Consider the following 288,358-nt stretch of genomic DNA (forward strand, 5'->3'; position numbering starts at 1 on the left):
CCTCAATACAGTGCAGTCGTCCTGTCCCCTTTGCAGAAAAACATCCCAATAGAATGATGTTTCCATCTCAATGCTTCATGGTTGGGATGGTGTTCTTGGGGTTGTACTCATCCTTCTTCTTCCTCCAAACACAGCGAGTGGAGTTTAGACCAAAAAGCTCTATTTTTGTCTCATCAGACCACATGACCTTCTCCCATTACTCCTCTGGATCATCCAGATGGTCATTGGCAAACTTCAGACGGGCCTGGACATGCGCTGGCTTGAGCAGGGGGACCTTGCGTGCGCTGCAGGATTTTAATCCATGACTAATGGTTTTCTTTGAGACTGTGGTCCCAGCTCTCTTCAGGTCATTGACCAGGTTCTATTTCGCAAAAAAGCATCCTTCACTCATGCTGCCAAACATACCCTCGTAAAACTGACCATCCTACCGATCCTCGACTTCGGCGATGTCATTGACAAAATAGCCTCCAATACCCTACTCAATAAATTGGATGCAGTCGATCACAGTGCCATCCGTTTTGTCACCAAAGCCCCATATACTACCCACCACCTCGACCTGTACACTCTCGTTGGCTGGCCCTTGCTTCATACTCGTCGCCAAACCCACTGGCTCCAGGTCATCTACAAAACCCCGCTAGGTAAAGTCCCCCTTATCTTAGCTCGCTGGTCACCATAGCAGCACCCACCTGTAGCACGCGCTCCAGCAGGTAGATCTCTCTTGTCAACCCCAAAACCAATTCCTCCTTTGGCCGCCTCTCCTTCCAGTTCTCTGCTGCCAATGACTGGAACGAACTACAAAAATCTCTGAAACTGGAAACTCTTATCTCCCTCACTAGCTTTAAGCACCAGCTGTCAGAGCAGCTCACAGATTACTGCACCTTTACATAGCCCATCTATAATTTAGCCCAAACAACTACCTCTTTCCCTACTGTATTTATTTATTTTGCTCCTTTGCACCCCATTATTTCTATTTCTACTTTGCACATTCTTCGACTGCAAATCTACCATTCCAGTGTTTTACTTGCTATATTGTATATACTTCGCCACCATGGACTTTTTTTGCCTTTTCCTCCCTTATCTCACCTCATTTGCTCACATTGTATATATACTTTTTTTTCTATTGTATTATTGACTGTATGTTTGTTTTACTCCATGTGTAACTCTGTGTTGTTGTACGTGTCGAACTGCTTTGCTTTATCTTGACCAGTTCGCAATTGTAAATGAGAACTTGTTCTCAACTTGCCTACCTGGTTAAATAAAGGTGAAATAAATAAATAAAAAATCACAAAAAAGTAAATAATAATCTTTAAAAATGTCTTTGTCAAAGGAGGAACATAACTAGGGCTGGTGAAAACTTAGATAAATAATGGGGTTAAGTGGGTTGAAATCTTCCTAGAAGTCTGAAAAACATGATGAGGGAGAATGTCAAAATGCAAATCTTGAGCAAGTCTTTATTCATATTAAAAATCTGATTTATTGAATTTCCCATGTGGTCTATATTAAAGGGGACTTCATTTATTATAACAGGCTTTTAAATTGCAATATCGATGCACAATTTCAACTTAAAATATCAAAAGGGACACAAAATGTATTCTATTCGTCGAACGACCCAGTTACATTTCTGAGCCTCTGCTGAGACTGGCTTCAAAGAGTAATGAACTCTGCCCTCTCTATCCATCTTATCTGCCAGGTATCAGGGATGAGGGCCTCATGCTGCTACAATATGTGGTGCTGAATCTCATCACAGGATGTGTCCTCTCTCAGACAGGCCAAAGTAAGGGTCAAGATATTATTTAGTCACCTCCAAAATGTTGCCAGGTTCCAACGGTACACTGTCCCTCTCCTGACTCAGTGTGCTTGGCTTTAGGACAAGGTCTAATTTAGGCTCTCTTGAGGTCGTCTGCTGCCTTATCAGCGCAATAGAACACCGGTGGAGTATGGGTTGCCCTGCCATGCTCAGTTCAGCACAGCTCAGCAGGGCTCACCTTAGCACACCTCTACAGTAGGCGACTGTGTTTCCCCCCCTGCAGCATCCTTTCACTCTGCTGGCAGGCCTTTCACTCTGACCTTGTAACTTGATCCCCCTGATGAGGACTACCTTTCACTTCCTTAAAAGACATGGGCAAGGACTTTGTGATTATGCTGATAACTGGTGTTGATATGCCAATACCATTTGAGTGGACTATGTCAGATATGAGCGTAAATTGCTATTAGTGTAGGAGTACTTCAGTACAGTGAGGACTGTTAATGTAAAACATTAGCTAGGTTTGCATCTAATGGTGACAGACATTCATGCAAATATTGGAAAATCCAAAATATGCAACTTTTTCCAACAGTAGTGTGCTTCCACCAAACTGACATACTTTTTTTTTTACTATTTTTTTCTCTCCCCAATTTCATGATATCCAATTAAGATTTGTCTCATCGCTTCAACTCCCCAACGTGTTTGGGAGAGTCGAATTTCGAGTCATGCGTCCTCAGAAAACCTACCTCACGCTCTTCTTAACACCCGCCAGTTTAACCCGGAAGCCAGCCGCACCAATGTGTTAGCGGAAACACCTTTCCAAATTATCTTTTTGTGCATAAAACAATCAGTAATAGAATTACATGTTTTGCTTTAGTGTTCATGTACCGGGTGGGAATGTCAACGTCATTTCCTGCATTTTTACACACGCCAATATGCCATCTCTATTTAGAACAAAAAGTAAGCAAAAATGGCCACAGTCATCAAGCTTGGTAAGAGATCATTATTAAATATGTTTAATAGTCGCTCGGCGGTCTAAGGCTGCGCCACTAGAGGCGTCACAACATGCCCAGGTTAGATCCCGTGGTGTATCACAACCGGCAGTGATCGGGCGTCCCATAGGGCGGCGCACAATTGGCCCAGCGTCGTCCGGGTTAGGGGAGGGTTTGGTGGGTCGCGACGTGTCTGAGTACATTTATAATTATTTATTTTATTACTGGAATTGATTTGGACATGTGCATATGTGCTCTCTGCTTAGCAGCAGTCTCTGCTCAGTTTGGCAGCTGCGCGAGCGGGAGATGCCCGTGTGCTTCGTGGTTCACCGGATCTTTTTTTCTACCGTTTTCTTGAAGACCACTCCGCGACACGCTGCAGCGCTGCTGTTCAGCAGCAGATGATGCCCTGTCAGCCACTGACTTGTCATTCCCACTCGCCATCATCAAATGGACTCATGCTTAGCCACAAGTTCTGACTGAGCTCAATTGTCATGAAAACGCAAAACAGGGATGAGTGTCTCTCTTTTTTATACACACTTTGAGAAATAACGAGGAGCGCCCACAATGTGTTTTGTGCGGGGAAGTGCTTAACGTTAGTAAGCAATGAGTCTCTCAAAACGAACACATTAATACAACGACACGTCCTGACCAAACATACAGCATGATGGTAAACCCAGGGAGCTATTTCAGAACAGGGCATAATGCTTCAGGAAACAGTGCTTCGACAGTGGAAAAGTAAGTCAACTAGCAAGGCGTTGTAATTTTATAACATAGTTATGAATAAAAAATTCTGTATTCTTTTTTAAACAGCAACAGTTCCAAACTAGATTTTCTTTTAACAATAATTTGTACAGTAAGATGTACAGTAGGCCTGATAATTTTTCATCTGTACTGTTACTTAGGGTTGCACTATCAAAAAGCCTGTGTGTGTGTTCTGTTACTCATCTGTGTGATGTGATCCATCAATTTATTCCTAGACAGATATGTAAGAGTGTTTTTAATGGGGGAAAATAAACCTGGATATATATTTATATTAATATTTCATTTCATTGTTATTTGTTATTGTCTATATTACATTTGTTTTAGGCATAAGGGCAATGAAATGTACCGATATTTACATATAGTTGCATATTTTACTAAGCTTGGGTCCCAGAAAAACACATTTCTAATTTGGGTTCCAGGCTGAAAAATAACCCCTGCTATAGGCCAAACATAGCAAGTGTCGCTGTAATCATTCTTGCAATCATTCTTCTTCAGGTGCGCCTGTGGTCTCCATTAAATACAGTAGGCTATAGTCTATGCATGGCCGGAGATGCATGGGTCAGTTATCTTTCCAAGGAAATCTACTTCCTAAATAGTTTACTACATTGTCTAGAAATAGGCCTAGATATTGATCACCCATATTTCTCTGTCTGAAAATCTTCCCACTCCTAAAAGGTAGGCTATAAAAATAGCTCAAGAGAAAGTGCAAGTCTCTCCTACTCTGCTCTCTTCAAACTACATCTAGCATATTGGCTGATACAGCCCAGTAATACAACATATGGGCCATGGGAGAATATTTGGTAATTGTAAATATTTCTTAAGTCATTTTTGCACATTTGATATTGCCTATAGGGCACAAACTTGCTGGGACCATGGCTGGCAAGTAAGCTGCATTTCATACGCCTAAAATAACATTGCCGGACTGCGGTTGAGTTTGGGACCAGTTCTTGCAGAGACGTAATGAAAAGCTGCTGGTGCGGGTGGGAGTGGGATTAAGAAATCGATCCTGTGCACCATGACAGTGAAGCCTGTATTTTTAGAGCTGTTTATTACTGTGTCAGTGTGAAAAGTAGGGAATTAGCTAGGGAAATTGACAGATCAATAACGTTACATTGTCATACTGACCAATAAAAACTCACATTGCACTGAGAAAAAAAAAGTCAGAATATCAACCTTCAATCATTTGGCTGATGGTTTCATAATTTGATTTAGGACTGTGACTGTGGCAAAATATTTGGCCAGCTCTCTCTCTCTAATGGTACATCAACTGGTGAAAGCTAGCCAACTTAATTTACTCTGTTGAAACTGGACAAATTAAAGGCTTACAAAACATTTCCATACAAACGACTTCTGTTAGATAGCGATATGAGGTGGCTTATTACTATCTGACAGATAGCTAGAGGCTCGTGCTGACTTGGCTGTGTTAGCTACTAGCCAGTGTAGCTAATTCATTCACCTCAGTAAGAGGGGATGAAATATTAGCTAATGTTACATGTCAGTTACAATACTAGCTTGGCACTGCAAATAAACAATAGTTTTGTTTTTTTCTGTCAAGTTAAACAGCAGTTACCTTGCCAGCTACATCAGTCAACTAAAGAGTAGATAGTTTTTTGCTATGCTTGCTTTTACAACTCTGTGATAGTGTGCAACACATACACACTGAACTATGCTCAATTCTCCCATGCTGGTCCAGCCAGCCTTCTCACAGCCTCAGCCAGCTCTGGGGTTTCCATGTGTCCAGCCAGCTGAACACTCCAACAAGCCTATGGTCTGCATTGTCCTGAAGCACATGATTGCGTTTTTTTGTATCACATTGCAATGATAAAACTGGGGGGCACAAAAAGGCAATTTCAGAATGTGTGTGTGTGTGTGTGGGGGGGGGGGCATAACACCTCTGTCTCCCAGTGACAGTTGCGCCCCTGGCCTCACAAAAGCTGTTGTATTAATAAATAGCAAATGTCCCTACTCTGGTCTTGGCACCTGTGTTCTCCTTAACAGCTTGCAGACACAGTTAAATTATTATGGATGAGAGCAAAAATATTGTTATTTGTCAAACGGCAGTCAAGCATCGATCGTCATGTCACCAGAGTAAGACCCTCGATATTTATTGGAAAGCAGCATGAAGCTCATCACCGGACACTTCACCACCTGGTGAAGTATATCATAATTGATTTGTAGCATAATAAACTGCATGGTTTCCCAAGTCATAGTGGGAGGACCACATGACTCCAAGTTTACTTCGATATTATGGTGATTATCAATATTTGCGCATAAAAGCGGTTCATTTCTTGCATAAATAGTTTTACAGACACAAAAAGATCCCACCATGTCGAACGAGCAAATTATCTGCCAGCGTTTATCAGATTTTACCGAAACATCATATTTCCAGCTGTTATTGATTCTTTTTTATACCGCAGGACTGCATAAAAACTCTAGATGGAAACGTGGTTGTTGTATTGATTAGTGTTTTCTTTTTAAAGCACATACTCAACTTGAAGTGCGCACCCATGATCGAATCTTATGATGGTGTTTTTTCTGAAGTCTGTTTGAATGTAGCTTATTGAATGACTCACTAAGAGAGTATTTGCTGGAGATGTTGAAAGCTGCTCTCACTAAGGAGATGTCCCCTGTGCTGAACAGATGATTATTTTTGTCTCCTGATGCTCAAACATTTAAACTCTCAGCAGGGAGCTGCGGAGCAGCATAGAAAGCACAAAAATAAAGTTCCTCTGTTACTGCCTTCCCACTGGGCACACCATGTCATTTCAACGTGGATAATTGGGTAATATTTGATTGAGACGTTGATCAATGAGATTCCAACCTATAGTTATCCACTCAAAAAAGACATCCAAAAGTTAGTTACATTTCTAATGTGTTATCAGTTATTACTATGCTTTCAACCACCTAAAAGCACAACCAAATTCCAATGCAAAAACTATTTTCTATCAAATTTCTATCAGTGGGCTTTCAATAATTTAAAGCACAATACATTGACAAATTACGTTGAAACAACATTGATACATCGAGTTGTGTTGAAGCATAATAACACTAACTTTTACTTAGAATGATGTTAGGGTGAATTATTCTCCACTAGTCAGCTTTATTGCCTCCTGTCCTCTATGTAAATGAGGAAGAAGGATCTGACATCCTACAGGAAAGAGAAGACACCATTCCGACTGTTTAATGTGTCACTGGAACTGTGTCTCAGATGTAATAAGGCATACTGTACAGTACATCAACTCAAGGCCTAGTCCCTGAGGCAGCAGTGTCACGACCCGAGCGGATATGAGGATTTACTCAGTCGCGCAGAGCACTTACATAATTACTTCAATTTCTAAGACAATGCTGGGATCGAACCCACCATGAGCCCGCAATCCTGTTAAATCACGTCTTAGAACGCACTGACCATATGAGAATTCACAGCAAATATGCACTCTGAAAGAAAGAAGAGATCAGAGAAGGTACATTTGGATTTAAAACAGTGTAATCCTGGGATCTCTTCGATCACCTTTCTGTCTTGCTCCTAACACACACTGCAGCATCAACTCTCTGTCTGTGTCTCTATTCTACTGTAGCTCTTTATTTACGAATGGACAGAGGGGACTCCGTCGTCTCAGAGGGTGCCCAGTGCCACACACAAACACACACCATGCACGTACGCACACTAACCAGCATCCGGACACAAAAATACTGAAAACTAGGGATCATCAACTAGAATCATCCACGGGCTGATATTTTCGTGAGCGGATGGTCGGGGGGCAGGAACATAATTACAAATCATTTGTGGACTGCATATTGACTGCAAGAAGCCCAAACAGATATAGGACTAAAATATAATTATTTGAAACCTTGCTTACATTTGTATACAATCACATACAGTTGAAGTCGGAAGTTTACATACACTTAGGTTGGAGTCATTAAAACTCGTTTTTCAACCACTTCATACATTTATTGTTAACAAACTATAGTTTTGGCAAGTCGGAAAATTCCAGAAAATGATGTCATGGCTTTAGAAGCCTCTGATAGGCTAATTGTCATCATTTGAGCCAATTGGAGGTATACCTGTGGATGTGTTTCAAGGCCTACCTTCAAGATCAGTGTCTCTTTACTTGACATCATGGGAAAATCAAAAGAAATCAGCCAAGACCTCGCCTGAACACTTGAAGGTACCACGTTCATCTGTACAAACAATATTACGCAAGTATAAAGACCATGGGACCACGCAGCTGTCATGCTGCTCAGGAAGGAGACGCGTTCTGTCTCCTAGAGTTGAACATACTTTGGTGCAAAATCAATCTCAGAACAACAGCAAAGGACCATGTGAAGATGCTGGAGGAAACGGGTACAAAAGTATCTATATCCACAGTAAAACGAGTCCTATATTGACATAACCTAAAAGGCCACTCAGCAAGGAAGAAGCCACTGCTCCAAAACCGCCATAAAAAATCGAGGCTACGGTTTGCAAATGCACATGGGCACAAAGATCGTACTCTTTGGAGAAATGTCCTCTGGTCTGATGAAACAAAAATAGAACTGTTTGGCCATAATGGCTATCGTTATGTTTGGAGGAAAAAGGGAGAGGCTTGCAAGCCAAAGAACAACATCCCAACCGTGAAGCACGGGGGTTGCAGCATCATGTTGTGGGGGTGCTTTGCTGCACGAGGGACTGGTACACTTCACAAAATAGATGGCATCATGACGAGGAAAATTATGTGGATATATTGAAGCAACATCTCAAGACATCAGTCAGGAAGTTAATGCTTGGTCGCAAATGGGTCTTCCAAATGGACAATGACCCCAAGCATACTTCCAAAATTGTGAGAAAATGGCTTAAGAACAACAAAGTCAAGGTATTGGAGTGGCAATCACAAAGCCCTGACCTCAGTCCCATAGAGAATTTGTGTCCAGAACAGAAAAAGCATGTGCGAGCAATGAGGCCTTTACAGTCCTGACTCAGTGACACCAGCTCTGTCAGGAGGAAAATGCCTAAATTCACCCAACTTATTGTGGGGATCTTGTGGAAGGATACTCAAAACGTTTGACCCAAGTTAAACAATTTAATGGCAATGCTACCAAATACTAATTGAGTGTATGTAAACTTCTGACCCACTGGGAATGTGATGAAAGAAATAAAAGCTTGAATAATTAATTCTCTCTACTATTATTCTGACATTTCACATTCTTAAAATAAAGTGGTGATCCTAACTGACCTAAAACAGGGAATTTTTACTTGGATTAAATGTCAGGAATTGTGAAAAACTGAGTTTAAATGTATTTGGCTAAGGTGTATGTAAACTTCCGACTTCAACTGTATCTTTATAAATTCAGCAAAAAAATAAATGTCCCCTTTTCAGGACCTTGTCTTTCGAAGATAATTAGTAAAAATCCAAATAATTTAACATATCTTCATTCATTTCCCATGCAAGAACTGTTTCTCACAGCAAGAACTGGCAAATCTGGTATAGTCCATGAGGAGGAGATGCACTGCAGTACTTAATGCAGCTGGTGGCCACACCAGATACTGACTCTTACTTTTGATTTTTTGCTGAGTTTATTATGCATGGGAATACTTTAAAACAGATTTCCTAAATTAGAAACACTTAGAGCTGATTTGCTGTTGTTTTTACTGTCTTTCATGTCCCCAAAAAATGACCCATGGGTTCAAGTTGATGAACAATTGATGTGCTTAATCTCTTATTACAATGTCCGTGCAGTGCCAATCTGCAAATAGAACACACTCTCCATATTAAGCCCCTGTGTTTCAGGTCATTCACCTTCACAAGGGTAAACCATGTAGATTATATCTCCTATCCTTACTACCATTTTAATAATCTCTGTTCACAAAACATTCCTTCTTCATTCGTTCATTCCTCCATGTGATTTGAGCTGTAATTAAGACATTAAATTAAGCTCATCTTTACCAATTTTTATTTTTTTGTGCATTTTAACCTCCATTTAACTACCAATTAGCCGTCCATTTTAGCAAAAGTTAACATAATCGCAAATCTGGAAATTCCCACACAAATAGCAGGTTGACAAAATACATTTCTTGATGTCAATAAAGCCAGAGGAAGAGACACATCGTACCACCAAGGAGTGAGATAAATTCAGTCTTCTTTGTGCCAGTAATGATGGCTTAATAGGTCACCATCGCTATTAAAGATTGGGCTCTTAGTTTGTGGTGTGTGAAAGTGGATTTCATTCATTGAACTAATTGTGCTATTGTGTGTGTTTTTTTCAATTTTTTTGTAACTTATTTTGTATATAATGTTTCTGCCACCGTCTCTTATGACCGAAAAGAGCTTCTAGATACCAGGACAGAGATTAATGTCCTATTACTGTCCTCATTTATTTTTCTTTAACGATTCGGACGCAAAGGATTAACTTCAGACAACTGCAATGGCCCAAATCCCTGTGATTCGCATGAGAAAGAGTTGGAGATATCAGGGGCGTAGGTCTGGGTGCCTTGTAAGGATCCGACGACTAATGGGTAATCTGCCTCTACCATCAGTACTATTAGCCAACGTACAATCATTGGATAATAAAATAGACAAACTACGATCACGAATGTCCTACCAACGGGACATTAAAAACTGTAATATCTTATGTTTCACAGAGTCGTGGCTGAACGACGACATTAATAACATACGGCTGGCGGGTTTTACGCTGCATCGGTAAGATAGAACAGCCGTCTCCGGTTAGACAAGGGGTGGGGGTATGTGTATATTTGTAAACAACAGCTGGTTCATGACATCTAATAGTAAGGAAGTCTCAAGGTTTTTCTCGCCTGAGATAGAGTATCTCAATGATAAGTTGTAGACCACACTATCTACCAAGACAGTTTTCATCTATATTATTCGTAGCTGTCTATTTATCACCACAAACCGATGCTGGCACTAAGACCGCACTCAATGAGCCATAAGCAAACAGGAAAATGCTTATCCAGAGGCCGCACTCCTAGTGGCCGGGGACTTTAATGCAGGGAAACTTAAATCTGTTTTACCTCATTTCTACCAGCATGTTAAATGTGCAACCAGAGTGAAAAAAACTCCAGACCACCTATACTCCACGCACAGAGACATGTATAAAGCTCTCCCTCGCCATCCATTTGGCAAATCTGATCGTAATTATATCCTCCTGATTCCTGCTTACAAGTGAAAACTAAAGCTGAAATCACCAGTGACTCTGTCAGATGACGCAGATGCTAAGCTACAGGACTGTTTTGCTAGCCCAGACTGGAATATGTTCCGGGATTCTACAGACAGCATTGAGGAGTACACCACATCAGTCACTGGCTTTATCAATAAGTGCATCGAGGACGTCGTCCCCACAGTGACTGTACGTACATACCGCAACCAGAATCCTTGGATTAAGGCAACATCCGCACTGAGCTAAAGGGTAGAACTGCTGCTTTCAAGGAGCGGGACTCTAATCCCGCTATGCCCTCCAACAATCCATCAAACAGGCAAAGTGTCAATACAGGACTAAGATTGAATCGTACTACACCAACTCCGAAGCTCGTTGCATGTAGCAGGGCTTGCAAACTATTACAGAATACAAAGGGAAGCACAGCCATGAGCTAGACAGGCTAAATGACTGCTATGCTCTTTTCGAGGCAAGCAACAATGAAGCATCAGCTGTTCCGGATGACTGTGTGATCACGCTCTCCGTAGTCGATGTGAGTAAGACCTTTAAACAGGTCAATATTCACAAGGTCTCAGTGCCAGACGGAATACTAGGATGTGTACTCTGAGCATGCACTGACCAACTGGAAAGTGTCTTCACTGACATTTTCAACCTGTCCCTTACTGAGTCTGTAATGCCAACATGTTTCAAGCAGACCACCATAGTCCCTGTGCCCAAGAACGCTGTCACATCCTGATCTGTTTCACATGTCTTTGTGCTTGTCTACACCCCTATTCCAGGTGTCGTCCATCTTCCCATTATCCCCTGTGTATTTATACCTGTGTTCTCTGTTTGTCTGTTGCCAGTTCGTCTTGTCTTGTCAGGTCTTACCACCATTCTTTCACGCCTTCCTGTTTCTCTCGTTGTGTTTCCCCGTTTTTCCAGTTTCTGACCCTTCTGCCTGCTCTGACACCGAGCCTGCCTGCCGTCCTTTACCTGCCTGACCCTGACCTGATTACAAACCTCTGCCTGCCCTGACCCCAAGCTTGCCTGCCATCCTGTACCTGCTTGTACCTGCTTGACTCCTGTTCACAAACCCCTGCCTGCCCTCAACCTACCCTTTACCTGCCCCATGTTTCTAATAAATCTGTAAACTGTGCTATCCGCCTCCCATGTCTGCATCTGGGTCGTACCCTTAGTCGGGATAACACTAAGGTAACCTACCTAAATGACTACCGACCCGTAGTACTCACGTCTGTAGCCATGGAGTGCTTTGAAAGGCTGGTCATGGCTCACATAACACCATCATCCAGGAAACCCAAGACCCACTCCAATTTGCATACCGCCCCAACAGATCCGCAGATGATGCAATCTCTATTGCACTCCACACTGCCTTTTCCCACCTGGACTAAAGGAACACCTATGTGAGAATGCTATTCATTGACTACAGCTCATCGTTCAACACCATAGTGCCCTCAAAGCTCATCACTAAGCTAAGGATCCTGGGACTAAACACCTCCCTCTGCAACTGGATCCTGGACTTCCTGACGGGCCGCCCCCAGGTGGTAAGGGTAGGTAACAACACATCCGCCACGCTGATCCTCAACCCATGTGCCCCTCAGGGGTGCGTGCTCAGTCCCCTCCTGTACTCCCTGTTCACTCATGACTGCACGGCCAGGCATGACTCCAACACCTTCATCACCAACAAACTAACATGATCCAAGCACACCAAGGCAGTTGTGAAGAGGGCACTACAAAACCTATTCCCCCTCAGGAGACTGAAAAGATTTGGCATGGGTCCTCAGATCCTTATAAGGTTCTACAGCTGCACCATCGAGAGCATCCTGACTGGTTGCATCACTGCCTGGTATGGTAACTACTCGGCCTCCGGCCACACGGCACAACAGAGGGTTGTGCGTACGACCCAGTACATCGTTGGGGCCAAGCTTTCTGCCAACCAGGACCTCTATACCAGGCGGTGCCAGAGGAAGGCCCTAAAAATAGTCAAAGACTCCAGACATCGTCATCAAAGACTGTTCTCTCTGCTGCTGCACGGCAAGCGGTACCGGAGCGCCAAGTCTAGGTCCAAAAGGCTTCATAACAGCTTCTACCCCCCAGCCATAAGACTCCTGAATGGCTAATCAGACTAACCTGTGCCCCTGCACATTGACTCTGCACCTGTACCCCCTGTATATAGCCTCGCTACTGTTATTATTATTATTATTATTTTTTGCTTATCTATTTTTTACTTTACAGTTATTTTTCTGAAAACTGCATTGTTGGTTAAGGGCTTGTAAGTAAGTATTTCACTGTAAGGTCTACACCTGTATTCGGAGCATGTGACAAATACGATTTGATTTGATTAATTACACAAAATGCTCTGCTTCCACTTTTCCACTGCTGCTACAGTACAACCTGATTGAAGCTGAACTAATAGTGTTTATCTGGCGGATGATACTGTAGGTTGAGAACCCTGAGAGACTCAGCAGGATGTAGTGGGGGACAGTACTCAGCGGCGCTAGGCTGGGCGAGGTTGCTCTGCAGGTACCAAACCGCTGCAGGTGACAGAGCAGGGTGTGTCTCATTCTTCTGCTCTCCTCTGTCTGTGTCTCTGTCTCGGCACAGCAGAGACCACCAGAAGGAGAACTGGATGACAGGCCAGATACTAGTTGGAACAGCATGCAGCAGCTTTACACACATGACAATTGGCTATTTGTGGGGATCCTTGTAGGAAGACAAATAGCTGTCAAAATGTGGTTATTAGTTGTGTGCTGCCCAGCTTTTTCTGTTTTCGACTGAATCTACATCTAAAGACAACATTTAAAAAAGGTAACATTGTCACCACTGAAGGCATACTGTATCTATTTCTTCTTTAGGAAAAATAAACAACATTCAGGTATTGCGATTTTTATACATTTCTGTAGTTCTCTTTCGGCTCCTTAAAACTATTCAGTTATCACTTTGACAATAATACTCCTAAAGTGACTTGGAAATATTTGAGTGGAGTGGTTCCAGGTCTTGAATAGGAGTACAGTTTAATGAAGTGGAACATGTCCCCTGAGCATGGTCATCTGGCTTCCGGCCGTGTGTCTTGCTGAATGACCAGACGGAGCAGAAGGTCAGACCCTGAGTGCTCTGAGATGTGACTAGAAACATTAGAATGGCCTTGTTAATATCCCAGCTCCTCACCAGCCAGTCACCCTCCGCTCTCTGTTCCCATAATCAGGGAGATTACGGCATGGTCATTTCTTGCTGGTCAAGGGTGCGTGAGGTCACAGAGAATGGGGTAAAAAAGTTGTGGGCTCAGCTCCTGTGGGTTGTGTTCTGCTGCTGGCTCATTGATCAGGCCATCAACGAGGTTACGGAGTGCTGCAGGATCGATTCCCAGCCATGACGGCCGTAGCATCCATAGGCTATTCTTAGTTGCAAGTGGAGGTACTCTGAAATGGGCCGTGTAGCAGGTGCTTTTAATCTTCATGTTCTCGGTGTCATGTCGTGGTGGTGAAGGTGGGCGTGCGCTATCTGGGAAACAGCCCATGTTTCATGCGAGAGAAGGTTTTTATGAGGACAACGGTCTGTTATACACAATACATCCATTCTGCTGTGGACAGCATAGCCATAGCCAGCCATACTGTATGTCTCCAAGGTCTCCACATTCGATCAGTTAAGTAAATGGCTCTCTAAGGTTGACTCAGTTTAATTGAGTTTTCAGATTAATAGCAGTGTGTAATTACAGAACTAATGCTTCCACCACAGAGAGGGAGATGAGCCCCACTACCACAGCCCTGTTTTCACAACTGTCACTTCACATACACACAACATCAACCACTGTTGGGACGTCAGACTGAGACAATTAAACACAAAAGGAGAGAAATGGAAAATTAACATTTAATGGGTATAATTTGTCTCCAGTACTTTAATAGCTTCAACATTATTTTACATTAGCCAGAGTGGGTTCCTGCTGCTCTCATTATGTCTAATTATTGAAGATTGTTATAATTTCAGGGATTTTGAAATGGTAATTCGCTCTTTAGTAAGCTTCAGTCCATTCACCTAAAATGACTTAAAAACATGATCAGACATCAACATGTCAGAGGTGGTAAGGCTGGTTAGGGATGGCTGTGTGAGGTTAGAGGGATGCCAGGCTGCAGCCCAGTATGGTACTGAGGTGGGAGGGACATAATACGAACTGACAGGTGGCAACGTGGGTAATATAGATAAAACTCCCATCGGCCAAGGCAGGGAGCCAGCCTGCTTATGTCCTGCATGCCACCTGCACCCTGCTACGACTGGACAGGTACTGACCAACACTACTCTGTAGCTACTAGCTAAAACCTAAAGCTAGGACTGATTATACTATCTTACTAATAACAAAGCTTAAAATACCTAATGTGGAGACTGAATGTGGTAAACCTTCAAGGCCACCCTAGCTAACACCTAACAGTCAGATCTAAGCTGTAACAGTCAGGTCTAAACTGTAGGCCATGTTGATGGGTAAAGGAGAGCCAGAGGCTCAGCTTCACATGTAGATTCTTTTTTGGGAGGAAATGATGCAATGCTTTAAAAAACTCTAAATCCCCTGATATGAACTCAGAGTGACGTTGGGACATGATGTAGGGGTCAGTAGAGGACCAACTGGACAGTGAGATATTGTCACGCCCTGGTCGAAATATATTATGTTTATTCTTCATTTATTCGGTCAGGCCAGGGTGTGACATGGGTTATTGTGGTGTGTTTTTGTCTTGGGGTTTTGTGGGATGTCTAGCGTTAGTCTATGGCTGCCTGAGGCGGTTCTTAATCAGAGTCAGGTGATTATCGTTGTCTCTGATTGGGAACCATATTTAGGCAGCCATATTCTTTGTGTGTTTTGTGGGTGATTATCCTTAGTGTCCTTGTTCTTGACTCTATGTTAGTTTACACTAGCATAGGCTGTTTCGGTTTTCGTTACGTTCTTTTTGTTTTGTAGTATTTGTATTTAGATTCGTGTTACGTTTTTTTCATTAAACATGGATCGCAATCTACACGCTGCATTTTGGTCCGACTCTCCTTCACCGCATGAAAACCGTTACAGATATGACACACAAGCTTGCTGTACACTCATAGAAAAAAGGTTCCAAAGGGATTCTTCAGATGTCCCCATAGGAGAACCCTTTTTGGATCCAGGTAGAGCCCTTTTTGGAAATGGTTCTACATGGAACCCAAAAGGTTTCTACTTGGAACCAAAATAGTTCTACATGGAACCAAAAAAGGTTCTTCAAATGGTTCCCTAATGGGGACAGCCAAAGAACCCTTTTATGTTCTAGATAGCACTTTTTTTTCTAAGAGTGTAGTTTGTACTGTAGGCTACATATTTTGTCCTTAACAATAGCAAAAAAAGTTTAATAAAATCCTTAAAGAAACACTGTGTAGAGACTTAATTTATTGCATTCATTTCTTTATTTTCCCTTCAGAAAAAATGCACGGTTCAGCAAAGTTACTACATACAAATGGCCATACAATAGCAATTTATTTTGTTGTTGTTTTTGTTTCAAGGTGTTTAATAAATTCTGACGTGATATACTTCGACGTGTGTCATTTATAGTCTTTGTACCATGTACGTTTGCAGTTAGGACGCTGCAGTTGGCAAACAACTCAATACTGTTCATACTTTTTCAAATGAAAAACATAAGCCACAAACAAATGACTCTGAACAGCTATCCAGGAAAACTACTGCACTTCCATCTCAGAAAGAAAAACACAATGGTTTTGCATAGCTGTGTCGTAATGTAGATAAGGCACTTCATCAGTACTTGATTTAGGCATTTCATCATATAATAAACCGTTCACCGTGTCAAGTCCTCTATATTCAATACTTCATCTCTGCAAGCACGAGACTGTAACAACATCTTAAAAACGTTCTTATATCACATTGGCTCTCTGTATAAATCTGTTCCCCCTATCTTTTGGCATAAGTGTCATTTTCATCATTCTTGAAATATTGAAGTAGTCTTCTTGTGCATATTCGTACGGGCCCAGACTCACACGTTATCCCATAACCCCACACAACCCAGTGTTTCTCAAAAAGACAAACATTTGTGCAATGGTTTGGGGTTATGTGGAGGAAAAGGCAACACCTTGTCAAAAAACAATGAAAAAATAGTACCAAACTGAAATCAAATGTCTGGGCAGGTTGTGGTAAAATCACTCTCTGTACCAAAGTTAACATGTAGAAGTACATTTGATGTTGATGTGAAAATGGTTATTCCGTCATATGAAAGATAGCATCTCCCCTCTCCTCTAGTCAGTCTCACACATTTCAAGGAGGCAATAGGCGGTGAATGGTTATCAACCGTCCTCAGCTGTTAAGAGGAAGTGGAAGTGGATCTGGAACAGCTCTCTGTAGGACTGCAATCCTGTCTGTCAGCACTATCCAAGCTGATCCTCATACTGCTTTCTGAAACAGTCTCCAGCGGGGAAAAAGTCCCATTGCCTCTCCTGGTACATCTTCCACACGTATGACTCCTAGAGGAAGCAGACAGACAAACAGATGGGTCAATATATAGTAGCCTTTGGTTCCTGAAATGACAAGCAACATTTTCTCAGGACTAAGGGGACAAAAGGGTGACAAGCTCCATACCTGGCCAGTGTGTTCTGTCTCATCTTTGTTGATGAGGTACATCAGGAAAAACCTGTCAAGCAAAATGGCGAGACATGAAAATGACCACTTATCCACGGTCATGGTTCACTAGTATCATTCAACATTCAAAGAGCAACTGACCTTTTCAGAACTACAAATAGATATAGCAGGAGGGAATAAAAGATTCATTCAAGCATAATGTTAGAGTTCTTGATGATCTTATCAATCATCCACGTGTCCTATCCTCAAGCATAGAGCAGCAATCAGATTACTTAGTCTGTCCACGACTGTTAACCAACCAATCAAAATGTGCGATGCATAAGAGAATATCACACAACTATTTTCCAACCAACTTAAACAGCATGAGCTAATGAGGATAGCGTCACAGCATCCTCCAGCTGACTGAGCGGGCAGATTAAGGCCATATGGCTTCCTATTGTCCAGCTAACTCACACAGATGAACAATAGATGAGCATTGAGCTCCTAGAGGGGGAAAGGGTGCTGGCATTATGAGTCACTGCAGGTATTTTTAACTTTGGCACAGATACCAGATATCATCTACTGTTGTGTAAAAGCCATCAATCAGGTGACTTACTAGTAAACAAGTATAAAGATGAAGGAAGACAAAAGACATGTGGGCTAATTGATACTTTAGATGAAAAAGTCTAGCTTTAAAGTGCTGGGTTACATCCAGTCTAGATACAGAGGGATACTCACAGGTAGTTGGCCAAGTTGTGCTCTTGTAAGGTGTGTGTTTCAAAGCCGTGAGGCGTCGTGTCAAAGTAGTCATTGCCAATGCCACAGATGAAACATTTGGTCTGAGGAGAAAAAAGATAATATATTCCAAAATTGTCCTCTGCTGACCTGTACTACAGATGCAAATCAGTCTCTCACCTCCATATCCTCTTTCACTTGCTCCTGTTGGTCTCTCAGCTCTCCAAAAGCATCAATGATCAGACCTGCAGCCACAACAACCATCAGTGAACATGTTTCTTCATGAACATGGCAATTTAATACAATTCTCCTTCCCCCGGCTTTTGCATTGCAGTGTAAAATACTTAATGGTTGAACAGCTTCTGACAACAGGAAGCAGCATTACTCTATATTAAGGTACCGGCTACATCTGTATCTGTCTGTGTGTTCTGGTGAATGACTGTGAGGCGAGTTGACAGTTTCAGTGTGTCTGTGGGAGAGGCATGAGGCTGACTGATTGCCTCGGTCTGAGGTGGAAGAACCATTGGACAGTTTGATACTGTCTGACTGTGAGAGAAACCCTCAGCCCCTTTCTGCCCACAGGGACCAGGGTGACTTTGACACCAGGGAGCCAGAGTGACTTTGACCCTGCTTGGTCTCACCCTGGTCCCCGCGTTGTCTCCGAAACTGCTCTCTGTGAGCCAGACCAGTACAGTATGTACCCTGGATGATAGCCAGCAGGATGACAATGACGAAGAAGAAGAAGGTGATGTCAAAGAGGATGCGGTAGAGCTCGTAGGGGTCGCCCGCAGGGTCTTCTATCTCGTCTCCGATGCCACCCCCTGCCCTCACACCAACATACATGTGGAACAGGTAGCACTGATGGAGGGGAGAGAGACAGAAAGAACAGATAGAAGGTAAGAGAGAGAGAGAGAGAGAGAGAGAGAGAGAGAGGGGGGAGAGGGAGCGAGAGCGAGAGAAAGAGAGGCAGAGAGAGAGGTTTCAGCCACAGGATAGTTGGAAATGGAATAGGGTTGGAAATAGAATAGGACCACTCAAAAGGCCCCAAACAGGATGGTTAGGCCTTAGTTAAAATATTGTTGAGAACTGTGCTGATGTTTTATAAATTATTTTATTTGTTTTTTTATAGTGTGGCCTCTACATTATGATTTTAGTCAAAAAAAATCCAGGAACTCACAGTCATCATGTCGTCACACTTCATATCCGGCTGGTTCTCATCCTCACTCTTGTTGTAAAACTTGCGGAAGAAGTTGAAGGCCACCACAGTGTACAGATACACCACCACCGCCAGTAGACCTACAGTCAGAACCAGCTGACACAGAGAATACTTCAGGTTATTACCACGATGATATACTTTAGCTCTATGGTTAATACCAGAGTAGAACTAGAGCTCTAACTCAACACTGACCCCTGCTGCCTGGTGGTCAAACGGCATCACCCACCTGTTTGCCATTGTGGGTGACTGAGGACAGGATGGTCCGGAGGGTCTTGAATCCCATGGCGATGTCCAGCAGATGGGCAGCGAAGAAGAAGTTGTTGTAGTGACCCAGGATGGACATGGTGGTGTACCACACCAGGTACAGGAACGACTGTAGGGACACACAACATAGAAACAGATCAGTCAGATCAAGTCAATAATGTGTTGTTATCATATAACAAATGATGTTAATTGTAAATGTAGGACACTCACATTGTCTGTAAACACCACACCCATTTTCCAGCATTGATACTTGGTGTCGACAGAGCTCAACCTGTCAAAAGAGGTGGAATGATGTGAATGGTATTGTTTTTGCCTTCACTATGCTAACCCGATAACTCTATTATAGGTCACTCTCCCAGGGTCTCACCAGGACACCAGCGATGCCTCCTTTACCACCGTCTCCTCTGTGGGGTTGAAGTCCAGAGCACTCTTATCCAGCCCCAGCAGCTCTGCTATCCTCTCTGCTCCATACAGATCTCCATACTTATTGATCACCTAACAGCAGCAGGCCAGGATAACAAGGAGAAACTGAGAGTAAATAGTAGTAATAGTATGTGCATTATCAAGTGGTATTGATCTGGTGAATATACATTACAAGCCCAACAAGAATGAATTAAATACTGTCTACTTACCTTGCGTTTCACAAACTTGTCCCAGTAGTTATTAGGGAAGGAACTATACAACAGAGGATAGAACATAGAATTATCACATGAAGGATTTACATGAGAGGAAGTTAGAAACAAAATCCCTGTTGTAGACAATCAGTCCACAATCTGAATACTACAATCAAATACCAAAGTGATGATTCTAGTTTGTTTTGTTTGACTCACGGGGTGTTGATGACAAGGCGGTCCCACTGTCCTTTGATGTCATCGTCTGACGGCTGCTCTGTGATGTAGAGGCCGTCAAACTCCAGCTTCCTGGCGATCTCCTTCTCTCTCTTGAACACCGTCAGAGGCACCTTGGGGACACAGACAGAGAGATGGAACATTAGATCACAGCTCCACAGGGCACTGTCTGGATATAATACCATTACACTCTGATGATTACTTCACCAAATACACCTTCAGAAAAAGGGGGGATATGTATTGGTGGTAAATTAGTTCCCATATCACAATATAAAGGATTTTGACCACTTCGAAAAGTGTGATATCTAAGTTTGAATTACTATTCCATTATAATGATTTTTAATACATCCTCTAGGGATACTATAAAGATGTCGGTGTCGATGAGTTAGTTATCTGTATGTGTGTGTGTTCACAAAATGTACCTTCAGGTAGTAGTATCCCACCACACACAGGAAAGAGATGACTGTGTGTAGTATGGCCAGGAAGCGCAGTGTAGGTGCCATGTAGCCGGTGCTCTCCTGCAGGACAAAATACTCCATCCCACCTTCATCCTCCTCTTCATCAGTACCTCCACCACCGTTCCAGGGGTCTGGATCATCGTCATCCCCATCATCGCCAGTCACCTGACACAACAAACACCCAGTTTATATCCATGGCAGTTCAACAGCAACACTGTGCTCTATTTGATTAGATAGGGTTTGACTTACTTTGTAGAAGAGCAGAATAAAGTTGATGGCGAAAGCAACGAACAATGCTAAGAAACGCAGGTTGTAGAAGTTTCTGGCCAGATAGTTCTGCAAAACACACATGTATACACTGAGTTGCCCTCAGAAAAGCCTCAATTTGTTGGGAATGAACTCTACAAGGTGTCGAAAGCGTTGCACAGGGATGCTGGCCCATGTTAACTCCAATGCTTCCCACAGTTGTGTCAAGTTGGCTGGATGTCCTTTGGGTGGTGGACCATCCTTGAAACACACAGGAAACTGTTGAGTGTGAAAAACCAAGCAGCGTTGCAGTTCTTGACTCAAACTGGTGCGTCTGGCATCTACTACCATATCCTGTTCAAAGGCACTTATACATCTATTGTCTCGCGCATTCACCCTCCGAATGGCACAAATACATTATCCATGTCTCAATTGTATTAAGGCTTACAAATAATGATTTAACCTGTCTCCTACCCTTCATCTACACTGATTGAAGTGGATTTAACAGATTCAATTATTAAGGGATTATATCTTTCAGCAGGATTCACCTGGTCAGTCTATGTCATGGAAAGAGTCCCTAATGTTTTGTACACTCAGTGTATAATACTCATACATTTGTGTCATATCCCTGGACAAACATGAATGTACTGTTGTGATTTACAGGGCTCAACAAAATGGGTGAGTGTGCTCACCAACATCTTGGTCTGGTAGATCTCCAGGCCAGAGAAGAATCTGGCCATGAAGGCCTCTGGGGGCTCTTTCTTCAGTCCCGGTCTCTTCTTGGGGGCCTTCTTCTCCTCTTCTGGTGGGGACTCAGGTGGAGTCTCCTCTTTGGCTTCGTCCTTGTCTTTCTTCTCCTCGTCTTCTGGGCTGCAGTTACAAACACACACCCCGTGGGTTTACACAGACAGACAGACAGACAGACAAGCACCCTCAACAAATCAGTTCAGTTTCCACCAGGAGCAAAACAAATGATGATAGGGCTGAGCCCGGTAGGGAATATTGTGTCCACACTGGGAATCAAATCAGTTGCAATCACATCACATCAAGGACTTTATGAGGTCACTTACTCTGCCTTCTCTGGCTTGGCTTTGTGATCTCCATTGGCAGGCTCCATAGTAGAAGCCTCCTTCAAGAAACACATGGAATGTGGTTAAACTACATTCTTACAAAAAAGGGTTCCAAAAACATTATTATGCTGTCCCCATAGGAAAACCCTTTTTGGTTCCAGGTAGAACCCTTTTGGGTTCCATGTAGAAAAGGTTATATATGGAACCTAAAAAGGTTCTACCTGCAACCAAACCTGCAACCAAAAAGGGTTATTCAAAAGGTTATCCTATGGGGACAGCCCAAAGAACCCTTTAAGGTTCTTTTTTCGAAGAGGGTACAGCTAATTTTTGCACCTAATCATTATGTGACATATACATTACAGAGGCCTGACCTTACGCAGATAACCATTACATGTGTGATTTCTGAGGAGATCCAGGTACAGACCTTGGCCTTCTTCTGTTTGACGGCAGTGGCTAAAGAGGGGGCGTCGACCCCCACCACTTCCCCCATGTCCCCCAGACCTGGCTCGGCTGTGTGCTTGCCCCCCTGGCTCTTGGTTTGAATGTTGAGCAGCTCAGCCATCAGGTCGGCCTCTGCCTTGTCCACTTGGGCCATCTGGACCATCTCTGCAACCGACGATGCCTCGCTCGCCTCCATCTTCTCTGCCTCCAGCACGTCGCCATGGATACCAAACTGTGTGGGGTCAGGCATGTTCCCCAGGATGTCTGTAACCTTCATGTTCTTTGCCCCTTCCACCAGGCCCCCACCAAACATGGAGGACCACAGGATGTGGAAGAAGCCCCACACCAGGTTGTAGAGGAAGCGGAAGAGGCCTGTGATTATCTTCCAGAAGAAGGAGAATAACCCTCGAACCATCTCCCTCACACTCATCTTCCTGAAATTCCTGTACTGCCGCCGCATGCTCTTGAAGGTGAGCAGCTGGCGGAAGCTGGACAGGGTCTTCCTCATGGAGACACAGGAGTTTGTGAAGGCTGAGTGAGACTCCATCATGCTCTCCTCCTCTTCCTCATCCTCTTCCTCCTCCACACTCTGGCTGTCCTCCTCATCCTCCTCGAGACGCTCCACTGAGTCAGGCTCAGAGATCTGGGAGGCCAGTTGCATCTCAAAGATGGTGTCCTCACAGAAGTTGACAAACAGCTCCATCTTCTCGCTCTCCCCGCCCTCGTTGACCACGTCAAATATGAACTGTCTCTTGGACTCTTTGACCTGGGGTTTCTCCCACTGCGTACGACTGGACTCACTGATCTCAAAGTAGACCCTCTCGATGCGCTTGGCCCCGCCCATGATCTCGATGCGGCCCAGGTAGGGCTCGAAGTAGTTGATTACGCTCTCAGCCAGGTCCAGGAAGGTGGCTAGACGGGCGTCGTGAGGCATGTGTTCTGATAGGTTGGTGAGCAGGACCGCCACGTTAAAACCAATGTCCTTGGCCGGTTCATGAAAACGTTCAACAAACTCCTCGTAGTTGAACATGTCGTTTTCGTCTGCTTCGACGCAGGAGAGCAGGAACTCAATCTCTGACTGGGAGTACTGCTTCTGGTTCTCCATGGACTTCTGGAACTCCTTCTTGGAGATCACTCCCTTGCTGTCCGGGTCGTACTCCTTGAAGTTGTCCGAGGAGGTCAGGTCTTTGAGTTTGAGGAACATGTCGAAGAACTTGAGGATCATCTCTACATTGCTGGAGGACTCCACCAGGGTGTCCACCATCTGTTTGCCAATGGTTCCGTTGACAACATTACCTATAGGAGGGTAGCAAGGGTTACTAAAGTTTAGGACATACAATACAAAGTACACAGTAACCATAACACAATCTGCTTATTTTATTGTCAAGGTAGATTGTCTAGATGTTTGAAACCATGCAAAATCAGTTCAAGCAAATAAATGTGTTTACAATTTTAGGGATAAAGGATCAAATGGTTGGTAGCTAACTCTGTTCTATCAGTGTCATCTGATAGCCACATTGTGTTCCATGATGAGTCACGACTGAGATAAAAATGTGTAATAGAACCTTCCAGAAGGGAGAGCATCATCACAATCATGTCCTTCTGCAGGTCCAGCAGCTCCTTCAATAAGTCAATCTGACTTGAGTCCTGGGGGGACAGGAAACAAAAGCAACTTTGAGACACATTCTCCACCCAATCAAGGTTAGTGCTGCTCTGTCAGGGGCCAGTCCATTGCTAATATCCCAGAGCGCCATTTGGATAGATCAAGGCCCTCTAGGAGCACTGGGACCCGCTACTGTAGGATTCACTAGGCCCCAACCATCCATCAGCACATGGCCTAATGTCATTCTGCTGGGCCAGAGCAGATGGCTGGGAGGGGATGACTCGTTTTGGGCCTCCCCAGCATGCAATAAATCTGAGGAGGGACTTTGATTAGCTTAATCAAAACGCACCCGGCAGCCCTGTCAATCTGGTCACTTGCAAACAGCCCTGCCCCTCCGGATAACCCTGAGATAAGCCGAGGCGGTCTAACGGTCCGAGAGGTTTCATTCTGATCCCACCTGGGTTATTGGCTACAAAGCACATCCAAGGTGTCTTGCTGTGGGAGTGATGGATCACATAGCCTTCATAACATTTCAAATTAAGGCAGGGAGAAAAGCCTGTCACCAAGGCATGCTGCAGAGAACATCCCTAAACTAAGAGGGACCTCTTGTGGCAACAGCTGATTGGTAAGAAAGTCAGGATGTGAACTCTCCATCCACATACAGTTTGATGTTGTATCACACTAACCAGATGCTATTCAGTTTCATATCTGAATTGATAGATCTAATATTGAGCCACTGGTTCACAAGGAGTGAGCTGATTAGAAAACGGTCCTTAGTTGTATTACCTGTGAGAGCTTCATCTGCATATTGGCAAACACATGCAAGAAGCCCACCACTGCATCCCATAGCCTGCTGTGGGCCAGACTCTGCTGGTTCCCAATACACGGGCCCTGGGGACACACAGAGAAGATATCACTATAGTCAGGACGATAACCATGATTAACCATACAATGCATTCCTGTCCGTGAAGGTTAGTTTCTTCCAACCCAAGAGGCTTGTGTTACCTGTATGTACTCAGTGAGAGAGTTGAAGATCTGCTTGGCCACAGCCAGGGCTTTGGAGAAGTTCCGCTGGCCAGCCTCATCCATGATGTCTTTCCCAGAGTAGTACCAGTAGAAATCACTGATGGATTCCTAATATTGGATAAATCAACATGTAACACAGGACAATATAAACAGACGCTACACATAAAGCATATAGGGAATGAGGGCGGGGATAGTATTTTACCTGCAGACGGAGCAGGTAGTCCACAGTGCTGATGATGATATTTACTGTGGTTGTGTTCCCTGTCTGAGTCCGCAGGAAGTTTTGGAAGTCTGAAGAAAGGGAAAGGGGGTCAAATGGAAGAAAGAGGCTCCCTTTCAGCAGAGCTCGGTAATGATACATATTGAACATGGTCACCAGTAGGCTACAGTAGGTCAACTAAGGCGTATTATTGACGTACGGTGTTCTGTGTAACGTGTTGGACATACCGTAGTTGTGTCCCTCGCAGAGCAATTGCAGAAACCTAAACAGATCCTTAGTGAACTCATCGTTCTGCAGTACCTTGGAACCTGGAAACAGGAGATGAGATTGACGACTGTCCCCTTTGGTTAGGAGGGGGCTAGAAATCAGATGACCCCCCAGCTTGATCTAACACAAGCTTACACCATGGCCAGCATAACTTTCACTTCCCTACAAAGCTGCTGTATAGTCCTCTAGCTCCTAGACTAGGATACTTTGTCATGAAAGTCTTATGTTCTCTATGAGACATTCATATCACTTTGACTTGATATACATACTGGACAGAGGGAGGAATAATAGGAATAAAACTGAGCTTTGTTGCTCGGTCCTTCAGATACAAGCAAAGCTTTGGACATTTTATTCTTATTACTAATTTACTTTATCAATTAATATTGGTTAGTAATATCAATATAAAAAATAAATAAAAGTTTCCACACACAACAAGCAGACAAGCAGTAACTTTGTATAGGAGAGAGAGGTAAGAGTCAGTCTAAAGCTATGGCTTGAACAATCAGACCAACATCTTATTGAGCATGCATGTGTTCCTTCAGATCAGAGCAGTAGGTTATTATCACATTCCAGACTGAGGGGAGGGGGAAGAGGTGGGAACTGGACGAAGAGCAATCAGGATGGCGAAATGAGTAGAATCTAAACCGTGTATTTACCCCGCTCACTCACGTTGACTGCGACCGATGAGTTAAAAAATGATAAGAAGAAACAAACAAACAAAAAAAGCAGACATAAGCAAAGTAGAAGACATTGAGTTTCAATAAGAAGTAAGGAAGAAGAAGAGAGATATATCTACATTATTTTAGGCGTTGGACATACAGTAGACATGCGGTTAAGAGTCTCAGGTAGGTAGGTCTACAGGTTCTGCTGCACAGTTTGCCAGGACCGGTGTTAGATGGGGAGTGAGAATCACTACAGGACTGTAGTCACCATCACTTATGCCTGGTTACATGAGATGAGAATGAGCTGGAGTATGTATGAGAACATAGCCATTTACTGTATGCGCTCCATTAGATGCAACAGCTTCTATGGTGGGTGATTTACATTGTGTATAGATCTGTTGTTTTGGAGTTTTTTATCTTGTTGACAGACAGTATTCGGACATCACGTGACTGAGGAACATACAGTAGCACAGGTTTACCTGCCCAATGAACACAGACACAATGGGCCAGTTCATTTTGCATGGCCCGGTGCCCCGGGTGGTGAAGATTTCACTTAAGGACCAATGGAATGGTGTAAAATGTGCAATCTCTGCCTACCCGGGGAACCGGGCCATGCAAAACGAACTCGTCCAGTGACATATGTGACATGGAGATGAGCTTTTCCATCACAAACAAAAGAGCGAATGTGGCACGCTAATTCTGTATCATGTGGCTGTAATAGCCCTATCACAGGCCTTCAAACACAACAAAAAGACATGGGCCAATCATTAGCTGGTGAGTTGGACATTGGCGGACTAATCATAATGGCAAGGGGTCTATCCTTAGGGATTACTGTTATTGCTTGTGAATAAGGTTGTAGGAATTACTAGCCTCCACATGCAGTTCTGACATAACATTACCTTAGTCACTATGGAGTAGGGTACAGTAAATCTTTAATGAATTACGTTTCTCTACGGGCAGATTCAGAATGGACAACAAGGTGTTAATAGAAACACATTGACCACTGGCTGTAGCACAAGCAGTAAGAGCAAACCACAAATAATCACATTAGTGGAATAAAGTCATTTTAGACTGGTTTCGTCTGTGAGCATTGATTGGTTGGAGATCAGAAGACAGGTGACTTGTGACCCTGTGGCTGGTTGGGAGGAAGGGGGCGGGGTCAGATGAAATCAACATGGAAATCAACATTACCTACTTAACATTTATATGTTATACTTGTGTAGGGTTTTAGACACTTAAGAAATGTGTATGGAGCATCATGGGTCAGCATTTGGCAAGAGCACCAAGTGGACTTGACTCTCAAAAGTAAGAAAATAAAAAAATATCTTTTAATCAAACAAATCTACAATTACTTTCCTATAACACTAAACATTTCTAAGATATGCATGTCTTTCTGTGTGTTGACAGGAGAGAGAGAGAGAGTTTACAGTGCATATGTCTGTCTGAGGTAGTGTTGACAGGAGAGAGAGAGGTTACAGTGCATATGGCTGTCTGAGGTAGTGTTGACAGGAGAGAGAGGTTACAGTGCATATGTCTGTCTGAGTTAGTGTTGACAGGAGAGAGAGAGGTTACAGTGCATATGTCTGTCTGAGGTAGTGTTGACAGGAGAGAGAGGTTACAGTGCATATGTCTGTCTGAGGTAGTGTTGACAGGAGAGAGAGAGGTTACAGTGCATATGTCTGTCTGAGGTAGTGTTGACAGGAGAGAGAGAGGTTACAGTGCATATGTCTGTCTGAGGTAGTGTTGACATGAGAGAGAGGTTACAGTGCATATGTCTGTCTGAGGTAGTGTTGACAGGAGAGAGAGGTTACAGTGCATATGGCTGTCTGAGGTAGTGTTGACAGGAGAGAGAGGTTACAGTGCATATGGCTGTCTGAGGTAGTGTTGACAGGAGAGAGAGGTTACAGTGCATATGGCTGTCTGAGGTAGTGTTGACAGGAGAGAGAGCTTACAGTGCATATGTCTGTCTGAGGTAGTGTTGACAGGAGAGAGGTTACAGTGCATATGTCTGTCTGAGGTAGTGTTGACATGAGAGAGAGGTTACAGTGCATATGTCTGTCTGAGGTAGTGTTGACAGGAGAGGTTACAGTGCATATGTCTGTCTGAGGTAGTGTTGACAGGAGAGAGAGCTTACAGTGCATATGTCTGTCTGAGGTAGTGTTGACATGAGAGAGAGGTTACAGTGCATATGTCTGTCTGAGGTAGTGTTTACATGAGAGAGAGAGGTTATAGTGCATATGTCTGTCTGAGGTAGTGTTGACAGGAGCGAGAGAGGTTACAGTGCATATGTCTGTCTGAGGTAGTGTTGACAGGAAAGAGAGAGGTTACAGTGCATATGTCTGTCTGAGGTAGTGTTGACAGGAGAGAGAGGTTACAGTGCATATGTCTGTCTGAGGTAGTGTTGACATGAGAGAGAGGTTATAGTGCATATGTCTGTCTGAGGTAGTGTTTACAGGAGAGAGAGGTTACAGTGCATATGTCTGTCTGAGGTAGTGTTGACAGGAGAGAGAGGTTACAGTGCATATGTCTGTCTGAGGTAGTGTTGACAGGAGAGAGAGGTTACAGTGCATATGTCTGTCTGAGGTAGTGTTGACAGGAGAGAGAGGGTTACAGTGCATATGGCTGTCTGAGGTAGTGTTGACAGGAGAGAGAGGTTACAGTGCATATGTCTGTCTGAGGTAGTGTTGACAGGAGAGAGAGAGGTTACAGTGCATATGTCTGTCTGAGGTAGTGTTGACAGGAGAGAGAGAGGTTACAGTGCATATGTCTGTCTGAGGTAGTGTTGACAGGAGAGAGAGGTTACAGTGCATATGTCTGTCTGAGGTAGTGTTGACAGGAGAGAGAGGTTACAGTGCATATGTCTGTCTGAGGTAGTGTTGACAGGAGAGAGAGTTACAGTGCATATGTCTGTCTGAGGTAGTGTTGACAGGAGAGAGAGGTTACAGTGCATATGTCTGTCTGAGGTAGTGTTGACAGGAAAGAGAGAGGTTACAGTGCATATGTCTGTCTGAGGTAGTGTTTACATGAGAGAGAGAGGTTATAGTGCATATGTCTGTCTGAGGTAGTGTTGACAGGAGAGAGAGGTTACAGTGCATATGTCTGTCTGAGGTAGTGTTGACAGGAGAGAGAGGTTACAGTGCATATGTCTGTCTGAGGTAGTGTTGACAGGAGAGAGAGGTTACAGTGCATATGTCTGTCTGAGGTAGTGTTGACAGGAGAGAGAGAGGTTACAGTGCATATGGCTGTCTGAGGTAGTGTTGACAGGAGAGAGAGGTTACAGTGCATATGTCTGTCTGAGGTAGTGTTGACAGGAGAGAGAGGTTACAGTGCATATGTCTGTCTGAGGTAGTGTTGACAGGAGAGAGAGGTTACAGTGCATATGTCTGTCTGAGGTAGTGTTGACAGGAGAGAGAGGTTACAGTGCATATGTCTGTCTGAGGTAGTGTTGACAGGAGAGAGAGGTTACAGTGCATATGTCTGTCTGAGGTAGTGTTGACAGGAGAGAGAGAGGTTACAGTGCATATGTCTGTCTGAGGTAGTGTTGACAGGAGAGAGAGGTTACAGTGCATATGGCTGTCTGAGGTAGTGTTGACAGGAGAGAGAGCTTACAGTGCATATGGCTGTCTGAGGTAGTGTTGACAGGAGAGAGAGCTTACAGTGCATATGTCTGTCTGAGGTAGTGTTGACATGAGAGAGAGGTTACAGTGCATATGTCTGTCTGAGGTAGTGTTTACATGAGAGAGAGAGGTTATAGTGCATATGTCTGTCTGAGGTAGTGTTGACAGGAGCGAGAGAGGTTACAGTGCATATGTCTGTCTGAGGTAGTGTTGACACGAAAGAGAGAGGTTACAGTGCATATGTCTGTCTGAGGTAGTGTTGACATGAGAGAGAGGTTATAGTGCATATGGCTGTCTGAGGTAGTGTTTACAGGAGAGAGAGGTTACAGTGCATATGTCTGTCTGAGGTAGTGTTGACAGGAGAGAGAGGTTACAGTGCATATGTCTGTCTGAGGTAGTGTTTACAGGAGAGAGAGGTTACAGTGCATATGGCTGTCTGAGGTAGTGTTTACAGGAGAGAGAGGTTACAGTGCATATGTCTGTCTGAGGTAGTGTTGACATGAGAGAGAGGTTATAGTGCATATGGCTGTCTGAGGTAGTGTTGACATGAGAGATAGGTTACAGTGCATATGTCTGTCTGAGGTAGTGTTGACATGAGAGAGAGGTTACAGTGCATATGGCTGTCTGAGGTAGTGTTGACAGGAGAGAGGTTACAGTGCATATGTCTGTCTGAGGTAGTGTTTACAGGAGAGAGAGGTTACAGTGCATATGTCTGTCTGAGGTAGTGTTGACAGGAGAGAGAGGTTACAGTGCATATGTCTGTCTGAGGTAGTGTTGACAGGAGAGAGAGGTTACAGTGCATATGTCTGTCTGAGGTAGTGTTGACATGTCTGTCTGAGAGAGAGGTTACATAGTGCATATGTCTGTCTGTCTGTCTGGTAGTGTTGACAGGAGAGAGAGAGGTTATAGTGCATATGTCTGTCTGAGGTAGTGTTGACAGGAGAGAGAGGTTATAGTGCATATGTCTGTCTGAGGTAGTGTTGACAGAGAGAGAGGTTACAGTGCATATGTCTGTCTGAGGTAGTGTTGACAGGAGAGAGAGGTTACAGTGCATATGTCTGTCTGAGGTAGTGTTGACATGTGAGAGAGAGGTTACAGTGCATATGTCTGTCTGAGGTAGTGTTGACATATGTCTGTCTGAGGTAGTGTTGACAGAGAGTTACAGTGCATATGTCTGTCTGAGGTAGTGTTGACAGGAGAGAGAGGTTACAGTGCATATGTCTGTCTGAGGTAGTGTTGACAGGAGAGAGAGAGTTTACAGTGCATATGGCTGTCTGAGGTAGTGTTGACATGAGAGAGAGAGTTTACAGTGCATATGTCTGTCTGAGGTAGTGTTGACAGGAGAGAGAGAGGTTACAGTGCATATGTCTGTCTGAGGTAGTGTTGACAGGAGAGAGAGTGTTATGTCTGTCTGAGTGCATATGTCTGTCTGAGGTAGTGTTGACAGGAGAGAGAGCGTTTACAGTGCATATGTCTGTCTGAGGTAGTGTTTACAGGAGAGAGAGGTTACAGTGCATATGTCTGTCTGAGGTAGTGTTGACATGAGAGAGAGGTTACAGTGCATATGGCTGTCTGAGGTAGTGTTGACAGGAGAGAGAGGTTACAGTGCATATGTCTGTCTGAGGTAGTGTTGACACGAGAGAGAGGTTATAGTGCATATGTCTGTCTGAGGTAGTGTTGACAGGAGAGAGAGGTTGTAGTGCATATGTCTGTCTGAGGTAGTGTTGACAGGAGAGAGAGGTTACAGTGCATATGTCTGTCTGAGGTAGTGTTGACAGGAGAGAGAGGTTACAGTGCATATGTCTGTCTGAGGTAGTGTTGACATGAGAGAGAGGTTACAGTGCATATGTCTGTCTGAGGTAGTGTTGACAGGAGAGAGAGGTTATAGTGCATATGTCTGTCTGAGGTAGTGTTGACAGGAGAGAGAGAGGTTACAGTGCATATGTCTGTCTGAGGTAGTGTTGACAGGAGAGAGAGGTTACAGTGCATATGTCTGTCTGAGGTAGTGTTGACAGGAGAGAGAGGTTACAGTGCATATGTCTGTCTGAGGTAGTGTTGACAGGAGAGAGAGGTTACAGTGCATATGTCTGTCTGAGGTAGTGTTGACAGGAGAGAGAGGTTACAGTGCATATGTCTGTCTGAGGTAGTGTTGACAGGAGAGAGAGGTTATAGTGCATATGTCTGTCTGAGGTAGTGTTGACAGGAGAGAGAGGTTACAGTGCATATGTCTGTCTGAGGTAGTGTTGACAGGAGAGAGCGAGGTTATAGTGCATATGGCTGTCTGAGGTAGTGTTGACAGGAGAGAGAGAGGTTACAGTGCATATGTCTATCTGAGGTAGTGTTGACAGGAGAGAGAGAGGTTACAGTGCATATGTCTGTCTGAGGTAGTGTTGACAGGAGAGAGAGAGGTTACAGTGCATATGTCTGTCTGAGGTAGTGTTGACAGGAGAGAGAGAGGTTACAGTGCATATGTCTGTCTGAGGTAGTGTTGACAGGAGAGAGAGAGGTTACAGTGCATATGTCTGTCTGAGGTAGTATACTGTTTCCCCTCATTTATCTCTCCTCACTTACTTGATCCTTCCTCAGTCACCATCCCAAGACCTTCTGCTTTGTTTTGCCTTTCGAATGCATTCAAATCCAGGACACTAATGAAGTTGAAAGAAAGAGACCCAACATCGTTTTCAACACGTACGGTTTTGCTTTGTTTGAATATCAAACCGTCAAAGATTTGTTTGTGTATTGTGAGATCATTTTACCTGCAAGACTGCATGAGTCCTGATAAACTCTTGAAAAAGCCAGCATCTCTTTTTTCCTTCAGATAGTCAAGCATTTTCTACAAAAAGGAAATACACAATAAAATTCGAGCTGCACTGTACATACTGAAAAAATGTATATGGATTCCATAAATATTCTAATATACCTGCTGAACCAGTATGTTGCCCCCGTTGAGTATAGAGATGCCCAGCTTCAAGGTAAAGGTCACCATGGGCCCAAGTGAACCTGAAGAGGACAATCAGTAATCACATTATGTGTGTGTGTGTGTGTGTGTGTTTGTCTTTGTAAGAGTGTTCCCCTGTACTTTATTTATATTTATATATATATATATATATATATATATATATATACATACATATGTATATGTATATATATATATATATATATATATATATACATATGTATATATATATATATATATACATATGTATATATTTACTTTAGGTGGTAGATCAGCTTTAATATTGCAGATAGATTGTACCTTCCATCAATGTAAGTGTCTGCATCAATTCCAGTCCCCCATATATTTATTTGTAATGATTATTTATTATTTTCACCCTAACCCTACCATCCCTCCCCTAATTGGAGTAAACTAATGGAAAACAACACTTAGGCTTCTACTTCCAGCATATACAGTGCCTTGCGAAAGTATTCGGCCCCCTTGAACTTTGTGACCTTTTGCCACATTTCAGGCTTCAAACATAAAGATATAAAACTGTATTTTTTTGTGAAGAATCAGCAACAAGTGAGACACAATCATGAAGTGGAACGACATTTATTGGATATTTCAAACTTTTTTAACAAAAAAATTGGGCGTGCAAAATTATTCAGCCCCCTTAAGTTAATACTTTGTAGCGCCACCTTTTGCTGCGATTACAGCTGTAAGTTGCTTGGGGTATGTCTCTATAAGTTTTGCACATCGAGAGACTGACATTTTTTCCCATTCCTCCTTGCAAAACAGCTCGAACTCAGTGAGGTTGGATGGAGAGCATTTGTGAACAGCAGTTTTCAGTTCCTTCCACAGATTCTCGATTGGATTCAGGTCTGGACTTTGACTTGGCCATTCTAACACCTGGATATGTTTATTTTTGAACCATTCCATTATAGATTTTGCTTTATGTTTTGGATCATTGTCTTGTTGGAAGACAAATCTCCGTCCCAGTCTCAGGTCTTTTGCAGACTCCATCAGGTTTTCTTCCAGAATGGTCCTGTATTTGGCTCCATCCATCTTCCCATAAATTTTAACCATCTTCCCTGTCCCTGCTGAAGAAAAGCAGACCCAAACCATGATGCTGCCACCACCATGTTTGACAGTGGGGATGGTGTGTACAGGGTGATGAGCTGTGTTGCTTTTACGCAAAACATAACGTTTTGCATTGTTGCCAAAAAGTTCAATTTTGGTTTCATCTGACCAGAGCACCTTCTTCCACATGTTTGGTGTGTCTCCCAGGTGGCTTGTGGCAAACTTTAAACAACACTTTTTATGGATATCTTTAAGAAATGGCTTTCTTCTTGCCTCTCTTCCATAAAGGCCAGATTTGTGCAATATACGACTGATTGTTGTCCTATGGACAGAGTCTCCCACCTCAGCTGTAGATCTCTGCAGTTCATCCAGAGTGATCATGGGCCTCTTGGCTGCATCTCTGATCAGTCTTCTCTTTGTATGAGCTGAAAGTTTAGAGGGACGGCCAGGTCTTGGTAGATTTGCAGTGGTCTGATACTCCTTCAATTTCAATATTATCGCTTGCACAGTGCTCCTTGGGATGTTTAAAGCTTGGGAAATCTTTTTGTATCCAAATCCGGCTTTAAACTTCTTCACAACAGTATCTCGGACCTGTCTGGTGTGTTCCTTGTTCTTCATGATGCTCTCTGCGCTTTTAACGGACCTCTGAGACTATCACAGTGCAGGTGCATTTATATGGAGACTTGATTACACACAGGTGGATTGTATTTATCATCATTAGTCATTTAGGTTAACATTGGATCATTCAGAGATCCTCACTGAACTTCTGGAGAGAGTTTGCTGCACTGAAAGTAAAGGGGCTGAATAATTTTGCACGCCCAATTTTTCAGTTTTTGATTTGTTAAGAAAGTTTGAAATATCCAATAAATGTCGTTCCACTTCATGATTGTGTCCCACTTGTTGTTGATTCTTCACAAAAAAATACAGTTTTATATCTTTATGTTTGAAGCCTGAAATGTGGCAAAAGGTCGCAAAGTTCAAGGGGGCCGAATACTTTCGCAAGGCACTGTACATACTGTCACACCCTGACCTTAATATTCTTTGTTTTCTTTATTATTTTGGTTAGTGTGTGACGGGTGTGACGAGGGTGATATGTGTTTTTTCCTGTCTAGGGTTTTTGTATGTTTATGGGGTTATTTCTAGGTGTTTTTACGTCTAATTCTATTTTTTTTATGTCTATGGTTGCCTAGATTGGTTCTCAATCAGAGGCAGCTGTTTATCGTTGTCTCTGATTGGGGACCATATTTAGGTAGCCATATTCCTTGGGTATTTCGTGGGTTATTGTCTATGTGTAGTTGCATGTCAGCACTAGTTGATTATAGCTTCACGTTCGTTTGTTGTTTTTGGTTAGTTTGTTGAAGTGTTCTTCGTGTTTTTCGTTAATAAAAGAAGAATGTATTCTAATCACGCTGCACCTTGGTCTCATCGTTACAACGAACGTGACACATACGACATACATTTTTACAAACACAGTATATTTTACAATAGTTATCTTTGTATGTTTTTAGTCCCATCCTTCAGCTACCCTCAACCATTCCCATCTATCTCTGAACACCCTTTACCTTTGCTGGCACTGATCATCTGTAACACCATCTCAGCAGCTCCTCTGTCATGCAGTCTGGCCTGCTGGTACAGAGTCTTCTGTTTCTCCATCTCTTTTTCCTATCAGGTAAACAAACAAACCCCATGTAAAACAAACAGCTCCTTACAAAACCATTTGAGACTAGTCAAATCTAAAACCCTGATGGGAGATCCAAAACACCTCAAACGTTTTCTCTTTTCCTTCATCTTCCTCTTCTTCATCTTCTGCACAACTCTAAAGAAAACAAGCGAGAGCTTTGTTAGCCAGGTCTCTGTTGACCTCTACATGACACTAAAGATATGAACCCAATAACAAATCAGCAAACAATCCTTATAGGCTTTGTACCTTTGCCATCATGTCTGCATATGCAATATACAAAGGATCCTCTTCCAAATAACTGAATGAAAAAGCAGGATAAACGCATGTGAATAAACCTTGCATAACTCCATAATAAACAAGTATCTCAGGTGCATGACTAAGAACAAATTTGACACAATTACTTGTGCCCGAGTGCTTCTCCTTGCGTGGGGAGAAATCCTGCAGTGATTTAGTTTAATGTTCCAGTTTATTAGCCAATGGATACACCAGCAATATTACACAGCACAGATGGAGCTAGCAGCATGATGCCAGGTGCACAGGTGTGTGTGTGTGTGTGTTTACCCCCGCTCAGTGAGCGCATTGTGACTGAAATGCAGGATGAGCTGATGAAGAGGGTCTGGCTGCATCTCTGCCTCCTCTTCTTCCTCCTCCTCCACCTTCAGTTGGGTCTTCTGCACAAACACCCAGTCACACAGAGTACATCAGAGTACATCCTGACACCCAATCACCTGTCATATATACAGTAGCAGTGCCCTTGACCCTCTGAGAGTGACTAAATGTGCCTGCTGTACACTGAGCTGATACAAATCTTATAGATTGAACTTCTAAATCAGTGTGCTCTATTTTGAATTAGTGATATTTTAATAATGGAAGTTAAAGTTGTTCAAATTACACTGCAACACACTTTAAAAATAACAATTGCTCGAAGGCCAAGATATCTAAACAAAAATATGGATGCTTATTGTCCATATGCAGTAACCACTGCCATGTCATAAGTCGTCTTATCTTACTGCGCATCACTTACCTCAGAGACAACAGGGTGTACTTGATCAACAGAAACACATTGAAATGAAAGATGCATAATGTGCAGTCAAACCCTGTCTCACTGAAGCATGGCCCATGGAAAAACACAGACTGAGTGTATCTCAACAGGATAGCATTACGGGTACGGCACGCCACTCCAACATCAGCAGACCATGCAGGCACACACACAGGGACATACGCACAGCACATTTAGATGGTACAGCAGTGTCAAGGTTAGCGGTGTCAAGGTCAGCGGTGTCAAGGTGTGTGCTCAGTAGAGATAAAGAGAGGAAGATGGAGGTTAAGCATGACTCTCCATGAGCCTGACCCATACTCTATAATACTCTATACTAGTCTACCACTGTATCGCTATGACCGTCACAGACAGAGAAGAAGAGAGACCAACAGGAAAGGATGGTGCAAAAAGAAGTGTTCGATGGGATACTATTCCACATGGTCATCTCTTTTAAGATTTAACCACTTTCCCTGCATTTGAAGTCCACAATATCTTATAAAGTGTTATAGAGTGTTTATAACCATTGTATTAATTGCTGTTTTGATAAATGTAGCCAATTCTAATACTTACACATGACAGAATGGTGTTTTTGAAGAATTTCTGAGAAATCTAGAATCAAAGTTGTAAAGAAAGCAACCCTTGCAGGGACAGTTTTCCTTAATTATTTTATTACAACAAATTCCTCAAACGACATGAATATGGCACGATAATATGTCCATGCTGCGACAGAAAATGTACAAAAGACGCCACCACTTCCATAAATTTCACCAGTAAGCCGTAGCATCGTGGTTGGATGCTCTCTTACCCCTGTGGGATGGGGGACAGCTCTAGAACCGGATAACAGTACAGTACAGTTGGCAGCATGGCACTGACATCCAGACCGATGTCATGCGTGCCTGGGAAGGCATTTCGTTAGCAAGGAACAGATCAATATGGAGCCAGGGGCAAAACATGGATGACTGGCAGAACACCCAAAGTGCTTGGCAGGCATTGTGCTGGCGAGCTTGGGTTGTGGCACGGCCAGGTGAGGATGGACAATACAGGCTAGTACCACAAATAACACAGAGAAGGCTGGGTACTGTGAGGACAGGTACAGTACTTACTGCCAGGTCCTGCACTAGCTTCTCTTCAAAAGAGTACGTCTCTGTCTCTATCCATATTCTCTGATAGCCCAGGAGGAAGAGGTTAATAGAGCGATGCCTGGGGGTGCAGAGGGAGATGAGGAGGGTTAGCAGGGTGGGCCAAGGGGGAGAGGAAAGGAGCGGGGTATTACTTTAAGAATGGTTCATACTTTTTAGTATGGCACTGGAACATCCAACTGGTCACTGTGGGGAAACACAGACTGAACTGTACCCCCCAAATTCATAACCCTGTCATGTATACACCAGTAAACAATTATCACGGAACATATGTCTTTTTTAGAAACATCTATAGTGTACTATGATGATTAAAGCTAAATCAAATATGGTATAAATTACAGAGACATCTGTACAGAAACCTAGAATTTAGGAGAAAAATACTTTTGGGTCAGAGTGAATGAGTGAATATTTTTGTGATGAGTGTAGCTCCCAGGCCGACCAGTCAGAATGCCAGTTGGATCACTGTATGAGACTTACAGGAGGAAGGAAGTGGAGGTCACAAACGTTGTCTGAACATTACATTACCGTTAGCATGGAGAGCAGACTGTCATAGTCTGTGTTCTCATGCATTTTTTCAAGCCAATAGAGTCAGTAGGCATTCAGGAAGTAATTATTAATTTTGTGCCTGAGGGGAAGTACAGTATAGTAATGTCATTCAGGAAAGAACAGAGAGAAGGTGACGTACAGTATAGTAATGTCATTCAGGAGAGAACAGAGAGAAGGTGAAGTACAGCATAGTAATGTCATTCAGGAGAGAACAGAGAGAAGGTGAAGTACAGTATAGTAATGTCATTCAGGAAAGAACAGAGAGAAGGTGAAGTACAGTATAGTAATGTCATTCAGGAGAGAACAGAGAGAAGGTGACGTACAGTATAGTAATGTCATTCAGGAGAGAACAGAGAGAAGGTGAAGTACAGCATAGTAATGTCATTCAGGAGAGAACAGAGAGAAGGTGAAGTACAGTATAGTAATGTCATTCAGGAAAGAACAGAGAGAAGGTGAAGTACAGCATAGTAATGTCATTCAGGAGAGAACAGAGAGAAGGTGAAGTACAGCATAGTAATGTCATTCAGGAGAGAACAGAGAGAAGGTGAAGTACAGCATAGTAATGTCATTCAGGAGAGAACAGAGAGAAGGTGAAGTACAGCATAGTAATGTCATTCAGGAGAGAACAGAGAGAAGGTGAAGTACAGCATAGTAATGTCATTCAGGAGAGAACAGAGAGAAGGTGAAGTACAGCATAGTAATGTCATTCAGGAGAGAACAGGGAGAAGGGGAAGTACAGTATAGTAATGTCATTCAGGAGAGAACAGAGAGAAGGGGAAGTACAGTATAGTAATGTCATTCAGGAGAGAACAGGGAGAAGGGGAAGTACAGCATAGTAATGTCATTCAGGAGAGAACAGAGAGAAGGGGAAGTACAGTATAGTAATGTCATTCAGGAGAGAACAGAGAGAAGGTGAAGTACAGTATAGTAATGTCATTCAGGAGAGAACAGGGAGAAGGGGAAGTACAGCATAGTAATGTCATTCAGGAGAGAACAGAGAGAAGGGGAAGTACAGTATAGTAATGTCATTCAGGAGAGAACAGAGAGAAGGTGAAGTACAGCATAGTAATGTCATTCAGGAGAGAACAGAGAGAAGGGGAAGTACAGTATAGTAATGTCATTCAGGAGAGAACAGAGAGAAGGTGAAGTACAGCATAGTAATGTCATTCAGGAGAGAACAGAGAGAAGGTGAAGTACAGTATAGTAATGTCATTCAGGAGAGAACAGAGAGAAGGTGAAGTACAGCATAGTAATGTCATTCAGGAGAGAACAGAGAGAAGGTGAAGTACAGCATAGTAATGTCATTCAGAAGAGAACAGAGAGAAGGTGAAGTACAGTATTGTAACGTCATTCAGGAGAGAACAGAGAGAAGGTGAAGTACAGCATAGTAATGTCATTCAGGAGAGAACAGAGAGAAGGTGAAGTACAGCATAGTAATGTAATTCAGGAGAGAACAGAGAGAAGGTGAAGTACAGTATTGTAACGTCATTCAGGAGAGAACAGAGAGAAGGTGAAGTACAGTATAGTAATGTCATTCAGGAGAGAGAACAGATATAATCTGAAGTACATATTGTAACGTCATTCAGGAGAGAACAGAGAGAAGGTGAAGTACAGTATAGTAATGTCATTCAGGAGAGAATGTGAAGTACAGATATACTATCTTCATTTAACCAGTTTCTCACAGCAGGAAAATAATCCTGCAGCAACAGGAAATGTACATTATTATGTGGATCATAATGGACATTCTTGTAGGATTTGATACATTTTTCATTAGGGCTAATCAAGTCTGACATTTTAAAGTGGAAATTACAAACTTCAGAAGCCTTTTTAAACCTTGAATACAATACAAGTTTGCATTTGATGCTGCGCAGGAACAGAGAATGTTCTCTGTGACAACAGAGTTATAACATTAAGAAAGTACGCCTGTAGTAGAGACAGAGTAGTGGAGACACAGTAAGAAGCGTGGTAAGTCACTGAAACAAGGGTATGTCATAGTTTTTGAGGTGGTGGAAATGTAAGCTAACAGGTGGAGGAGAAAAGTACACAGACATTTAATCAAATGTCCTCAACATAGAATGTCATTCTTTCAAAAACATTACTCTGACTGAAAAGGCTAATGCTTATTCATTACTCAACTATGTGAGGCAATGTCATATTCCTAAAAGAACACCAATAACTAGGTGAAATGAGTCATCTGGTGTCGAGGAGCGGCATCAAAGCACACATTAAAGATGGCCGACCCCAGGTTGGGCTCCTAATTGTTTTTCTCCCTGCTGTCTCTCCTCCTGGGTCTCTGTGATTGGGTCTCTGTGAGTTACAGTGCAGCAGGGCATGAAATTGCTCGTGTCCTTTTCTATTCCTTGATAACTGGCCGAGGCGAGTCATTTGTCGTACAGGTTGGGGGAGGGGAGCTTCACATTAAATACAGTGTCTGGAGCTTAGGAAAGAGGGGTGAGACTCGTAAGGCAGAGAGAAAGAGAGAGTGTAGGGTTAGCTTGGAAATAAGAGACAATGCTAAACTGTACACAGCTTGCTGCCTGCCAGTACCGACATCAGCAGCTGGGGTATTTGGTTCTAATATTTGACTTGGAGTCCCCAAATCAAATCCAATTGTATTTGTCACATTCGTCAAATACAACAGGTGTAGACATTACTGTGATATGCTTAGTTATAAGCCCTTAACCAACAATGCATTTCAAGAAAAAAAGTTAAGAAAATATTACAAAATAAACTAAAGCAAAAAAATAAAATAAAATAAAGAATTAACAATAAAATAACAATATCGAGGCTATATACAGGGGGTACCAGTATAGTAGAGGAAATGTGTACATGTAGGTGGGGGATGGGGCATTGTAAGAAGTCCAGGTGGCTATTTGATTAATTGTTTGGCAGGCTTATGGCTGGGGGTAGAAGCTGTTAAGGAGCCGTTTTGGTCAGAGACTTGGCGCTCCGGTACCACTTGCCGTGCAGTAGCAGAGGAAACAGTCTATGACTAGGGTGGCTGGAGTCTTTGACAATTCTTTGGGCTTTCCTCTGACACCGTCTAGTACATAGGTCCTGGATGGCAGGAAGCTTGACCCCAATGATGTACTCGGGCGTACGCACAACCCTCTGTACTGCCTTACGGTCAGATGCCGAGCAGTTGCCATACCAGGCGGTGATGCAATCGGTCAGGATGCTCTCGATGGTGCAGCTGTAGAACCTTTTGAGGATCTGAGGAACCATGCCAAATATTTTCAGTCTCCTTCGGGGGAAAAGGTATTGTCGTGCCCTCTCCATGACTGTCTTGGTGTGTTTGGAACCATGATAGTTTGTTGGTGATGTGGACACCAAGGAACTCGAAACTCTCAACCCACTCCACTACAGCTCCCCTTCGATGTTAATGGGGGCCTGGTTGGCCCACCTTTTCCTGTAGTCCACGATCAGCTCCTTTGTCTTGCTCACATTGAGGGAGAGGTTGTTGTTCTGGCACCACACTGCCAGATCTCTGACCTTCTCCCTATAGGCTGCCTCGTCGTTGTTGGTGATCAGGCCTACCACTGTTGTGTCGTCAGCAAACTTAATGATGGTGTTGGAGTCGTGTTTGGCCACGCAGTAGTGAGCGAACAGGGAGTACAGCAAGCAGAGACTAAGCACGCACCCCTGAGGGGCCCCAGTGTTGAGGATCAGCGTGGCACATGTGTTGTTGCCTACCCTTACCACCTGGGGGTGGCCTGTCAGGAAGTCCAGGATCCAGTTGCAGAGGGAGGTGTTTAGTCCCAGGGTCCTTAGCTTAGTGATGAGGTTTGTGGGCACTATTGTGTTGAACATTGAGCTGTCGTCAATGAACAGCATTCTCACATAGGTGTTCCTTTTGTCCAGGTGGGAAAGGGCAGTGTGGAGTGCGATCGAGATTGCGTCATCTGTGAATCTGTTGGGGCGGTATGCAAATTGAAGGGGGTCTAGGGTTTCCGGGATGATGGTGATGATGTGAGCCAAAACCAGCCTTTCAAAGTCCTTCATGGCTACAGACTTGAGTGCTACGGGGCGGCAATCATTTCGGCAGGTTACCTTCACTTTCCTGGGCACGGGGACTATGGTGGTCTGCTTGAAAAAACTCACGCAGGGGTGACGGTTAGAGATATTTGGAACTCACATGTGATTAGGTTAATTGTAGATTGTCCAGTTTATTTTCCAATGATTGCAGGTTGGCCAATAGTACAGAATACGCCTCTGAATTCTCACAAGGCATCCTGACCTCCAGTCTCAACAAAGCAGTATATCCTTCGCGTCGGACTTGTTAATGAAAAAGTAAGTCTTTGTCCAGTTCGAAGTGAGTAATCTCTGTTCTAATGTCCAGAATCTCTTTTCGGTCATAAGAGACGGTAGCAGCAACATTATGTACAAAATAAGTTACAAACAATAGGAAAAAATAAATGAATAGCACAGTTGGTTAGGAGCCCGTAAAACGGCAGCCATCCCCTCTGGTGCCATTACACTACATTCAGTCAGCTAATGAATTTGTTTGTAAAGGAATGTGACTATAGAACATGGAGACGGGTGTGTGGTACCTGGGCAGGTTGTAGAGAGGGGCCATGCGGAAGCAGGCCACCACCGCACGCTTTCTCTGCTTGGACAGCAGCTTCTGCCACACACACTTCTTAGACCTCAACGGCTGCTCAACCTACATTGAATAAATGAAGACAAAATATGTACTGTGTTATATATAGATATCAAATGATATAAGGAGTATGGTTTGGAGCAGAAGTATGAGTATATCCTGCTGAGTATAGATCTATGATCAGAGAATCCAGCACAGCCAGTATTTGGAGATATGGGGCATATATGGAGATATGGGGCACAGGTATATGGAGATATGACAGCAGGAGATATGGGGCCAGTATATGGAGATATGGGGCACAGCCAGTATATGGATGGAGATATATGGGATATGGGGCACAGCCAGTATATGGAGATATGGGGCACAGCCAGTATATGGAGATATGGGGCACAGCCAGTATATGGAGATATGGGGCACAGCCAGTATATGGAGATATGGGGCACAGCCAATATATGGAGATATGGGGCACAGCCAGTATATGGAAATATGCGGCACAGCCAGTATATGGAGATATGGGGCACAGCCAGTATATGGAGATATGGGGCACAGCCAGTATATGGAGATATGATATGGATATGACAGCCAGTATATGGAGATATGGGGCACAGCCAGGAGATATACAGCCAGTATATGGAGATATGGGGCACAGCCAGTATATGGAGATATGGACAGCCAGTATGTGGAGATATGGGGCACAGCCAGTATATGGAGATATGGGGCACAGCCAGTATATGGAGATATGGGGGCACATATATGGAGATATGGGGCACAGCCAATATGGAGATATGGGGCACAGCCAGTATATGGAGATATGGGGCACAGCCAGTATATGGAGATATGGGGCACAGCCAGTATATGGAGATATGGGGCACAGCCAGTATATGGAGATATGGGGCACAGCCAATATATGGAGATATGGGGCACAGCCAGTATATATGGAGATATGGGGCACAGCCAGTATATGGAGATATGGGGCACAGCCAGTATATATGGGGCACAGATATATGGGATATGCACAGCCAGTATATGGAGATATGGGGCACAGCCAGGAGATATATGGAGATATGGGGCACAGCCAGTATATGGAGATATGGAGGCATGGAGATATGCAGCCAGTATATGGAGATATGGAGATATGGGGCACAGCCAGTATATGGAGATATGGAGGCACAGCCAATATATGGAGATATGGGGCACAGATATGGGGCACAGCCAGTATATGGAGATATGGGGCACAGCCAGTATATGGACAGCCAATATATGGAGATATGCACAGCCAGTATATGGAGATATGGGGCACAGCCAGCCAGTATATGGAGATATGGAGATATGGGGCACAGCCAGTATATGGAGATATGGGGCACAGCCAGTATATGGAGATATGGAGATATGGGGCACACGGGAGATATGCGGCACAGCCAGTATATGGAGATATGGGGCACAGCCAATATATGGAGATATGGGGCACAGCCAGTATATGGAAATATGCGGCACAGCCAGTATATGGAGATATGGGGCACAGATATAAGACAGAGATATAAGACGTAGAAAACTGGGTGTACTGTAGGCAGTAAGGATGCAGCCAGCCACTGACCTGCTCCAGATGAAAGACTGCAGCTGAGATGCTCTGGACCCGGAACACTGTTCTCTCAGGGTCTGGAGGCCCCTCGTTCTTCACCATCACATCCTTATACAGGTTCAGCTGCCACCGCACTGCAGGGTCCTCTGACTGGGGGTGGGTTAGCGCAGTGTAGGGCTTAGAAAACACCACTGCTGTTTGATACAGAGGTGCTGTTCTAGTTTAATGAATGACAGTAATTCATCATTTTCTCAAGCTCACCTTCTCTTGAAGGTGCAGATTCTGCCGCAAATGTTCCTTCACTTCATCATCTGTGTCTTTCTGTTGTAATATGAGGAAACAATTAGATATACCGTTCATTAATCGTACCCAGTTGTTGACCACCTTTGATGACCGAAGAAAAATGGAATACTGGTTTCTGCTGAGTATTGTGTAGTCGGTAACACCTGACCCCAGACCAGTGTGGGCTAGGAAGGCCGTCTCACCAGGATATAGCGTGTCTTTGCCAGGGAGATGAGCTCCTGGTCCCCGGGGGTGCACATGTTGAGTCCAATGGGCAGCATCTTCTTCAAGGCAGCCACGATCAGGGAGGTCTGGATGGAGTAGAACTCTCCTCGTTTCCTCTTATGCTTCCTCTCCTGGTCCTGACCCCCTGACTGATACCAGGACGGAATGAAATGTTAATAACTTCACATGGCACTCACTGAAAAAAGACACCACCCTATGTATAGTAGTGCACTAAAGGGAATAGGCAGTCATTTGGGACAGAGTCTAGTCTTTTCTCTATGTCTACCTTTACTTTCAAATTGCTACCTTGACCTGACTGTGCTGTATTTCACTGGAGCTTATTTAACAGTGGGAGAGCACACAGCACACCACACGCTGAATTAAGCCTGTGGGTAACAGAGAGAACCAAGGCATTTTTTAATCACCAGCAAAATCTGCAGAGGCTGTGCCAATGAAGCATTTCAAATTGAGCTATAGCCTGAAAGCAGCATTAGCCCACAGTTTGCCTCTACCCATACAGTGAGGTATTATTCAAGAACGACTGCACTGAAAAAGGCTAATGGAAGAAGCTGGCACAAAGGAGACACTCATATTCAACTGAGCAAGAGAGACAGAAACACAATTAACTGTATGTTTGGGTGCGCACACACACACACACACACACACACACACACACACACACACACACACACACACACACACACACACACACACACACACACACACACACACACACACCAGTGCAGGAGCTGAGTGACTAATAGAGGCAGCCAGTAGAAGGCAGGAGCCGCCACACACACCAGGGTACCCATAACCCACAAACACCATTGACATGTGATCATGTTATTTGTCATGGGCGTGTTGACTTTCAATAACAGAGATGGGACGTGGTCGGCCCATAAGGGAATGAGAAACACTAGTTATGATGTTAGGCGGGTCTGATGATGGAGGGCCGATAGGTGTTAATGATTGGCTGATGTAATGTGTTTACAGCGAGGCAGGGCACGCCAATGGCTGCTGCCTATGCCAGTGAATGGAGTGTAAACGCAAACAGGATAAAAAAAATAAAAAAAATAAACAATCAACAAAGCTACTCCCTGTCCCTGAGGTGGTGACATGGCCGCTGGTTGGCCACGGGGGATATGAGTGTTAGGGTTGCTGCAGTACTGGAGCAGTGAGAGAGAAAGGGCTGCCTCTGCAGAATGAAGCCCAGTAACAAGGCTCAGCTGGAGAGCGTGCTGACAGAGAGCAGTGGGAGGTTGAACTGAGGTTAGCAGGGTTAGGATGTGAACATACATGACCACACGGTCTGCAGACTGCTTCGAGAATGTAGAGTAGAGCTCTCCACCACTGAAAATAAGGGGAAGATGCAGAACTGTTTTGACTGTCTCAGTAAGCAGGCACATAATAATAAATGCTACCTTTGACATCTTGATCTTGCTATCACCAGTCAGGAATGACAGGTTGTTGATTTCATTCTGAACCACAAAGTTCTGCTCTTCCCTTTTGAAGTTCTGAGGAAAGAGTAATAACAATGTATGAAGAAGACATTTCTGCTTTGTTTACTTCTCATTCTGAGCGTCCTCTCCATTGTAACTGTTAGTTTGTCCATTGTTTTCAAGGAGAAATCGTACATGTGATTTGCACCAGAGGATGAAGATCTCAGCCACCATTCTGAAGAGTTCATTGGAGTCAGCGTCTGGTTCTTTCAGCCACCTCGACCTGCAGGACAAAGAGGAGAGGAGAGATGAACCCAAAGACTATATCAATATAATATCCTCTGCTCCAAAGCCTTGCTACCAAACTAGTACATTCCTTCATTAGGAGGAATAGGTCCTATGGTAAAAGTAAAACACACCCACATCATGGCACTGTAAACTACTCCATTACCCAGGGTTCAGCGGGCTCACCTGTTGTTGTCTACATAGCGGATGAGCATTGGGTAGAAAGCGTAGAGGTCTCTGCAGAGCACAGCGAACTCATCCAGGATGAGGAGCTCAGCCTCCTGGGTATCTCCCTTACTGTCAGCCTTCAGTAGCTCCTCCTCCGACACCACCTTCACTGTCTTCTTCTTCAGCTTCTCCAGTGTAGGCAGGAAGTGACTCTTCAACAGAACAGCCCTGGCCTTAGTGATGATGGGCTGGGCGTACACTGCACACACAGCAGTCGTAGTGACAGACACATAATTAGTTGTTTTATTATAAATTCAAAACAAAACAATAGAAAAGCTGTCTTGCAAGGAATGCAAAAGACAATCCCTTTTCAGTCTGGTTCATCTGATCAGTACTGTATACAAATTCGAAGACAGTTTTGCCCTCAAAACCAGTTTGTTTCCTAAAGCTCCCATCCACTGTGACCGACTGCTGTACACTCCCACACAGTAATGCAACCCAGCTAACCTGCGATCCTCTTCATCCAGGAGGCCTCGTCGATGCCCAGGTTGCTGTTGAGGATCTTCAGGATGTTTCCCAGGATGAGGCTGAGGTGTTCTGAGGTGACGGTGGTGGAAAACACACTGTGTGGAGACGCCTGGTTCTCTGGGCCCTTCTCCCACCAGTAGGACAGGTAGTTACACAGCATGGGCAGCACCACCTCGATGACGTGGGGCATCTCTGTGTAGCGCGCCCCAGACTCAGACATGTCGTTGATGTCCTTCATCAGGACGTCTAGACGAGGCATCTCCGGACACATCTCCTCCACCGCGTCTGGGAAGCCCAGGACTACACAGAATAAGATGAGCACTATTTTACATGCACAGGTAAAGAACCATTAAATAGTGTATCATGGTGTAACATGTACAACACTATCACGTATAAGTGTGTGTAACTCACTGGCGCGTTCTCTGGCGGTCTTGGTGTTGAACACAGAGCAGGGGTTGTGTTTGTTGAGCAGGGGCTCCAGGAAGGCCACAGGCATGGCCCCTGCCAGGGTGGCCAGACACTCCCCCAGGGCCGGCAGCTGCCTGGAGTGGACAGGGAGAGGGGAGAGACAGACACACAGATCTCAGACATATAGTATCTGTGATATCAGTCTCCTTGCAAGATCTAAATAATACTACCTTTCCACATAGATGTTTTTCCCAGTCCCGAGCGCATAGAGGCTGGTCAGGATACGATAGCAGGACACTTGGACATCATCCACTGAAAAACAGCAGAAAAGGTATGTTGGTTACATTCATATGCACAGCATCAGTGATTTGACATATAAAGCATACTCGCGCCACTCCTCATATCTCCTAGATGTGTAGGTCTTGCTGTGGTCACTCACAGAGCAGGTCCACTCCAAAGTGGTGCTGGGTGATGTGTTCAAACAGGGCAGTGAGGATGGGCAGTAGTGCCACCGTGGTGTAGTTGATGTTCTGGGACACGCCCTTCATCTGTGAGCGGGAGTGGGTGAACTTCCCCAACTTCAGGTTCTCAAGTGTCTTCTCCAAGTCCTCCGCTGCGTTCTCGAAGAACGTCCTTAACCCCGCCTTCACCAGCTCTGAGCCAGACTTCATTACCGTCCTGTCGGAGGAGAGGGAGGAAGGGGTTAAATGGTGGAGTATGTAGTCTGTCATTGCTGCCGTTTGTGCACACAATAACCAAACAATGTCCCCATGTGGGATAATAAAATGATCGTATTTGATTAGAATAATAATTGCCATATGATAGAAGAGTTCCCAAAGGACAGCATCATTTCCATAGAGGAGAGCCAGCTATACTACAGAGAGCTCCCAAGGGACTCTGGTCATGTCATGTGACTGAGATAAAAACTTCTCTCTGACCTTGAATATTTACAGTGTATGATTTATACAGTAAATTATGTAAATATTTAGATTCAAGGTGAGACTGTCAGTGTAAGGATGTGCAGAAATATTACACCCCAAAAAACTATTTGATACATTAAGCAGATTAGATTAGTCCATTTTTAGTAATGCATTTTGTGACTCTTAAAGCTTTTTGAAGCTGTGATGAATCTCCCAAAGGGAGGGAGTTGAAAGACATGGCCTATGGGCAAGTACAGTACAGTACAGTGGCTATCATGTTTAATGCAATGCTATTTTAACCTCATTTGTGAGAACTGCTGCCTCAAACAACACATCGTTTCTAAAGAACACTAGGAGCCCGAAGCTAGCTACAGTACCTGCTGTGTATGCATGATGAGTGTACTTATCTAAATACCGGCGGGAGTTGTTTCTCTTAATGTCAATGATTCCAAAATGACACGAATAACAACAACTGGTGATTATGAACATGGTGGAGAACAACATATGTGTGGGCCTAAGTAATGCAACGTTATATAGGCTAGACATTAGGTTAGCCCTCTTTTCCAATGACATGTACTGTAAAATTGCTACGTGACGGGCCGCTTTCAAACCTTTGATTTCATTTCAAACTCTAGGGTTATATTGTGGCATAGGACTGCAGGACTGAGCTCCACCCACCTGGTGTCCAGTGTGTGGGCCAGGATGTGGAGGACGCTCACCATGGTGGTGGAGTCACTCCCTACAGGAGAACACAGTACAGTCATTAGCATATCACACACTAATCCTCATCCTAATATTCACAGCAACAAAGAGCGATGAGAATCAGCTTCTTACCAAATAGGGAAATCCTGTGTCTTACAAGAGCTGCCAGTTTACAGAACAGGCTGGACAAGTGAAGGAGAGATAAAGAAGGAAAGAAAGAAGGAAATCAGGGAGGTCAAAGGCTAAGAGTAGGAAAAGATGAAAAGATGAAAGGAGTTTACAGAGAAGAGTTGGTAAGTAGCATTCACAGGGAGTGAGGAAGTGGAACTGCAGAGTCGTGAGATGTTATTGTACCGACCTGGTGACCATCTCCTTCTCCTTATTAGAGGCGTAGCCGCTGCTGCTCAGGTTCTTACTGGGAGAAGACAGGAAGTAGAGACAGTGGTTCTTGAAGTACTGGTCTATCAGAGGGAGGAGGACCTAAAGAATAAATACCATTTAGGAGATGTGTGACAATCTTTGTGTAATCTCATGTACTGTACTTAAAATGTTCATTTGTTTCACACAGATTTACAATATTCTCACTTTGGCAAAAAACTTGATTTCTTGCTCATGAGGCGACTTGTCTGTCTTCCCACTGGTAGCCATGGCCTCTGAAACGACAAGGTCAAAGTTTAATAAAGAGCAGGGCAATAAGGCAGCATTGTCCATAACAGAGAAAAGGTAGAGGAGCATTCAAAGATCAACGATATGAATGTCACCAGGCTCTTACCAAGGTGGGCAATGAACTCCTGGGCTGAGTTCACATACTTCAGCAGCTTCTTGAGGAACTTGTAGGCAAACCTCTTCTCCATGGAGGAAGAGTCCTGCTCCATGTCCTTCAGACCTCTACAACACAGGGTGAAGGGACAGACGAATTGTCATTCTGTCACAACAATACAAATCAATGTTTTTACAAAGACTGAAGTTCACACACTGACCTGGTGATGGCGTAGCCGTTGATCTGCAGGAAGCGGAACAGGTCCTGGGCCTTCTCTTTGTCCCGGGCCTTCTCTTTGGCGGTCAGGGTGTCATAGGGCACCAGCAGAGGGTGAGTTGCCCCACCTGCAACCACAAACAACAACACTGTAACAATCAGAACCAATAAATCTCACATTTACTCTGACTACATTAATCTGGCTCCTCCATCTCACAGGGAGGGTGGATAATTATAGAATCACCTCTAATTCCAAGGTCATTCTTTTTCTTCTTAGCCCAGATGTTGTGATAATTCTCAGCCACAACCTCCCCCATGCCCTTGATCCAAAGAGCAAAGAGAACCTCTGTTAATTAAATAACATTAACAGCCTAGTCAAAAAAAAACAGTTATTTACAGTTACAAAATAACAGCTGTGTGGTTCACTCACCTGTAACTCTCTAGACAGAACCACATTGATGGTGTCTATTGGGGTCGGGTTGAAACCGTTAGCCTGCCAAATGCCAACATGAAAACATTCAGTAATAAAAACAAACACTGAACAGATAACTCAGCAGTCCTGGTATAAACTCTCAGGAAAAAGGGCTCCAAAAGGGTTCTTTGGATGTACCCCATAGGATAACTATTTTTAGGTCCTGTTAGAACCGTTTTTTGTTCCTGGTAAAACCCTTTTGGTTTCCATGTAGAACCATCTGTGGAAAGGAACCCAAAAGGGTTCTTCAAAGGCATCTCCTATGGGGACCTCCGAAGAACCCTTTTAGGTTCTAGATGGCACCTTTTTTCTTAGAGTGTAAAGTAGTAGGAGGAGGAGGACGTTATTAAACTGAGTACATGAGAGGAGGACTGGGAGATCTTGCGCATCTTCTCACTCTCCCGTAGGGACATGGTCTCTCCGTCCTTGGTCCTGTCGATGTTCCAGCCCATAGCCAGCATGCTCTTCAGAGTCTCCCTCACCAGCCACCTGTAGATATCCTTCTCCTGAGGACCACACAGACACAGATACACACCAAGAGTTAGCAAGATATACAATCAGTTCAAAACTAATCATCACATCACGAGGTCTACCTATTGAGCTCGTACTTTAGTGTACCAATTCCATATTGTGTAATGTTGTACTACACTCTACCTTCTCTGTCAGACCTTTGTAGGTCCTGAGTAGAGGGTGAGTCTTGGCCTTCTCATCTATACAGTCCCCATACCTCCATCCCAACATCACCTGGAGAGAACAGACAAGTATGACCCTACTACAGATCTGATACATTACCAGCTAGTTTTTCAACCCAAATAAAAAACAAACAGGATCGAGAGAGCAACCCTGAAACCAGCCTCCTATTGTTTCATCCAAGAGGGTCGTGGTAAGGCTTTATAAAATACAGTGCAAAAGCAGTAGATTCTTAATCTTCATGGCCTGTTATAATGAATTGGTTCCAGGTGTAATTTTGCAGCATCTAATACACATTTCCTTGGCAGAGGAGCTCATTGTTGGCCTACCTTCTCTGCTGACCATTTGTCATGGGAATGCTCAGCATATTTGTTGGCAACGTGTTCCAGTTTCTCTGGAAGAGATATGCTGTCAAGAGAGAGTAATCATTACTCACTGCAGGTATGATGCATGCTGGGATAAAGCATATGTAAACGCAGTCATAAAATATATAAAAGCACTGCACATTACATCAAATCAATTACGTGCATAACTTCTACATGGCACCTATAACAAGTTGTTACATATAATGTCAGAGTGGGATCACTTCATTTAAAATGCCTTTAATTTGAGCAGACAGTCACGCCTTATATGCCATAATCTCCGATGGCCACTCACTTGGCTGTGCTTATGGGTTTGGGGTCGAAGTTGCCCTGAGCGTCCACAGACACAGGCTTCTCAAGGGTGGTGCTGATGGTGGCGTCTATGTAGTCAGGGGGTAAGGCCCCAGATATGGCACTCAGACAGGGCATGGCCATCTTAAAGAGATCTGCGTCGTACTTCTGCAATGTGAAACACACTCTGATTGGTGGACTATCAGAGGTACCTCCACTGAGGTCTGAGTAAGGCTAAACTATCGACAAGAGACTGCAGGGATGGCGAGAGGTTAAGAGACATGCTTAATGCAGAGTCGTCCCAGTTACAGAGAGCAGAGGCTGAGATCGATGATGACTGTTCAAATATTGATGTTCTCAGTCTGGTCTTTCTGTCACCATCTTCACTTTCATGTGCTGGGTCCAGACATTTACCATACTTCAAAAAGAGCATACAAGGTGAGCCATAAAATCAATAGCCATATTCAACAGCACAGAAAGGCAACGAGGCATTTGTAGAGAGATAATTCAATAGGATACTTAAAGAGGAGTGTCTAGTACCAGATTACTAAAGGTTATGACATTTTGGCCTGAACATGTATCCACATGGTCAGCACTTCCTGATCAAAGCTCAGTGCAGCTTTGGTTTTATCGGCTCATTATCAGACTCAACTAGGATCCTGTTGGAGCCCTGCCATTCTCCTGGGTCTAAGTGCTGTGTTAAAGGAGACCTCATCGTACCCTCTGTGAGAGCGAATCCAAGACGCCCCAGAAGATCTTCTTTGTGAGGAGCAGCTCCTCATCTGAGGCCATGCCGTAGCTGCCCCAGCCTGATGGCAGACAGTAGTACTTCCAGCTCTGCTCGTAGTGATTGGTCAGGAGCTGTGGAGGGCACAAAGGGTCAAAGGACAGTCCATCAGACTGAGAGAGAGGATGTATGTACAGTCTGCTGTGGGCTACACTGTAGGAATAGAAAACAGACACGTAGGTAACCACTTTACTGGTGTACTGAAAGACAACTACACACTGGCACCAAGCCAAATATCTCCGATAGGATCTACAGCTGATGATAGTGAGAATGAATATCCCATGACCTATCTCAGTTTAAGTGGAGGCAGAATCAACTGTGTTCCGTCTTCCACAGGCAATCAAATTCCTCCAGGCTGCTCTCTGCTCCCTGGTGCTCGGGTGTTGTTATAAAAACCAAACAACTGCCAACATCTGCTTAATGCTGAGAACGTCATCATTAATAGCAGTGAGAGTCAGAGAGAGGCAGAGAAAGAAACAGAGGCGGTATGTTTGATAAACAGTGTGTTTAATGCCCAACAGGATAGAGAGCTAATATCTTCAAGCAGGCTGCAGAGCACACCCCTGACACCACAGCCTGCTGTGAGAGGGCAGCAAAAGGGCAGAGAAAGACAGAAAGAGAGAGAGAGAGAGAGAGAGAGAGAGAGAGAGAGAGAGAGAGAGAGAGAGAGAGAGAGAGAGAGAAGGAGAGAGCAGAAGGGCAGAAGAACAGAAAGAGAGAGGGAGAGGGAAGGAAAGGAGACATACCCTGAGAGGCATCTTGCAGTACTCCGTCAGCAAGGGCACGTCAAAGACGAGGCGTCGCAGGAGATGCTGCAGCATGGAGGGACGGAGGTACCTGCAGACAGAGGACCAGACCAGGGAGGGAACAGGAAATCAGAGAGAGACTACATCATGACCCAGGATAATACTGTATCTGTTTGGCTTAAGTGTTTCAATGGCCACAGTGAGCTTATCGCTTCCTTAAGGGGTGCTAATGTACATAGTGGAACTCCTTACTTGCAGACGGCCAGCAGACACTCCTCGATAGCGTCTCTCTGGGCCTTGGTGAGCGAGCGGCCCTTGGACAGCCTGTAGATGGTGTGCAGCGTGGAGTCGATGAGCACGGCATAGTGCTCTGTGCCAGCGAAGTGGGGGGCACAGCGGGTGAGCAGGGGCAGCATGGCAGAGCCGATGTACCTGTTCATGGCCAGAGCTGTCTCTGTGGTGCTGAGTACCTCCTATAGGGGAGGGGTCAAAGGGGAGAGGTCAACACAACACAGTGTCACACAGCAGTTCTCACAACCCAGGCACAACTTCAACTGTTCCACAATCACTATCAATAGGTGTGTCAAAGATAGACATTCAACTACTCTAAATAGAATCCTAGTGAGGAGCTGAATCTGCACATTTATCCTTAGGAAATAGCTGATGAAGAACTAAAACAGGGAGACAACGCACTAGGTCATCCCAGGCCAGGGCTAATCGTATCTACAGAGTAATACTCTCTAATGAAAGGCCTGGAACGGTGAGCCGAGCATCGTGTTACATCGGAATCAACCAGACTTTAATTTAATAGCTGCTGGATTACGTGGGCGCGTGATCCTTATCGCTTTCCAGTGTGGATCAAAGATCTGTGTGTCTGTACAGGAGCAGGGCAACTGGTGGCCCAGAGGCTAGACGACTACCGCCCCATAGCACTCACTTCCGTCATCATGAAGTGCTTTGAGAGACTAGTCAAGGACCATATCACCTCCACCCTACCTGACACCCTAGAACCACTCCAATTTGCTTACCGCCCAAATAGGTCCACAGACGATGCAATCTCAACCACACTGCACACTGCCCTAACCCATCTGGACAAGAGGAATACCTATGTGAGAATGATGTTCATCGACTACAGCTCAGCATTTAATACCATAGTACCCTCCAAACTCGTCATCAAGCTCGAGACCCTGGGTCTCGACCCCGCCCTGTGCAACTGGGTACTGGACTTCCTGTTCAGTACCTCCTGTACTCCCTGTTCACCCACGACTGCGTGGCCACGCACGCCTCCAACTCAATCATCAAGTTTGCGGATGACACTACAGTGGTAGGCTTGATTACCAACAACGACGAGACGGCCTACAGAGAGGAGGTGAGGACCCTCGGAGTGTGGTGTCAGGAAAATAACCTCACACTCAACGTCAACAAAACTAAGGAGATGATTGTGGACTTCAGGAAACAGCAGAGGGAGCATCCCCTATCCACATCGATTTATTTTTATTTATTTATTTTATTAACACCATAGTACCCTCCAAACTCGTCATCAAGCTCGAGCCCAAATAAATTCATTAAAAATCCTACAATGTGATTTTCTGGTCTGTCATAGTTGAAGTGTACCTATGATGAATATTACAGGCCTCTCTCATCTTTTTAAGTGGGAGAACTTGCACAATTTGTGGCTGATTAAATACTTTCTTGCCCCACTGGAAGTGTTTCCAGTTTCAGAGATTTTTGTAGTTCGTTCCAGTCATTGGCAGCAGAGAACTGGAAGGAGAGGCGGCCAAAGAAAGAATTGGTTTAGGGGGTGATCAGAGAGATATACCTGATGGAACGTGTGCTACAAGTGGGAGATGCTATGGTGACCAGCGAGCTGAGATAAGGGGGGACTTTACCTAGCAGGGTCTTGTAGATGACATGGAGCCAGTGGGTTTGGCGACGAGTATGAAGCGAGGGCCAGCCAACGAGAGCGTACAGGTCGCAATGGTGGGTAGTATATGGGGCTTTGGTGACAAAATGGATTGCACTGTGATAGACTGCATCCAATGCAAACTACCTGCCCTCCAGGACACCTACACCACCCAATGTCACAGGAAGGCCATAAAGATCATCAAGTACAACAAGCACCCGAGCCACTGCCTGTTCACCCCGCTATCATCCAGAAGGCGAGGTCAGTACAGGTGCATCAAAGCTGGGACCGAGAGACTGAAAAACAGCTTCTATCTCAAGGCCATCAGACTGTTAAACAGCCACCACTAACATTGAGTGGCTGCTGCCAACACACTGACACAACTCCAGCCACTTTAATAATGGGAATTGATGGAAATTGATGTAAAATATATCACTAGCCACTTTAACCAATACTACTTAATATAATGTTTACATACCCTACATTATTCATCTCATATGTATATGTATATACTGTACTCTATCATCTACTGCATCTTTATGTAATACATGTATCACTTGCCACTTTAAACTATGCCACTTTGTTTACATACCCTACATTATTCATCTCATATGTATATACTGTACTCGATACCATCTACTGCATCTTGCCTATGCCGTTCTGTACCATCACTCATTTATATATCTTTATGTACATATTCTTTATCCCTTTACACTTGTGTGTATAAGGTAGTAGTTTTGGAATTGTTAGGTTGGATTACTTGTTGGTTATTACTGCATTGTCGGAACTAGAAGCACAAGCATTTCGCTACACTCACATTAACATCTGCTAACCATGTGTATGTGACAAATAAATTTGATTTGATTTGATTTTTGAAATATTCTTTGCCGACTCCACTTAGACACTCAGCTTTAAATACACGTTTTAAACAGCCTCCACTCCACTCATCTCCCACATCTTTGAATACCTCAACCCACTTGTCTGGTAAACAATGAACTAGATGGCAAAACAAACAACTTGATGCCTTAGCCTAATTTGTGGTCTTCCACATCTCCCACCTCTCAGCTGAGGGTCACCACTCACCGTGTCCAGAGAAGCAGAGGCTTGCAGGTCGGGCAGGAAGCCCACGTCCAGCAGCTGAAGTAGGAAGCCTTGGTCCTCAATACCATAGACCCGGTCCAGGAACAGCACCATGGGGGCCTTGTGGTCTGGGCAGAAACTGGCTGCCATATCAGGCTCTGTCACAGTGCCATCTAAGAGAGAGAGAGAGAGCGAGAGAGAGAGAGAGAGAGCGAGAGAGAGAGAGAGAGAGAGAGAGAGAGAGAGATATATATAGATAGATAGATAGATAGATAGATAGATAGATAGATAGATAGATAGATAGATAGATAGATAGATAGATAGATAGATAGATAGATAGATAGATAGATAGATAGATAGATAGATAGAGAGAGAGAGAGAGAGATAGAGGGAGATAGAGAGAGAGATAGATAGAGATAATAATAGAGAGAGGTAGAGAGAGAGAGAGATAGAGAGAGAGATAGATAGAGAGATAGAGATAATGATAGAGAGAGAGAGAGAGAGAGAGAGAGAGAGAAAGAGAGAGAGAGAGACCCAAAATTAAGGAAAGCTTTGACTATGTACAGACTCAGCGAGCATAGCCTTGCTATTGAGAAAGGCCGCCGTAGGCAGACATGGCTCTCAAGAGAAGACAGGCTATGTGCTCACTGCCCACAAAATGAGGTGGAAACTGAGCTGCACTTCCTAACCTCCTGCCCAATGTAGGACCATATTAGAGAGACATATTTCCCTCAGATTACACAGATCCACAAAGAATTCGAAAACAAATCCAATTTTGAAAAACTCCCATATCTACTGGGTGAAATTCCACAGTGTGCCATCAGAGCAGCAAGATTTGTGACCTGTTGCCACGAGAAAAGGGCAACCAGTGAAGAACACGCACTAATTGTAAATACAACCCATATCTATGCTTATTTATTTTATCTTGTGTCCTTTACCATTTGCACATTGTAAAAACACTGTATATATATATATAATACGACATTTGTAATGTCTTTATTGTTTTGAAACTTCTGTATGTGTGATGTCTACTGTTAATTGTTATTGTTTATTTCACTTTATATATTATATACCTTACTTGCTTTGGCAATGTTAACACATGTTTCCCATGCCAATAAAGCCCCTTGAATTGAATTGAGAGAGAGAGAGATAGAGGGAGATAGAGAGAGAGATAGATAGAGATAATAATAGAGAGAGGTAGAGAGAGAGAGATAGAGAGAGAGATAGATAGAGAGATAGAGATAATGATAGAGAGAGAGAGAGAGAGAGAAAATAACATAAAAGGGAAAGACAGACAAAGAAAGAGGATATAAAAAATAATGAGATACACAGAGGAAAACGAAATAAGAGGAGGTGGGTCTCTGTATAAATAGGACTTGTGTAAATATGTTTTTCTTGCAGTATTTAAACAGGGAGACCTACCCATACATTATAGCAAGCCTCGTCTGAAAGGCATGCGAGTCCAGATAACTCATGTGTATTCATTAGCAGCAGTGCAGCTTGTGAGAGGGTTTCTGGGGAGCGAGGCATGGCTGAGTTATTCAGTCGTTGGCCTGCCGACAGTGCTCGTTGTGTGGCATCACAAGCTAGCAGCGTTTTAAGATCCGAGTAATGCCAAGCTTGTGCAGAGCAATCAATAGAGAAAAACACCCGGCAACAGAAATGAGAGGGAGACGAGGAGAGCCGTGGGAGGTAGAAAGCCTTGGTTGATTAAAAACACATGAATTGTGAGCTGGGATCAAAAGCACGGCACCACCATTTAAACAATTAAGTTTCATACTTCATAATTTCTACCTCAACCAATTCATTATTTAGATCAGTTTTTGTTGTTTCTAGACTTCAGAGAGTAAAGTGTGCATGCCATTAGATCACCACGACGGCTGAGTGATTTGGGATTTTATTGTGTGTTGTTATTGTGTGCTGTTGTGTGTGCTGTTGTGCGTTATACGAGCTGAAGTGGGAACTGGGCAGTCCTCTACCTTTGTGGACAACAGGCATTTTGAGAGGTATGCTGATGATGCCCACCAGGTCTTCAGTGGGCACAAGGGAGCGCAGGATGGCACGGATTCGCAGGGCCTCCCCTTTACCCTTGTTGATCAACTGAAGGAGGAGGAGGAAGGAGAGAAGGTCATGAGTCCTATTGAAATCTCACTGGTGGAAAACAGACATTCATTCAATCTTTACTTATCCAGATGAGTCAGAGAGAACAGATGCTGAGATGTCTCGTATGCAAATGAACCTCTCAGAGTAGGTTAGAGTACAGGTGATCGGTGATAGGAGTGGGACCATCAGCTAAACTCACGTGCATCTCTGGGGCACAGCGTCCAAGTAGGTCGATGAGGGCAGAGTAGAAGGACATGATGGCATTGCCCATATGCACCACCTCTTCCTCCTCATCGTCCTCAGCAGACCTGCCCATAACAAAACCAATGAGAAGGTCTTCTGGGCCTTACCTTGCCATCTCAACTAACTCATGATGATCTTACAGCGTTTACCTTGCTATGTACTATGCCGTTAGCTCTTGCTTTATAGCTATGGCAGGTACAGTATGTAGCTTACGCGTCAGAGCTGACCCCCTGGGCGGAGGAGGGCAAGTCCACAGCAGGGTTATCTGAGATTTTGATGGCCTCCTTCATGGCTGCCAGCAGCCCGTTACCCCCCTCTCCTCTCAGAGCCGGGCCAAAACACTCTGGACGCCTGATCAGTAGCTTCACCACCACACTGGAGTTCTCCTCCACACTCTCACCTGGAACACACACATGCATTTGTTACACACACACACACACACACACACACACACACACACACACACACACACACACACACACACACACACACACACACACACACACACACACACACACACACACCACCAGGTTAACAAAACATATATTTCAGTAATACACAGCATTAGCACATTGACATCAACACAGATACCGACACAAGATGCACACAAAATGCATTGGCAGTGGAAAAACACACACAAATATAGCACACAGTACACACACACACACACCAACAACTGATATGAACAAAATACTCCTTTGGGCTCCCAAACACCTCGGAGGTGAACAGCACCAGACATAAAGCTCATCTAGTGAGTGCTTGACAATGTATCGCCACTGTTTTTGGTCCATCACTGTCAGGAAGCAAATTAATGGCTGCCCTGCTCTTTCATCCAGGAGTAGTTTCCAATATTCACTCTCTTTAGTGAGATCCTGTTCCTCCACTGAGCTCTACTGACCTTGAGGCTGTGGCTCCTATCAGCTAACCCCCTCAGGCAGCCTAGCCTGCCCAGCAGGATCCACACAGACAGGCCATCCCTAAAACTGCTGTCATGACGTTGCCCTCTTTGGGTACAGCGAGCCCATCCCCCTCTCCCTGCCTCCTTCAACTAGGCTGCTGTGGTCAGAGAGAGGTGGTAAATTCCTGAGAAGACCCTGCCTCATGGCCACACATTATAAGAGAGCGAGTGAATTTTCATAGAGAACAAAGGAATTTCTTCCACCTCACAGAACTTGAGGTCCGAACAAATGTCATGTTCCGGGCAAGGTATAAAATGTCAGTGAAGAATCCAGTTACGAACCGGTCCGTTTGTTACATTTTGGTGAGGCTCATGGGAGACGGTGTGACCACATTGCCATAACGCTGTTTATATAATAGCCTCAGATATGAGGTTTACATCTAATTGTTGTATAAGATGAATAAGTGAGTATGATACTGTTTGTAAAATTGTGTGATGTGATTTTGGACTGTTTAATGAAGGAAAGTCCAATTCCCTTTTGAGTTTAACTAAATCAGAGGACTGCCCATGAGCCCAGTTAGGGTCAGGCATCCTGGGACAGCCCTTTTCTGCAATTCCGAATAAAACCCAACTTTGAGAAATTATCACCAGACCATGTTTCTCTCAATCACAGGAGTACAAAGGTTGTAGACCATTGATGAATCTTTTAACCATACCACGTGGTTAAACTCTTAGACTATCGATACCAACAGAATAAGAAGTCTTTGATATTAATTACTAGTCTGCAGCTAGGAATTCGGGATCATTGAACGTGAAGAACGACAACTGCCAAAACCATTCTATGACAAAACGAATGAATGTCACTCTGAACAATCCACTCTAACCAAGACAGAAAGAGAGAGAGAGAGAGGACAAACTCTCCAACAGAAATTAACTTTTCAACAGCGATCAAGACGACACACTGAGCGTAAATATATATATTGATTGCAATTGTTCCCGAATTAGTAAGCGTTCGTGTGCAAAGGATTAGCATTTCAATTGTTAGAATTATCACTCTGTGGTGACTTCTCAGACTCCCCCCTTTGTCCACCAAGCCGCGATGCCGGTTTAGCCCACTAGGGCACATTCCCCTATCATTTCTTGTAAACATATTTACCTTGTTTGTCCCTGAATTACTTAGTTAGTAATAAATAAATGATTTAAGACAATTGATGTATGGATGACTCATAGTGAAGACTGGGTTCGTGCAGATAACCAACAATTTACGACATTTGGAATGAGACTAACGTGAGGTAAAATAAATAATTCATTAATTCGAAGACTAATTGATCAGATATAAAATATCTGAAAAGTTATTTTAGGAAATGATAACTTTGTTATCTGAATATTTTCCTTGGTGCCCCGACTTCCTAGTTAATTACAGTTACATGATTAATCAGTTTAAATCACGTAATACTAATTACAGAGAATCTTTGGTAAAAACTAAAAGTCTTCATTTAATGGTTGTAAAGACACGACACTGCCCACCCCTGGTATGGAAGGCACAGTACAGTACATTACCAAGCAGCATCCTCCACTTTACCCTACAGAGACCAAGGTTCAGTACAGGAGCTGCTGACAGTCATTACAGTACAGTGCCCCACCTACCATTGACAAATACAGCGAAGCGCAGGAAGGAGAGGTAGCGTTCACCCTCAATGGGGTTCCAGCCGATGTCAGGGTAACCTTTGTCCAGCAGCATGGGACAGCTCTGGAGCCCACAGCCTGCTAGGTACGTCACCACCTGCGACACACAACCAGGACAAAACAAAGACAAGGTTAGCAACAGCCACATGGACTGAGAATACTCTGAAACACATAGACACAAAACCCCAATTCTAATGCACACACACCAACACACACACACACATCCAATAGAGACAGTATCCCCTACCTTGTCCAGGTCGGGCTCTTCCAGGGCCAAGGCCAGGCCGTTGTTGTCCATCACAGAGGAGGCAGCCACGTCTAGAGGAGTGGAGCCTCTCATGGCTGGGGATGCTACGGGGAGAAAACATACATAGGATCCAATTTAAGTTATTCATATCTCACAGGTATTTACAACAATTCTGGTGTTCAGAGAATGATTCTCCAGTCCGCTAAGTCAGAGGTTCTTCTCATTGAGATGGGAAGTTGTGGGAGTAACCTAAAGCCAACAGCAGGTGGCAGCATTACACTCTCATGATGAACCAGGACCAGACTCTGATTGGACTGTCAGACTGTTCATCTGTCAACAGCTGAGTGATACTGAGCTAAACCAAAATGTCCAGCTCATATTGGCAGTAATGACTCATACCTTCTATTGTTTATTTAAGCTCATTAAAGCAACAGTATATTTCACTATCTTTGTTTTCATAAACAGAAACATTCAAAGATGTGCAAATGATTGGTTCAGGCTAAAATCACACTCAAATACTTTGTCCAATATACTGTAAGTGACTACATTGTCCCTCGCCTTTGGACAATTCTGTGTGTGAGAAAGAGAGAGAGAGAGAGAGAGAGAGAGAGAAAGAGAGAGAGAGAGAGAGAAAGAGAGAGAGAGTTAGCCCAGGAGAGAACCACTCTCTCTTTCTCCCTGCCACAGCACGGTGTTCAAAGAGTGACTGTGGCACAACCTCTCCTGACAGAATGTATGATGACTCACCCTCTCCCCTGATGAATTCACAACCAACTGACCAACCAACCAACCAACCAAACACACACACACACACACACACACACACACACACACACACACACACACACACACACACACACACACACACACACACACACACACACACACACACACACACACACACACACACACACACACACACACCTAATCTCAGGTGTGTGTCTAATGTATGCAGACTCACAGCTCAAGGACCTAACGTGAGGCCCCAATGAGATTATTGTCCATAACAATGAGAACAGCGTCAGAGATGCCGCCACACCCAGTGTAACTACAGTATAAGCCTGTTGTTCCAATAGGAAGTAAGAGATGCTGGATATAGCATGTGATTTTCCTATGTCAGAGACTCTCCATCAACTCAGGGGTGTAGGGTACTGAGAATGTGATTTCCATCAACCTCCAGCAAGTGTATCCCCCAGCCCCAGCTCTACCAGGAGCAGTGTACCCCAACCCCAGCTCTACCTGGGGCAGTGTACCCCAGCCCCAGCTCTACCAGGAGCAGTGTACCCCAACCCCAGCTCTACCTGGGGCAGTGTACCCCAGCCCCAGCTCTACCAGGAGCAGTGTACCCCAACCCCAGCTCTACCTGGGGCAGTGTACCCCAGCCCCAGCTCTACCAGGAGCAGTGTACCCCAACCCCAGCTCTACCTGGGGCAGTGTACCCCAGCCCCAGCTCTACCAGGAGCAGTGTACCCCAACCCCAGCTCTACCTGGGGCAGTGTACCCCAGCCCCAGCTCTACCAGGAGCAGTGTACCCCAACCCCAGCTCTACCTGGGGCAGTGTACCCCAGCCCCAGCTCTACCAGGAGCAGTGTACCCCAACCCCAGCTCTACCTGGGGCAGTGTACCCCAGCCCCAGCTCTACCAGGAGCAGTGTACCCCAACCCCAGCTCTACCTGGGGCAGTGTACCCCAGCCCCAGCTCTACCAGGAGCAGTGTACCCCAACCCCAGCTCTACCTGCGGCAGTGTACCCCAGCCCCAGCTCTACCAGGAGCAGTGTACCCCAACCCCAGCTCTACCTGGGGCAGTGTACCCCAGCCCCAGCTCTACCAGGAGCAGTGTACCCCAACCCCAGCTCTACCTGGGGCAGTGTACCCCAGCCCCAGCTCTACCAGGAGCAGTGTACCCCAACCCCAGCTCTACCTGGGGCAGTGTACCCCAGCCCCAGCTCTACCAGGAGCAGTGTACCCCAACCCCAGCTCTACCTGGGGCAGTGTATCCCAGCCCCAGCTCTACCAGGAGCAGTGTACCCCAACCCCAGCTCTACCTGGGGCAGTGTACCCCAGCCCCAGCTCTACCAGGAGCAGTGTACCCCAACCCCAGCTCTACCTGGGGCAGTGTACCCCAGCCCCAGCTCTACCAGGAGCAGTGTACCCCAACCCCAGCTCTACCTGGGGCAGTGTACCCCAACCCCAGCTCTACCTGGGGCAGTGTACCCCAACCCCAGCTCTACCTGGGGCAGTGTACCCCAACCCCAGCTCTACCTGGGGCAGTGTACCCCAACCCCAGGCCCAACTCTACCAGGAGCAGTGTTTTTATTTTATTTTATTTCACCTTTATTTAACCAGGTAGGCTAGTTGAGAACAAGTTCTCATTTGCAACTGCGACCTGGCCAAGATAAAGCATAGCAGTGTGAACAGACAACACAGAGTTACACATGGAGTAAACAATTAACAAGTCAATAACACAGTAGAAAAAAAGGGGAGTCTATATACATTGTGTGCAAAAGGCATGAGGAGGTATAATTACAATTTTGCAGATTAACACTGGAGTGATAAATGATCAGATGGTCATGTACAGGTAGAGATATTGGTGTGCAAAAGAGCAGAAAAGTAAATAAATAAAAACAGTATGGGGATGAGGTAGGTGAAAATGGGTGGGCTATTTACCAATAGACTATGTACAGCTGCAGCGATCGGTTAGCTGCTCAGATAGCAGATGTTTGAAGTTGGTGAGGGAGATAAAAGTCTCCAACTTCAGGGATTTTTGCAATTCGTTCCAGTCACAGGCAGCAGTGTACCCCAGCCCCAGCTCTACCAGGATCAGTGTACCGCAGACCCCAGGCCCAGCTCTACCAGGAGCAGTGTACCCCAGCCCCAGCTCTACAGGAGCAGTGTACCCCAGCCCCAGCTCTACCAGGAGCAGTGTACCCCAGCCCCAGCTCTACCAGGAGCAGTGTACCCCAGCCCCAGCTCTACCAGGAGCAGTGTACCCCAGGCCCAGCTCTACCAGGAGCAGTGTACCCCAGCCCCAGCTCTACCAGGAGCAGTGTACCCCAGCCCCAGCTCTACAGGAGCAGTGTACCCCAGGCCCAGCTCTACCAGGAGCAGTGTACCCCAACCCCAGCTCTACCAGGAGCAGTGTACCCCAACCCCAGCTCTACGGGAGCAGTGTACCCCAGCCCCAGCTCTACAGGAGCAGTGTACCCCAGGCCCAGCTCTACCAGGAGCAGTGTACCCCAAGCCCAGCTCTACGGGAGCAGTGTACCCCAGCCCCAGCTCTACAGGAGCAGTGTACCCCAGGCCCAGCTCTACCAGGAGCAGTGTACCCCAGCCCCAGCTCTACAGGAGCAGTGTACCCCAGCCCCAGCTCTACCAGGAGCAGTGTACCCCAGCCCCAGCTCTACCAGGAGCAGTGTACCCCAGCCCCAGCTCTACCAGGAGCAGTGTACCCCAGGCCCAGCTCTACCAGGAGCAGTGTACCCCAGCCCCAGCTCTACCAGGAGCAGTGTACCCCAGCCCCAGCTCTACAGGAGCAGTGTACCCCAGGCCCAGCTCTACCAGGAGCAGTGTACCCCAACCCCAGCTCTACCAGGAGCAGTGTACCCCAACCCCAGCTCTACGGGAGCAGTGTACCCCAGCCCCAGCTCTACAGGAGCAGTGTACCCCAGGCCCAGCTCTACCAGGAGCAGTGTACCCCAAGCCCAGCTCTACCAGGAGCAGTGTACCCCAAGCCCAGCTCTACCAGTAGCAGTGTACCCCAGCCCCAGCTCTACCAGGAGCAGTGTACCCCAAGCCCAGCTCTACCAGGAGCAGTGTACCCCAAGCCCAGCTCTACCAGGAGCAGTGTACCCCAGCCCTACCAGGAGCAGTGTACCCCAGCCCCAGTTCTACCAGGAGCAGTGTACCCCAGGCCCAGCTCTACAAGGAGCAGTATAGCCTAGCCCCAGTTCTACCAGGAGCAGTGTACCCCAGGCCCAGCTCTACAAGGAGCAGTATAGCCCCAGCCCCAGTTCTACCAGGAGCAGTGCACCCCCAGGCCCAGCTCTACCAGGAGCAGTGTACCTACCAAGGCCTACGCTGCTGTTCTCCAGAAGGTAGCTGAGGTGGTCAAACATGGCCTTTTGGTTCTGACGACTGATCCTGCAGAAGTAACACAGGAAGCGACAGCAGCTGGCCACCATCTTGGGGAACGCTATCTCCTGAGAGGAAAACACAGAGACTAGGGTTGATGCTATGCATATTATTTATTAGTAGATAAAACTTGAAACTACTAGTAGTTAAACTGTTGAAACTAGAAGACCTAAAAGATAAATACAAGCTTAACTCATGTGATCATCAAAAAGAGACAAACAGGCAGGCAGACAGACAGACGAGAGGGTACAGTTACAGTATCACTTTATTCTGGGCTTGTGTTGGGTCTACTGACTATTTGGCTTCCTCAAGGCGTGTTGCTATAAATCCCCTTCACTAACGAATGTCTAAAAAGGCCTGCCATGCCATTCCATGTCGACCCCCCTCTGTCCTTCCTCCATCCCCAGGCCGGGCTCTATACCCCAGTGTCATGGTAGAGAGCCGTCAGCCTGGGAGAATAACCACCTGCTGTGGTGCATTTATTACTGCCCTCCCCTCCTTTCCCAAACACACACTCAGCCTCCCTTCCACATGCAGTACAGCCTCCCTTGCCTTGGTTTGGAGCACATACTGTACACATTGGAGCTCTGGAAAACCAGTTTTTCAAATACTGTATACAACCAATATTTATTCTCAAGTGTGTTTGTTAAAGTCATTCCCCGTAATTGGCCATTGTGTTGTGTTATGCTGCATCTGACGCCTACCCAGTAGCCACACAGTGCTAGTTGAATCTCTCATCAACAACTGTCATGGATGCTGTGATACATCATAGTCTCCTCTATCATCCGTAGCAGTACTGAACTGTACCTGGGACTTGCCTCCTCCCAGCACGTTGACCATCACCTCCATCACCGTCTCATGCATGCCTAGAACACGCATCAGGTTGGGGTGCTGGTAGAATATCTTGTTGTTCATGATGTCACTGGATGGAAATACAAAACACTGAATACTCAGAACAGGTCAAATAATACTTGGAACAGTGATTGAGATCATTATTGTATCTTAAATTAAGCATTGGTACTTTAAAGCTCCCTGGTTATCAGACTATATATGTTAGTGCAGTAGACTGTGTCACTGACATGTAACCTACCCCAGACCGTCGATCATGAGTTTCTCCTCCTCCTTGCCCATGCGTACGGATAGCAGTGATCTGATCTGACCCAGAGAGGCCAGCAGGTTGATGGTGTCCTGTATAGAGGCAGCACTGATAGTGTAGCTCTTCCTCATGGCCCGGAGCAGCTCTCCAATGCTGTCGTACTGTCTCCTCAGCAGGCTGAACATCACTCTGACCAGCTCGGGGTCCTGGACATGGCACTCCTGAGCCCAGCTCACCATGGTCTGGGAGATCAACTCCTTCAGGTTGGCTAGAGAACAGACAGCAGACCCTTGTTATCTCCTTTACATGTTTAGGATATGTGCTGTACCGCCACATTTTTTGTAACCTTTGTCATATAGTGGTATTGTAAGAAGTCCTAACATTATAGTGGTAAAAACAAGAGCAGTTTACGGAAGTACAGTAGATGGAACTAGTGTGTGGGAAGTGAGCCTTTTCAAAGAGGTTTGTAGGCAATGCTTCCTCTAAGTGCAGTAGCCCCGAGACTGCCTCCCCGAGACTGCCTCCCAGAAACTGCCTCCCCGAAACTGCCTCCCCGAGACTGCCTCCCCGATACTGCCTCCCCGAAACTGCCTCCCCGAAACGGCCTCCCCGAAACTGCCTCCCCGAAACTGCCTCCCCGAAACTGCCTCCCTGAAACTGCCTCCCAGAAACTGCCTCCCTGAGACTGCCTCCCCGAAACTGCCTCCCCGAAACGGCCTCCCCGAAACGGCCTCCCCGAAACGGCCTCCCAGAAACTGCCTCCCAGAAACTGCCTCCCAGAAACTGCCTCCCAGAAACTGCCTCCCCGAGACCGCCTCCCCGGGACTGCCACGCAGAAATATCATCCCACAGAGCACGAGATTGAACCTCACTCAACTTTTTAGAACAGTGGTCACCAAGATGTCCATGGCGATCGCCTGGTTGATCTACAATGGATTCCTAGTCGATCGCCAAACATTTCTGTAAAAACCCAATGATAAAGCCTTGTGTTCCTATTCTTTTTATTTGTCTCAAGCTGTCGGTGCACCTGATTCAGCTGCCCTGTGTGCCGGGTAGGCCAACTGTTGCCATTGCCAACCATTTCATGAAGATACACTGAAGACATTCCAGAGAGCCAATGAAGTGCACTAGAGGCCAACCGCTGGCCAATCGGATGGCTCAGGTGGCTGTGTCTGCAGTAACGTAGCAGGTACAAAAGTTCAGTACAGCAAAGTTGATACTGTGAGATTTCAAAACTTTTAAAACCATGACTAGAGAGAGACCGTCAACGAATACATTAAAGAGCTGCTGTTTATATGAGTGAGTTCATGTTTAAGTTCTTACTCGGCACTGCCAACACTTTTTACTCAACACGTTTATAAGTGCTCTCTGGAATGTCTTCATTGTGCCTTCTTCCTATTTCTACTCAGTGCTACAACAAGCGCTGCAGTAGTAATGAATGAGTCAGAAATTGTATCTACAGGCTTGTGTTGTTGTTATTATTAGCGGCTTGGGTCTTTTTTTAAATCGAGGAACATTTCACTTTCTCTGTTCGTAGGAGTAACAACATGAATTTGTGCATAAGGCAGAATTAATGCGGTGCGACTTGAGTTTTGCCGTCATCTGGAAGACAGTGTCCCTTTTTGGTCAGTGTCAGTGGAGGAAACGGAGAGCGTAGGGATGTTGAGAGGCGGACCATCAGTCTGCTGCTCTCTCCCTCCGCTGAGACAGACCATCAGATACAGGCACCATCAACCCAGAAAAATACAGATAAAAAGCAAATGATTTAAATGTATGCTCACTCAGCTGTGCTTCACAAGTAATACAACAATGGATCTATTACCGGCGTGATCATATAGCCTACCTCAAACTTTGAAATATAATATTTAAAAAATGGCCCAAACAACAATGCATTGGCATGGCAATTCAAGCAAAGCCAATATGCAGTGATAATGTATTAGCCTACAAGGACACTGTTAAAACTGTAACTTAAAGCGGGTACAGCCTCAGAGTTCACAGTAAACGTGCGCTGGAAGTTGCACAGAAGATCTGACAATTCCTCAGTGCTGAATTAATTTTTAGGGAACATTGCTTGTAGGTATACATATTGATGGCAAAGTGCCTGGGTGTCATTATGTACACAGAACAGAACAGAGAATGACCCTCTCTAGACGTCTTTGAAAAGTGAGTGAGAGACAGAGCAGGGTTCTTCAGTAGCAGCCCTGGTCACAAAGCCCCATCACTGCTGTTAAAGACACTTGACTAGCTGATCATACTTGTCACCATGCAAGAGTGATGAAAGTGAAGTCATTGAACGACTCAATTCAGAACATGATAAGACCTGGATTTAGAAGCAGCTGTCTCTCTCACTTTCTTCTTGCCTTCACAAGGCTCCAGTCTGCTGAAAGCAGAACTCTGTCTGTGTATCACACATAGCAACAGGTCTCTTCTCAAAAGAAGAGGTAATAAATTATATGAGCAATGTTAATGTCATTGTTTTCCGTGATTTGTCAAGAAAACCCTTTTGCTAGTTCATTCATGAAAAGGCAATAGTACATTCACGGCGGAGCGGAATCGAAGCTCTATTATGTAAACAAGTGACTCGCTGGGAGAGTAAGAGGTATTAATAGTACTGTACCATATCCTGCTGCCTCTCCCGGTCAACTGAGTCATTGTTTAGACAGATCATATGAAGGGAACCCTTAAGGCTTCATTAAAATCAGATCAATAGGCCTGTGGCGGTGGATGGCAGTTTGTAGCGGTGGTGTGTGATTTGTGTGTGTGTGTGTGTGTGTGTCTTCCAAGCTTAGGTAGCCTCGCCAAAGGGAGAACAGTAACCAATTCAGAGCAGTGGGGAAGGGACAATTTGCATGCAATCAATAATAGTTGTTTTAAAGCAGAGCAATCAGGAGGCTGTGTTTTTAGGTCTCTGTTTCTGCTGGTTGGTTGATTGGCTTGGCTTGTACTGCACAGAGTAAACCTCTCAACACTGGGCTGTCAATCATCACTACAGCTCACACCACAGCTCACACCACAGCTCTCACCACAGCTCACACCACAGCTCTCACCACAGCCCTCACCACAGCTTTATGTGCCCCCATTGACCGGGAGCACACCAATTAGAGGGGCTTGCATTGCTGAGGTGCTACAGTACCTGAGGGAGAGAAACAGGTGTAGGGACAGGGGCTGCAGAGGGACCATAAAACGCCTGGCTAAATGTAATTGAACCCCTCAGCAATGAGGACAGGGGGGCTGCACAGGAGAGCTTTGGTCACTGCTGAATTAGGTGGGTAAGGGGAGGGGGGGGGGTAGAGTATCTGGTAGGAGATGATTAGTGGGACTTCTCCAAAACAACACCTCTGGGCATTCTGGAAGTTATATCAGGATGAAGAGAGAGTGTGGTCACTGAAGTGGCATCCAATCACTGCAGTGCACCCGTTCCTTTATTCACTCTTCAGCATCTTGTCCTCCACACTCCTATTCAGAGGTCATAGAAGTACGAACCCTGAACCCAGTCTGAACCCAGTAGGAACCCTGAACCCAGTCTGAACCCAGTAGGAACCCTGAACCCAGTCTGAACCCAGTAGGAACCCTGAACCCAGTCTGAACCCAGTAGGAACCCTGAACCCAGTCTGAACCCAGTAGGAACCCTGAACCCAGTCTGAACCCAGTAGGAACCCTGAACCCAGTCTGAACCCAGTAGGAACCCTGAACCCAGTCTGAACCCAGTAGGAACCCTGAACCCAGTCTGAACCCAGTAGGAACCCTGAACCCAGTCTGAACCCAGTAGGAACCCTGAACCCAGTCTGAACCCAGTAGGAACCCTGAACCCAGTCTGAACCCAGTAGGAACCCTGAACCCAGTCTGAACCCAGTAGGAACCCTGAACCCAGTCTGAACCCAGTAGGAACCCTGAACCCAGTCTGAACCCAGTAGGAACCCTGAACCCAGTCTGAACCCAGTAGGAACCCTGAACCCAGTCTGAACCCAATAGGAACCCTGAACCCAGTCTGAACCCAGTAGGAACCCTGAACCCAGTCTGAACCCAATAGGAACCCTGAACCCAGTAGGAACCCTGAACCCAGTCTGAACCCAGTAGGAACCCTGAACCCAGTCTGAACCCAGTAGGAACCCTGAACCCAGTCTGAACCCAGTAGGAACCCTGAACCCAGTCTGAACCCAATAGGAACCCTGAACCCAGTCTGAACCCAGTAGGAACCCTGAACCCAGTCTGAACCCAGTAGGAACCCTGAACCCAGTCTGAACCCAGTAGGAACCCTGAACCCAGTCTGAACCCAGTAGGAACCCTGAACCCAGTCTGAACCCAGTAGGAACCCTGAACCCAGTCTGAACCCAGTAGGAACCCTGAACCCAGTCTGAACCCAGTAGGAACCCTGAACCCAGTCTGAACCCAGTAGGAACCCTGAACCCAGTCTGAACCCAATAGGAACCCTGAACCCAGTCTGAACCCAGTAGGAACCCTGAACCCAGTCTGAACCCAGTAGGAACCCTGAACCCAGTCTGAACCCAGTAGGAACCCTGAACCCAGTCTGAACCCAGTAGGAACCCTGAACCCAGTCTGAACCCAGTAGGAACCCTGAACCCAGTCTGAACCCAGTAGGAACCCTGAACCCAGTCTGAACCCAGTAGGAACCCTGAACCCAGTCTGAACCCAGTAGGAACCCTGAACCCAGCACAGTTAGAATAAATCATGTCTGAAAAATAAACAGAGAACACGGGCAAAAAATTATCCAAACAAGTGTTTAAGTGGAAACACACAACCTCTATATTCATGTCCTCTCTCTTGTGAGATCAATAGTAGAGAGTCTCATATGGTCCACATCAGGGCCAGTCTAACGGTCTGGGGACAGATTGCCTTTCACTGTCTGCATTCACTGTTGCATATTCCAGACCAAATTTACCTGCCACAAATTGGGCACTTGTCCTTGCCAGCAGCACTATTATTATAGGCAGTGAGGTGTACCCATATTGGTTTGGGGTCAGGAAAAGTGCAAACATGTTTTCCTTTGAATGAAATGTACTGATCTCAACTACAAGTGTAGCCCATCCTGGATACATACCACAGGAGAACGGAGCGAATGGAATGGTATCAACCACATGTTTGATGTATTTGATACCATTCCACTTATTCCATTCCAGCCATTACCATGAGCCCATCCTCCCTAATTAACGTGCCACCAACCTCCTGTGCTGGATACAGAGAGGCTTCTAAACTCAAGATAGGGTTTTCATTTTATTGATTGCTTTATTGTCTTACAGGGGAGTAAAATGATAATTAAACGCCATAAAATGTTTCAATAGAACTGTCCCGATAATATGAAGGATTCTGCTATGGTGAAACAGTGTTGTGACAGTGGTCTGTCCTGAAGGACAGGGAGGGAAGGATTCTGCTATGGTGAAACAGTGTTGTGACAGTGGTCTGTCCTGAAGGACAGGGAGGGAAGGATTCTGCTATGGTGAAACAGTGTTGTGACAGTGGTCTGTCCTGAAGGACAGGGAGGGAAGGATTCTGCTATGGTGAAACAGTGTTGTGACAGTGGTCTGTCCTGAAGGACAGGGAGGGAAGGATTCTGCTATGGTGAAACAGTGTTGTGACAGTGGTCTGTCCTGAAGGACAGGGAGGGAAGGATTCTGCTATGGTGAAACAGTGTTGTGACAGTGGTCTGTCCTGAAGGACAGGGAGGGAAGGATTCTGCTATGGTGAAACAGTGTTGTGACAGTGGTCTGTCCTGAAGGACAGGGAGGGAAGGATTCTGCTATGGTGAAACAGTGTTGTGACAGTGGTCTGTCCTGAAGGACAGGGAGGGAAGGATTCTGCTATGGTGAAACAGTGTTGTGACAGTGGTCTGTCCTGAAGGACAGGGAGGGAAGGATTCTGCTATGGTGAAACAGTGTTGTGACAGTGGTCTGTCCTGAAGGACAGGGAGGGAAGGATTCTGCTATGGTGAAACAGTGTTGTGACAGTGGTCTGTCCTGAAGGACAGGGAGGGAAGGATTCTGCTATGGTGAAACAGTGTTGTGACAGTGGTCTGTCCTGAAGGACAGGAAGGGAGGGAAGTGATTAATGGCAATCAGTGAATTAATTAGTAGCCTCTGATATTGCATTGAACTTGAAGAATGTCAGACAATTTCCATACTGGTACAGAGCTCTGCATTTGTGCATATTTGTGTGTGCCTGTGTGTGTGCGTGTATGTGTGTAAGATCAGGATGAAGAAGCATGAGTTATCTCAGTGCAGTGTTTCTCTCCTCTCTCTCTGCAGAAGAGAAGGAGGACTGAGTGAAGATGCCCCTCACTGCCAGGCAGAGCAGCCAATCCTCTACCGGCTCCAAATTACCATAATAACATTGAAAAAGACATTGAAATGGAAATGGCTGCAACTGGGTGTCTGTGTTACATGCCAGACAAATGGAACAGAGCTTGTATGCTAGCATCACTATTCAGCTGCTACACGGCTCCTTTCAATTTCCCCATCCACCTATGTTAGCTAGAGAGAGTAAACAGTGGCTTGTTCAGGAGAAAAATAGGATAACCTCCAACAAAGAGTCTATTAGGAAACGTGTGTTATTACAGAGAGACGGTATTATCTTCAGGGACTACGGGAATGAGGTGGATTCCACAGTCACCAGGTCATGTTATTGCTGGCTCTGACATAGTTGTAGAAGTAATAGTCTTACAGGGGGCTTGTTGTTCCTGCTCTGTGGGCTCCTCTTCAGTCTTCAGAGGTTGACCTTTGACCTTGTAGACCAGGGCCAGCAGACGACCTTTAATAGACGTGTCCTGGTCATCTTCCTCTTCCTCCATAGGGATTCCTACACAAGCACACGGCACAGAGATGAAACCAATATCCCACTCCTGGACAATGTTGCTTCCTAGCGGTCAATCTAGCGCCATATTTCAGGTTTTCTTTTGCTAGCGTTATTTTTTCCCTCTGTGTCTTTCCTTTTTATTTCCCTGCAGTCTCCATTCTACTGTGCTGCATTATGTCAGAGTAGTGCAGTGTGACTGTAGAAGACATTACATTGGTAGAGTACCCCCCCCAGGACCAAGCCTTTAATTATTTAGCAAAACATTCAGACGTCAGAGCAATCTGGAGAGGCAGTGAACTATAAGATATCTGCAGAGATAGAGAAGCCTTCCATTCTGCCGAGAAACACACCGGAAGCTCTTATACAATATCCCCTGTAATTCAAACCAACCTGGGGAGCTCAGACAATACACGGATATTTACAAGGATACAGGATGAGAGCAAGCTATATTACACCGTTTGTCAAGTAAAAATGCTATTATGTTGACTCTTGTTGTGTGTGTTTTATCCAGTCCTATTTGGACAAGCATTGTGTCCCCTTTGCTGTAAGTAAAGTACATCTCCAATGCCGGCATTTTTGTTTTCGATGAATTCCACAGCTCATCTCTACGTTATCATTTTCCGCCACAGACCATTTGATGCTGACATTCATTTTTAATCCTAGTCAGACGGCAGGTCATAATCTCCATCTCCAGACGGGTCATATAAAACCTGATGGTGTTCTTTACCACAGTGCAGCCGCAGCTCGTTGTGGAAGGCATAGAGCTCCTCCTGAATGTCCTCTGGACACGGGCAGTCCTCCCCCATACTGAAGTTCAACAGCATGTTAATCTGAAACACACACAAACTGTCATTTAGACCACATGACTGTACTACACAATGGCTCTACACACTTTATACATAAATAGTTCAGAGAAAATAGCAAAGCTTGTGTGCATTAGGAGAAGTTGAAGGAGCCAGGTAAAAAGTCATTATAGTTTGTGAAAAGTGCTGAAGTGAGCAGGGAGCTGTGACCCTGACATACTGTGGATGAGATGAGGGTGTTCTTCCCTCCTGTCTGGCAGGGCCGGGGGAGCGGGTCGTAAAGAGCCCTGGTAAACCTGAAGTGACAATGACACAGCAGACAGGGATGGATTCCCACAGCCTTGAGGCTGGGCAGCGAAGGGACATGCACAAATTAAAGATCTTTGGGGAGCTGTTAGACTGTTATAGAGCCGGTCACTAAGCCTCACTCAGTCACTCCGGGTCAGCTGTGCTCTCCACAAATGAAAGAACCCAATGACACAAAACCAAAGGGAATTTAAGGAAGAGGAAGAAATCAATTACCCATGAATGTGGAAAAATGACTGAACACTCCCACAACTCCCCCCAAATACTCTCTTTTTAGTTTAGAGTGGAGAGGCGGCCAGAGGATCACTTTGAGGTTTATGAGAACAATGTGCCCTTGTTGCAGTGTGCGCACACTCGCTTAGGAGCAGCAGCCGGTCCTGTGTTAATGTGCAAACCCTTCTATCTAATACTCGTGTAACAAGGTTAACACACACAGATGTCTGCAGTCATCCCAGTCCTCATGAAGTGGGCAGCATTTCAAAAAGCCTAACTCAATTACAGAGTTACGGCCACGTCCGAAAGTCTGTGAATAAATCTGCTTGCCTGTGACTTTCTCATACTATGACTCTACAGGAGAGAGATGATAAACTCACCATTACCTACATCTTTAACTAGGAGGCCCTCCTAGGTTATTTCTATTTCAGTGTGTACCTGTTCTTGGGGAGGGGAGCGGAACTCCTTGGTCTTCTTGGCGGTGATGGCAGCAGACATGTTGAGGGCCAGCATCAGCTCGTTGTACCTGAACTTCTGGTTGTACTGCAGCTTGGAGACAAAGCTGTCTGAGAAGGACACGATGGCCTCGATGCGATGCTTCAGCTCACAGTCACAGAAGTAGTGAAGCAGCTCACACATCTACGAGAGAGAAAAACACATAGAGACAATCTGTCAGCCTCCACATTTAATAGCAGCTGGGATTCGGACACAGAAATTCATTTTTATTTTTTATTTAACCTTTATTTACCTAGGCAAGTCAGTTAAGAACAAATTCTCATTTACATAGACAGCCTACCCTGGCCAAACCCTAACAGGGACGACGCTGGGCCAATTGTGCGCCGCCCTATGTTGTGATACAGCCTGAAATCGAACCAGGGTCTGTATTGACGCCTCTAGCACTGAGATGCAGTGCCTTAGACCGCTGCATCTAATGACACATACTGTATCTGAGTGGACTCATGAGAAGAGAAATCACTGTATAGAGACATTACATGGTTAAGTGACTTTGGAACGGACTAAAAATGTCAGTGCATTTTGCAGAGCATGTGATTGAAAGACGAGCTGAAGCAGGGACTCTGTCTCAGTGACCATGTTACCTGTCGTTTGACTGGCTCAGGCAGTCTCTTCTCCAGCAGACCTTTGATTGGCTGCTTGGCCTCTTTGGCAGCCTCCTCCTCCCCGGCCTCCACCGCCTTCTCCTCGGCACCTGTCAGTCCCTCCTTCTCTGCGGCCTCCGTCACCGCGGTGGCCGCCTCCTCGTGATGCTCCGCGAACACGTTGGGGTCGATAAGCAGCAGGATCTTATGAACGTCCTGACTGCCCAGCACGCCCATGGTGAGCAGCGTGCCAATCAGCCTTAGGATGGGCACAAACTGGTACTCCACGCTGCCCCCTACAGGGTCTCTGATGTGATGCCCACCACCCTGTACGGCCTCGGTCAGCATGGTGATGGCCTTCTCCTTCAGGGCATCGAGGGGGATTTGGGGGCTGTACAGCTGCTGCTCCCTCTTGGTGCTGATGAAACAGGGAGGGTAGAAGTTGAGCCGGGGCTTCAGGGAGGTGCTGAGGCCCACGCCGGGAGGAGAGTGGTGCTTGGTGGCATCGGAGAACAGGCGGATGCTGCGAGTCTCGGCAGTGACAGGGATGATGAACTCATTGTTCATCATGAGGCGGGCCTCCTTGGCCGTCTCCAGATGAACACTGATCAGGACGTTGTAGAAGCCCTCACGCAGCATGCCCGACAGGTACTGGTTGTCGATGGTGTAGAGCAGCTGGGATTGGTCTAGGTGGCTGCAGAGGGCGTGTGCTACACGGGTATTACCCAGTGCACACAGGGCACAGTAGAGCTTCAGGGTGTGGTAGTGGAACGTCCTCAGGTCCTCCTGCTCAGACAGCTCCATGATGTCAACACACCTGGGGGAGGTCAAACATGTTGTGTTCAAACAGAGAATGGCAGTATACAGGAGCGCTTATGTCCTCAAGCAGGATGTGTGTGCTGCCTCTGTGTATGTGTGTACAGTATGTATAAGCACATGTAAATGTCTACCTGTTCTCCTCAGGTATGTGCACAGCCAGCATCTGGAGGGGCTCCAGACACTGCACCACCCAGCCGTGTCTCTCACTGACCCTGGCTGTCTCCACCTTTAGGAAGGTGTTGGGCATGCGGCTCCACAGCACTGAGTTGATGGTCTGGACGTCCAGCCTCGGAGGGCACTGAGGCACTGGGTTCTTATGCTCACTCTTAAAGATGGCCGCCGACAAAGGCATTGTGTTCTGTAGAGGTCAGAGGTCACACAGAGCGACGTTGTGGTCCGCACAGTCGATTGTATACCAGTAGAACCGGGGAAAAATTGAACACACTTTAGGTCAGGAAAGTAGCGATTGGAATCGAGTTACTCTACCTTTATTTTGGCCAGCTCAAACTGGAAGAGATTGGGGCTGGTCGGTCGCACAAACACAGCAGGAAACAGCTTTGTGTTGGGTTCCACCTGGAGAAGAAACAGCACAGCATTAATGTAAGACGTTTGCAGACAGAAAAGGCACAGTAATAGAGGGTGACTTAGAGAGCAGCTTGGAAGTGAAAGTGCATGATGTTCTGTAGCTATCTGACTTGGTGTGTGTGTGTATGTGTGAATATGTGTGTGTGTGATACAGAGACAGCCAGACGCTGGGTTAAGAGCTGGCAGGCAGGACAGACAGCCCTACCCTACTTCTGAGCCCGAGGCAGGAGGACTGAGTGACTATTACAATGAGTAATGAAGAGACCAGGACAGAATGATATGTTTCTAGAGATGATGCAGATCTGATAAGATGCAGACTGCATGATGGGACAGATAGTGTTGGGTTGATAGCAGCAGAAAGGAGCCTGAAGCGATAAAGTGTGATAGGAAAGAGACTGTACAGAGACTCTGTGTAGTTGGCAATGCAGTACCTGGTAGGAGGTGGCCAGCTCCTTGCCGTTGACAGTGAAAGTCACCAGGCCAGTGGCCAGGTCAATGAGGCAGCCTATCTCCAGGTCCACATTACTGCGACTGGACGAGTGGCCTGAGCTGGTGGCATCCCCTCCCCACACCATGTAGCAGTTACTCCTCCTCACACTGGGGAATGGTGAGGGAGGAAGAGGGGAAGAAAAGAAGAGAGATGGGTATTTGGTCTGTGTGGCTCAGTCGGTAGAGCATGGCGCTTGCAACGCCAAGCGTCGTGGGTTCGATTCCCGCTGGGACCACCCATATGTAAAAGTAGTGGCCCCAGCTGACTTGTAAGTCGCTTTGGACAAAAGCGTCTGCTAAATGGGATATATATTTGATTCGCACTGATCATTACTGTTGATACCGACATGAGGATGAGGGTTTCCTTAACAACATGCTTACCTCTCGTGGACCCGCCCACGCTCGTCTCCAAGGGTAACTGTCACCGTCCGGTTCTTACTGAGGTTGAAGTGGTTGCTATAGTAATGGTAGTCTGGGGTGACCCAGCCCACCCACACGCAGGATGGATCCTGACCAGCAAATACCCTGACAGAGTAGTAGTACTGCAAGACAACATGGTGGCAGGTTAGCTTGATCTACAACACCTGAAGTCTATAATGGTGACATTATACCAAGCACCATCAGTAGCTGTTTATTATCCACTTCATACCGTGGTGATGTTGCTGTAATCTGTTCCTCTTATTCCGTCATGACTGTGTCTCATGGACTTCAGTGGATGTCTACGAGGAAAACATGAGCGTTGAAGAAACATTTCAAATGTGAGAAGATAACGTGCTTTTAGAGGTTGTGTTTGTGTTGTACAACAGTGAATGTGTTCAGAGGTCTGACCTGTGTTTGAGTTTGAGGGACTCGTGCTCTTCGTGCACTCCGTTCATGTCCATGACAGGGCTGGTCTTGAAGAAAGTGTGGAACTCCACGGGCATGCTCAGACGACAGTACACCATGTCACCATTATTGTTCTGGGTCCCAAACGTCCTGTGACTCACCTTCAGACAGGGAGGGCTGTCGATGGTGCCATCTATTCTGGTCACCTGGCATAGATACATTTTTTTTGCCAGTTAATTTACTCATTCTAAACAATATAGTGAAATAGCCTATTATCTTCACCTTCTGTGGACCTCTACATATATGTACAGTTGAAGTCAGAAGTTTACATACACTTAGGTTGGAGTCAATAAAACTCGTTTTTCAACCACTCCACAGATTTCTTGTTAACAAACTACAGTTTTGGCAAGTCGGTTAGGATATCCACTTTGTGCATGACAGTCATTTTTTCAACAACTGTTAACTGACAGATTATTTAACTTATAATTCACAGTATCACAATTCCAGGGGGTCAGAAGTTTCCATACACTAAGATGACTGTGCCTTTAAACAACTTGGAAAATTCCAGAAAATTATGTCATGGCTTTAGAAGCTTCTGATAAGCTAATTGACATCATTGGAGAGTCAATTGGAGGTGTGGATATATTTCAAGGCCTACCTTCAAACTCAGTGCCTCTTTGCTTGACATCATGGGAAAATCAAAAGAAATCAGCGAAGACCTCAGAAAAACAATTGTAGACTTCCACACGTCTGGTTCATCCTTGGGAGCAATTTCCAAACACCTGAAGGTACCACATTCGTCTGTACAAACAATAGTACGCAAGTATAAACACCATGGGACCACGCAGCCGTCATACCACTCAGGAAGGAGACGCGTTCTGTCTCCTAGAGATGAACGGACTTTGGTGCGAAAAGTGCAAATCAGTCCCAGAACAACAGCAAAGGACCTTGTGAAGATGCTGGAGGAAACAGATGCAAAAGCATCTATATCCAAGTAAAACGAGTGCTATATCAACATAACCTGAAAGGCCGCTCAGCAAGGAAGAAGCCATTGTCGTGTCTTTGGCTATGCCGGATTAAGTGATATGACATGCTATTCTATAAAATAATTTCTCCGTAATTAATATTACCTGATTGAGCTAATCATATAAATATAATTAACTAGAGAGTCGGAGCACCACTAAATAATATTTATAGAGCTGTTATCTTCCGAATAAACTCTTAAAGACCTAGTAATATTTTACATCAATAGTAGTCAATATTAATTGTCACCTTAATTCAGTCTCATCTGAAAGTTGTAAATTCTTGGTTATCTTCACGAACCCTGGCTAACAAGTTGAATCAGCAATGCAAAATTGGGTTTAATTATTTATTTACTAAATACCTAACGAATCACACAGAATTACATATACAAGGAATGAATTAGACCTTGATTACAAATGACCTCATAAAGGAAAACATCCCTAGCGGGCGGAACAGATTTGACGGCTGGTTACACAAAAGAAAAGGGCTGGGTTTGAGTGAAAGAGCGGGAAGACTGAGGACCAAAGGAAGAAAGTGTGCTATTATAAATACAGTATTTTATGCATTATAAATTACCGCCCATTTGAAAAAAGGAAAATGCAATAAATATTTACTCTGAGCTGCGCGTTGGTAGGTTGGTGGTAGATGGAAGGCCGTGTTGCCAAACCGAGTCCTTTGAAGAATGTCTCTGGTGGTCAATTGGATACGTTGTAGTAACGTTGTTGTGTAATAGACGGGATATTCTCTGTGTTCCTTCATAACCCTCGTTTGCAGCTGCTGTTGCTAACTCAACGGCTAGGAGGTATCATTTCTGTAGTGAATAAGAGTTCAAAGTTCATACCATTCGCAACCAAAGCTCACGCTGATGTTGGCTTTGTTCTGTAGTTATTATCTGAACCATTCTGACATTGGACCGTCGTCCCCACATCCTCGGAACGAGAAGGGTGTGTCTGAAAAGTTTTATAACCCATGTCTCTTCACAGGGGGGGGGGCACTGATTGAGCAGAGCCCTAACCTTATGAAAACCCAATTCTCACATTTTAGAAGCTAAAATCACATTTCATCCCATCACGATTAATTTCATATTCAAACATTTAAATTGAACAACAATTCCATGTGAATCCGATAACTCTGATATGTAGACTTTCCACTGTAGAGTTTATGCCATCTTATCATTGATGAAAATGTCTCAGATGACAACCGAACTGACATCATATTCATTAAGTATCACCGCATATGTTCAATTGGTCGGATTACCAGAATATAGTTAATCCCCCCCCCCCCCACCTTCTGATGTTCCCAGAATCTCTTTGTTAAGCAAAGGGATTTTCAAATGTAACATCAGTAGGGTAGAGAGAGGAAAAAAGGGGGAAAGGGTATTTATGACTGTCATAAACCTACCCCCAGGCCAACGTCATGACACCACTGCTTCAAAACCGCCATAAAAAAGCCAGACTACGGTTTGCAACTACACATGGGGACAAAGATCATACTTTTTGGAGACACAAAAATAGAACTGTTTGGCCATAATGACCATCGTTATGTTTGGAGGAAAAAGGGGAAGGCTTGCAAGCCAAAGAATACCATCCCAACTGTGAAGCACGGGGGTGGCTGCATCATGTTGTGAGGGTGCTTTCCTGCAGGAGGGACTGGTGCACTTCACAAAATAGATGGCATCACGTGGAAGGAAAATTATGTGGATATATTGAAGCAACATCTCAGACATCAGTCAGGAACTTAACCTCTTTCAGCTAGGGGGCACTATTTTTATGTTTGGAAAAACAACGTTCCCAATGTAAACGGCCTATTTCTCAGGCCCATATGCTAGAGTATGCATATAATTAACAGATTAGGATAGAAAACACTCTAAAGTTTCTAGAACTGTCAAAATATTGTCTGTGAGTACAACAGAACTGATATTGCAGGCGAAACCTGAGGAAAATCAAACCAGGAAGTGGCTTCTATTTTGAAAGCTCCATGATCCATAGCCTGCCTTCGCTCCATTTAAAGGGATTTCAGCCAGATTCCTTTTCCTATCGCTTCCTCAAGGTGTCAACAGTCTTTAGACATAGTTTTAGGCTTTTATTTTGAAAAATGAGCGAAAAAGATAACATCGCGTCAGGTGTTCGCATGAATTTTGCTTGCGCAACAGAGCTTGGGCAGCCATTGTCTCTCCCTCTGCTACTGAAAAAGACAGTGCCGGTTGATATATTATCGATTAAGCTACTTTGATGCTAGGTGTTCATAATGTTTTGTCTAGTGATCGATAAACTTACACAATGGTTGGATAGCTTTCGCTATCAAAATCTGATACGACAGGTGGATTAACAAAATGCTAAGTTGTGTTTTGCTATATTGCACTAGTGATTTCATGAATTTAAATATTTTTTGTAATATTATTTGAATGTGGCACTCTGCAATTCAGCGGTTGTTGATGACAATTATCCCGCTAACGGGATAGGTAGCACAAGTTTCTGACTGATGTCTTGAGATGTTGCTTCAATATAGCCACATAATTTTCCTTACACATGATGCCATCTATTTTGTGAAGTGCACCAGTCCCTCCTGCAGCAAAGCACCCCCACATCATGATGCTGCCACCCCCATGCTTCACGGTTGGGATGGTGTTCTTTGGCTTGCAAGCCTCTCCTTTTCCTCCAAATGGGTCTTCCAAATGGACAATGACCCCAAGCATACTTCCAAAGTTGTGGCAAAATAGCTGAAGGACAACAACGTCAAGGTACTGGAGTGGCCATCACAAAGCCCTGTCCTCAATCCTATAGAACATTTGTGGGCAGAACTGAAAAAATGTGTGAGAGCAATGAGGCCTACATACCTGACTCAGTTACACCAGCTCTGTCAGGACGATTGGGCCCAAATTCACACAACTTATTGTGGGAAGCTTGTGAAAGGCTACCCAACACGTTTGACCCAAGTTAAACAATTTAAAGGCAATACTACCAAATACTAATTGAGTGTATGTAAACTTCTGACCCACTGGGAATGTGATGAAATAAATAAAAGCTGAAATAAATCATTCTCTCTACTATTATTCTGACATTTCATATTCTTAAAATAAAGTGGGGATCCTAACTGGCCTAAGACAGGGAATTTTTACTCTGAATAAATGTCAGGATTTGTGAAACAATCTATTTGGCTAAGGTGTATGTAAACTTCCGACTTCAACTGTATATTACAATATTGATTTTGTGATTGATTTTGATTTTCTAAAAGATATTATCGTCTGTCTTACCATTATGTGGTTGTTGTTCTTTGGCACATTGAAAAAGGTGGGGAGGCGTTTGCTGAACCACATGGTGACCTCACGGTTCATGTTGACGGCGAAGGGTTCAAAGCCCTCCTGGAGACCACACATGGTGTAGTACTTAAAGGTACTGGCATCCTTCCCCAGGTTCATACGACCCACCTGGGACAGGCCCAGACTACATACTGGGATAAAACCTGGGAGACAGAGACAGAGAGAGAGGAGGGAGAGAAAGAGAGAGAGAAGGGGTGCGAGGGAGAGAGAGAGCGAGAAGGGGGAGAGGGTAGAGAGAGAGAGGGTAGAGGGGGGAAAGAGAGGGGAGAGAAAGAGAGAGCACCTGTCACACACACAGCTGGGGGAGGGTCAAATCTATCCAAGTCAATTGTCACCTTATATAAAGGTCATTTCATAATGGGGAGGGACTGATTTTGCACTCATTTTCTCAGCATGGTGGTTTTAGGTTAACTTGTCAGCATGTCTGTCAGTGATCCGGCGGCACAGAGACATAAGAGAGGGAGCAGAGCTTAGAGAGGTCCGTGACACACACTCTTCATCCTCTGTCTCACACACACACTGCTGGCTGTTTTACATACTCACCATCTTCAGTCTCACACACTGCTAGCTGTTTTACATACTCACCATCTTCAGTCTCACACACTGCTGGCTGTTTTACATACAGTACTCACCATCTTCAGTCTCACACACTGCTGGCTGTTTTACATACAGTACTCACCATCTTCAGTCTCACACACTGCTGGCTGTTTTACATACAGTACTCACCATCTTCAGTCTCACACACTGCTGGCTGTTTTACATGCCCACCATCTTCAGTCTCACACACTTACCGTCCTCCGTCTCGAAGTCGGCGAAGCAGAGCTCGGAGCCCTTGTTGGTGATGAGGATCTCTCCATTGAGGGTGAAAATCATAGACTTGTCCTCCATGTTAATCATGCAGCCCACCACATCCCCCGCCTGCCAACAACGCCCAAAGAAACGGCTGCCCATGTTCAGACGGTGACCCTGACGATAAAAAAACACACACACACACACACACACACACACACACACACACACACACACACACACACACACACACACACACACACACACACACACACACACACACACACTCAGGCTAACCTTTGCAATTTTACTCAATCTTAAATTATAGGACCAACAAAAAATCTATTCTACAGTGTATCCTATCATCAGCTAGCATTAACACAAAGTTAAACGTTCACTCTATGAGTACATGATGTTCAATGATGTAGGAAGAAGAAGGGAGGGTTCACCTTGTATCCATCAAAGACGAAAGCCAGCTCATCAGTACCCAGCTCTACATCCGGCTTACATCCAGGTCTGGCCCAACCCACACGCATGTCACCTCCCGTCACCGCCTCAAACTCAAAGTACCACTTCCCTGTCAGCACCGCATACGTTCTTTCCACACGGAAGAAGCGTATTTTGTCAATGCTCAGTCTCTCCACCACGTGGCCTGCTGGGTGGGAGGACAGCCACAGTATCAACACAGGGAAGTCTTCTACTGTTCTATACATCTTAACCATGGATGTCAGCATGGGTTTGTGTGGTAATGATAACTTACCGCCATCCTGGTCAGGAGGTTCGATGTTGTACCCGTATCCAATCAGAGTGCGGATGGCCTCACGGAGGCTGTCCCTGTTGGACTTCTTAGTGCGCTCGTCTAATAAAGAATATGGCACCAGGCGAGGGTTCCTCTTACTCTTCACATCCTGCATTGAGAAAAGACAGGCACAGTTAGATTCACACACACACACACACTCACACACACACACCACACCAGGGACCCGCTCTAGGCCAATGCTTGTTACGACTGCACTGCCAATCCCTAAGGGTCATTGAGTGTTTGATGTCATTACTATGACTCTATACTCTGTGAATCCTTTCAGCATCATTCCTCACTCTGCAGGAGGTGGTGGAGGTTGTGTCCCATTTCCCATTTGTTGTGGCTTGCATAGAGAGAGGGTCATTGTTTTGTCAGTTGTTATAAAAACTTTGCGTGGTACTGTATGAGCTGGGATAGTATGAACCTGCAGTCCTTTCACAAAGACTTAACACAGATGACTGTGTGCTTTACCTGCTGAATGCCGTAGGTCCAACCCTGTTTGATCCTGTCCTTGGCCCACACGTTGTGGGCGTTCTCCGCCAGTTTCTCCACCAGGAGCTCCTGACCTGGGGTCACTTTCACGTCAGACAGCTCCAGCGGTGTGGGCTTGTAACCATTCGACATCATGTAGCTTCAATCAAAACAGGACATTATCAAGATTAACCTCTGGACAAAACACACCTATGTCTAGATGTTTCATATTTCTACTATCCTATACAAAACACGTCTACATATCTAGAATTTGGTATATAATGTATTGGGTTATTGATGTTGACCATTCTCTGTCCATTCCATCCTCTGTTACTCTACAGTACACTTACTTTTTTGGGAGTTTGATCTTCTTCAGGTCCTCTTCAGCGTTGGCGTTGACCTGGACAACATGGCAGCCTAATGCCAGCAGGGTCCTGTGAAGAGACACACATATTAACAATCCCCAACCTGGGGATTAGATCTGTCTACACAGGATCAGCTTTCTTAGTAAGTGACAGTTTAAGACACTCACATTGCCTTCACACTCTACTAAATACTATAATCAGCAGGCTTAATGTTATGATACTAGGTCTGGTGGGTTTCTGCCCTATTTCCAAATCACACAGACTGGCAATAGAACCAACGTGAAGAGAGTAATGATTTGTTCAATCATGCATGTCCTTGTCCATTATGCAACCATAGATATCCCCTTAAAGACGTATTAGGGAAGAGTTATTCACTAGGTACAACTATCAGCAGGATCTCATTGCTTTGTCATAGTAAGAGGACAAAGGAGAGATGTAGTGTGATTGCAGAAGGGCGGGGCTGCTCTTTCGGGGCCCACGCTGTCTGTCTCTGTTGTGTCAATGTCACTGTAGATGAACGTTAATCAAAGCAGTCTTTGCCGCCCTCTCTAATCACACACAAACGCATCACTCACACACACTTCTCTGTCTCGTGAAACTTTCATTTCTCAGCGTCAGTGTGGGCTGTCAGTGGATCAATAGCAGATGTCCTATGGTGATAGGTGGGTGATGTCAGGAACTCTGGGGTGTTTCAGGTGCTGAGAGCCCAGCAGGAGAGTGTCACGTCCTGACCGTAGTTTCTTTTTTATGTCTCTATTTTGGTTTGGTCAGGGCGTGAGTTGGGGTGGGCATTCTATGTTTTGTTCTAGGTTTTGTACTTCTATGTGTTTGTCCTGGTATGGTTCCCAATCAGAGGCAGCTGTCAATCGTTGTCTCTGATTGAGAACCATACTTAGGTAGACTGTTCCCACCTGTGTTTGTGGGGAGTTGCTTTCTATTTTTGTGTCTCTACCAGACAGAACTGTTTTGGTTGTTCTCTTTGTTGTTTTTTGTTCATCAGTGTTCAGTTCCATTAATAAAAGGATGAACACGAACCACGCTGCATCTTGGTCCTCACCTTCTTCCACCAACAGCCATTACAGAACTACCCACCACCAAAGGACCAGGCAGCGAGGTAAGGAGGAGCAGCGCTATAAGGAGGAATGGACATGGGAGGACATTCTGGACGGCAAGGGATCCTACACATGGGAGGAGACCCTGGCTGGAAGGGATCACCTCCCATGGGAACATGTGGAGGCAGCCAGGAGAGTGGAGGCAGCAGGAAAAAGGAGCCAGCGATTTGAGGGAACATGTCTGACAAGGAAGCCTGAGAGGCAGCCTCAGAAATTTCTTGGGGGTGTGCACACGGGGAGATTGGCGAAGTCAGGTAGGAGACCTGAGCCAACTACCCGTGCTTACCGTGGCGAGAGAGTGACCGGGCAGGCACCGTGTTATGCAGGGTTCCCAGTGCGCACGCATAGCCCGGTGCGCTACATTGCAACTCCTCGAATCGGCCGGGCTAGAGTGGGCATCGACACAGGAGGGATGAAGCCGGCTCAGCGCATCTGGTCTCCAGTGCGTCTCCTCGGCCCGGGTTATATGGCACCAGCCCTACGCACGGTGTCCCCGGTTCGCCAGCACAGCCCAGTGTGGACTGTTCCTACTCTCCGCACTTGCCGGGCTACGGGGGGTAGCCAGACAGGACGGGTTGTGCAGGCTCGTTGCTCGAGACCTCCAGTGCGCCTCCACAGGCCAGTGCATCCGGTGCCTCGGCCAAGGAAGAGGCCGCCTGTATGTCTCCCCAGCCTGGTGAGTCCTGTGCCTGCTCCTAGAACCATGTCGCCCTCCTGTCCGGAGCTACCAGAGCTGCCCTCCTGTCCGGAGCTGCCAGTCTGTCCGGAGCTGCCAGAGCCGCCAGTCTGTCCGGAGCTGCCAGAGCCGCCCGTCTGTCCGGAGCTGCCAGAGCCGCCCGTCTGTCCGGACGTGCCAGAGCTGCCCGTTAGTCCAGAGCTGCCAGAGCTGCCCGTTAGTCCAGAGCTGCCAGAGCCGCCTGTCAGTCCGGAGCTGCCAGAGCCGCCCGTCAGTCCGGAGGTGCCAGAGCCGCCCGTCAGTCCGGAGCTGCCAGTCAGTCCGGAGGCGCCAGAGTAGAGTGGGGTCTACGTCTCACACCAGAGCCGACACCGCGGTGAAATGCACACCCAGACCCTCCCCTATAGGTTCACCTTTGGGGGTTGGGGGGGGGGTACTGTCATGTCCTGACCTCTTTTTATGTCTCTATTTTGGTTTGGTCAGGGCGTGAGTTGGGGTGGGCATTCTATGTTTTGTTCTAGGTTTTGTACTTCTATGTGTTTGGCCTGGTATGGTTCCCAATCAGAGGCAGCTGTCAATCGTTGTCTCTGATTGAGAACCATACTTAGGTAGCCTGTTCCCACCTGTGTTTGGGGGTAGTTGCTTCCTGTTTTTGTGTCTGCACCAGACAGAACTGTTTATGTTGTTCTCTTTGTTGTTTTTGTTCATCAGTGTTCAGTTCCATTAATAAAAGGATGAACACGAACCACCTCCACATTGGTCCTCACCTTCTTCCACCAACAGCCGTTACAGAGAGAGCCTTTAGTCTACTTCCTGACTGAGCCCCTGGTTCACCCACACCTTCTGTCATATCTCTCTCCTTGTCTTCCTCCTTTTCTCAGTGGGTCTAATATAGTGTTACTTATAATGCAGGACATACTTCAAGGTTTCAGTTGACATCTGCAGGTTGTAATTCTTTTCTGTTTCAGGCAGTTTGGAAAAATCCACAAGGCAGGGGTGATGCCGCTTATTATCGTCCCTTATCTGAGAAACACATAGAAATAACTGTTGACGTATGAATATTTCAGTTACTGTACATGTATTGAAGAAGAGGGGCAGAAATGCTCCAAAAGAAAAAAACATATTAAAAAACACAACAGACAACTATAAGTATAATTTGAATCACAATGAAGGTAATTGTGAATCAACAGAGGAGTAGGTATGTTGTCTCCTTAATTACAGAGAGCTACTGGTGTACTGGAGTGACAACATGATCTAGTCTAGTGGACATGTTATGAATGTAGTTGGAGGAGCATGTTTTCTTGGAAGATAGAGAAGTGTGAGTCTGCATTACCAAGTCAGTAATTATATTCTTGACTGCTGTGTTTTACGCCAACTAATCCCTTTGACTGCTCTCTGCAGCCCAAGCAGTACTACATCCATGTTGACCAAGAAAACATGTACACATACATGGCTATTTGTGCGCTAAATGAACACCAGCCAGCTCTTTTGTGAATAGTACAAGAACTCTCCTGCATGAATGCTTTTATCGAACAGAGTATCCTGCAGCCTATTACAGTCCATTCAAAGAGGGCTGTGCTAGAGGACAACGAAGTACATGCCATTCTTAATAGCCTCCATATGAGTCACACGTCTTGTTTGAGACCCTTTTTATACTTGCAATGGCCCATGCTGATACAACTATTATAACTATGCTATGCCAAATACTGGACTCAGATTAGGAAGTGTGTCAGGTAGCTCTACCCCATAGCAACCCCAGCAACTACAACGCTCACCTCTTTATTAAGCACTGGAGCTGTGCTCTATGGAGAGTGGAATACAATACCAGTGCTGTCCAGGTACTGTATGAGTTCGGTTCAGCCTGGCTTCAGCACACTGATGCCTCCCTGGTGAAGCTAGCTCTATAGCCGGCCAGGACAATGTCACCTGGCCTGAGCTAACAAGGTCTCGTTAAAATCACATATAAAAGCCGACCTGGTATCTCTGGGGTGCAGAATTCTGTTATAATGAATGAGAGAGAACTTGACCCCGGCGTAATAGATGTCCTCACCCCAAATAAAAGGCTTTATTAAGATGTTGTAACTGAAGGAATGGCTGGCTGTCACAGTGGAGTTTACAAATGGGGAAAGGGTGGATGAAGGGACTGGAGGACTGAGAGAATCATTCAGTAAGACTGAGAGAACAAGGGGGTCTACTCTATACAACTCCATCACATTTGTAATATGGACATAAGAGCTGTGTTGCATATTGTTTCTGATATTGATTGTCTGCACCTTTAAGGGTAGTAGGGCACAACAGGGCTGTGTTCAGAATGTTTTTACATCTGGGACGTTCAGAACGTTTTTATGATCAGGGACGGACGTTCAGAACGTTTTTACGTTCTGGGACGTTCAAAACGTTTTTACGTTCTGGGACATTCAGAACGTTCTTACGTTCTGGGACATTCAATTAAGGGGAAACGGTGCTGTTCTGAACGACCAGTTGAAAAACATGGAGGGGTTGGATTGTGGGTTGGGGAAAGCTGTCAACATTGCGACTGCCCTTTAAATACGTCACTCACTGTAACAAGTCACACCTCTCCACTCCCACCAAACGTACCTCAAAGTCTGCTCAAGAATGTACAAGAACGTTTTGGAAGAACGTGTCGCTCAGTACAAACCGTCCCACAACATAGCAAACGTTCAAGTGAACTGTACGCACCTCAGGTCACTTTGGCAATCATCTACTCACATGAAACCAAGAAACAGGACTTGATGAATCAAGAGAGAAATAAAAAGACCCCTACAAACAAACTATAATGAAGTCTCTAGAATGAATGGTATGAGGAGCACAATGGGAGAAAGACAGGAGTATTCTTCACTTACCCTCTGTTTGGTTTGTACCGCAAATTATAAAAGAGAAAGCAAAATGGTGTACAGGCTTGTTTTGTTGCTTTAATGATGGTAGAACTTGTACGTTTAGTTTAGGGTTAATGCATTTCACAGATCAATTACAGTATATTAATAATTGTTTAACACAAACAAAAATGTGCAAGCTGATGTGTACTGTATTTCATAACACAATTGTATTCATGTTTATATTGGCTGAAATGATCAGCTGAGTGATAACCCATCATAGTGTATCATGTCTTTCCTATGTAAGCCAATGACACGACCTGTCCAAAAGGGTTAGCCAGTGCTCTGTGACTATATTCTCTCCATCAGTGTTAAAGAGGTCTCCTACCTTCCCATATGACCAGCCCAGTTCTATCTTGTTCATGGCCCACAGCTCGTGGATATTCTCAGCCAGTCTGTCCCGGACCTTCTCCAGGTATGGCAGCATGACAATCTGAGAGATGGAGAGCACAAAGAATCTGTGTCGTTGATAAACAGCATCTGTTTGTAGACAGTACAGCAGGCTTATGTCATCAATCATACATTTGTGGATATTTGGAAACCCTTCCTCTGTAGGTATGATTGTACAACATCCTTACAAACATGCAGTATAATCACTGTAACTGTGTTTCAGATGAGCCATGTTGCAGTTAATATGACGCATTCTGAGCTGAATGCCATACCACTGTTACCTGGCTAGTCTCCACAGGGGTGGGTATGAAGGAGGCCTGGGACATGAACTGTGTGGTCCCCAGCAGGTCTCGGACCCCCTCCATGTCCCTCTTGTACTCCTTCACTGGCTCCACTTTCACTTTCTCCTTAGGGAGCAGGGCCTCGTAACACGGAGCGTAGCCTGATGGAGGCAGGAACTTGAAGTCGCCATGACGACCGCCCAACAGGAAACGCACCCTAGAGGGAGAGGGGGACTTAGTCAATTAGTGTGTTCAGTATGTGCATGAGCTTGAAAGTGATGAAGAGGGTTGATGGGTTGATTTAGGTGGAGGGGTTAGAGTAGAGGATTAGAGCAGAGCATAGAGTCACTGAGGCCCAGCTCAGCCCAGCTCCAACTGAGCCCAAGCCTAGCTCCAACCGAGCCCCAGCCTAGCTCCCACCGATCCCAAGCCCAGCTCCAACCGAGCCCCAGCCCAGCTCCCATCGAGCCCCAGGCCAGCACCAACCGAGCCCCAGCCGAGCTGTAACCAAGCCCCAGCTTCAGCCCAGCTCTAGCCAAGCCCCAGGCCCAGCTCATCTCTAACTGAGCCCCAGCCCATCTCTAACCGAGCCCCAGCTCATCTCTAACCGAGCCCCAGCCCATCTCTAACCGCGCCCCAGCTGAGCCCAGTAGAACAGAGTGACTATGACTTACCCCACACTGAGAATGATGCAGCATTTCAGCCCACTACTCAGCAGCCCTCCTGGGCTCTGTCTGAAATAGCAGTTGAAGTAGTAGTGATGATGACGCATTCACTCCAAGTCCATTCTGAGTGCAGTGCACCAATCAATTATTAACAAGTGTTGCTGCACAGTGACTGGCTGTGCCATGGCATAGCATGGCCAGCAGTTCAGAGCACAGGAAATGTTCAAGCCCCTCAGGGTTCCTTATTTACATGATCTGATGTGGCCTGCATCTCGTGACACACACAGACAAATGCAGAATAATGCTGACAGAATTTCTATAAATATGAGGTTATGTTAATTTTGTTTAACGCTTCCGCAAATTTGATTGTGGTTATTGATATACAGTGTAGCTTGCAGCCCTGGGTGGAATTTGATGTGAATGGAAATGTCTGGAACTGTCAAGCGTCACATCTCGGCACAGAGTGAAGTTCAGAATAGTAAAATGCCATTTTGCTGCAAAAACGGAGTCGATCATGAAATCCTGTGAAGCTTGCTGGGGCCTGAAATTTCATTTAGCAGACATCATTCATATCATCTGAAGTTGCCATGGCAACACAAGTGGGTAAGTTGGCCTCTACCTGCATCTGAGCCCTTAAGGTTTAATACAGTATATAGAGGAAATGATGTAAGGAGGGATTAGATAGATTTTCATGCAGACTAGAGGGAGGAGAGGAAGATATTTGAAGAGAGTGCTCTGTATGTGTGTATACGTGTTCATTCATGTTAATGACATAGGTGTGTGTCTAAGACAAACACATACTTGACGCCTGCAGAGAAGCTGACAACAGGGAAGAAGAGTCCATCGATGTTGAAGTTCTCGAACATGCCCTGTACGGGCTGTCCATTGATCCTGAAGGAGATGCTGGGAGCTCCCAGGTCCAGACAACAGCTCACCACATCCTCAGAGGTCAGGATGTGTTGGTTAATAGAAGCCACCGCCCGGGAGATACGACCTGCAATAAACCACAGTGTCAGCACTTAAATATGACCTACAAGACACACACACATGAACAAACACTCTTTGGGCAGAGCAGACCGATTTACCCTGTAGGACACACACACTGTCTAGACACAATCTGGTCTTAGCCCTGGGTTACTTCTCATAATTTATGAATCAGGTGACTTAATGTGGAGCAGCTAGGTTAAGATGAAAGCAAACACCTACTGCAAATACCCACCTGACCAGAGATGAAGGCCGTCAAAGCCGTAAGAGTAGAGGTCGTCCCCCACCCCGTTGCCCCCCCAGCCCTCCCCTCCACCAGGGTAAGGGCGTAACCCTTGTTGGTGGCCCAGCCCACACGCAGGTGAGAGGGGTCGCTGGTCAAGAAGTGGTCCACCTGGTCAATCGTCAGCTCGTAGTACCACTTCTTATACTGGGCCGAGCCCTCACTCACTCCCAGGAAGATGTTGGGCCTCATGCTGCCAAGTATCAGAGACTCGGATTAGGGTTTAATCATATAATTGTGATTGATGTTTCTTTAGGCACTATGCACAATCCCATCAAACAAACACAGCAAAGAGAAGAATAACCAACACTATCTGTCACTCTTATATTACAACCAGTAGCACATTAATCTTATTATACCGGGCTGGGATTGGATGGCTTGTTACCTTTGGACGTCATTGACCAATCGGGTCTGGAGAAGCAGATCTCTTTTAGGGAGCAGGTGATCGCAGATAAGATTCTGATTGGCTCTTACAGCCACCCCGTTACACACACAGAGGGAGCAGAGCACATCCAGAATCTGCAGGTTGAAGAGAGAGAGGGGGTGAATACAGCAGCTCCCTAATCACGGAGTACAGAATACAGCTCATCTAACCCATTCAAACCCTGAGTGGGAGAGACAGGGGGAGAGAGAGCACTAAGGACTACCAACTCATCCATAGTCCTTTTTCATGTTGCTATTAGAGGGAGAACCTTTTTATGCAGCTATTAATGCAGCCAGCCATAATTACTGAGAGATGCTAATCAGGGTGAAACCATATCCAGTAATATCATTTTGATGCATGGGGACCCAACCTGGCTTTACAAAGCAGAGGAATTAAATGGGCAAGGAACGGCAGCCAAGGGCGGCAGGCCAAGACCTGTGCTTTATTATCCGCCGCTTCATAAGGGGCCACAGCCAAATGATACATCAACTGTGATTTATGACAAAGGAGATGACAGCCCACTGGAGAGCAGGTTGACGTTTATTGTCATGAATCTTGCCTTGGAGGCAGAACTTACTGATTTTCACTAGATAGGCCAGCTGCAAAGTCAAAATTGGCTATATTGTAAACATTTATGAAAACAAAAATTTGCTTAATTTAATGGTGGACTATGCAGAAATCACTCTGCCATTTTCTGTTGCTAAAATTCTAATAGTTTTTCCTAATTTCAGTTTATGTGACAAAACAAGCAAGTATAGTGTAGAGAATCATTATACCATCTAAACTGCTGTGAAACATATTTCCATAACCAAAAATATTATATTTTCAGCTGTTTGAAGCTGGAGTACAAAACTGAAAGTAAAACACGCAAAAACTAAACTTTATTACAGGAAGCATAGAAATAGAAAATAACAGATCAATCTACCACTTCTTAGACTTGCTTTCAATGAGAATGACAGATCTATAATGCAAATTTCTATGTGAATTTGGTTGGGTCGCCAAAACAGTTTGCAGATTTCAAATCAAATCAAACTTTATTTGTCACATGCATGTGTAGACCTTACCGTGAAATGCTTACTTACAAGCCCTTAACCAACAGTGCAGTTCAAAAAAGAGTTAAGAAAATATTTACCAAATAAACTAAAGTAAAAAATAAGAAAAAGTAACACAATAAAATAACAATAACGAGGCTATATACAGGGGGTACCGGTACCGAGGCAATGTGCAGGGGTACAGGTTAGATTTAAGGTTAGGGTTAGCCATTAGGTTTAACAGCATGGTTAAGGTTAGGGTTAGGTTTAAAATCAGATTTTATTACTTTGTGGCTGTGCCAGTTAGTGACCACTCTGCAAAGCTGCCTCCAGGGCAAGATTCATGACAATAAATGGCAACCTGCCGCTGGAGATCTAATTTCAATGCAAATATATTGATCTCTATACACATAACAACCAAATGCCCAGGCCCAACAAGAACTCATCAACTCTCTGCAGCCCTGTCAGCACTGGGTGTACTAATAAAACGCAGGCTCATGAGTGAATTACTGTGCTTTATAACTGTTGTGCTGGACAAATGTTATCAAAATAACAAACAATGTCGCTACATCCACTTGATCATGGTGATATTTGATACAGCTCCTCCTCCGGTTTCAGCTCACCTTGTGGTTGCGTCCATGTTTGTAGAGCAGGGAGATGATGGACTTGATGTGTCCTCTCTGGATGATATTTAGAGCCTCCGGGCTCTCAGTCAGAATGCAGTGGAGAACCTCCAGTATGCCTGCCGTGGCCACAGAGAACAAGGGAACAAGACACGAAAGGACGTTCCTTAAACGCATGCTTCTGGGTATGACGATACATAGTAAAGCATAACTAAACCCATTCAGGATTCTAAACACCAGGTCTGGGGTTTACAGCAGTGTAATCCAGCTATCACCTTTTCAACCCTGTCCAGTCAGCATGCAGCCGAAGGAACGGTAGGTCAAGGACAAACAGAGCTTTAAACATGTCATCATCATGGTACCTGAGGAGGACTCGAGTCTCTCCAGCTTGCTGACCAGCCAGTCAAGGTTGTTGGAGAACTGGGTGCAGTTGTTCCTGTTGCCTCGGATCAGCGCCGCTACAGGACACATGGACAAGAAGGTCACTGGTCAAGGGGAGGAGATACATTCATACACAGTTGGCTAGTTTGAAGAGGATAATGCAAATTGCTGATCTTTGACCTACATTACAGAAAACCTAGCAACTATAGAAAAACACTACCGAACATTACTGTACATTTCACAACATATTAAACCCAAGGAGACATGTTACATAGTTATGAAGATGTCTTTGACCTACAGCCAACAACACTGCCAAAACTTACATCTTACACAACAACCACGTCACCCAAAACGCACACCTTAAACCACACTCCATGCCAAGGAAAGAGTAGTGTCCTTTTCCTAATCCTCATCCATATTAATTAAGCAGCAGAGTGTAGAGGGAGGGCGTGACATCGGGGGCACAGGAGAGTCGTCCAAGCCAAAAATGACAGGGTCACCCAGCGCAGACAAACAGAGGAGAGGAAGCCTAGCTCCAAAAATCCATTTAGCTGGAGCAGGTGCATGAAGGAAGGAATGTGAGATGGGGGACGTGGTCTGCACACTAATGCTCCCCATGAGGAGAAAGCACCATGTAAACATGCTGTGAAGGACACACTCAGAGGGGAACAGAAGGGCTTAGACAGTGACACAGGAACTAGAGCTGGGAAGCTTCTGAGACAAAGAAACGCTTCTGCCACTGTGAGGGAATGGCTGTAATGTCCAACTACCATGAACGGTTGGACTGGTCTGTGATTCTGGCAATTTTAGGTCTTAAGTAAGGACATGGATAACAGAGTGACCAAACAACAACCAAATACAATGGTGAGAAGGGATGGTGTGGTTCCTTATGGGTTAGAAAGCCAACTGGTGAGCATGGCACAGTCCAGGCTGGCTAGGAGTGTGTGTTGGACATTCTGTGTGCTGTGGGAGATGTACAGTCAGGAAGAAGCCCTGGAAGCACTTCTCACAGACCTGAAATCTGCATGCTATCCTTATCCACTCCCAGCACCCAACTTCAGCCCCTGTGTACTCATAGAGTGAACGTGTAACTTTGTGTTAATGCTAGCTGATGATAGGATACACTGTAGAATAGATTTTTTGTTGGTCCTATAATTTAAGATTGAACAAGATCGCAAAGGTCAGGCTGTCACGTTCTGACCTTAGTTCCTTTGTTTTTGTCTTTGTTTTAGTATAGTCAGGGCGTGAGTTGGGGTGGGCAGTCTATGTTTGTTTTTCTATGTTGGTTTTTGTGTTCGACCTAGTATGATTCTCAATCAGAGGCAGGTGTCGTTAGTTGTCTCTGATTGAGAATCATACTTCGGTAGCCTGGGTTTCACTTTTGGTTAGTGGGTGTTTGTTTCCGTGTGAGTGTTTGGGCCACACGGTACTGTTTCTGTTTTGGTAAATTCACGTTGTCATTTATTGTTTAGTGTTCTGAGTTTTAATTAAACATCATCATGAACATTTACCCCGCTGCGCTTTGGTCCGATCTTTACTCCTCCTCAGACGAAGAGGAGGAAATCCGTTACACAGGCTGACTGTGTGTGTGTGTGTGTGTGTGTGTGTGTGTGTGTGTGTGTGTGTGTGTGTGTGTGTGTGTGTGTGTGTGTGTGTGTGTGTGTGCTAGAGTGCATGTGTACTGAGGCATCCTTACAGACAGCAAACAGCAGTGTAAGTTAGGGAAACACCACCCCAGGGTGCCTAGAGGACCAGAAACAGCTCTGTAAATACCGGCTCAGGTATCCCAAATAATCCCAGCGCAGCAGTGAGACGCAGGCCTGTGGTTGGTAAGAGCAACGCTGGGATGGCCGGGGCTTTAGTGGCAGGCTACAATGCCTCTGGTACCTGTGACTGAATACTGTGTGTGTGTGTGTGTGTGTGTGTGTGTGTGTGTGTGTGTGTGTGTGTGTGTGTGTGTGTGTGTTTGCGTGCATGTGTGTTGTTTTCACCATTGTAATCTCTCCCTAAACAGTAGTGAAAGGTGAGACTGAGTCTCAATCACCTGTGTATGTAGATCATAGAGTTGTAATCAACATTGTGTGTGTGTGTGTGTGTGTTTGTTTGTCTTGGCCTACTGTGACTCTTTATGTCACTGTTACAGTATTGGCGTGATGACTTGTGTATAAGACTTTGTCCTCATTGGAGGACAATGAACTCTTCTATTGTCTCTCACCCAGCAGCTCATAGAGCAGGTTGAGGATTTCCTTCCAGGAAGCCCCAGCCTCTGCCCCAGCACACTCCCCAAAGTGGGCTGCACTGTTGTACACGTTGAGACGGTCGATGCAGCAGGACACCAGAGTCAGCATGCCCTGAAACACAGTCGCACCCATCATCACATGTCAGCTCCTAGGGTGCTTCCAAAATGGTGCCTTTTTCCCTATATTGTGCACTACTCCCACTGCATGCCTTGGTGATTCATCTAGAATGGTAATAATACTGATCCGCAGAGGTGTTAAAGTCAAAGTCGAGTTGCAAGTCATCATATTTGTGACTCGAGTCTCACTGGAGCCCAAGTCATGTGACTCGAGTCACAAATTTGATGACTTGCAACTCGACTTTGACTTTAACACCAATGACTCGTGACTTAACTTGGACTTTTTGACTCGACCTGACTTGATACCCTCCCCAAGCCCAAATATTAAAAATTATGCTATTAAAAAAAGTGTGCAGCGCATCAACTCTTCATTTAACAGATTACAGTTTGAATCGGACAGCAGCCAATCAAATTGTGCCCACTGAGAAAAAGCTGTGCGTGGCAGTGCAGAGGAACGTTGGCGGTTGAATTCAGATGGAGCCCTTGGAAAGATGATACCCAAAATTATTATTTTTGGATATAACGACGACGCTGTATCAACAAAAACGCAAACATGTGGGAACAAAATTACAGACGGAGGCGCAACAATTTCCAACTTTGTTCGACATTTGAAGCTGCACAAAGAACGGTAAGTCGTGGCTCATATAGCCCACAGCTATATAATTTATGACTTTGCTAGTGTAGCATGTAGGCTAACATAACGTTAAATCAATGAACCTCCACACAGTCAGTCATTGTATAAACGTGATCATTGCACCCAAGATTGAGCTGCAACTGGCTCGGCATTTGGTAGCCTAAATCCCACTGTAACCACACAGAGAGTGTGTTTGCGTGTGTGTGTGTGTGTGTGTTAAGGTTGGGCGATTGTGTACAAGCCTACATCGCCCGATTGCGTCCCATAGCAATCCTTGATTGTCGATCACTATGGGGGTGCGTCTTTCTCATGGCTACCCATGAGAAAGACCCCCCCATGTATTTACATGGAAATATAACATTTATTTGGAAATAAATAAATAAATAAATAAATATTTTTAAATGCATTCATGATTTGCATGAATGTAATATACTCACTATTACTCTTGTTAAACATATGAAATGGTATTACATTTGGTGAAGAGCACATTATGACTTGTTTAGGACTCGAAACTCAAAGTTTAGGACTTGAGACTTGACTTGACTTGATACTTGTCGGTCTTAACTTGAGACTTGACTCGGACTTGCCTATCTTGACTTGGGACTTGAGTGCCTAGACTTGAGACTTACTTGTGACTTGTAAAACAATGACTTGGTCCCACCTCAGACATGCTAAGAGGTATGGAAGCTCAGTGAGAAAGGACATTGCAAGTTATTTATGTCAGCTGTCAATACTGAAACATTTACCTTATAACCAGGATGTATGGGAGAGTGGGATGGAAAAGGGCAGTTTGGGGATGCTAATAAAATGATTGAAAGGTGTGTAGGCTAGGATATAGATGAGTTATAGCAGCATTCCAAGGGCAGGATCCATGGTAATACTAGTTATGTAAACATAACATAAACACAGCATACAGCTATTTTACATGAATTCAACTTATCAACTTATTGCTTGAGGACATAGTGAACCACTGAGGGAAAATAAAATCCATAGCAGCGGCTTTTGTTTGAGTTAGGGAGAGTAGTTGACGTTGAGTATTTGACATTACAGGCACAAGGGAAGGAAGCTGACATTTTATAATTGATAAGAGAAATGTTGGGCCGAGAGGCTTATCAAAAGGCATTGTTGTCACCACAGAAAAACTCAGAGCAAAACTGCTGACAGTTAAAAAGCAATGCTCTGAAATACAATGCGCCATTGAAATACTATAGAACCTATTGATTTAGCCTTTAAAAACAGTGTGTATTGCGAACATTGTGTCAACGCCCGGTCCCTGCAAAAACCTGACTTTTGACTTTTATTGTCCTCTGCTGCCAACCAACCGCCATGCAGGATTGCGATGCAACACTTCCTGCGTGGATGAACTCACTTCCTGTTTGAAGAGGTTCTGTCGGTTCTTGAGAGAGCGCAGCATGATCTGTTTCTCCTCGTGCTCCAGCTCAGCATCAGGCAGCTGGAAGTAGGTGATGAGGTCGTAGAGAGTCTGGTGGACCTCCTCGATGGGCAGGGCTACTGATGCACGGTTCTTACCCCCCAGACAGTCCAGGTCTCTGGAACAGGAGAAGAGATTATCTTCATCAGATGACTATTAGAAAGTACTCCATTTTTCAGCATCAAAACAACATAATATTATGAGAGCAGCTCATTTATATCACTATATCATTATATAATCAGAAGGTTCCATAATGATGCCATTAGATTTCATAACAACACCAAACTCCAGTATTAGAATATGACTCAAGGAGTGACTGCCATAGTGAACATAATTTGTGCCTTGAGGTTCATCCATGCTGAAATGTTATTTCTGTGCGAGCTAAAAATAGTGCCTACTCTGTCACACAGAGTGGGAGGGGTGTGTGGAAAGGTACAGCTCACAAGAGGCGGTCTGGGTCTGGACAGTGGTGAAAGCCAGTCAGCCATGTGTGAACGACTGACGGCACCGAGGGGGTTTGGGTTTGAGTCACAGTCACAGGCCAGTTTAATACTTGTTCTATCCATTGCTCTCTCTTACATTCCATTGCGTGGCCTCATGGCATGAGATGTTTATTGTCCTGTTTGGCTAAGGACTGGGTCATTGAGCAAGGCAGGCAGCATGCTGTCTGGGGGCCGTGCTATCCATAGAGGACCCTTCTCACAGGCCATAAGCTCAACTGCTGCTGCACATTCAAATCTACAGGGCTTTACGCAGACAGCATGAATATTACACTACAGTCAATGATTAGTTACTGTATATTTTGGTTGTGTGGTTTAGTAGTGGTGTAGCGGTGACAATTATTTAGCGGTGTAGTGGTGATAGTGGTGTAGCGGTGTAGTGGTGATAGTGGTGTAGTGGTGATAGTGGTGTAGCGACGATAGTGGTGTAGCGGTGATAGAGGTGTAGCGTGATAATGGTGCAGTGGTGATAGTGGTGTAGCGGTGATTGTGGTGTATCGGTGATAATGGTGTAGTGGTGTAGCATGACAGTGGAGTAGCGGTGATAGTGGTGTAGCGGTGATAGTGGTGTAGCGGTGATAATGGTGTAGCGGTGATAGTGGTGTAGTGGTGATAGTTGTGTAGCGGTGATAATGGTGTAGCGGTGATAGTGGTGTAGTGTGATAGTGGTGTAGTGGTGATAATGGTGTAGCGGTGATAGTGGTGTAGCGTGATAGTGGTGTAGCGGTGATAATGGTGTAGCGGTGATAGTGGTGTAGCGGTGATAATGGTGTAGCGGTGATAGTGGTGTAGTGGTGTAGCGTGATAGTGGTGTAGCGGTGATAATGGTGTAGCGGTGATAGTGGTGTAGCGGTGATAGTGGTGTAGCGGTGATAATGGTATAGCAGTGATAGTGGTGTAGCGGTGTATCGTGATAGTGGTGTAGCGGTGATAGAGGTGTAGCGGTGTATCGTGATAGTGGTGTAGCGGTGATAGAGGTGTAGCGTGAGAGTGGTGTAGCGGGGATAGTGGTGTAGCGGTGAAAGTGGTATAGTGGTAATATTAGGTTTAGAGGTTATATTAGGTGTTGTGGGGCTATTAGGTATAGCGGTGATATTAGGTGTAGCGGTGATAGTGGTTTAGCGGTGATATTAGGTTTAGAGGTTATATTAGGTGGGGTGGGGCTATTAGGTATAGTGGTGATATTAGGTGTAGCGGTGATAGTGGTTTAGCGGTTATATTAGGTGTAGCGGTTATATTAGGTGTAGCGGTGATATTAGGTGTAGAGGTGATAGTGGTGTAGCGGTGATATTAGGTGTAGCGGTGATATTAGGTGTAGCGGTGAAATTAGGTGTAGCGGTGATATTAGGTTCAGAGATTATATTAGGTGTAGTGGGGATATTAGGTGTAGCGGTGATATTAGTTGTAGCGGTGAAATTAGGTGTAGCGGTGATATTAGGTTCAGAGATTATATTAGGTGTAGTGGGGATATTAGGTGTAGCGGTGATATTAGGTGTATCGGTGATAGTGGTGTCGCGGTGATAGTGGTTTAGCGGTTATATTAGGTGTAGGGTGATAGTGGTGTAGTGGTTATATAAGGTGAGGTGGGGATATTAGGTGTAGGGTGATAGTGGTGTAGTGGTTATATTAGGTGTACGGTGATAGTGGTGTAGTGGTGATATTAGGTGTAGCAGTTAAATAAGGTGTAGTGGTAATATTAGGTGTAGTAGTAATATTAGGTGTAGTGGTAATATTAGGTGTAGTGGTAATATTAGGTGTAGCGGTGATATTTATTTATCCGTTATTTTACCAGGTAAGTTGACTGAGAACACGTCATTTGCAAATACGACCTGGGGAATAGTTACAGGGGAGAGGAGGGGGGTGAATGAGCCAATTGTAAACTGGGGATTATTAGGTGACCGTGATGATTTGAGGGCCAGATTGGGAATTTAGCCAGGACACCGGGGTTAACACCCCTACTCTTACGATAAGTGCCATGGGATCATTAATGACCTCAGAGAGTCAGGACACCCGTTTAACGTCCCATCCAAATGACGGCACCCTACACAGGGTAGTGTCCCCACTCACTGCCCTGGGGCATTGGGATATTTTTTTAGACCAGAGGAAAGAGTGCCTCCAACACCACTTCCAGCAGCATCTGGTCTCCCATCCAGGAACTGACCAGGACCAACCCTGCTTACTTCAGAAGCAAGCCAGCAGTGGTATGCAGGGTGGTATGCTGCTGATATTAGGTGTAGCGGTGATATTAGGTGTACCGGTGATAGTGGTGCTACCTGATGAAGTGACTGAAGAGGCGGGTGGTGTTACGGATGATGCGAGCAGCACGGGACTCTTCGTGCTGACACCGCTGCAAGGTCAGCCCATCATCCATATGACCCTCAGAGTGGAGGAAGGCCTGGAAGAGAGAGAGAGAGAGAGAGAGAGAGAGAGAGAGAGAGAGAGAGAGAGAGAGAGAGAGAGAGAGAGAGAGAGAGAGAGAGAGAGAGAGAGAGAGAGAGAGAGAGAGAGAGAGAGAGAGAGAAAAGGAGGGGTTAGGTGAGGGAGAGACAGAGAAAGAGAGAGAACAGGGGGTAGGTATGGGAGGGAGAGAGGGGGGGATAGAGTGTGATAGAGAGAGATAGATAGAAAGATAGATAGGGATAGAGAGAGTCATAGAGAAAGAGAAAGAAAAAAAGAGAGCGAAAGGGAGGGAGGGAGGGAGGGAGGGAGGGAGGGAGGGAGGGAGGGAGGGAGGGAGGGAGGGAGGGAGGGAGGGAGCAATTTCCAGACATTAGCAGAGATGAGCATGGCTTGGCTGTAACGCAGGTGCTGCTGACACTACAGGCTATTAGGCTCTGTATCTGTGGAGTCCAGGGACTGTCAGATACACTCCTCTCACATCTCATTCATTACAGCCACAGGGTTTGATTTAGTCACAGGAAAAGCACTATCAGTGTAATACACTTATCTCAAACCTATCAACTAGAAAATCAGCAAGAGAATTCTCCTCTGCACTAGGAATTTTCTAATGATGTTTATTGCATGTGCTACTTACTGGTCAATTGTTTTTTCAATGGAATAATTTTTTATCACTGTTAGTGGAATAGTCACACCATAACAGTTCTCACTTGAAAGTCAGTTAATTCATCCAACCTGGGATTTTAAAAAGTCCTGGCTGTATCATAAACAGCTGACAAATAAAGCAGTGTATTGGTGTCTCACCCGTCTCTTGAGAGGGCCCAGGCGAGATGATTTTACATCAGGCGCCTGGTAGGACAGCCAGAGTCCTGTAGCCACATGCATGACGAAGCAGATTGAGTCCCCATACTTAATCTCTGCCATCCCCATGCCCTCGATGTCCCGCTTTGGACTTGACTCCAGCTTTTCCTAGAGGGAAGGAAGAATCCAAAACAAGATCAAGCGGTCACACAAAGTCTCCAAGCCAGGCTTCAAAACGTTATACAGTTTTATTCAAATCACATGTTATTATGCTAAGCAGCAGGTGTTGAGGAACCTTGATCTAAGAAAAGCCATTTAAAGATGTTGACAGATCTGGATCAGGCTGGTCAAGGACTGAAGGAGCACTGCCAGCTTTCCATGATACAACTTCTAATTACACACGGATTGACAGCTAGCCTAATAGAGAGAGACAAAGGGAGGAAGAGATAGGAAGAGGGCATACAATGTGTATAGCCTATATCACTGAGCAACAAAGGATGGCCGCAGGCAAGCCCTCATGCATCACTATGCATTTGTTTCCCCATTAAGAACAGACACAATGGATAATGTATAGTGTATTAAACCTATGATAAACTGCCTCTGTGAAATGGTGGATTACACCATGCTATTGATCCATAGTGAAGAGGTCACTAATTGTGAAAGGGTCACTAATAGCTTCCAATCACTAGCTACGTCTGAAAGCACCATAACCAAGAATAGACTTAAATACCCTAGTACAGAATGGTATGGTTCCGCAGGTCCATACATTTATAGAGAGCAACTTCAGCTAAATGAACTTTATGGCATGGCTTTAATGTGCTTAATAACTCAAAGAGAAGAGGTGCAATTCATTTGATAGTCTTTAGAATTGTTCCTAGGACTGTAATATCATTTCAGTAGCTCTCTGTAAGTGAGTGTGCGGCTAAGTCCTTGACTGTGATGGAAAGGCAAAGTTTGAGAAGTGTGTGTGTGTGTGTGTGTGTGTGTGTGTGTGTGTGTGTGTGTGTGTGTGTGTGTGTGTGTGTGTGTTGGTCCTGCACTCTAACCTTGGAGGCTCTAAAGCAGAAGGCAGTGGAGGATGTGTCAGACTTCTCCCGGTCCTGCAGCACCACCCCCCTCTCCTCCGTCAGGGACAGGTAGTGCCCCGTGGTGAGGTGGCGGAGACGGAAGGGCTGGCCCCAGGGAATGTGACTCCCGCTCCAGCTGTCCAGGGGCACACAAGCACATACACACACAGAGTTATATCAACAACAAAAACTACTAATTAGGCACTTACAGTATTATTCCTATGACTAGACATTAACCAGTTTCTCAGATCAAAACAAAATAGCAGATGACACATGTATGACACATTCCAGATCTGAAAGTGCAGGAAAGGAAAGGAATCTTTGAAAGACTACAAATAGTTGGGGTCAAAAAGTCGAAATGACTCAAAGCATCTTGAAATATCAAGGTGAATCCGAGCAGAGGGAGGGAGGAAGAGAGAGAGTGAGGGAGGGAGGAAGAGAGGGAGGGAGAAAGAGAGAGAAGGAAAGAGATAGACAGATCAGAGGGACAGAGGGAGGGAGAGAGAGAACACATATAGACAGAAGACGGAGAGGATAAAAAGAGCTGAACTCACCTGATTCTCAGAGGCTCCAGCCTCCACAGAGACCTGGCCTTCGCTCCTGCATTCCCCGTCTCATAGTTCACTATCCTGGGGACACGAGAGGAGCATGAGGTTTACATGTCTGGATCTCTGCAATGTTTTATTAAAACTGCCACAGGCTCATAATGGTCCTAAAGTCAAGTTTTATGACTTTAGCAGGATACCATCTCTGACTGCTTTATTCCCTACAGTCATAGTGATATCAGCTCACAGGAGGTAATACTCAGACTGGGACCTCAGATGAACCATACTATTTACCCTCCCGGCAACACAGCACATCTGTCATTGAGGCCACCCACTTAACCAACGGAGACTGAGAGCAACACTGTACATCACTGATATAGGTGACTGGCTCCAAAGATAAAAGGAATCTTTCATCGCCCTTGGTGACAGTTTTGACTAGGTTTGATGGACCTCCTGAAATTTTGCATCTTTAAAAAAATGCTTCCTCTATTCAATTTCAAGGACATGACTGAAGGCAAAGCCAAAACTGACAACCAATATATAATCCTCAGCGAATTATTGCCCCACACACACCGTCCTAAAAATAGACTGTTTGACTGAGAGGAAGACGAAGGGTCATCTCACACGTCTTCGGTGACTGGCTATGTTAACGTTGCTGTGGGCTTCTGCTACTGTTGTCTCGACCCACTTCAGGCCTTGTGTGCCATATCCCTCTGCTACCTTGCTGTCTGTCAGCGCTAGCGCTGTGCGACTATAGATAGTAGGGCGGTCTTTTTTCCTGCTCCTGAGACCCAGTGTCAGACTGAGTAGTGACACCAACCTGTTGGACCCACAGGGAATTCAAAACAAACAGTCAGCCAGCTCCACCAAGTTCGATTTTAGGCCCCTTTCACAAAAGACTAAGGAAAAAACAAATTCCTTAAAGAGTCACTTAACAAAACAATTGGCACATGTGTTTTTCTGTTGCTCATTAGAAAAAGTTGATCTCAGTCTTGGAGGTGTGTTTCCTGACGGATTCCACGTTTGGTTAATGGTGTTTATTTCCCATGAGACACAGTAGACACGGACACATATTTATTTCACTTCCTCATAATCCCCAGATAGAATCTAAGATCATTTTGACGTTTTTCCAAGGATGTTTAAGTTGGGCAATTTTACATCAAACTAAGGTGTTTAGTGGGGTATTTCTCAAGTTTAAAAAAACGCGACGTGTCTTATGTAAACAGTCGGAGTTGCTTGAGCAGGTCTGTCGCACTGTCAATGCTATTGGATAGAGAGCAATCACCACAGCTTGTCACCCCATGTTTTGGGAGATAGACATATATGGAGGAGCATAAATATAGTAACACAAGAAAGAGATACACTTATAGAGTGCATTTGCCATTCTGGTAAAATACATTGTCCATTGTATAGGAGAGGTGACCAGAGGAGGCCATAGATGTATAGAATAGTTGAACACTAAACAGACCACATGAAGAGAAGGAGACATGTAGGCGCCAAGACGGCTGGACACACCAAAAACTAGAGGAAACACACAGTCTGCTGATCCGAGATAAAGACACACATACAAAAGAACACATGGAGCTAATTACAGGGTCAAAGCATAGGTCATAGGTTAGAGGGACGTATATTAGTGTTAGGAACAGCAAGGGTCTTGTAATCTGCCGAAAGCAGATGTGGGCGTTACTGGTCTGAACAAACAAGACGCACGGATTGGATGTAACTGTATTTGCATTGGGGGATGAACTAAAGATGTATGCATGGAGATAAAAGGGAGAGGGAGAGCTCTGGAGGTTGTGGGTCCCGTGGGTCCCGCGGGGCTCTCCGACTTATGATACGGGTGTATTAAAAGTCTATCATTGAATTCAAAGTTCTTGGTCGTGTCATGTTTGAATCGATTGGCCACTACATATTGGCGAGCATGCCAGGAGTTTCAGGGACTGAAGACGTTCTTCGCTGGCCGTGGGATCTTTGGGGCAATCTGGCAAGACAAGGGTGGCCACCCAGCTTTAAACAAGGTAAGCTGAAATGTCTGCGTAGATTGCCACAAAAGATCCTGTAGCAGCAAGGGGAGCGTCAAGTAGGTCTCTCTCTCAAATTTCCTAAAAACCATAGAAACGAAAGAACTTTTGAATTCAATGAATTGCATGCATGTATATAAGCTTGGGAATTGTATAAATACGAATGTGTGTGCATGTTTAGTTAGTAAGTAAGCGGGGGCTGTGAACTTCGCTGGTGTCGGGTGCTCTGACGGTGCGAGTGTGTTGCGCTCTCTGGCTGAGTGGTTGGAATCAGGCACAGGGCTACAGCTGTCTGCTTATATGTTTAGAAAATAAATAAGTAGTGAGATATAGATAAAATATTCATGGCTACCGCTTCAAGGAAAAGGTCTGTACGGATGAGTATTTAGAAAATAAATACACATGGCTACCGCTTTGAAATGAAGGCCTGTACGGGTGAATATTTAGAACATGGGGAAAACGCTCGCCTGATTGTGCGACGTTCAACTGAAAAAGGAAATCCTGCGATACCGCTTCAAAATATATATCAGAAGGTCTGTATGGGTAGGCTACTTTATTGATAAAGAAATATTCGTGGCTACCGCTCTATGAAAGAGGTCTGAAACGGACGGATATTTAGAACAGGGGGAAAACGCTGGCCTGATTGTGCGACGTTCAACTGAAAAAGGAAATCCTACGAATATAAAACGCTCTGCCTAGCTAAACGGGGGTTTATAAATCAGTAGGTCGCGCCACGATATTGCTCTAACGTAGAATAAAGGTCAATACGGGGGGAATGAATAGGATATGAAGACAAGCTGATCCGATTAGACAGTAGTCTCGTCATGTCGTAAAAATCCTATAGGATAATACCAGCTTATGTAGAGGAAGTGTATTAAGCTAGGGGATAAACTATAGGTCGTTTTTAGGTCAAAACGAAGGGTATGAGTGAAAAATCCTATAGGATAATACCAACTTATGTAGAGGAAGTGAATTAAGTTAGGTAATTAAGTTAGGTAAAAACTGTTTTGTTTTTAGGTAAAAACAAAGGGATTGAATGAATGCGGTAATATAATTCTTTGTGATGAATGAGCAGATTAGAAAGAAGAGGAAGAACAGGCTGTGTGTCTGTGACCAACTGGGAATGCGCAGGCCTCTCTGACAGTAAACTAAGTGTAATTTGAGAAAGAGAGCGCATTTAACTCTCAATGCGAAGTAGGAAGAAATAACTTAAAAATATGCAGATTAAAATATACTGGTTAAAATAAATCTAGGCGGTCAAGAATAAAGTGAGAAAAGTGCATGAAAATAGAAGTCTAGAACACATATTAAAAAAGTATCACGAGCCCTGTAAACGAAATAGGAAGCTGCAATTTAAAAACAGTCTCAGGAATTAAATAGTAAAATAGGCTAAAAGAGAAAATAGCAAGCAGATAAATAAAGAGATAAGAAAGTGCATTATATTATAAATAAGAAATGGGATTTAATACACTGAATAAAGTTAAAGTAATTGTCAGGATTTGGCCAGGGTTGTTCCGGGTTTTGGTCACTAGATGCCCCCAATGTGCTTTTTGACCTTATGTTTTTTCCCTTGTTCCCCATTATTATTTGCACCTGTGCCTCTTTTTTCCCCTGATTGTATTTAAACCCTTAGTTTCCCTCAGTTCTGTGCTCTGTGTTTGTATGTTAGCACCCAGCCCTAGTGTTCTGTGTATTCTTGTCGATTCCGGTGGATGCTCTTGTGGAATTCTGTTTTTGTTTTTGAGTATCTCTTGAGGCTTTTTTGTGCTATTCCTACCACCTTTTGGATTTGCCATTTTTGTATTGAAGGACTTCTCCTTTTTTACTTTATTAAATACACCGTCTTAAGTACTGCTGTGTCTGCCTCATCTTCTGGGTTCTGCTGACTATTCGTGGCTCAGTTGGTTAAGTGACTGTTTCTCACTCCGGAGACCCAGGTTCGTAACCGGGTCCTGACAGAAACACAGAGCCAAAAATGAACCCAGAGGCAGCCAGTTCCCAGGACCGTTTTGCCATGCTGTCCCACCACCAGGAGACTGTCCAACGCCACGAAGCCGCCCTGGTTCAGCAAGAGGCCTTAATGGCTAGACATTCTCATCTTCTGTCGGAGATGCTGACTTCCATTAAGCAAATATCTGATCGTCTTACCCCGGCAACAGTTCCCGTCCCAGTACCTCAGATTCACGTACCCATGGCAGTTAACCCCCTGGCTGAACCTCGTCTTCCACCTCCCCAACGGTTCTCAGGTGATCCAAGTGCTTGTAAAGGGTTTCTCACCCAATGTTCTCTCTCCTTTGAGCTACAACCCTCGTCATTTCCCACCGACCGGTCTAAGATCGCTTATATCATCACCCTGCTGTCGGAAAAAGCCCTGGCCTGGGCTACTGCTGTGTGGGATGCCCATAGTTCCTGCTGTGCCAGCTACTCTGCCTTTGCTGAGGAATTCAAACGAGTGTTTCAAGGCCCAAGCAGTGGTTCTGACTCAGCCAAACAGCTCCTGACTCTCCACCAAGGTTGGCGCAGCGTGACGGACTATGCCATCCAGTTCCGCACGGTGGCAGCAGCAAGTGGCTGGAACAACGAGGCGCTCACGGTGTGCTTTCTGAAAGGCCTTTCCGACACTATCCAAGATGAACTGGCCACTCGGGAACCACCGGACAATCTCGAGTCCCTGATCAAGTTGGCCTCACGCATTGACCAGCGTCTGAGAGAGAGAACTCAACCGTAGACCTCTAGCTACTATCAGTCCCAGCTCCGAGTCCCCACCTTTATCCTCGCTGGCTCCATCGGAACCCATGCAGATTGGACGCATCTCCCAGGCTGAGAGAGACTGCCGGATGAGGGAGCGACGCTGTCTATATTGCGGCAAACCGGGCCATTTCCGTTCCACGTGTCCCGGGCTCCAGGGAAACGCTCTGTCCTGTACAGACCGGGGGGAACTGTAACGGGAAACACAACCTCCTCCCATCCGTCCAACTCCCGTCTGCTCATTCCAGTCACCCTCTCCTGGGACAACCACAAGCTTCACCTTCAAGCCTTGGTAGACTCTGGAGCCGCAGGTAACTTCATGGATGGTGTCTGGGCGAAGGAGAATGGCGTTCCCTCTGAACCTCTAAGTGAACCCATGAGGGTCACTACATTGGATGGAAGCCCTTTGGGATCTGGACTTGTCACTCATGTCACTACCTCCTTGCGACTTTCAGTTTCACAACACCAGGAATTGATGAACTTTCATTTGATCTCCTGTTCCGAGTTCCCTCTCGTCCTTGGATACCCCTGGCTTCACAGCCATAACCCTCACATCGACTGGTCTGTGGGCACTATCAAGCAGTGGGGTCCTACGTGCCAAGCTACTTGTATTTTCCAGAATTCCCGAGTTCTACTCCCGAGTCTTTAGAATCCATCGACCTGACCCGAGTTCCCGAGTGTTACCATGACCTCAAACTGGTGTTTAGCAAACAGAGGGCCACCATGCTACCACCCCATAGACCTTACGATTGCCCCATCGACCTGTTTCCGGGCACTTGCCCCCCAGGGGTCGGATCTTTTCCCTATCTCCACCCGAACGAGCTGCTATGGATACCTACATCAAGGACGCTCTGGAAGCAGGCCTCATGCGTCCATCCACCTCCCCGGCGGGAGCAGGGTTTTTCTTTGTGGCCAAGAAAGACGGTGGATTACGTCCTTGCATCGACTACCGGGGACTCAATGCCATAACCGTCCGTAACCGTTACCCGCTACCCCTTATGGCCACAGCCTTCGAGCTGCTCCAGGAAGCAGTTGTTTTCACTAAGCTTGACCTGCGGAACGCATACCATCTTGTGCGGATCAGACCTGGTGACGAGTGGAAGACCGCTTTCAACACGCCTACTGGTCACTATGAATACTTGTTGATGCCCTTCGGCCTGACCAACGCCCCAGCGGTGTTCCAAGCGCTCATAAACGATGTGCTTAGGGATATGCTTAACATATTTGTGTTCGTTTACTTGGATGACATCCTCATCTTTTCGAGCTCCCTTCAAGAACACACTAAGCATGTCAGACAAGTACTCAAACGCCTCCTGGACAGCCATCTGTACGTTAAGCCGGAAAAATGTGAATTCCATTCATCCCGAGTACAATTCCTGGGATTTGTAGTGGAACCCGGTCGAGTCCAAATGGACACCAGGAAGGTAGGGGCGGTAGCGGATTGTCCCACCCCCAAATCCGTTAAGGAAGTTCAGCGTTTCCTGGGCTTCACAAACTTTTACCGGAAGTTCATCAAGAACTTCAGCTTGGTGGCAGCCCCTCTCTCAGCTTTAACCAAGGGTGGCAATGCAAGGTTTTTGTGGGGAAGAGAAGCTGAGACGGCCTTCCAAGGACTCAAGCAGCGCGTTCTCTCTGCTCCCATCCTGATACTACCGACTACGGATGAACCATTTGTGGTGGAGGTAGACGCATCAGAGGTTGGTGTTGGAGCTGTCCTGTCTCAGAGGGTGAAGACAAGAAGCTTCATCCGTGCGCTTTCTTCTCACACCGGCTTACCCCGACTGAGAGGAACTACGATGTGGGGGATCGTGAACTCCTAGCGGTTAAGATGGCATTGAAGGAATGGAGACACTGGCTCGAGGGGGCTTCTCACCCGTTTCAAGTGCTTACGGACCACAAAAATCTGGAGTATATCCAGCAGGCGAAGCGGTTGAACTCTAGACAAGCTAGATGGTCTCTTTTCTTCAATCGATTCCAGTTTATCCTCACCTATCGGCCCGGGTCGAAGAATCTCAAACCGGATGCCCTGTCCCGAGTCTACGCTCCTGCCATTCGAGATGACACGGACATGCCTGTCCTTCCTGCTGCTAAGATTGTGGCTCCGATCTCGTGGCAAGTTGAGGATACCGTGAGACGTGCTCAAGCTAGCGAACCGGACCCGAAAGGAGGTCCTGCCAATCGGTTGTTTGTCCCCAAGGCAGTGAGGACTCAGGTCCTTCTGTGGGGGCACTCCTCTCGCCTCACCTGTCATCCGGGCGTAGGTCGCACCTTGGAGTTCATCCAGCGTAAGTTCTGGTGGCCTACCATAAGAGAAGACGTTGCCACTTTCGTCAATGCCTGTCCCGTGTGCTGCCAGGGCAAATCTTCTCACCTCCACCCTCAAGGACTCCTTCAACCTTTACCTGTTCCCCACAGACCCTGGTCCCATATCTCATTGGACTTTATTACTGGACTTCCTCCATCCCATGGCAATACTACTATCCTAGTCATAATCGACAGGTTTTCAAAGGCGGCCAGGTTCGTCCCTCTGACTAAGTTACCTTCTGCCAAGGAAACGGCTGAGTTGGTAATTAATCATGTGTTCCGAGTCTTCGGCATTCCTCAAGATGTGGTTTCTGACAGAGGTCCCCAGTTCGCCTCAAGGTTTTGGAAGGCCTTCTGCCAACTCATGGGGGCTTCTGCCAGTCTATCTTCAGGGTACCATCCGGAGTCCAACGGCCAAACAGAGAGGATGAATCAAGAGCTGGAAACCACCCTCCGATGTATGACTCGTGACAACCCGTCCACATGGTCATCCTTTATTGTTTGGGCCGAATACGCGCACAACACCTTGCGCTCCTCCTCCACTGGTATGTCCCCGCACGAGTGTCAGTTTGGCTATGCTCCTCCATTGTTCCCGGACCAGGAGGCAGAAGTCAGAGTGCCTTCAGCCTTGAAGTTCATCAGACGCTGTCGGCTTATGTGGAGGAAGAACCGTCTTAATCTTATGCGTTCCTCACAGAGGTACCAACAACAAGCCAACAGACGTCGCCGTCCCGGGCCTACCCTGTGCCCCGGCCAGAGAGTCTGGCTCTCCACAAGAGACTTACCTCTACGGGTGGAGTCTCGTAAGCTGTCCCAAAAATACATCGGTCCCTTCAAGGTTGCCAGGAGAGTTAACCCAGTTTCTTATCGCCTACACTTACCCAGATCCCATAAGATTAATCCCACATTTCACATTTCATTGTTAAAACCTGTTTTTTTTTCTCCCCTTGTCCCGGCAGACAGACCTCCCCCTCCGCCTCGTGTCATTGGAGGCCAGCCGGCTTATACCGTCCATCAGATACTGGATTCCCGCCGGGTGCAGCGGTCCTGGCAGTATCTGGTGGACTGGGAAGGCTACGGTCCCGAGGAGTGCTCCTGGGTTCCTGCCAAAGACATCCTGGACCCTGACCTCATTCGTCAGTTCAGGGCCCTCCACCCTGAGAGAGCTGGTAGGAACGTCAGGAGCCGTTCCTAGGGGGATACTGTCAGGATTTGGCCAGGGTTGTTCCGGGTTTTGGTCACTAGATGCCCCCATTGTGCTTTTTGACCTTGTGTTTTTTCCCTTGTTCCCCATTATTATTTGCACCTGTGCCTCGTTTTCCCTGATTGTATTTAAACCCTTAGTTTCCCTCAGTTCTGTGCTCTGTGTTTGTATGTTAGCACCCAGCCCTAGTGTTCTGTGTATTCTTGTCGATTCCGGTGGATGCTCTTGTGGAATTCTGTTTTTGTTTTTGAGTATCTCTTGAGGGTTTTTTGTGCTATTCCTACCACCTTTTGGATTTGCCATTTTTGTATTGAAGGACTTCTCCTTTTTTACTTTATTAAATACACCGTCTTAAGTACTGCTGTGTCTGCCTCATCTTCTGGGTTCTGCTGACTATTCGTGGCTCAGTTGGTTAAGTGACTGTTTCTCACTCCGGAGACCCAGGTTCGTAACCGGGTCCTGACAGTAATAGTATAAGCAAAGATAAAAACACAGTGATATTTGAGGTGCTGTACTAGAATAAGACATTAAGGCTTCTGTAATATTCAGTAATACAGTTGTAGACATTATAGAGTAGGTTTTACTAGGGTTTTAATGGTAATTGAATGCGTGGAGAAGTTGTTATTGGCGTCAAAATACGGAAAATAAACGTATATGAGAAATCACAAACGTGGTAGAATTAGTTAAGAAGAAGAGCAAATTGTAGTGTATGGGTGTTTTCAATTTCTAAGGGTAGGATACAGATGGCTGAGCAGGGAGGAATTGTGCGTTCTGTGCATGGCTGGATGTCGCATGCTCGGGAAAAGTGAGGGGATTTTAGTATGTGTGTTACTGTTGGCTTGCTGATTTAGAGGGTGGCATGGTGAATGTTAACGAAATGTACATTTCTTTTCCAGAAAAAAGGGGTTACATTTTCAATGGGTTTTCAGTTCGGTTTCAAATTGGGTATGCAGAAGGATGGAAATGTTTTTGAAAATATATTTAAGTTGTTTCTAAAGAAAGGAGAGTGGAAACATTTTAATGGTGTCAAATGCCCTGGATCCTAAGAATTTCCCGTGAAGACTGATCAACTTCACTAGAAATTGTTGGAACAGGTGGGAGTTAATTATAAAATGATTGAGAAACACCAGTCTCTATTCAAAGTGTACCATCACTTTGAAATTCTATTATTTTTTTTGAATTGACTAGTTATTCAAATTGGTTTATTTTAATTTTAACATGGGTTCATAGGAGAAATTATCAGTTCCCTGGGGTTATGGTCTTTGGGTAAATCCTAACTGAGGGAAAAGGTTGAGCGCTTGTTGATGACATCACTCGCGAGGCACTGTTGTCGCCACGGACTGGGGGTACCGGAGAAAATTGTTTGTGTCTTTTAGAAGGAAAATGCGTGCATTATTGTTTTGAGTCACTTTTCAGAAGTCCATATACCTACTTGTTTGATTCCTATGAGACTGGTTATTCTAGGAGTTGATTCAACTTAATTAAGCATTAGTTCTGGTGTGTTTAAGTAGGATTCTTCATACCAGGACGGATGGAAGTTATCTAAAATTTGTGAGTTGAAGGAGCCAAGGAAAAACGCGTTTATATTTTTATTAAATATCTGGGATTAGGATTTCTTACACTGAGAAATGTACGACATTTGCAGCAGAGGGGAAGTAGTAATACAATAACGTTATCGGGTTAATTGTATCTAAGGATAGCATGTTCATTTAAGTAATCATATACATTGACGTTGTTTAAAACTTATGATTAATGATTTGAGTTAAAGGGGAATCATCTTTAGGTTTAGTTTATAGTTCACTTTTGAGTTTCTGAATCGGAATTAGCATAGTGAATGCTAGTTAGGAGTGTTGTGTTTGATGTTTTAGGTGTCTCAATTTTGGATGTTTTCTGGAATTATAATCTTGGGGAGAATGAGGCCATAAACGACCAAATTAAAACAGGTCTGCAAGTATATACACCTAAAACCATTGTTAGGACTATTTGTTTGGTGCAAAGGTATTTTAAAGAGGCACACTCAAATATGGAATTTTATGAGTTTTTATTTTATGAGTTTTAAATTACACAAGTGAATTTTGATTTTAAGGATAAGGGGTTCTTTAATGTGTCTAATGTAGCATTGAACTTGACTATTAAAGGGAGAATTGGACATGTGGAAAATTAAAAGGGGCTCCTACATGATGATGTCAGATATAAGGATAATTTACTAATCTTACCTAAGTCATTGTTTAAGAGTAGGCAAGGTTGTTGCCTGGATAGAGCCAGGTAACAAAGGGGGGATGGGTAAATGGTGTTCTAGGATAGGATGTGACCTACGGGATAATTAACAGATAAGGAAGGACAGTTGGTCTTGTAGGGACAATTAAAATATAGGGACAATTCTAAAAGTAAATAGAACATTACACACACCTAGATTATGGTAAAAATAATAAGTAGTGGCATTTTGAACACTAGAGCAAAAGTTTGAGAAGCTTAGGACTTAGTTTTGTTAGGATTGGATGTTCTTTCAACTGGAAGACACTTGACTGATTATTCTTACAGCTGGTGTTGTAGGGACCATAATTTGGCTATCATTATGAATATTTTTGTGGCAAGAGGCCAGGTATTTGAGACAGAATGTTTACATAACAGAATGTTTACATAGGGCTGTTATTTAAAAAATTAAGATTTAGTGATCCTGCTATAAGAAGAAAGTCTGTTGTCAGGAAATAACCCATGTGTTAGTGTGTATGCCCCCAGGAAAAGACAGCACATAAAATGTCAGATGGAAGGGCATGGGCTGAATTCTGGAGACTGAGTATACATCAACATACACCAGGCTGGGGATATACCTCTCACAGCACCTGCAGTGGTAAAGAACGTCATGTCTCTCTTTGATGGGTGCATAAGTTTCACAAGAAGTAAGGTCCAGCTGAATAATGGGTGAGCTTGAAAACACCATGACAGAGGACATGAAACAAAACAAAAGAGAGAGAGAGAGAGAGAAACTAGATTCCACTGTAGACATACTGGGTTGAGTTTGGGGGTTATTTGTTTTATTTGATAATGTATCATGTGAATAAGGATAGATATTAGGGTAATTGTACTCTAAACCACATGTTGAAGACTCGATGTGGAAGCCCATTCAGTGTTGAATTACTTCAAGAACAAATAATGTTGATTAAGGTTATGCACATGCTTATCAGTTGAAATAGAGCAGACGGGGAACTAAGTAAAAAATGACATGATTTGGGAACACCACTCAGAACCTGTGGCTGAAAGGGGAAGACTGGATAAAAGCATGAGGAAGCTAATTAGGGCCTCCATTTTTGTAGAGTCCAGCAGAAACATATCCTGGAAGCATAGAGTCAGGTGAAGAGAGAGTGGGAATTGTCATGGTCTTAGATTTCAGTATTTATGAATACAGTCATGCATAACACATAACATTGTCAATACTGTTATGTTGTGTTTTTTGTTTTCTAAGTCTTTTGTTTAGGAAACCAGATGGAGAAGGGTTCTCCAGCTTCAGCTGGAATGTCAGTTTGTGTGATGAGTGATGGAAGTAAGAGAATGTATGGTGTAATCATAGAACAGAGGCCATAAGTCTTTAAGTATGAATGCCCCACAGAAAGAAGGCAGAAACCTGAACCAGGACGAGAGGTTCCACATCTGATGATCCAAGGGGACCAGAAGGACCTCTCCCAGTGATACCAGGAGATCCAGTCTACGTTCTAGAGTATTCCGAAGGAAGTGGGATCAGCCGAGGAGGGAAGGACCCTACGAGGTGGCAGCAGCCACAAACACGGCCGTCCAAGTGAAAAGAAGCAAGACGTGGTATCATCTAAACCACTGTACCCGAGTCCCGACGGAGAGAAGGACACAACCATACAGAGATGGGGACACAGAGTATGCTGATTCACCAGAGGGGACCCCGGAGGGAGCAGGAGCAGCGGAGACGATCAAAACGCCAGAGAGGAATCAAGAAAATGGCAGACCAGCTACAAGCCAAGATACGATGAGTGAGCCAACTAACGCACCCAGAAGAAGCACCAGGGGAAAAGAGCCTGAAAAGAAAAGAGACAAACAACCAAAGCCTCCTCCAGGATGGCCAGAAAGCCCAGAAGTGGGGGAGGTAACATGTCTGCTACTTCTGATGATATACTTGTTGGGCAGACACTGTTGACGGAAGCCCTCTACAGTGGGACCCCGAGGTATCGCCTAAAGAATGGGAACATCTCTTCCCGGAAATGGAAGCCTTCCCAGATGGAGGCTCAGTTCGGCCTGAGGGAGGAACAACAGGCGAAGAAAGTGGAGGAGGAGCACCAACCAAGAGCAGAGGGAGAAATCGTGCAAGGAAGAACAGAAATCCTGCAAGATGAAAGAAATTGAGATTTCCCCACAATTGACTTTTCAGCTCTTACCTGATCTCCATAATGAACCATTGGAATTAGGACCACGAAAGAACAGTGACAATGACAGAGTAAGAGCAACTGAGGACAATAGGAAGATAATGCACGCACTCACAATCAAGATAAATGATAAAAGCAGGAAGAGAAAAGAGGAACCTGTCGAACGAGGTAAAAAGACAGGACCTGTTGATAGGTTTAAGTTTCATGTTCCGCCACAACTTCTAACAGAACTAGGGGAACAGAGGACAGTTCCTGTATGGGAGAAGAAACCTGTACCGGAGGAGCCACTCTGTGGATGGACGCGTCATATAACAAAGGGAGAAGCTGTTTGGGACCTCAAAGGATGTGACCTGACACTAACCAAACGCGTGGAAGGCTGGGAGTTTATCATGAACAAGATAACACCAGCAGAAGGTGAAGAATTTGTAGTTGAAATTACAAGAACAGGACTGTGTTGAACAACATTGGTTTGGGTGACAAGGATTGTGCTGTCTATAACATTTGAACTGAATTAAATGGACCTTTGTTAGATGGAAAGACTGTGATTAAAGGAATATATTAATGTTTTTACAGCCATGACACCGAAGGTATTGATGTAGGTAACACCACTGTAGAATGTGATACTATTTGGGTACTAGAGACTGCAGGGGTTCGTAGAAATAAAGATAAAGGGTTGGTGAGGAATAAAAGAGGGTTGTGTGGTAAAATAACTCAGGTTGCGCCATCTCTTATTATGCTAAATTATCAAGACAGAGGTATTGTGGATAGTTTCTGGATGTTTGGTAATCCAAACTGCCTGTATGGAGTGGTCTCTGGAGGTGGTTACACTTGCCAGGGTTTTCATAAGGATGGTTTACATGTATATGCTGACATTCCAAGTTCATAGGACAGTCAACTGATACGTATCCACGAAAAGGGTCACTTCCGTAGTAAGTACGACAGGTGTTATGTAAGGTCTACTTTTGCTCACGGCCTTGTGTTGTAGTATGTTTTGTTGAATGTTTTTATAGGTATATCGATGAATATATCTGGTTTCTTTTAATTAAAAGTTAGTTTTGCCTTCTGAATAGGTTAAATTTAAAAACATGTAGGTAACAGTGGGATGTCCCGGTTACAAGTGTCTACGGACCATGTCCTTAATCTTTTAACAGAGGTTGGTATCATGTTTGTCTGAGAGGGAGGATCATGTTGATAGCTTAAATGTAGAATGATGTTGTGTCAATTTTATTTTGTACCTACATGCTCATGCTTCAACAAAATGTTATGTATTTCTTTTATTGTTTCTAACTAGATCTTTTATTCTTATGTAATACTAGAGATGTTTGGTCTAAGTTAATTAGGAAGCTTTATTTTTGTTAATCAACTGTTGGAATTATGCTCCATATATGTTTTTGGTGCTTATTAAGCACCAGAGGAGGGTTATTTGGGAGATAGACATATATGGAGGAGCATAAATATTGTAACACAAGAAAGAGATACACTTATAGAGTGCATTTGCCATTCTGGTAAAATACATTGTCCATTGTATAGGAGAGGTGACATTTACATTACATTTAAGTCATTTAGCAGACGCTCTTATCCAGAGCGACTTACAAATTGGTGAATTCACCTTCTGACATCAGTGGAACAGCCACTTTACAATAGTGCATCTAAATCATTTAAGGGGGGGTGAGAAGGATTGCTTTATCCTATCCTAGGTATTCCTTGAAGAGGTGGGGTTTCAGGTGTCTCCGGAAGTTGGTGATTGACTCCGCTGTCCTGGCGTCGTGAGGGAGTTTGTTCCACCATTGGGGGCCAGAGCAGCGAACAGTTTTGACTGGGCTGAGCGGGAACTGTACTTCCTCAGTGGTAGGGAGGCGAGCAGGCCAGAGGTGGATGAACGCAGTGCCCTTGTTTGGGTGTAGGGCCTGATCAGAGCCTGGAGGTACTGCGGTGCCGTTCCCCTCACAGCTCCGTAGGCAAGCACCATGGTCTTGTAGCGGATGCGAGCTTCAACTGGAAGCCAGTGGAAAGAGCGGAGGAGCGGGGTGACGTGAGAGAACTTGGGAAGGTTGAACACCAGACGGGCTGCGGCGTTCTGGATGAGTTGTAGGGGTTTAATGGCACAGGCAGGGAGCCCAGCCAACAGCGAGTTGCAGTAATCCAGACGGGAGATGACAAGTGCCTGGATTAGGACCTGCGCCGCTTCCTGTGTGAGGCAGGGTCGTACTCTGCAGATGTTGTAGAGCATGAACCTACAGGAACGGGCCACCGCCTTGATGTTAGTTGAGAACGACAGGGTGTTGTCCAGGATCACGCCAAGGTTCTTAGCGCTCTGGGAGGAGGACACAATGGAGTTGTATTTGCATTGGGGGATGAACTAAAGATGTATGCATGGAGATAAAAGGGAGAGGGAGAGCTCTGGAGGTTGTGGGTCGCGTGGGTCCCGCGGGGCTCTCCGACTTATGATATGGGTGTATTAAAAGTCTATCATTGAATTCAAAGTTCTTGGTCGTGTCATGTTTGAATCGATTGGCCACTACAATGTTAGTGGACAAACGGACATTGTCTCATCACCCAACCATCATTTACCCGTTGTGATGCAAGGATGTGCCAAACTCCATTTTAAACGAGACTGACTTTACGACCAAAATTATCCTATTTAGACTTTGTAGTACATTTTGACACCAGAATAACTGTTTGACTCATATCGATGCCGCTGTTTTTCAAAGGGATTAGCTGCTTTTTAAAGGCAGCCGCTCTTTAACTCCTGAAGACTCATTGCGTTTAGTCTTACAGCTGTTTCCCAGTTGTGTGACTTACCTCTGTTGCTCATCACTCTGGTCGGAACCTGGGATGGTCAGAACTTCATCATGACCGTGGAACAGGCGCAACACATGGCCACCCAGCAGATAACCTATTGGAGAGTGGATTAACAGCACCTTTCATTGATACCCATACATTTCAAACAACATTATAAGCCAGTTTAGCAGTGAAACTAAACTAACAGTTGGACATACCCTCCTCCACGTTGCTGCCGGAGCAGGTGGGGTGGACGTTCCACAGAGTCTGCATGAAGGACGCGTCCACCTGGATGTTGCCATTGGAGATGGACAGGTGCTGGTGGGGACAGAGAAACATTATGTTACACACACCATCAATAACTACATTATGGGACATAAACTACCGTTGGCCTATACTGCAGGAGCCATGTCAAATACACAGTTTGATTCAAGGCATTGAGCCAGGCTACAACTCAGAGGTTTGTCCATGCATGCAAGCTATTGCTGCAGTAGATTTAGAGTCATTCATCAACCTGGAGAGAAGCTGGCACTGGAGAGACAACAGTACTGTGAACTAGTTTCTAGTGGGCTGTGTGTGTGTCTGTATGTGTGTGTGCGTGTATGTTTATGTGTGTGTGGGTTCAGGTGTGTATGTTGGCATGGGACATTTCTGCAGCAGTGCCGCAGGGGAACTCTCCAGCTCTGGTCCTGAAGGTGCTGTAGGCCTGGTTAGAGTCTCGCTGGTGACAGCAGCACAGCACAGAGAGGAGCTGTGGCAGTAACAGTCACATGAAAGTGGGCCTCTAGCCCAGTGAAAGCTGCCGTATCCCTGCTTAATTCCCATAAACATGGGCTTGGCTGGGCTGGCTGTTGTTACACTCTCCCTGAATCATGCTGGAGATGTTTTCCAGGAACAGCATGCCACAAGGCCCTGAGGCCCACACAGTAGAATAACAGAGGGGTCTGGGAGATGGTCATAGATGGGCCTGATGAGGAACAGGGGAGCAGGGTTTGCCAGGCCACACAGTGTAGGAAAGGTGGGATAGGGGACAGAGTAAGATAGGGTATTCCGTTTGACAGTGTTGCTCTCTCCCTCCCAGCTCTCCGTATGTAGCCTTCTCCTGCTCTTTCTTAGCTTCATGTCCCCAATATATAGTCTTCTTTACTGGACAGAGGGAGCTGAGTGGGAGGGAGACACCTTAGGGTCCGAGATCTACAATTCATGGCTCATCCTACTGGATTGAATGGCATAATGGTTCTGTGTAATGGGGCTGTAAACATTTAATAGCCTATCATATAAACGATTCTTAATAAGATGTTTATAGACTGAGGGAGTACTCACAAGGTATCGTTCTGATGACACGCTGACGAGGATGAGGTCATCACCGATGCGCACTTTCTCGCCCTCTGATCTCTGTTTGGAGGCAGGATGGATGGTCCACCAACAGGCTTCACCTGCAGGAACACAGAGACACTGGTGGGGACACATGTCTGCACAATGGTGATTACAACTCCTTGATCTACATACACAGGTGATTGAAACTCAGATGACAATTTTTATTTTATTTTTTATTTTATTGAACCAGGCAAGTCAGTTAAGAACAAATTCTTATTTTCAATGACGGCCTAGGAACAGTGGGTTAACTGCCTGTTCAGGGGCAGAACGACAGATTTGTTCCTTGTCAGCTCGGGGGTTTGAACTTGCAACCTTCCGGTTACTAGTACAACGCTCTAACCACTAGGCTACCCTGCCGCACCAATGGTGAAAGCAATACGCACGCATGCGCACACACACACACAAACACACACACACACACACGCGCGCCCGAGCACAGCAAAGACACAACTTAGATTTGACACACAAATGTATTCACACAAGCACTAATATATGCCCACTCACACTCATCAACATGCAAGCACCATAGCAACCAGCTTTCCAATACCTGGACAGCCAAACCATCTTTTACATCTCTATGAGACAAATTAGCTGAGCCTCGACATTGTGACAAAGAGCACATCTAAGACATTTATTTCAGTCTGCTTGGAATGTTTTCAGATACATCCTATGGAATAAATGACTTGACACAAAATCTCTGCAAAGGTGGTACATTTTTTACAGTATCCGAACCGAAAGTCCCTCTTTTCGTGCAGTGCTTAGGAGCTCTGAAATGAACACTGGGGCAGGTGAAATCCCATGAGTCAGTCCCAATCAGAATCCCAGCTAAGAGAGTGACTGTGTGATAATGAGAGTAGAGACAGATAGAGTGGAAGGTTTTACCTGTTGAGTCCTCCTGCAGCCCCACATCAAAGGACAGCTTATCTGTCTGTGACCTTGATGTCTTTAAACAGGTCAGATACTGGAGCGGATAGATAGACATCAAAACAACATAAAAGAGCTGATCAAAAGAGGCACACAACTCTGGTGTCACATTCAGAACTGGAACAAATGTCACTAGGACACGTGCAACACATTTTCAGGTAAACTGTAACTATGAAACAGTAACACATGGAGTAATGAGAAAACAATACATTTTCCTTGGGTAATGGATGAGTGAGTGCGTGTGGTGTACTCTCACCATAGCGCTGAAGGAGTGCCTCAGGAGGATAGCGTGTCCATACAGAAGTGTCCTGTGTCCGCCCCCCTGGGCCGCCTGCGGAGACAGCACAATACCCATCACACACAAGACACACTGTCAGTCAGAATGTCCCCTTCTCTCTCTCTCTCTCTCTCACAATACCCATCACACACAGTCAGTCAGAATGTCCCTGTGGGACCTCTCTCTCTCTCTCTCTCTCTCTCTCTCTCTCTCTCTCTCTCTCTCTCTCTCTCTCTCTCTCTCTCTCTCTCTCTCATAGCGGGAGAACCAAGACTCTGGCTCATGATGATGACCTCACACAAGGCAGGGGTGACCTCACACAAGGCAGGGGCCACAGACTGACTCAGCCTGCCTGTCAGCCTGTCCACCCCTCTTGGACGACTGTCCTACTGTCCACAACACAATACTGACGGCATGCAGTCAGACATGTCACTCAGGAGAGACGACTGCTTCCTGTATTCATGGAGCAGAATACAGATCATCATCATCACATGACTACAGGTGAAGGCAATGGGAGGTGAGAGAGAGCGAGCGAGAGCTCTCTGCCTCTAATGAGTCAGTAACAGAGACTTTTTGTTATAGTAAGAAGTCTCTGGTTTGTGATATTAGAGAGATCTAGGAAGGAAAGGCACAAGTGGGTTCCACTCTGGTTCCACAGTGGTTTGAGGAGATGCATAGGGGTAAGAGTGATGTGACGGCACGGACTTGGGCTCTGCTTGCAAACCTGTCCCTACTTTTTTCAGGCAACATTGTGTTACTCACCTTTCTCACGAGCCTCTATGGAGCAGTAAGATAAGAGAGAGTTACATTACTGAGAATGTGCTGTAAGTTGTTTTTTAAATGTCTCTGTCTGTCCTATCCACAGTAAACTGTGTATAGTCCTTGTCGGTCATTCACAGATGGTGACGTGCTGTGTAAGATCTTATTTGTAACGTACTTGATCTTGCATGCCAGTGTCTCTTAGTCCAAAGAAACCGTGCAACATCTATCTACGCTGCTATTTGCTAAGACAATAGTCTCCAGTTCAATGCAGTTGCCATTGGTTATATAGACTGCAGCAGTACCAGCACCATGCCAGGCTGTTCTACTTCCTGTGGGAGAGTCTAATAGGCATCAGACATATCCAGCTGCATTCTCCCCAACACAACCTGAGAAAACTACACCAGCTCTTAACATTTCTTATCCTAACCTCACACCATCCAAAGCTCTGGCAGGTTCAGATTCCCCTGTCCCTAGTGTCCCTAGTGTTCCTAGTGTCCCTGGTGTCCATAGTGTCCCCACTGTCGTGTCCCCGGCCATCTGGCCCAGAAGGGGAAAAGGCTGATCAAATATGGGGGGGGGGGATTTCACCCCCACAGCTGTTGCAGGGATATGACATGCTGACATCAATTGAAGAAGTGTGACATTTAGCAGCACGTCACCCCACTGCGTTTACCCAGCAGCCACCAGTGGGACAGAGGCAGATGGACACAAAGAGGTGGCACTGAAATACCGCTGCGCACATCGCCCTGCCAGAGGGTATAAGCCTCACCCTGCTTTACCCTGGGCACTTCAGTCACTGACTCTGATTGTTTGAACTTTGATCCAATACCCTGTCAACAAAGTGATGAAATCACAAGTGTGTTCAGCACTCTATTTGGATGAGTTAGAACAGCTTCACTCCAAACTCAACTTGGGGTCACTAGCTGAAATGGTGATAAATGAATGTTTGATAGCTGACTCAATGGTTTTCTGAGCATTGTGTTTTCACCGTTTACAAGATCTATGAGACTGCTAACCCTCAAACAAACACAATCCAAAATACCATTAATAAGACCGTATTCCACTTTGAGGAACCCCTGTATATAAGTTAAGACCAGCTGAATAACTTAATAAGTTCTTCCTTCTGTGAGTCGATACCCTGATTGTAGCTCATCAGCTCCACGACAGACTATTGAGTCCTGAAACATGACATACAGCATTCAACTACCATCAGTGTTTCCTCCGTTGACATTTCAGAGCAGGAATAGAGGAATGGAGAGCTAAGGGTTAAGGGTTATTGAAAAAAGATACATGTGAGGAGAGAGAATTTGCAGAGACGTAACATACTGTAGTGTTAAAACGTTTTATCCAGACCAGATCTGAATCATTCTCCACATCATTCCTTAGAGAGTGGATAGTCCGTCGAGGAGAAACAGTGATTAGAGTACACTGTATGAGTACAATCGGCCATCAATACTGGTTAACCCATGGCCTTCCCTTAGGTTATGTTGAACTAGTCTAGCAAGTCATGTTAAGTTAATACACAAGTGTAAATGCAAGAGGGGTGAGAGTGGCACCTAGAAAGCAGCTTAGCTAGCGCAAACCAGCAGTTTCACTTGAAAATGTCTCACTAAGCTTTAAAGGGACAGTAAGCTCTCATGAAGGTCCAGTCTGCCTGTGCTTTGCATGATCTCTTGCCAAAGAGCTTTTCCAGTTCACACAGCTGTGGCAGAACCAATGGGGCTTGATTAGTTCATTCCCCTACATTGGGAGTCCAGTGTGGTCACTAGGCTGCAGCTTTGACAAAGTCCATTTATCTTTGAACACGACTCAATTAGTATGAAGCTCCACCTATCAAATTATGGAAATTCTTAATAAATGATTATAAGTTTGGCAAGGCAACAACGAGTTAGCTAAAGCAGAAACAGACTGGCAGCCTGTCTGTCTGCTTCACTTCACAAATATAATAATCTTATTTTTATCCTTCTAAATGTCAGTGCACTGACTTCTGGATTTATAATACATGTAATATAGGGCTCTATAGTATGTCTTAAGTTGGTTGGTGCAGATAGAGAAGGCAGCTTCGTATCTAGTCCTTAGAAAACTGTGCAGTATATATATTGTTTTTACATTGTTAGCCCAGAAAACCTTAAGTGTTATTACATACAGCCGGGAATAACTATTGGATATCAGAGAGACGTTAACTTACCAGCATAACCAGCACTACTACCAGGAAAACGACTTTCCCAAAGCGGATCCTTTGTCTGCACCTCCCAGGGCACTTGAACTGATACCAGAGTCCGACCCAAAACAACGCCGCCGGTGGAGAGGGTGTCGGAGCGGTCTTCTAGTGAGGCTTCGGACCATCCACCGCTTCTGAGTATATTACTCACTAATGTCCAGTCCCTAGTTAACAAAGTCGATGAAATCAGGGCAGGAGTTGCTTTCCAAAGAGATATCCGGGATTGTAACATACTCTGTTTCATGGAAACATGGCTAGCTGGAGACATGCTGTCGGAGTCCATACAGCCAAAGGGATTTTCAGTGCATCGCGCCAACAGGAATAAACATCTCTCCGGCAAGAAGGGCGGGGTGTATGTTTCATGATTAACGACTCATGGTGTAATTGTAACAACATACAGGAATTCAAGTCCTTTTGTTCACCTGACCTAGAATTCCTCACAATCAATTGCCAACCTTATTATCTCCGGAGAACTCTCCTTAGTTATCGTCACAGCTGTGTATATCCCCCTGCAAGCAGATACTAAGATGGCCATAAAGGAACTTCGCTGGACTTTATGCAAAGTGGAAACCATATATCATGAGGCCGCATGTATTGTTGCTGGGGATTTCAACAAAGCTAATTTGAGAACAAGGCTATCTAAATTCTATTAGCATATCAATTGCAGTACTCTAGCAAGTAACACGCTCGACCATTGCTACTCTAACTTCCACAATGCATACAAGGCCCTCCCCTACCTTCTTTTGGCAAATCTCCATTTTGTTCCTCCCCTCCTATTGGCAGAAACTAAAACAGGAAGCACCCGTGCTTAGGTCTACCCAACACTGGTCTGACCAATCAGATTCCACACTTCAAGATTGCTTCGATCACATGGACTGGGATATGTTCCGGGTAGCCTCAGACAATAACATTGATGTATACGCTGACTTGGTGAGCAAGTTTATAAGGAAGTGTATAGGAGTACCCACTGTGACCATTAAAATCTTTCCCTACCAGAAACCGTGGATTGATGGCAGCATTCGCATAAAACTGAAAGCACGAACCACCGCATTTAATCATGGCAAGGCAACTGGAAACATGGTCGAATACAAATTGTGTAGTTATTCCCTCCATAAGGCAATCAAACAGGCAGAACGTCAGTATAGAGACAAAGTGGAGTCGCAATTCAACGGCTCAAACACAAGATGTATGGGGCAGGGTCTACAGGCAAACACTGATTATAAAAAAAAACAGCCCCTTCACGGACATCGAAGTCGTGCTTCCAGACAAATTAAACAACTTCTTTGCATACTTTGAGAACAATACAGTGCCACCGACGCGGCCCGCTACCAAAGACTGTGGGCTCTCCAGGGATGCCGACGTGAGTAAAATATTTAACCGTGTTAACCCTCGCAAGGCTGCCGGCCCAGACGGCATTCCTAGCCGCGTCCTCAGAGCATGAGCAGACCAGCTGGCCGGTGTGTTTATGGACATATTCAGTCAATCCCTATCCCAGTCTGCTGTCCCCACATGCTTCAAGATGGCCACCATTGTTCCTGTTCCCAAGAAAGCTAAGGTAAATTAACTAAATGACTATCACCCGTAGCACTCACTTCTGTCATCATGAAGTACTTTGAGAGACTAGTCAAGGATCATATCACCTCCACCTTACCTGTCACCCTAGACCCACTCCAATTTGCTTACCGCCCAAATAGGTCCACAGACCATACAATCGCAATCACACTCCACACTGCCCTATCCTATCTGGGCATGAGGAATACCTAAGTAAGAATGCTGTTCATTGACCACTGCTCAGCATTCAACACCATAGTACACTCAAAACTCATTAAGCTTGAGACCCTGGGTCTCGACCCCACCCTGTGCAACTAGGTCCTGGATTTCCTGATGGACCGCCCCCAAGTGGTGAAGGCAGGAAACAACATCTCCACTCCTCTGATCCTCAACACTGGGGACCCACAAAGGTGTGTTCTCATTCCCCTCCTGTACTCCCTGTTCACCCATGACTGCGTGGCCATGCACACCTCCAATTCAATCAAGTTTGCAGACGACACCAAAGTGGTAGGCTTGATTAACAACAATGACGAGACAGCATACGGGGAGGAGGTGAGGGCCCTCGGAGTGTGGTGTCAGGAAAATAATCTCTCACTCAATGTCAGCAAAACAAAAGAGATGGTTGTGGACTTCAGGAAACAGCAAAGGGAGCACCCCATATCCACATCGACGGAACAGCAGTAGAGAAGGTGAAAAGTTCCTCGGTGTACACATCACTGAAATGGTCCATGCACACAGACAGTGTGGTGAAGAAGGCGCAACGACGCCTCTTCAACCTCAGGATGCTGAAAAAAATGGGGCTTGTCAACGAAAACCCTCACTAACTGTTACAGGTACACAATTGAGAGCATCCTGTCGGGCTGTATCACCGCCTGGTACAGCAACTGATCCGCCCTCAACCGCAGGGCTCTCCAGAGGGTGGTGCGGTCTGCACAACGCATCACCCTCCAGGACACCTACAACACCTGATGTCACAGGAAGGCAAAAAAGATAATCAGGGACAATAACCACCCGAGCCACTACCTGTTCACCCTGCTTCCATCCAGAAGGCGAGGTCAGTACAGGTGCATCAAAGCCGGGAGAGATTGAAAAACAGCTTCTATCTCAAGGCCATCAGATTGTTAAACAGCCACCACTAGCACAGAGAGGCGGCCGCCTACCTATAGACTTTATTAAAGTAGCATTGGCCACTTCAATAAATGGAACACTTGTCACTTTAATACTGCCACTGTATCCGTCACTATCTATTCTTTACTATTTATTGCATCTTAGCTGCTCTGTCACTGCTCATCCATATTTTATACTTATATATTCTCATCCCATTCCTTTACTAGATTGTGTGTATTAGGTTTTGTTGCAGAATTGTTAGATATGACCTGTTAGATACTGCTGCACTGTCGGATCTTGAAGCATAAGCATTTCCCTACACTCTCAATAACACCTGCTAACCATGTGTATGTGAGCAATAAAATTTGATTTGAGGTGTAGAATGTCTGAACAGGTAATCATTTGTTGGTAAAATTCAATGATTCTGGACTTTAAAACATTAAAACATAACTCTAAATCCCCTGAGGAATGAATGAAGACTGACATTAATCTGATGTTAATTCTGATGTTAATTCAGGATAGATGTAGAATGTTCACTTTGGCCAGGAGAAATGTGAGCAGTAACAATTGAATGAAGTCTATACTCAGATCTATTTGTCTTTGTCATGTTGCTAAGTGCCTTACAAAATTGATTCACTTGTTTAACCAAATAAATCCATAATGGCAGCCATTTCAGCAGCATACGCATTCATGTTTTCATATAAAAAACACTAGCATTCTGTGGGGAACCTATTTGCTTCACTGAAGGGACTATCGTATCCCTAGGAGACATATGAAATTGGGAGAGCAAGCTGCTAGCATGACTAAACAGCAATGCAGAGAGGTGAGAGGAGAGGAGAATGGGATGAATGGTGAACATAGCCATCGGTCCTTGCCTAGAGGCTAACAGGTAGAGAGATTAACAGAACACAATGGATGAACATAGCAATGCAAACAGTACAGATCTTTCACAGCTGATCAATGAAAGCAAAAGACAATGTTTGCAACGTTACTTTTAACAAGGAAGATTGCATCGAATAAGATCATTATCAGTATCAGAAATGCATTATCTGTCTATTAGAATACATTAGAGAACGACTGACAACAGAAGAATAAGATGATAAATGATCTAGTAATTACACTTCCTTGCTCTCTCTACACTTACAATATACTCTTATCTATTGGATTAATAATGTACTAAAATACAACATGCTGCATCTGGTAATGAACTACAACAATCTCACATGTTAATTTCAGGAAAGTGCATAAATGAGATCAGTAAACCACTGCAACCTGGAAAAAGTGCAATGTCATACTACAGTACAATGGATGAGAAATGTTCATATCTTTCCCCCTCCTTCCTCTGAAACATGAAACATTACATTTTAGGACAGGCACTGTTTAGGATGTTCCCTGTAAGAGGAGCATAGAGAGAGCAACTTGGTCGAGCTGTGTTTCAACTCAAATCAAATCGTATTTGTCACATGCGCCGAATACAACAGCTGTAGACCTTACCGTAAAATGCTTACTTACAAGCCCTTAACCAACAATGCAGTTCAAGAAATAGAGTGAACAAATGATTTACCAAATAAACTCCCTGTTCATTCATGACTGCGTGGCCACGTATGCCTCCAAATCAATCATCAAGTTTGCAGACTACACCAAAGTGGTAGGCCTGATTACCAACAATGACGAGACAGCCTACAGGGAGGAGGTGAGGTCCCTCGGAGTGTGGTGCCAGGAAAATAACCTCTCACCCAACGTCAACAAAAAAAGGAGCTGATAGTGGACTTCAGGAAACAGCAGAGGGAGCACCCCCCCTATCCACATCGACAGGACCGCAGTGGAGAAGGTGGAAGGCTTCAAGTTCCTTGTTGTACACATCACTGACAAACTGAACTGGTCCCCCCACACAGACAGTGTGGTGAAGAAGGCGCAACAGCGCCTCTTCAACCTCAGAAGGCTGAATAAATTTGGCTTGGCACCTAAAACCCTCACAAACTTTTACAGATGCACAATTGAGAGCATCTTGTCAGGATGTATCACTGCCTGGTATGGCAACTGCACCGCCCGCAACGGCAGGGCTCTCCAGAGGGTGGTACAGTCTGCCCAATGTATCATCAGGGGCAAACTACCTGCTCTCCAAGACACCTTCAGCACCCGTTGTCACAGGAAAGCCAAAAAGATCATCAAGGACAACAGCCACCCGAGCCACTGCCTGTTCACCCCGCTATCATTCAGAAGGTGAGGTCAGTACAGGTGCATCAAAGTTGGGACTGAGAGACTGAAAAACAGCTTCTAACTCAAGTCCATCAGACTGTTAAATAGCTATCACTAGCACATTAGAGGCTGCTGCCCTATATACATAGACTTGAAACCACTGGCCACTTTAATAATTACATTTACATTTACATTTAAGTCATTTGGCAGACGCTCTTATCCAGAGCGACTTACAAATTGGTGAATTCACCTTATGACATCCATAATTTAAACACTAGTCCATTTAATAATTTTTTACATCTTTTGCATTACTCATTTCATATGTATATAGTGATATAGTGTATTCTGTCATATTCTACTGTATCTTAGTCTATGCCGCTCTGACATTGCTCGTCCAAATATTTATATATTCCTAAATCCATTCCTTTACTTTAGATTGTGTGTATTGTTAGATATTACTTGTTAGATATTACTGCACCGTCGGAGCTAGAAACACAAGCATTTCGCTACACCTGCAGTAACGTCTACTAAACATGTGTATGTGACAAATAACATTTGATTTGATTTTGATTTGCATTCAGGATGCATGTTTTGGAACATTTTAATTCTCTATATTTGTGTTCTTCCTTTCACTCTGTCATTTAGGTTACTATTGATCCATCCTCAGTTTTCTCCCATCACAGCCATCGAACTCTGTAGCTGTTTTAAAATAACCATTGTCTTTATGGTGACATCTCTGAGCAGTTTCCTTCCTGTTCTGCAGCTCAGTTCAGAAGGACCACTTTTGATGTATCTGGATGGTTTAATACATCATCCACAGCATGATTATTAACTTGACCATGCTTAAAGAGATTCAATGTCTGATTTGTTATTGTCACCCATCTACCAATTACTGCCCTTCTTTGAGGCTTTCTGAAAGCTCCCTGGTCTTTGTAGTTTAATCTTGCCATAGATCACAGGCACATTTGGAAAAGAGACCTAGGTCTCAATATGTCTTCTTTGTCAAAATAAAGGTTAAATAAAATATCTGTGCTTGAAATTCAGTACTCCATAGATGTTGTATGTATGGGAGACAGAGGAATGGGGTAGTCATTCAAAAATCATGTCAATCCATATTATTTCACACAGTGAGTCCATGTAAATTATTATCTGATTTGTTAAGCAATATTTTATTCCTGAACTAATTTAGGGTTGCCTAAACAAAGGGGGTGAATACTTATGCAACAACTACATTTCATTTGTATTCATTTGTAAAAATGTGTACAACCATGTTGTGTGGATCAATGACAATTAAATCTATTTCAATCCCAGTTTGTAAAGCAACAAAATGTGGGAAAATCCAGGGGGGTGTATACTTATGATACCCAGTGTAACTGGCTGTTCAGAGGAGATAGGGAGGTGGTGTCGAGACCTGCTTTGACTACCAATAGACCAGCTATACACACAGATTAAACTGCTATGCAAAAGCCATATGAAGGTCCATTCAATGAGATTGCCTCCATTGCCTCGGCTGTGTGTATGTAACGTGTGTGCTGTATATTCTACACCGTGGCTCTGTCATTTGAACTTGTTTGGTTCTCTGTGTGTGTTTTACAGTACAACAAAAGTAGTTACAGTGCAATTCTGCTCTATAGTGAAAATTATAGCATTGAGAATTTCTCCTTTCAGCCTCATTGTTAATCAAATGGACAACCGAGCAGCAGAGGGCAGAACCACTTCAGTAAAGCTGCAATAAGAGGGCAGCGCTCTCCTTCTGATGACTTTCATTCACATTACTATTCATGGAGGGCTCAACCTCCCAGCACCCAGGTCCCCAGGCCACTGTAATAGGCCAATTCCTCTCATTAATCCCATTAATGAACATAAACAGGTGGTGCTTGCATCATTATAAGAAACAATTTCACAACATTTTAGTCTTCTCCGACCCTGAAATCCTGTAATGAATTAAATGGAATATGTGAAACGGGGATGTTCAGTAGATTCCCAGAGGGCTCTCTGTGATGTGATGATACCTTCTCTCTGCCGTCTGTCCTGGGGTGGGAGTGTGTATGGACGTGTGGAGTGTGTGTATGGATGCTGCGGTAGAAGGACAGTACTCACCCCCTCACTGTTCTGGCCCGTCTTAGCCAGCATCTCCTGCAGGGCTCGCACAGAGAGAGAATGCTCCAGCACAAAGTTACAGATGCACAGGTCTGGAGGGACATACTGGAAGAGACAGAGGACGGGAGATTGGGTTTAGGGTTGTATGCAGCAGACAATTGCCAGTTACAAGTGAGGATTTCAAACCATGTTAAAAAGGCTCAATATAAAATGTAGATTAAATGGAAACCCAGAAAAGGCTTTTGATTGGTCACTACAGATGCCTGGTCCTCAGATTGGTTAGTCACAGATTGTGACTGAGTGTGTTGTTCTTTACTAAGCATGTTTTGTCCATTACACCCATGACTAATAATCATAACAACCATCAATTACAAACGCCAGAGATTGATTACACTTGAAAACCATTTCAGATGCCTGTTCCACATTCCCTCAGCACTGCAGAGTGAGAGAAACACAATAACACAGATGTCTTTGAAAATATTCAATCAATCTTATTTGATAAGGAAAAGCCTAGAGTCATTTATCTATATTGTGTCTCCCAAAATAGTTCTGAATGCCTGCGTAAGTCAGTCCACCTGCTCTACAAGATGCAACTTTGAAAGCATATCAACTGACTGGAGGGCCAAATTCAGAATTCTATATCATTACAGCAAGTGCCTATAGTATCGGTGTATGTGGATCTTGGCCAATCTAGGGCATGGAAAGAGAGCATGAAGAGACCACAGGAGAGAGAGAGAGAGACAGACCGAGAGACACAGACCGAGAGAGACAGACCGAGAGAGACAGACCGAGAGAGACAGACCGAGAGAGCCTGACCGAGACAGACAGACCGAGACAGATAGACTGAGAGAGACAGACCGAGAGAGACAGACTGAGAGAGACAGACCGAGAGAGACAGACCGAGAGACAAAGTAACAGAGAGAGACAGACCGAGACAGACAGACCAAGAGAGACAGACCGAGAGAGACAGACCGAGAGAGACAGACTGAGAGAGACAGACCGAGAGACAAAGTAAAAGAGAGAGAGAGACCGAGAGAGAGAGAGACCGAGAGAGACAGACCGAGAGACAAAGTAACGGAGAGAGACAGACCGAGAGAGACAGACCGAGAGAGACAGACAGACCGAGAGAGACAGACAGACCGAGAGAGACAGACTGAGAGAGACAGACCGAGAGAGACAGACTGAGAGAGACAGACCGAGAGACAGACAGACCGAGAGAGACAGACAGACCGAGAGAGACAGACTGAGAGAGACAGACTGAGAGAGACAGCCCGAGAGAGACAGACCGAGAGAGACAGGCCGAGAGACAAAGTAACAGAGAGAGTGGAGCACTCATCCCTTCTTCATACAGGACAGGGCAGCAGTCTGACAGAATTAGGCAGAGAGGGAGATACTTAGGGACCTGCAACACTACAAGATAAATGATGCACAGCAAACACACACACTATCCTCCTTTAAGTAGCAACATGTAAAACTTGGCTAAACTGGTTCACCTTGTTACAGGTAAATCTAACTTTAAATTGGAACTTCAGCCGACCTAGTTCTACTCTGCTGTGAGCCTACCTGCTTTCTACACTCAGGTAAAACTAAGTTAATATGTGAAATAATCTAAAGCAGTATCGACGCAGCTATCCATTCTCGAGACATTTTAAATATGCACATTTAAATCATGGTGGAGTATAGATCCAGAGAGCTGGACCAACGGTGGCAGGACAGTGGAGTTACACCAGTAAAACAGACATGATGTGATTTGTAGTGACACATGCCAACATCGGAAGCCCAGTGTCTCTCTTAGGACAGCCTCAAGCATCAGCTTCGGAGATGTCAAAATGATGTCAAAGTGGCTTAAAGTAACGTACTCAGACATAATGACCTTAATGACCTGCCATTACTAAGGGCATTTTGAGAATTGTCATCACTGTTTTTAGTCAAAACACACACATACGCTATGCTCACACATGCACCCATCGACACAACCAGGGGTTACAGACGCAGCAGCACAGACACTGTAAAAGCCCGAAGTCCATTTGATCCGCACCCTATGAGAGGACTCTGTGCCAGTTCTATTCTTTGACTAGATTTGATTTTCTCCCCCGTTCCACTCTTTCCTGGCCTGCTGTTGGGGAAACACAATAGAGGGTGGCACGGAGGAATCTGTGTTGGGGCGCTGGGGGCGTAGGTCTGTGTGTCCTCAATCTGAGAGGGCATATCATGAAGATATATTTAGGGCTGCTTGCCTACACACTGCTCTTTGGTTTATGGCTCATGCTGTGGGAGGGGAGCAGCTAGACCAATGGATGACATATCCCATCTTCTCTGCGGACGAGATCCAAAAGGTTACATAGCACTTTCTCTTTGATTACCCCAAGAGATGACCTCTCAATTTAGCTCCTTCATGTTCACCCTAATGACAGAGTACATACTGTGCATTAGTTCAGAAACCTAGAAGTAGTTGGCTATATCATCATCTTCATCTTATTTAACAGTTAATTGGCCATTTCATTAGTTAAACATTAACTTTACAATAGCTGTACATGGTTTATTCTATGATGGGGGCTTCAGCTCTCTGGTGATCCTACCACGAGAGAGCTGATGGAGGAGCAGCTAACCATGAATAAACATCAACTGCTAATTCATTGGCTGATTGATGTCACATTTAAACATGCACCATTTAAATCAACATCCTTGTTGCCTTGTGTATGTCTCCATGCACTGTAAAAAAAAAAAAAAAATATGTTGATTCAACGTACAATTGTAAGGCAACCAGCCTTTTGGGGTATTTGATGAGGGGAATAAACAGTTTGATCAATTTTAGAATAAGGCTGTAACGTAACAAAATATGGAAAAAGTTAAGCGGTCTGAACACTTTCCGAATGCACTGTATATATTTTGTATACTGTGTCCCTACACTGTCTCTACGCTCCACATGTCGATCTGACTGATCATAAGTGAGGAAACATCAAAACCAACCCTCTCATTCTGCTTAGATTGTGATTGTACACACGTAGAAAAAAAGGTGCTAAGTAGAACCATACAGGATTCTTGGGTTTGTCCCCATAGGGGAACCCTTTTTGGTGCTGGGTAGAACCCTTTGCAGAGGGTCCTTCAAAGAACCCCCTCTGTATGATTTTACATACAGTAGAACCCTCTATGAAGGGTTCTGCCTAAAAACCCTCTATGAACGGTTCTACCAACCTTATTAGCCTTTAACATTTGATTATTTATGATAATACATTACGTATATCATAAGGCCTTTCTTCGAGGGCCTAGTTACAGTGCATTCGGAAAGTATTCAGACCCCTTGACATTTCCCACATTTTGTTACGCTACAGCCTTATTCTAAAGTGGATTAAATAGTTTATTTCGTGGTGGTTCCAAACTTCTTCCATTTAAGAATGATGGAGGCCACTGGGTTCTTGGGGACCTTCAATGCTGCAGAAATGTTTTGGCCATTATGGGGTATTGTGTGTAGATTGATGAGAAGGAAAAAAATATTTTATCCATTTTAGAATAAGGCTGTAATGTAACAAAATGTGTAAAAAGTCAACGGGTATGAATACTTTCCGAATGCGCTGTATATCCTAACACTGTGGTGTTATGAATCTCCTGGTTTACAGGCCACATCAGGCCTGCAAGTCACATTATGCAGGCTTGCAAAGTCCCGTGTAATTCCTAGTGGAACCCAGCCAGAGTTAGGATATCCAACAAGTGGAATTGTTAATCACCCACAACCTGAATTCAGAATGACTGCCAGGGTAGGGAAGATTGAATAGTGAGAGCACCTCAATCATCTAAATTGGAACAACTATCTCAGTAAAGGGTGCAATAAAAGCAATTACTAACAGATTGGATTAGTAAAACCCATTGTTCCTAGGCCGTCATTGTAAATAAGGATTTGTTCTTAACTGACTTGCCTAGTTAAATAAAGGTTCAATAAATACAAAATAAAGAAATGGCATGTTATTTATCTTTGTGTAGATTAAAAAGAATCAACCGATCAATGTACATGCAAAAACACAGATATTACAGTAAAACAAACAATTTCTCCAAATTCTCCCTGCAGTAGAGCATTCTGGAAAATAGTATATGGTTCTATGTAGAACCCTTCTTGCCTTCCAAAGAATCATCAAACAACCGTTCCATCTACAAAATAGTTCTTAGGATGTTAAAGGTTCAACGTAGAACCCTTTGCCTTACAAAGAACCCATGTCTTCGAAACGGTTCTTGGTAAAAACACTATCCCTCCGCAAGTAACCCTTTTGGAACCCTTTTCTTAAAGAGTAGTGGTACTGTAGTGAGTTGAGTCTTTTTTTCCCCTTCCCGGTCTCTGGTCCTGTCCCTGGGGGATGACGGCATTTCATACAAACACCAAGCAACAGAGAAAAAGTGTCAGACAGGAAGAGCATCCATTACACCTGTCTAGTGTAATTACCATCCCATCTGGGATGAAAGCATCCAGACCCTCCCATTGCCTCTCCTTCCATCCCTTGGTGAGTGCTGTGGGGTGGGGGTGAAGAAAGGGGAAAACTGTAGCTAAGCAGTGCATACATAAATCACTATCACTCCACACTCTCTCACTCTCTTATGTTCTCTGTATCTGTGTCTTTATCTCAGCGTCTATGTAACTAGCTTCCCGGCCACGTTGAAATTAATCGGAGACAATGTTAAAGGTAGACAGTGATATGACATAGAGGCAGAAAATAAACAGCATAGTAGATCAATTTCCGCAACAACTAAGAGCGTTGAAGCGCAAGGCCCAACTTCTCCACTGTTTTGGTCCCATGGCTACCACGCTGTACATAGAGTGAAGTGAACCCGAGCTAAAAGTGTACATGCGCAGATACCGTGTGTGATTGTGTGAGAGTGAAGTGTTGCATCTCGCTTGTCTCAATATCTCCGGTGCTGCATGTGGCAACGTCATTTAGCTAAGTTTACCTTAAATGGATTATGATTAAAAGAACAATCAATGCTGAATAATCTAATCATGCCAGGTTACAGTGACAGAGGGAATGGAATTCGGAAGCGCTGATGAGGGCGACTGGCTTTACTGTGTAATATTGTCACTTGGACAGCTGCAATGTTTTAAAGTGCAATATTGCTATGCTTTCATAGAACTAGTTCTATAGAACAGAAATGGTGCTTCTTCCCCAAGTATATTCCAAAACTACAAGCAGGCAAAACGTGACAAATGAAACTAATCGGCTTTGAAATAGTAAGAATTGTCACGTTGTAAGTAATTCAGGAGAGAACTACATCCTTTGATGTGACAAATGCTGATTTGGTTTTTAAAACAATTAAGCCTTGCTCAATCCATCCTTATAAAACGTGCAGTGATTTTGCACGTAGTTGCACAAACCACAAATGCATTAGCACTGACAAAGCACCAGGCTGTATTACAACATTGAGCAATTATAGCAAACAACCACAGTTTGTTTATGAACTAATCAAGAAAAACCGCATGGTCTAATTTTTCCAAATTGAACATTATCATAAAACTGGAGGCCTGCTGAGACGTACAATCACGAAAGAAAATACATAATAATTGTTGCATCATGTATAATCAGGTGACTGTGATTGGTTCGTGTTTCTGATAATGTGGTATAGTAAGCTGCCTCTGTGCTGCTCTCAGCGTGTCCCTGGTTTATTTTAGGGCCAAATGCTGAGTCATTTTTGGGGTCCAGGATGGCCAATATTCAATATTATTAAATTTGAACATTTTGATGACAACATTTCTCAGAGACAGACATGTATGCATTAATTAATCAATTATAAAATCATACAATTCATTTGACTTTGTTTTACCAATTTAACTACATAACAACATATTGGTAATAATCTTTAATTTGAATGGTAAATCTCTTGATAAACTGAGTAAATCAAGATATCATAGGCAGGTGAATGCATATCCAATAGGAGTGTGTGAATGCATGTTAGTTGCCTTGTTTTGGCTGCTTTCAGTGGAGTATAAGGGGGTACAGTAAATAATCTGTTTCTGTTCCATTTATGACTAATCTCTTCTTTTATAAAAGTGTACTGAATAAACTCCATGCAATCACTCACTCGTGAGTGTCTCTCTCACAGTACATGCAAGCAGTGGGCAAGGGAGAGACACGTCATTTAACCCAGTGAATTTATAACGATTTTGGAGACATTCAGCATCGTGTAGACCCTGGTTATTTGAAGACCCTGGTTACGTGTGTAGACCTTGATTACATGTGTAGGCCCTGATTACGCGTGTAGACCCTGATTAAGTGTGCATTCAGGGCCTCCCAGGTGGCACAGTGCCTCCAGAGACTCTGGGTTCGCGCCCAGGCTCTGTCGTAACCGGCCGCGACCGGGAGGTCCGTGGGGCGACGCACAATTGGCCCAGCGTCATCCGGGTTAGGGAGGGTTTGGCCGGTAGGGATATCCTTGTCTCATCGCGCACCAGCGACACCGTGTTTCCTCCGACACATTGGTGCGGCTGGCTTCCGGGTTGGATGCGCGCTGTGTTAAGAAGCAGTGCGGCTGGTTGGGTTGTGTACCGGAGGACACATGACTTTCGACCTTCGTCTCTCCCGAGCCCGTACGGGAGTTGTAGCGATGAGACAAGATAGTAGCTACTAACAATTGGATACCACGAAATTGGGGAGAAAAAGGGGTTAAAAAAATAAAATAAAAAGTGTACATTCAGGTTATTTAAAGACCCTGGTTATGTAAAGACCCTGGTTATGTAAAGACCCTGGTTATGTAAAGACCCTGGTTATGTAAAGACCATGGTTATGTAAAGACCCTGTTTATGTAAAGACCCTGGTTATGTAAAGACCCTGGTTATGTAAAGACCCTGGTTATTTAAAGACCCTGGTTATGTAAAGACCCTGGTTACGTAAAGACCCTGGTTATGTAAAGACCCTGGTTATTTAAAGACCCTGGTTATGTAAAGACCCTGGTTATTTAAAGACCCTGGTTATGTTAAAGACCCTGGTTATGTAAAGACCCTGGTTATGTAAAGACCCTGGTTATGTAAAGACCCTGGTTATGTAAAGACCCTGGTTATGTAAATACCCTGGTTATGTAAAGACCCTGGTTATGTAAAGACCCTGGTTATGTAAAGACCCTGGTTATGTAAATACCCTGGTTATTTAAAGACCCTGGTTATGTAAAGACCCTGGTTATGTAAATACCCTGGTTATTTAAAGACCCTGGTTATGTAAAGACCCTGGTTATGTAAATACCCTGGTTATGTAAATACCCTGGTTATGTAAATACCCTGGTTATGTAAAGACCCTGGTTATGTAAAGACCCTGGTTACATGTATATGGACTTCTGAACTCAGTGAACATGTGGTTAACATGTCCTGGCATTCTCTCATCTCACTCACTGGGCTCTATGGAGAACACCTTGGAAGACCTTATCTCTGACTCAAATACACCCTTTCTCACAACATTATAATCTACACTGAACGGTAGGAGAATCAGGCACTGAAAAGATAAGGGTGATAATTCTACATTCAAGATGTTAGTTCCAGTAGGAAATACTTTATTATATCTTAGCGTTAGAGCCACGCTGAAATTCTGTCTCGTGTTTTCTTGCATAAGATTTTAGTTTGAGACAAACAAACAACGAATAACGTGACAACCCTACTCCTCTCCACAGTAAGTCATTTCTATGTGCCTACCTTTGCCTCTGATGTGGGTTCCAGGTAGCACAGTCGATTGCCGAGCCCCTCTGCAGTCAGGCAGAACTTGCGATTCTCCTTGTGGATGCAGGCGACACACTGGAGCACCACTTCATCATCCTGTCAAGACAAAATGGAGGTTTTCAGAGTGAGAGGAGGTAGACAAAAAAAAACTACGCTCAGGAGCAGGAGCCCATCAACCACCTTTTAACAGGGGGAGATTATTCACTGTGACTCCACACTATTAGAAAAAAATCTAGAACCTAAAAGGCTTCTTCGGAAGTCCCCATAGGAGAACCCTTTGAAGAACCCCTTTTGGTTCCAGGTAGAACCCTTTCCACAGATGGTTCTACGTAGAACCTAAAATAGTTATTCTATATGGAACCAAAAACGGTTCCACCAGGAACCAAACATGGATCTTCTATAGGGACAGATACAGAACACTTTTGGAACCCTTTTTTCTAAGAGTGTGTTCTGGAAACAGGGGATTCATCTACCCAGACACTGGATGGCTAGAAAAAAGTCAGCATTTACATCATTGCAGAATAATGTGACATAATTGCGGAGCATTACATTGAATGGGCTGCTGGTTTAAGATTCAGGCTTCACAATCTTTTCTCAAGGACCATATTTTCCAGCAGCAAAATAGGTACCTTAAAAATAAAGGAAAAATGGTGGGGTGAGATTTCTAGTATTTTACGTCTTAATGAAGCCTTGACGCACCACGCAGAACCAGAGAATAGGTTGACACAAATGCTAAAGAAAAAGACAATGCAATATTAATTCCTGCTTTGAGGAGTTAATATTGATGACTAATACATTTCTCTATTTGGGCTCACTGTTTCGGGCTGTTGATTGGGCAGTCTCCTGCTAAGGTAATGAACAAACACAAATGATCCACTGAGGATCCCTTTAAGTCTGCCAAACATCCTTTAGGCTATTCACGCTATTTACAATACTTTCAGAAACCATTCACACCTCTTGACTTTTTCCATATTTTGTTGTTACAGCCTGAATTTAAAATTGATTGAATTTAGATTTTTGGTCAGTGGCCTACACACAATAACCCATAATGTCAAAGTGGAATTAAGTTCTTTAATTTTTATTTAGGAGTAGAATGAGTCTTCACAAGTCACATAATAAGTTGCATGGACTCAATCTGTGTGCAATAATAGTGTTATACAATTATAATTATCTGTAAGTTCTGTCAGTCGAGAAGTGAATTTCAAACACAGATTCAACCACAATGAACCGAGAGGCTTACCAATGCCTCAGAAAGAAGGGCACCTATTGGTAGATGGGTAAAAAAAACAGACATGGAATATTCCCTTGAGCATGGTGAAGTTATTCATTACACTTTGGATGGTATGTCAAGAACCGCAGTCACTACAAAGATACAGGCGTCCTTCCTAATTCAGTTTCCGGACAGGAAAGAAACTGCTCAAGGATTTCACCATGAGCCAATGGTGACTTTAAAACAGTTACAGAGTTGAATGGCTGTGATAGGAGAATACTGAGGATGGATCAACAACATTGTAGTTACTCCACAATACTAACCTAAATGACAGAGTGAAAAGAAGGAAGCCTGTACAGAATACAAATATTCCAAAACATGCACGAAAGTAATACTGCTAAAAATGTGGCAAAGCAATATACAATTTGTCCTGAATAGAAAGTGTTAAGTTTGGGGCAAATCCAATACAACACACTACTGAGTACCACTCTGCATGTTATCCTGGCATGAAGTTGTGTCACATATCAGTTTGCAACCAATGTAAATAAATACATAATCATTGAGTTAATAAAGTCGCATACAAACATGGATTTTTTATTGAGTAAAGCAGCTCCAAAATAGAGGTGTTTTAGCCTATGTAGCTTAGTGCTTTCCCTGGTGGAGGGGAAGCCAGCGAACAAACAGAGCATAGGCATTGGGAATCTTCTTTGTGCCGTGATTGACTAAGTGTTCGGTTTCTCATGTAGACACTACGTCACCGCAGAATCTACAGGGAGAACTAGGCAGTTCAAGCCCCCTTGCTGCCATAGATTTACATTAGAAGTGCCCATTCAAGAAGGCTCAAGGTCATTGGCTAAAAAATGACATCAAATCACGTTATACACTGCTCAAAAAAATAAAGGGAACATTAAAATAACACATCCTAGATCTGAATGAATGAAATATTCTTATTAAATACTTTTTTCTTTACTAGTTGAATGTGCTGACAACAAAATCACACAAAAATTATCAATGGAAATCAAATTTATCAACCCATGGAGGTCTGGATTTGGAGTCACACTCAAAATTAAAGTGGAAAACCACACTACAGGCTGATCCAACTTTGATGTAATGTCCTTAAAACAAGTCAAAATGAGGCTCAGTAGTGTGTGTGGCCTCCACGTGCCTGTATGACCTCCCTACAACGCCTGGGCATGCTCCTGATGAGGTGGCGGATAGTCTCCTGAGGGATCTCCTCCCAGACCTGGACTAAAGCATGCGCCAACTCCTGGACAGTCTGTGGTGCAACGTGGCGTTGGTGGATGGAGCGAGACATGTCCCAGATGTGCTCAATTGGATTCAGGTCTGGGGAACGGGCGGGCCAGTCCATAGCATCAATGCCTTCCTCTTGCAGGAACTGCTGACACACTCCAGCCACATGAGGTCTAGCATTGTCTTTCATTAGAAGGAACCCAGGGCCAACCGCACCAGCATATGGTCTCACAAGGGGTCTGAGGATCTCATCTCGGTACCTAATGGCATTCAGGCTACCTCTGGCGAGCACATGGAGGGCTGTGCGGCCCACAAAGAAATGCCACCCCACACCATGACTGACCCACCGCCAAACCGGTCATGCTGGAGGATGTTGCAGGCAGCAGAACGTTCTCCACGGCGTCTCCAGACTGTCACGTCTGTCACATGTGCTCAGTGTGAACCTGCTTTCATCTGTGAAGAGCACAGGGCGCCAGTGGCGAATTTGCCAATCTTGGTGTTCTCTGGCAAATGCCAAACATCCTGCACGGTGTTGGGCTGTAAGCCCAACCCCCATCTGTGGACGTCGGGCCCTCATACCACCCTCATAGAGTCTGTTTCTGACTGTTTGAGCAGACACATGCACATTTGTGGCCTGCTGGAGGTAATTTTGCAGGGCGCTGGGAGTGCTCCTCCTGCTCCTCCTTGCACAAAGGAGGAGGTAGCGGTCCTGCTGCTGGGTTGTTGCCCTCCTACGGTCTCCTCCACGTCTCCTGATGTACTGGCCTGTCTCCTGGTAGCGCCTCCATGCTCAGGACACTACGCTGACAGACACAGCAAACCTTCTTGCCACAGCTCACATTGATGTGCCATCCTGGATGAGCTGCACTACCTGAGCCACTGTGTGGGTTGTAGACTCCGTCTCATGCTACCACTAGAGTGAAAGCACCGCCAACGTTCAAAAGTGACCAAAACATCAGCCAGGAAGCATAGGAACTGAGAAGTGGTCTGTGGTCACCACCTGCAGAACCACTCCTTTATTGGGGGTGTTTTGCTAATTGCCTATAATTTCCACCTGTTGTCTATTCCATTTGCACAACAGCATGTTAAATGTATTGTCAATCAGTGTTGCTTCCTAAGTGGACAGTTTGATTTCACAGAAGTGTGATTGACTTGGAGTTACATTGTGTAACTTTTTTGAGCAGTGTATCTACCGTAGCTTTGATTGGACTGATCAACATCATACTGTACTTACAAAATCAGTATCTTCATGAATCAAGTCGACAATCTACAGGCAAATCCTCTCCAATCCTTGTCATATGAAGAGAAATTATACATAAAATGTATCGGTGCTCATTGGCCATTTGACATAAACATTATACAGAATGTCGGAAATCGCTAATTCAACAATGAGTGGTTTGGAAGGAATCAGTGCATTGTCTGGCTAACTGCAAGCATTGCAAAGTAATCACAGTTTTGCTTCCTTTGCCTGCTATCCGGGTTTGGGTGTAAGGATTTAAAACATCTGTCAGAAAGAGTCTCTTTTCCTAGCTTAAAAGGATAAACATTCACACGCAACACCATGGGCCAGAAAAAGTTGAATACATTGGCCATGCAGTCATTCCAGCATGACTTTATCCAGAGAATGCCTGACTTTAATGAAAAAGTTTGAATACAAAGTTTGCCCACAAGAAGACCCACAAGAGTCCAAAAATATGTATTGTATGCTGCTGCATAACTTATGTAATATGCCAGGATATGCATACTATAGCTAAGAAAGTAATACTAAGTGTATGTTGTGTAGTAAGCTGTTAGTAGCCCATGTGTCTCGCTCTAAGAATTTGGTCCTTCTCCCCCTCGGAACTTAACCAACTGTTCTGACTTGGTGGTACACATGTAGCCTATAGCCTGTTTTAGAGAAATGCCATAGTTGAATATTGTAAGAGTTTTCATTGTCTGCTTATATGCTCCCATTATTTATCCTACGGTTCTGATTTGGTGTAATGGGAGAATACTGTAAGAACAGCCCATGTTCTGAATTATGTTGCTGTCCATTTCAAAAGTGAACAAAAAGGCATATCGACTAGGTCCGTCTTAGCTTGCTCAATGTCTACATGGAAATTACGGCTTGCCACTTATCCACTCATCGTTCCCTTATGCAATAGTTTCTACATCTGAATTGTTATATTGCTTATATATACTACCGTTAAAAAGTTTGGGGTCACTTAGAAATGTCCTTGTTATTGAAAGAAAAGCACATTTTTTTGTCCATTAACATAACATCAAATTGATCGGAAATACAGTGTAGACATTGTTAATATTGTAAATGACTATTGTAGCTGGTGGTGTACAGAGGCCCATTATCAGCAACCATCACTCCTGTGTTCCAATGGCATGTTGTGTTAGCTAATCCAAATGTATACTTTTAATTGATCATCATCATAACTGCTCATTAGAAAACCCTTTTGCAATTATGTTAGCACAGCTGAAGCAATACAACTGACCTTCTTTAGACTAGTTGAGTATCTGGAGCATCAGCTTTTGTGGGTTCGATTACAGGCTCAAAATGGCCAGAAACAAAGACCTTTCTTCTGAAAATCGTCAGTCAGAAATGAAGGCTATTCCATGTGAGAAATTGCCAAGAAACTGAAGATCTTGTACAGTGCTGTGTCCCATCCCTTCACATAACAGCGCAAACTGTCTCTAACCAGAATAGAAAGAGGAGTGGGAGGCCCCGGTGCACAACTGAGCAAGAGGACAAGTACATTAGAGTGTCTGGTTTGAGAAACATACGCCTCACAAGTCCTCAAATGGCAGCTTCATTAAATAGTACCCGCAAAACACCAGTCTCAACATCAACAGTGAAGAGGCGACTCCAGGATGCTGGCCTTCTAGGCAGAGTTGCAAAGAAAAAGCCATATCTCAGACTGGCCAATAAAAAGAAAAGATTAAGATGGGCAAAAGAACACACACTGGATAGAGGAACTCTGCCTACAAGGCCAGCATCCCGGAGTCACCTCTTCACTGTTGACGTTGAGAATGGTGTTTTGCGGTCTGTAACCATGTTTGCCAGTTACAATCTCTTCCAATTAAAATAAAACATTTCAAAAAATGTTTATTAGGCTAATAGACCCATGTAATTCCAGTTGATATTGCGAGGGTTGTTTTGTTTGCACAATGTGCTGTCTGCTTCGGTACATTGTCTATAAAAGTGGATCCTCGTGATTGTATTTTCCTTCCTTTTAAGACCACATAGGCCTAATAAAATACAAATGGTAGGCTAACCACATCTCTCTCTCTCTTTCTCTCTCCCTCTCTCTCTCTCTGTGTACGTTGACTTAAAGAAAAGTAAAGTTAAGAATTTATCTGAACTAACATCTATCTGAATTTCTGTCTGTGTTTATTTTGAAAGTGCTGAACAAATAGGCCTACCTTATTGCAGCTCGTTTGCGTGCACTTGCTTATACTTAGAGCTAAGTGTTAATAATATAAGAAAAAACATTGTGAATTTACTGAACATAAATGTAATAATGTTTGTGTACGGTTCAAAAGTAAAACTCATGTCGATATTCATTATCATTGAAGAAGAATGTGGATCTTATCAAGTTACACAAATCTACAAAGACTCAGTAGAAACCATCATTTTTTACGGAAGTCAGCCATATCAGTTATGGTTTTTAAAAAGGCAGTAAATGAGACTGAATGAACTGTTTTGCTGCCAGATGAGGCTCCGCCAGGTGTATTAGTGGTGCTGAGAGGAAAGTGCCGCTGTCGGGAGAGCTTTATGTTGGCCCTAACATTTTTTCGGCACCGTTTGTCATCGTTATGGTGCAATTCATGTATTGTTTAGTGTTGTGTCGTGTAGTGGCTTTGCTGGCATGCATCTAAAAAAAAATGTTGAGTTTGCCTCACCAAGTTTTACATACTACAATCGCCACTGGCTGCATCATGTTATAGGTATGCTTGTAATCGTTAAGAGCTGGGGAGTTTTTCAGGATAAAAAAAAATAAACAGAATGGAGCTAAGCACAGGAAAAATCCTGGTTTAAACTTTCAACCCTTTCACTAGACACCGGGAGATGAATTGGACTATCAATAGGACAATAACCTAAAACACAAGACCACATCGACACTGAAGTTGCTTGAGAGACAAACAGAAAGACTCACAGCGGTTAATGCTGCCAAAGGTGCTTCTACAAAGTATTGACAGGGGTGTGAATGAGATATTTCTATTTTTTTTATTTTCAATATATTTGCAAACATTTCTAAAAACATCTATTCACTTTGTCATTATGGAGTATTGTGTGTAGATTGATGAGGAACATGTTTTATTTGATCCATTTAACAATAAGGCTGTAACGTAACAAAATGTGGAAAAAGGAAAGGGTTCTACTTTCAAGTCACCAGTATAAATGTGGCTGGAGTAATTGATTGGAGAGTTCATAGTGATCTAGCTGAATGTATGCTGAGGAGCATCATGAAAGAGAACAGCAGCTGTTCATTGCTTTGGGTTAGATTAGGCCTACCTCATGAGACAAGAGGCACTTGGCATGCACTTTGCTGAAGATATCATCTGATGATGCCTCCCTTATGGAAAAAATGAATTCATTTCACATTTAATCACATGTGAAGTGTTCCAAAATCACATGCTGTCATGTGATCTTATGTGATAACATGTGAAGCAACATGAAACAACATGAAACTACACGTGAAAACATGTTCCGAAAACATGTATTCATGTGAAATTTCAGGTGAAATCATGATTTTCCACAGGTGAAATCATGTGGCTTTTCTGTAAGGGCTTATTAGATATGGAGGATTTGGTTTAAGTCATAGAACATGTAAGAGACAGTGTAAATACTGATAACAGTTCATTGTCTTTTCACCACATTCTGGTCATCAATATACAGTAGTTATTACAGCTATACACTGGAAACTGCCATTATATAGTATATTTGGTATATCTGTATATCAATATCTTTTTATTCACTTTCTGGTTGTTTCTGACTAATGTTTCTAACCAGAATTTTCATTGTATGAATGTTATACAATATAATTAACATTAGTGTAAGAGCATATAAACACCCTTCAGCATGTGGTTAATGAATGTCTCTGTTAGAGAATCACTAAGCAGTTAATGAATAATTAACAGGACGATTATTCACGCCTGTTTTACACTATGTTCTAGTTCCATACACATTAATAAATGGGAATCCCGCAAGAAATAAATAACATCAATGTTTAATGGATGTGATTTATTAAAGCTGTAAGCATTTACATGTTTTACTACAGTAATATTGCAGCAGCCGTAACCATATCACTGATCAGTTTTCACAGACTGTACAGTGTTATTTACCTACAGTATACTGCTTACTGAGGGAGCCCACTCTCTGAAAATAAATATTATAAAATGCGCTCGTTCTGAAAACCTTGTGATTGCATTTACTGCACTCACTGGCAGCGTAAATACTGACATTTCTAATGTTCTTTTCCCAATGTAGCAGACAGGCCGAATGTGCTGATGTTGCTGCTAACTGAGAGATTGTGCTTCTACAATATTTCATCTGAAGGAAGGGATTCTGCAAAGAGAGGAGAGGAGAAAGCAGCAGCTGTAGCACTCCAGAGCAGAGTGGTGTAGTAGCAGCATTCAGCCCTGTGTCGCTGTGTGTCTGAAGTCCGATGTGAAAGGCCCTGAGCTCTTAAAAAACACACTACTTCAGACATTATTTCAAGTCCTCTATGGACACGTGTGCTTCAGATGTTGCCCGTGAGGAAATTCTCCATCCATGCCCGTTGTAGCACTACTACTACTAAGGCATTATTATTTTTATTTGAAAGTTCATGACATATTCCAGCCTTGAGGACATTAACTGTCTATTAGTTTTGGAAATGTATGACGGCAATTCAACTACAGCATACAAAGTAGAACACATCTGATAGAATAGTGAATGCTGAGGTAGATGCTGCTGCAACTTACAATACCACTTTACTATGGTGGAAACCACTGCACTATGGTGGAAATCCCTGCACTATGGTGGAAACCACTGCACTATGGTGTATGCACTGCACTATGGTGGAAATCCCTGCACTATGGTGGAAACCACTGCACTATGGTGTATGCACTGCAATATGGTCTAAACCACTGCACTATGGTGTATGCACTGCACTATGGTGGAAACCACTGCACTATGGTGTATGCACTGCACTATGGTGGAAACCACTGTACTACACTGTAAACCACTGCACTATGGTGGAAACCACTACCAGAAATCAGAATCATATCATATAAACATGCATGCCAGGACCAATTTAAAACATTGTTTTCCCCTTTTATGAATTTAATCGACATGAATAACCTGCATGGCATATCAACACAGTGGACAGACACCACTGCACAAGCAATCACTCTCTCTGAGGAGGGGGTGTTGTGATTTGGGCCATACGAGGCCACTATTGATTTGTCTCTCATATTGTGCCGTCAGGTCTGTCTGAGTGCCAGCAGCACGGCAAGAGGCCCTCGTTAATCAGATTGGTTCACTCTCCTCTCCTCTCACAGCCCAGGCTGGCCCGGGCTCTGTCTGGCCCCCACGTCTGGGCACACACTCCTCCCATCTCTCCTCTCCGTCTACCTCATCTCTCACTCCTGTCTCAGGGCAGAATTATGTATGATACACACGCTAGGCAAGGCCCACACACTCACCTCCCGTCTCACCTGGCCAATACAGAGGAGGTAAGGGAGGGGAGGGAGGGGAGGGAGGGAGCAGGTAGGGCAGCCCGCTGCTAGCCTAACCACCATCCATCATTCATGAATGGATCTCAATTGATGTGAGCCTGGCTGTGAGATAGGTGCCTCTACTCTACAGCTGGGAGGCTGAGAGTCAGCTTAGGATGAGTAAATTTACACTGGCTGATTTAACTTGCAGATGTACAGTATAAGGTCCTCCTTAATTACAGCACTCTACTTGACAAGTCATGAATCATCACTATCTACCAGTACCATCATGACTGTTATCACTTTCTATGAATAGCACAGCTTTAGAGGACGCATTGTCCTTGACATAATTGGCTTTGACCTGACAGTGCACCTCTCTGAATCAGACCTTTTGGATGGAACATCTCCCCTGGGAGATCCTAGGGGGAATAGAGTGCATCTTGACACGTTAAATAATGTCAAATCCCTGGATAAGCAGTTTGACATTGAGCAGAGCTAAAAACCCAACTATTACTACTACTGTACATGAATGATAGCTCAGCTCATTTTGGATGTGCTATAATCACTTTAGCCCCACGCACTGTAACAATGTGAGATTTCTGCACAGTAACAGTGAGGCACATCACAAATCTCCCTGAATGTGCTGCAGACTAAATCACTTTCTCCCTGTTCTGTGAACACTGACACTGCACAGTCTGAGGTGACAGACTGAGGCTTAATATGATAAACTGGTGACACCTTTCCAAATCACCTTCTCCAAGCTCAGATCACAGGTACTCTCACATTGCCAGATAATCTCACATTTGCATTGTACCAAGAAGCCTGACACGCAAGGCTATATTTGAGGACTGAGATGTTAATCCTCAGGTAATATTTTCCACACTGGATTGGATTGGTTAATGGGAATGGCTGTCATTTTACGGGCTCCTAACCAATTTGTTCGCATTGCTTGTAACTTATTTTGTATATAATGTTGATGCTTCCGTCTCTTATGACCGAAAAGAGCTTCTGGACATTAGAAAAGTGATTACTCACCTCAAACTGTAAAAAGATTTTTCTTTAATGAGTCAGACGCAAATGATATAATGTTGCTCCCAGACAAGGCCCAAATCCCCGTCATTCGCATGAAGAACAGAAGGAAATACAGGGGGCAGAGATCAGGGTGCCTTGTGAGAATTTGTCGGCGAGTGGGTTACCAGCCTCTACCATCCGTTCTATTAGTCAACGAGCAATCACTGGAAAATAAACTGGATAAGCTCCGATCGAGACTATCCAACCAACTGGACATTAAAAACTGTAATATTGTATGTTTCACCAAGTTGTGGCTGAACTACGACACAGATAATATACAGTTAGCTGGGTTTTCCGTGCATCGGCAGGACAGAACAGCTACGTCTGGTAAGACGAGGGGTGGGGAGTGTGTCTATTTGGCAATAACAGCTGGTGCTCAATGTCTAATGTCTAATATTAAGGTAATCTCGAGGTACCTCATGATAAGTTGTAGACCACACTATCAACCAAGAGAGTTTTCATCTATATTTTTCGTAGCTATCTATTTACCACCACAAACCGACGCTGGCACTAAGACCTCACTCATCAAGCTGTATAAGGCCATAAGCAAACAAGAAAATGTTAATCCAGAAGTGGAGCTTCTAGTGGCCAGGGACTTTAATGCAGGCTAACTTTAATCTGTTTTACCTCATTTCTACCAGCATGTCACGTGCAACCAGAGGAGAAAAAAAACTCCAGACCACCTTTACTCCACACACAGAGACACTTACAAAGCTTTCTCTCACCCTCCATTTCTGGCCATAATTATATCCTCATGATTCCTGTTTACAAGCAAAAACTAAAGCAGGAAGTACCAGTGACTCACTCAATACGGATGTGGTCAGATGACGCAAATGCTATGCTACCGGACTGTTTTGCTAGCACAGATTGGAAAATGTTCCAGGATTCATCCAATGGTATTGAGGAGTATTCCATCTCAGTCCATGGCTTCATCAATAAGTGGACCGACAACATCTTCCCCACAGTGACCGTACGTACATATTCCAACCAGAAGCCATTGATTACAGGCAACATCTAAAGCTAAAGGCTAGAGCTGCCGCTTCAAGGAGCAGGACACTAATCATTAAACAGACAAGGCATCAAAACAGGATTAAGATTGAATCCTACTACACCAACTCTGAAGCTCGTTGGATGTGGCAGGCCTTGCAAACTATTACGGACTGCCCAGCCGTGAGCTGCCCAGTGACGCGAGCCTACCAGACGGGCTAAATTCATTTTATGCTCACTTCAAGGCAAGTAACACTGAAGCATGCATGAGAGCACCAGCTGTTGAAGACAACTGTGTGATCTTGCTCTCCATAGTCAATGTTAGCAAGACCTTTAAACAGGTCAACATTCACAAGGCCAAACAGATTACCAGGACAATTTTTTATTTTATTTAACTAGGCAAGTCAGTTAAGAACAAATTCATATTTTCAATGACGGCCTAGGAACAGTGGGTTAACTGCCTTGTTCAGGGGCAGAAAGACAGATTTGTTTACCTGGTCAGCTTGGGGATTTGAACTTGCAACCTTTCAGTTACTAGTCCAACACTCTAATCACTTGGCTACCTGCCTCCGACATGTACTCAGAGCAACACTGCACCAACTGTTCCGGACGACTGTGTGATCACGCTCTCCATAGCCAATGTGAGCAAGACCTTTAAACAGGTCAACAACATTCACAAGGTCGCAAGGCTAAACAGATTACCAGGATATGTACTCAGAGCATGCGCGGACCAACTGGCAAGTGTCTTCAGTGACATTTTCAACCTCTCCTTGACCGAGTCTGTAATACCTACATGTTTCAAGCAGACCGCCATAGTCCCTGTGCCCGAGAAAGCGAAGGTAACCTGCCTAAATGACTACTGCCCTGTAGCACTCAAGTCGGTAGCCATGAAGTGCTTTGAAAGGCTGGCCATGGCAACACCATTATCCCGGAAACCCTAGACACACTTCAATTCGCATACCGCCCCAACAGATCAACAGTTGACGGAATTTCAATCGCACTCCACTCTGACCTTTCCCACCTGGACAAAAGGAACACCTATGTGAAAATGCTTTTTATTGACTACAGCTCAATGTTCAACACCATAGTGCCCACAAGGAAGGGCTGGGCGAAATAAATTATCACAATATCTATATATATTTTTATTTGATAACGATAATTATCACCATATTAATCAAATAATGTTTAAAACCTGTTGATGCTCTGGGGGCGCTATTTCATTTTTGGATGAAAAACGTTCCCGTTTTAAACAAGATATTTTGTCACAAAAAGATGCTCGACTATGCATATAATTGATAGCTTTCGAAAGAAAACACTCTGACGTGTCCAGAACTACCAAGATATTTTCTGTGCGTGCCCTAGAACGTGAGCTTCAGGCAAAACCAAGATGAGACGGCATCCAGGAAAAGAGCAGGATTTTTGAAGCTCTGTTTTCCATTGTCTCCTTATATGGCTGTGAACGCGAGAGGAGTGAGTCAACCCTTTCTGTCATTTCCCCAAGGTGTCTGCAGCATTGTGACGTATTTGTAGGCAGATCATTGGAAGATTGACTATAAGAGACCACATTTACCAGGTGTCCGCCCGGTGTCCTGCGCCGAAATTGGTGCGCAAAAGTCAGCTGCCAGTATTTTTCCATGGGATTCAGAGAGGAAAGCAAGCTTCCACGAACGATATATCAATGAAGAGATATGTGAAAAAACACCATGAGGATTGATTCCAAACAACGTTTGCCATGTTTCGGTCGATATTATGTAGTTAATTCGGAAAAAGTTTTACGTTGTAGGTGACTGAATTTTCGGTTCGTTTCGGTAGCCAGACGCAATGTAGAAAACGGAACGATTTCTCCTACACACAGATGCTTTCAGGAAAAACTGCGCATTTGGTATGTAACTGAGAGTCTCCTCATTGAAAACATCAGAAGCTCTTCAAAGGTAAATGATTTTATTTATTTGGTTATCTGGTTTTTGTGAAAATGTTGCGTGCTAAATGCTACTCAAAATGCTATGCTAGCTTTGCATACTCTTACACAAATTAGTCAATTTCTATGGTTCAAAAGCATATTTTGAAAATCTGAGATGACAGTGTTTATAAGAAAAGGCTAAGCTTGAGAGCAGACGCATTATTTTCATTTTATTTGCGATTTTCAGAAATCGTTAACGTTGCGTTATGCTAATGAGCCTGAGGCTTTAGTCACGATCCCGGATCCGGGATGGGGAGTTTCAAGAAGTTAAAAGGTGCATATCTGCTTCAAACTCAAGAATGCCTGAACAAACAGTGATTAGAGCTTGGGCCAATAACCGAAAGGTTGCTAGATTGAATCCCCGAGCTGACAAGGTAAGAATCTGTCGTTCTACCCCTGAACAAGGCAGTTAACCCACTGTTCCCTGATAGGTTGTCATTGTAAATAAGAAGTTGTTCTTAACTGACTTGCCTAGTTAAATAAAGGTAAAAAAAACTGTAAAGTATGTGAGCTACGCCAAATTATACTTGAAGGAACATTGTTCCATGTTTGCGGCCAGGGAGCAGATACCTGGGGTCAATTAAATTGATAAGCCTCTTGAAACCTTCCATTTCAACAGTGCTAATTGGTAGCATGTCCTTAGCAATGCAATGCATAATAGCGTCTGTGATGTCTTTGTCTTTTCGATGTTTGCTTGTATGGCATAAACGCTGTCAGTGTTGACTGCTTCGAGCCAACACCCCTAGATTGGCTGGTGCTTGACAGGCGTTTATCAATACCGTTTGGCAAACTCAAACTTCCTGCATGTTCCAAAGAGTGATTTTGCTTCAGATGTTGAAAAAGGTTTGTTGTATTAGCAGACTTCGTAGTCACCTGTCTACAGCACAATTTCCACCGAACATTGCTCTGTTCTTTGTCGGACTTCAGAAAGCCAAACCACTTCCAAATTACTGAAACAATTTAACCCTTTTTATCAAAAATGTCTTCGTTGGAAGCTTATCCTTCTCCATGGCTATCACTGCCAATGTTTTTGCCTACATCACTCATTTTTCGTGGTTAATAGTGGTTACTCCATCACTCGAGGTGCTAAGTGGCTTTTAGTGGGCATATACCTCTCCACGTGCATATTGTCATTTTTCCACACGTTCCTGCTGCGTCACAGAGGTGAAATGGACTGCTGTACCTAATTATTCTATGTAAACATTATCGAAAATTAATCTAAACATTTTTATATCGTTATTGAGGGAAGTAATTACCTCAATAATTATTGATATTGATTTATCGCCCAGCCCTACTAAACACCTCCCTCTGCAACTGGATCCTGGACTTCCTGATGGGACGCCCCCAGGTGGTAAGTGTAGGCGACAACACATCTGCCACGCTGATCCTCAACACGGGGGCCCCTCAGGGGTGGGTGCTTGTTCCCCTCCTGTACTCCCTGTTCACCCATGACTGCGTGGCCAAGCACGTCTCCAACACCATCATAAAGTTTGCTGACGACACAAAGTTGGTAGGCCTGATCACCAACAATGATGAGACAGTCTATAGGGAGGAGGTCAGAGACCTGGCAGTGTGGTGCCAGGACAACAACCTCTCCCTCAACGTGAGCAAGACAAAGGAGATGATCGTAGACTACAGGAAAAGGAGGGCCAAACACGCCCCCATTCACATTGACGGGGCTGTAGTGGAGCGCGTTGAGATATTCAAGATCTTTGGTGTCCACATCACCAACAATCTATCATGGTCAAACACCAAGAAAGTTGTGAAGAGGGCAATACCTTTTCGACAATCCCTTTTCCCCCTCGGGAGACTGAAAGATTTGACATGGGTCCCCAGATCCTGAAAAAGTTATACAGCTGCACCATCGACAGCACCGGTTGGCAACTGCTCGGCATCTGACCGTAAGGCATACAGCCCAGTACATCACTGGGGCCAAGCTTACTGCCATCCAGGACCTATATACTTGGCGGTGTCAGAGGAAGGCCCCAAAAAAGACTACAGGCACCCGATTCATAGACTGTTCTCTATTCTACCACACAGCAAGCGGTACCGGAGCACCAAGTCAAGGTCCAAGAGGCTCCTTAACAGCTTTTACCCCCAAGCCATAAGGCTGCTGAACAATTAATCAAATGGCCACCCAGACTATTTGTTTTTACACTGCTGCTACTCGCAATGTATTATCTATGCATAGTCACTTTACCCCTACCTACTGTACAGTACATGTACAAATTACCTCGACTAACCTGTACCCTGCACATTGACTCGGTACCGGTACCCTGTGTTAACATTTGTGTTATTTTATTGTGTAACTTTTTTACTTTATTTAGTAAATATTTTCTTAACTCTATTTTCTTAAAATGTCATTGTTGGTTGAAGGCTTGTAAGTGAGCATTTCATAGTAAGGTCTACACATGCTGTATTCGGCGCATGTGACAAATTAAGTTTGATTTGATTTGAAATCTGCAAACTGTTTTGGCGACCCGACCGAATTCACATAGAAATTACAGATCTATCATTCTCATTGAAAGCAAGTCTAAGAAGCGGTAGATAGATCTGTTAATTTCTATTTCTATGCTCCCTGTTCTTAAGTTTACTTTCTGCGTGTTTTACTTTTTGTACACCAGCTTCAAACAGTTGAAAATATAATATTTTTGGTTGGGTGAGGAAAGGGGAGGGACTGGGGGAGAGGAGAGGACCAGGGGAAGAGGAGACTGAGAGCAGGGGGAAAGAAAGGGGAGGGCCAGGGGGAGAGGAGACAGAGGAAAGGTGGGAGGAGAGTAGAGGGTCATGGGGACAGGAGACGGAGAGGACAGGGGGAGAGGACAGCGAGAGCAGGGGGAAGAGAGGGGAGTGCCAGGGGAGAGGGCCAGGGGAGGAGGAGATGGAGGGCAGGGGGAGAGGAGTGCCAGGGGAGAGGGCTAGAGGAGGAGGAGATGGAGGGCAGAGGGGGAGGAGAGGGCCAGGGGGAGAGGTCGTGAGCGGCCTTTCCCAGGGGGAGCAACCTGAGCCAGAAGCAGTCAATTATGCTCCACTGGCCTCCTCCTGCCTATGTCCTCATACCTCTGGGCTCTAGGCAACAACACAGCCCTATCAGCACTACACATAGACAGACATGGAGAACACATATCACTCAATGCCATACATGTGCTGGCTCATGCAGAGTATTTGGATAGCTGTGATAGTTACAGCTGGTCAGGCCCCATATAACAAAATACAGCTGTGGGTGGCTTCTTCCTCTCTCTACTGTCTCTGGGGGCAGACTGTACAGACAACACCAGGTGTTCCCCAGGCCTATTGCTCTCCTTTAGACAGCAACCCGAGAGCTCCTCCGAGAGCTCCTGAAGTATCCTGTCCCAACATATGACGCACTGTAGGAAGGCATCAGGAAAATGGTGCACAGGGTCACTCCATCTGCAAGAGGGATGATATATGGAATGACAGAGAAAGGATACACACTCACTTAACTATTCCTGTAAGTGCTTCACCTTAGGACTCTAACGTGGTTCAGATATAATAATACCTACCTGTACTGAACAAAAATATAAATGCAACATGCAACAATTTCAAACATTTTAGCATGATACAGTCCAAAGAAGGAAATCAGTCAATTGAAATATGTACAGTGCCTTGCGAAAGTATTCGGCCCCCTTGAACTTTGCGACCTTTGCCACATTTCAGGCTTCAAACATAAAGATATAAAACGGTATATTGTTATGAAGAATCGACAACAAGTGGGACACAATCATGAAGTGGAACGACATTTATTGGATATTTCAAACTTTTTTAACAAATCAAAAACTGAAAAATTGGGCATGCAAAATTATTCAGCCCCCTTAAGTTAATACTTTGTAGCGCCACCTTTTGCTGCGATTACAGCTGTAAGTCGCTTGGGGTATGTCTCTATCAGTTTTGCACATCGAGAGACTGAATTTTTTTCCCCATTCCTCATTGCAAAACAGCTCGAGCTCAGTGAGGTTGGATGGAGAGCATTTGTGAACAGCAGTTTTCAGTTCTTTCCACAGATTCTCGATTGGATTCAGGTCTGGACTTTGACTTGGCCATTCTAACACCTGGATATGTTTATTTTTGAACCATTCCATTGTAGATTTTGCTTTATGTTTTGGATCATTGTCTTGTTGGAAGACAAATCTCCGTCCCAGTCTCAGGTCTTTTGCAGACTCCATCAGGTTTTCTTCCAGAATGGTCCTGTATTTGGCTCCATCCATCTTCCCATCAATTTTAACCATCTTCCCTGTCCCTGCTGAAGAAAAGCAGGCCCAAACCATGATGCTGCCACCACCATGTTTGACAGTGGGAATGGTATGTTCAGGGTGATGAGCTGTGTTGCTTTTACGCCAAACATAACGTTTTGCATTGTTGCCAAAAAGTTCAATTTTGGTTTCATCTGACCAGAGCACCTTCTTTCACGTTTGGTGTGTCTCCCAGGTGGCTTGTAGCAAACTTTAAACAACACTTTTTATGGATACCTTTAAGAAATGGCTTTCTTCTTGCCACTCATCCATAAAGGCCAGATTTGTGCAATATACGACTGATTGTTGTCCTATGGACAGAGTCTCCCACCTCAGCTGTAGATCTCTGCAGTTCATCCAGAGTGATCATGGGCCTCTTGGCTGCATCTCTGATCAGTCTTCTCTTTGTATGAGCTGAAAGTTTAGAGGGACGGCCAGGTCTTGGTAGATTTGCAGTGGTCTGATACTCCTTTCATTTCAATATTATCGCTTGCACAGTGCTCCTTGGGATGTTTAAAGCTTGGGAAATCTTTTTGTACCCAAATCCGGCTTTAAACTACATAACAACAGTATCTCGGACCTGCCTGGTGTGTTCCTTTTTCTTCATGATGCTCTCTGCGCTTTTAACGGACCTCTGAGACTATCACAGTGCAGGTGCATTTATACGGAGACTTGATTACACACAGGTGGATTGTATTTATCATCATTAGTCATTTAGGTCAACATTGGATCATTCAGAGATCCTCACTGAACTTCTGGAGAGAGTTTGCTGCACTGAAAGTAAAGGGGCTGAATAATTTTGCACGCCCAATATTTCAGTTTTTGATTTGTTAAAATAGTTTGAAATATCCAATAAATGTCCTTCCACTTCATGATTGTGTCCCACTTGCTGTTGATTCTTCACAAAAAAATACAGTTTTATATCTTTATGTTTGAAGCCTGAAATGTGGCAAAAGGTCGCAAAGTTCAAGGGGGTCCGAATACTTTCGCAAGGCACTGTAAATTAGGCCCTAATCTATGGATTTCACATTACTGGGCAGGGGCGCAGCCATGGGTGGGCCTGGGGGGTGTAGTGGAAATTTCCTGTATTACCAAATCACATGAGAGCAAACCACACACAAGTCAGAGTTAGTTATCATAAAGTCCATCTTTAATTATATGAGCGCCATCACAACCCTGTGACTCTCAGATCAATTCAGTGTCTATAAATTAATTCTCTGAGAATGCTTACACATTGCAACTGAGATCCTTTATAGCAAAGACACACATAGCTAGACAGCATTGGCTATAAATTATCGTTCAGCTTTGGTCTCCTAAACTATGTTCTTATCTCGCTCTTGGTACCACTCAGGACCAAAAACAAAACCTCATCCACTTGCCTATATCAAATACACCTCCTCCTGGACAAGATCACAGAGAGACAGTGACTGGCACACAGACATTGTGGAGCAACCTATCTGGTTCTCCATTTATCACACCATCCCTTCACATGGTTTAGGAATAGTTTACAGACACATTCACAGATAAGACTAACCTTTCCCAATGTAACTTAGCCCTAGCAAGAAAGGGATAACTGCAAACTGCAAACAGTAGTATCCAAAAGAAGACATTCTAATGACAAATATCTCACATAAGCATGCAATAAAATTAATAAAACATCTTATTTATAAATGTTACCTAAAGAATTCTGATTCTGCCACAACAGGGGCTATAGGCCAACCAATCAGAATGAGTTTTCCCCACAAAAGAGCTTTATTATACCCGCCCCACCTCCCCAGAATATCCCGCAGGTGAAGAAGCCGGATGTGGAGGTCCTGGGCTGATGTGGTCTATGGTAGAGAAATTAACAATTCACTGGCAACAGCTCTGTTGGACATTCCTGCAGTCTGTATGTCAACTTCACGCTACCTCAAAACATGAGACATCTGTGACATTGTGTTGAGTGACAAAACTGCACATTTTAGAGTGGCCTTTTATTGTCCCCAGGAAAAGGGGCACGTGAGTAACGATCATGCTGTTTAATCAGCTTTTTGATATGCCACACTTGTCAGGTGGATGGACTATCTTGGCAAAAAGAGAAATGCTCACTAGCAGGGATGTAAAATGTTTGGAGAGAAATAAGATTTTTGTGAGTATGAAAAATGTCTGGGATCTTTTAGTTCAGCTCATGAAAAATGGGACCAACACTTAACATGCAGCGTTCATATTGGTTTTCAGTATACAAATAGTTAATGGAGTGTGATAAGTGTGGTTCTCAAACCATCAACTGAGATCACCTTACAGCGCTACTTCAGAAGCTGGCACCTGGAGAGAAATTATTGTCACAATCACGCCCTTCCTCCATTCCTCCCTCCCTCCCACCCTCCCTCCCTCCCATCCTCCCTCCCAGCATCCCTTCAAAATGCTCTCCAGCTGTTTGTGTTTGTGTTGGAGTGATTCATGGCTTTTTCCTTCTCTTAGCGAGTGAGAGTGGTGTGACTCAGACAGAGAGAAAGTGAGTGCCATGTTGGAGTTGAGTAGCAAGCAGACCGCTTTGTTCCCGTGACACAGTGCTGTCAGTGTGCTGTTCTGTTGCTGCTGGGGGGAGAGAGTGCTAAGACCGGGTCTAGAGGCAACACCATCGCTGCATTCCTTTCCCTCACCCTAGAGTGACAACATCCATTTATCTCAACATCCATTAAACATTTCAGCCTGCTTTAAACAGGATGCTAACAGCACTGAATATGACAGTTTTAAAGTGTACATACATTCCTCTGGCCAACGTGGCACAGGCTGCTACAGTAGCATAATCTCTGAACTACATTATGTAGGGCACAAAGCCATTCCATGTATCCCTTTTCATGTGGAACCTACTATTTCTCTACCGCCCTTTCAATACTACTGTTCAAAGTACTGACTCTATTTTACACAGGTTAACCTGTGGTAGTGTTACGTTCTAACCCCAGGGTTGCTCTCCACCTGTCTGAGACTGAGAGACATCTGGTCCACATCAGGCTATGGGTGATTTCATTCAGTCTAATCACCACAATAAAGTTGTGCATTTCAACACCATTCTGTGCTATTCCTATCCATCTACAGCATTGGACAGGAATCTCATAAAATGAGTCACAGTGACAGATATCACTGTGCACTATATAAGTGAGCAACATTAAAATATATTTTACGATCACTGTGGTGTTTACGATTGCTCCACAGTAGAGCAGTTCATTGGCAGTACTAATATTGTTCATCTGTTGAGCAAGTTTGAACAAAACTCCTTTGAACGTTTTACAGTTGCCCTGCAAGCTGATCGAAGCCTCCCTTCCCACTTGAAGGAGTATCAAGTCAGGCTGCATCCTTCATTACAGAAGGAGAGAGAGAGAGAGAGAGAGAGAGAGAGAGAGAGAGAGAGAGAGAGAGAGAGAGATCACAGCAGCAATATTTCTGGCCCGTTGCCATGAGAAAAGGGCAACCAGTGGAGCACAAACAACATTGTGAATAGCACCAATATTTTTGTGTTAATTTATCTTCCTCTACTATTTGCACATTGTTAAAACGTTGTATGTACATAGCTGATAATATACCACTTGAAATGTCTTAATCTTTTTCAAACCTTTGTGAGTCCAATGTTTACGGTTCATTTGTAATAGTTTACTTTTGTTAAAAAAATATATATTTTTCAGTTTTGTTGCTTTGGCAATGTAAACATATGTTTACCATTCCAATAAAGCTACTTTGAATTGAGAGAGAGAGAGAGATAACAGTTTTCATAGCTTCTCACCCCAAGAGGAGGCTACCAACCTATTAAGTTCCGGTTGAAAATCCAGGTATGCTTTGAGATGAAATCCACTAGGTACTGTATATAGGAAGCAATGTATTTCCCTCTTTCATGCTTGGTTTGTGAGGGTAAATGACGGTGTGATGAGATAGGGCCAGTGTATGACAGAACTCTTTCTGGGCTGTGTTGCACTGGGGACTACAGAAACAAACTGTTCACTTTCTTTACTTACTTTTCGCATACGGTAGGAGGCTAATTTACCAAGGAAGGGAAACAACGCTAGAAATACACATTTATGTTGTCTGCCATCTGACAAGCAATAGTTTTTCTAGGAGAAAGTGTTGTAAAAGTCCCCAATTGGAGGGGAATACAAATAGATACATTTGTACCCTTCTTGTATGCTTGTTTTGTGAAATGAGGTGCTGTTTTACAATAACCGCCAGCAGTCTAAGCTTGGAAAGCCAACCTTTAAAGTAACCATATCCCATTGCCACTCAAACAAGCGAACCTGAGAGAGCCGTTACTTTTCCCACTAACCTGTATACCCGTCATACCTTGGAGGAAACGCTGCTAACACTGCATCCCTCATCTTATGGGCTTTTCTTCTTCAACAGTGTTGAGCAACACCTTACAGGGGCGGCAGGGTAGCCTAGTGGTTAGAGCGTTGGACTAGTAACCAGAAGGATGCAAGTTCACACCCCCGAGCTGAATATATATATATATATATATAAATTACATGTGAATCACATTTTTATTTGGCGTAACCCCGACAGAATTGCTTGTACCCCAATTTGTTAATACCTGATATTGTTTTGTTGTGATGTATTGTTTTATGTATGATATAGACTATTGTTTTGTTGTTTTGTTCCTGTAAATACTATAATATAGAATACCAGTCAGCATTATCTCTGCCCACATGCGTGTGGCTGACTCATTTAGGTTACTTCCTCTGATAGAAGTCCAATACAATATCAATCATGCAGTGGGTTGGTCATGTGACCGTGTCCCTGCCTCAGGGAGGCTGAGATCCCAGAGGCTCTCTTGTTCACATGGAACTCTCTAGAAACCCACTAATTGGCTCTGGCTATGCTGCTCAACTGGGCTTGTTGACTTGTACCCAGACTGCCACACAGCTAACAGGATTACTCATTCATGCCTCCCACCAGAGAAAAGAATGCTGAAGAAGAGACAGGTTGACACTATTCAGCCTACCACATGTCTATGCAGATAACCCGTAGGACCTTTGGGTAAACACCTACAGCACTGTTGTACATTTACTCTCAGTGTTTGTATAGCAGATCAGAATTTCAATGTGGGCAATTTTAGTGACAGTACTAAGCCATGGTAATAAAAAGATGATTGGTATTGAATTCTAGGTTCTGACAGCAATTGAATCCATCAGGGGAATATTCCATGTACTTATCCCCTCCTTGAATAGAGAGGTGGGCGCCCTGTCAGAGAGGGCAGGCAGTGAACTACACCTGATTTCCCACTTTGTCAAACAATTTGAGGGCCTGGGATTGACAGATCTGCCCAGGCCAATGGTTCCGGACTTAAACACTTTTGAGTCAGATCGAAAGAGAGAAGGTAGGGGGGAGAGAAAGAGAAAGATAAAGAGAGAGAGTTTGACAGCCAATTCACAGATATAATGTGATGCACAGAGTAGTAGTAAAAAAAAAGTGACATAAATCTGTCTCATCTGGGTGCAATTTAACAATGTTTTATAGGACTACAACCTCTTGCGGTGCAATTTCAGGTGCTTCAAAAATCAACCCAGTGCTCTAATTTTCCATGCAAAAGCACATTAAGAGCTGAGAGAAGGAATCTGTGCCGTCAGCTCTCTCGGTTAATGTCCCAGTAACTCTTCAAGCTTCTAGCTTGGCCTGAGCCCCGCTGTGGGCTGATAAGGCAGGGAGAAACACAGGCAGCTGAGATAGAAACCCTAGCCAATCAAGGGAGAAGAAACCTTACAGCATCCCTATACCACAGAGCTGAGCCGCAGTTATAAAAGTTTACTCTCTATTTCCACATTACTTTGATTCCCTCAGGAAAGTTACTCACCAAGCAGGTGTATGACAGTGGGTCATAATCACACTGTTGTCATTGAAAAGTGCCAGGTTGGAGAGTGTGCAGATAGTGGGCCCTGATAAGGTCATGGCGGAGGGTCAAGTATGCTCATCAGTGTCCAGGCTGTATATCCCTCCTCACCGCTAGTACTGCTCTCAGCACTTCCTGGTCTGTCTCCTGCTTGCTGCCCTAGCAGAATAATACATTGTTTTATTACACACATCATTGACTCTGCTGCAACAAGGCCCAATAAAGAGGCCAATATCTCTTAGTCTATGCTTGTGGTGGAAAGCAGACGCAGAGGTTGTTAAAATGGCATGAATCTTTTATGGGGTGGGGAATGGCAGTGCCGTCAATATCGGACATAAGGCTCAGAGGCTGGCATCAGCCGGGAGAGAGAAATATGAGGTTCTCAAGACACAACAATTATCGTAGTTCAAGAGACACCAAGGGCTGTGCAGTAAAGATACAGCAGATCTCTCAATTGAACAGCGAGATCAAGGGTAGGATAAGGTAATGTGCAGGGTTAACAAGAGACCCGACGCGTTTTAGACTGGAGCCTGTAAACTCTAGACCGGGGCTCTAAAACAACACTAGACTGGAGCCTGGGCCATGCGAGGCTGAGTAAGCTAAGAATCCAAACAGCAGATACTAAATGTTCCTCAAAAACCCTTGGTAGAATGACTTTAATTTAAGAGCACAGTGGGGAGTGGGGCACAGCAGAACATTGGATATCATAATCACACAAATACCTGAGGTGCTGCTTACAGGGAGAGAATGATTCAAACAAGTACCGTATGCAAAGTGGTAGAATGACTTTAATTTACATGCTATAATAGAATCCACTCACATTGTTTCCGTGGTAACCGGGACAGTTTTTAAATGGCATGAATACAGTTGGCGGTTGCTCAGATGGTGGAGGATAATGTGACGGTAGAAAAGTCCTGCATAACTTTGCACACTGCAAAACATTATGTGGTGTGTATAAGGCTGTAGTCTATGTGTACCATATACAGGAAGGAAGTAACCTCAGGAATACAGTATGCTTGGCCCTGGTTAAAAATAGGTTAGCGTGATGGAGTGAGCCCTCAGCATCCAGTTTGCTTACTACATGTGATGTAATTATGTTAATTTGAGCCGTGGACCCAGCTCATGTAAGGGGGGGTAGAACCGGGTGGGTAGTGTCACTGTCAGCACTGATAACATCTGAGCTTGTAGCACTAACTACCATGAAAGCAACTTAGCTGTACAGTTGTAGGATCTTAATTTGCTCACTCTTCAGTTGCTGCACATTTTTATGCACAGCAGGAAATGCAAACTTGTAGTGTATTAGAGGTATTAGAGTTTGGAATTTCCACTTTAAAATGTTAGACTTGATTTGCCCTAACATAAAATGTATCTACCACTTCATAAAATCTGTGTAGAGGAAAAAAACAATACACATACATATCGGGAGATTGTTTTTTAATGATATATCGTATTGTACCATTTTGACAATATTGCAATATTATTTTGTGCTAGTACCTGTACCACAACTCCAGTATTTTTCCTTAATAGCTTTTTCTCCATCTTCCTTTTAAAAAGGGAGTCAATTTGTTGTCAGCACTATTGTTTCCATGACCAATCAAAACTTGTTTTCTCATGGCCCTCTTGGCCCTCTGTAGCAGACATATGGTGAGCAATACATTCGGAACATCGAATCGCAATAAAATCACAGTATGGAATCACGTTGCATATACAATCATGAGAATCGCAATAAAATCACAGTATGGAATCACGTTGCATATACAATCATGAGAATCGCAATACATATCATATCGGCACCAAAGTACCGTGATAATATTGTATCGTGAGGTCCCTGGAAATTCCCAGCCCTACATAAAATGTCCATTGATTATAATCCACATAATACTACAAATTAACTACCTTGAGAGACACTTATTTTAGGAACTGTTTAATACGTTTTGTTATATAATAAATCCTGCTAAATACTGAAACAACATCCATAAATACCAGTTTAACAATAATGAGAAGAGCAAGTCTCAGCCTTGTCATAAAGTGTGAGGAGTAGGCAAATGAAAAATCCCTTTAACAGCTAAATAAATCTCAGCAGACTATCGCCGAGGAAGAGGCGATACCCATCTCTCTTGCATCTTAAAAAACAGTTAAATCTACTTCCTGGATTAAATATTTATGCTGTTAAACACAAATTCATTAGGTTTGTTAACTGCATACCACTGACATTCCTCAGGAAATGTCTTCATTTGGTGGCTGGATCAATAGCTCATTACAGCTATCTTTCACTGGGCTGTCTCTGGCTCTGCTGCTGTTTAATTCCCTCTGTCCGTGTCATGCCCTGACCTTAGTTATCTTTGTTTTCTTTATTATTTTGGTTAGGTCAGGGTGTGACGAGGGTGGTATGTGTGTTTTTTGTCTTTTCTAGGGTTTTTGTATATCTATGGGGTTTTTGGTATGTCTAGGTAAATATAGGTCTATGGTGGCCTGAATTGGTTCCCAATCAGAGGCAGCTGTTTATCCTTGTCTCCGATTGGGGATCATATTTAGGTTGCCATTTCCCATTTTGGTTTGGTGAGTTATTGTCTATGTGTAGTTGCCTGTCAGCACTCGTGTCTTATAGCTTCACGGTCGTTTTGTTAGTTTGTTTCGTGTTCTTCGTGTATTAAAAGAAGGTATTCTTATCACGCTGCGCCTTGGTCTCCTCGTTATGACGAACGTGACAGAATAACCCACCAAACAAGGACCAAGCAACGTGAAAAGGAGGAACAGTGCTTAATGGGGAAATGGACCTGGGAGGAGATATTAGATGGAGCAGGACCCTGGACACAGCTGGGGGAGTATCGCCGTCCTAAGCAGGAGTTAGACGCAGCGAAAGCGGAACGGCGACACTATGAGGATAAATACCGGAGAATAGAGGAACAGCAACGATATGAAGGTACACGGCTAGCACGGAAGCCCGAGAGGCAGCCCCAAGAATTTTTTTTGGGGGGAGGCACACGAGGAGATTGCATGAGTCAGGTCGGAGACCTGAGCCAACTCCTCGTGATTACTGTGGGGAGAGTGTTACTGGTCAGGCACCGTGTTATGCGGTAGAGCGCATGGTGTCTCCAGTGCACTATTCTAGCCCGGTGCGCTCTATTCCAGCTCCTCACATTGGCAGGGGTAGAATGGGCATCCAGCCAGGAAGGAGGCGCTCCTGGTCTCCAGTATACCTCTTTGGACCAGGATATCCTGCGCCGGCTCTGCGTACTGTGTCTCCGGTGAGTCTGCACAGCCAAGTGCGTCCTCTGCCAGGACGGGTTGTGTCAGCTCTACACTCCAGACCTCCAGTGCGCCTCCACAGTCCAGTACGTCCTGTTCCTCCTCCCCGCACTCGCCCTGAGGTGCGTGTCCCCAGCCCGGTACCACCAGTGCCGGCACCACGCACCAGGCCTCCAGTGCGCCTCCAGGGTCCAGTACACATGTATGTAATACATGTATCACTAGCCACTTTAAACTATGCCACTTTGTTTACATACCCTACATTATTCATCTCATATGTATATACTGTACTCTATACCATCTACTGAATCTTGCCTATGCCGTTCTGTACCATCACTCATTCATATATCTTTATGTACATATTCTTTATCCCTTTACACTTGTGTGTGTATAAGGTAGTAGTTTTGGAATTGTTAGGTTAGATTACTCGGTGGTTATTACAGCATTGTCGGAACTAAAAGCACAAGCATTTCGCTACACTCGCATTAACATCTGCTAAACATGTGTATGTGACAAATTAGATTAGATTTTTGATTTGAATGTATTCTCCCGCTGCGCCTTGGTCTCCCCGTTATGATGACCGTGACAGTCCGTCCACCCGGCAGGAACACAGGAGAGCAGCTTTCTGCTGAATACTGCTTCCACCCTAAAATTAGCCTCCCATTGTTTTAACAGCTTCTATCTAAATGTGCACTATTGAAAACACTCAATGACTTTCAGGAAATGTGTTAACCATTATTAGATACAGGAAATCAATATGGATATAGGGTAGACAATCTTTGCTTACTTGCAGCAGGGAAAAAGATTATCAGCGTGACGATCACTTTTTGGAGAGAAAGGAGCACCAGATAACATTTAGAGCAGCGATTCCCAACCTTTACCATTCCAGGGAACACCAAATCACTGTCAAAAGCTCTTGAGGACCACCATTCATGGAGTCAAGATTTTTTTTAAATTACATTAAATATCTTGGAGATCAAATGTAGTCCATTTTAACATTGAATGTAACAAATTAAAAGCCTCTCATTATTATGAACAATTTGCATTGTGAAAAGTAATGAAACATTTCTTATAATGCCGTTCATACGCCAACTGTTATTTTTAAGTCGCTCTGGATAAGAGCGTCTGCTAAATGACTTAAATGTAAATGTAAAATTTTTGGAAGAAAACGATTTTATTTTTGTTTTGGTATATTTTTATGTTTCTTTTTTCCGGCCAGTTGGTTGGGAAACCATGAATTAGAGCGTACTCTTGGTGAACAGCACTAGTAATTGTTCAATCCATTTAATTAACTCCATTGGTAAATCAAATAATGTCACGCCCTGGTCTATATTTATTATGTTTTATCTTCATTTATTGGGTCAGGCCAGGGTGTGACATGGGTTTATTTGTGGTGTGTTTCGTCTTGGGGTTGTGTGGGGTGTATAGCATAGTCATTGGCTGCCTGAGGCGGTTCTCAATCAGAGTCAGGTGATTATCGTTGTCTCTGATTGGGAACCATATTTAGGTAGCCATATTCTTTGTGTGTTTCGTGGGTGATTGTCCTTAGTGTCCTTGTTCCTGTCGCTGTGTTAGTTTACATATGTATAGGCTGTTTCGGTTTTCGTTACGTTCATTACGTTCTTGTTTTTGTAGTATTTTGTATTGATTCGTGTTTACGTTTTTTGATTAAACATGGATCGCAATCTACACGCTGCATTTTGGTCCGACTCTCCTTCGCCTACAGAAAACCGTTACAAATAAATGTTAAAAAAAGATTAATTAAATGGAAAAGTAACAGTTGTTAGAAACAGTTGGTAAAAGCATATGGCAAAGTGTTGAAATAAATAATATAAAAATGAGGATAGGTGGATTATCCAAGACTTTCAGATGTAGGATCTTACTTGAACACTCTTTTGTTGCTGAGAATTTTCCTGCATAGCATAAAATACAAACTTGTAGCGTATTCAAGGTTTGAAAAGTGTTCTAAAATTTGTAATTTACACTTTAATATGCCAGACTTGATTTGCACTAACAAAAAATGTATCTTCCCCTACAAAAAAGAAATCCATTAATTATAATCCATATAATATTTCACATTTCCTGCTGCTGCAGGATTATTTTCTTGCTCTAGCAATCTGGTTCAAATTAAGATCCTACATCTTTACCCTACTCTTACAAGAGCAGAGAACTTGGAATCTCGAATCAGTCATATTTCAGGGTATTTCCATTATACTGCTGGTTCTACCAAAGTCTGCTGGCAGACCAGTACCATTATGCTGAAAAATGCCATTTAGTTCTAAATCAAATGGGCCAATTACTTTTTAAATCAACCATGAAATGACAGTGAACTTCATGAGTATAATAGCATTAAAGCTATCATTCTCATGTCAAGTAGATTGGGGTGCTGTGTTCAACTGAATACCAATCCTATGGGATAATTATGCAGAGAGCTGAGGGAAAAGCAACATGGATGGAAATCCAGATTTCATTCAACACAACTCTACACAAATATTAACCTTGAACTTAAATTGAACATTCATGTGTGAAGTTATCGTAAAAATGGTCCTCATTCACAAAAAAACACATTATTATAGGATATCAACTGGATTGAACTTCTCTGGGGTAACCCCCCTTCTCAATTTCCCACCTAAAGACATACCCTAATCTAACTGCCTGTAGCTCAGGCCCAGAAGCAAGGATATGCATATTCTTGGTATCATTTGAAAGGAAACACTCTGAATTTTGTGGAAATGTGAATTGAATGTAGGAGAATATATCACAATAGATCTGGTAGAAGAAAATATAAGGAAATAAACATACATTTTCTGTTTGTTATTGTTGCTGCATCATCTTTCAAATGACCAAGAACAGCCAAACATACAAATAGGATGCTGCGGATGATTTTAATGAAGAACCAAAGATGGCAACAATAACTGAACAAAGTTTTAGACAGATAAATTCATAAATGAGCGAGCTAGATGACATTGAGCATGAAGTCACCCAGGGGTTCCACACTATTGTAACCAAATGTACCCAAGTGGCCGAAATGGTACAGTGATACATTTTGATGGAACGAACTACACTGCTCAAAAAAATAAAGGGAACACTTAAACAACACAATGTAACTCCAAGTCAATCACACTTCTGTGAAATCAAACTGTCCACATAGGAAGCAACACTGATTGACAATAAATTTCACATGCTGTTGTGCAAATGGAATAGACAACAGGTGGAAATTATAGGCAATTAGCAAGACACCCCCAATAAAGGAGTGGTTCTGCAGGTGGTGACCACAGACCACTTCTCAGTTCCTATGCTTCCTGGCTGATGTTTTGGTCACTTTTTGAATGGTGGCGGTACTTTCACTCTAGTGGTAGCATAAGACGGAGTCTACAACCCACACAAGTGGCTCAGGTAGTGCAGCTCATCCAGGATGGGACATCAATGCGAGCTTTGGCAAGAAGGTTTGCTGTGTCTGTCAGCTTAGTGTCCAGAGCATGGAGGCGCTACCAGGAGACAGGCCAGTACATCAGGAGACGTGGAGGAGGCCGTAGGAGGGCAACCACCCAGCAGCAGGACCGCTACCATCGCCTTTGAGCAAGAAGGAGCAGGAGGAGCACTGCCAGAGCCCTGCAAAATGACCTCCAGCAGGCCACAAATGTGCATGTGTCTGCTCAAACGGTCAGAAACAGACTCCATGAGGGTGGTATGAGGGCCCGACGTCCACAGGTGGGGGTTGTGCTTACAGCCCAACACCGTGCAGGACGTTTGGCATTTGCCAGAGAACACCAAGATTGGCAAGTTCGCCACTGGCGCCCTGTGCTCTTCACAGATGAAGGCAGGTTCACACTGAGCACATGTGGCAGACGTGACAGAGTCTGGAGACGCCGTGGAGAGCGTTCTGCTGCCTACAACATCCTTCAGCATGACCGGTTTGGCGGTGGGTCAGTCATGGTGTGGGGTGGCATTTCTTTGGGGGGCCGCACAGCACTCCATGTGCTCGCCAGAGGTAGCCTGAATGCCATTAGGTACCGAGATGAGATCCTCAGACCCCTTGTGAGACCATATGCTGGTGCGGTTGGCCCTGGGTTCCTCCTAATGCAAGACAATTCTAGACCTCATGTGGCTGGAGTGTGTCAGCAGTTCCTGCAAGAGGAAGGCATTGATGCTATGGACTGGCCCGCCCGTTCCCCAGACCTGAATCCAATTGAGAACATCTGGGACATCATGTCTTGCTCCATCCACCAACGCCACGTTGCACCACAGACTGTCCAGGAGTTGGCGGATGCTTTAGTCCAGGTCTGGGAGATCCCTCAGGAGACCATCCACCACCTCATCAGGAGCATGCCCTGGCGTTGTAGGGAGGTCATACAGGCACGTGGAGACCGCACACATTACTGAGCCTCATTTTGACTTGTTTTAAGGACATTACATCTAAGTTGGATCAGCCTGTAGTGTGGTTTTCCACTTTAATTTTGAGTGTGACACCAAATCCAGACCTCCATGGGTTAATAAATTTGATTTCCATTGATAATTTTTGTGTGATTTTGTAGTCAGCACATTCAACTATGTAAAGAAAAAAGTATTTAATAAGAATATTTCATTCATTCAGATCTAGGATGTGTTATTTTCGTGTTCCCTTTATTTTTTTGAGCAGTGTATATACAAAATACATCAATTCTATTCTAACACGCATGCAAAAAATATAAAAAATATTTACAATTTGTTTGTTATTTAATAACAACGGTAACTATTTACTCGGTCTCGCTTTCTCTATCAATTTCCACTATAATTTGGGTTAAATCTGTATACCTAGACTTTGTTTTAGCTTTTCCTGATTTATTCAGCATAATTTAAATATATAAATTTGCTGAAAATGCTATTGACTATGTACTGCTATGCGTAACACTTGTGGCTCCGTCAAGTAGGATTTGTAATGGCGAATGAACCTCTTTTATGCCAGAGTTTACAACAAAGGCTGGTCTTCGAATGAGTAACCATTACATATTGCCATTTACCTCAGCTCATTGGCTATCTTGCAAGCTAGATTTCAAGATGATCAGTGGTCATTGGGCCAAAATACAGTCAATCAACGATAAACCGGTCCTACCATTGGTGCGCAATGAGGTCATTGATTGGTGTCCTCAAATCGGTTTGTTTCGGTCAATACGTCCCAGGAAAAGAACCATCACGTATGGTTGTGTTAGGAACAACCAGAGGATTGCAATGAAACCAACCATGACTGGATGTCACACCCTGACCATAGTTTGCTTTGTATGTTTCTATGTTTTGTTTGGTCAGGGTGTGATCTGAGTGGGCATTCTATGTTGTGTGTCTAGTTTGTCTGTTTCTGTGTTTGGCCTGATATGGTTCTCAATCAGAGGCAGGTGTTAGTCATTAGGTAGCCTGTTTGGTGTTGGGGGTTGTGGGTGATTGTCCTTATGTCCTTATTTCTGGCTGTGTTACTTAGCAACAGTATTAGGCTGTTTCGGTTTTTCGTGTTACGTTTATTGTTTTTGATTCGTGTTTACTCTGTTTTCATTAAACATGGATCGCAATAGCCACGCCGCATTTTGGTCTGACTCTCCTTTGCCTACAGAAAACCGTGACACTGGATAAACGTTTGTTTAGTATGTGTAATTACCACGAATGCTTTGTCCAAAGTTGAATGAGACGGAAATCACGACGCAAGCGGTTTACAAATGTTTCATGTTAGGCTATAAAAATGGATGTTATCAAACAAAACGAACATTCACTGTGTAGTTAGGACACTTGGCATTTCCAGCAGAGGAAGATCTTCAAAGGTAAGCAATTTATTTTATTTATTCTACTCCACAAAGGTGATTTCAATGTCATTGGAGGTGACAATGACATAACGTTGCAGTTTACAGACCCAACACTGATTATTAGAGGTGAAGAGGGTGAGAATCTACACTACCCAGGAAAGGGAAGGGATCAAGGGCACCTTTGATACCCTCTGGCACAGTGTGGGACTGATAGAGGGAGCCTTTGCCCCTGCTGCCTCCCAGAAAACAGGAGCCATCCGACCCCAAACAACTATTGATGAATTCAAACAGCTGGAAATGGCCTTCTCTATCAGCCCATATATCAGGGAAGTTTCCATGACTCCCTAACAGGCCGCTCACTGGATGCTTGTCTAAGAATACCCCAATTACAGATCAGGACAGAAGAACCTAACGGCATACCGCACAGACAGGCAGAGTAGCGGCAGGGCCCAATCAGGCCCTTTGAAGGAGCTACTACACAGAGATAGATGGGAATGGAGAATGAGAGGAGAGAGAGAAAGAGCTGGTAGTCCAATCCACCTAACTACCAGGTGTGAAACAGGGAATGGACTCAGGGGGTATGCTAATTTGGTATAGAGCAGACCTAACTGACTCTATTAAATTAATCAAAACAGGAACATTTTACATTTGGCAAGAAATTCAAAAGGAAATTATCTCAACAGCGAGGAATGCCCTTCTGTGTGCTACCTACAGTTGAAGTCGGAAGATTACATAAACTTAGGTTGGAGACATTAAAACTTGTTTTTCAACCACTCCACAAATTTCTTGTTGACAAACTATAGTTTTGGCAAGTCGGTTAGGACATCTACTTTGTGCATGACACAAGTCATTTTTCAAACAATTGTTTACAGACAGATTATTTCACTTATAATTCACTGTATCACAATTCCAGGGGGTCAGAAGCTTACATACACTAAGTTGACTGTGACTTTAAACAGCTTGGAAAATTCCAGAAAATGATGGCATGGCTTTAGAAGCTTCTGATAAGCTAACTGAAATCATTGGAAAATCAAAAGAAATCAGCCAAGACCTCAGGGAAAAAAATTGTAGACCTCCACAAGTCTGGTTCATCCTTGGGAGCAATTTCCTAACCCTAACCCTAACCCTAACGCCTGAAGGTACCACGTCTGTACAAACAATAGTATGCAAGTATAAACACCATAGGACCATGCAGCCGTCATACCGCTCAGGAAGGAGACACGTTATGTCTCTTAGAGATGAACGTACTTTGGTGCGAAAAGTGCAACTCAGTCCCAGAACAACAGCAAAGGACCTTGTGAAAATGCTGGAGGAAACAGGTAAAAAGTATCTATATTCACAGTAAAGCGAGTCCTATATTGGCATAACCTGAAAGGCCACTCAGCAAGGAAGAAGCCACTGCTCCAAAACCTCCATTAAAAAAAAGCAAGACTACGGTTTGCAACTGCACATGGGGACAAATATTGTACTTTTTGGAGAAATGTCCTCTGGTCTGATGAAACAAAAATAGAACTGTTTGGCCATAATGACCGTTATGTTTGGAGGAAAAAGGGGAAGGCTTGCAAGCCACAGAACACCACCCCAACCATGAAGCATGGGGGTGGCACCATCATGTTGTGGGGGTGCTTTGCTGCAGGAGGGACTGGTGCACTTCACAGATGGCATTATGAGGAGGGAAATGATGTGCATATATTGAAGCAACAAATAAAAGCTAAAATAAATCATTCGCTCTACTATTATTCTGACATTTCACATTCTTAAAATAAAATGATGATCCTAACTGACATAAGACAGGGAATTTTTACTAGGATTAAATGTCAGGAATTGTGAAAACTTCTGACTTCAACTGTATATACCCCTACTAGAATCCACATACTTTAATGAAGACAGCTTCTCCATCCTGGAGGGGGAAATCAATGATTTCCAGGCCCAGGGACATGTACTAATCTGTGGCGACCTAAATACCAGAACTGGACAAGAACCTGACACTCTCAGCACACAGAGAGGCAAACACCTACCTGGTGGTGACAGCATTCCCTCCCCCATATGCACCCCAGGCACGACTATGACAACATAACCAACAAAAACGGGTCACAGCTCTGTCGCACGCTGGGTATGTACATAGTCAATGGTAGGCTTCTTGAGTACTCCTATGGTAGGTACACCTATAGCTGATCTATTGGCAGTAATATTGTAGGCTACTTTATCACTGACCTCAGCCCAGAGTCTCTCAGAGCGTTCACAGTTAGCCCACTGACACCCCTATCAGACCACAGCAAAATCACAGTCTACTTGAACAGAGCAATACTCAATCATGAGGCATCAAAGCCAAAGGAACTGAATAATATTAAGAAATGCTATAAATGGAAGGGAACTAGTATGGAAACCTACCAAAAAACAATTAGGCAATAACAAATTCAATCCCTTTTAGACAATTTCCTGGACATTTTTTAAAATTATAATAGTGAAGGTGTAAACTTGGCAGTAGAAAACCTAAACAGTTTATTTGACCTTCCGTATCAAATCTAAAAATGTCGAACAGTAAACTGAAGAAAATGTACGACAATGACCAATGGTTTGATGACGAATGCAAAAACCTAAGAAAGAAATTGAGAAACCAATACAAACAAAAACAGAGACCCAGAAAACATGAGCCTACGCCTTCACTATGGTGAAACACTAAAACAATACAGAAATACACTATGGAAAAAGGAGGAACAGCATGTCAGAAATCAGCTCAATGTAATTGAAGAATCAATAGACTCGAACCACTTCTGGGAAAATTGGAAAACACTAAACAAACAACAACATGAAGAGTTATCTATCCAAAACGGGGATCTATGGGTAAACCACCTCTCCAATATTTTTGGCCCTATAACAAAGAACAAGCAACAAACAACAAACATCAAAAACATATACATGATCAAATACGCATTTTAGAATCAACCATTAAAGACTACCAGATCACACTGGAATATTCAATTACACGGAATGAACTACAGGGCAACATGCAAACCCTCCAACCCAAAAAGGCCTGTGGTGTTGATGGTGTTCTCAATGAAATTATAGAACTGTCGTGTCTTTACTATGGATTAAGCGATATATGACATGCTATTTTATCAAATACATTCTTTGAAATTAATATTACCTTATTAAACTAATCATGTAAATGTAATTAACTAGGTAGACGGGGCACCACGGAAGACTGTTTATAGAGCTGTTGTCTTCCGAATAAAATCTTAAAGACCTGATAATCTTTTAAATCAATAGCAGTCAATTATTAATCGTCACCTTATTCCGTCTCATCTGAACATTGTGAAATTCTTGGTTATCTTCACAAACCCTGGCTAACAGGTTGAATCAGCAATACAAAATTTGGTTCAATTGTTTAGTTAATAAATACCTAAATAAACACACAGAATTACATATACACAAGATGGATCATACATTGATTACTAATTATGCCATAAAAGAAAACGTCCGTGGCGGACTAAACCGATATGACGGCTGGTTACACAAAGAAAGGGGGCTGGGTTTGAATGAAAGCACAGCAAGTCTGAGGAACAAAAGGATTGGGTCTCTATCGGACCTTATGAAGCTATGCTATCGTAAATACAGAATCTTATGCAATCTAAATAACTGCCCATTCGGAAAAGGAAAATGCAATAAATATATTTACTCTGAGCTAGAGGTCAACCGATTAATCAGAATGTCCGATTAATTAGGGCCGATTTCAAGTTTTCATAACAATATTTTTTATTATTTTTTTACACCTTTATTTAATCTTTATTTAACTAGGCAAGTCAGTTAAGAACACATTCTTATTTTCAATGACCGATTTTTACCTTGTCAGCTCGGGGATTCAACTTGCAACCTTACGGTTAACTAGTCCAACGCTCTAACCACCTGCCTCACGAGGAGCCTGCCTGTTACTCGAATGCAGTAAGAAGCCAACGTAAGTTGCTAGCTGGCATTAAACTTATCTTATAAAAAACAATCAGTCATAATCACTAGTTATAACTATACATGGTTGATGATATTACTAGTTTATCTAGTGTGTCCTGCGTCGCATTTAATCTATGTGGTGAGCATTCGTGAAAAAGGACTGTCGTTGCTCCAACGTGTACCTAACCATAAACATCAATTCCTTTTTTTAAATCAATACACAGAAGTGTATATATTTTTTAACCTGTATATTTAGCTAAAATAAATCCAGGTTAGCAGGTAAAATTAACCAGGTGAAATTGTGTCACTTCTCTTGCGTTCATTGCACGCAGAGTCAGTGTATATGCAACAGTTTGGGCAGCCTGGCTCGTTGCGAACTAATTTGCCAGAATTTTACGTAAGAATGACATAACATTGAAGGTTGTACAACAGGAATATTTAGACTTATGGATGCCACTCATTAGATAAAATACAGAACTGTGTTTTGTTTTCAAGATGATAGTTTCCGGATTTGACCATATTAATGACCCAAAGCTCGTATTTCTGTGTGTTATTATGTTATAATTAAGTTTATGATTTGATTGAGCAGTCTGACTGAGCGATGGTAGGTGCCAGCAGGCTTGTAAACATTAATTCAAACAGCACTTTAGTGCGTTTGCCAGCAGCTCTTCGCTGTGCTTCAAGCATTGAGCTGTTTATAACTTCAAGCCTATTAACTCCCGAGATTAGGCTGGTGTAACCGATGTGAAATAGCTAGCTACTTAGCGGGGTGCACGCTAATAGCGTTTCAAAAGTCACTCGCTCTGAGACTTGGAGTAGTTGTTCCCCTTGCTCTGCATGGGTAACGCTGCTTCCATGGTGGCTGTTGTTGATGTGTTCCTGGTTCGAGCCCAGATAGGGGCGAGGAGAGGCACGGAAGCTATACTGTTACACTGGCAATACTAAAGGGCCTATAAGAACATCCAATAGTCAAAAGTATATGAAATACATATGGTATAGAGAGAAATAGTCCTATAATTCCTATAATAACAACAACCTAAAACTTATTACCTGGGAATATTGAAGACTCATGTTAAAAGGAACCACCAGCTTTCATATGTTCTCATGTTCTGAGCAAGGAACTTAAACGTTAGCTTTCTTACATGGCACATATTGCACTTTTACGTTCTTCTCCAACACTTTATTTTTGCATTATTTAAACCAAATTGAACATGTTTCATTATTTAATTGAGGCTAAATTGATGTTATTGATGTATTCTTTTAAGTTAAAATAAGTGTTCATTCAGTATTGTTGTGATTGTCATTCAGTATTGTTGTGATTGTCATTCAGTATTGTTGTGATTGTCATTCAGTATTGTTGTGATTGTCATTAAAAAATTGGCCGTTTAATCAGTATCGGCTTATTTTGGTCCTCCAATAATCGGTATCGGTATCAGCTTTGAAAAATCATAATCGGTCGACCTCTACTCTGAGCTGCGCTTCGATAGATTGGTGGAAGATGGAAGGCTGGATTGCCCAGCAGAGATCTCCCTTGTCCGTTGAAGAATATTTCTGGGCGGATATGTTGTTGTCTGTCGGCTTATGGTAGAACAGATATGTTGTAGTACCGTTGTTGATTAGTAGAACGGATACGTTGTGGTACCCTGTCGTTCTGAAGAGATTGTCCGTCCTTTCCTAGGCCACGCACGTTTACAGCTGTTGCTGATAACTCAACGTCTAGGATGTATCACTTCTTTAGTGAATAAGAGTTCAAAGTTCATACCAAGTTGCCATACTATAAGCTCATGCTATATTCTGGCTGGTATAGTCAAATTTCATCCTTCCAGCGTGGTGATCGTCACCTCCACGTTGAAATTTGCCATTTTAAACGTATGGACATCAGTCCTCACATCATCGGGAACACAATGTTAATTTTGTTAGGTTGTAGTCATTCAACCATTCGCAACCAAAGCTCATGCTGAGGTTGGCTTAGTTTGCGTGAATTGGGTCACGGGGGCTCTTATAAAAATGTAGAAAAGTGGTTGGCTCATCATTTCCAACCCATGCCTATTCACGTGGGCGTGGCCACTGATTGAAATTATGAAATTATGAAAACAATTCTCTCATTTTAAAAACTAAAATTACATTTCATATTTTCACAAATAGTTTCATATTTAAACATTTAAATTGCACAACAATTCCATGTGAATCTGATAACTAGAATGTGTAGACTTTCCAAAATACAGTTTATGTTGTCCTATCATCAGTAATAATGTCTCAGATGACTACTGATCTGACATCATATTCTTTAAGTACCAACGAACACTTTCAACTGGTTGGATTACATAAAGATTGTTCTTTTCCCCAACCTTTTGATGTTACAATACGATCTCTATGTTAACAATGGTCTTTCCAAGAGTCCATTCTGTAGAGTAGAGAGAGAAAAGGGGGAAAGGTATTTATGGGGGTCATAAACCTCACCAACCTGGCAACGTCATGACAGAATACAGACCACAAATTCTAATTGGCTATACTTATTAAACTCTTTTAACATCATCCTTAGCTCTGGCATCTTCCCCAATATTTGGAACCTAGGACTGATCACCCTAATGCATAAAAGTGAGAGCAAATCTGACCACAATAATTACCGTAGGATGTGTCAACAGCAACCTTGGGAAAATCCTCAGCATTATCATTAACAGCAGACTCGTACATTCCCTCAGTGCAAACAATGTACTGAGCAAATATCAAATTGGCTGTTTACCAAATTACCGTACGACAGACTACGTATTCACCCTGCACACCCTAATTGACAAAAAATCCAAAACAAAGGCAAAGTCATCTCATGCTTTGTTGATTTCAAAAAAGCTTTTGACTCAATTTGGCATGAGGGTCTGCAATATAAATTAATGGAAAGTGGTGTTTGGGGAAAAACATACGACATAAAATCCATGTACACAAACAACAAGTGTGCAGCAAAAAAACACACATTTCTTTCCGCAGGGCAATGGGATGATACAGGGATGCAGCTTAAGCCCCACCCTCCTTAACATATATATCAACAAATTGGCGAGGGCACTAGAACAGTCTGCAGCACCCGGCCTCACCCTACTAGAACCTGAAGTCAAATGTTTACTGTTTGCTGATGATCTGGTGCTTCTGTCCCCAACCAAAAAGGGCCTACAGCAGCACCTAGATCTTCTGCGCAGATTCTGTGTTATTTTTCGTTTGTTATTTTTTGTTTGTTATTTTGTTAGTGTGTTCGGTGTTCATTCTTTTAATAAATCATTTCAACAAATGTGACAATTGTAAATACAACCCATATTTATGTTTTTTTTTCTCTTTTGTGCTTGAATTATTTTCACATATGACATTTGAAATGTTTTATTCTTTTGGAACTTTTGTGAGTGTGATGTTTACTGTTAATTTTTATTCTTTATTTCACTTTTGTTTATAATCTACTTCACTGTTAACATAGCAATGTTAGCAATGTTAACCTGTGTTTCTCATGCCAATAAAGCCCTTAAATTGAAATTGAATTGAGAGAGAGACAGCCAGAAGCACTCACAGAGAAACATGTGTGTGGCAGAGGAGGCAGCTATCCCGCACTGCTGCCATTAGAGAATACACCCACCAGCCAGGATAACACGTTTCACGCCAGCGTCTGTTTGGAGTTGGTGCCAAGTCAAGCTTACCTGGAGTTGTTTTTGTGTTAGGAGGGGAGCAGTGGTGGTTCATTAACAAACGCTTTTCTCTCTGAATGTGCTGACAGCTGGTTGGTACACCAGGTCAGACAGTCTCTCCACATAAAACGTAACAGTCCCAAATGCTGCCATAGCACATTAGTCACACTCATACGCTGCCCTTTTCACTGCTGCCTCCACTACCCCGCTACCTGCTAATGGAGCCGGAGACTGTGATATTCTCCCAGCTGGGACTCTTCCCGAGGAGGGGGTTGTGGCCCCAGCACATATCTATTCCTTAGTGATCTAATTGTATAACTGCCTTAATTTTGCCGGATCCCATGGGATTCATAATACATACAAATACAAATAAGCTGATATTTTTTTAATCATCCTGCTTATGAGGCCACTATGCTGGTGCATCTCAGGACATCTACAAATAGAGAAACAACCGTACTACCTTGTGACGTGGATGTAACGGCGTTCTTCGTTTGTTGAATGAGAGTCGGACCGAAATGCAGCATGTTGGTTACTCATGTTTTTTAATGAAACAAATGAATCGCGGTACATGAAATAACTGATATAAATAAATAACAACAAAACGGAACGTGAAAACTAATTACAGCCTATCTGGTGAAACTACACAGAGACAGGAACAATCACCCACGAAATACAAAGTGAAACCCAGGCTACCTAAATACGGTTCCCAATTAGAGACAACGAGAATCACCTGACTCTGATTGAGAACCGCCTTAGGCAGCCAAACCTATGCAACACCCCTACTCAGCCGCAATCCCAATAACTAAAAAACCCCACTACGAAATACAACAACATAAACCCATGTCACACCCTGGCCTGACCAACTAATTAACGAAAACACAAAATACTAAGACCAAGGCGTGACAGAACCCCCCCCCCCCCCCCAGCGGACTCCCGGACACACCTCAAAACCATAGGGAGGGTCCGGGTGGGCGTCTGTCCATGGTGGCGGTTCCGGCTCGGGACGTGGACCCCACTCCATAAATGTCATAGTTCCTCCCCTTCGCGTCCTGGGATGATCCACCCTCGCCGCCGACCATGGCCTAATAGTCCTCACCCAGAACCCCACTGAACTGAGGAGCAGCTCGTGACTGAGGGGCAGCTCGGGACTGAGGCAGCTCGGGACTGAGGGGAAGCTCGGGACTGAGGGGCAGACTGAGGGACTGGGACTGAGGGGAAGCTCGGGACTGAGGGGCAGCTCGGGACTGAGGAGCAGCTCGGGACTGAGGGGCAGCCCAGTACTGAGAGAAAGCCCGGGACTGAGGGGCAGCCCAGTACTGAGAGAAAGCCCAGTTGAATCAGGCAGATCCTGGCTGACTGGCGGATCTGGAAGAATCTGGTTGACTGGCGGATCTGGAAGAGTCTGGTTGACTGGCAGATCTGGAAGAGTCTGGTTGACTGGCAGATCTGGAAGAGTCTGGCTGACTGGAAGACTCTGGTTGACTGGCAGATCTGGAAGAGTCTGGCTGACTGGCAGATCTGGAAGAGTCTGGCTGACTGGCAGATCTGGAAGAGTCTGGCTGACTGGCGGATCCTGGCAGACTGACGGCTCTGGCTGCTTCATGCTGACTGACGGCTCTGGCTGCTCCATGCTGACTGGCGGCTCTGGCTGCTCCATGCAGATTGACAGCTCTGGCGGCTTCTTGCAGACTGACAGCTCTGACTGTTCCATGCAGACTAACAGCTTTGGCAGCTCCTTGCCGACTGGCAGCTCCATGCAGACTGGCAGCTCCTTGCAGACTGGCAGCTCCTTGCAGACTGGCAGCTCCTTGCAGACTGGCAGCTCCTTGCAGACTGGCAGCTCCTTGCAGACTGGCAGCTCCTTGCAGACTGGTAGCTCCTTGCAGACTGGCAGCTCCATGCAGACTGGCAGCTCTGGCTGCTCCAAGCAGACTGACAGCTCTGGCTGCTCCATGCAGACTGAAAGCTCTGGCTGCTCCATGCAGACTGACAGCTCTGGCTGCTCCATGCAGACTGACAGCTCTGGCTGCTCCATGCAGACTGGCAGCTCTAGCTGCTCCATGCAGACTGGCAGCTCTGGCTGCTCCATGCAGACTGGCAGCTCTGGCTGCTCCGAACAGGCAGGAGGCTCCGGCAGCGCTGGAGAGGAGTAAGGCTCTGATAGCGCTGAACAGGCGGGAGACTCCGACAGCGCAGGAGAGAAGAAAGGCTCCGACAGCGCTGAATAGGCGGGAGACTCCGACAGCGCAGGAGAGGGAGAAAGCGCTGGCTGCGCTGAACAGGCGAGGCGCACTGAAGGCCTGGTGCGTGGTACTGGAACTGGTGGTACTGGATCGAGGACACGCACAGGAAGCCTGGTGCGGGGAGCTGCCATCGGAGGACTGGTGTGTGAAGGTGGCACAGGATGGACTGGACCGTGAAGGTGTACTGGAGAGCCTGAGAGCAGGACTGGCACAGGACGTGCAAGGCTAGGTAGGTACACAGGAGGCCTAGTGCGTGAGGCTGGCACATTTTTCACCAGCCGACTAACACTCACCTCAGGGCTAGTATGGAGCGCTGACCCAGGTGCCATTAAATCCCCGACACGCTCCGTCGGACAAATCTTGTACCTAAAGCACCAAACTAGCATCTCCCTCATAACTCTCTCCTCCAATTTCCCCATTAACTCCTTCACAGTCTCTGTTTCGCTCACCTCCAACACCGGTTCTGGTCTCCTCCTTGGCTCCTCACGATAAACAGGGAGAGTTGGCTCAGGTCTGTCTCCTGACTCAGCCACTCTCCCTCTGAGCCCCCCCCCCCCCCCAAGAAATTTTTGGGGCTGATTTTTGGGTTTCGCTCTGCACCGCCGTGTCTTTCTTTTCGACTCCATTCTCCTATAGCCCTCTTCGCACTGCTCCAGCGAATCCCAGGCGGGCTCCGGCACTCTCTCTGGGTCGGCCGCCCACCTGTCTATTTCTTCCCACGTCGTATACTCCAAGCCTCTGCTGTCCATAACGTCCTCCCTTCGCTGCTCCAGCTGCCTGTTAACACGCTGCTCGGTCCGTGTGTGCTGGGTGATTCTGTAACGGCGTTCTTCATTTGTTGAATGAGAGTCGGACCGAAATGCAGCGTGTTGGTTACTCATGTTTTTTAATGAAACAAATGAATCGAGGTACATGAAATAACTGATATAAATAAATAACAACAAAACGGAACGTGAAACCTAATTACAGCCTATCTGGTGAAACTACACAGAGACAGGAACAATCACCCACGAAATACAAAGTGAAACCCAGGCTACCTAAATACGGTTCCCAATTAGAGACAACGAGAATCACCTGACTCTGATTGAGAACCGCCTCAGGCAGCCAAACCTATGCAACACCCCCTACTCAGCCGCAATCCCAATAACTAAAAAACCCCACTACGAAATACAACAACATAAACCCATGTCACACCCTGGCCTGACCAACTAATTAACGAAAACACAAAATACTAAGACCAAGGCGTGACAGTGGAGCCTTAGTACACTCTCCCCTATCCCCCTAGCACCCTCTAACATTAAGCATGAGCACAATAAGAGCTGTTTCTCTTCCTGTAGCATCAAATTACCCATGACAGAGAAATACTCTCGAATCAAAAGGATACCATCGTGCTCTCCCAGAAGCTTGGCTGGTGTGTAAAACCCGGGGCTGGCTTTAGACAGCAGGCCACTAGGGGCTAATTTCTCTGTTCTCTTTTAGGGGAAATTACTTTGTTTAGTTGTTACTAGAGAAAAGGTAGTTTGTGCACCTATTTGAATGTAGGAGGAAAACATGCTTCCTGTTTAAAGCTAAACAATATCCACGCAAAGGCAAGATCAGTCAGAGACTGTATGTGTGCGGTTCTGATTGGATGTTAATGTGTACATGCACAAGGGTGTGTATTAGTGTGTGCATGTGTGTGCGCTCTAATGTGTGTTGGCATCAGCATGAGGATAGAGAGACGAGAGTCATTGACGGCTCAATGGTTCAGCTCAGCTGCAACTTGGCCTGATGAATAATTTCTGCACTCTGCTCTGCTGTGGCACGTCTTGAGCAGCCTGCCTGCTTCTGCAGCAGCACCACACAGCCTAGCCCACTTTGCATTCACACATCCACACACTAGCGCAGACCCCATCCCCATTCCCGTGCCATCCAGTCAGCTGCTGCTGCCCCGTGTGGAAAGATGCAACAAGCTGCAAAGCCTCTTAAAGGAGCAGTGCCTTTGCAACTCAAAGCGTCACATTTTAACTTTTCCAAATAGGACAACTGTGGTGGGACCAGCCAGGACAAATTTGATTGACTAAGAAACACCATTTTAGCACAGACAGCAAAACCTGATAAGGGCCAACTCCAGAACTTTTGATGATTGTTTTTACTGTGTAGATCACAACTGCAGACTGCTGGCTGACACAGGTGCTAGCTCTCCGAGCAGTAATGGTGCTGAAATGTCAGCACTGTTTGGGGCAGTGTGAATGCTGATGTAATGACCTCTGAATGTAGTGGTAACAAGGGACAGGGACCTGCGGGGCGTTGAAATCATCAACTTTTTCAGGGTCTCATTTGAAACCCCACTGGCATCTCTGGGAATACAGGAGGCTTCCAAAGCAATGCAAACGTGTAAGACTTAGTAAGCCCACTGCTAATGTCCAAGTAAGTAGCCACTCTTAAGAGGTGGATTGTCACTCTGGTTCAAGTTTGGTTTCGGAATAGCCTCAATTTTGTAGATAAATCTACAGGGCAGAAGGATAAAAAAGTATTCCAAATAAATGCTCAAAAACAGTTCAATCTTAGCCTATGGATCAGTCATCAATGCATCTTCACCTATTTTCATTATAACATGATCATTTGTGTTATTTGTTTATTGCATATAAATCTGCCTGGATAGACACCATATGCATAATTTGAGGTTAAGAAGTTGTTCACCAATATCTTGTGAGTTGGTAAGTTTCCTTGAATAAGAACTAGGCATGCAAAGGTGAACTTGTTCTAACTAGACAGCATTGATATGCCTAGAAAAGGGACACATAGTTATCAATTAACAACAACAAAGCAGGAGGGTTGTGGGCTGGTGAGTGAGACAGAAATCGTTGCGTAAACTGGATAGAGTAGTAGGCCTACACGGGTAGACATTCCATTGTATTCATTAATAGCAAAACGTACTGAGACAACCGGACAAGTTAAATCTAGGAGGGAATCAAGGTGAGGGATGCGCAAAACAAAAAGGTCCTGTCATCGCGAGGCAGATCTGCTTTACGAGGGAGCAGGTTAATAAGGACGGCTACCCAAAAAGCGCGGTGGTTAGAAAGCCAACTCGTTCCGGAGACAGTCTACTCACAATTAGAACTATAGGCTACATTATAGCCATATTTCATAATCAACATGTAGTCTATAACCTGGCTGCACAAATCATAATATGTAAGACTAATAGCAGTGGGCTATTGCCTAGGCATCGACATGCAATGGGATAAGATGCTCGAAATGCACACAGGAGACATGTTGCCTCACGAAATAGCGGACGGAAATTAGGCTACTTACAGTTCTCAAGAACTGAATTTCATCTTCCCCTTCACCACCTTCAGCCATGGCTGTTGAGGAGCCTGCTCAGACTCGGGTAGCCTCCACTGTCGGCTTGCAGCACCACGCTGCTGCTCCTCTCTCTTATCGATATTAGCATATAGCTAATCCACAGCCATGTACCGGAGACCGAGCGAACTACTGGAGCCTGTCACTCACTCACGCCCGCTCGCTCATTGCAAATGCCAGCGGTGCTGTTCCCAAAGGAGCGTGTAAGCGTTGGTATAGGCTGGAGCAAATGAAAACGGGTCTGGAATGTGAAGCGTAGTCTTGCAGTCAAAATACGGCAGTGGGGTCTTTGTCGTCGACGTCACCAGTGGATCTTATTCCGTTAAATAAAGGTAAAATAAAAATACAAATGATTAATATACGTTAAACATTAAAGCGCGAGCTTTCAAAATTCCCTCACCATACAATAGTCACATCATTGCGCACGACAATTGGTTTTCCGTTGGCCAACATAATCTATGACATATGCTACAGCGATGGTATTCGATGGTATATGGTGAATTTGGGTGTGTAGAATAGACATGGCAGAATTGGGCTATCAAGCATCCAAGATGCATGAAATTGGAGCCAAGTAGGCCTAAGTGCTTCCAAAAATCAACACCATGGACAGTACCCAGAATGACAAGTATGGCTTCAATATTGCGCTATTAGCGAACAATGAAATAATGTTCAATATTCAGTGTAGGCTACAAATCGACTTATGTAGCTTAAATAAATAATGTATTGTAGAGTCAGGTTAAATGTGTAAATATTACCTATAATAGGCCTACATAGGCTCCCCAGTCCAGCAGCATATTAAAGCCCGTTGTTTTGACAACATGGACAGAAACAACCCTGATTCAAATAATGTTGCAACACTGGAAAGCAAATCAATGCATAACCTCAACTTTCATTTGGCTTACTTAACTAATGTTCATAGCTTTAGTCAGATCCACAACCTAAAACGAGGTCAAGTTGTGCAGCAATAGCAATATTCTGTATTTGTCTGAGACATAAAGTGTAACTCTTCTCCCTCAGGAGGCTGCAATGATTTGGCATGGCCCCTTAGATCCTTGGGAACTTTTACAGCTGCTCCATTGAGAGCATCCTCCTGACTGGTAGTATCACCGTCTGGTCTGGTATGGAAACTGCGCCACCCTTGACCAGAAGGCCCTACAGAGGGTGGTGCAAACAGCCCTGCGTATCACTGCGGGTGAGCTCCCAGCCATCCAGGAAGTACATGCCAGACAGTGTCTGAGAAAGGTTCCCGAAAAATTGCCAAAGAGTCCAGCCACTGCAGACATGGACTGTTTGTTCTCCATGCTCTGGTCTGGCAGACGGTACCCGCGCATCAAGACTCAGACCAATAGACTCCTAAGCAGCATTTATCCCCTGGCCATAAGACTGTTAAATGGTTAACAATTACTGCTTCCCCTCACACCTACGCTGCTGTTAAAATGGTTATTGATAAGATGTATTACCACCACTATTCTTCTGTTATTTGATTATTGATTGACATTACCATTAGAACATATCTATTTTATCCTGCTACTGGTCACTATTGTTTGTGTTTACATGTATATATTACCACAAGTATAGTACCAAAAGTATTTATATATTGTTGCTACCAGTCACTTTCAAGCCCTGTTCACTCATGGTACCTTACGCTGTCAGTCTTGCACACACACTCACTCACACACTTACATGGACACACTCACCACCACATACACAGCCATCCATCGGTTATGCTGCTGCCATACTGTTTACCATTTTTATTATTATGAGTTTTTAATGTGACTCACAATCCAAAATTAAATCTAGAATTGGCTTCCTATTTCGCAAACAAAAGCATCCTTCACTCATGCTGCCAAACATACCCTCGTAAAACTGACCATCCTACCGATCCTCAACTTCGGTGATGTCATTTACAAAATAGCCTCCAACACTCTTCTCAACAAAATGGATGCAGTCTGTCACAGTGCCATCAGTTTTGTCACCAAAGCCCCATTTACTACTCACCCCTGCGACCTGTACGCTCTCCTTGACTGGCCCTCACTTCATACTCATCGCCAAACCCACTGGCTTCAGGTCATCTACAAGTATTTGCAAGGTAAAGCCATGCCTTATCTCAGCTCAGTAGTCACCATAGCAGCACCCACCCGTAGCACACACTCCAGCAGGTATATCTCACTGGTCACCCCTAAAACCAATTCCTCCTTTGGTCGTCTTTCCTTCCAGTTCTCTGCTGCCAATGACTGGAACGAACTGCAAAAATCACTGAAGCTGGAGACTCATATCTCCCTCACTAGCTTTAAGCACCAGCTGTCAGAGCAGCTCACAGATCACTGCACCTGTACATAGCCCATCTGTAAATAGCCCATCCAACTACCTCATCCTCATCCCCATACTGTATTTATTTATTTATCTTGCTCCTTTGTACCCCAGTATCTCTACTTGCACATTCATCTTCTGCACATCTACCATTCTAGTTTTTAATTGCTATATTGTAATTACTTCACCACAATTGCCTATTTATTGCCTTACCTCCCTTATCTTACTTCATTTGCACACACTGTATATAGACTTTTTTTTCTACTGTAGTATTGACTTTATATTTGTTTATTCCATGTGTAACTTTGTGTTGTTGTATGTGTCGAACTGCTTTGCTTTATCTTGGCCAGGTCACAGTTGTCAATGAGAACTTGTTCTCAACTGGCCTACCTGGTTAAATAAAGGTGAAATAAAAAAATACTGAAATCAAAAACTCCAGTATCCCTGCACATTGTACATTTGGTATTAAGCTTCATATCTTATTTCTTGTTCTCGTGTTTTCTTCATTATATATACAGTACCAGTCAACAGTTTGGAAACACAAAATTATACAAGGGTTTTTCTTTATTTGTACTATTTTCTACATTGTAGAATAGTAGTGAAGACATCAAAACTATGAGATAACACGTACTGTATGGAATCATGTAGTAACCAAAAAAAGTGTTAAACAAATCATAATAGATTTTAGATTTTAGATTCTTCAAAGTAGCCACCCTTTGCCTTGATGACAGCTTTGCACACTTTTGGCATTCTCTCAACCAGCTTCACCTGGAATGTTTTTCCAACAGTCTTGAAGGAGTTCCCACATATGCTGAGTACTTGTTGGCTGCTTTTCCTCCATTCTGCAGTCCAACTCATCCCAAACCATCTCAATTGGGTTGAGGTCGGGTGATTGTTAACGCCAGATCATCTGATTCAGCACTCCATCACTCCACTTGGTCAAATAGCCCTTACACAGCCTGGTGGTGTGTTGGGTCATTGTCCTGTTGAAAAACAAATGATAGTCCCACTAAGTGCAAACCAGATGGATGGCGTATCGCTGCAGAATGCTGTGATAGCCATGCTGGTTAAGTGTGCCTTGAATTATAAATAAATCACTTACAGTGTCACCAGCAAAGCACCCCCACACCATCACACCTCCTCCATGCTACACAGTGGGAACCACACATGCAGAGATCATCTGTTCACCTACTCTGCATCTCACAAAGACATGGCGGTTGGAACCAAAAATGTACAATTTTGACTCATCAGACCAAAGGACAGATTTCCACCAGTCTAATGTTCTTTGCTTGTGTTTCTTGGCCCAAGCAAGTTTTCTTATTATTGGTGTCCTTTAGTAGTATTTTTTTTTTGTAGGAATTCGACCATGAAGGCCTGGTTCATTCAGTCTCCTCTGAACAGTTGATGTTGAGATGTGTCTGTTACTTGAACTCTGTAAAGCATTTATTTGGGCTGCAATCTGAGGTGCAGTTAACTCTAAGGAACTTATCCTCTGCAGCAGAGGTAACTCTGGGTCTTCCATTCCTGTGGCGGTCCTCATGAGAATCAGTTTCCTCATAGCACTTGAAGAAACTTTCAAAGTTCTTGAAATTTTCTGAATTGACTGACCTTCATGTCTTAAAGTAACGGATTGTCATTCCTCTTTGCTTATTTGAGCTGTTCTTGCCATAATATGGACTTTATCTTTCAACAAATAGGTCTATCTTCTGTATACCTGCCCTATTTGTCACAATACAACTGATTGGCTAAAACGCATTAATAAGGAAAGAAATTCCACAAATGAACTTTTAACAAGGAACACCTGTTAATTGAAATGCATTCCAGGTGACTACCTCATGAAGCTGGTTGAGAGAATGCCAAGAGTGTGCAAAGCTGTCATCAAGGCAAAGGGTGGCTACTTTGAGGAATCTCAAATATAAAATATATTTGATTTGATTAACACTTTTTTAGTTACTTCATGATTCCATATGTGTTATTTCATAGTTTTGATGTCTTCACTATTATTCTAAAAAGTAGAACATTGTCCAAATAAAGAAAAACCCTGGAATGAGTAGATGTTTCCAAACTTTTGACTAGTACTGTATATATTCATTTTTTTATTAGTTATACTATTTTTATATTGATTACTGACTGCACTGTTGATAATGCAAGCTAAGCATTTCACTGTGCATGTGACAATAAAACCTTGAACTTGAACAAAACAATGTTAAAGAGCTTATGTACTAAGATGTTTGTAAAGTCAATATTTTACCATCTTGACAGAGAATAGTTCTTCCTCAACTCTCTGCCTCAGTTTTGTATTTCTTGAGGGCAAATTAGTCATTTATTTCACAAAAACAAATACATAGATCTATAATTAATAATTAGCCAAGTATTTTACTTGACATGGGCTATAATTGTATTTTCTCGAACAGTTGACCAGATGTTGTGCCTTAAGTCTTAATTGGAGATAGGCTAATGTTTTATGGTCCAATGCTGCCACCTTGTGACATTGTTCCAATTGGAATGATGGTTGTTTGTCTCAAAGTGGTTCTCAAAAGGTTTGACCCATAACCCCCAAAAAGGAGTGGTTTACAGCTTGATTAATTAGGCTGTAATAGACAATTATTTGGTAAATACAGCCTGAAACGAATCCCTAAAAAATCGTGTAAATGTTCCTTACAAGCCAGAATGTTGAATAAAATTACAATAAACTTACTCTATCGGTTTTATGTGCTGTTTGTCTTCTGCTGCTCTACATTTTAGATAAGATATCCACAGAAAACTATTGTTTACCCAACTTTTTAGGGAGCCGGTAGGTAGGTTATATGGTTCCAGCCTTTTTGGTTCCAGGTAAAACCTTTGTTGGTTCCAGGTAGAAACATTTTAGATTCCATGTAGGACCCTAAAAGTTCTACATAAAACCAAAAGGGTTCTACCTGAAACCATCAAGAATTCTTCAAACAATTATCCTATGGGGACAGCTGAAGAATCCTTTTTGGTTCTAGATATAACACTTCTTTCTAAGTGTATGTTACGTTATGTTAGTTTACATTACATTAGGCTGCCGAAGGAATAACGGTCTTAGAATATAATACGAACTGTAGGACGTATAGTATCCAACGTCTTGATTGCATCAGTATGCTTTGACCCATTTAGTATGATATATTATGTTTGACTGCATTAGTAGGATATGTTACGTTAGGTTACATTACATTAGGTTACCAAAGCAATAGCACTTGTATAATTTAACACAAATTATATGACGTACAGTATCCTATTTCTCGATTGCTTTGAACAAATTTAATTTGTGACCCTCCATTTACCTAAATTTACTGGGCCCCTGAGTGGTGCAGCGGTCTAAGGCACTGCATCACAGTGCTTTTTTTCTCACCTTTATTTAACCAGGTAGGCCAGTTGAGAACAAGTTCTCATTTACAACTGCGACCTGGCCAAGCAAAGCCGTGCAACACAAACAACAACACAGATTTACACAAACAAACGTACAGTCAATTACACAATATAAAGAAGTCTATATACAGTGTGTGAAAATGGCGTGAGGAGGTAAGGCAATAAACAGGCCATAGTGATTACAATTTAGTAAATTAACACTGGAGTGATAGATGTGCAGATGATGATGTGCAAGTAGAAATACTGGTGTGTAAAAGAGCAGAAAAGTAAATAAAAACAATATGGGGATGAGGTAGGTAGATTGGATGGGCTATTTATAGAAGGGCTGTGTACAGCTGCAGCGATCAGTTAGCTGCTCAGATAGCTGATGGTTAAAGTTAGTGAGGAAAATATAAGTCTCCAACTTCAGCAATTTTTGCAATTCGTTCCAGTCAATGGCAGTAGAGAACCGGAAGGAAAGGTGGCCAAAGAGGTGTTGTCGGGCAGCGATCGGTTGAAAAGCTTGCATTTAAGAGCAGTTGGAGGCCACGGAAAGAGTGTTGTATGGCATTGAAGCTCGTTTGGAGGTTAGTTAACACAGTGTCCAAAGAAGGGCCAGATGTATACAGAATGGTGTCGTCTGTGTAGAGGTGGATCAGGGAATCATCCGCAGCAAGACCGTCATTGTTGATATATACAGAGAAAAGAGTCGGCCCGAGAATTGAACCATGTGGTACCCCCATAGAGACTGCCAGAGGTCCGGACAACAGGCCCTCCGATTTGACACACTGAACTCTATCTGAGAAGTAGTTGGTGAACCAGGCGAGGCAGTCATTTGAGGAACCAAGGCTGTAGAGTCTGCCGATATGAATACAGTAATTGACAGAGTCGAAAGCCTTGGCCAGGTCGATGAAGACGGCTGCACAGTACTGTCTTTTATCGATGGCGGTTATGAAGTGGTTTAATACCTTGAGCATGGCTGAGGTGCCCCCATGACCTGGCTCGGAAACAGAATTGCAAAGCGGAGAAGGTACGGTGGGATTCTAAATGGTCAGTGATCTGTTTATTAACTTGGCTTTCGAAGACTTTATAAAGTTAGGGCCGGTTGGATATAGGTCTGTAACAGTTTGGGTCTAGAGTGTCACCCCCTTTGAAGAGGGGGATGACCGCGGCAGCTTTCCAATCTTTAGGGATCTCTGGCGATATGAAAGAGAGGTTGAACAGACTGGTAATAGGGGTTGCAACAATGGCGGCGGATAATTTTAGAAAGTGAGGGTCCAGATTGTCTAGCCCGGGTGATTTGTACGGGTTCATGTTTTGCAGCTCTTTCAGTACATCTGCTATCTGGATTTGGGTGAAGGAGAAGCTGGTGAGGCTTGGGCAAGTAGCTGCGGAGGGTGCGGAGCTGTTGGCCGGGGTAGGGGTAGCCAGGAGGAAAGCATGGCCAGCCGTAGAGAAATTCTTGTTGAAATTCTCGATTATCGTGGATTTATCGGTGGTGACAGTGTTTCCTAGCCTCGGTGCAGTGGGCAGCTGGGAGGAGGTGCTCTTATTCTCCATGGACTTTACAGTGTCCCAAATTATTTTGGAGTTAGAGCTACAGGATGCAAATTTCTGTTTGAAAAAGCTAGCCTTTGCTTTCCTGACTGACTGCGTGTATTGGTTCCTGACTTCCCTGAAAAGTTGCATATCACAGGGACAATTCGATGCTAGTGCAGTCCGCCACAGGATGTTTTTGTGCTGGTCGAGGGCAGTCAGGTCTGGAGTGAACCAAGGGCTATATCTGTTCTTAGTTCTACATTTTTTGAAAGGGGCATGCTTATTTAAGATGGAGGCGTCACGCTTGTGGCGTCACTTCAGACACCCTGGTTACAATCCAGGCTGTTTCACACCCGGCCGTGATTGGGAGTCCCATAGGGTGACGCAAAATTGGGCCAGCGTTGTCTAGGTTTGGCCGGTGTAGGCCATCATTGTAAATAAGAATTTGTTCTTAACTAACTTGCCTAGTTAAATAAAGGTTAAATAAAAAAATATAAAAAAATAAACTATGATATGTTACGTTACGTTACGGTAGATTCCATTGCATTAAGCTACCAATGGAATGGTGGCCTTAGAACAAATTAAATAAAGCAATGCAGAATGTGTATACTAGTTACACGACAATCCAGAGTAATTTCTGCATACAGTGAGAGAACAGAATCCATAGTTTGATACTACAATTGACACAAGTTACATACTGTGGCTCTGACCAAATAAGTCAATAGTTGTGTTTGGGTTCGATGTATACAGTACCACAGAGCAATCTCAACAGTGCATACTGACAAGAGTGAATAGGCCATTTGAAATTATTCAGGACACAAACCAAAGTAATAGACTAAGTTTACTGTATAAAAAAATGTAAGGGTTGTAGCATTAACAAAATACAGAAAGATAAGCAGGTTGATCACAGTTCTATTGCAGGTTCAATTTAACTTGCCTCCCGATTAAAATTAAACTAGATTAATGCCAGGGTCACATTTAATCTGAAAACGTATCAAATGTATACACATGTTTGGAATGGAGATAGTGGTAGTAAATGCACTAAAAGCCTATGCTCTCTTGAAATGGTTATAAACTCAGCAAAAAAAGAAATGTCCCTTTTTCAGGACCCTGTCTTTTGAAGATAATTAGTAAAAATCGAAATCACATTACAGATCTTAATTGTAAAGGGTTTAAACACTGTTTCCCATGCTTGTTCAATGAACCATAAACAATTAATGAACATGTTCCTGTGGAACGGTCGTTAAGACACTAACAGCTTGCAGACGGTAGGCAATTAAGGTCACAGTTATGAAAACTTAGGACACTAAAGAGGCATTTCTACTGACTCTGAAAAACACCAAAAGACGTATGCCCAGGGTCCCTGCTCATCTGCGTGAACGTGCCTTAGGCATGCTGCAAGGTGGCATGAGGACTGCATATGTGGCCAGGGCAATAAATTGTAATGTCTGTACTGTGAGACACCTAAGACAGAGCTACAGGGAGACAGGATGGACAGCTGATCATCCTCTCAGTGGCAGACCACGTGTAACAACACCTGCACAGGATCGGTACATCCGAACATCACACCTGCGGGACAGGTACAGGATGGCAACAACAACTGCCCAAGTTACACCAGGAATGCACAATCCCTGCATCAGCGCTCAGACTGTCCGCAATAGGCTGAGAGAGGCTGGACTGATGGCTTGTAGGCTTGTTGTAAAGCGGGTCCTCACCAGACATCACCGCAACAACGTCGCCTATGGGCACAAACCCACCGTCGATGGACCAGACAGGACTGACAAAACATTGCTGACGAGTTGCAGTTTTGTCTCACCAGGGGTGATGGTCGGATTCGTGTTTATCGTCAAAGGAATAAGCGTTACACTGAGACCTGTACTCTGGAGCGGGATCGATTTCGAGGTGGAGGGTCCGTCATGGTCTGGGGCGGTGTCACAGCATCATCGGACTGAGCTTGTTGTCATTGCAGGTAATCTCAACGTGGTGCGTTACAGGGAAGACATCCTCCTCCCTCATGTGGTACCCTTCCTGCAGGCTCATCCTGACATGACCCTCCAGCATGACAATGCCACCAGCCATTCTGCTCATTCTGTGAGTGATTTCCTGCAAGACAGCAATGTCAGTGTTCTGCAATGGCAAATGAAGAGCCCGGATCGCAATCCCATTGAGCACGTCTGGGACCTGTTGGATCGGAGGGTGAGGGCTAGGGCCATTCCCCCAGAAATGTCTGGGAACTTGCAGGTGCCTTGGTGGAAGAGTGGGGTAACATCTCACAGCAATAACTGGCAAATCTGGTGCAGTCCATGAGGAGGAGATGCACTGCAGTACTTAATGCAGCTGGTGGCAACACCAGATACTGACTTTTACTTTTGACCCCCCCTTGTTCAGGGACACATTATTCCATGTCTGTTAGTTACATGTCTGTGGAATTTGTTCAGTTTATGTCTCAGTCGTTGAATCTTGTTATGTTCATACAAATATTTACACATGTTATGTTTGCTGAAAATAAAGGCAGTCGACAGTGAGGACGTTTCTTTTTTTGCTGAGTTTATTTGGACACTCACAGCTGCTTTACATACTTAGACTGAAATGCTTCCCACCTCTTCCAGACATCTCAAACTATATCTGTCAATTAAGAATGTCTATATGAATGGCAGTGGCTAGTCTAACCACCACAGGTGTAATTTAGGATTGAAATATGCTCTGACCTGCAGGAACTACTAGCAACAAGAGTTTTCAAATTTGTGAGATATTTAAATGATCTTTGCTAGCATCGTCATTAAGTTATACATAGACTGACGACTCGCACAAAAATAAGAAGGAAATGACGAAAGGTAGCTAGGCGTGGCCAAGTAACATAACATATCATACTTAATGAGGTGACACGGATTTATGTAGAGAATAATACATTTAGTGACAGGCAGGTTTTAGTAAAAGGCGGCTACGCTCCGGGACTGCAGTGAATGTATATTTAATTCTAGTTATTCCACGTTGCTATGGTAAACAAATCGTTGTCATGTAGCTACGGTAGCAGAGGTTAAATGATGACAAGATACAAAAAAATGGTTTCATAAATTATCTATAAATAGGCAACAAGGACTTCAGCAAATAATGATTTTAGAAATAATTTAGAAATATGTAACAACCAAATGATTGTGGAGTCAACCTTCTGTGTAGCCTAACTACATATTTTGGATCCAGCTTTATTCACCAGCACCTGTAAATAAATCCCACCATTTTGCACCTGAATTCTGCTAGATTTGAAGCTTCGCACCCGTCTAGTTATTCCACTACCTTACCTTACACACTCATTGAAGTAGCCTACAGGTAGGCCTACAGCAATACACTTGGTATATTATGTTGTATAAGGGAATTGTTGCTGGTTAGATCCCAGGCAGAGCCAAGTCTCCCAAAATTGTTATTGTTATATATACTTTATGTGTATCAGAAGATAAAGCTGATCAATGCAGGGTCGAGGGAGAGAATCAAGTAATAAGCCTACAGTTTATTAATTTTATTCAATCCACTTTCAACTCATTCTTAAAGCCACAATGTGACTCTTTACTATTTCACATAATATGACTTCTCCCCATACACCTACATAGTGACAGTGTATTGATGTAAAGCCTTCTTGTCCTCTACCAGGTCCTCTCTAAATTCGGATGGTCTATTTTGTGAGTTTCTTATCGTTACCTGAGAGCTGCAGCTGCTCTGACTCAGTGTGCTGGGGGGGGGGGGGGGGGGGGGGGGGGGGACACTGTCCCGGTGCACCAATAGGGGATTGTCATAAAAACACTGAGCTCTCCAGTTTGCCCACACGCTTGTCTGTCATGAAGGATTAACGCTACCCTCCAAGAAGCAGCGGTGGACGCTGGCTGCAGTGAGGATATAGATACATTATTTGTCACGCAACTAAAATTGGTAAATCGCAGCTTATCGTCCTCAAACAGCTAAATCAGTTATCTGCAGGAGGTGCGTTGGATGTATCCATGCTTTTGATTATTGAATTGGGACACTGGAATCCTTCGTTTTGGAGAACATTTAAAGGAGACGTGCAACTTAAAGGTGCACCGTTTTCCTATGGAGTTTAATAACGTAAGACATAATGGAATAGTTTATTTTGACGATATATCATGTGCATAGTTTGTGAAACAGGATACAGAATAGAGACGCATGCATTAAATGGCTTGCTGCTGCAAGGTGAAACCCTACAGAGGCAGGTATGTAAACAGTTAAACTCAGAGATGTACGTTACAGTACAGATACATTATTTAAAGGGGAAATTATATCTCTTTTATATGTGGTACTAACATATTTGTTTGCTTGTGACTTCATCTTCACTTTTTGGGATATTGTTGACTCAGCTTGTAAAATGTTGATGGAATGCCTTTTAGGTGAGTTGTTGGTGCTTCAATAAAGATGATAGTTTGTTTTGCTGATGACGATGATGTGGATGAAGACTGCAACAATTGACTAGAACAGTGATGAGAAATGTTGTCTGTCTTTCTAGGTATCCATCAAATAGCATGCCATTTTTTGTTGGTCGGTTAGGATTACTTAAAGAATGACCCAGCAAAAGGATGACCCCGCAAGACTAGTATTACATTGATATACAATACATCGTCAATAGATCCAATGTCCATTAGTGACATCTTTCCATGCTGTTAATTCACTTCGATACTGCCTGCTTTGCACTCTTGAATGAGCCCACTGTGATTTGACCAGCAGCACAGTCGTGCATGTCCCACTCCCAATGCTACAGTATGTTCTGGTTTTAGGTACAGTACAATAAATATCAAAATGACCTGTGTTACACCAGATAAAGACAGTCATACATGAATTTGCTGTAAGGGCATATGTAGGGTATACACTGAGTGTACAAAACATTAGGAACGCATTCCTAATTTTGAGTTGTACCCCCCCTTTGCCCTCACAATAGCCTCAATTCGTCGGGCATGGACTCTACAAGGTGTCAAAAGCGTTCCACAGGGATGCTGGCCCATGTTGACGCCAATGCTTCCCACAGTTGTGTCAAGTTGGCTGGATGTCTTTTGGGTGATGGACCATTCTTGATGAACACTGGAAATTGTTGAGCGTGAAAAACCCAGCAGGGTTTCAGTTGTTGACACACTGAAACCCGTGCACCTGGCACCTACTACCATACCCCTTTCAAAGGCACTTAAATATTTTGGCTTTCCCATTCTTCCTCTGAATGGCACACATACACAATCCCATGTCTCAATTGTGTCAAGGCTTAAATATCCATCATTAGCATGTCTCCTTCCCTTCATCTACACTGATTGGAGTGGATTTAACAAGTGACATCAATAAGGGATCATACTGCAGTTTTCACCTGCATTCACCTGGTCAGTCTCTATGTCTAGTAAAGAGCAGGTGTTCCTAATGTTTTGTACACTCAGTGTATATCTGATAAGGCAATTTATCTCCTAAACCACTGGTTCCCAACCTCTTACTGTACCACCAACTGAAATTTGCCCTGCCCGGAGTACCCCTGAAGTACCCGCTTGAGCACTTTCCCAGAAAGCCTATGTTCTCATGAGTCTTTTCAAGTATCCCCTCCACGGGTCCTTTTTTAAAATGTATTTATTTTTATTTAACCTTTATGTATCTAAGCAAGTCAGTTAAGAACAAATTCTTATTCACAATGACGGCCTACCGGGGCAGATCAACATATTTCTACCTTGTCAGCTCAGGGATTCGATTCAGCAACCTTTCGGTTACTGACCCAACGCTCCAACCACTAGGCTACCTGCCACACCAAAATAGTACCTCGTAGCCCTGGTTGGGAACCACTGTCCTAAACCTCTCATCTGTGCAAATGCATAGCCTATATGTAAATGAAATACACCCCTATTCAAGGTTATATTCAGAACTGCTGCAGTGGGGTGCATTAAAAATGAAACTAAGACCCATTACTCTTGATCTATTGTCAAAGATCTTCTGTCTAAAACGGTCTGGCTGGTGTTGCTTATTTGTCAAACGCGGAGACTTCTGCTGTGCTAAGCATTTCCACTGGTGCACCTGTTATTTTCAATAGAATAACAGACAAATAACAAAGCCTTAAAGGTTTTGTTATTTCTTTTTATGGTTTTGCTCTACCTTTATGTTGTATTCCCTCAGAACAGTATCAATGTTTACTCTGTAAATACTGGCCCTGAATGACTTTTAAAAAAAATACTTTGTATTGCTGGACCTTTTAATAGTAATATTAGGCTTCTTGCATTGGTGGTAGTTTAGAAAAAAATCTGTCTAAAGATAAAATACAACTTTCCATTTTAAATGTAAAAAAAATTAAACATTGATTGACAGCTGTTACATGCTTTATATTTTCTCAGGCAGATAAATGGCTGTTTGTCTCAATGAAAGCATATTTCTCTCTGACAGGAGTTCAATCAACCAGATGATGAACAGCTAGAGCTCTTCAGACACTTCCTCTGAAGTCCAACGCCAAACACACCAGCGTCTGGGGACAACAGTCCATTTTTATTAAAGTGCTTAAGCAATTAACATGGCGCCCATAATGGAGGGCAGGCATACAGTCCTGTGTCTCTATGAGCCCATCCGGGAACTGTGCAGTATCAGCCTTTATCAACCCAAGGGGAGGGCCCCAGGGTTTATGTACAAGAGCCACGCCCCTCGGTGGGCCCAGCCCTGTAATGACCAAGACCAGGGAGATGTAGATCCCATTTCGGCCAAAAGAAGAAGCCAGTCTTCTGAGTCCGCAGGCGAACTCCTCAACTGCTGCCAGGCAACAAATGAGGCTGTAGCTGAGCTCTGCTGGCTAGCCGCGGAGCACCACCAGTTGCTGGCTGATCTCCTATCTCTGTGTGGAGACTGCGCTGACAGAGTCAGGATGGGTAATCAGGATGGGAAGCTCCAGGATCACAGGGAGGGTCGTGGGAGCTTCTCGGGACAGGTCCTCAGCAGCAATGCTCAACATGCTCTCTCTATGTCTCTGGGGCACGATAGAGCCTCCTCACTGGGCGGGAAGCTGAAGAAGCTGGGGGGAAAGAAGTTAAACAGTGCAGAGGAGTTCCTGCACAGCAAGATGAAGAAGAAAGTAGGGATAGGGAGCACTGCAGTAGAGTCTTTATTTTTTCAGTCCTCGACTCAGACCCGGGATCAATCCAACCTCGTCCCAGTGGCGGAGGAGAAAATCATTCCTGGGACCCCAGCCTTTCTCCAATCTTTGGACACTCCAATGTCAGGCTCCTATGTCAGTGTGGCCAGCAACCCCATCCTCAGTATGGAGGAGCACTTCCATATCGCTAGAGAGGGCTGGGACTTCATGGAGGAAGACTCTCGTGCCTCTGAGCCAGACCTGGACTTCTGCAACAACATGTCTGAGTACGACAGTGAACTCTGCTTGGGCTACGAAGCTTCGTCCTGTAGTTTATTGGAAGACGTGCAGGATCATGTTCAACTAGAGCATATGATGAGTGGGAACAACATTCGTCCCATGAGGTCTGAGGACAAGTCAGCCCACCAGCTGTATGATGAGGTCAACAGGAGGGACACGGGGGTTAGGGTGGTTGCCAAGGGGCAGGAGATGGAGGGCACAGTGCAACATGTTGGCCATATTAGCCCAGACTGGTCCAAAGAGTTCTATCCAGAGGCTGAATCAGATGTACCTCAGCCAGGGATGAGCAGCTGTCAGCAGGGGTATGGGGAGTGGAGGAGTCTAAACAGGGACATTAAAGACACGGGAGGGACCAAACCTTCAGAGGGGCTGCAGCTGCATCTCTCACTTCCTGTTGAGGCCTCCTCTGTCAAATTCCACAGGAAAAGCCCCTCTTCACCCTCTCTGTGTGGGGTGTTCAACACCTCCTACCCTGCCACCAACAGTCTGCAGAGCATGTCCCCAGTGCTGTCCCCTCTATTGACCAAGCTCCCCAGCCCCCAGCTCAACCACCGCATCCTGCTCCTCTCTGACGTTGACGTTGGCCAGGGGACTGACAGTGACAGCCCCATGACTGGATCCGAAGAGGAGCCCAAAGTCACCACAGAGGTCATAGATAAGAATGGCAACAAGCGGACCATCACACGGCTGGACCTGAACCTCAGCAGACTACCAGGGACTTCCAAATGGAATTTAAATGGCCTATCTACGGCAACAGGTGAGTTAGTGTTATTAACAATCAAAAGCACTCTGTGCACCGCTTGCATTCTTTCCTGTAATGTTCCCCCGTCTTGACACTAATGTTGACATCAATGCTTTTCACTCCTTTGTGGGACATGCCTCTCAGAATTTGTCCTTAATCAGGCATCAATAGAACAATGGCTGTTATGTTAACTTAGCTGTAAGAGAGATTACATAGTGATTTATGTGTAGAATATAGCACCTGAGCACTATAGCTACATTTTTTTACCCAGTCCATTCAGCCTGGAGATGTTTTGGAAATGCTTGGTTACTGCAGTGTGGTAGCTGTCAAACAACAAACTATTTCTACTGCACACTGTGTGAGTTTTCCCCACTGATTGAAGCTATTTTCTCTCTGTAGTTCCCCCCTCTAGGTGAGAGACAGAGTAAAGCATGTCCCAGTGCTAGCTGATGCACAGTCATCCCTTGCCAATCTGTTTAAATTAAAATGGTTTCTGATCATCCTGTTTTGGTTGTGACTGGCCTGATATGCTTGCTTTACCCTTGGCATGCGACTCCGTATTAAAAAGCTACCCAACATACAGAGAGAGAGAGCAGAGCCTGAGACTGATTTAATTTCTAACCCATGCTGATGAGACACTCTTAACCGTTTCAGCACCGGGCAGGGAAGGAGGGGCTGTGATGGGGTCCCAGATCAAAGGCTCTGGTTTGACATGCAGTTCAAACCCACTACCGCTCTCACGAAAACAATGTTAACTGAAGCATTGCCAAGTTGTCCTCGCGGTGCTCTGCACCTCCTCCTAAACCACTGCCCACCGAGTTCACAGACTGCCAGGTGACAAAGACAGCCTCAATAGGCACACGGGTTACAGAACAAAAGGATTAGGATTTGGGATGTAGTTTAAGAAGCAGAAGTGCAGCAGAACTTCCCGAATGGCCTGACGGCCTCTTAATCTGGAATTAATAAACTGCAGTATCTCCATGGTTACATCGACAGCATATCCTCTTTCTAAATCCATGTAGAAGTGTCACAAGCCTCGGTCATTGAAAAATGTAACATTGACTGTCAGCCATTGTACCCCAAATGCCTTGCCCCTACAGCAAAGAGTAGCCTGCTTTTACGTTGTGTCGGCAGGTTGTCTGGTACCTCCCAACCTTTGATCAGTGTAAGAGTGCTGTAGCGTGGCTTAGTGTTTGGGTACATCCCATCAGTCCAAATTGGTAAAGGAAGATACAAAGGTCATGAAGCAAGTTGATTGTATCATTGTTTGCCTGGTGCTTCCATTAGACAGGTACCTGTAATTACATTGTAACTACATTGATGACGTCTACCCAGGGGTGAAAGTAAGGCAGTACGGTCCGGTACAGCGTCCCAGCAAAATAAATAGTTGGGTTATGCGTACCGGTAAAACAAGAAAACTGTACTCTGTTACACCATTATCTATCAATACTGCAGAGGCAAGACAAATGGAGTTGAAAATGAGTAGTATAGCAGCCTACGCTGCAAAATGCGATGTGGTAGCATGGCTGAAACCGACAGGAGTGCAGACAGCAGTGGACACATACATTCTGGCCTAATGACATTTGCCAAATGTCATTACACTTTTTGGTGTTTGGTGTAACAGATGTATCCTCCCATTCACCACTGTTTGGAAGCTGGAAATATGTTGTGAGTGGATGAACGTGTCCTGGTAAAGGAGCTGTTTGAAGGGATTGTTTGTGAATCAGATGAAAACATAATGACTGGTTGTGTTTATGCAACAATATAAGTTAATGCATTTTAAAAGTTAAATGACAAATCTTTATGAATTAATAGGGATTCTATACATGGTTCTATGATTAGGCCCATGCATTGTTTAGGTGCGTGCACAAATAGAAGGTTCCGTACCGGGAAGAAAGTAAATCTACGTTCACCACTGCATCTACTCACCAATGTAGCTGATACTCTCTCTCTTTTCAACAGCAATTGCCCACAGTTTGCTATTTCACTGACCTTGTACTTTGTTTATAGACTGTGAATAATGAACCTTTCTTAGTCTGTGATTTTGGACCAGTAAGCATTGTTACTCCTATCCGGTCAGGATTCCTCTACAATGCTGAGGAACTATAAGGGACACAGGCTTGAAAGCCAATGTTCAGCCTAGTATAGTCATGGCTGGAGGAAGGCTGGGTATGCAGGCGGATAGAGAGTGTTACTCATGTGGGAATAATCTGAATCAATTCTCATCATGGTAATGTCCCCCCATCTACCCATTCATACACACACACCACATACACACCGTTTCCTGCAGAGCCGGCTTAACTCTTCACCGCTTCCATTTTTCATTCATCTCCTAAACCTAGATCGCCAGGCTTCCCAGAATGCAAGACAACCGAGACTAGATTCAAACAGACAGAAAATCCTATTTTCTTTTAAAGGTCAACATGGGCTTCTACCTTTAAATGGTAAGAGAAATAGGATTCAAAGCAGTAGAATTATTTTCCCCTGTTAGCCTGTCTGTGGCACTGTGTGCTTTTCAGGCAGTTGTGGGCTCATGATTAATCAATATGAGTTCTATAAATAACTATTCTTGGCCTGAGTGAACAGGATACAGTTTCATCTACAGGCATATAACATGAATACTGGCCGTTATTGAATTGCATGAACAGTGTCTGTATGTATAGATAGTAACATGATATTTCTCCATGCTGCATATTGTCCCCTTTAAATCTCCCCTTTGATAGAAATCTGAAAACAGTCTCACTGTTCATTTGGAAGGACCTCAGTGGGTTCTGAGCCATCCTTTCTCCACGTTCAATAATTCATTACACTTGAAATGTTAACAAGGACAAATGGACAACAGAGGGGCTAGAATTGCTACTATGTAGGTCAGAATAAAGGCTGCTCTTCATGGTTGGTCCTGCCAATAATATTCTCATTTAAATACGATCTCTGTCATGTCTGTTGTCTGTGTGAGGTTCAGTTATCAATGTTTAATTGGTCAAAGGAAGCTGTACGGGAGAGTGTATAAATATATGTAACATTTAGAAAGCTATTGTCCTCTGCAAGGCAGTTTACCCACTGTTCCCCGGGCGCCTGAAGACGTGGATGTCGATTAAGGCAGCCCTCCGCACCTCTCTGATTCAGAGGGTTAAATGCAGAAGACATTTCAGTTGAATGCATTCAGTTGTACAACTGATTAGGGATCACCTTTCCCCTTCCCCTTCTATACTAACACAAATATAAACGCAACATACAACAATTTACAGTTCATATAAAGTTACAGTTCATATAAGGAAATCAGTCAATTTTAATTAATTAATTAGTCCCTAATCTATGGATTTCACATGACTGGGCAGGGGCCCAGCATTGGGGGGCTTGGGAGGGCACAGGCCCACCCACTTGTGAGCAAGGGCTACCCACTGGGGACCCAGGCCCAGCCAATCAGAATGAATTTTTCCCCACAAAGGTCTTTAATACAGACAGAAATACTCCTCAGTTTCATCAGCTGTCCGGGTGGCTGGTCTCAGACAACCCGGCCGTGAAGAAGCCAGATGTGGAGGTCCAGGACTGGCGTGGTTGGACGTACTGCCAAATTCTCTAACGACGTTGGAGGCAGCTTATGGAAAAGAAATTAACGTTAAATTATCTGGCAACAGCTCTGGTAGACATTCCTGCAGTCAGCATGCCAGTTGCACATTCCCCCAAAACTTGAGACATCTGTGGCATTGTGTTGTGTGACAAAACTGCATATTTTAGAGTGGCCTTTTATTGTCCCCAGCACAAGGTGCACCTTTGTAATGATCATGCTGTTTAATCAGCTTCTTGATATGCCACACCTGTTAGGTGGATGTATTATCTTTGCAAGGAGACATGCTCATTAACAGGGATGAAAAACTAATTTGTATACAGAGAAATACACTTTTGTGAGTATGGAACATTTCTTGGATAATTTATTTCACCTCATGAAACATGGGACCAACACTTTACATGTTGTGTTTATATTTTTGTTCAGTATAAATGCTCTGCGCCCGCTATGTTTTAGACCTAAAGTCTGTTTATGGATGTACAATAGGGAATATATAACAATCACGTTATATTAGAGATTTCTGCTCGGATTATCTATGCTATGTTCATTGTCATTGCAATTACTCTGCTCTAAGAAGGAGAGCAAATGTAAATCCCATTTTTAAATTACTTTCTTAAAGGATTTTCACTCCCTCCCACTGTCTAGAGCAGAGACATTACATATTACATTACATTTAAGTCATTTGGCAGACGCTCTTATCCAGAGCGACTTACAAATTGGTGAATTCACCTTATGACATCCAGTGGAACAGCCACTTTACAATAGTGCATCTAAATCATTTAAGGGGGGTGAGAAGGATTACTTTATCCTATCCTAGGTATTCCTTAAAGAGGTGGGGTTTCAGGTGTCTCCGGAAGGTGGTGATTGACTCCGCTGTCCTGGCGTCGTGAGGGAGTTTGTTCCACCATTGGGGGGCCAGAGCAGCGAACAGTTTTGACTGGGCTGAGCGGGAACTGTACTTCCTCAGTGGTAGGGAGGCGAGCAGGCCAGAGGTGGAATTACGCAGTGCCCTTGTTTGGGTGTAGGGCCTGATCAGAGCCTGGAGGTACTGCGGTGCCGTTCCCCTCACAGCTCCGTAGGCAAGCACCATGGTCTTGTAGCGGATGCGAGCTTCAACTGGAAGCCAGTGGAGAGAGCGAGGTGACGTGAGAGAACTTGGGAAGGTTGAACACCAGACGGGCTGCGGCGTTCTGGATGAGTTGTAGGGGTTTAATGGCACAGGCAGGGAGCCCAGCCAACAGCGAGTTGCAGTAATCCAGACGGGAGATGACAAATGCCTGGATTAGGACCTGCGCCGCTTCCTGTGTGAGGCAGGGTCGTACTCTGCGGATGTAGTAGAGCATGAACCTACAGGAACGGGCCACCGCCTTGATGTTAGTTGAGAACGACAGGGTGTTGTCCAGGATCACGCCAAGGTTCTTAGCGCTCTGGGAGGAGGACACAATGGAGTTGTCAACCGTGATGGCGAGATCATGGAACGGGCAGTCCTTCCCCGGGAGGAAGAGCAGCTCCGTCTTGCCGAGGTTCAGCTTGAGGTGGTGATCCGTCATCCACACTGATATGTCTGCCAGACATGCAGAGATGCGATTCGCCACCTGGTCATCAGAAGGGGGAAAGGAGAAGATTAATTGTGTGTCATCTGCATAGCAATGATAGGAGAGACCATGTGAGGTTATGACAGAGCCAAGTGACTTGGTGTATAGCGAGAATAGGAGAGGGCCTAGAACAGAGCCCTGGGGGACACCAGTGGTGAGAGCGCGTGGTGAGGAGACAGATTCTCGCCACGCCACCTGGTAGGAGCGATCTGTCAGGTAGGATGCAATCCAAGCGTGGGCCGCGCCGGAGATGCCCAACTCGGAGAGGGTGGAGAGGAGGATCTGATGGTTCACAGTATCGAAGGCAGCCGATAGGTCTAGAAGGATGAGAGCAGAGGAGAGAGAGTTAGCTTTGGCAGTGCGGAGCGCCTCCGTGATACAGAGAAGAGCAGTCTCAGTTGAATGACTAGTCTTGAAACCTGACTGATTTGGATCAAGAAGGTCATTCTGAGAGAGATAGCGGGAGAGCTGGCCAAGGACAGCACGTTCAAGAGTTTTGGAGAGAAAAGAAAGAAGGGATACTGGTCTGTAGTTGTTGACATCGGAGGGATCGAGTGTAGGTTTTTTCAGAAGGGGTGCAACTCTCGCTCTCTTGAAGACCGCAGCAACTGACACAAATAGAGACAGAGTATGAGTGAATGTTGCCTGCTCAATCTGAGGTACCTTAAATAATACCTTGATGACATAAACCAGGCCATATGGAAATGATCACTCCAGCCTGGAGTCAGTTGACATGTCTTTCCTCTCCTAGTGTCAATTGCAAAATGCCGGTCATGCAACATTGCTCCTCAAAGTGAGGACAAGGGCCAGCTCTATTCAGATCATGAAATAGATTGTGCGAAGCCCGTCTGGGTAGGAGGGTTTGTGCTCAGCTCTCGCGCTGCCTGTCTAAGGTGTATCACGGACAGAGGAATAGTTCTACACTACGGTCCCTCTCTACTGAGGAACTTGTTACTGTTGGAGCTCTTCAGAATAATCTTACCTTTCTTATCATAATCATAAATAGTCATATGTATGTATCATGTCACTTTTAGGTTGATGTTATCTGTTGAAAACCTATTTTATTGCTTACATGTATTATTACTGTAGTTGTTTAGCCTCTAGTTGTTGTGCTTTATGTTGACGTGCAGACATCACACAAGTCCCACTCCATTCGCTCTGCTTGTGCTAGACAGGAGATGAGTGATGATGAATCAGTGACCATCACGTCATGCTACATTATAGCTCTCCCCTTCAGGGCACGAGAGAGAGAGAGAATCTCCATTCTCAGCTACTGTATGTCCACCCTGCCTCTGTAGACCAGGCCTCAGACAACCAACCAATGGCCCACAGAGAGCAGCGGGAGCAGGGTTAAACCATGCAGGACAGACAGGAAATGAAGATGTATAAAGCCTGCCTCCAGTACAGAGATGATGGTGTTTCAAGTTAACCAAGCACATGGGCAGTCTTTAAATTGGAATAATGAGTTTATAGATGTTTGTATAGTATGGCAGGAGTAGGGCACTGGACACCACTTTGAGGGTTAGTTGCTGTGGGTGAGAGGGAGGGAGGGAGAGAGAGAAGAGTGCACGGTTTATAATGTATGGCTTCAGCCTGTTCGATGGAGTGCATTAAGAAGAGGTTTGTTCCTGCTCACCTTGAGATTGTTGAGCGGTGAATTGCATATTATCTCCAGTCATCAATCACCACTGACACCTCCAGGCACTCCACAATCAGCCAGAAGTTGCCTTCTCAGCAACATGTGACCTAACTAACACAGCCCTGTTCCATTAGCCCTGCGCTGTCCCTACCCCACCCAGCCCAGTGCTCTCTTTTTCAGATTCAGGGTTTAATATTCACATGTAAAGGGTTGCAGGTGTGATTGCAGGGCTTTGAGCGCCAACATGCAAGACTAAGTGAAATTAAATAAGGAAAATGGTTAAAAAAATATATATATTTGAAAAAGAAGATTTTTTGTTTGTTAAATACAATATTCTTTCTGTTTAAGAGAAGTTGGAGATTAAATAACAATTAGAGCAGAGTTTTTGCCAGTGAACTTTGCTTCACCTAGCATTGTGTGTGTGTGTGTGTGTGTGTGTGTGTGTGTGTGTGTGTGTGTGTGTGTGTGTGTGTGTGTGTGTGTGTGTGTGTGTGTGTGTGTGTGTGTGTGTGTGTGTGTGTGTGTGTGTGTGTGTGTGTAAGCAACTGCTAAGTGTTTTCAGAGCACACGCTAATAAATGTATTACCTAATGCAGCAGAGTGCTTTCTAAATCAGATTCTAGTCAACACTTTATGAGTTTAACGTTCTATTATTATAGTGGAATGGAGGCTCACTCTCATTTAATTGTTTGAGTATTATTTGTCAGTGCACCAGTATTGGGTTTTTCGATATGTGTGATAAACAAAAGTTGAATAGATTGAAGTCTATAATATGTTTTGGCACACATCATTTCAGAAGAAGACACGAGATCCCCTGATGACAGTGTTAATTCATTGTGCACCTTTATATTTAGGGTGGTCTTTCTGCTCAGAGCCAGTCAGAGCTGCACTGCACTGACTGTTTCGACAGGGACGCAAAGCCTCTCTAACTATTCCTGTCCAGAAGGTGGCAGCGTGGCCCTCTTAATGCCATTTTAACACTGCTGCCTGTGTCCTCAGCTCAGAATATGCCGTGTCGTCACAGCTATAGATGTGGACAAACTAGTCTCAAAAGCCCAATTATCAGTAAATGTTTAATATAGGGATGAAAATATGGAAGTGTGCTGTTCTCTACTCAATACGTTTTAGTTACAAATGATTTGGTGGGATTCTGTTTGATTAGAGGAACAACTTGACGCGATTCGGTTTGATACGATTCGATTTGTTGCATTAACATTCATTTTCCATTCTAACATCTGCTGCTGATGGAGCTCATCAGCTGGCCCTCTGACCTGGATTCTCTAAAATGACTTATACAGTTGAAGTCGGAAGTTTACATACGCCTTAGCCAAATACATTTAAACTCAGTTTTTCACAATTCCTGACATTTAATCCTAGTAAAAATTCCCTGTCTTAAGTCAGTTAGGATCACACCTTTATTTTAAGAATGTGAATGTCAGAATAATAGTAGAGAGAATTATTTATTTCAGCTTTTATTTATTTCATCACATACCCTGTGGGTCAGAAGTTCACATATACTCAATTAGTATTTAGTAGCATTGACTTTAAATTGTTTAACTTGGGTTGGGGAGCCTTCCACAAGCTTCCCACAATAAGTTGGGTGAATTTTGGCCCATTCCTCCAGTCAGAACTGGTGTAACTGAGTCAGGTTTGTAGGCCTTCTTGCTCGCACACACGTTTTCAGTTCTGCCAACAAATTTTCTATAGGATTGAGGTCAGGGCTTTGTGATGGCCACTCCAATACCTTGACTTTGTTGTCCTTAAACCATTTTGCCACAACATTGGAAGTATGCTTGGGGTCATTGTCCATTTGGAAGATCCATTTGCGATCAAACTTTAACTTCCTGACTGATGTCTTGAGATGTTGCTTCAATATATGCACATAATTATCCTGCCTCATGATGCCATCTATTTTGTGAAGTGCACCAGTGCATCCTGCAGCAAAGCACCCCCACAACATGTTGCTGCCACCCCGTGCTTCACGATTGGAATGGTGTTCTTCAGCTTGCAAGCTTCCCCCTTTTTCCTCCAAACATAACGATGGTCATTATGACTAAACAGTTCTATTTTTGTTTCATCAGACCAGAGGACATTTCTCCAAAAAGTACAATCTTTGTCCCCATGTGCAGTTGCTGTTTTGGAGCAGTGGCTTCTTCCTTGCTGAGCGGCCTTTCAATATGTCAATATAGGACTCGTTTTACTGTGGATATAGATACTTTTGTACCTATTTCCTCCAGCATCTTCACAAGGTCCTTTGCTGTTGTTCTGGGATTGATTTGCACTATTTCCGTCCCATTGAAGATAAACTCTTTGTCAATCTGAGGTGAGTAATCGTTCACCTCTAGGAGACAGAATGTGTCTCCTTCCTGAGTGCAGTATGGATGGCTGCATGGTCCCATGGTGTTTATGACTTAGATGATTCGTGCTTCAAACTTGTCACGGTCATTGAAATGACAAAACGCGGACCAAGGCGACCTCAGTGTTGCGTTGCGAGAGTTCCACATATTTTAATAAATCCCCGAAACTCACCAAACAAAAACAAACAAGCACAAACAAATTGTGATGCAAATTGAGGCGTTCTGGGCTGCTCACAGGCAGCTACACTCATGTACTATCAAAAACAAGATCCTAACCAAATGCTAATCAAGACAAGAATTAGAAAAATTCCCACAACTGAAGGTGGAGAAAACCTTTGCAATGTACCATCCTAAATATGATTCCCAATCAGAGACAACATTGATAGACAGCTGCTTCTGATTGGCCATATTTCTTTAAAATGAACCACCTTTATTTAACCATTGATTGCTAGGCTAGTTGAGAACAAACAAACAAAGAAATAGAAAACTAGATTAAGTAAGATAAGGGAGGTAAGGCAATAAATAGGCCATGGTGGTAAAGTAATTACAATATAGCAATTAAACTCTGGAATGGTAGATGTGCAGAATATGAATGTGCAAGTAGAGATACAGGGGTACAAAGGAGCAAGATAAATAAATAAATACAGTATGGGGAAGAGGTAGTTTGATGGGCTATTTATAGATGGGCTATGTACAGGTGCAGTGATCTGTGAGCTGCTCTGACAGCTGGTGCTTAAAGCTAGTGAAGGAGATATGAGTCTCCAGCTTCAGTGATTTTTGCAGTTCGTTCCAGTCATCGGCAGCAGCAAACTGGAAGGAAAGGCAGCCAAAGGAAGAATTGGCTTTGGGGGTGACCAGTGAGATATACCTGCTGGAGCGTGTGCTACGGGTGGGTGCTGCTATGGTGACCAGTGAGCTGAGATAAGGCGGGGCTTCACCTATCAGAGACTTCTAGATGACCTTGAGCCAGTGAAATACCTTACAAATCTTTAAACTGTCTTACTTTATCAATATACAAATGCGAAAGACCTATTGTTTTGTCTTGTAAAAATTTGCAATGAAAATATAAAGCATTTGAGGCTTCAAAATAATGTCTTGAAGATAATAATTTTGTACTGAACAAACATATTAATTTGTATTTTCACAGAAGTATATGTTCTCGTCTCCTTTATTCAAGCATATTTTATTCAAGCGTACATTTGAACTTTTGGAATGACCAATGAGGAGTTTATGAACACCATATAAGAGCCAGGAATATACAATAAGAAGAGGGACTCCCATTTACAGTATTAGGATTTGAAACACCATCATAGTGTTTAGGAGATTTAGAGAGTGGAAACAACACCAAAAGAGAAGGGATCTAATAGTGTGTGAGAGTTGAGCATCTTATGCAGCATAGATACAGTGCCTTGCAAAAGCAATCATTCCCCTTGGGAGTTTTTCCTATTTTGTTGCATTACAACCTGTCATTTAAATGGATTTTTATTTGGATTTCATGGAATGAACATACACAAAATAGTTCAAATTGGTGAAGTGAAATTAGAAAAATAACCTGTTTCAAATTTTTTTTTTAAAGATTTAAAAAGGAAACGTGGTGTGTGCATAGGTATTCACCCCCTTTGCTATGAAGCTCCTAAATAATATCTGGTGCAATCAATTACCTTCAGAAGTCACATAATTCGTTTTTAAAAAGTCCACCTGTGCGCAATCTAAGTGTCACATGATCTGTCACATGATCGCAGTATATATACACTTGTTCCGAAAGGCCCCAGAATCTGCAACACCACCAAGCAAAGGGCACCATGAAGACCAAGGAGCTCTCCAAACAGGTCAGGGACAAAGTTGTGGAGAAGTACAGATCAGGGTTGGGTTACAAAAAAATATCAGAACATCCCATGGAGCACCATTAAATCCATTATTTAAAAAATGGAAAGAATATGGCACCACAACAAACCTGCCAAGAGAGGGCCGCCCACCAAAACTCACGGACCAGGCAAGGAGGGCATTAATCAGAGAGGCAACAAAGAGACAAAAGATAACCCTAAAGGAGCTGCAAAGCTCCACAGCAGAGATTGGAGTATCTGTCCATAGGACCACTTTAACCCGTACACTCCACAGAGCTGGGCTTTATGAAAGAGTGGCCAGAAAAAAACTATTGCTTAAAGAAAAAAATAAGAAACATGTTTGGTGTTCACCAAAAGGCATGTGGGAGACTCCCAAAACATATGGAAGAAGGTACTCTGGTCAAATGAGACAATGAGAAAATGCTATATCTGGTGCAAACCCAACACCTCCTATCGTCCGAAGAACATCATCCCCACAGTGAAGCGTGGTGGTGGCAGTATCATGCTGTGGGGATGTTTTTCATCGGCAGGGACTGGGAAACTGGTCCGAATTGAAGGAATGATGGATGAAGCTAAATACAGGGACATTTTTGAGGGAAGCGTGTTTCAGTCTTTCAGAGATTTGAGACTGGAATGGAGGTTCACCTTCCAGCAGGACAATGACCATAAGCATACTGCTAAAGCAACACTTGAGTGGTTTAAGGAGAAACATTTAAATGTCTTGGAATGGCCTTGTCAAATCCCCGACCTCAATCCAATTGAGAATCAGTGGTATGACTTAAAGATTGCTGTACACCAGCAGAACCCATCCAACTTGAAGGAGCTGGAGCAGTTTTGCCTTGAAGAATGGGCAAAAATCCCAGTGGCTCGATGTGCCAAGCTTATAGAGACATACCCCAAGAGACTTGCAGCTGTAATTGCTGCAAAAGGTGGCTCTACAAAGTATTGACTTTGGGGGGGGGGGGGGGTGAGTAGTTATTCACGCTCAAGTTTTCGGGGTTTCTGTCTTATTTCTTGTTTGTTTCACAATAAAACATATTTTGCATCTTCAAAGTGGTGGGCATGTTGTGTAAATCAAATGATATAACCCCCCCAAAATACATTTTAATTCCAGGTTGTAAGGCAACAAAATAGGAAAAATGCCAAGGGAGTTGAATACTTTCACAAACCACTGTACCTCTCAGTTTAACCTTATTATTTATCTAAACAACAGGTTGAAGTGATAGCAGTGTGACCCTCGTGGGAAGGTGTTGTATTACAGCATGAGAAAACCCTGAATTGAGGTTGTTGAGCATCAGCGTGTTCATTGTGAGCTGTTTCTCTATCTCTCTTTCTCCCCCACCTCTCTGTCTTTATCGTATTTCAGCACTTCTCAAATCATACTGTATTCATCACATGCTTTGTAAACAACAGGCGTAGACTAAAAGTGAAATGTTCACTCCCAAGGAGAAGAATGCAGGAAGTATTTTCGCTGTGTGTGAGAGTACCACGTGTGCATATGTGGATGTGACAGTATTTTTTTGTGAGATGCACTGTGGTGTTATGTTTTTGGGGAGCCCACCATAATAGCCAACCCATGACATTATTTGTGATCATAGGCTGGAGAGGTGATGGACTATGGATGAGGTTGTCTCTGAGCTATGAATCACAAAGTCCAAATGAATCTGAATACATCCTTCCCTGTAGGCTGAAGGGAGTGGAGGTGTTTGAGGATTATCTGGGAATAGGAATAGGGTATGGATGAAAGACTCTACTCACATCAGCCCTGTTCTTGCAGCTCTGTTCCACCATAGTTTAGCCAGAACATAGTGATCTAGTCAGATTTAGTCAAGTTTAGTCTCTCTCTGAGTGGGCTAGATGTCAGCTGCTCTGCTCTCCAATCCCTGACAACAGAATAGATGTGTTACAGTGAGTGAAAACAAACATAAACACGCTGTTGGTCTGGTTTCTTTAGCCAATTGTTTTAGAGAAGAGCGTATTACCATTCCGTAGGTAATGTACTCTGTTACAGTGCTGCGATGGCCAATGCATTGACTCATATACAGAAATCCATATTGGTTATAGTGGCATTTGTTTTAGAGGGCATTGTTCTTTATCAGATTAGAGGGTGGTTGGTGGTCCTCAGGCTGAAGCAAGTCTAGCTATGTGCAGTATATAAAACACATCTGTACCCTGCAGCAGAGATGTGCTTAATCTGTGTCTTTGGTTTTTTTTAACTACGATGCCTGCGTTCTACCTCCCCCCACTTTATCCATTCAGGATACATGCTGGCTCTGTTGCTGTGTAAAATCCCTCCCTAACAGAGTGTGTGTTTCAGTCTATCCTAATACACCTGTTATTACAATTCATAACAACTCTTTATTGTGTGTTTACATGTGCACATGTGTGTTTGTGTGTGTTTGTGTGTGTGTGTGTGTAGAGGAGGCCGATATCTGGATGCTGGACGGTGATGATGCCATCTCCCAGACCCAGGACTCCCTGAACCGTGTCTCCCGTCCCAATCACCTGGACTTCCTCAGGATCACGCCCCCAGAGGATGACATAATCGGAGATACCCCCTACTACCCTCAACTGGAGTGCACGGTGAGAGCTGCTCCACCCACACATTTAGCTAACAGCAATAGGTCATACTTAGGGTTATGCGACCTAACCAGGAAAGAACTGGCCAAGGTGAAACTAGGCCCTAGAGTTTCTCCTGGTCAGGTGGGTCACATGGTCAGGAACACCTCTGGCCCTAGTTGATACTGTATAAAGGTTACTACACAATAGCATTAGTCATCCTCCATTACGTATCCGCTTTCAGAGCAGTGTAGCATGACAGTGCTGTTCCCTCAGGGCTCCAGGCCAGCGAGTACTCCAATCTACTGAAGCGCTAAACCACCTGATCATGATTTCCGCCAGTTGCGTTAACATTAAGAGATCTGGGATGTGGTGCTGTGGTCCTTGGTGGTTCAGAGCCCAGGACTGACTCTAGCTACTGTACTAACCCCTTAGGTGCAGTGTGTCTCTAGGTGTTTTCACTACAGAAGCCAATCATCCATCCAAACATCAGCCATTTGTTGCAGGGTAGTGTCAGATGATGTTGAAGTAATATAGCTACAGGTTCACCTGCCTCACCTAAAGCCTATTCTCATAGGAAGTTGCTGTCGACTCCCGACCGCTAAAAGTCAATTTTTGGACTATATGTGGGAAATGCTTGATAATGTATTTGATATCAACAGATACCTAAGTATATTTCTGGGTGACCTAAATATTGACTGATTGTCATCAAGCTGTCCACTCAAAAAGAATCTTCAAGCTGTAACCGATTCCTGCAATGAATCGTGAATAATGATGAGTGAGAAAGTTATAGACAAACAAATATCATACCCACAAGACATGCTCACCTCTCACCATTACAATAACAGGGGAGGTTAGCATTTTTTGGGGGGGTATAATATTTGTGCCTCTGCAACTTTCTCACTCATCATTATTCAAGATTCATTCAGGACTCTCCGTAATCATGGTAGCATCCACATTAATGTAGAAGTGTTTACAAACATATACGATTCTTATTTACAATAAAAGTGACTCCAAATTACACAATACATAATTTACCATTCATTTCTATTGGGCACAACATGATCTGAAACACAACAGAAACAAACAGCAAATGCATTGAACAAGTTTGTAGAGTCACAAGATTGATGTAATCTTTGCGTGCTAGGAATATGGGACCAAATACTAAACTTTTTACTACTTTAATACACTTATACACTACTGTTCAAAAGTTTGGGGTCACTTAGAAATGTCCTTATTTTTTAAAGAAAAGCAACTTTTTGTCCATTAAAATAACATCAAATTGATCAGAAATATAGTGTAGATATTGTTCATGTTGTAAATGACTATTGTAGCTGGAAATGACAGATTTTTAATGGAATATCTACATAGGCGTACAGATGCCCATTATCAGCAACCATCATTCCTGTGTTCCAATGGCACGTTGTGTTAGCTAATCCAAGTTTATCATTTTAAATGGCTAATTGAGCATTAGAAAACCCTTTTGCAATTTTGTTAGCACAGCTGAAAACTGGCCTTCTTTAGACTAGTTAGCCTTTGCTGTAAAATGGCGGCAGAAGAAATGGCAGCAGTTCTACAGGCGCCCAACCAATTCTGCTATTATGTGTTTTTTTTGCGTTATTTGTAACTTATTTTGTATATAATGTTTCTGCAACCGTATCTTACGGCAAAAAAGAGCTTCTGGATATCAGGACAGCGATCACTCACCTCGGATTAGACAAAGATTGTTTCTACAACAAGAAGGACGCACAGGACATTCTCCAAACACCCCACAGGGCCGACATCCCAGTTATTTGCAAGAGGAAGAGATGTCGGTACAGAGGACAAAAAGCCTGGTCAGGACCCGGAGAAGGCGACTGGGAAAGCTGCCGTTACCGTCAATACTACTCACCAACATGCATCATTGGACAATAAATTAAACGAGGTACGATCACGAATATCCTACCAACGGGACATCAAAAACTGTAATATCCTATGTTTCACAGGATAGTGGCTGAATGACGACATGGATATTCAGCTAGATATACGCTGCACCAGCAAGATAGAAGAGCACACTCCGGTAAGACGAGGGGGGGTGGTCTGTGCATATTTGTAAACAACAGCTGGTGCACGAAATCTAAGGAAGTCTCTAGATTTTGCTCTCCTGAAGTAGAGTATATTGTGATAAATTGCAGGCCACACTACTTGCCTAGAGAGTTTTCAGCTATACTTTTCGTGGCTGTTTATTTACCACCACAGACAGATGCTGGCACTAAGACCACACTCAGTCAGCTGTATAAGGATATAAGCAAACAGGAAACCACTCACCCAGAGGTGGCGCTCCTAGTGACTGGAGACTTTAATGTAGGGAAACTTAAATCAGTTCTACCAAATTTCTTTCAACATGTTAAATGTGCAACCAGAGGGAAAAAATTCTAGATCACCTGTACTCCACACACAAAGCTCTCCCTCACCCTTCATTTGGTAAATCCGACCACAACTCTGTCCTCCTGATTCCTGCTTACAAGCAAAAATTAAAGCAGGAAGCACCAGTGACTCCAGGAAAAGTAGGACTGAGCACGCCCCTATTCTCACCGACGGCTTCAAGTTCCTCGGTGTCCACATCAACAACAAACTAGACTGGTCCAAACACACCAAGACAGTCGTGAAGAGGGCACGACAAAGCCTATTCCCCCTCGGGAAACTAAAAAGATTTGGCATGGGTCCTGAGATCCTCAAAAGGTTCTACAGCTGCAACATCGAGAGCATCCTGACGGGTTGCATCACTGCCAGGTACGGCAATTGCTCGGCCTCTGACCGCAAGGCACTACAGAGGGTAGTGCGTACGGCCCAGTACATCACTGGGGCTAAGCTGTCTGCCATCCAGGACCTCTACACCATGCGGTGTCAGAGGAAAGCCCTAAAAATTGTCAAAGACCCCAGCCACCCAGGTCATAGACTGTTCTCTCTACTACCGCATGGCAAGCGGTACCGGAGTGCCAAGTCTAGGACAAAAAGGCTTCTCAACAGTTTTTACCCCCAAGCCATAAGACTCCTGGACAGATCATCAAATGGCTACCCGGATTATTTGCATTGTCCCCCCCCCCCCCCCAAACCCTCTGTTTCCACTGCTGCCACCCTCTGTTTATCATACATGCATAGTCACTTTAACTATACATTCATGTACATACTACCTCAATTGGGCCGACCAACAAGTACTCCCGCACATTGTCTAACCGGGCTATCTGCATTGTGTCCCACCACCCACCACCCGCCAACCCCTCTTTTACGCGACTGCTACTCTCTGTTCATCATATATGTATAGTCACTTTAACCATATCTACATGTACATACTACCTCAATCAGTCTGACTAACCGGTGTCTGTATGTAGCCTCGCTACTGTTATAGCCTCGCTACTGTATATAGCCTGTCTTTTTACTGTTGTTTTATTTCTTTTCTTACTTATTGTTCACCTATCTTACTTATTGTTCACATTTTTTGCAATATTGGTTAGAGCCTGCAAGTAAGCATTTCACTGTAAGGTGTTGAATTCGGCGCATGTGACAAATAAACTTGATTTGATTTAGTTGAGTATCTGGGTTCGATTACAGGCTCAAAATGGCCAGAAACAAATAACTTTCTTCTGAAACTCGTCAGCCTGTTCTTGTTCTGAGAAATTAAGGCTATTCCATGCGAGAAATTGCCAAGAAACTGAAGATCTCATACAATGCTGTGTACTACTCCCTTCACAGAACAGCGCAAACTGGCTCTAACCAGAATAGAAAGAGGAGTGGGAGGCCCCGGTGCACAACTGAGCAAGAGGACAAGTACATTAAAGTGTCTCGTTTGAGAAACATACGTCTCACCAGTCCTCAACTGGCAGCTTCATTCAATAGTACCCGCAAAACACCAGTCTCAACGTGAACAGTGAACAGTGAAGATGTGACTCCGGGATGCTGGCCTTCTAGGCAGAGTTGCAAAGAAAAGGCCATATCTCAGACTGGCCAATATAAAAAAAAGATTAAGATGGGCAACAGAACACACACTGGACAGAGGAACTCTGCCAAGGAGGCCAGCATCCCGGAGTTGCCTCTTCACTGTTGACGTTGAGACTGGTGTTTCAGGGTACTATTTAATGAAGCTGCCAGTGGAGGACTTGTGAGGCGTCTGTTTCTCAAAGGCCCATAAAGGTGGGATGCTTCCTTCTGGAAGCTCACTCAGATTGACCATTGGGTTCTTTGTCACCTCCCTGACCAAGGCCCTTCTCCCCCGATTGCTCAGTTTGGACACGGGCAGCTTTAGAAAGAGTTTTGGTGGTTCCAAACTTCTTCCATTTTAAAATGATGGAGGCCACTGTGTTCTTGGGGACCTTCAATGCAGCATAAATGTTTTGGTACCCTTCACCAGACCTGTGCCTCGACACAATCCTGTCTCGGAGCTCTACGGACAATTCCTAAGACCTCATGGCTTGGTTTTCGCTCTGACATGCACTGTCAACTGTGGGACCTTATATAGACATATGTGTGCCTTTCCAAATCTTGTCCAATCAATAGAATTTGTTGTAGAAACATCTCAAAGATGATCAATGGAAACAAGATGCACCGGAGCTCAATTTCAAGTCTCATAGCAAAGGGTTTGAATAGTTATGTAAATAAGGTATTTCTGTTTTTGTTTTTTTATACATTTGCAATTTCTAAAACCTATTTTCGATTTGTCATTATGGGGTATTGTGTGTAGATTAATGAGGGGGGAAATGATTTAATCCATTTTAGAATAAGTCTGTAATGTATTTTTTTTAAGTCAAGGGGTATGAGTGCTTTCCAAATGAACTGTAAATTGCAACAACTTAACAATTCCTGTGTCTGTCTGTCAAGATTCCATCATGCCATTTGACTAGATTTGAAGGGTAGATTATTGCGTGGTTTGGGTGTGGTTGTGTGTCAGTTAGAGTGACATAGCATAGTTTAATCAAAAGACACTCCCTGATCTTTGTTGTAGCATATCATAACAAAAGTAACCTGTCTCTTGTTTTACCTCTAGACTAGTGGTAGACTGTCTCAACATGAAGATACACACATACTCATGTGTGGTGTGGCCTACACTGGCATTGTAGTCATGGCATCCATTGGGGTGACTTGTTTTACAAGTCACTTGTTACTTGATTGATATACTGCTTTTCAACCATTGTACGGTAGTTGTGGTTAGGGCTGGGAATTGCCAGCGACCTCATGATGCGATATTTTCATAATACTTAGGTCCTGATACGATATGTATTATGATTCTCACGATTCTATATGTATTGTGATTCGATACTGTCCTAAAACAGTAGTTACTGTCACTGTTACTCAGCTCCTCTCAGCCCTTCAAGACAGGGTAAGTCGTGCTGAGGCCTGGCTATGCGGCTAGCTGATGGATTTACACTTAGTAAATGAAACACCAATGCTATTGATTTGATGACATAATGGGCCTCGCTCCAGGCTTGACAGCCCCTGACTGACTATCTGTGGATTTGTTTTAAACCCCAGAAGATCAGAAATAATGTTTTAAGTACAATAATAGTATTTTCTAATACATTATAAATATGATTATCTAATATATTATTAATGTTTACAGAGCTTTGTTATTAATGGCATGTTTTTGTCTTTGAACACAAACTGCATGTCTGGTTTGGTATGGGGCTCTAAATCACATTGACAACCATTGGTAATTCTTAATATTCCTATGTCTGAAGGAATGCATTGAGCAGTGAACATTGGCTGCTAACTATGGCCTTAGTAGGGCTTTGAGCACCCTCTGAAAGTTAAATGACCAAGCAGCCCTAATTTCACCAAGTACTTTTCAGGCCTCTGTGCTCTCTTTTGTGCTAAAACCTGTCAAGTGGTAGTGTACATTGTGTTCAAATAAAAGTTGCTTGGTGCTAGATAGATTGTTGAACCCATCGTACCTCTTTGAAGCAGCAGGTTTTGTAGACTATACATATTGTAGTGTTGCTTGTCTGTGTACACTCAATATAAACTCACTGTACTAGAAAACTTGTGTCATGATATGTATGTTTGCAGTTTATGATTTAGTGTCAAGACGAATCTTATCTAACGATATTCACACTCTGAGATGAGGGAATCAATACTTATTTTCCTCTCACCAAACTGTAGCAGCATTAGCCACTTGATGTTAGCAGAGCTACTGATGGCACAAGATTGCAGTGTTGGTCAGGGCTGGTCAGGGCTGGGCAGCAGCAGCAGACTGACTAATCACTACAGCTTAAGCCCTATGCTGTAATAGTACAGAGAGCAAAGAGCAGAGTAACACAGGGCAGGATCTCCCCTGCGGTCCACCTGATCATCAGGAGATTAGCCAGCTAACTAGCTAGCAGCCCCACTCTTACACTTCACTCAGAGAGCACAGCGCTAATCAACAGAGAGCTCCAGCTACCCATGGTTGCCATTTTGCGGAAGTAAGAAGCAGTAACCGGACACCTGTGCTGCCTGCTGCCACAGTTCCCTCCCAGTCAGGGCGGGGGGAGGCGGGGCCAGACCGGATAGACCAGTGTGCCGCATTCTTTTCCAACCTGGAGGCTTTTCTCAGGAACACAGAGATCTTCTGTACACATATACACACAGGAAGAGAGGGGAAAGAACTATGCCAGGAGGGAAACTCGGACAGTAGCTCTGACTCAGGTCTCTGTATCTACACATATAGCAAGAGAGGAGTATTGGAACCTTCCGGGCCAAATTCAAATAACTTGTTCCGTTGTTTTCCTGAGAAAGTGATAATTTGTTTCTCCTGGATTCCCAGGGAGATTATTCCGGGACATGCTTCCTGCCTCTGAACAGTTTGACTTGACCGGGCACGTCATTGGAATTCTGCTCTACAAAACTGGAAGTTCTGGAACTCTGGAAAATGTAGAGTAGAGGCTGTTTGTGATTGAAGAAAGTTGTCTATTCACAGCATAGCAAGGTTTTGTGTTGCCAACCTGGATTACAGGATAGCAGGGGTTATAGCTAGAGCCCTCCTGGAGAGGGTAAGAAGAGCTCGGGGATTTGTCCTCACAAAGGCCTTTTGTTCATTGGAACCAGTAGAAGTGGACACAGTTTGGCAGGTTAGACAGCTAGAGGTGTAGAGATGATCCTTTTGTGACACTGAATGGACAGACTGTACTGGGGTAGCCTTTCTACCTGGCTGGCTGACTACATTTTAGTCATTTAGTAGACACTATTATCCAGAGCGGCTTACAGGAGAAATTAGGCTTAAAAACCTTGCTCAAGGGGCAAATCTACAGATTTTTCACCAAGTCGGCTCAGGGAATCGAACCAACCTTTTGGTTACTGGCCCAACGCTCTTAACGCTAGGCTACCTGCCGACCCAGAGTTCACTGCCCGAAGTACATGCTACAGTGCATTTAAGGGCTCTGTGAAAATGGACAGTGTAAGTAATAGCTCTGAGGTTCAGGGGAAGCAGCAATCCAATTTGTTCCGCAATAAGATATCCACTATGTTTACACGTGGGGACAAGACTGAGCCTCAGAGGCTGGCGGGGGAGACTGCGGTGCTGATGGCTTTCAGGACCCTGTCTGATGAAGAGAACGATCTCACAGGGGTCAGTGATCAAAGTACCCTGGATGTTATCAGTGACGTGAGGAGTATGAGTGTGGTACTTCATAAAAGAGAGGACAGGATTGAATCATGGGAGAATGAGTCCAGTAGCTTTGTGACCTCTCCTAACGCCGGCCAGGTGTCTGTTTCCACGGCCGACCCAGGTCTGGTCCAGGTTACAATGGTGGAGATCTGTAGCGACACAGAGATGGAAGATGAGGAGGGGATCAGCAGCCTCAGCCAATCGGACAAGCCTGATGCCCCTGGAATGTCCTTCCCACCTGACGTTGACCAGTGGACAGTGGCAGTGTTCGATGATAACAAGGGTCAGCTGCCACCCGTTGGCCCAGTGAGAGGTGCCATTGAGACAGACTTAAAGCTGCCTGTGTTTAAGCCACATAGTCTTGTGGAGGGATCCCTCAAAGACACCTCTGTTCTGTACTCTGCAAGGTTTATGGGCAGATCTAACAGTGGGACAGACCTTGGACTGATCTCCTCTGTCTCCAAAACACAAGTGCCTGGAGACGGCTGCAGCACCGACCTCTACACTGATCCCAGGCCTGTGGAGGTGGGTGTGGATGCAGCAGCCATGGGTGCCAAGGGGTCCAGCTATCATCACCACAAAGTAGCCAAAGGCTTCAGCACCAGCCAGGAGGTATTGGGCCTTACTGACATGTGTGCTGGAGACAACTCTGCAGTGGCTTCACTTCTTAACTTGTCTCTCACCTCTGAACCCCAGACATCAGAGGAAGCAGCAGACGACACTGCCTTGCAGTCAGGACAGCCAGAGGGCCAAGATTCTGGACAGAGGAAGGAGATTTTTGGGGAAAACACTGGAACTGAGGAGCATAAAGATCATGTCCACTGCCTGGACTCCCCCTCCACCCTCTCTGAGTCAAAGCCACCTGAAGCAGCAGAGACATCTTCTCCTAGCCTGGAGAAGCAGCCTGACACTGAAGTGAGAAAAGGTATTTTAAGGACTGGTCTGGCTGTGTCGCGTGTTCCTGGAGAATCCCCAACTGACAGCCAGCCAAGTGCCACTCCTGTCTCTGTCTCACCCAGAGGCCAAGGCGACATGACTGTCAAAAGGAGGCCCGACACAGACTTACCCTCCGCCTCCCCCTCCAGTGGCACAGTCTCCTCCCCCTCCTTCCAGCTGCCTGCCCTGTTCAGTGGACTGCGGGTTCTGAGGAAAGGGGCTGTGGGGGAGGAGAGGGAGACAGTGTCTGAGATCAAACAGAGAGACGCTGACCTGGCCCTTCTGAGCCTGAAGAAGACCGTCAACAAAGCCAATAACTTCCCTGAGCAGATCACCTCCAGTAGCCGCACCCCCAAGAAACGTCCTGAGCCCAAACATGTGTCTGAGACCAAGAGTAATCTCCTGGGGCAGCTCAGCCAGCTGCTCAACCTTGACGGGACCAAGGCCGAGGACAAGCCGGACCCACTGCTAGAGCTCAGAGACAGGGAGCCTGAGAGGGGGGAGGAGGGGGCGACAGACCAGGGTCCAGAGCTGATCCCCACCACCCCACCAGCAGACAACAGGAAAGCCTCAGACACAACATTAAACACTTTTAAGAGTCTCTTCAGCTCCAAACCTGCTAAAAGGGATACAGCGGATCCTGTGGATTTAGAGGCTGTCAAGAAAAAAAATAAAAGTGAGAAGGACCTGCTGAAATCCATCTTTGAGAGAACCTCCAAGTCTCCCAGCAGTGAGCAAAAAGGTCCAGCGGAGTCTAAAGTATGTACTGTTTGTGTCTAACTCAAAGGTTTATTCCTTCTGTATCTTATACAACCCTGTTGTTTGTTTGTTCTCAGATCATCAAGGTTTTGAAATGTAGGAATGTAGAGCCATTTGAAGTGTATGTTGTGTTTTGTTGTGACCTGCAAGGCAGACAGGACAGTAGGGTATTAGTTTTGGTCATGATCTTGATTCGAGATGTTCTCATGTCTTATCACATGTTGACTTTCCAGTCAGATTGCAGATACTCTTATCCTGGGCACCAACTGTTCTGTAAGTCTATATGTTCTGTGTTAATTGAGAAATGATCTGCTGTCTTTCCTCCCAGTCTGAGGTCACCTCCCCTACAGACAGTGAGGACCGGACCCCCGGGCGGCTCCAGGCCATCTGGCCCCCGCCCAAGCCAAAGGATGAGGAGGAGAAGGTGGGGCTCAGGTACACCGAGGCAGGTACGGACCTGCGCCATCCTGGAGCTCTCCACTTACTCAACACTGCGTCTAAAGTATCATACAATGTCCTGTTAAGAAATGCATGTATGCTGTTGTCTGCCTTAACTAATTCTCACAAGACAAGATAGTCTTAACAAATATAAACTGAGTGCCTCCACCCTGGTTTAACCAGGGCAGACGCTCTCCTTACAGAATCGGTCTATTTAGTCTAATTGAGAGGTGACACAAACATGTAGTGCAGCCCTGCTGGTATCTACAGAGCCAGCTAATCACAGAGAGAGAGTGTAAGATAACCCTTAAATCCATTTAAAGCAGGAACGCACTGAAACCTTCCCTCCACAGTAATGCTGCTGTCTGTTGAGACGTCTGGTAGAATCACACAGTATGGTGGAGCTTTGGGAGGTAGTTTGGAGATAGGCTGGGGGTGGGCAGCCTGCCATTCTCTCAGCCTGTCTCTCTTTGAAGAAGAATACTCACACAAATAGGGTAAAGACACAGAGGACTCTAAATAGGCTGATCTAATAACATTACAGGGAGAAGTTCATTTAACTTAATGAAGTGTTGGTTGCAGAAGACCTGCTGTACTGGAGCAGAGCTATGTGGCAGCTATATCAGGCCATCTCATGAAGTTTGGAAGGTTGAGGAAAACATGTTTACGTGTGTGCGCGCGCGCGTGTGTGTGTGTGTGTGTGTGTGTGTGTGTGTGTGTGTGTGTGTGTGTGTGTGTGTGTGTGTGTGTGTGTGTGTGTGTGTGTGTGTGTGTGTGTGTGTGTGTGTGTGTGTGTGTGTGTGTGTGTGTGTGTGTGTGCATGCGTGCGCACATCCATATACTGTAGGCACGTACCCACACACACACACCATTACCATTAACTCTTGTGCTTTCACTCTCTCCGAATTTTAGCCTTGAAACAGCATTGTTGGTTTGTAGAAATTGCTTGTGTAACCCTAATTATTTTACTCAACTATCTATTGTTTACCCCTAAGGGCCCGATGTTAAAGAGTTACCATCAAGTTATTTTCTATAGTTGAATCATTCCAAGTAGCAGTAACACAAACTTTAGGGGCACAACAGGTTACATCTTCACTTATCTGACACACATCATCTCTCATGTGAATTCCTCCTCACGTGCAGGTGAGTCTGGGAAGGGTATTTTCAGAAGTCCCAACATAAAATATATATTGCAACGTCATAATAAAAGTCTCAGATACACATTACATGTTTCTGATTATATACTGAACAAAAATATAAATGCAACGTTAAACAAATTCAAAGATTTTACTGAGTTACAGTTCATATAAGCAAATCGGTCATTTGAAATAAATTCATTAAACCCTAATTTATGGATTTCACATAACAGATATCTTTATTTTTTTTATGTAGGAGCGTGGACCAGAAAACTAGTCAGTATCTAGTGTGACCACCATTTTCCTCATGCAGCACGAGACATTTCCTTCTCATAGAGTTCAGAGCATGCCTAACATGCTCAATGGATGACATGTCTAGTGAGTATGCAGGCTGGAAGAACTGGGACATTTTCAGCTTCCAGGAATTCTGTACAGATCTTTGCGACATTGGGTCATGCATTATGATGCTGAAACATGAGGGAATGAGAGCAGATGAATGGCACAACAATGGGCCTCAGGATCTCGTCACGATATCTCTGTGCATTCAAATTGCCATCGATAAAATACAATTGTGTTCATTGTCCGTAGCTAATGGCTGCCCATACCATAACCCACCTCCACCATGGGGCACCCTGTTCACAACATTGACATCAGTAAACCACTCGCCAACACAAAGCCATGCACACTGTCTGCCGTCTACCCGGTACAGTTGAAACCGGGATTCATCCATAATGAGCACACTTCTCCAGCGCGCCAGTGGCCATCGAAGGCGAGCATTTGCCCATTGAAGTCAGTTACGAAGCCATGGTGAGGACGACAAGCACGCAGATGAGCGTCCCTGAGACGCTTGCTGACAGTTTGTGCAGAAACTCTTCGTTTGTGCAAATCCCACAGTTTCATCAACTGTCCGGGTGGCTGGTCTCAGACGATGGTGCAGCCGGATGTGGACGTCCTGGGCTGGTGTTGTTACACATGGCCTGCGCTTGTGAGGCCGGTTGGACATACTGCCAAATTCTCTAAAGCGACGTTGGTAGAGAAATGAAGATTACATTTTCTGGCAACAGCTCTGGTGGACATTCCTGCAGTCAGCATTCCAATTTTGCACGCTCCCTCAAAACTTCAGACATCTGTGGCATTGTGTTGTGTGACAAAACTGCACATTTTAGAGTCCCCAGCGGAAGGTGCACCTGTGTAATGACCATGTTGTTTAATCAGCTTATTGATATGCCACACCTGTCTGGTGGATGGACTATCTTGGCAAGGAGACATGCTCACTAACAGTGATGTAAACACATTTTTTTAAATTTTTTTAAACTAAATAATATTTTTGTGAGTATGGAACATTACTGGGATCTTTTCTTTCAGCTCATGAAACATGGGACCAACACTTTACATGTTGCATTTGTATCTATTCTTCAGTATAAAATATATATTTCTTATTCTAAAACCAGGGCTACACTTACATACTTTAAAACACCAAACAAGCATACTGTGATATCCCATCTACAACAGATTGCTTAGTGCAAATAGCTTTACTGTTGAGTGTGCTAACTTGCTCATACTACCAGAATCTCTTTATAGAATTCACTGCACAATTAGATGAAAAAAAAACTATTTTGATGTGGTTGTCGAAGACATTCTTATTCTCACATACACTGAGTGTACAAAACATTCAAATATTATAAATTGAAGTGCCTTTGAACGGTTTATGGCAGTAGGTGCCAGGTGTACTGGTTTGTGTCAAGAACTGCAACTCTGCTGGGTTTTTCACACTCAACAGTCTCCCATGTGTATCAAGAATGGTCCACCACCCAAAGGACATTCAGACAACTTGACACAAGTGTGGGAAGCACTCGGGTCAACATGGGCCAGCATCCCTGTGGAACACTTTCGACATCTTGTAAAGTCCCTGCCCCGACGAACTGCAGCTGTTCTGAGGGCAAAAGGAGGGTTGCAACTCAATATTAGGAAGGTGTTCTTAATGTTTTTCACTCTCAGTGTATGTTGGCCTTATAAACTATATATTACTGTAGTTTACTGTGGGATAACGAGGCAACATAAATAAAGCAGTCTTTGAAAATTCAATATCTTTCACGGTACCAGCAAGGACATTAAAAACAGGTTGGTTTAGTTTCCTAAATAGGCACTTTTACTGGCATAGCTGTAAGTGATCCACCCGACAGTAACTGTTGTCAGATGTTATTGTTGTCTTAAAAAAATAGATTCATGTCCTTTATTGTTCTTCAAGTGGTCCGTCGAGACAATGTCTCTTTTGTCTCTCAACATCAGCCTAGTGTAATATGGAAGAGGAGAGGAGGATGCTTTACTGCCATATTAGTTACCCCTGCAATGATAGGTTCATCTTGTGTGCATGTCACTATTTTACTGGTTAATGTACGATCACAGAGTCAATTATCTCATGAATGGCCAGTAAATTTGATGGCTTTTGAAAGTGTCATCTCTGGCAGACATTAGAATAATCCTTCAAACTAGCGAGACATTTGAGATGGTCTTGCGCTGTGTAATTGTATTTATGTAGAAACATTTATTACATTATGGTGTCCTACAGTAAGTGTCTGTGCTCTTTTCCCTCACAGAGCACCAGGCTGCCCTCTTACAGCTGAAGAGAGAATGCAAAGAGGAGGTGGAGAAAGTACATGTACGTTCATCTCCTTGTGCGAAGCAGTTCACTACATATAGTTCCTACTGGTTTCAGCGCTGGGGTTTGTTTCAATCAAGAGAGAGAGAGAAAGGTCTGCAACTGTAGTCACCTCACCATGTCCTCCTGGAATGTAATAACAACGTAAGTTATAGTGAACCCAGGAAACTGCAGTTTTCTTCAGAGACACTAGATGTCACCAATCAACCACAGAAGCAAAGCTAACCTGTGTCTTTAGTGAGTGGACTCTCCAAGCTGGATGTCTGAGCTTGTCCCCATAGTGTGGTTACCACTTCTCTTCATCACCATAGAACACTTACAGCCTTTAGTGTCTATCTAAATGTTATTGGCCTCACCTGTTGGGCTTATTTAAAACTGTATGTCAAAGTGGGTCTGGTGTGTCATCTTTTGACTCCTTCAAATGGTCATTTCAACTAAAGCATCTCAGTAATTGACACACCTCTGTGGCATAACACTGTTGTCAGTCCCAAGGTTTTGTCAGCATAGAAATGGTCAAATGTGTTTGACTCTGTTGGAATGATAGTGCTCACCTCCAGTAGGACAGACCACATTCACATTTGATATGCGGTCAGCATTGATTCTGGAAGCTGTGATGTCCTCATATGAAATAAGATCACCATTTACAACCTGGATGCTAGATGCACACAGATATCTAATTTACTGAACTGTCTCTCTCCAACTGGAAATGTCTCCATTACCCTATGAATTTAGTAAATTCCACTGAAGCACTATAATGCATTGTGTGTTCAACTGAGCCACCAGTGCCAAGGAGGTGCAACTGAAAACAATATTTCAAATAGTTTCTCACAGGTCTCAGTGGAGTAGTCAAATGTTTTCTCTGTCTTCCAAGATCAGCCTGAGATTAGTAAGAAGGCATGTCAAACCATGCCAGATGATAGAGCAAACTATTGACCTTATTTATGGAACTATTTTTTTGGAAGATCAAGCTTATTGGAGCAAAGTGTCTGGAAAGTGTGTCTTAAAATTACTATTATTACAGCAGTGCTGATTCTGCAGATATAGGTTACTCTGTCTTCCTCTGTGTGTTACCCTGTCATTTGTCCCTGATCCCTTGCATTAGGCCATGATATTGACACTCCTAAATATGTAGTTAAACCATGAGAAAGGATAGAAACGTGCCTAACACATTTTCCCAGCTGACCACATGCTAACAAGGAACATGTGTCGGATACAGAGCAAAATATTTTCCTTTACACTTTTCCTCAAGTTTGTCTGGATTTTGTGTTGATGTTTGAAACATCTATCAACATCCAGCTTATTAGCTCTTCATTATGTTGTCAGTCATTGTACTTTTCGGTTGGCGATGAAAGATTGGAATGAAAATGAGTGGGCCTTATGTTAGAAATTGCTACATTTCATCTCATGAAGGTCATGATGAACATTTTGAGTCACCCAGGGGTCTTTTTGGAGCCCCACAGTATGTGATTCTGTTTCATATGGCTGAGTGGGATGTTTCTGATTTATCTCTGTGCTCCTGCTCCACACAGGCAGACTTTGAGCTACAGATCTTCCAGGTGCGAGGGGAGCATGCTGTCGCCATGTCCCATCTGGAGGGAGTCATCTGCATGATGCAGACAGACCGTCAACAGGCCTTCAGCCTGGGCCACGAGAGGGGCGAGCTCCGTGAGGCCTGCGTGTCCACCGAGGACGACCTGCCTCCCAAAACTTTTCGGAATGTCTGCATCCAGACAGACAGGGAGACCTTCCTCAGGACGCCCGAGGGTGAAGCCAGTCGGCCCAGTCTCGGCCCCAGTCAGAACGTGCCTAAGAAACTCAACCTGAGTCTGCATGGAGGAGCCTCAGGAATCCCCGGCCCACCTCCCCCGCCCCCTCCCCCCCTTCCTCCCCTCCCTGGCCAATCAGGACCGCCTCCACCTCCTCCTCCTCCACCTCCCCCGTTACCTGGCAACATGGGGCCACCGCCTCCACCTCCCCTCCCAGGTTTTGGTCCCCCACCTCCCCCTCCCCCTCCTCCGGGGTTACCTGGAGCTGGTCCTCCCCTTCCTCCCCCTCCACCTGGGTGTGCCCCACCCCCTCCTCCTGGGGGTGGATTATTTGGGTTTGGGTTCGGCCAGGCAGCAGAGAAGGCCCCAAGGAAACCTGCATTGGAACCTGCTACTCCCATGAAGCCTCTATACTGGACGAGGATACAGATCCAAGACAATAAGTATGTACTACTTCTATAGCCCATTCACAAGCTTTATTATCATCCTTGTCTCCCCAGTGCCATCCGGTACAGAGACACTGTCATTCAGTAATGCATCAGGCTGGGTTGACCTCCCCTGCACCAGTACTCTGGATGAGTACAGGTGACCCAGTGAGATGTAGTGGATTATTCAGCTAATTTCCAGTGGCTGTGGTTTGTACTGCTGAATACCAGGCTCCCAGCTTTATGGCCTTGTATTTCTATGGCTGGATTAGTAGAGGAAGTTGACTTGTGGTTCACACTCTCTGGTCCTGGCCAATGGTGGAGGGTTGAGTGGGCCACAGGGGTTTCATGTCTGCTATAAAGTTTACAGGAGAACAGAATTCAACAGGACTCTTAACTGTAACAAGTTTTTGGGCTAATGGACATTATGAGGGGAAATACAGTACACTTTGAAATAAGGCCAGGTCAACGAACAAATGTGAAGATATACACAATTTGACTGTGTACACAGAGCAGGCTTTATGAGGCACCTGTAATAGGAAGGAATAGTTAACACTAGTGTTTCCCCTAGGATTTCCTTCAGCAAATTTAGCAGGGGATTATTGGAGTCTTCCTGCAGTGTGTGGGAGGGGGGGGTACATCTTCTACATGCATATAGGGGAATGGCATACATGATATACAATGCATTCGGGAATTATTCAGACCCCTTAGCTTTTCCACATTTTGTTAGGTTATAACTTTATTCTAAAATGGATGAAGTAAATCAATAAATCAACTCAGCAATCTACACACAATACCCCATGATGACAAAGCAAAAACAGGTTTTTAGAAATGTTTGCAAATGTATTACAAATAAAAAACAGAAATAACTTATTTACATAAGTATTCAGACCCTTTGCTATGAGACTCAAAATTGAGCTCAGGTGCATTCTCCATTGACTTCATTGATCATCCTTGAGATGTTTCTACAACTTGATTGGAGTCCATCTGTGGTGAATTCAATTGATTGGACATGATTTGGAAAGGCACACACCTGTCAATATAAGGTCCTACAGTTGATAGTGCATGTCAGTGCAGAAGCCACTAAAGGCACAATAAAACCAGCTTGGAATTTGCCAAAAGGCGAAAGATTCTCTGGTCTGATGAAAACAAGATTGAACTCTTTGGCCTGAATGCCAAGCTTCACGTCTGGATGAAACCAGGCACAATCCCTACGGTGAAGCATGGTGGTGGCACCATCATACTGTGGGGATGTTCTCCGTGGCAGGGACTGGGAGACTAGGCAGGATCGAGGCAAAGATTAACAGAGATAAGTCCAGAGCAATCCTCTTTGAAAAACTGCTCCAGAGCCCTCAGGACCTCACCTTCCAACAGGACAACGACCCTAAGCACACAGCCAAGACAATGCAGGGGTGACTTCGGAACAAGTCTCTGAATGTCATTGAGTGGCCCAGCCAGAGCTCAGACTTGAACCCGATCGAACATCTCTGGAGAGACCTGACATCCAACCTGACAGAGCTTGAGAGGATCTGCAGAGAAGAATAGGAGAAACTCACCAATACAGGTGTGCCAAGCTTGTAACGTCATACCCAAGAAGAATCCATTCTGTAATCTACTGTCAAAGGCGCTTCAACGAAGTACTGAGTAAAAGGTCTGGATACTTATGTAAATGTGATATTTCAGTTTTGTAGTAATTTTTTTTTATAAATTAGCAAAAATGTATAAAAACCTGTTTTTGCATTGTCATTATGTGGAATTGTGTGTAGATTGATGAGAGGAAAAAAACAATTTAATTAATTTTAGAAGAAGGCTGTCACGTAACAAAATGTGGAAAAAGTCAAGGGGTCTGAATACTTTCCGAATGCACTATATATGGGAATTGCATACATACCATATAGGGGAATTGCATACATGACATATAGGGGGGTGAATACATGAAATATAGAGGAATTGAATACATGACGTATAGGGGATTGAATACATGACATATAGGGGATTGAATACATGACTTATAGGTGATTGAATACATGACTTATAGGTGATTGAATACATGACTTATAGGGGATTGAATACATGACATATAGGGGATTGAATACATGACTTATAGGGGATTGAATACATGACTTATAGGGGATTGAATACATTACATATAGGGGAAATGCATAAATGACATATAGGGATTTGAATACATGATTTACAGGGGATTGAATACATGACATATAGGGGATTGAATACATGATTTATAGGGGATTGAATGCATGACATATAGGGGATTGAATACATTACATATAGGAGATTGAATACATGACATATAGGGGAATTGTATACATGACTTATAGGGGAAATGCATAAATGACAATACAGGCATGATCCGGGCATTTATAAATGTTGTCTACCGTGGAAGCACAAAGGCTTTGTGGAGTTTATGTAGATTTACTTTCCCAACATTTTCTGACATTGTTTCCTCCACTGCAGCGTGCTGGAGTCAGAGCCCATTGCATGGAGTTATTTGAATTAGTCCCTGTGAAGGCAGTATGAAATGAAAGGGTGGATTTTCAGGAGTAACATTATGTTCTTGGTTAAAGCTTATTCTGGGCTGTCCCAGACAGTTACTTTCACCACCGCTGTGGGAAGCCAATAGCAAATAGGACCCAATTGGACTCACTTCACCCTAATTGAGTCTCTGGCTATGTGGTTGATTGCTGTGGTATTTCAGCCATGACTAACTTGCCAACTTTTTGGAATGTTTGTTGAGTTCACTTTGTCTCCACAGTTGTAAAATGTCTCCTCTCGGGTGGAACAACCCGGGCCTGCCAAACCCTGACCTCATGACATGACTAGAGAGAACCCAAACACATTTAAGGCATATCTACTGTATATACAGTATGGATACAGTGCTTCAACCTACGTCTACAAAAGCAGTGTAAAAAGTGTCAAACAGTAGGCCTATTACATTTTACAAAGGGATCCTTTATAGAAAGTTGCTCAATCATGCAACATTACACAGTAGTATCAGTAGATTAGCTCTACTTTGAAAGTTAAAATGACCTGTTATACACAGAGTATACAAAACATTAAAAACACCTGCTCTTTCCATGACATACTGACCAGGTGAATCCAGGTGAAAGCTATGATCCCTTATTCATGTCACTTGTTAAATCCACTTCAATCAGTATAGATGAAGGAGACAGGTTAAAGAAGGGTTTTTAAGCCTTGATAAAATTTATTTAACTAGGCAAGTCAGTTAATAACAAATTCTTATTTTCAATGACTGCCTAGGAACAGTGGGTTAACTACCTGTTCAGGGGCAGAACGACAGATTTGTACCTTGTCAGCTTGAAGATTTGAACTTGCAACCGTCCGGTTACTAGTCCAACGCTCTAACCACTAGGCTACGCTGCCGCCCATGGATTGTGTATGTGTGCCATTCAGAGGATGAATGGGCAAGACAAAATATGTAAGTGCCTTTGAACGGGGTACGGTTGTAGGTGCCAGGCACACCGGTTTGTGTCAAGAACTGCAACACTGCTGGGTTTTTCATGCTCAACCGTTTCCAGTGTATATCAAGAATGGTCCATCACCCAAAGGATATCCAGCCGACTTGACACAACTGTGGGAAGCATTGGAGTCAACATCCCTGTGGAACACTTTCAACACCTTGTAGAGTCCATGCCTCGACAAATTGAGACTGTTCTGAGGGCAAAAATAGGGGTGCATCTCAATATTAGGAAGGTGTTCCTAATGTTTGGTATACTCAGTGTACATACAGTAACTCTGCTCACGTGGGTGGGTCCTGATGAAACTGTCTCGATAAACCTGCTGCCTGGGAAGCTGCCTGACCTGGGCTATAAACAGGCTGAGTTATGGCTGACTTCATCTTCCTCTCCCTGCATTATCAGAGACTAGGAGGCTGGATCACGTATCATGCCGAGTCTAAGGCTACCGCACTGTCTGACCCAAGGGGTAGTTGTCTTCTGTGAGTTAAAAGAGGAATGGAAAGTAATGGTAGCAGAGCAGGGCTGAACTCTGGAAGACTCCTGTACAGAGACATCTTCAGACTCCCTCTCTGTTTGCTTTCAGCGTTACCCAGCAACAGAGGAAACAGAATACCTCCTATCTTCCTGGTAGTTTATTTGAAATGCTCCTTTAGTGCTGAAATCTCACATCTCAAACTCAGGGACACTTAACTCACATGATTTTCAGAAGCCTCAGTCATAAATGTCACTTTCTTAAAAAGTGGAAATGCATTCTTCAAATTCTCACTCCAGCAAACGTCTGCTGTAAATCAAAAGATGGAAGTAAACAGTGGACAGCCCGAGTAAACATCAAATAAACTGCTTCATATCTGTTTATCTCTGTCACAGGACAATTTGTACTGAGCAGTCCACTAGCTATTCTACTTCTCCCAAGACGTCACCTCTGTAACGCACTCTTCTTTCATCACAGTAACACTGTCACTAAAGAGGGTTTTCTGTTGAATTGGGGTGCTCCTCAGCATATAGAAGGGTATCTCACCCCCAGCCCCAGACTAAAAGCCTGTCTCTTGTTTCCAGTAATAATACACTATGGGGTTCTCTGGAGGAGCCAGACATCGTAGACACCAAGGAGTTTGAGGACCTGTTCTCGAAGGCCACTCTGCAGCCAAAGAAGAAGCCCCTCTCAGACACCTTTGAGAAGAAGGCCAAGACTAAGAAGGTTGGTTTAACTCATACATTCTCTTCTTTCCCCCATGCTGCTGCTATTATGTTGTGTTGGCTCCTACTGTTTTTCCTCTCTCAGGAGGAGCATCTTAAATATCTTGGGCTTGGAAAGTGATGAGTGCTATTGGACTTTCCATACAGGGACCCATATGCTGTAACTCTAAAGCTGTTATCAGTATCGACGACACACTATATTTTGCATGGTACGTTGTAATTCTCAGACACCTGTCTTCTCGAAAGAAAATGCTTTGTCATCGTAATGGTGTTTAATTGCTACCACACGAGGGCGTTAGTGGCACATTTAAATTCATATTTCCTTTACTCGAGTTTCCTCGTCAATATTAGGAATGATTGAGATTAGGTAGCCAGAAAGAAAATATTGACATAAACACATTTTTGAGGACATTATTACTGTTACTCCAGTAAGAGCATCTGCTAAATGAGTATAATGGTGTCAGCAGATTATCCCATATTCTCCGACCCTAGACCACTTACCTCTGGAACATTCCATTAGGAGCTCTGCTGAATTAGCCCAAGTAAGGATCCCAGCCTTACATGGAGTCTAATCTAGAAAGAACACAAAGTGTGCAAGGAGTAAACTGCTCCCCTCCCTTTTCTCCTCTTACTCCCAACTGTCCAATTCCTGGTGATTGGTGTAGCCAGCTCTTGCACTAGGTCAAAGCAAGCTATCAGGTGGCAGTGAGTTCAGTTCTCTTCTCCTCTTTCTAGCTCTGTGAATGGAAGAAGAGCTGAGTAGAATCCACCTTTCGAAGACCTTCTGCTTACACTTCACAATCAGCTGCAGACTAAACTGTTCTATGCCATGGCTTGGAATGTTCTTTGGATTGTACTTTCAACTAAGTCTGATAGTTATTTTCCTACTGAACCTGGTCATAGTTATCGTTTGAGAGAAATTATAGAACATGCACAATTACTAACGTTTTCCTGGGCTAATGCAGCTTGGTCAGATATCAATGTGAGCTACGAAGCTGACTTTGGGGCCAGCCAGTCCTGCAGGCAGGGTCAGTGAGACAGAAGATAGTTGGCAGGACTGATCAACCCAGCTAACAACAAACTTCCCACAACTTTAGAGAATGTTCCCTTAAGGGTCTCATTAGGTCATTAACTAACGTTTTCATAAGAATGTTCCTGTGATGTGCAAGGAATGTTTGCAAGAGACCATTCCCTTAATGTCAAATAGAACTTACCCAGAATGTGGTTACCATGTTCTCAGAACTAAGATATGAATGTTATAGACACAATTCATGCAACGTGGCAAAAGCATTCATGTGTCCAGTTTTCTGTGGGTTAGGAGACTATTCCATTAATGTTCTACCACACATACAGTGCCTTGCGAAAGTATTCGGCCCCCTTGAACTTTGCAACCTTTTGCCACATTTCAGGCTTCAAACATAAAGATATAAAACTGTATTTTTTTGTGAAGAATCAACAACAAGTGGGGCACAATCATGAAGTGGAACGACATTTATTGGACATTTCAAACTTTTTTAACAAATCAAAAACTGAAAAATTGGGCGTGCAAAATTATTCAGCCCCCTTAAGTTAATACTTTGTAGCTCCACCTTTTGCTGCGATTACAGCTGTAAGTCGCTTGGGGTATGTCTCTATCAGTTTTTCACATCGAGAGGCTGAATTTTTTCCCATTCCTCCTTGCAAAACAGCTCAAGCTCAGTGAGGTTGGATTGAGAGCATTTGTGAACAGCAGTTTTCAGTTCTTTCCACAGATTCTCGATTGGATTCAGGTCGGGACTTTGACTTGGCCATTCTAACACCTGGATATGTTTATTTTTGAACCATTTCATTGTAGATTTTGCTTTATGTTTTGGATCATTGTCTTGTTGGAAGACAAATCTCCGTCCCAGTCTCAGGTCTTTTGCAGACTCCATCAGATTTTCTTCCAGAATGGTCCTGTATTTGGCTCCATCCATCTTCCCATCAATTTTAACCATCTTCCCTGTCCCTGCTGAAGAAAAGCAGGCCCAAACCATGATGCTGCCACCACCATGTTTGACAGTGGGGATGGTGTGTTCAGGGTTTAGAGCTGTGTTGCTTTTACGCCAAACATAACGTTTTGCATTGTTGCCAAAAAGTTCAATTTTGGTTTCATCTGACCAGAGCACCTTCTTCCACATGTTTGGTGTGTCTCCCAGGTTGCTTGTGGTAAACTTTAAACGACACTTTTTATGGATATCTTTAAGAAATGGCTTTCTTCCTGCCACTCTTCCATAAAGGCCAGATTTGTGCAATATACAACTGATTGTTGTACTATGGACAGATTCTCCCACCTCAGCTGTAGATCTCTGCAGTTCATCCAGAGTGATCATGGGCCTCTTGGCTGCATCTCTGATCAGTCTTCTCCTTGTATGAGCTGAAAGTTTAGAGGGACGGCCAGGTCTTGGTAGATTTGCAGTGGTCTGATACTCCTTCCATTTCAATATTATCGCTTGCACAATGCTCCTTGGGATGTTTAAAGCTTGGGAAATCTTTTTGTATCCAAATCCGGCTTTAAACTTCTTCACAACAGTATCTCGGACCTGCCTGGTGTGTTCCTTGTTCTTCATGATGCTCTCTGCGCTTTTAACAGACGTCTGAGACTATCACAGTGCAGGTGCATTTATACGGAGACTTGATTACACACAGGTGGATTGTATTTATCATCATTAGTCATTTAGGTCAACATTGGATCATTCAGAGATCCTCACTGAACTTCTGGAGAGAGTTTGCTGCACTGAAAGTAAAGGGGCTGAATAATTTTGCCCCCCCCAATTTTTCAGTTTTTGATTTGTTAAAAAAAGTTTGAAATATCCAATAAATGTCGTTCCACTTCATGGTTGTGTCCCACTTGTTGTTGATTCTTCACAAAAAAATACAGTTTTATATATTTATGTTTGAAGCCTGAAATGTGGCAAAAGGTCGCAAAGTTCAAGGGGGCCGAATACTTTCGCATGGCACTGTACATTACCAATCAAAGGTTTGGGCACACCTACTCATTCAAGGGTTTTTCTTTATTTTAACTATTTTCTACATTGTAGAATAATAGTGAAGACGTCAAAACTATGAAATAACACATATGGAATCATGTACTAACCAAAAAAGTATTAAACAAATCAAAATATATTTGAGATTTGAGATTCTTTAAAGTTGCCTTGATTACATTCTCTCAACCAGCTTCATGAGGTAGTCACCTGGAATGCATTTCAATTAACAGGTGTGCCGTGTTAAAAGTTAATTTGTGGAATTTCTTTCCTTATTATTGCGTTTGAGCCAATCGGCTGTGTTGTGAGAAGGTAGGGGTGGTATACAGAAGATAGGCCTATTTTTTTCACCTTTATTTAACCAGGTAGGCTAGTTGAGAACAAGTTCTCATTTGCAACTACGACCTGGCCAAGATAAAGCATAGCAGTGTGAACAGACAACACAGAGTTACACATGGAGTAAACAATTAACAAGTCAGTAACACAGTAGAAAAAAATATTCTATGTACATTGTGTGCAAAAGGCATGAGGAGGCAGGCAAATAATTACAATTTTGCAGATTAACACTGGAGTGATAAATGATCAGATGGTCATGTACAGGTAGATATATTGGTGTGCAAAAAAGCAGAAAAGTAAATAAATATAAACAGTATGGGGATGAGGTAGGTAAAATTGGGTGGGCTATTTACCGATAGACTATGTACAGCTGCAGCGATCGGTTAGCTGCTCAGATAGCAGATGTTTGAAGTTGGTGAGGGAGATAAGTCTCCAACTTCAGCGATTTTTGCAATTTGTTCCAGTCACAGGCAGCAGAGAACTGGAACGAAAGGCGGCCAAATGAGGTGTTGGCTTTAGGGATGATCAGTGAGATACACCTGCTGGAGCGCATGCTACGGGTGGGTGTTGCCATCGTGACCAGTGAACTGAGATAAGGCGGAGCTTTACCTAGCATGGACTTATAGATGACCTGGAGCCTGTGGGTCTTGCGACGAATATGTAGCGAGGGCCAGCCGACTAGAGCATACAGGTCGCAGTGGTGGGTGGTATAAGGTGCTTCAGTAACAAAATGGATGGCACTGTGATAAACTGCATCCAGTTTGCTGAGTAGAGTGTTGGAAGCTATTTTGTAGATGACATCGCCGAAGTCGAGGATCGGTAGGATAGTCAGTTTTACTAGGGTAAGTTTGGCGGCGTGAGTGAAGGAGGCTTTGTTGCGGAATAGAAAGCCAACTCTAGATTTGATTTTAGATTGGAGATGTTTGATATGAGTCTGGAAGGAGAGTTTACAGTCTAGCCAGACACCTAGGTACTTATAGATGTCCACATATTCTAGGTCGGAACCATCCAGGGTGGTGATGCTAGTCGGGCGTGCGGGTGCAGGCAGTGAACGGTTGAAAAGCATGCATTTGGTTTTACTAGCGTTTAAGAGCAGTTGGAGGCCACGGAAGGAGTGCTGTATGGCATTGAAGCTCGTTTGGAGGTTAGATAGCACCATCATGGCTACCACAACATAGATAGCACAGGGTCCAAGGATTTGGTAAAAGACCAAGTCCATATTATGGCAAGAGCAGCTCAAACAAGCTATGAGAAATAACAGTCCATCATTACGTTAAGACATGAAGGTCAGTCAATCCGGAAAATTTCAAGAACTTTAAAAGTTTCTTCAAGTGCGGTTGCAAAAACCGTTAAGCTCCATGATGAAACTGTCCCTCACGACGACCGCCACAGGAATGGAAGACCCAGAGTTACCTCTTCTGCAGAGGATAAGTTCATTAGAGTTATTTATTTATTTAGCTCCTTTGCACCCCAGCATTTCTACTGTCAAATCTACCATTCCAGTGTTTTAATTTGCCATATTGTATTTACTTCGCCACCATGGCCTATTTATTGCCTTTACCTCCCTTATCTCACCTTATTTGCTCACATTGTATATATACTTATTTTTCTACTGTATTATTGACTGTATGTTTGTTTTACTCCATGTGTTGTTATATGTGTCGAACTGCTTTGCTTTATGTTGGCCAGGTCGCAGTTGTAAATGAGAACTTGTTCTCAACTTGCCTACCTGGTTAAATAAAGGTGAAATAAAACATTTAGAAAAAGAGTTAACTGCACCTCAGATTGCAGCCCAAATAAATGCTTCACAGAGTTCAAGTAACAGACACATCTCAACATCAACTGTTCAGAGGAGACTGCGTAAATCAGGCCTTCGTGGTCGAATTGCTGCAAATAAACACTACTAAAAGACACCAATAATAAAAAGAGACTTGCTTGGGGCAAGAAACACCAGCAATGGACATTAGACCAGTGGAAATCTGTCCTTTGGTCTGATGAGTCCAAATTTGAGATTTTTGTTTCCAACCATGTGTCTTTGTGAGATGCAGAGTAGGTGAACGGATGATCACAGCATGTGTGATTCCCACCTTGAAGCGTGGGGGTGCTTTTCTGGTGACACTGTCCATGATTTATTTAGAATTCAAGGCACACTTAACCAGCATGGCTACCACAGCATTCTGCATCGATATGCCATGCGATCTGGTTTGCGCTTAGTGGGACTATCATTTGTTTTTCAACAGGACAATGACCCAAAAACACACGTTCAGGCTGTGTATGGGATATTTGACTAAGAAGGAGAGCGATGGTGCTGCATCAGATGACCTGACCTCCACAATCACCCAACCCCAACCCAACTGAGATGGTTTGGGATGAGTTGGACCGCAAAGTGAAGGAAAAGAAGCCAACCAATGCTCAGCATATCTGGGAACTCCTTCAAGACTGTTGGAAAAGCATTCCTCATGAAGCTGGTTGAGAGATTGCCAAGTGTGTGCAAAGCTGTCATCAAGGCAAAAGGGGGCTACTTTGAAGAATCTAAAATATATATTGATTTGTTTAACACTTTTTTGGTTACTACATGAGTCCATATGTTATTTCATAGTTTGGATGTCTTTGCTATTATTCTACAATGTAGAAAATAGTAAAAAATAAAGAAAAACCCTTGAATGAGTAGGTGTGTCCAAACTTTTGACTGGTACTGTACACAGAACATGGTTGGCATGTTCTCAGAATGTAATATATTAGTGTTCTAGACACATTTCATGGGAACATTGCAATAACATTCATGTGTCCAGTTTTCTGAGGGTTAGGAGAATATTCCACCAACGTCCCAACAGACATACTCCAAAACATGCTAAAAAGGTTTTCAGAAGGTTTTTGCTATCATAGATCGAATGTTCCCCTAACAATCGGAAAACAGGACACTCAAACATTAGGTGAACATTACAATAATGTTCTCTTCCTAGAATCGATAGCTGTGAAGTGCCTTGCTCAAAGGCACGATGACAGATGTTTCACCTAGTTGGCTCGTGGATTTGAACCAGCAACCTTTGGCTAACTTAAACCACCCTGGAGTCTCTCTGTGGCTATCTGAGATGGATCAAATGTTTGTGGGTTCAGAGTGACCAGACTGGATGGATACACCCACACTGAGGCCTCTACAGTGGACTGGAGCCTTGACAGATTGATGACAATGTGTATGGATTGGGAAGGGGACAGTCTGGGCTAGTGGCCGATGTTTAACTGCTTGGACGCCACATTCAGTGCCATGGGGTTAGTGGGAATGCTGACACACACGGCTGCAGGAGTGCAGAGTTGCAGCATTGGACTTGACAACAACATGGGGCCTGAGCATTGGCCTGAGCTGTGTGGGCACAAATGCACATACCCACTAGAAATGGGAATACTTTTCTTGGTAGTTCTTAATTGAGATAGTAGATACAGTATGTGGTATAGATATCTATGAGCAGTGAGCTGTACGAGGGGCCGTACTATACTCAGGCCAGAGACAGCAGCCTGTGTTCAGCTATGATTACTTGGAGACACTACCACAACTGTGGAAAGGGTTGGCTACAGCCCCTTGGCACTCAAACACATTTAGAAGGGTCAGCTAAACAAAAGTAACTTGTTTACTGCTTCATCTTTTATCCCTAAAAGTTTATCTTCCAACGTTCAAACTCTCTGAATCATCGTCTGTTGATAGGTTCCCAGAAGTACTGGCTCTGACTAGACAAAGGAGGGGGGAGAGGGGGATGGAGAATGGGGAAGAGAGGAGAGTGGAAAGGTGGAGGAGATGAGGATGGAGAGGGGGGAGGGAAGGGAAGGGAGAAGGAGAGGGGGTCTGGAATGAGGGGAGCTGGAGAGAGGTGGTGGGGGGAGCAGACTGTCATCCAGCTAGCTAACAGACAGAGCCAGACTGGGCCTGTGGAGACATGGGGTCAATCAAGAGCGCTGTCTTGCCTTACTCTGCAATATCTTACCCCGAGGAGATTTGACAAGCCAATATTCCTGTCCTGGCCTCGCCACCACACCGATACGTTTCTACACGACACAGAGACAAGTAATTCAATCTCTGCCCTGTAGTCGTCTCCATCAACTTTATGAAGAGCAGCTACACTCTGCACACATGATGGTTTTCACTGCACTAAGCATGTTTGCCGTAGGGCACACAGTGGTGTGTGTGATGACAGAACACCTATACATGCCTGACGCACTTGTAACTTGTTCAGAAAGTATTGCCAGATCAGATAACACCTGTGGGCCTAGTCGGGGGTGTGATGGGGCGGGGGTGTATGTGCATTATGGAGATTAGCCATTCTTCTCCCATCCCTCCTAATGCACAACTCTACATACAGGACCCTAAGTGGAAGTTGGGCGGTAAGGGAATGGTAGAGGGGTGAGTCTGTACATGGAAGTGCTAATCTGTATCATGTGTCCAATACAACTGAAAGCTGCTGTTTTCTCTGGAGACCTTTTTCTTTCCCGCCACTGATTATCATATCAAAGCAGCAGAGATGACATGCAGGGGAATGAGCTCTCTGTCAGCCTCCACAGTCCATGGCCGCCCAGGACACACCAGACCAGACTGGGGGTAATTGTAGCCATGTGGCTCCACTCGGCTCCACAGTGGGGCTGGAGGAGATGAGATGACACCTGTAGGGGCATTTGAAGTGGAAAGGAGAGGATGCGCGTGTCGCTGCATATTGGGTGTGAGGATATTGAGCAACAGGATCCGGGTGCTGCGCTGCGTTAAGGAGATGAGGAAACCCTGACAGTGCCCCACTCCCACCCACTGCCCCCCAGCCCTGCGTATACACCAGTAATACAGCCTGCGTAAACACCAGTAATACAGTCTGCATATACACCAGTAATACAGCCTGCGTATACACCAGTAATATAGCCTGCGTAAACACCAGTAATACAGCCTGCGTATACACCAGTAATACAGCCTGCGTAAACACCAGTAATACAGCCTGCATATACACCAGTAATACAGCCTGCGTAAACACCAGTAATACAGCCTGCGTAAACACCAGTAATACAGCCTGCGTAAACACCAGTAATACAGCCTGCATATACACCAGTAATACAGCCTGCATATACACCAGTAATACAGCCTGCGTAAACACCAGTAATACAGCCTGCATATACACCAGTAATACAGCCTGCATATACACCAGTAATACAGCCTGCGTAAACACCAGTAATACAGCCTGCATATACACCAGTAATACAGCCTGCGTATACACCAGTAATACAGCCTGCGTATACACCAGTAATACAGCCTGCGTATACACCAGTAATACAGCCTGCATATACACCAGTAATACAGCTATACACCAGTAATACAGCCTGCGTATACACCAGTAATACAGCCTGCGTATACACCAGTAATACAGTAATACAGCCTGCGTAAACACCAGTAATACCCTGCGTAAACACCAGTAATACAGCCTGCATAGTAATACAGCCTGCATAATACAGCCTGCGTAAACACCAGTAATACAGCCTGCGTATACACCAGTAATACAGCCTGCGTAAACACCAGTAATACAGACTGCATATACACCAGTAATACAGCCTGCGTATACACCAGTAATACAGCCTGTGTAAACATTGCACAGCAATTCCCACCACCCATGGTTCTCTGTAAAACAAATAGTGGCTTTAATTTGTTCAGACCCTACATCTTTCGGCATGACATAATCGTTCAAACTGGGGTTTATTAAAGTCATATTTTGAGTGTTGAGTGGGAGAGTGGTTGTAAGATTTGCAGAACGTTGTGTGGGGATGTTGAGCATTCAGTGGAGGGTGTTATTGATGTGTTCTCTTGATCCATTTATTATTGTAACGTATCTCCAGGGTGGGTGAACTCTGACAGGGTTGGCTCCCAGGCACCTGTCTAGCTGCCTGCCCCCTCAGCCATGGCTGTGTAAACTATCAGCTCTCTGATGAACCTGGTGCCCTCTCCCCAACACCAGCCACCTGCTACTCCTCAAAGCACTCCCTCTTCCTTTTGTTATTTTAATCTTCATTTCGGTGTCAAACCAATGTCTCCTCTATATTTCAAGTGTTTTTTTGGTCTGCTGGAAGGACTTCACCTTCACTTGGACTGGTGGATAGTTCTCCCAGTGTCCACTGGATGTAGCTGTTATATTCATCATGGGTTTCTAACAGAGCTCTCAGCATCAGCATCATAACGTTCCTTCCTTGCGTGTCTGAGAGTAAGCTTACAGGTTTGTTCCTCCAGATCAGTTGTAATTTCTCAGTAAGTCAACTAGACAGGCTAATTGGTGCTTCTGGGGCCACAGCGAGTGGCCAGGGTTCCTGGGAAGCTTTTAGTGTGGCCCGACCAGTGCAGTTCATTAAAGGTGTTGGGAAGGCCTCTCACTCTGCCTGCTTCCCCTCTCATGTCCCCATACAGGGTGATCCTCAGTGATAATGGTAATGACGTGGAAGCAGTATGCATCCTACCTTCTGTAATGCAATACTCACTTCTAAGGCTTCTGCTCCTTGGTTCCCACTGGATGGCCCAGTAGCTGAGATGCAGTAATAACGGCCAGTGCTTCCTAATGAAGAAGGCTGAGACATTAAGTTGTAGAGCTGGGCTTTACCTTGCCAAAACTGTTTCTAGCTTAATGGGTAATTCAGTAACAAGTCATTGTGACCATGTGTAGGCACAAATAAAAATCCTGTGAATTTATAGTTTGTTATAAAAAACCTGTTCTTCCAGACTGAAAAGATGTCCTTTTATGGTTTCATTTTTTACTTTTTGACTTTCCTGTGGCTTTATGTTTCCGACTATATCATGCACTTTTAACGGGGGGACTTTTTCTCTATACTCTGTGCTCTGTCTTTTTAGTGATGTCATTCAATAAGTCCTGCTGTCTGTGGCGTGTTGGTTTCTATCCTCACTGTCTCTCAGCCTGTTATCATGGACCGTGAAGGATGATGACACTGTGTAGATTAGTGTGGCTTTAGGGTCAATCCAGACGCTCCACAGAGATGTTAGAATGGCTCTTCTCTAGAGCACTCCTCCTCTCCCCTCCCAGAGTCAATCTATCTTCAAGTGGTCTTGCTCTGGGAAGTGACTAACTGATATTTTCTTCTGGCCTCTCTGGGAAAAAGACTGTGGATGATGTTAACCTGTGTCCCTGTTTCATCTGAATATATCATATTAAATCATATTTTGTATTCTAGTCAAATACATCTTATTAGTTGAATTTAAGATTAACTGTTGGTCTGCATCTTATCAACTGTATAAACTGTGCCACTTCAGTCACATGGTAATGGTGATCAAATAGAGGATGTGTAATCCAATGGAATTCTCACTCTTCGATGTAATCACTGTGATTAAAATATGATATTTATGTCTTTTCTGCAGATTATCAAGCTGCTGGATGGGAAACGTTCCCAAGCAGTAGGCATCCTCATCTCAAGTCTTCACCTTGAAATGAAGGACATTCAGAAAGGTGAGAGCAAACAAATAGGAACTCCTTAACTGTGTTAAAACCACGCTGTTTGGTGCATTATTACTGGAGAATATTGTCTATATTACTGACAACCTGTCATTTCCTCTCTGTCCAACAGTCATTTTTTCAATTAAATAGTGATAAACTTCAGTTACAATCCTATTTTCACCTGATTAGAAAATTAAATACCATAAAAATTATGAAAGTAGTTATTTTAGAAAGAAGAAATGTTGAAGCACCGCTGCAAATTGTTTCCTGCTTCTTGACAGACCCTAATGTGTGAATAGTTCCACTTTTATAGATGAAGTTGTGTTTCATGTCAAATGTGGAAGATTTCCAAGTTTCCCAGACTAGTGCCCCCAGTTTCCCAGACTAGTGCCCCCAGTTTCCCAGACTAGTGCCCCCAGTTTCCCAGACTAGTGCCCCCAGTTTCCCAGACTAGTGCCCCCAGTTTCCCAGACTAGTGCCCCCAGTTTCCCAGACTAGTGCCCCCAGTTTCCCAGACTAGTGCCCCCAGTTTCCCAGACTAGTGCCCCCAGTTTCCCAGACTAGTGCCCCCAGTTTCCCAGACTAGTGCCCCCAGTTTCCCAGACTAGTGCCCCCAGTTTCCCAGACTAGTGCCCCCAGTTTCCCAGACTAGTACATAATGTTGTGAGTGAACAGCATTGGAACAGCATTGGAATGAAATTAGCAATTTTTGCAATTCTGTCTCCCCAGATTCAATCATCATGCAATGGTCAAAATCACATCTATATTTTCCTTCTTGCACTAAAGAGGAGTGGAGTATTTGGTTGTGTTGACTGCACATGTTTATGTATGTGAATTGGGCGGGAATGTCTGAGGCAGCGCTTAGGCGTGCATGGTTTAGGGCCGTTGGTGACAGCCAACTGGGTTGATACTGGGACTGGGACTGGGACTGGGACTGGGAGTGGAGCGCCTGGCAGTCTGAGCATGCGGCCAGCCTGGCAGATTTGTTTATTGTTACCAGTGACGGTTTCCACCGCCTAATGGGAGCGACACCCTGCTAATGATCTAAGTGTGTATAAATCCACCTTCGCAGTCAGCAGACACAGCACCGCCACATAAAAACGCTTGCCCAATGCAAACCAAACAACACATTGGGCCAAGCTGCCGTTTTTGGTTGTGATCATTTTTTCTCTCTCCTACTCCCTCTGTCAGTGTCGAGGTAAAGAACCCCCAATAAAAAAGTCTGCTCTCTCCCAGCGTGAGCCTGCTTCCTACAGCCTTAATGGGAGGTGTAGGTGAAATGGACAATTTGAATCTGACAGTGCAGCAGAGCAGCTTAACAAGCAGTTCTAAGGGCCCTGGTCCCTGGTCCCTGGTCCCTGGCCTGGCCTGCTTGCCTGCCCTTTGTTGGCAAATTAAAAGGACATGGGACATGTAATGTAATTACAGCCACTTGGGAGGAGGGAGTGAGGGGAGGCAGGGGTTTGGTGGCCCAGGGCAGGGAGAGGGAAGAGTGGGGGCCAACGGAGGGCTTGAGCCTAGCTGTGGGACCTCCTGGGCCACCGCAGTTCAAGGCACACCACACACACCCTGAGTGATGGGTGTGAAGTGAAGGGAAAGGGAGTGAGGTGGCAACAGGGTTCCTTTGATCTCCCGGTGTGGATAGATATCCGGACCTGGCCTCCTTTGGCTCAAAGCACTGTGCTGCACTGCGCTGCGGCCCTCCTTTGGTGTGTGATTGACGGGTGCATGACGGGCGCGCTGAGGCCTTAGGTAATCTACTCTATTAAGAGGTAGGAAATGTCCTTCCACCTCCAGCCTGCTATCCAGCATGCTCTCCACTTTGATGCATCATATTGGGCTGCCCTGCTGCCTCAGCTGGTCGTAGGGGCTTGGGGAAGCTCTGGATGTCATTGGAAGAATGCTTGGATTCTGGGATGCAGAACTATTTCTTCTTATTGTGGAGATAGAAGTTAACATGTCTTAATGCCTCCAGGGGTGTCTCTGTATACAGTACAGTCATATGCTTTTGGCTCGACTTCACTGGTAGTTCTTTGCTAGTCATGCGACTCTCAGACATGACACAGCCACAGTGGTGTAGAGAGGGGCTTGTTTCCACTCACATTGGGTCTGTTCTGGGTTGATCTGAGTGCAGGGGTCGCGCTGCAGTCTACAGCTAACAGCACACAGATCCATATCGCCATTGAGACCAGGAGCCATCCCTCCCAGTCTGCCCCCTCCTTTCCTCTCTCCTCCCTGACCTGTACCCAGCCATAAAGCTGTGACTCCTCTTTCTGAGACACTGAGCAGAGCTCTCCCTCTCTTACTTTCTTTCTCTCTCGCACTGCTGACAAGCAGGGGTGAAAGTAGATCAAATGTCTTCCTGGAATGGGGACTTCCTACATTATGTGTGAATGCACTTTGTCATTTTCATGGTCCTTATCACATAATTACATATTGAATCATTTTTTATTTAAAAGGGTCTCTATGGGCCTAATAGGAAATATTTGTTGTTTTACATTGACTTTTACACTTGTGCAGCAATCTAATCAACATGATAAAAGAATCCCCTCAAAATCTGTCAGTTTTTTTCATGGGCTGCATCTCAATCCACCACGTCCGTCTATGTGGGCTTTCTGCATCTGTAGCTGAGCTACAGCGCTGTTTGTCAGACCAGGACACATCACGAAAATTGGTATTCTCCTAAAAATGTTTGTAGTGTCTGAAGAGGTTAGCCTACCGACAACGGAAAGATAACACTCTTACGAACACAATGATATACTCCGTTTTGTTCTGTGACTCCCCACAAGTGTCACAGGATTTGTAGGGTAACCCATACAAATTCATGGAAGTATGGAGATAGTTTTATGACATTTCAAAATGAGGACGTTTAGGGACCAGGGACGTTACAAATGACGTCAGTTTGGCCGGTTTTAAAGAAGTTTGGCCGGTTTTAAGGAAGTTTGGCCGGTTTTAAAGAAGTTTCACCAGTTTTAAAGAAGTTTGGCCGGTTTTAAGGAAGTTTGGCTGGTTTTAAGGAAGTTTGGCCGGTTTTAAAGAAGTTTGGCCGGTTTTAAGGAAGTTATTGTAAGCTGAATTTATGTATGCACTACATCTCGTTCTCACCAACTCATCTCTTCCTTAGCAAGATTTCACTGTCAATTTTTCACATCAAATCAAAGTTTATTTGTCATGTGCTCCGAATGCAACAGGTAGACAGTGAAATGCTTACTTACAGGCTCTAACCAATAGTGCGGAAAAGGTGTGTGTGTGTGTGTGTGTGTGTGTACACCGCCTGGTGTAGAGGTCCTGGATGACAGGCAGCTTTGCCCCAGTGATGTACTGGGCCGTACGCACTACCCTCTGAAGTGCCTTTTGGTCAGAGGCCAAGCAATTGCCGTACCAGGCAGTGATGCAACCGGTCAGGATGCTCTCGATGTTGCAGCTAAAAATGACTGACAAATATGACTGACATGCGGTCATGCTAAATGACCCCCACTATTTATGAGTACCCACTATTTATTTGGCCGGTTTATTTGGCCGGTTATCCGTTCTGGACCATTCCAGCTTACTTTCACCCCTTCTGATAAAAGGTTATTGTTATATATATCTCTCTCTCCTCTACACTCTGAGAAAAAAGGGTTCCAAATAAGTTATTTGGCTTCCCCCATATTAGAACCATTTTTGGAGAACCATCAACCTGGAACCAAAATGTTTCTTCCGGTAATGTTTCTTCCTGGTTCTAGATAACACCTTTTTTCTAAGAGTGGAGCCTCCCCCCCCCCTCTCTCTCTCTTCTCTCCTCTCCTCACCTCTCTCCCCTCCTCTCCTCTCCTCTCCTCTCGTCTCTCCCCTCCTCTCTCTCTGCGGCCCCACTATAGAGATCATTACTGCAGACTGTGATCACTACTGGAGACTGTTTCTAAGAGTGGAGCCTTTTCTCTCTCTCTCTCTTTCTCTCTCTCTCTCCCCTCCCCTCCTCTTCCCTCCTCTCTCCCCTCCTCTTCCCTCCTCTCTCCCCTCCTCTCCCTCTGCGTCCCCAATTTAGAGATCATTACTGGAGACTGTGGTAGTTCTGGCTGCAGGTCCTGGGGTTAAGCAGTTATAGGCCCTCTCATGTGACCCCTGGCCGGAGAGGAAAGCTCCCGTGTGGAGCTCTGCTCTGGGCTCTGCTCTGACACGATGACTGCCCTGGCCTGCCTGACCACACGCCCCGATACCCACCATTCCCTAATACTCTCGTTCAGCCACTTTAAAGTGATAGTTCACTACATAATCTAAGTTTGTCAGACATTTCAGATCTCAAAAGGTGTTTAATGTTGAAATTAGTTAACAAATCATAGACATGGTTATTATTTCTGTAAAGTATAGTTTTGTACATAGCATGCCTATATGAATGTAATCTCCCTCACAGGTTAACAGGCCTGGGCACCAAACCCAGGCAGCAGGGAATTTAAACAGCATGCCTGCCCAACATATTCCATCTTTACAAGAGATTGTCTCTAATAAATGAATGTATTGTTCCAGCTGTTTTGAGTGTAGATAACTCTGTGGTGGACTTGGAGACCATCGAGGCTTTATATGAAAATGTGAGTATTCCAAGGTGTGCTGTAAAGTCATTCAATAGCATGAAAGAAATGTGAGAATCTAAACTCCTTTTTAAGTGTTTTTCTCACTCAGTATGCTTTTGTTAACACTACACAGTGGTGGAAAAATACCGAATTGCCATACTTAAGTAAAAGTCAAAAGCATACTCCAACACTCAGACATCATTTACAAATGAAGCATTTGTGTTTAGTGAGTCTGCCAAATCAGAGGCAGTAGGGATGACCAGGGATGTTCTCTTAATAAGTGCATGAATTGGGCCATTTTCCTGTCCTGTTAAGCATTCAAAATGTATCACGTACATTGAGTGTCAGGGAAAATGTATGGAGTAAAAGTACATTATTTTCTTTAGGAATGTAGTGGAGTAGAAGTTGTCAAAAATATAAATAGTAAAGTACAGATACCCCAACAAAAACGACTTAAGTAGTACTTTAAAGTAGTTTTACTTAAGAACTTTACACCACTGACACTACACCAGGGCTCTATAACATATGCTAGTCTACAGCTAATTTCTCAAGGATGTCACACTCAACATTTATCTATTGCTATTCTACCTCTTGTTTTGTAATGACTGTCTATATCATTCGTTGCTACAGCGTTATTGTTGTCTACTCAACTGTTTTGATTGTGTGTGATCACAGAGGGCCACGAATGATGAGCTGGAGAAGATAAAAACACACTATGAGACGTCCAAGGAGGACGAGGTGAAGCTACTGGACAAGCCTGAACAGTAAGAGTGCTTCTCCAGCATCCAAGGGTTCAGGGAGAGGGCGGTCGAACACCGGACCCTGACTTCTACTGGAGTCAGAGAACTAGATGCTCATACACACAGAAATCCATCCCCTCCCGTGAATTCAACATGCCAATTTCAGAGGGTACTTTGGTTTTGCCTTAGAGATTTTTTAGAAACACATCATGTGGTTTTTAATGTGTACAGACAGAGACAAACAGTTTGATTTTGAAACACTTTGGTCTTTGACAGCCTGAGCTCACTCATCACGTTGATGGTTCTTTACAGCCAAACCATTATAGGGAGATATTTTATATAAACATCACTTAGAAATGGTGGCATCACTTTTGTGTTTATTTATCATTTCAAGCAGTAAATAAACCAAGCTCCTTAGTCTTCCTCAGACAGTAAATATTTGTTCCTGGTCTGTTTTGCAACCTTCATGTCTTCCATACTGAGGGAATGGGCTTATGTGTGTATGTGTGCATGTGTGTGGGTGTACATACATGTGCATATGTGTGTGTGTGTCTCAGAGTGAATGGCAGAGATGGACAGCTGCTGGCTCTCAGCGCGGCATTCCTCCCATGGGGGTTAAACATAGCTGGCCTATTAATGACTTGTCACTGTGGGGCTGAGGGCCATGTTCATACCTACTCAGTGTCTGATCCATCAGCAGCCTAATCCCACAGGATATTACAGACATGTCCCTGTTTACATGAGTCGGCCTGACACTACATTTGACCAATCAGTGCTCCGGTCCTCCTTTAGTTGACCCTGGACCTATCAAACTATTAGAGCAGAAAGACTCATGACTATCAGCTGCTAGTTAAAAGCCATACTGACTCAGCCGTGTGTGTGTGTGGAAGCAGCGCAGCCAAGGATTAAAAATAGTTCTTCCTGTTGGACATTTTGTTTAATTTTGTCATAACACATTATTTCCTCTTGTGCAGGTTCTTGTATGAACTCTCCCAGATTCCAGACTTCTCTGGCCGCTCCCACTGCATCATATTCCAGTCTATCTTCCTTGACTGCATATCTTCCATCCACCGCAAAGTAGAAATAGTCTCCACCGTGAGCAAAGTAAGACATGACATGACTGCAATCTTATTGATTTGTCAGTGTATGAGCTTTTATCATGCTGACCCTATGTGTGTGTGTGTGTGTGTGTGTGTGTGTGTGTGTGTGTGTGTGTGTGTGTGTGTGTGTGTGTGTGTGTGTGTGTGTGTGTGTGTGTGTGTGTGTGTGTGTGTGTGTGTGTGTGTGTGTGTGTGTGTGTGTGTGTGTGTGCGTGTGCGGTCAGGATCTGCTGGACTGTAGCAGTGTGAAGGATGTGATGGGGCTGGTCCTAGCCTTTGGGAACTACATGAACGGAGGCAACAGGACACGGGGTCAGGCTGATGGCTTTGGCCTGGAGATCCTGCCCAAACTGAAGGATGTCAAGAGCAGGGTACACTCACCACACACACAGCCATATTACATTATATTAATCTACAGTATGTTACTGAGAAGTTGCACTGGCTTCTTTTGTCTGACCTTTTGTATCTTTAGGACAACTGTATCAGTCTGGTGGATTACGTAGTTGCATACTATCTGCGCAATTTTGACGAGGTACAGTATTTCAGATGAAGGGAACAAATATCCCAGGATGGACTAAAATATCAATTCTTCTGTTGTTTCCTGATGTTTGGTCAGTGGTGGGTTGTCTGTTGGTTTGTAGCACGCAGGAACAGACAAGAGTATATTCCCACTGCCTGAGCCACAGGATTTCTTCTTGGCAGCTCAGGTCAAATTTGAAGACCTCACAAAGGACATGAGGAAGCTGGGGAGAGACCTGACTGGTGAGACACAGGTTATTTCACTTTTTTCTAAGCAACTCACGTAACGTCAGGCCTACATAGAGGCGTCCTGTTCTATATGTAGTATGATACTCATTGTACATTCTGTCTTATCCTGTAAGAACACTTTCCTCCATCATCCATCAGAGGTGTTTCAGGGTAGATTCAGGATCTCAGACTCTCTGAAGCACCTTTTCCTTGTTCCCAGGCATCGTGTCATGCCATAACAGGCATGTCATCACTCCCCCATTTCCCCCTGCCATGAACATGCTCTACTTACAGTATCCTATGTCAGAAGTGTCAGTGTCTTCATTTCAGCCGAAGCAAGTCTATCTGTCTGAAACGTTTGCAGATGATATGAAAGCTGGATGGAAATGCAATAAAGGAGCAACACTCACAGGAGAAACTTTACCACATGGCTGGTATCAGGAGCACAGTGCTCACTGGCATGGTCCGCCCAGTTAGCCAGCCAGTTAGCCAACCAGTTAGCCAACCAGGTAGCTAGCCAGTTAGCAAGCCAGGTAGCCAGCCAGGTAGCCAGCCAGTTAGCCAGCCAGGTAGCCAGCCAGGTAGCCAGCCAGCCAGTTAGCCATCCAGGTAGCCAGCCAGTTAGACAGCCAGGTAGCCAGCCAGTTAGCCAGTGAGCCAGCCAGTTAACCAGCCAGTTAGCCAGCCAGTTAGCCAGTGAGCCAGCCAGGTAACCAACCAGTTAGCCAGTGAGTCAGTCAGCCAGCCAGCCAGCCAGTGCATTAGCCAGTGAGTCATTCACCCAGCCAGCCAGTCAGTTAGCCAGTGAGTCAGTCAGCCAGTTAGCCAGCCAGCCAGCCAGCCTGGGAATTAGCCAGTGAGTCATTCACCCAGCCAGCCAGTCAGTTAGCCAGTGAGTCAGTCAGCAAGCCAGCCAGTCAGTTAGCCAATGAGTCAGTCAGCCAGCTAGTCAGTTAGTCAGTGAGTCAGCCAGCCAGCCAGTCAATGAGTTAGTCAGTGAGTCAGTCACCCAACACGTCAGTTAGTCAGTGAGTCAGTCTGTCAGCCAGCCAGCCAATCAGTTAGTTAGTCAATAAGTCAGTCAGCCAGTCAGTGAGTCAGTCATCGAGCCAGTCAGTGGTCAGCTGGGCTGTCCGGGGATTAAAGGCGTTGCCCCCAGGCAGTCAGCTAGTCAGTGAGTCAGTCATCGAGCCAGTCAGTGGTCAGCTGGGCTGTCCGGGGATTAAAGGCGTTGCCCACAGGCAGTCAGTTAGTCAGTTAGTCAGTCATCGAGCCAGTCAGTGGTCAGCTGGGCCGTCCGGGGATTAAAGGCGTTGCCCCCAGGCAGTCAGTGAGTCAGTCATCGAGCCAGTCAGTGGTCAGCTGGGCCGTCCGGGGGTTAAAGGCGTTGCCCCCAGGCAGTCAGTTAGTCAGTCATCGAGCCAGTCAGTGGTCAGCTGGGCCGTCTGGGGGTTAAAGGCGTTGCCCCCAGGCAGTCAGTGAGTCAGTCATCGAGCCAGTCAGTGGTCAGCTGGGCCGTCCGGGGGTTAAAGGCGTTGCCCACAGGCAGTCAGTTAGTCAGTCATCGAGCCAGTCAGTGGTCAGCTGGGCCGTCCGGGGTTAAAGGCGTTGCCCCCAGGCAGTCAGTTAGTCAGTCATCGAGCCAGTCAGTGGTCAGCTGGGCCGTCCGGGGGTTAAAGGCGTTGCCCACAGGCAGTCAGTTAGTCAGTCATCGAGCCAGTCAGTGGTCAGCTGGGCCGTCCGGGGGTTAAAGGCGTTGCCCCCAGGCAGTCAGTTAGTCAGTCATCGAGCCAGTCAGTGGTCAGCTGGGCCGTCCGGGGGTTAAAGGCGTTGCCCCCAGGCAGTCAGTGAGTCAGTCATCGAGCCAGTCAGTGGTCAGCTGGGCCGTCCGGGGGTTAAAGGCGTTGCCCCCAGGCAGTCAGTTAGTCAGTCATCGAGCCAGTCAGTGGTCAGCTGGGCCGTCCGGGGGTTAAAGGCGTTGCCCCCAGGCAGTCAGTTAGTCAGTCATCGAGCCAGTCAGTGGTCAGCTGGGCCGTCCGGGGGTTAAAGGCAGTCAGTTGCCCCCAGTGGTCAGTCAGTTAGTCAGTCATCGAGCCAGTCAGTGGTCAGCTGGGCCGTCCGGGGGTTAAAGGCGTTGCCCCCAGGCAGTCAGTGAGTCAGTCATCGAGCCAGTCAGTGGTCAGCTGGGCCGTCCGGGGATTAAAGGCGTTGCCCACAGGCAGTCAGTTAGTCAGTGAGTCAGTCATCGAGCCAGTCAGTGGTCAGCTGGGCCGTCCGGGGATTAAAGGCGTTGCCCCCAGGCAGTCAGTGAGTCAGTCATCGAGCCAGTCAGTGGTCAGCTGGGCCGTCCGGGGGTTAAAGGCGTTGCCCCCAGGCAGTCAGTTAGTCAGTCATCGAGCCAGTCAGTGGTCAGCTGGGCCGTCCGGGGGTTAAAGGCGTTGCCCCAGGCAGTCAGTCATCATCGAGCCAGTCAGTGGTCAGCTGGGCCGTCCGGGGGTTAAAGGCGTTGCCCCCAGGCAGTCAGTTAGTCAGTCATCGAGCCAGTCAGTGGTCAGCTGGGCCGTCCGGGGGTTAAAGGCGTTGCCCCCAGGCAGTCAGTTAGTCAGTCAGTCAGTCAGCTGGGCGAGCCAGTCAGTGGTCAGCTGGGCCGTCCGGGGGTTAAAGGCGTTAAAGGCAGTTCGAGCCAGTCAGTGGTCCCCCAGGGCAGTCAGTTAGTCAGTCATCGAGCCAGTCAGTGGTCAGCTGGGCCGTCCGGGGTTAAAGGCGTTGCCCCCAGGCAGTCAGTTAGTCAGTCATCGAGCCAGTCAGTGGTCAGCTGGGGGTTAAAGGCGTTGCCCCCAGGCAGTCAGTGTTCATCGAGGTCAGTGGTCAGCTGGGCCGTCCAAAGGCGTTGCCCAGGCAGTCAGTTAGTCAGTCATCGAGCCAGTCAGTGGTCAGCTGGGCCGTCCGGGGGTTAAAGGTGTTGCCCCCAGGCAGTCAGTTAGTCAGTCATCGAGCCAGTCAGTGGTCAGCTGGGCCGTCCGGGGGTTAAAGGCGTTGCCCCCAGGCAGTCAGTGAGTCAGTCATCGAGCCAGTCAGTGGTCAGCTGGGCCGTCCGGGGTTAAAGGCGTTGCCCCCAGTCAGTCAGTGAGTTAGTCATCGAGCCAGTCAGTGGTCAGCTGGGCCGTCCGGGGGTTAAAGGCGTTGCCCCCAGGCAGTCAGTGAGTCAGTCATCGAGCCAGTCAGTGGTCAGCTGGGCCGTCCGGGGGTTAGCCAGTCAGTGGTCAGTCATCGGCCAGCCAGCTGGGCCGTCCGGGGTTAAAGGCGTTGCCCCCAGGCAGTCAGTTAGTCAGTCATCGAGCCAGTCAGTGGTCAGCTGGGCCGTCCGGGGGTTAAAGGCGTTGCCCCCAGGCAGTCAGTGAGTCAGTCATCGTCATGGGCCGTCGGGGGTTAGCCAGGCAGTCAGTGGTCAGTCATCGGCCAGTCAGTGGTCAGCTGGGCCGGGGGTTAAAGGCGCCCCCAGGCAGTCAGTGCAGTCATCCCAGCTGGGCCGTCCGGGTTAAAGGTGTTGCCCCCAGCAGTCAGTTAGTCAGTCATCGAGCCAGTCAGTGGTCAGCTGGGCCGTCCGGGGTTAAAGGCGTTGCCCCCAGGCAGTCAGTGAGTCAGTCATCGAGCCAGTCAGTGGTCAGCTGGGCCGTCCGGGGGTTAAAGGCGTCGAGCCAGTCAGTGCCCCCAGGCAGTCAGTGAGTCAGTCATCGAGCCAGTCAGTGGTCAGCTGGGCCGTCCGGGGGTTAGTCAGCCAGTCAGTGGTCAGCTGGGCCGTCCGGGGATTAAAGGCGTTGCCCCAGGCAGTCAGTGAGTCAGTCATCGAGCCAGTCAGTGGTCAGCTGGGCCGTCCGGGGGTTAAAGGCGTTGCCCCCAGGCAGTCAGTTAGTCAGTCATCGAGCCAGTCAGTGGTCAGCTGGGCCGTCCGGGGGTTAAAGGCGTTGCCCCCAGGCAGTCAGTGCATCGAGCCAGTCAGTGGTCAGCTGGGCCGTCCAGGCAGTCAGTTAGTCAGTCATCGAGCCAGTCAGTGGTCAAAGGCGTTGCCCCCAGGCAGTCAGTTAGTCAGTCATCGAGCCAGTCAGTGGTCAGCTGGGCCGTCCGGGGGTTAAAGGCGTTGCCCCCAGGCAGTCAGTGCCCCCAGTCAGTCATCGAGCCAGTCAGTGGTCAGCTGGGCCGTCTGGGGTTGCCCACAGGCAGTCAGTAGTCAGTCATCGAGCCAGTCAGTGGTCAGCTGGGCACAGGCAGTCAGTTAGTCAGTCATCGAGCCAGTCAGTGGTCAGCTGGGCCGTTAAAGGCGTTGCCCCCAGGCAGTCAGTTATCAGTCAAGTCAGTGGTCAGGCATTGCCCCCCAGGCAGTCAGTGAGTCAGTCATCGAGCCAGTCAGTGGTCAGCTGGGCCGTCCGGGGTCAGTTAAGTCATCGAGGCAGTGGTCAGCTGGGCAGGCAGTCAGTGGTCAGTCATCGAGCCAGTCAGTGGTCAGCTGGGCCGTCCGGGGGTTAAAGGCGTTGCCCCCAGGCAGTCAGTGAGTCAGTCATCGAGCCAGTCAGTGGTCAGCTGGGCCGTCTGGGGGTTAAAGGCGTTGCCCCCAGGCAGTCAGTGAGTCAGTCATCGAGCCAGTCAGTGGTCAGCTGGGCCGTCCGGGGGTTAAAGGCAGGCAGTCAGTTAGTCAGTCATCGAGCCAGTCAGTGGTCAGCTGGGCCGTCCGGGGGTTAAAGGCATTGCCCCCAGGCAGTCAGTTAGTCAGTCATCGAGCCAGTCAGTGGTCAGCTGGGCCGTCCGGGGGTTAAAGGCATTGCCCCCAGGCAGTCAGTGAGTCAGTCATCGAGCCAGTCAGTGGTCAGCTGGGCCGTCCGGGGGTTAAAGGCGTTGCCCCCAGGCAGTCAGTGAGTTAGTCATCGAGCCAGTCAGTGGTCAGCTGGGCCGTCTGGGGGTTAAAGGCGTTGCCCACAGGCAGTCAGTTAGTCAGTCATCGAGCCAGTCAGTGGTCAGCTGGGCCGTCCGGGGATTAAAGGCATTGCCCCCAGGCAGTCAGTGAGTCAGTCATCGAGCCAGTCAGTGGTCAGCTGGGCCGTCCGGAGGTTAAAGGCGTTATTTCAGTCAACCAATAATACAGAATATGAAAGCAATTAGATATGCTCTCCACTCTCCCCTCCTCATTCAGATTGCTGCCTTCTGGGAAAATACAAAGCGTCTACAAAAGAGCCCCAGACCCAGCTGTCAGTCATTTATTAGGATAAATTGAACACTTAAAGACAATACATTTATTTTATATGTATTTTATATCTACTGCAGGAAAGAAATAGCAGTCTCCCCCGGAATCCTCTGGGTATTGGTAGGGAGCGGTGAGCCTGAATTCTCAGTGTTTGGTGAGGTCCACCTATGACTCCCATTTTTATCCTCTTCGCCAGCCTCCAAGAATAAATATTTATGCTGCGCTATTATAAACCACCCTAAAGAAACCAACTGATCTTAATTATATCAGATCACTTCCATTCACATCTGAATTATGTCTAACTCTGTGTTGCTGGTGCTGACACAGGATCACACCCCCTTGGGCTCTGTAGCTACAAGGGCTCTCAACTGAGAGGAGGCTAGCAATATGAAAGCCGTTCTCCTTATCCATGCAGGAGCCACATGAGTCCTGTTTTGCCCCACTTTTTCATTCTTTGCTAAGGTTCAGTGGTGTTCCTCCATATCCCTCTTCCCGAGAGTGAGGCTCCAGTAAGTAGCCAGGTAGATGTATGTGTGTGTCTGGTCTGAGACAATGGAAAGGAGTAGGTCAGACTCCCTAGCCTGGCGGCTGCCCTCTCCTCCACTCTGCTGTGCAGAAACATGATCCTCATTTGATCTCCCTTCCTGTTTGGGCAGGAGTTGATGACCTCTCTCTGGGATTCTCTCTGGGGATGGGGGGGGGGGTTAGGATCCATCCCTTCTCTCCTGCAGAAGAAGCCTGGCAACTATAGAGTAAGACCAGGATATTGCACTGTGTTTTCCCTAGTGTCTTCTGAGGCTTTCAGTTCAAATCAAATTGTATTTGTCATATGCACCGTATACAACAGGAGTAGACCTTACAGTGAAATGCTTACTACTTACAAGCCCTTAACCAACAATTCTTTAAGAAGTTAAGAATAAAAATGTGTTAATTAAGTCAAAAATAGATAAGTAGAAAAAGTGAAAATAAAAGTAACAAATAATTAAAGAGCAGCAGTAAAATAACAATAGTGAGGCTATATACAGGGGAGTCAATGTGCGGGGGCACCGGGTAGTCAAGGTAATTGAGGTAATATGTACATGTAGGTAGAGTTAAAGTGACCATGCATAGATAATAAACAGAGAGTAGCAGCAGCGTAAAAGAGGGGTCTGGGTAGCCCTTTGATTTGCTGTTCAGAAGTCTAATGGCTTGGGGGTAGAAGCTGTTAAGAAGCCCTTTTGAACTAGACTTGGCGCTCCGGTACTGCTTGCCGTTCGGTGGCAGAGAGAACAGTCCATGACTAGGGTGGCTGGCGTCTTTGACTATTTTTAGGGCCTACCTCTGACACCGCCAGGTGTAGAGGTCCCAGATGGTAGGAAGCTTGGCCCCGGTGTTATACTGGGCCGTACGCACTACCCTCTGTAGTGCCTTGTGGTCGGAGGCCGAGCAGTTGCCATACCAGGCAGTGATGCAACCAGTCAGGATGCTCTCGATGGTGCAGTTGTAGACCCTTTTGAGGATCTGAGGACCCATGCCAAATCTGTTCAGTGTCTTGAGGGAGAATAGATTTTGTCGTGCCCTCTTCACGACTGTCTTAGTGTGTTTGGACCATGTTAGTTTGTTGGTGATGTAGACACCAAGGAACTTGAAGCTCACAACCTGCTCCACTACAGCCCCGTCGATGAGAATGGGGGCGTCCTCAGTCCTCCTTTTCCTGTAGTCCACAATCATCTCCTTTGTCTTGATCACGTTGAGGGAGAGGTTGTTGTCCTGGCACCACACCGCCAGGTCTCTGACCTCCTCCCTATAGGCTGTCTCGTCGTTGTTTGTTCTATCTGTCAGGAGGAGTGTCTGTCCATTTGGGGGCTACGGTAGATGTATATGTTCCTGGAGAGTATCCTTGGTTCATCCAGTCCATGGGCTAATGTGGGCACGGAGTTGACCTTTCATTCAATCAGGGTCAGCAGAGACCACGGCCACATAAAGCTCTTTAACTGCTAGGTAATTGGGGCGGACAGCGAAGCAGGGACGCTACTGAATGAAATTGTATCAAATAAGAAAGAACCGTCAAAGCTCATTTGCTGCCCAGGGGAGTTTAGTGTTTCACAGAAGTCCTGTGCAGGGTTCGGAATTCATCACCATGGCAAATCAGACAGTGTCTTTATTAGAAATGCCCCTTAATGTCAAGTCAAGGCAAGGCCTTTACCCTGAAGTCCATTTTATGACAGAAGCTCCAGTTTGGGTTAGAGTACTACTACCTCTCCTCCCCACATAACGGTTAAATATAGGCTACTCCTAATGTTGCTTAAATACAGGAACAAGATGCAGGGAACATGCCGAGTGTGGATAATACAGTCTTTGTAAACTCAAGACCCTCACATAAGAATTGTAAACCATGTTCTATGATTTCTATTATTTTGTCTTGGTAGCAGGCCATATATTAAATGATGACTGCCTTTTCAACAGATTTGTCCGTACATTTCCTCACCTTGTTTTCCTCTTAGATATGGAGCCAATTGAAGCTAAATCTATCAACTAGAATAGAATAGAATACACCTTTATTTATTATACACCTTATGGACATTTTTCTTTGGCATCACCTTCATTAAAAGAATCACATACATTTTCACATCATACACATTTAAACCAGTCAGTCCATCATGTTGCGAACACTAACAACATAGAGGACATTAATACACTCACTAACAAATGACCAGTGTCCCAACTGCACTAGATAGATCAGTACATATGCTGATACAATTTACTGTGCATTTAGTAGTCCAACAGCACAAGGAAGGAATAAATGTTTGAACCCGTTCTTCTTGGTCATGGGCATACTAACGAGCCGGCCAGAGGGAAGCCTCTCCAACTGAGGGTGGGAGGGGTCGCCAATGACAGCCAGTGCCTTCTTTTTGGTTGCCTTGGAACAGGATGCTTAAATGTGCCTGTGGTCGACCAATTACATTGTTGTCTGTGTTTACTTTTCTGGTCAGTTTGCTTTTGCTCCTCACACTCAGATTACCATACCAGACTGTCACATTGAACGTGAGGATGCTCTCCACCAAGCTGCTGTACACCCTCTCCAGAACATCCTGGCTGACCCCAAACCCCTTTCATTTCCTGAAGATCTATCATTTCTTCATGATTTCCTCAAACTATGACATTCCCTTACAGTAGAACAGCTGAAATCCTGAACATTGGAGGACCATGTCTTACAGCAGTTGTGTTCTCAGACAGTCTCTATGTAAGACGTGGGCCAGGGTTGGATGCTGGATAGGTCCAGGCAGATAGAGAGTCCCATAGGGCGGTGCACAATTGGCCCAGCGTCGTCCGGGTTAAGGTTTGGCCGGGGTAGGCCGTCATTGTACATAATAATTTGTTCTTAACTGATTTGCCTAGTTAAATAAAGGTTCAATAAAAATCAAATAAATAAATTAAGAAAGAGATTTATTTTAAAGGGAGGTGTGGTGGGTGTTTGACCTTTATCTCATGGCTGGCCCAATGTAGCCTGGGTAATAGCAGGGCTCTAGCCTGGGTGGGAGGGAGGGGAGGGAGGAGGAAGCTGGGAGCCTGACAGTGCACTCGGGTGGGTTGTTTATAATTGTGGATTAGTGAGAGAATTCCTTGTGCTTTAGAGCTGATGGAAAATGATCCAGTGCCTGGCGTAAATAACACTGATCTGCCAGGCCAGACCATGGACAAGACTAACCTCCCTCTCTCTCTCTCTCTCTCTCTCTCTCTCTCTCTCTCTGATTAGAAAGGGTTTTCAAAACATTCATGCTTGACGGGTGAAAACATATGTAGTGTCAGTTTATCTGCGAGAGTTTTTTTATAGTCACTGATGGTTAGAAATAAAGGAGGGCATAACAGAATCAACATGAATCTGGAATGAGTTCAAGCAGTAGAACATTTAGAACAGAAACCTTTTCTACATGGCAGTCAAATATGTAGAACTCAATGATCATCCAAGTGTACAATGTTTTGTTTTCCAAACATCCCAGGGTCTACAGAATGTTGTGGCAAGCGGTCGGTTAATGTGGAGAATTCATGGTTCATTCATTACATCAAAGTGAGCTTGACTAACCGCCTTTGCCATGTCTCAGAGCAGAAGTCAGACTATGGGCAACCCTTGAGAATATGGCCATCAAATCATCCTGCCATCATATTTGTCTTATATCTCCACTCTAAACCCAAATAAACCATCACAAATAAACCATTACAAATGTTCCTCTACATGTATTTGCATACAGAGAATCAATGTGTTGCTTCCAGTTTATGATGAGTAACATCTGGAAATCAGTATTCTTCAGTGAAATAACCCTGTTCCACAATAATGCTGAATCCACTGTCTGTATGAAGGCCCTGCCTGAATGTGGTGGCGGGAGGGGAGAGAGGTCCCTTTTGACCTGGTGGCTGGACAGGAAGCCAGACAAGACAAACAGCGCTGACATTAACAGTAGGATCTGCTTCTGTCTAACCATCTTAACACAGGGTGCCAAATACAACAGGTGTAGACTTTACCATAAAAGGCTTGATTACGAGCCCTTCCCAACAATGCAGAGTTGGTGCAGCTTTAGAACTTTTTCAGGATCCGAGAGCCCAAGCCAAATCTTTTCAGCCTCCTGATCGGGAAGAGATGCTGTCGTGCCCCCTTGATGACTGTGTGGGAGTGTGTGGACCAACATCCCGGTGTGCCTTAGCAGTTATCTCATTAACACAGATGATGGATAGGAAAGCACCTTTTGGTGGTAATTTGCAACAGAGTCTTTTCCTCTATGAAGGAAGAGCCTCAACTGCAGTCTGTCTCCCCTCCCCCTCCCCCACCCTCTCTGTCTCTACACCCCCACCTCCATCTCTCTCTCTCTCTCTCCTCTCTCTCTCTCTCTCTCTCTCTCTCTCTCTCTCTCTCTCTCTCTCTCTCTCTCTCTCTCTCTCTCTCTCTCTCTCTCAATTCAATTCAATTCAATTTGCTTTATTGGCATGACGTAACAATGTACATATTGCCAAAGCTGAATTTAGATATTTCCGATATTAAAATAATAAGATTCAAAATTGTCAACGGGACAACAGTAACAACAATAACCAAGGGTCAAAATAACCATACATTGAACAATAACTAAGCATACAGTAGAGGAAACATGCAGGTTGGTTGGTCTGTCAGACACTGTCCCTCATCTAATGGGAGGCAGCAATGTAGTGTGCTGCCAATCCACAGCTCTCTGCGTCCTCCCCCAACAGGGCAGGTAGCCTATCCTCATCAGAGAGGTCTTTGAAAACTTGAATGAGGGTTTCAAATTTGGGGAAATGTTTTATATTTTTTACAGTTCGTCGGGAAATGCAGCTCTGTCTCAGGTTCTGCTGTTGTGCAGTGGTTGCACAGCCTTTCCTCGACAGGGAGCCAGGTTTTCCTGTGTCTACCCTTCTCAATGGCAAGGCTGTGCTCAATGAGCCTGTACTTTGTCAAGGTTTTTCTAAGGTTTTGATCAGTAACCATGGTCAAATAGTTAGCCACGGTTTACTGTCGATGTAGGGCCAGATAGCACTGCATTTTGCTTTGTGCTTCCCAATAAGCAATGTAGTTTTGTTTTGACTGTATTTTAATTTGTTTTATTCTGATTGATTGGATGTTCGGGTCCTGAGGCTTCTTCAGTGTGTTAGTAGAACAGGTTGGTGAACTCAGCCCCAGGACCAGCTGGATGAGAGTCCTGAGGTTTCAGTGTGTTAGTAGAACAGGTTGATGAACTCAGCTCCAGGACCAGCTGGATGAGGGGACTCTTTTCTTTGCTCAGCTCTTGGCATTGCAGGGCTGGATAATGATATGAGAGGGGGTCACTAAATTTGAGATGTTTCCAAAACTGAATTGCTTTTTTATTTTTTTATTATTATTGGATATTGGCCTAATTCTGCCCTGCATGCATTGTTTGTAGTTTTCCTCTGGATATGTAGGAGAATCTTACAGAACTCTGCATGCAGGGTTTCAATTGGATGTTTGTCCCATTTTGTGAAATCTTGTTTTGCAAGTGGACCCCACACCTCGCTGCCATAAAGTGCAATTGGTTCAATGACACATTCAATTAGTTTTAGCCAAATTTTAATTTCAATCTGAATTTATTTCAATCTGAATGTGTTTTTTAATGGTGTAGAATGCCCTGCTTTCTCTGCCTCATTAAGGTGTCCAGTTGAGCTTATTTTTAAACCTAAGTAATTGTAGTGTGTGCAGTACTCCATATATTTTGTACCAATTGAGAACTTTGGTCTAATTCCCTGAGATCTGGATCTTCTCTGGAAAATCATTATTTTTGTATTTTTGGGATGTTACTGCCAGGGCCCAGGTCTCTCTCTCTCTGTCACTCTCTCTCTCTCGCTCTCTCTCTGCTGCTGTAACCCCAGGGGAATTGACACGGCTGTTTGGGCACAGAGGACCCAGATTAACACTCACTTGCCAATTAGAGAACAGCATGGACATATTTACAGTAATGGGATGAGGTGGCTTTGGGGAGAGCAGGCCCCTGGGAGCAAAGTGGGCCTTCAGTTGACCTGTTTCACTGTGGCAATACTGTTTCACTGTGGCAATACTGTTTCACTGTGGCAATACTGTTTCACTGTGGCAATACTGTTTCACTGTGGCAATACTGTTACACTGTGGCAATACTGTTTCACTGTGGCAATACTGTTTCACTGTGGCAATACTGTTTCACTGTGGCAATACTGTTACACTGTATTAAAACTTTTACACTGTAGCAATACTTTTACACTGTAGTAATATTTTACACTGTAGTAATACTTTTACATTGTAGTAATACTTTTACATTGTAGTAATACTTTTACATGGTAACTGTAGTAATACGTTTACACTATATGTAACGGCTTTCTTTGGTTGAAGGAGAGTCGGACCAAAATGCGGCGTGGCTATTGAGATTCATGTTTAATAAAAAAACAACTAAACACAAACACTACAAAACAAGAAACGTAACACGAAAACCAAAACAGCCTATACTGGTGCAAAGTATCACAGAGACAGAAACCAGGACAATCACCCACGGTGGCGGCTCCGGCGCGGGACGTGGAGCCCACTCTAACAAAGTCTTAGTCCATCTTCCTCGCAACCTTAGATAGGCGACCCTCGCCGCCGACCTTGGCCTAGTAGTCCTCACCAAGGACCCCACTGAACTGAGGGGCAGCTCGGGACTGAGGGGCAGCTCGGGACTGAGGGGCAGCTCGGCACTGAGGGGCAGCTTGGGACTGAGGGGCAGCTCGGGACTGAGGGGTAGCTCGGCACTGAGGGGTAGCTCGGCACTGAGAGGAAGCTCGGCACTGAGAGGAAGCTCAGGCAGGTAGTTGGCTCTGGCAGATCCTGGCTGGCTGGCGGTTCTGGCAGATTCTGGCTGACTGGCGGATCTGGAAGAGTCTGGCTGACTGGCGGATCTGGAAGAGTCTGGCTAACTGGCGGATCCTGGCTGACTGGCGGGTCTGGAAGATCCTGGCTGACTGACGGCTCTGGCTGCTCCATGCTGACTGGCGGCTCTGGCTGCTCCATGCTGACTGGCGGCTCTGGCTGCTCCATGCTGACTGACGGCTCTGGCTGCTCCATACTGACTGACGCCTCTGGCTGCTCCATGCTGACTGGCGGCTCTGGCTGCTCCATGCTGACTGACACCTCTGGCTGCTCCATGCTGACTGACGCCTCTGGCTGCTCCATGCTGACTGACGCCTCTGGCTGCTCCATGCTGACTGACGCCTCTGGCTGCTCCATGCTGACTGGCGGCTCTGGCTGCTCCATGCTGACTGACGGCTCTGGCTGCTCCATACTGACTGACGCCTCTGGCTGCTCCATGCTGACTGATGGCTCTGGCTGCTCCATGCTGACTGGCGGCTCTGGCTGCTCCATGCTGACTGACGCCTCTGGCTGCTCCATGCTGACTGATGGCTCTGGCTGCTCCATGCTGACTGATGGCTCTGGCTGTTCCTTGCAGACTGGCAGCTCTGGCGGCTTCTTGCAGACTGGCAGCTCTGGCGGCTTCTTGCAGACTGGCAGCTCTGGCGGCTTCTTGCAGACTGGCAGCTCTGGCTGCTCCATGCAGACTGGCAGCTCTGGTTGCTCCTTGCAGACTGACAGCTCCTTGCAGACTGACAGCTCTGGCTGCTCCATGCAGACTGGCAGCTCTGGCTGCTCCATGCAGATTGGCAGCTCTGGCTGCGCTGAACAGGCAGGAGACTCCAGCAGCGCTGTAGAGGAGGAAGGCTCTGGCAGCGCTGAACAGGCGGGAGACTCCGCCAGCACTGTAGAGGAGAAAAGCTCTGGCAGCGCTAAACAAGCAGGAGACTCCGGCAGCGCTGTAGAGGCGGAAAGCTCTGGCAGCGCTGGACAGGCGAAGCGCACTGAAGGCCTGGTGCGTGGTGCTGGCACTGGTGGTACTGGGCCGAGGACACGCACAGGAAGCCTGGTGCGGGGAGCTGCCACCGGAGGGCTGGTGTGTGGAGGTGGCACAGGATGGCCTGGACCGTGAAGGCGTACTGGAGATCTTGAGAGCAGGGCTGGCACAGGACGTGCAAGGCTAGAGAGGTGCACAGGAGGCCTGATGCGTGAGGCTGGCACAATCTTCACCAGCCGACTAACAGGCACCTCAGGACGAGTATGGAGCGCTGACCCAGGTGCCATCAAATCCCCGACACGCTCCGTCGGGCGAATTCCATGCCTAAAGCACCAACACAGCAACTCCCTCATAACTCTCTCCTCCAATTTCCCCATTAACTCCTTCACAGTCTCTGCTTCGCTCACCTCCAACACCGGCTCTGGTTCTGGTCTCCTCCTTGGCTCCTCACGATAAACAGGGGGAGTTGGCTCAGGTCTGACTTCTGACTCTGCCACACTCTCCCTGTGCCTCCCCCCCAAGAAATTTTTGGGGCTGACTCTCTGGCTTCCTTCCACGCTGCCATGCTTGTTTCTCCAACTCCATTCTCCTGTAACCCCCTTCGCACTGCTCCAGCAAATCCCAGGCGGGCTCTGGCACTCTCCCTGGGTCGACCGCCCACCTGTCTATTTCCTCCCAAGTCGTATACTCCAGACTTCGTAGCTCCTGCTGCCACTGCCTGTCACCATGCCGCTTGGTCCTGTTGTGGTGGGTGATTCTGTAACGGCTTTCTTTGGTTGAAGGAGAGTCGGACCAAAATGCGGCGTGGCTATTGAGATTCATGTTTAATGAAAAAAACAACTAAACACAAACACTACAAAACAAGAAACGTAACACGAAAACCAAAACAGCCTATACTGCTGCAAAGTATCACAGAGACAGAAACAAGGACAATCACCCACGAAACACTCAAAAAAATATGGCTGCCTAAATATGGTTCCCAATCAGAGACAACGATAAACACCTGCCTCTGATTGAGAACCACTTCAGACAGCCATAGACTAACCTAGAAAACCCCACTAAGCTACAATCCCAATACCTGTGAAAAAACCCCAAGACAAAACACATCACATACAAAAACCCATGTCACACCCTGGCCTGACCAAATAGATAAAGAAAACACAAAATGCTAAGACCAGGGCTTGACACTATAGTAATACTTTTACCCTGTAGCAAAACTTTTACACTGTATTAATACTTTTACACTGTAGCAATACTTTTACACTGTAGTAATACTTTTACACTGTAGTAATACTTTTACACTGTAGCAATACTTTTACACTGTAGTAATACCTTTACACTGTAGAAATACTTTTACACGGTAACTGTAGTAATACTTTTACAGTGTAGAAATATGTTTACACTGTAGTAATACTTTTACACTGTAGTAATGCTGTTTCACTGTAGTAATACTTTTACACTGCAGAAATACTTTTAGACTGTAGTAATACTTTTACACTGCAGAAATACTTTTAGACTGTAGTAATACTTTTACACTGCAGAAATACTTTTAGACTGTAGTAATACTTTTAGACTGTAGTAATACTTTTAGACTGTAGTAATACTTTTAGACTGTAGTAATACTTTTACACTGCAGAAATACTTTTAGACTGTAGTAATACTTTTAGACTGTAGTAATACTTTTAGACTGTAGTAATACTTTTACACTGCAGAAATACTTTTAGACTGTAGTAATACTTTTACACTGCAGAAATACTTTTAGACTGTAGTAATACTTTTACACTGCAGAAATACTTTTAGACTGTAGTAATACTTTTACACTGCAGAAATACTTTTAGACTGTAGTAATACTTTTACACTGTAGCCTGCATATCCCCAGGAGGCTGCTTTAGAAAGGGCTCCCTTGATCCTCTTCCAGCTCCTCCTCCTCCTCCTCCTCCTCCCTCTCCCCCCACCCCTACCCCTCCTCTGTGCCTATGTATTGTCACTGTAGGACAATGTCCTAAACCAGAGCCCACTGGGTTTTTATTTCATGCAGCTGCTGATGTTTTGGGGGTTTCCTTCTTGTGGCCTACACTGTCTGGACCACATTTAGAGGAGATCCGCCTCTTAATTGTAGTCTTGCTGTTTTGAACACCCTTTAATGTGCCTGTTTGAGACGGGGATTTTATGGAGCGAGGGATCTAAGACTTTTCTTTTTAAGTACTAACTTTTCAGTAGTGTTTGAGCGGGCTCACCTGATCAGGTTTGGGTCATGGTTGTCCCTGTAGATTATGTATTTTCTTACTCAATTAGTGTGCAGTATTTCAAGTTTAGTCCCTCACCTTTCAAGAGCAACTACTCCTGAGACCCTGGAAAAGGATTGTGGGTAGCTGGGCATATTCACCTGTTCTTAATACATCCCTCTGGATTCTTCTGGAAACCAGTGAAGCAGTCTCACACTCTGACCAGCCAAGTGTTCCTGTTGTGTTGTTAAGACATTTAGCTATGCAGTAATAACCAACACAAGGTATTTACTGCACTCATTAATGACTTGCAGGTTTGAGTCAAGTTGCAAAAGTTATTCCGGCAGGCCGCTCTGTATATAACGTCCCACGCTGATTGTTAGGAGAAAATGAAATAGTTTGGCTCATGTTTGCCCAAGTCATCATTGTTTCCTTTGAGCCTGTGTGAGCTAGGTGGTTTGGCAGGGCAACAAAGACCCATCCACAACAAACAAGGCTTCAACATTCAGCCGTCACCCACATGTCCAGTTCCACTGGAGAGAGCCAGAACAGGACAGGCCCATCTACTGCCACCATGTCATATCTAGCTCGTGGGCCAAACGCTCATGGTGTTGGTTGGATGACTGTCTTACCCCAGTATCTGTGGCGTCAACATGTGTTATATCCTCACATTCTTTGAGAGTAACAGATTGGACACCCTACTCACATTCAAAGAACAGTCTGTGTTTATGAAGATTTATCATACATTTCTCATTTTGAATGCAGACCAAGCTCATTTAAGTGATTGCAAGGTCTTTTCAATAGCCATCTGGTTGGGATGTTTTGGAGGAGATTCACACACATTTCCCCTCAAATGTTTTCCCTCGGCAGGCTTTGGTTAACTCACTTATGAAAGTGCTGGAAATGTGCTACATTTGCTGTTTAGGCACGCTTGTTATTGTTTTACAGCTTAGCCCAATAATAAATGCCAAATTCACACAGTACACCGCAGTATACAGTCTACTCTCGCTCACACTTTCTCTCCCCCACCCAACCCAGGCCAGAGCTTTTTTAATCCATTCCTGCTGCGAAATGTCAGATATTTAACATTTCCCGCTCTCTCTCTCCCTCAGTGTGTGAAAAGGCTGTTCAGAAGGTGTGTGCTAGCTCCTCTGAGAAGGACCTCCAGCCCTTCAAGGAGAAAATGGAGGCCTTCGTCTCGACCGGTGAGTAAAACAAACCATAACCAGAGAGAGGGGAGGAGAAGAGACATGACTCGGACAGTAGCGGTGCATGGGTAAAATCACTGGGATGCCAGGGGAAAAAAGCCCTATCACAACCTGCTGTATGTGTTGTCTTAATTGCGTTACTTGCTCTATAACCTGTTAGTTCATATGCCTTGCCAGCGTGATATATAGGCATAAGGCTGAAACAATAAGAAGATACAGTGGCAGAATAAATTGGAGAACTGGAGAGCAACCTCTGTCCGCTGAAGTCCACAAAGCATATTGCATGTACAGTGCATTCAGAAAGTATGCAGACCCCATGACCTTATATCTACCTTAAATGCCTGATTGGTGGAGTGCGGCAGAGATGGTTGTGAGATGGTCGTCCTTCTGGAAGATTATCCCATCTCCTCAGAACAACTCCGGAGCTCTGTCAGAGGGACCATTGGATTCTTGGTCACCTCCCTGGCCAAGGACCTTCTCCCCTGATTGTTCAGTATGGCTGGGTGGCCAGCTCTAGGAAGAGTCTTGGTGGTTCCCAACTTATTCCATTTAATAATGATGGAGGCCACTGTGTTCTTGGGGACCTTCAATGCTGCAGAAATGTTTTGCTACCATTCCCCAGATCTGTGCCCTCGACACAATCCTGTCTCGGCGCTCTACGGACAATTCCTTCGACCTCATGACTTGGTTTTTGCTCTGACCTGCACTGTCAACTGTGGGACCTTATATAGACAGGTGTGTGCCTTTCCAAATCATGTCCAATCAATTGAATTTACCACATGTGGACTCCAATTAAGATGTAGAAACATCTCAAGGATTATCAATGGAAACAGGATGCACCTGAGCTCAATTTCAAGTTTCATAGTAAAGGGTCTGAATACTTATGTAAATAATTTTAAATACATTTTCAAACATGTCTAGATACCTGTTTCCGCTTTGTCATTATGGGGTATTGTGTGTAGATTGATGAGTAACAGTTTTTTATTAAATCCATTTTAGAATAAGGCTTTAACGTAACAAAATGTGGAAAAAGGGAAGGACTCTGAATACTTTCCGAATGCACTGTATATATATTTGTATTATTATTTATTTTTGACTAAATCAATATGTATTGGTTGTCAATGTTTTGGCGTCAAACTGATGGCAGTTGTGAAGAAAAGTCAATAGTTGCAGTTACAGGATTTAGGCTATTTTCTCTTCAACCATTGAGTCCATCTACTAGAAACTTATGGACAATATTGGAATATAGATATAAACTATATGACTATATATGATTTTTTTTAAAGTTATTCAAGTATAAATTACCAAAGTTACAATAGATTGACATATATTTCCTGTTAATTAACAAAATTACTATAGTTTCTGGTAACTTTGGTAAATCACCTGTAGCTTTGCAACCCTAGACATGACCCCATGTGTTGACCTCCAGGGGGTGCTATGTGTTGTTTTTATATGTTGTTTTAGTAAATACTGCTCCAGCTGACTCATAGCGTATCACCTAACCCAGGCTGGGCAGGGCAGGCTGTTTGAGCCCCAGTGGAAGCTAATAAAGCCAGAGGCCAGAGTGGCTGTACTGGGTATGGCCTGATTGGGAGTTTAGATGTGTTTACACTCCCCTTGTTCTCCGTAAGCCACTTTTTCTCTACTGATTATAATGGCAGCTCTTGGAAATGAGGATCCTCGATTTTTTGATATCACTCACTGTATCTGAGGCAAGCAGAGGCCTGTGTCAGAGCCCGTCCACTGAACTGAGTGATGAGATGACCTTCCCCCTTCTCCTACCGCCAAATCATACTCTGTGACACACTCCCAAGTTCTACCAGTAGATAGTGATGATGTATTTTTACCCCCTCTGTCATGTCTCTAAGCCAGCCTGTCATCTCTCTGAATGGAGAATGAACCCACTGTTCTCCAAATCTGTCTTCAGAGATGAAATATTCTCCACATAGACTATTTATTGCTGAGGAGAATGTCATGTAAAGAAATCAAACTCAGAGAGAAACTAGAAAGATCCTGTTTTCCTTTCTCAAAAACACTGAGAGGAACCATTAAAGCCCAAAGCTGTAATTTAGCTCTTCACTATATATTTTTTTGCCTTGTCAGGCCGTTAGTTGGGTGGTGGTGGAGCCCATGCCAGCGTTAGTTCGAGACAGAGCTGCCTGTCAGGGACAGGAGTCTAAAGCCTAAGCCTGTAGAGAGGATCACATTGCCCTTAACATGCTGCCTGTACTCATGGCTGCTATAAAGCTGGCAGGACATCCCTGGCTGAGGCCTCGTAAAGGCTGGTTGGACAGCTTGGGGACCACTGTGTTAGCCAGGGACACACTGCACCGAGGTGGAGACGCTCTGATCCCTTCTACCTCTCCCCCCTCCACTAGACATCTTCACCCCAGACACTTCCCACAGCCCCCTCCAGTGCCTTGCAAAGGCAGCCAGTCAGCCAGTAGAGCTGCTGCCGTTGAAAACAGAAAGCTTTTTCACGTCCATCATGCAGACACGGGCTCCTGTATGGTTTCTGTGGTATGCAGCATGAGGAAACAAAGAGGTCATAGTGTTCCTAGAGAGAAAGTGGACATCCATCTCGGAGCGTTCCTCCAAAGGGCCAACGTGTTCAACTGTGATTACTATTGATCATAGGGATGTGAGAGGCAGAGGGAAGGAGTTTACAGAGACGCGGTGTGATCCCTGATTTACTGGAAATTACTGTGTAAATATTCCCAGGAGTTATTGTTCACATAGCAGAGACACATCTGATTCTAACTTGCATTACAATGTGTCTTGCAGACAGAGGGAGAAGCATTGTGTCAAGCTTATGCAGAGTGGATGCCAGACTTGTGTCGCTAAAGCATCATAATACATACAGAAGCTCTTCCCCATTTGAATGAGTGCCAACTAGGACTCCCATACAGTATGTAGGTGTGCTTCTGCCAATGTTCTCACACAGTTCACTGGTTTTAAATGATCAAGCTCTCAACAGTCTCGCAGTGGGTAAACATAAGTGCAACCAAACAGAATCTATCTCAAAGCAACTTGGTAAGCCAACAACCACCTGCATGCAATCTCGCCACCTTCACCATCTTCACATAGCTGCCACAGGCGAGGCGAGGGCCTTCACATTTCTGCATGCTCAAAGAGCCACAAAGAGCGGGCTATTAACAAAACACACTGACTCAGGTCTATAAACCTCTATAGGTCTGGTAGAGCATCAGAGGTGTCTTAAAGTGGACCACCTCTGAGGCCAACATCCACAACAACGTCTTTTATCTCTACAAAGTACTAGTGACAGACAAAAGTGTCAGCATCACGCAAGGCGATCTAGATTTTACTACATTAAAGGGCAAATTGCACACATTACTTGTGGCGGACAGAGAATATTGTTAAACAATAGGCTCTTTCTATAAAAAATGCAAATGAGGTATCTCACAGAGAGATTGCATCCACATGTTATTGGAGGTACAGAGTGAGAACTGGAGGCAGGGCAGTGTTTTCAGCATAGAAATTATTAATGTACTGTATGTGTTGCAAACAAAGTCTGCCTTGGTACGTTTGTCTCCTAGTTACACATTGCAAATGGAAATGTGTTCTAGAATGTTTACTCTTTTTAACATTCCAGTGTGTCAAACCTCTATCTGTATTATTGATCAATATCACAGAATATTTGAAAGGTCTTTAAACCATGATGGTTGCCACTGGCTACAAAATGGTATTGGTTAACAAAAACACATCTTAAACATAAACTTTCCAGTGGGAAACATATAAACCATTCTTAATAAACAGAGCTCCTCCAGCAGTTGCCTTTACTTGTGAAGCAGTGCGGTTTAGTGCTGGTGACAGGTCCCTTCCATTGCTCATCTCTTGAGGATGATTGTATGACTTTAATATACAGAACAAAGGAACAGTTCTCACACAAAAGAGTTGTGGGGGATCTAAATATTGAATTGACTGAACAGTATTAGTGTTGTCCAGGCGTGCGCGTGTGTCGGTGTGCTTCTGGTAGCAATCTCGTCATCGGTATTGATGGACAGTGATAACCATAAGCAAGCATGTGTAAGAAGGGAGACAGTATTATCTCATACACACTGTATGCTTTTTTATGGAGGAGGGAGAGTCTGTTGGTCATAGTGCACTCCATGCTTGCTCCTGTGCGAGGCAGTGGAGCAGAGCAGCTCATGTGACCGTGTCTGTGGAGCGCTGACCCAGAACTGCCTGGGAGACTGTCGGGAGGCTGTGAGGAAGCTGTGGGGGCTGTGACCCACCCCTGCTTCCCATCCATACATACAGTACTGCTCTTCCTCATGTTTCATCTGCTCAGATTTTGGACATTTCTGCTAGAATGCTGAAATGCTGAGTCCCTAACTTCAAATCAAATCCAATCAAATGTTATTTGTCACATGCGCCGAATACAACAGGTGTAGGTAGACCTTACAGTGAAATGCATACTTACAAGCCCTTAACCAACAATGCAGTTTTAAGAAAATACCCCCCAAAAAGTAAGGGATAAGTATAACAAATAATTAAAGAGCAGCAGTCAATAACAATAGCGGGGCGATATACAAGGGGTATTTTAGCCATTTGATTAGATGTTCAGGAGTCTTATGGCTTGGGGGTAGAAGCGGTGGCTGGAGTCTTTGACAATGTCTTTGACAAGGTCTAGGGCCTTCCTCTGACACCGCCTGGTATAGAGGTCCTGGATGGCAGGAATCTTGGCCCCGGTGATGTACTGGGACATACGTACTACCCTCTGTAGTCCCTTGCGGTCGGAGGCCGAGCAGTGATGCAACCAGTCAGGATGCTCTCAATGGTGCAGCTGTAAAACCTTTTGAGGATCTGAGGACCCATGCCAAATAGTTTCAGTCTCCTGAGGGGGAATAGGTTTTGTTGTGCCCTCTTCACGACTGTCTTGGTGTGCTTGGACCATGTTAGTTTGTTGGTGATGTGGACGCCAAGGAACTTGAAGCTCTCAACCTGCTCCACGACAGCCCGTCAATGAGAAGGGGGGCGTGCTCGTTCCTCCTTTTCCTGTAGTCCACAATCATCTCCTTTGTCTTGATCACGTTGAGGGAGAGGTTGTTGTCCTTGCACTACACTGTCAGGTCTCTGAACTCCTCCCTATAAGCTGTCTCCTCGTTGTTGGTGATCAGACCTACCACTGTTGTGTCAAATCAAATGAAAGTTTAATTGTTACGTACGCCAAATACAACAGATTTAGAACTTACAGTGAAATGCTTACTTACAGGTCCTAACCAACAGTGCAATTTGTAAGTAAAAAATAGGTATTAGGTGAACAATAGATAAGTAAAGAAATTAAGAAGACACTGAAAAATAACAGTAGCAAGGCTATACACAGTAGCGAGGCTATAACAGTAGCGAGGCTATATACAGGCACCGGTTAGTTGGGCTAATTGTAGTAGTATGTACATGTAGGTATGGTTAAAGTGACTATGCATATATGATAAACAGAGAGTAGCAGTAGCGTAAAAGCGGGGTTGGTGGGTGGTGGGTGGTGGGACACAATGCATATAGCCTGGTTAGCCAATGTGCGGGAGCACTGGTTTGTCGGCCCAATTGAGGAAGTATGTACATGAATGTATAGTTAAAGTGACTATGCATGTATGATAAACAGAGAGTAGCAGCAGTGTCAAAGAGGGGTTGGGTGGGGGGATGACACAATGCAAACAGTCCGGGTAGCCATTTGATTACTTGTTTAGGAGTCTTATGGCTTGGGGGTAAAAGCACCTATCAATATAACACATTGTCAAGTTTTTAAAACAAGAAACTTGTGGCGTCTGGTTTGTTTCAATATAACTAATTTTATATGTATGGGCTCCCGAGTGGTGCAATGGTCTAAGGCACTGCATCTCAGTGCAAGAGGCGTCACTCCAGTCCCTGGTTCGAATCCAGGCTCTTATCACGTCTGGCTGTGATTGGGAGTACGTTAGGGCAGAGCACAATTGGCCCAGTGTCGTCTGTGTTTGGCTGGAGTAGGCTGTCATTGTAAATAAGAATTTGCTCTTAACTGACTTGCCTAGTTCAGTAAAGGTTAAATAAATATATATATTTATATAATTTCGTTTAACTTTGAACTTTTACTCAAGTATGACAATTGAGTACTTTTCCACCAATCTACTTAAGTACTTTTAAAACCAGATACTATTAGATTTTTACTTTTAGTTTAGTCAGTTTCGATAAAGGAGTTTTTACTTTTACTCAAGTATGACAATGTATTACTTTTCCCACCACTGCCAGGGGCATACTCCAACAGTCAGACATCATTTACAAACGAAGCATGTGTGTTTAGTGAGTCCACCAGATCAGAGGCAGTAGGAATGACCAGCGATGTTCTCTTGATAAGTGCGTAAATTGGACCATATTCCTGTCCTGTTAAATATTCCAAATATAACGAGCACTTTCGGGTGTCAGGGAAAATGTATGGAGTAAAAGCTGACATAAAATATCCCAAAAATATTCCATACAAACAAAAAGCTAATTACTCTCAGATTTTGTGTACAAATTTGTTTACATCCCTGTTAGTGAGCATTTCTACTTTGCCAAGACAATCCATCCACCTGACAGGTGTGGCATATTAACAAGCTGATTAAGCAGCATGATCATTACACAGGTGCACCTTGTGCTGGGGACAATAAAAGGCCCCTCTAAAATGTGCAGTTTGGTCACTCAACACAATGCCACAAATGTCTCAAGTTTTGAGAGAGTGCGCAATTGGCATGCTGACTGCAGGAATATCCACCAGAGCTGTTGCTAGAGAATTTAATGTTCATTTCTTTACCATAAACCGCCTCCAACATTGTTTTTTGTATGTCGGTTATTGTATGGGCAGACATAAGCTACTGACAACGAAAACAATTGCATTTTATCGATGGCAATTTGAATGCACAGAGATACCATGATGAGATCCTGAGGCCCATTTCTGTGCCATTCATTCGCAGCCATCACCTCATGTTCCAGCATGATAATGCACGGACCCATGTCGCAACGATTTGGAATTCCTGAAAGCTGAAAATGTCCATCCATGGCCTGCATACTCACCAGACACCAGACATGTCACCCATTGAGTTTGCGATGCTCTGGATCGACGTGTACGACAGTGTGTTCCAGTTCCTGCCAATATCCAGCAACTTCACACAGCCATTGAAGAGAAGAGGGCCAACATTCCACAGGCCACAATCAACAGCCTCATCAACTCTATGTGAAGGAGATGCAGTGCAGCATGAGAAAAATGGTGGTCCCAACAAATACTAACTGGTTTTCTGATCCAGGCCTCTACCTTTTTTAAAGTTATCTGTGACCAACAGATGCATATTTGTATTCCCTGTCATGTGAAATCCATAAATTAGGGTCTAATGAATTTATTTCAATTGACTAATTTTCTTTAATAAACTGTAACTCAGTAAAGTCTTTGAAATTGTTGCATGTTGCATATATATTTTTGTTCAGTATAAATAGTAAAGTACAGATACCCCCCAAAACGACAAAGTATTTTTACTTAAGTACTTTACACCACTGGTTGTGAACAGGGCCCGACAACGCCTCTTCCCCTTCAAGAGACTGAAAAGGTTCGGCATGGGCCCTCAGATCCTCAAAAAGTTCCACAGTTGCACAGTTGGGAGCATCTTGACTGGCTGCATCACCGCTTGGTATGGCAACTGCTTGTCATCTGACCGCAAGGCACTCAAATTTTAATATTCTAGAATGATCTAGAATGTTTATTGCTTTTAAGATTCCAGTGTGTCAAATCTCTATCTGTATTATTGGTCAATATCATATACTGCCCTGCAAAGGGTAAGGTCAGTCCTTCACTAAAGATCCCATTGTACACTGGTTTCCACCAGGCCAAGTTCCCAGCCTTTCCCCACCAGACTATCATGGCCATAATCATCTAGTTCATATTTGCGCAACCCTGACGTCTTCACTGTGTTGGCAATCAATTGTCTTGGGCAGAGGCTTTGAAAACCTGTATATTTGTTTGTGCCATGGTAATAAGAGGCTGTAGGCTCCCTCTTGATAGGACAACAATATGAACACCAGCACAGCTTAACAAAGTTCAAAGATTGAGGCTGGCAAGGAACAAGGTATATTCATCATTTCTGAGAACGAGAGATATATCGACACAGACACACACACTAACGTTCACACATACACCTTTGATGATTGATTGAGTATGTATGGAAATGAGTTGAAGTTGAAAGTTTACATACCCTTTGGTTGGAGTCATTAAACGATTTTGTCAACCACTCCACATATTTTTTGTTAACAAACTATAGTTTTGGCAACTCGGTTAGGACATCTACTTTGTGCATGACACAAGTCATTTTTCCAACAATTGTTTACAGACAGATTATTTAGTTTATAATTTACTGTGTCACAAGTCCAGTGGGTCAGAAGTTTATGTACACTAAGTTGACTGTGTCTTTAAACAGTTTGGAAAATTCCAGAAAATAATGTCATGGCTTTAGAAGGTTCTGATAGGCTAATTGACATAATTTGAGTCACTTGGAGGTGTACCTGTGGATATATTTCAAGGCTTACGTTCAAACTCCGTGCCTCTTTGCTTGACATAATGAGAAAATAAAAAGAAATCAGCCAAGACCTCAGAAAAACAATTGTAGACCTCCACAAGTCTGGTTCATCCTTGGGAGCAATTTCCAAACGCCTGAAGGTACCACGTTCATCTACAAACAATAGTACGCAAGTATAAACACCATGGGACCACACAGCCATCATACCGCTCAGGAAGGAGACGCGTTCTGTCTCCTAGAGATGAACGTACTTTGGTGCGAAAAGTGCAAATCAATCCCAGAACAACAGAAAAGGACCTTGTGAAGATGCTGGAGGAAACAGATACAAAAGTTTCTATATCCACAGTAAAATGAGTCCTATATCGACATAACCTGAAAGGCCGCACCGCAGGAAGAAGCCACTGCTCCAAAACCGCCATAAAAAATATAGACTACAGTTTGCAACTGCACACAGGGACAAAGATAATACTTTTTGGAGAAGTGTCCTCTGGTCTGATGAAACAAAAATAGAACTGTTTGGCCATAATGACCATCGTTATGTTTGGAGGAAAGGGGAGAGGCTTGCAAGCCGAAGAACACCATCCCAACCGTGAAGCACGGGAGTGGCAGCATCATGCTGTGGGGGTGCTTTGCTGCAGGAGGGACTAGTGCACTTCACAAAATAGATGGCATCATGAGGCAGGAAAATTATGTGGATATATTAAAGCAACATCTCAAGACATCAGTCAGGAAGTTAAAGCTTGGTTGCAAATTGGTTTTCCAAATAGACAATGACCCCAAGCATACTTCCAAAGTTGTGGCAAAATGGCTTAAGGACAACAAAGTCAAGGTATTGGAGTGGCCATCACAAAGCCCCGAACTCAATCCCATAGAACATTTGTGGGCAGAATAGAAAAAGTGTTTGCGAGCAAGGAGGTCTACAAACCTGACTCAGTTACACCAGCTCTGACTGGAGGAATGTGGGAAGTTTGTGGAAGGCTACCCAAAACATTTGACCCAAGTTAAATTGTGAAAACTGAGTTTAAATGTATTTGGCGAAGGTGTATGTAAGCTTCCGACTTCAGCTATACATATATTTAAAAAAATGTATAGCAGTGGAGCTGTAGTCACCGATGCAGTAAAGATTGTGTAATATTCTTTCACAGAAAGCTTCCAGGTCCTTAACACAGCTTATACTGGATATGTAGTTCCCTAGCCCTTCGTTATCTGAATGCTTGGTAAACCAGTGGTTTGGAAAAGTGTGTCAGAGTTTTAAAGGCCTAATTTATTGTCCCTCTCAACATGCGTGTCTCATAACTTTCTAGTTAGCCACTACTGGTTTCATGTTTACACAGGTAGCAGAGAAAGAGAAACTTCACACATCCTCTTTCTCACTCACTCTCCCTCGCTCTCTCTCTCTCTCTCTCGCGCTCTCCCTCTCCCTGTCTTTCGCTCTCTTTCTTTCTCTCTTTCTTTCTCTCTCTCGCTATCTCTCTCTCTCTCCGTGGACAACTCTCTCTCAGAGCGCCGGCCAGCCTGGTGCCACCTCCACACAGAACCATACCAGAGAGGACCTCAGGCGCCAGCTCGACCCCCCCGCTGTGACTAACGCCATTGGTCATGACTCTCCCCCCTCCTCCACCATCCCAGCCATGGCCACCCCTTCCTTTCATTAGGTTTATCTCAGACAATCAGCCTGCTTATGTAAAAAAAAATGGGGTGGTAGCAGCTTAAGCTCACCCTCTCCCAAAAGACCCGCAAACCTGCCTTTGAACAATTTTTGGGAGACTTCCCCTCTTAAATCTTCAAGTGGGAAAGGTCCCCCATCATTGTAAAAAGGATGAATCTGGAAAAATGCAATAAATCTGAGATCACAGGCACTCTCTGGCCCTAGATAAATTCTTGCACCTCGCCCTGGCCGGCCGCACACATCTGCCTTGCATTTAGACACTTTTACATGGCAGGAGTACACAGGAGCCTCCAGTTCCCGAGCCTCATACACTCACTCCTCAGCCCAGCTCTGTGCTGCCTGTGCCCCTGCTCCGCGTCTCTGCTCCTTTCCCCTCCTCAACACAGTCCACTGAGACCTCTTCTACTACACCACACTCCAGACATCACCAACTCACACTCCTCATCAACACACTATATATATATATATACTGTACAGTATCAGTTAAAAGTCTGGACACCGACTCATTCAAGGGTTTTTCTTTATTTTTACTATTTTCTAGATTGTAGAATAATAGTGAAGAAATCATAATTATGAAGTAACACATATGAAATCATGTAGGAACCAAAAAAGTGTTAAACAAATCTAAATATATTTCATACTTGAGATTCTTCAAAGTAACCACCCTTTTGCCTTGATAGCAGCTTTGCGCACTCTTGGTATTCTCTCAACCAGCATAACCTGGAATGCTTTTCCAAAAGTCTTGAAGGAGTTCCCACATATGCTGAGCACTTGTTGGCTGCTTTTCCTCTACTCTGCCGTCCAACTTATCCCAAACCATCTCAATTGGGTTGAGGTCGGGTGATTTTTGAGGCCAGGTCATCTGATGCAGCACTCCATCAATATCCTTCTTGGTCAAATAGCCCTTACACAGCCTAGAGGTGTGTTGGGTCATTGTCCTGTTGAAAAACAAATGACAGTCCCACTAAGCACAAACCAGATGCAGAATGCTGTGGTAGCCATGCTGGTTAAGTGTGCCTTGAATTCTAAATAAATCACTGACAGTGTCACTAGCAAAGCACCATCACACCTCCTCCTCCATGCTTCATGGTGAGAACCACACGTGCGGAGATCATCCATTTACCTACTCTGCTACTCACAAAGACATGGCAGTTGGAACCAAAAATCTCACATGTGATGTGTCTGTTACTTTAACTCTGTGAAGCATTTATTTGGGCTGCAATCTGAGGTGCAACTAACTCTAATGAACTTATCCTCTACAACAGAGGTCTTGGGTCTTCCTTTCCTGTGGCGGTCCTCATGAGAGTCAGTCATCATAGCGCTTGATCGTTTTTGCAACTGCACTTGAAGAAACTTTAAAAGTTTGAAAGTTTTTGGGATTGACTGACCTTCGTGTCTTAAAGTAATGATGGACTGTTGTTTCTCTTTGCTTATATGTTCTTGACATAATATGAACTTGGTATTTTACCAAATAGGGCTATCTTCTGTATACCACCCCTAACTTGTCACAGCACAACTGATTGGCTCAAACGCATTAATAAGGAAAGAAATTCCACAAATTGACTTTTTACAAGGCACACCTGTTAATTGAAATGCATTCCAGCTGACTACCTCCTGCAGCTGGTTGAGAGAATGCCAAGAGTGTGCAAAGCTGTCATCAAGGCAAAGGGTGGCTACTTTGAAGAATCTAAAATATATTTTGATTTGTTTAACACTTTTGGTTACTACATGATTCCATATGTGTTATTTCATAGTTCTGATGTCTTCACTATTATTATAGAATGTAGAAAAAGTAAAAATAAAGAAAACCCTTGAATGAGTAGGTGTGTCCAAACGTTTGACTGGTACTGTGTGTATATATATATATATATATGTATATATATATATATATATATACTGCGTGCATTTTATGTATGGGTGGTCCTGGGAATCAAATCCACTAACTATCCTGGCATTGCAAGCGCCATGCTCTACCAACTGACACACAAATATCTTACCTCTTACAATCAATCTCAGTGAAATGCACAGACACCTCTATCACATGCTCTTTCATCCTAGACATGTCAACCTGGTGACCCTCCACCCTGACACTCATTCCTCCCCCTGGGAGAGGAAAGGTCTGTTCCCACAGTGTCCCCACCTGGGCTCCACCCAGTGTGACCCTGTATCAGTGGAACTGTATGGAGTCTCATTGTTGTACCTCAGTTTCCCTCCCATTGGAAATATCTATTTCCACTACTCTATGTACTTTGACCTCAATGACTCGACGAATACTGCCTCACACATGGGTTTGTTTACTCCATGTTGTTTTTTGTCTTTTCCAGCTCAAAAGGACCACACTGCTGAGGATGACAGGCTCAACGCAGCACAGAAAAGGTATGAATCGTCTCTATCCATTCTAATATGATAACACAACACGATTTACCTAGAGGTCTTAGACCAAACAACATGTCATCTGTGTAACAGAGGAGTTCTTTATTTTCTGACCTGGCTGGTTGCATACCTCTGGAATACTCTAATGTTGGCGTTTATAAGACCTTTCGACATTCAGAAGGGAACCCAGCCAAGTATAATGGATGGTGGATTTCATGAGGGCATGATGGTTATTTAACATGTTTCACATAGCTAACATGGCTTACATCAGATAAAAGTAATGCAGGTCATTTGTAAAGCTGTCTGTAGTAATCAGATACGGATTGTGATAAGACAGAGGCTTCAGTACTGGGGCCTTGCGGTATCCAGGCTCTTCAGTCATGTAGCAGAAAACCCAGGTCATAACCTGGCCCACTGTAGACTGGCCCCGAGACAGGAATGGCTGCCTATGTAGACACACCAAACTCACATACACCTCCCTATACACACACTGCTCCCGCACTGATACTTTTACATACACACACTGTGCTCACTCCAGTTGTTGTCAAGCCTTATCTTCCGTGTGTGGTATTGCAAACTTCAAGAGTCACTGTAAGAAGCGGCCCATCTGATTTATGGAGATATGGTCAACTGGCAGACGTTTAACGAGTGTCAGAGCGAAACCATATCTGGAAAATGTCATATCGGAAAAACACACTAGAAAGAGCAAACAAAAAATATTTTTACTTGTTTAGATAGAGACCAGAATTGTTTGCTTTAAATCATAACTCTCCCAATTCCAACATAAATCATGAAAAGCACATAAAGGAGAAAGTTTCCAAACGTCCCTGTTTCATGTTTCCATTTCAAGCCAAGAGAAGCACTCAGCTTGGGTATGCATGGGTCTCTCCATCTCTCTCTCTGTCTCCTTCACTCCTCTCACTCGCTCTGTCCCCTCTCCCTCTCTCTCTCTCTCTTTCCACTATCCCTCTCTCTCTCCCTTTCCCTCTCCCTCTCCTGGTGGTATTGTGATATCTCTGTCTGCGGCTGTGTGACTGACACCAGTGTAATGAAGATGTTGAACTTGGGGATATTGATCAAAAGGGTCCCGCGGCTAACAGCCCCCAGCCTTTAATGAAGTTTGCCTTTAATTTCACCTAAACGAGGCCGGGGGCTGCCTGGCGCTGGGGGGGGCTCTCAGGTTCCCAGGGACGCACCTCATAAAAGTGACACGCTGGTGATGAATATGGGCAGTGGGCCGTGGTGTGTGTGTGCTGTGGTCTGTGTGCTATAGTGTGTGTGTGCTGTGTGTTCTTTGGGCCCTGGGTGGGCCCCGACCCTCACATTAGGGCCCCGTGTTAATAAGGCTCATAGACATCACCACACCTAGCTACTGAAACGCTGGGCCAACACTGGGCCAATACTGGGCCAATACTGGGCCAACCCGTCCAGGAATGGGATTGCGGTTGTTTGTTATGGTCCATGTGGCCTCAAAACAACAACCATCATAGGACTAAATAGGTTGTAGTGAATTTGGATACTTGGTTGGTAAAATGACTTTATGGGAAGCTGATATGATACACAGTTTATGACATCAGTTTTGGGGGTTTGTTATAGTTTTCCTGGGCATCCTATACAGTGAGTAATGAGGCCCTCTCCAGAACACACAATCCTAATTTGTTCCTTTTATTTTTCAGTTTCCCTGAGGTTTCCTGATACGTCCACAGTTAATGGACCATTACAGTTCCCCCTCCCTCATCATGCTCAATTTCATATGACACGACTGCAGCGTGTGTGCTGCTTACATACGTATGTGGTTACAGGGTGATTCGCTGGAGGAATATTTGAACTGTCCCAACTTCCGCTATCCAAAGTATATTGAAGATGTCTTATCTCTGTTAAAGAAACAACAGATGATCACAAAAGTGTGTTTACCGTTCTAATCTGTTTTTGTATGGAATGTTTTAGCGGTCCAAATATCCTCTTGATACCTGGTTTCCCAAAGCTTTTTTAACTGGCCTATTTTACAGCCGTCAGTGAGGAATGCTGGACATAGGTACAGTAATAAACCGTCTCATGGTAGTTGCGTCGTAGCCCTCCAGAAGTATGTGATATGTGTTTGTAGGACTTGGAGTGGGCGGGTGTGTCCTGTGCATGTGTGTGTGCGTGTGCGTGTGCGTGTGCGTGTGTGTGTGTGTGTGTGGTGCATCTTTGTGTTAATGTGTGTGTGTGTGTCTGTGTGTGAGAGAAAGAGGAAGAAAACGCAAGGGAAAGAGCTAAGCTCACCACACTACAGACTGTGTGTGATTTGTGTGAGCTCTGACACCTGACCCAGGGTCAGGGAAGGAGCCAATACAAAAGCGGCCTAGTTAATCACGCTGGACCGTGCTGGTCGGGTCTACAAAGGCTTCCAGAATTGATTCCCGGCTGTCTTCTCTCTGTTGTGTTCGTCCTGGATTCTGCTGGCCTGGTCTGTTCTGGTTGTAGAGCGAGGCAAGGCGAGGATGATATACTGCACCATAGGAGGAGGAGCACATGACAGTTATCTGAGGAATTGGGAGCAGCCGTCTGCCGCGCACACTGCCCCGGTCCCCAACAAACCCTGCCCAACATGTCTTACATTAGCGTCGCAACAGCCACCTACCATCTGGAGGTCAAAACCTCTGTGTCAATCTGGGAACATCTCCTGAATCATGACTCCTCTATATCAGGCGTGTGACAGACAGGCCTAGAAAATGCCTTTAATGTTTGGGTTCGAGAAAACCCCGGAGCAGCAGGCTGCTTTTCAAGCCCTGTGAGCACTGCTGAGAGCCTTGTGAAGAATTTAGATTTGGTTACAATTGAATTAGTCTGAGGATCTGCCATACACAGGGTTGTGGATTCTCTTCTCATAAAGACTGAGAATCTTGAATCTCTTCAAGTAGTTCTCCCACCTATTTGTGGATTTGAAGACCTAATACACAACATATTTGCGTCAAGCATGTCTCAGAGTGCAGGATGATGAACGTTACAAACGTGTGTGTGTGTGTGTGTGTGTGTGTGTGTGTGTGTGTGTGTGTGTGTGTGTGTGTGTGTGTGTGTGTGTGTGTGTGCGTGCGTGCGTGCGTGCGTGCGTGCGTGCGTGCCAGCAACATGCTGTGTTTTGATGTAACATTCACACACTCCTGTGATCATCTTGCATATTGTCTGCCAATAACTATTGTTCCTGGATCGAAACAACGTGTGTGTGTGTGTCAGCCAGATCTTGGCTAGATCCCCTGGCACTGTTCCCCTTCAGGCTGTAGACGAAGGTCAATGTGATAACAGGACCTCCGTTACCGGCTCTCCCCTGTGACCCAGCAGGATGTCCTCTCACTCAATCTCTCTTCCCTCTCTCTTCTTCCCTCTGGTTCTCCCACACAGCTTCCTGGACATGGTGGGCTACTTTGGGCTCAAGCCAAAGTCTGGGGAGAAGGAGGTGGCCCCTGGTTACGTCTTCATGCTCTGGTATGAGTTCTGCAGTGACTTCAAGAACACGTGGAAACGGGAGTGTAAGAACATCTCCAAGGAGAGGTGAGTGGAAGAATCCAGGCTTGCATCAGAGATCATATTAAATCACACAGCTTGTGATGAAGGGGACAGTTCTACAGCTCCTTTCCAACTGTATCTATTTCTAGAAGCCTGAGTGTTCTTTTTTTGATGACATAAAAGGGGGATTTTTTGTGACTGGGTCAAAGTTCATTCTTCACACTTTAAATATGTTGAACTTTAGTCGCTCTTTTCTTACCCATCTTTATTAACACGTAACAGATTGTTGGTGTCCATCACATTTATGTGTGGTACAAACACCCCAACAGGGCATTAAATAAATTCTGTAGAAAGTGTGGAGTGGAGATGCTTTTACCAGTTCTTATTAAAGCACACAGGCATCAAAGAGAAGGTAGGCAGGCCGGGACCAGGGCCTGGTACAGAGTCAAAGCCTGGGACTGGATTTACGGTGTTTCATCTGACCCGATGTGTGGTCGGATGGGAGTCCAACTGCTGGACAGCAGCTCTCCTGGAGTCTTCCTGGCTTTACTGGCAGGGGACAGAGGCTCGTTAAAGACTGTGTTCTGGGAGGACTGTTAAACATTGTCATGATCTGACCAGTCCACAGAGCTTCAGGCTTACTGCATATGGAGACATGCAGCACTGCATATGGAGACATGCACACATACAGTCACCATACATACAGTAAAGCAGGGCAGCTATCTTTGAACTGGTGAGTTATGGACAGAGGTAATGCTCTCCCAGCCATTCCATGGACCCATGTGCTCTCTTAATTGTTTACTAGGCAATCATGTCCCGTATTACACACAGCTGATTGTGCTTATGTACAATTAACTTTATTTGAAATACGGTTTGCACACCCATAAAACCCAAGTGTTTTTAAGTCTAGCTCATTATCTCATTGGCCCACTGTTATTCTCCCTGCTTTAAGCAGTGGGCTTCACTACCTGCTAACTCCAGAAGGCTCAACAGAACAGAGTGGGGCTGTGAGGGAGGATGAGGACTCTCTGTGCCATGCTTACATGCAGTGTTCGCGGTAAAATATAACATGTTGCGGCGGTGCTTCGCTGTGCCACATACAATATAGTGCCCAGGGTGGATAGGGTAGGCAGGGTAGCATAGTGGTTAGAGCGTTGGACTAGTAACCGGAGGGTTGCAAGTTCAAACCCCCGAGCTGACAAGGTACAAATCTGTCGTTCTGCCCCTGAACAAGCAGTTAACCCACTGTTCCTAGGCTGTCATTGAAAATAAGAATTTGTTCTTAACTGACTTGCCTAGTTAAATAAATGCTGATATTACAGTACAAATAACTTCTGGAGGGACTGAGGCCGTTGTTAGCGAACTAACTCATGTACGCCAATGTTAATAACAGACATCAAGAGGTTTTCTGTCTTAGACATGACAGTGTGGTGCCACATGGTCAGATATGTGACACAATGCACAAATTTGAGGGAGCTGTCATGGTTTATGTACTATTATCAAAGGTTATTTTAACCTAGATAGGTTAATG

At 44.5% G+C, this 288,358-nt stretch overlaps 3 protein-coding genes and 1 pseudogene across 4 annotated transcripts in view; 2 read left to right on the forward strand and 2 right to left on the reverse strand.

Moving 5' to 3' along the window:
- Nucleotides 1–16,043: 16,043 nt before the first annotated feature.
- On the reverse strand, nucleotides 16,044–124,362 carry LOC135507498 (ryanodine receptor 3-like; annotated as a pseudogene).
- A 421-nt stretch (nucleotides 124,363–124,783) lies between these two features.
- On the reverse strand, nucleotides 124,784–186,516 carry LOC135507499 (ryanodine receptor 3-like). Its single transcript, XM_064927011.1, has 4 exons — nucleotides 186,433–186,516; nucleotides 140,975–141,094; nucleotides 133,318–133,422; nucleotides 124,784–124,969 (listed from the first exon to the last, which is right to left on the reverse strand). Exons 1-4 carry the CDS (start codon nucleotides 186,478–186,480, stop codon nucleotides 124,784–124,786), a joined length of 459 nt encoding a protein of 152 aa, XP_064783083.1. The 5' UTR covers nucleotides 186,481–186,516.
- Nucleotides 186,517–200,227: 13,711 nt separating this feature from the next.
- Nucleotides 200,228–222,273, forward strand: LOC135507500 (formin-1-like). Its single transcript, XM_064927013.1, has 4 exons — nucleotides 200,228–201,836; nucleotides 215,243–215,406; nucleotides 221,871–221,964; nucleotides 222,158–222,273. Exons 1-4 carry the CDS (start codon nucleotides 200,228–200,230, stop codon nucleotides 222,271–222,273), a joined length of 1,983 nt encoding a protein of 660 aa, XP_064783085.1.
- Nucleotides 221,942–288,358, forward strand: part of LOC135508246 (formin-like) — a 69,411-nt gene continuing 2,994 nt past the window's right edge. Inside the window, exons 1-15 of one of the 2 annotated variants that reach the window (XM_064928305.1) lie at nucleotides 221,942–224,692; nucleotides 225,021–225,141; nucleotides 228,864–228,925; nucleotides 230,455–231,134; nucleotides 235,670–235,811; nucleotides 246,530–246,617; nucleotides 251,112–251,173; nucleotides 251,831–251,919; nucleotides 252,870–252,999; nucleotides 253,220–253,366; nucleotides 253,468–253,527; nucleotides 253,637–253,757; nucleotides 270,667–270,759; nucleotides 283,293–283,344; nucleotides 286,723–286,872. In XM_064928305.1, coding sequence (XP_064784377.1) covers nucleotides 222,779–224,692; nucleotides 225,021–225,141; nucleotides 228,864–228,925; nucleotides 230,455–231,134; nucleotides 235,670–235,811; nucleotides 246,530–246,617; nucleotides 251,112–251,173; nucleotides 251,831–251,919; nucleotides 252,870–252,999; nucleotides 253,220–253,366; nucleotides 253,468–253,527; nucleotides 253,637–253,757; nucleotides 270,667–270,759; nucleotides 283,293–283,344; nucleotides 286,723–286,872 — 3,911 coding nt within the window. In that variant the 5' untranslated portion in view covers nucleotides 221,942–222,778. Of the gene's footprint in view, nucleotides 224,693–225,020; nucleotides 225,142–228,863; nucleotides 228,926–230,454; nucleotides 231,135–235,669; nucleotides 235,812–246,529; nucleotides 246,618–251,111; nucleotides 251,174–251,830; nucleotides 251,920–252,869; nucleotides 253,000–253,219; nucleotides 253,367–253,467; nucleotides 253,528–253,636; nucleotides 253,769–270,666; nucleotides 270,760–283,292; nucleotides 283,345–286,722; nucleotides 286,873–288,358 lie in introns of both variants that reach the window. The other variant, XM_064928306.1, reaches the window with a different exon arrangement.

The sequence above is a fragment of the Oncorhynchus masou genome, chromosome 21, assembly GCF_036934945.1.
Source record: "Oncorhynchus masou masou isolate Uvic2021 chromosome 21, UVic_Omas_1.1, whole genome shotgun sequence".
In the NCBI taxonomy this organism is placed as follows: Eukaryota; Metazoa; Chordata; class Actinopteri; order Salmoniformes; family Salmonidae; genus Oncorhynchus; species Oncorhynchus masou.

Bases quoted from the DNA above. Each gene is read 5' to 3' on its own strand.
- LOC135507500 (XM_064927013.1), top strand. From the start codon at position 200,228: ATGGCGCCCATAATGGAGGGCAGGCATACAGTCCTGTGTCTCTATGAG. The intron at 201,837-215,242 runs GTGAGTTAGTGT...GTGTGTGTGTAG, and splicing joins TGGCCTATCTACGGCAACAG to AGGAGGCCGATATCTGGATG. The intron at 221,965-222,157 runs GTACACATATAC...CTGGATTCCCAG, and splicing joins CAGGAACACAGAGATCTTCT to GGAGATTATTCCGGGACATG.
- LOC135507499 (XM_064927011.1), bottom strand. From the start codon at position 186,480: ATGGCTGAAGGTGGTGAAGGGGAAGATGAAATTCAGTTCTTGAGAACT. The intron at 141,095-186,432 runs GTAAGTAGCCTA...TTGTCTTGACAG, and splicing joins AAATTCAGTTCTTGAGAACT to GATGATGAAGTGGTGCTCCA. The intron at 133,423-140,974 runs GTAGGCACATAG...TGTCTCTTCCAG, and splicing joins AACCCACATCAGAGGCAAAG to TATGTCCCTCCAGACCTGTG.